Source organism: Thalassophryne amazonica, chromosome 22, assembly GCF_902500255.1.
Source record: "Thalassophryne amazonica chromosome 22, fThaAma1.1, whole genome shotgun sequence".
In the NCBI taxonomy this organism is placed as follows: domain Eukaryota; kingdom Metazoa; phylum Chordata; class Actinopteri; order Batrachoidiformes; family Batrachoididae; genus Thalassophryne; species Thalassophryne amazonica.
Genome location: NC_047124.1, coordinates 20,537,231 through 20,776,561, shown reverse-complemented (window position 1 = coordinate 20,776,561; position 239,331 = coordinate 20,537,231). Strand labels below are relative to the sequence as shown.

Sequence of the window (239,331 nt, the reverse complement as noted above, 5' to 3'; positions counted from 1 at the left end):
GGTGCACACAGGAAACAGACCAGATGTGACAGAAAGACAGAGAAAGACATCCATGCCCACCACACTCACAGTGACAGAGTGGAAAAGGGATGTGTAGCACAATTCCACATGCACTGGTGTGCAAACCAGAGGTGAGACAGACATGACACAAGGACTCACAGAAAGACATGAGTGATGAGGGAACAGGACATCAGATCAGAGACATAAGACATGGACAACTAAAAAAAAAACCCTAGCCACAGACCAAACTCCAACAACAACAACAACAAAAAAAGGAACAAAAAAATTTTTGGCCAATTTTCATGTCCGGGGCTTACGTCCGAAACGTCCAGAAAAACACGCAATTTTTGCCCAAATTCCCGTTTTCACTGGATTTTTTTCAGTCAAATCCGATATTGCTCATGCCCCTGGACCAAAGGAACACCATTCTGACAAAAAATGGAACAAAAACTTTTTGGCCAATTTTCATGTCTGGGGCTTATGTCCGAAACATCTAGACAAACACTCAGTTTTTTCCCAAATTCAAGTTATCACGGGATTTTTTTCAGTCAAATCCGACATTGCTCATGCCCCTGGACCAAAGGAACACCATTCTGACAAAAAAAGGAACAAAAAATTTTTTGGCCAATTTTCATGTCTGGGGCTTACGTCCGAAACGTTCAGAAAAACACGCATTCTAACAAAAAATATTATGATGTGGGAACAAAGAACTAATCAAAAATCAAACCTCAATATGCAGGGCAGCAAGGACACAAAAGGTACATTCCAAAAACAGTGTTTTATTAACAAAGCACTCCATCCAGAGGTGAGGAGGTCTGAACAAAAACAGTCAATATTCATTGAAGTGAAGGTTACCCCCAAAAAAAATACAAATAGCTCACCTATTTGTATTTTTTCAACAAAAATACAAACTCAACCCAGAAAGGGCGAGGGAAATCTGGGACGTGAAGTAGTGAGGAAAAACTCTTAAGACAACTTTTTTCAGACAAATCAGACATTGCTCATGCCCCTGGACCAATGAAACACCATTCTTACATCCGAAATGTTCAGAAAAACAAGGAATTTTTGCCAAACATCCCATTTTCACGGGATTTTTTTCAGTCACATCCGACATTACTCATGCCCTTGGACCAAACGAACACCATTCTGAGTAAACCAACACGTTAATGTGACATGTGTCGTCTGTTGGTGTTTACAGATAAATGTGCTTTTGTAAAATATTTGATTTTGGTTTTTTTTGTAAAAACAGGCATTTTCCAAAGAAAAAGCCAAGTTGTAATTAGATAACCGTCTGATATAACCGGTGTCAAAAATAAATAGAACACTGCCATGATCTACTGGTGCCAGACATTCAGTACTTAAGCTGTGTTTACACTGTGTGAGTTTTGCCCCTTTTTCAGCTGATTTTTCATTTGTGGAGAATTTTTTGGATCGCACTGAGTTTCAGGTCAATCGCGCGTCCTGCATCGTTCAGTATACATGGACTAACGAGCCACGTTTAACATCTCATGACCACCTCCTGATCGGCGATCGTATGGTCAGATGAAAATCAAACCTGTTTTATATTCTGGTCAGCCGTCGTGAGGGTATCCCACTGCTGAAGCGCTACAAGCATCCAACCTCTCGCACTGTGCATGTACAAACACCGCAGACCTGTCTTGTAATGTTTTTTTAAACTTTGATGTCTCCCATCGAGAGTTTTTGTAAAAAATAAGAAATGTAAATTAAATTTGAAAGAAAAAGCTTCTGTTTACATTTTGCTTCTGGAAACACAAGTCCGGCATGTGGTTTTTGAACGTATACTATGTGTGAGAACATAAATCATGCGCTCTGAACTTTTACACCGTGCGGTTCTGTCGTACAGTTTGAGTTGGAACCGAGTACAGTGATTAAAAACATCAGCCCAGCTTCAGTTTGAATACTGCCATGAACACTACTGGCCATTAGATGGCAGTCGAGACCGTGAAAACCTGCCAAAACAAAATACCAGATAATCCGTGTCTGCTACATTTAAGATGCGTGGAATTTAATAAACGCAAATGCAATAACGTCTATAAACCCAGAGAATATGTTCACAAGAGTTTTAGGCACTAGAGTTTAATGCTGTTGTCCGTGGAGCCTGATCGGAGTGTCTCAAATGCATTTCTCATGTCGTGAACGTACTGAGATTACCCTATCATACCCATAATGCACTGGGAACAGTATGTCCACACTACATTTGAACCATAAGTTAAAAATGTGTGCCTCTGGATGACTTGGGTGATATTGCCCGCGTATAAGTATGGGGTTAAAAGAAATAAGGGTTTTTTGTGTGACCAGTTCTCCTTTGCCTGCAGAGGATAGAGCGATTTCTTCTAGAAGCATCTCTCCTCTGTTTGCAGAGGATAGAACTACACATCTGCTACGAAACATTTAACAGGTAGGTGCTTACCTGATTTAAAATTTTATAAATGTTTGTAGCTGTTCAGCTTTGTTTACCACGTTATCAGTCTAAAAATTGTCGGACAAAAATTTATCGCAAGATAATTAGTCTGATAATTGGTTTTTAAAGTTATCTAAAAAGATAATCCTCTAATGAAAACATTATCTTCGATAATTATCGGTTATCGGATTATCGGAACTGTGCCCACCACCGAGTTGGACCAAGTCACAGTGACACACACAAGTATACAGAAGGGACTATATGTCAAAAACCTGCCCTGTAGTCTCAGTGATTACTGAGATACAGAACTGTGTTATCACAGAGAAAAGCAAACCTGTTGAAGATGGCCCGAATACTGTACCTGGATCTGGCTGAACTTTGGGCCGGATCAAATCACAGTGACACACAAAATTACACCTCCCTGACAAATTTAACAAAATCTGCTGTGGAGTTTCATTGATGACTGAGATACAGGTTTGAATGTCACCAAGAGAAAAGTGTCAATTTGCTGAAAATGGCCCAAATTCTTTTCCCCGATGTTTGAGTAGGACCAAGTCACACAGAGACACACAAAATTCCACATCAATGAGGGATGTAAGACCAAAATCTAGCTTCGGTAGTTACCGAGTTACAGATTTCATTGGGATCAGTGCTCAAAACAAGAACAAATTCTCCCTCCAAGTAATTTTAGCCAAAGTGGTTGCTGATGCCCGAGTTGTGGGTGAATTTGTTTATGGTCATTGACATGGTAAAGCTTCAGTTTCTGACATTTTTGTGTCATTAATTTGTAACCTCTTTTCCCATCAGAGCAGACTCATATACACCTCGACAAATTCCCAAGCCTCGGTATGCACAGTGCAGAGTACTTATTTTAAAAGGTTTATATAACTGATTAACAGAACCCATGCCTTTTGAAAACATGCATTCATTCTGACCCATGCTGGTGCAAATAACTTTTCAAATTTGCTTGCTTGGAAACAATGTGACCGTAAAAATGTATTGGGGTTTATTGTGGTGCTGAAATATGTCCTATACTTTGACATGAATTTATCATAAAACAGGTTTCTGGATATTACCCAAAATCCATGTCATACTAGATCATCAACTGCCAGAAAAGACTGTCTGATGACTTCTTTCGGGAACTGAATGATGCTTGCATTACGGGTGAAACTGGATCGTCGGCTTTCGCCGGGAATCGATACAATTTACTCAAACAGAGAGTCTAGGCCACAAGTTTAACACAGAGTTTAACTGTAGCAATGCCTGCAGGGTTTTAGGCATTATATGCTTCTCAAATGTAGTTGGTAAATTTATTGGACATTTGGCATTTTCTGTAGATGCTCTTCTTTCTCACTTAATCCAGTCTGAATCAGAGTTCCCTCTTCAAGTAAAGTCCAACACCCCTGTTTTTACATCTTTGTGGCTTTTCCTTACACATCTTTCTGTTATTTGTGTGGTTGTTTTTTTCTTTTTTGCTGTGAGACCTTGTTTCCAAAATTCTTACATCCTAATTGCTGACCATGATGACCTGCTGGTCATGAGCTTTGATCCTAATTAACAAGCTTTGAGCTTTATAATACATCTTTGATCCAGCCATTAAATGCTGATTGCTGAGCATTGACCTTCATCTTTGATACTCATAGCTGATCTTTGATTTTTGGACTTCACCATAAAGGTTCTGGGTTTTTTTGCTGTTTATGTGTAAACCCTGCTTTGATCCTGATCAGAATCAAAGCAATCAGGATCAATGGGTGCACTCTCCTTTGATCTTGATCACTGAACTCATCACCAATCCTGATTAGAGGATCACTTGATTCAGGTTAAAAGATCAAAGGCAGGATCAGGATTAAAGGAATCGTGATAAAGGGATGAATGCTAGCCTTTGATCCTGTGACCATACTAATCACCAACCCTTATTAAGGGATCAAGGAAATCAAGATCAAAGTCAAGATCCATCTCTTCATCCAGATATGCAAAAAATTTTAACAAACTGTTTGTAACCCAAGGTTTGCAACATCACCGGGACCCTGTTTGTAGGATCAAAGTAATCTGATTTACAGTTAGGATCAAAGACAAGTTAGAAGATGATCAGGATCAAAGATTACAGTAAGGATTGCAGGTCAGCATTCAGTATCAAAGAATTTTTGAGAAGAACCCCAAGGAAAAACCACAGCGCACCGACTTGCACCTTTTTGTGATTTGGCAGTTAGTGGAAACTACAGGTACTTAGAGCACAACTGAGGATCTACATATCGACACACCTACACACCCTTTCTGATGTGACGTGACATGCACACACACACAAAATTGGGATCTTCTTCCCGTCATACATGACAACTGGGTGAAATCAAACCTACAGCTACACCGAGTGTGAGACATTGTGCCGTGCTAGAAATGGAAACAAAAAGAGGTGTTGGAGATAAGACACGGGGAAACAAGACTAGTGAACGACAGATAGACATTTCTCTGAGCGGCTCCTGAGAAGGAGGTCAACATTAACCACCCAGTGTAATATCTGTGAGCGTCCACAGAGTGAATCCTCCAGCTAAAAATACCAGCGCTATGAGCAGAACTAATGAGCCGTGATTCTGTCGCTTGCTCTCATGAACGTTCTTGCTGAAATCAACCTTGTCCGATTTCGTTTACCAAGAGAAATGAATTGGGATGATTGTTTTTAAAGCGGGGTTGTCGGAGGGTTGCGACGAGTTAGGATTGGCGTTACAGGAGGATGAGGATGAGTCCTCGAAAGTGTATTAGTACAAATGTGTGTTGTATGGCTGGGGGGGCCTGGCTGCCTTTTTGTTTGTCTTTTGTCCTGTCTTTTGTTTTTCCTTCCAGGTGGCTTGCATTTGGGACTGAGTGGCTGTGTAGCTGAGTTTATCAGGACCTCACCCTGATCACCTGAGGCTGATCACCTGCGACTCATCAGGACTCACAGCTGTGGTGCATCTACATGGATTGGAACATGGTGGCATTTAAGACTGGAGTACACAGTGTGTATTTGCCAGAGACTCGACCTTGTGACCAGACGGGTGAGATCGTCGTCTCAAGAGCCATCTCATCATCAGTGGATGCAGAGAACGTCCAGGTTTGATGCATGGTCTGTGAAAGAGGAGAGGGTGAGGTCTCACGCTCGTCAGCACACTTCCTGAGGTACGTTAGATTTTGTGACTAACATTTATACAGTCAGTAAATGTGGTGTCCCTCACACCTTATGATATTGAGCTGTATGTTGGTCGTTTAAATCAGCTTCCACTGCAGTGGAGTTTTGTGAACAGGGTGTTCTATGCCTGCAGGGTGGGAAGCTGATTTGCAATTAAGCCAGGAAGTGTTTGCTGTTTGTACACCTTTGAGTGGTCTCTCTGTGTGTTGAGTGTGGACTCACATAATGATTTCTTCTTTCACAGACTCGGTTTGTCGCGGCCACCTGGGGGGTGTCGGCGGGGTCCTTGGGTCCGAACCGGTTCTGGCTCCGGACCGTTAGCGCTGCTGGGAGCGCACCGCAATCCACCATGCCAGACCGCGCACTTTTATATTTTTCACATCACTGTTATGTTTATTAAACTCTGTTATCCTTTGTACCGTGCTCTGCTTATTTTATACTGGGTCCTTCAAACGCTGGTCGGTTCTCCGGGCTGCGTCCGACACATAACAGTAGTCTCTGGCCAAACATCACGGACCCAGCGGTAGCAGAGACGGTAACGCGCCGGGAAGGCGGCAGCAGACGTTCAGAAGTTATCCGGATCAGTTGCACGTGCTCTCCGCCCGGATGGTGCGCGTTGGAGAACCCATTACTGAATACTGATTTGAGCGCTCGTGCAGCCGTGTTCCTGTGTTTGTGCCTTATCCGTGGGTCGTGGTGGAGTGTGACTGGCGACGGCTTCGCGTCGCACTTCGACCGGATAAGAGGTTTGAACGGGAGCTGCAGGAGTGGGTCTGTAATGGGTGAACGCGCACGGCGGAGCTCTGTGGCACGGGTCGCGGTGCTTCCTGTGTTACAGTCGTAGCCCTGTTTCCCCGGGTAATGATAGCTACTGCGTCTGTTGTGTCAGCTCCGGTGTTATTTAGTTGAATCACATTTTTGGTTGTGTGTTGCTCACAGCTGCTCACAGGAAAAGCAGCATGAATTATTTTCTGTCACCAAAGGGGGTTTTTCATTTTTAGCACTCTGGCTCCCTCTGTTGGTGACTGAGTCACATTACCGTCAAGCTCTTAAGTTGGAACAGGTGTGTTCCATTTGTTTGAGCTTGACGGTATAAATCACTTATTTGTTTTGTGTTAGTTCATTTTGTGTGGGTGTTTTTTGAGTTGGTTTTTGTGTGGGGTTTTTATTTGTACACTATTTAGTGTCTGGGGTCGTGACCCTGCAGTTCTGTCTGGAGCAGAAAAGGACCCAAACAACTGTATGTTAGTCTGTTAGTCTTTTTTTTATTATTTCTTTTAGTTTCACCTCCCCAGGGTTTGATGGGACGGTCCCCTGGGGGGGTGATGGGGTGGTAATTGGGTTGTTTTTTTCTTTTTTCTTTTTTTTTGTTTGTTTTTTGTTGTGCCCTCTCTTCTCCTCTGACTCCAGCCGTGTGAGCCGTAGGTTGTCGGCGTTGCTGGAGTGGTGCAGTTTGGTTATGCTGGGCGTTTCCCAGGTAACCTCTGCACCTGGGGGGGGGGGGTGTTTTTGTTTGTTGATTCCCTGTTCCACCTCCAGCTTCAGCGCGCCTTTGAGCCGTCTGCCATCGGCGTGGCTGAGGGTTGGGGCAGTGGGATATACCCGCAGCTGGTGGCTGGTTTAGAAGTCGGAGGAGTGGCGCCGTTTTGTGCCGTCTGCCATAACCGCTGTTCCACTCCTCCCGGTTGGCTTCTGGGGTATAGTCACGGTTGGTGACACTGGACGTGCTTCCAGTTTCCACTGCGCCAAGGGGGTGGGGTTGGGGTTGTTTTGTTTGTATGTTTTTTTTTCTCCTTTTGTTTTTCCCCCCAGTTTCCGCCCTCAGGGTTTGACTGTGGTGTCCTCTGCGGGGGAAAGGGCTGTGGGTCCATCTAGCCATAGACGGCCGGGGCTGGGTCCGTTGGTCATGAGGGGAGGCGTCTCCTGGGGTTGATGTAATGGTCCTCTGGGAGGCGCTGGGAGTCCCCGTGGGTGACATTGGATCCCAGAGGGACCTCGGCTGTGGTTATTACTCCTGGAGCTGGCGGGATGTCCTCTGGGGGGTGTTGGTCCCTACATGTCGTTAGGGGGGGAGGGGTGTTAGTGTTTTTATTTGCTAGCTTAAGTTTGGGTTGTTTTTCTTTTCTCCCCTTCCCGGGGTTTAATGGAACGGTCCTCTGGGGAGGGGGGGGGGGTGTTAGCATTTTTGTTTGTAAGCTTAAGTTTGGGTTGTGTTTTTCTTTTCTCCTCTTCCCGGGGTTTGATGGGATGGTACCCTGGGGAGGGGGGGTGTTTTGGTTGTTTGTGTTTGTTTTTTTTGTTTTATGACTAATCAGACTGTGAACATGGTTGGACAAAGGCTGACCGCACAGGTTTAAGAACTCCTGGCCACACCTGTGCTAACTGACTGACAGAAACAAAGGCAAAGATGCAGCCAGAGGAAAAGACATCAACCATTCTGTTGGAAGACGAAGGCGGATACGGTTTCCAGCCATGGTCCCTGGAGGGGGGTGTTTCTCCTGGGCCAGGTTTGTGTGGTCGCCGGGAGGCTTCCCGTGAGGGTGGGGTACTGTTGTATGGCTGGGGGGGCCTGGCTGCCTTTTTATTTGTCTTTTGGGACATTTGGGACTGAGTGGCTGTGTAGCTGAGTTTATCAGGACCTCACCCTGATCACCTGAGGCTGATCACCTGCGGCTCATCAGGACTCACAGCTGTGGTGCATCTACATGGATTGGAACATGGTGGTATTTAAGACTGGAGTACACAGTGTGTATTTGCCAGAGACTCGACCTTGTGACCAGACGGGTGAGATCGTCGTCTCAAGAGCCATCTCATCATCAGTGGATGCAGAGAACATCCAGGTTTGATGCATGGTCTGTGAAAGAGGAGGGGGTGAGGTCTCACGCTCGTCAGCACACTTCCTGAGGTACGTTAGATTTTGTAACTAACATTTATACAGTCAGTAAATGTGGTGTCCCTCACACCTTATTATATTGAGCTGTATGTTGGTCGTTTAAATCAGCTTCCACTGCAGTGGAGTTTTGTGAACAGGGTGTTCTATGCCTGCAGGGTGGGAAGCTGATTTGCAATTAAGCCAGGAAGTGTTTGCTGTTTGTACACCTTTGAGTGGTCTCTCTGTGTGTTGAGTGTGGACTCCCATAATGATTTCTTCTTTCACAGACTCGGTTTGTCACGGCCACCTGGGGGGTGTCGGCAGGGTCCTTGGGTCCGAACCGGTTCTGGCTCCGGTCCGTTAGCGCTGCTGGGAGCGCACCGCAATCCACCATGCCAGACCACGCACTTTTATATTTTTCACATCACTGTTATGTTTATTAAACTCTGTTATCCTTTGTACCGTGCTCTGCTTATTTTATACTGGGTCCTTCAAACGCTGGTCGGTTCTCCGGGCTGCGTCCGACACATAACAATGTGTCAGGGATGCAGAGCGGTAGTAAAAAATAAAAAAAAAAACTGAGTGAGGCGATAGTTGCTGCCAACAGTTTTTGGGTCAATTGTTTATTCAGTGCTCTACTGTAGACCTCTTCAAATAAGTGCAGGTCAGTACATGGTAATTGTGTGCTTGTGGCTGATTGTCAGGCAGTAGACACAGCACTCCTGTTCATACACTGGCTACTGCAGCTTCATAAATACAGGTATTTATCACTGTAGATATTTATAACCGTAGCTCAGATTACTTTGATTCTATAAACAGGGTCCCGGTGGCGTTGCAAACCTCGGGTCACAAAAAATTTGTTACATTCTTTGCACATCTGGATAAAGGGGTGATCCTGTAATCAGGGCTGGTGATTAGTTAAGCGCACAGGATCAAAGGTTAGCATTCATCAATTGATCATGATTCCTTTAATCCTGATTCTGCCTTGGATCTTTGAACCTGATTCAAATGATCCTGTAATCAAGTTTGGTGATGAGTTCAGTGATCAGGATCAAAGGTCAGTGTGCACCCTTTGATCTTGATTGATTTGATTCAGTGATCAGGATCAAACCAAGGTTTACACAGACAGCAACAAAAATAGAACCTTTATGGTGAAGTTCAAAAATCAAAGATAAGCTATGAGTATCAAAGTTCAAGACCAAATGGCTGGATCAAAGATGCATTATAAAGATCAAAGCTTGTTAATCAGGATCAATGCTTGTGATCAGCAGGTCATTGTGGTCAGCAATCAGTGTGTAAGAATTTTGGAAACAAGGTCTCACAGCAAAAAAAACGGTAGTAAGAATGTCAGGTTAGGTTTAGGAATACGTCCTGTTACTGCACATTCTTGCAGCCACCACCCTACGGAGTCTCCCCAGATTATGACTGGGTAACCTCACAGGCAGAACAGTCCATACCTATTCTTGGGGGGAGGGGTCACCTTGGTGTCAACCATTAGTTGGGGTCCTCAACACTGGAACACCTGCAGCCTGTGTCATGCTTAGTCAATGCTGCCACATGATTGAAGTGCTACAGTTGATGCTTCATCAGTGTGCAGGTATTCCCCCTCATATGGGTCCCCATAAGCAATTGTTCATTTGACATATTTGACATCTGAGTGCCAAGTACCTCCACTTGTCAATTTACGTCACGGGTTAGTGTTCAGGTTAAAACCTTAGAGTAAAACGAGAAGTCAATCAATCAATCAACTTTTTTTTTATATAGCGCCAAATCACAACAAACAGTTGCCCCAAGGCGCTTTATATTGTAAGGCAAGGCCATACAATAATTATGAAAAACCCCAACGGTCAAAACCACTCCCTGTGAGCAAGCACTTGGCTACAGTGGGAAGGAAAAACTCCCTTTTAACAGGAAGAAACCTCCAGCAGAACCAGGCTCAGGGAGGGGCAGTCTTCTGCTGAGACTGGTTGGGGCTGAGGGAGAGAACCAGGAAAAAGACATGCTGTGGAGGGGGGCAGAGATCGATCACTAATGATTAAATGCAGAGTGATGCATACAGAGCAAAAAGAGAAAGAAACAGTGCATCATGGGAACCCCCCCCACAGTCTACGTCTAAAGCAGCATAACCAAGGGATGGTCCAGGGTCACCTGATCCAGCCCTAACTATAAGCCTTAGCGAAAAGGAAAGTTTTAAGCCTAATCTTAAAAGTAGAGAGGGTATCTGTCTCCCTGATCTGAATTGGGAGCTGGTTCTACAGGAGAGGAGCCTGAAAGCTGAAGGCTCTGCCTCCCATTCTACTCTTACAAACCCTAGGAACTACAAGTAAGCCTGCAGTCTGAGAGCGAAGCGCTCTAATGGGGTAATATGGTACTACGAGGTCCCTAAGATAAGATGGGACCTGATTATTCAAAACCTTATAAGTAAGAAGAAGAATTTTAAATTCTATTCTAGAATTAACAGGAAGCCAATGAAGAGAGGCCAACACGGGTGAGATATGCTCTCTCCTGCTAGTCCCCGTCAGTACTCTAGCTGCAGCATTTTGAATTAACTGAAGGCTTTTTAGGGAACTTTTAGGACAACCTGATAATAATGAATTACAATAGTCCAGCCCAGAGGAAATAAATGCATGAATTAGTTTTTCAGCATCACTCTGAGACAAGACCTTTCTGATTTTAGAGATATTGCGTAAATGCAAAAAGGCAGTCCTACATATTTGTTTAATATGCGCTTTGAATGACATATCCTGATCAAAAATGACTCCAAGATTTCTCACAGTATTACTAGAGGTCAGGGAAATGCCATCCAGAGTAAAGATCTGGTTAGACACCATGCTTCTAAGATTTGTGGGGCCAAGTACAATAACTTCAGTTTTATCTGAGTTTAAAAGCAGGAAATTAGAGGTCATCCATGTCTTTATGTCTGTAAGACAATCCTGCAGTTTAGCTAATTGGTGTGTGTCCTCTGGCTTCATGGATAGATAAAGCTGGGTATCATCTGCGTAACAATGAAAATTTAAGCAATACCGTCTAATAATACTGCCTAAGGGAAGCATGTATAAAGTGAATAAAATTGGTCCTAGCACAGAACCTTGTGGAACTCCATAATCAACTTTAGTCTGTGAAGAAGATTCCCCATTTACATGAACAAACTGTAATCTATTAGACAAATACGATTCAAACCACCACAGCGCAGTGCCTCTAATACCTATGACATGCTCTAATCTCTGTAATAAAATTTTATGGTCAACAGTATCAAAAGCAGCACTGAGGTCCAACAGAACAAGCACAGAGATAAGTCCACTGTCCGAAGCCATAAGAAGATCATTTGTAACCTTCACTAATGCTGTTTCTGTACTATGATGAATTCTAAAACCTGACTGAAACTCTTCAAATAGACCATTCCTCTGCAGGTGATCAGTTAGCTGTTTTACAACTACCCTCTCAAGAATCTTTGAGAGAAAAGGAAGGTTGGAGATTGGCCTATAATTAGCTAAGATAGCTGGGTCAAGTGATGGCTTTTTAAGTAATGGTTTAATTACTGCCACCTTAAAAGCCTGTGGTACATAGCCAACTAACAAAGATAGATTGATCATATTTAAGACTGAAGCATTAAATAATGGTAGGACTTCCTTGAGCAGCCTGGCAGGAATGGGGTCTAATAAACATGTTGATGGTTTGGATGAAGTAACTAATGAAAATAACTCAGACAGAACAATCGGAGAGAAAGAGTCTAACCAAATACCGGCATCACTGAAAGCAGCCAAAGATAACGATACATCTTTGGGATGGTTATGAGTAATTTTTTCTCTAATAGTCAAAATTTTGTTAGCAAAGAAAGTCATGAAGTCATTACTAGTTAAAGTTAATGGAATACTCAGCTCAATAGAGCTCTGACTCTTTGTCAGCCTGGCTACAGTGCTGAAAAGAAACCTGGGGTTGTTCTTATTTTCTTCAATTAGTGATGAGTAGAAAGATGTCCTAGCTTTACGGAGGGCTTTTTTATAGAGCAACAAACTCTTTTTCCAGGCTAAGTGAAGATCTTCTAAATTAGTGAGACGCCATTTCCTCTCCAACTTACGGGTTATCTGCTTTAAGCTACGAGTTTGTGAGTTATACCACGGAGTCAGACACTTCTGATTTAAAGCTCTCTTTTTCAGAGGAGCTACAGCATCCAAAGTTGTCTTCAATGAGAATGTAAAACTACTGACGAGATACTCTAACTCCCTTACAGAGTTTAGGTAGCTACTCTGCTCTGTGTTGGTATATGGCATTAGAGAACATAAAGAAGGAATCATATCCTTAAACCTAGTTACAGCGCTTTCTGAAAGACTTCTAGTGTAATGAAACTTATTCCCCACTGCAGGGTAGTCCATCAGGGTAAATGTAAATGTTATTAAAAAATGATCAGACAGAAGGGAGTTTTCAGGGAATACTGTTAAGTCTTCTATTTCCATACCATAAGTCAGAACAAGATCTAAGATATGATTAAAGTGGTGGGTGGACTCATTTACTTTTTGAGCAAAGCCAATAGAGTCTAATAATAGATTAAATGCAGTGTTGAGGCTGTCATTCTCAGCATCTGTGTGGATGTTAAAATCGCCCACTATAATTATCTTATCTGAGCTAAGCACTAAGTCAGACAAAAGGTCTGAAAATTCACAGAGAAACTCACAGTAACGACCAGGTGGACGATAGATAATAACAAATAAAACTGGTTTTTGGGACTTCCAATTTGGATGGACAAGACTAAGAGACAAGCTTTCAAATGAATTAAAGCTCTGTCTGGGTTTTTGATTAATTAATAAGCTGGAATGGAAGATTGCTGCTAATCCTCCACCCCGGCCCGTGCTACGAGCATTCTGACAGTTAGTGTGACTCGGGGGTGTTGACTCATTTAAACTAACATATTCATCCTGCTGTAACCAGGTTTCTGTTAGGCAGAATAAATCAATACGTTGATCAATTATTATATCATTTACCAACAGGGACTTAGAAGAGAGAGACCTAATGTTTAATAGACCACATTTAACTGTTTTAGTCTGTGGTGCAGTTGAAGGTGCTATATTATTTTTTCTTTTTGAATTTTTATGCTTAAATAGATTTTTGCTGGTTATTGGTGGTCTGGGAGCAGGCACCGTCTCTACGGGGATGGGGTAATGAGGGGATGGCAGGGGGAAAGAAGCTGCAGAGAGGTGTATAAGACCACAGCTCTGCCTCCTGGTCCCAACGCTGGACAGTCACAGTTTGGAGGATCCAAGAAAATTGGCCAGATTTCTAGAAATGAGAGCTGCTCCATCCAAAGTGGGATGGATGCCGTCTCTCCTAACAAGACCAGGTTTTCCCCAGAAGCTTTGCCAATTATCTATGAAGCCCACCTCATTTTTTGGACACCATTCAGACAGCCAGCAATTCAAGGAGAACATGCAGCTAAACATGTCACTCCCGGTCCGATTGGGGAGGTGCCCAGAGAAAACAACAGAGTTCGACATTGTTTTTGCAAAGTTACACACCGATTTAATGTTAATTTTAGTGACCTCCGATTGGCATAACCGAGTGTCATTACTGCCGACGTGAATTACAATCTTGCCAAATTTACGCTTAGCCTTAGCCAGCAATTTCAAATTTCCTTCAATGTCGCCTGCTCTGGCCCCCGGAAGACAATTGACAATGGTTGCTGGTGTCGCTAACTTCACATTTCTCAAAACAGAGTCGCCAATAACCAGAGTTTGATCTTCGGCGAGTGTATCGTCGAGTGGGGAAAAACGGTTAGAGATGTGAACGGGTTGACGGTGTACACGGGGCTTCTGTTTAGGGCTACGCTTCCTCCTCACAGTCACCCAGTCAGCCTGCTTTCCCGACTGCCCGGGATCTGCCAGGGGGGAACTAACGGCGGCTAAGCTACCTTGGTCCGCACCGACTACAGGGGCCTGGCTAGCTGTAGAATTTTCCACGGTGCGGAGCCGAGTCTCCAATTCGCCCAGCCTGGCCTCCAAAGCTACGAATAAGCTGCACTTATTACAAGTACCGTTACTGATAAAGGAGGCCGAGGAATAACTAAACGGCAGAAGTGCTAGGAATCTGAATACTTGGACCTTTGTACTGTAGCCAATAGTCCAGCAAATTCATGAGTCTGCAAGACCTTTCCAGACTCTTCTTGAGCTCATAGTCTGGTTGCCCTGATTCGGTCAGGTCTAGAAGAATGTGCTAGTGTCTCCACCCTGTAGAGTTGGAAACTGCCCAGAAAGACCAGCAGTTTCTTCCTGTCTTCTGAAAGTACACACCTGCTGCATCCTCCTGGTGTGATTCAGTTACTGTGGTCTCCAGCATTGTAGCACATATACGAAGGATTATGCATAGCATACCTAGTCGCATGGGCATAAGGTCATAATTAAAACAAGTAGTACACCTACTAGACCCCTGAAAACAGGCATGTCACAAGCACCTAGGATGACAAAACCATCCCAGGGTCACTTAGGGGTTGATGAAAGATTACACAGGGGTCAAAATTTAAAAAATGATCCAGTGATCGAGAAGCACACCACATTATTTGTCGGATTCAAATGTGTCTGTGGAGCTCATTTTACGACTTCTATTGGCTACAAGCTGGATGTTAGTTATTCAACTATGAGCTACCATTCACATGATGTGTTCCTAACATAGAGCCTGCTCCTGTGTGTATGCACATCCTCTTGTATTGCGTTAAGTAACCCTGCCTGGGTGATAATAAGGAGCGAACCACTTTGAATGCCGTTATCCACAACGTGTTGCCATCATAGCATTTTGAGCAGTACTGAAACACTAAATTCAGTTTTGAAGCAATTGATTCATTTTGTGGTTCAAGCATTTTGTAAACAGTTATTTCTTAAAGCATTTGTTTCATTCAGCATTTTAAAAATCCTCTGTCAGAAATTTTGGGAGGAGCACCTGGTAACGGCCAGTTTATGGTGAAATGATGTTCTTTCCACTTCCACATTATGGTCCCAACAGTGCTCAATGGAACATTCAGAAGTTTAGATGCCATCAGTATGTTTTGCAACAATAAGGTTTCACAGATCTTGACTTTTACCCATTAAGAGATGTTTCTTGTGGGACACCTTTGTAATGACACACTTTTTTCATAGGCCATCAGTCGGGACTGAACTAGGTAATATTAATTTGCACTGACAAGGGGCAGGACTGCTTTCTAATTACTGACAGCTTTCAGCTGGTGTCTTTGCTTTCCATGCCTTTTTGCGCCTCCCTTTCTTCAGGTGTTCAATACTTTATTTTCTGTGCCATTTTACATTATTACACATCACTTAAATGGCCAAGTGGTTAAAGTCACTTGGTTTCAGTGCAGAAGGTTCCGGGTTCAAATCCCACCCCTGCCACATTTCTCCATGTAATGTGGAGTTGCGTCAGGAAGGGCATCTGGCGTAAAACCTGTGCCAATTCAACATGCAGATCCACCTCGGATTTGTTGTGGCGACCCCGAGTGCAAACAAGGGAGCAGCCAAAGGGCCACAGTAAATCCAAGGTGGATCTGCATGTTGAATCGGCACAGGATTTACGCCGGATGCCCTTCCTGACGCAACTTCACATTACATGGAGAAATGTGGCCTGTTCCAACCAGGACTGAGTACGGCAGTAGACATAAATGGAAAGAAGAGCTGGCTGCCCTTGCGTATGCTGCATCGGTACAGAAACTACCGCTGGTGCTGACAAAGGAGGAAGAGAGAGCCATTGTCGAAAAGGCCACCAGTCCTTGTTGATAGTTGGAGACAAACAAATTTCTGACCCCTTGAAGGCAACTGACAGATGGTTAGACGAAGTCCAGGGTCTGAAACTGTGGCCACCTTGCATGTTAGCCGATATTGCAGAATATTTGTTAAGCAGGGATGAGAGATCGTTACTCCACCGGCTTCGTAATGACTACAAGGAAGGTGGGTCTCACATATAACCTCTTTGGTGTCACGTTTGTTTTGAAAATGTCAGGGTTAAACCTGGTAAAAGAGACAACTCAAATTGTTGCAGAGAATGACCACGCAGGAAACAGTGAATTTCGTTCCTGATCAGGAAAGAGAGCCGGCAGGCATGACCATCTTCCCTGCTCGCCAGTCAGCTCTGAAGGGCCTGCCCACTCACCTCCTGAATTTATTGGAGCAAAGTTGCATATCGACATAGCAAGGTTGCATACCAACATATTACAGAGGACAACATACAAAACATAGCGGAGTCTCCTCCTCTATTCTCACATTGATTTGAATTGTTATCAGAAATGAAACATAACAGCGCCAACCTTGGGCTAGTGCACAGGCTCCCTGGTTCCCTGCCCAAGGTCGTTCTGTTAACTAAAATGTACATCTGTGCTTAGAAAAAACAAGGCTTATGCTCTAACGTTCTTCATGTCAACAAAAGGTCATTTTGGTGTGTGAGCAGTTCAGTGATTAACTTGGAAAGTAATATTAAGTAAAGTTTGATATATAAACTCACGCATGCGCACGAAGGTTCAAGCTTGGCTGACACAATCACACGTGATTCAAATCCATATGGTTTTTGAAAAAAATAATAAGGTCGGATACTTTTCTAATAGACCTCGTATATGCTCCCTTCCACAGCATGTCTTTTTCCTGGTTCTCTCCCTCAGCCCCAACCAGTCCCAGCAGAAGACTGCCCCTCCCTGAGCCTGGTTCTGCTGGAGGTTTCTTCCTGTTAAAAGGGAGTTTTTCCTTCCCACTGTCGCCAAGTGCTTGCTCATAGGGGGTCGTTTTGACGATTGGGGTTTTTCTGTAATTATTGTTTGGCTTTTGCCTTACAATATAAAGTGCCTTGGGGCAACTGTTGTTGTGATTTGGCGCTATATAAATAAAATTGATTTGATTTGATTTGATTTAAAAGTTATTGGAGGACAATTCATCGGAAGATAATTAGTCCGATAATGGTTTTTAAAGTTATCTAAAAAGATAATCCGATAACGAAAACATTCTGTTTCGGATTGTCGGAAGTGTGCCCACCACACACACACACACACACACACACACACACACACACACACACACACACACACACACACACACACACACATATATATATATATATATAAGACGGGATCAAAGACATTAATAATTGATAAGTATCTTTAGAATTCTTTAACATTCCCCCCTGTTTGTCAATGTTAATGTCTGCATTCTTATCATCACAAAGCCACCACCTCCATACCTGGATTTTCAGTGGCTCGGTCATCTTTGTAGAAACATCAAAATCTTACACTCAGAGGAAGCAATATTCTTAACCATCATTTTACCCCATCTGAATGGGGCATGACTCAGAGTCAAACTGCAATAAAGCTATGTAATCACGATCATAGCTGGTATGATGAGCATGATAAGCATGATCATAGTGGTGATGATCCACCACTGGGGTGGAAATCATCTCTTGAACCAATGATTGTATGAGAGGAACTATACAGCAAATTATAACACTCAGCAAGGCCAGCAGGACAATAATTGGGGCAAGCAATTTTAACAGAATGTGATACCATGATCCAGAAAAGAGCCATGAGGTCCAGCTGTTATGTATAACAAAATCCCTACTCACAGTGTTCTTTAACATTGTTAAATTCTGGATAGCCAAACCTATTGATTCCCCATCATCATCGCTGTTAGGGATGAATGTACAACAACTTTCTCCCACCGTGGCACACACACCACCCGAGGCCGCAGGTAATTGATCCAAAACCATTCGATCTTGTATTTCCATGATCCTCAGAGCTGACAACTCCACCCTTATGCCTCCAAGAGCCTCAACAGTGGAGTTCACAAAGTAGCTGAATCAGTAATTTAAAGTCTCCATGTGCAGCATCACCTTGCCCACACCCACCCAGGGGAAGAGTGACAACAGGACTTTCTGGTCTGTGGACCACAGGTTCGCGTCCAGAGGCACATCTGTTCCCCATATGGGGTCATGGGGAGCCAAGTCACGCTTAAAGCGATGACTGGTAGAGAGGTGAGCGGCTACGAAGTAGGAGTGCTGAACCGTGGTTATTGGAGCACATCTGCCTGTCCATCCTGCTGGGAGGGCTATGAAGGCGTTGTGGCCACACAGCCAATACATGCTCACCCGAGCATAAGTTCCCATCGAGTCCTGTGCTTGGAAGCAATCTATACATTTACCCCCATAGGGAGCTTGGGTATGATTAAAGCTTCCATCTGACAGGTGAGTGCACGGCCCCAAAATTACCTCCCACAACGGCTCAGCTATCTTTCCCAAATTGGTAATTGGACCAGAAAACAAAGGCTGGTTATTTGCATAATAGGTGAGTCGAGTTCCGGGATCAAGAAAAAGATTAGTGTGCACAGGCATATCAAGTGACCCTTCTGCAGGCAAGACATTTTTAAATGATATGTTTTTTTTGGTGTCTTTGTGGTTATATAAGAGCCTGATGTCGGTGAACTAATTGATTAAGTACCATGGGCTTGCTTACTGATGCTACCACTTGTGGAAACAAAAGGCAATAATCGTCATTATTATCAGCAGAGTGCGCTCTTTGCACCCTGCTTTAGCAGCAAACCTTTTCATAGCTAAAACAGTCTTTGAGCTCTCTCTCTCTCTCTCTCTCTCTCTCTCTCTCTCTCTCTCTCTCTCTCTCTCTCTATCTCTCTGAGATATCTTCTTTCTTTGGTGACAGTTCAGAATTTCAGTTTGACAGTTTTGGGCTTAGGGACTGAAGGTGACAGTTCAGAGTCTCAGTCCAGCAATTCAGGGTTTTGGGGAGGGAATCAGGAACTCTTTTTATATTGTTTCCCTTCAGATGTAATGCATAAATCTGTACTATCATCAGTATGTGTAAGGCCTGCTGCAATTGGAAATAAAATAATGTGTCATGTGCTCTGTCCTGTGTCCTGTTCTTGACGTTTCTTTAAACGCAGTTACACAGGACTAGAACAGGACTTCCTCGTCTCTTGTTCTCAAAGACTCAGATAAAGACAGGATCAAAGACATTAATAATTGATAAGTATCTTTAGAATTCTTTAACACAGACATACAATGATATGTGCATGCATGCAGTTTGTTTATAAAACATGTCAATATTACACTCTCTAATAATAAAAATCAGTCTGAGGCCATGCATCCTTAAAAACAAATTTGTTTCCTGTCAGGTGCTGGTCATAAGGTCCACAGTCAAAAGGTCCACAGCCAAAAGGTCCACAAACCAAAACGTGCACAGTTTATTGGTAATAGAATAGAATAATTTATTACCTTTTCACATAAGGCACGTAGAAATTATAGAATTTTGAGAAAATAGTGACCTGTGGAAATACATGAAATAAAACAGCCAACCATTATTTTCAGTAAAAATTCCTTTATTTGTGCTTTCATGCATCACAGAACAGCAATATATACACACCTATCATACAGAACTCAACAATTTTATTAAGTTAATGTCTCAATTACGATTTACTGTAGTGTTCAGAATAACAGTAGTGCTATGTGACTAAAAACATTAATCCAGGTTTTGAGTATATTTCTTATTGTTACATGGGAAACAAGGTACCAGTAGATTTAGTAGATTTTCACAAATCCAACAAGACCTAGCATTCATGATATGCACACTCTTAAGGCTATGAAATTGGGCTATTAGTAAAAAAAGTAGAAAAGGGGGTGTTCACAATAATAGTAGCATCTGCTGTTGACGCTGCAAACTCAAAACTATTATGTTCAAACTGCTTTTTTAGCAATCCTGTGAATCACTAAACTAGTATTTAGTTGTATAACTACAGTTTTTAATGATTTCTTCACATCTGCGAGGCATTAATTTTGTTGGTTTGGAACCAAGATTTTGCTCATTTACTAGTGTGCTTGGGGTCATTGTCTTGTTGAAACACCCATTTCAAGGGCATGTCCTCTTCAGCATAAGGCAACATGACCTCTTCAAGTATTTTGACATATCCAAACTGATCCATGATACCTGGTATGTGATATATAGGCCCAACACCATAGTAGGAGAAACATGCCCATATCATGATGCTTGCACCACCATGCTTCACTGTCTTCACTGTGAACTGTGGCTTGAATTCAGAGTTTGGGGGTCGTCTCACAAACTGTCTGCGGCCCTTGGACCCAAAAAGAACAATTTTACTCTCATAAGTCCACAAAATATTCCTCCATTTCTCTTTAGGCCAATTGATGTGTTCTTTGGCAAATTGTAACCTCTTCTGTACATGTCTTTTATTTAACAGAGGGACTTTGCAGGGGATTCTTGCAAATAAATTAGCTTCACACAGGCGTCTTCTAACTGTCACAGCACTTACAGGTAACTCCAGACTGTCTTTGATCATCCTGGAGCTGATCAATGGGTGAGCCTTTGCCATTCTGGTTATTCTTCTATCCATTTTGATAGTTGTTTTCCATTTTCTTCCACGCGTCTCTGGTTTTTTTGTCCATTTTAAAGCATTGGCGATCATTGTAGATGAACAGCCTACAATTTTTTGCACCTGTGTATAAATTTTCCCCTCTCCAATCAACTTTTTAATCAAACTACGCTGTTCATCTGATCAATGTCTTGAACGTCCCATTTTCCTCAGGCTTTCAAAGAGAAAAGCATGTTCAACAGGTGCTGGCTTCATCCTTAAATAGGGGACACCTGATTCACACCCATTTGTTCCACAAAACTGACGATCTCACTGACTGAATGCCACACTACTATTATTGTGAACACCCCCTTTTCTACTTTTTTTTTACTAATAGCCCAATTTCATAGCCTTAAGAGTGTGCATATCATGAATGCTTTGTCTTGTTGGATTTGTGAGAATCTACTGAATCTACTGGTACCTTGTTTCCCATGTAACAATAAGAAATATACTCAAAACCTGGATTCATCTGTTTAGGCACATAGCACTACTATTATTCTGAACACTACTGTATCTGACAAGATAACATGTTTGCAGTAATAATACAGCGTATGATAATAGAGCAGACATGTGTTCATGTAATTTTAACACATCTCATGTGGATGTTTTGGCTTAAATCTGTGGATGTTTTGGTGTATTTTTGGACGTTTTTGCTGTGGTTGTTCTGGCTGTGGACTTTTTGGCTTGTGGGCGTTATGACTAGAAAGCTTCCTGTCCAGTGGATAATAAAGGTAAATCTAAGTAGTGAGAGATCGAGGAAATTATTTTTTACTGAAATCTTGGCTTTTTAATGTGAAAACAAAAGAAAATTTAAACTAAGCGTTGAAATAAATTTTCAAAACACAGTCCTTTATGTGTCAATGGGGAGGTGGACAAGAAACAAAATCTTTTTAATTGTGGCCTGACTATGAGCCTTTTTTAGTAGAACCACCCACATACAGTTGGGAAAATAAGTATTTGATCCCCTGTCAGTTTTGCAGGTTTTCCCACCTACAAAGAATGGAGAGGTCTGTAATTTTTATCCTAAGTACACTTCAACTGTGAGAGACAGAATCTAAAAAAAAAAAAAATCCAGAAAATCACATTGTATGATTTTTAAATAATTAATTTGCATTTTATTGCATGAAATAAGTATTTGACCCCCTAGAAAAACAGAGCTTAACAATTGGTACAGAAAATTTGTCTGCCATTACAGAGGTCAGACGTTTCCTGTAGCTCTTGACCAAGTTTTTACACACTGCAGCAGGGATTTTGGTCCACTCCTCCATACAGATCTTCTCCAAATCTTTCAGGTTTGGAGTTTCAGCTCCCTCCAAAGATTTTCTATTGAGTTCAGGTCTGGAGACTGGCCAGGCCACTCCAGGACCTTGAAATGCTTCTTACGGAGGCCCTCCTTAGTTTCCCCGGCTGTGTGTTTGGGGTCAATGTCGTGCTGTCATAACAGCTGTTGTCTTCTACCAAGCTGCTCGCCTGTTGTCCTGTAGTCCATCTCAGCCTTGTGCACGTCTACAGTTTTGTCCCTGGTGTCCTTAGACAGCTCTTTGGTCTTGGCTATGGTGGACAGGTTGGAGTGTGATTGAGTGTGTGAACAGGTGTCTTTTATACAGGTAACAAGTTCAAACAGGTGCAATTAATACAAGTAAAGAGTGCAGAATAAGAGGGCTTCTTAAAGAAAAATTAACTGGTCTGTGTGAGCCAGAATTCTTGCTGGTTGGTAGGTGATCAAATACTTATTTCATGCAATAAAGTGCAAATTAATTATTTCAAAATCATACAATGTGATTTTCTGGATTTTTTTTTTTTTTTTTTTTTTTTTTTTTAAGATCCTGTCTCACAGTTGAAGTGTACCTACGATAAAAATTGCAGACCTCTCCATTCTTTGTAGGTGGGAAAACCTGCAAAACCGACAGGGGATCAAATACTTATTTTCCCCCACTGTAGATTTGACATCTAAATTAAGTTTATCTTTGTTTTTTCTTTAGGGAAGGCATTCAGTTATTTCGCGTCACAAGAGTCATGGATACAAGAAATGTTCTACCGAGATGCTGATCCAGACCTTTGTGTGCTGAAGGCAACATGCACACCTTCACAAAACATCAGAGCAGTGCCACACAAGTTATGGGTGCGTTTCGAGAAGAAGACTGGGGCAATTTGCAGCGCATATTGTTCATGTTTTGATGGGTAAGTAAATTGTTCAACTTTTTATTATTAACCTGTAAAAATGTAATAGAACAAAAACGTGACCAGGTACTGACCAAAGGTAATGTTGTCATTTTCTGTGCAGTACACAAATTTCCCTTTTGTGTTCAGTTCACATATTAAAGCTAATCCAAACTCTAAAAAAATCATATTTAATCTGATCAAATAAAATATTTTCATTATTTTTAAAGAAACTTGTGATTTTTTCCCAACTTTCAACTGTGAGGGGTTCTAAGGACTGTGAGAGCCTAGATCTGGATGAGCCAACAGCAGTTTTATACCCTGTATGTACTTTGGCCACTGCATTTCAATATGCACTAACCCTAACCCTAACCCTAACCCTAAACCCTAACTGACATACACACCAGAAACTGATGTCAATGTTGCACACACTGTTGAGGCTGAATCAGAACATCCTTTGCCACTCAACCTCCCAGAGCTTGCCAAACAATACAACTCAACCTCTGAAATGTTTCAGCAGCTGCCAGTGTACTCATTGCAAGAGGTAAATGCGCTCCAAGAGGCAACACGAGACCAGAGTACCTCAGAATTGTGGTTTCAACACAGACAGGGGAGAGTCACTGCATCTAATGCACAGTGTCTTGACCAGACACAGGTGCCTCAATGCACTGGTTTCTGAATCTCTGGTGGACACCATTTTAAGGAAAAAACCAACTGAACCCAAACATCATGTAGCTCAAATATGGTTGGGAAAATGAACCTGCAGCTGTGGACCGCTACATAGCTTCCCAGAAACAGTTTCACCAAAACATGAAAGTCGAAAAATGTGGAATTTTCTTATTGCCAGATGCATGTTTCATTGCAGATTCACTGGATAGACTAGTGTCATGTGACTGCTGTGGATTGGGCATTTTGGAGTTGAAGTGTCATGTGACTGCTGTGAATTGGGCATTTTGGAGTTGAAGTGTCCGCAACAGGGGTGGCCAAGTTTGGTCCTCGAGAGCCACCTTCCTGACACTCTTAGTTGTCTCCCTGCTCCAACACACCTGAATCCAATGAAAGACTCGTTAGCAGACTTTTAACGAGCCTTTCACTGGATTCAGGTGTGTTGGAGCAGGGAGACAACTAAGAGTGTCAGGAAGGTGGCTCTTGAGGACCAAACTTGGCCACCGCTGGTCCACACAAACAAGCTGGCAAGACTGTCTCGGAAATGGAGTTAGACTACTTTAAGGATGGTAAACCGAAACCAAACCACAAGTACAAGGATAGGCTGAAAAGTTCTAAGGCTCACTATAATGCAGTTAATGCATTACTCCTTCATGGGGAGACTTAGAACTTTTCAGGCTACACTCGTACTTCACTCAAGTGCAAGTACAAATGGGAGTGACCAAGAGGTTTTGGTGTGATTTTGTGATTTATCTTGAAACGGACATTCATATTGAAAGGATTCTGTTCAAGGAGGTCTGGCATGAAGCCTTTCAGGCGTCAGAGTTCTACTTCAGACATGTTGTGGCTCCAGCTCTTGTTACAAAAACATGAGAATGTGTTCTTTAGAGGGTTTTTTTTTTTTTAAATGGGTTTTAAATAGCTCCAGTTGTTCAGGTCAGTTGAACATTATATTGAACACATCACAAGTTTGCAGCCCAGTGTGATGCCGTACTTTAGAGTCTGTGTTTCTCAAACTGTCACATCCGTCATATTTTTGCTTAGACTTAATTGTCAACATTTTAACATTAGCAGCTAGTTGATCAATTTCAAGTTGTTTCTTATCACATGCTTGACATGCATTGTGTGTGGCAGGCTCAACCCCATGTTTAGGCTCAGGCACTGGTTCACACTTGGGCATGCACTTAAAATCATGCTTGGACCTAGACGCAGGTTTATTCTCTTGCTGCATGTAGTTGTGATCCATGAGAAACAAGTTCTCTGGCTCTTGCTGGATTTCCTGGAGTGCCGATTCTGGGAAAGAAAAGTTAGATCGGAAAAAAAAATTAATAATGAACATATGATTGACAGAAATGTTAACAACTTTAACATATAGTTGTCCCCCCAGAGAAAAATAAGATACGGTCAATTAACCATACCTTGATGAGTAACAACATATAATTGTACCCAAGAGACAAAAAAGTTAGTCAATTCACCATAAATTTGTGGTGAAAACATTAATACATTCGTAGTGAAATCACAATTAAGATAGACATAAATCGTTCCCCAGAGACAAAACGTTATCAAGTAACTATTACTTGTTGCTGAAAAACAGTTTCACGTATCCACCGATGATAAAATTATATGGCTAATAGTTATAATGCAGATGTTATCAGCCAAAAAAAATTCTGTTACAGGTCTAACTGAAACTGTCCACCAGTCGCTCTTCCCCCATGTCCCCTTCCCCATGTCCAACCCTTCCCTCATGTCCCTGTCCACCAATCCCCTGTGGCCCCGTCCTCCTGTCTGCCTTTCCCAGTGTCCCCATCCCCCGTGTCCCTGTCCACCCTTTCACCCATCCTCCCCCCTCCCCCGTCTGCCTTTCCCCCGTCTCCCCTTCCCCATCAGCCCTTCCCCGTCCCCACGTCTCCCCTCCCCCCGTCTCTCCATCTAAAACTCCCCCCCCTTCCGCCAGTTTGCCGGTCCACCTATCCCCCTTACCCCGTCTCCCCTTCAGAAAAACAAAAAATTTGGACCTCTGGCACCTTATTTACCCTGAATGTTGGGATTTTTTCCCCCAAAAAGAAAGGTCATGGACAAATCTGATGATAAACCTGACCCCAGGACTAAAAAAATAAATAATGATGATAATCAGAAATAAAAAAATAAATAAAAATGGCCATTTTATGACACCCATAGAATTTCAAAACTTTATCATAGAGATATCTGACCTAAAATGAAGCAAGCGTGAAATGTAAGATCAGTCACATTGAAGAAGTCGCATTCAAGTCACATTTAAGTTGATTATACAAGGAAATACATTTGTCATTTGGAAACATCTAATAGCAATAAAAAGCCTCTTCGGCTGCTCCCTTGTTTTGCACTCAGTGTTGCCACAGCAAATTCAAGGAGGATCTGCATGTTGAATTGGCACAAGTTTTATGCCGGATGCCCTTCCTGACGCAACTCCACATTACATGGAGAAATGTGGCAGTAGTGGGATTCGAACCTGGAACCTTCCACACTGAAAGGTTCCCAGAACATCAGTATCAAGAAAACATATTTTGTCAATTATTCCAAACAGGATGTCCTATTTTTAGCTGTACAAGTGCTCTTTTCTTGGCAACTGAATCACATTAAGTTTACTTATGTTAATGCAAGACATCAGATGTGATCAAGATTCCACGTTTTTCAGTTGATATGCAATTGTTTGATGGTCCCTAAATCAGTGATCGCTTCTGTACGCAATTGTTGGTGTTTTCCGTGCATCTCCAGATCGTTTTTCCCTGTGCACTTCAAAACAAAAGCAAAACTATCTAATGTAAGAGCTGTGAAACCTAAGTTTACTTCTTTCATGTTAAATACGGGGTGTTTGGGTTTACCCTCACCGAATGTCTGAATATCGAACATCAAACTAACCTAACCTTGTTTTGTGAAAGTGTCTTAAACGTGGGACCCTAATGTCTTTGTAGCCGGTGGATCTTCGTGTAAAGCAATTAAAATTCAACATTTTAAATTCCATCATACATGGTAACACCCCACATTATCTTTCTTCCTCTTTGAGTGCAAACAATTCTTGCTATAATAATCGTTCTGGTCCCCTGTCCCTTTCTATTCCCCCGGTAAAGTCCTTTGGCCACTCTTCTTTTAAATACACCGGTATCATAGCCTGGAATGACTTACCTAGTCATATCCAGTCAACTGAGTCCAAGTGTGCTTTTAAAAAAGGGGTGAAATGCTTTTTATATGATGCTTTATCAACAGTCACATAACCTTTTTATTCTATTTTAGTGTATTTATTGTTGTGTGGGCCGCCAGAAGAGGAGGTACTGCTGGCCCACCACCAGAGGGCGCCCTGCCTGAAGTGCGGGCTTCAGGCACGAGAGGGCGCTGCCGCCACGGACACAGCCGGGAGTGACAGCTGTCACTCATTATTTCCTGACAGCTGTCACTCATTCTTCATCATCTCACTCCATAAAACCCAGACGTCATCTCCACCTCATCGCCGAGATATCGTACTTCTATGGAGGTAACTTTCTCTGCCAGCATTAAGTAATTCCAAGAGCTATTGTGTTGCAGCTGTCAACCAGAGGACCGGCGTGGGTCGCGACTGTTTCGTCCTACGCCCCGTCAGATAAGTGGTTAAACAGACGCTGCACGAGTGTGTGTTAGAGGTGGAGGTGGAATTCCCACCGTTGTTGTTACGGGGTGTACACACACCCACACTTGACTGTCTTTGCTCTTCACCAGCAGTACCAGATCCGACAGTCGGGGACGGTGATCACCTGGAAATTCGGGACTTGGCGGCTCCAGTATTCACCAGGTTCGGTGGCGGCGGAAATCGTGTGGTTCCGGCTCTTCTCAGGACAGACGTCTTCTATCCTCGAGCCTGCCCACACGTCACCTTTGTGGATTGACTGTTATCAAATTCTGAGATTGTCTGTATATTCGTTGTGCACCTTCACAACATTAAATTGTTACTTTTTTGGCTCATCTATTGACCGTTCATTTGCGCCCCCTGTTGTGGGTCCGTGTCACTACACTTTCACAACATTTATCTTCATTTTATTGTCTTACAATTCTTCTTCGTTTTAACACTTAATAATATTGCTACTTTTTTATTTAGGTATCCAGTATTGTTAATTAGTATTACTTATTTTATCAATATTTTTAGTATCATTGTTATTTAACGTAAATATTGGTATTATTGTTACCTTATAGTCAAGGTTGGGTAGGATTACTTTGAAAGAATACATGTGGATTACATGTATGTATGTACATACATTTGGATTACTTGTAATCTGATTACTTTTGGATTACATTTCAAAGTAATCCTACCCAACCTTGCTTATGGTATACACTACAGTGTGTACTTCATCTTATATAATTTGTCTCAATAACTGACTGGCTAGGCGGTACGGTGGCTTAGTGGTTAGCACTGTTGCCTCACAGCGAGAAGGTCGTGGGTTCAATTCCTGTGGCCTTTCTGTGTGGAGTTTGCATGTTCTCCCCGTGTTTGCGTGGGTTTCCTCCGGGTGCTCCGGTTTCCTCCCACATCCAAAGACATGCGGGTTAGGTGGATTGGAATCTTTAAAATTGTCCATAGGTGTGTGTGTGGGTGCGTCTGTGTTTGTTTGTCTATTTGTGGCCCTGCGACAGACTGGCGTCCTGTCCTGGGTGTACCCCGCCTCACGCTCTATGACTGCTGGGATAGGCTCCAGCCCCCCGCGACCCTTAATTGGACTAAGCGGTAGGAGATGAATGAATGAACTGACTGGTTACCGCTTTTGTTGTGTTGTTTTGTTGTATTGTTTAACATTTGCCGTACCACAATGGACACAAGCGGTTATCGCTTTCTTGTGCTAGCCGTGTATTTTAATGGGCAAATACGTATGTATTTTGCATTATATAACAGCTGAGTGGATCCTTGTCATTTGATTGGTGCTTTCTATGTCACATGACATGGATTAATTTATCCCATTTGTGTTGCATTGCATTTAGAGTGTGGCTTGGTTCACTGGACTACACGTCACAGTGGAACACCAAAATGTAAGTCCCTTTTCTGTTGTTTAGAAATGAATAAAATTTTAGCCGTAATATAAAACAAATAATGAATGTTTCCCTTGCTTTTCTCCCTGTATGTGGCACCCCTTGGGCGTATACTGCGGAGTTTTGGGATTGCCTTTCATTGTTATGCTGATGATACTCAGTTGTACATGCCGATAACTGCGGGAAATCTCACTCCCATAAAATCCCTGGAGGACTGTCTTCTATCAGTGAGAAGTTGGATGTCTAGTAACTTCCTACTTTTAAACGTTGATAAGACTGAAATGATGGTTCTTGGTCCAGCGAGACATTGGCATCAATTTGACCAGCTGGCGTTCAGCCTGGGTTCCTGTGTCATACATCATACGGACAAAATGAGGAACCTTGGGGTAATTTTTGATCCCATGTTGTCTTTTGACCTCCACATCAGGGATGTAGGACTGCTTTTTCCATCTAAGAAATATAGCGATAATCTGCCCCATCCTGTCCATGGCTGATGCTGAGACCCTGATTCATGCTTTTGTTTCTTCTAGACTAGATTATTGTAATGTTCTATTTTCAGGGTTACCATAGTGAAGCATTAGGTTGACTATGGTAACCCATTTTGGCACACCCATTTTGGCATCTTTGCACTGGCTCCCTGTCTCTGTGAGAGCAGATTTTAAGGTTTTGTTATTGACTTATAAGGTTGTTCATGGACTGGCGTCATCTTATCTGGCTGATCTGGTGGAACTCTACGTACCGGCCTGGGCTTTGCGGTCGCAGGATGTGGGACTTCTCTGTGCTCCCAGGGTGAAGAAGAAGTCAGCAGGTCAAAGAGCCTTTTCGTATCGTGCACCCACCCTGTGGAACAGTCTTCCTGCGACTGTGAGGCAGTCTGAGTCTGTGGACATTTTTAAGTCAAGACTCAAAACCTATTTTTATTCTCTTTCTTATGGATCGTTTTTATTTTTAATTGTTTTATTCTTTTACTTTTGTTTTTATTTATGTATTTGAATTTTTTATTTATTTTTAATTATTTATTCAATTTTATGTTGACTTGTTTTATGTAAGGCGCCTTGAGACAGCTTTTGCGCATTATAAGCTAATTAAATTAATTTACATTCTTTCACCTCATGAAATATTCGTACCATTGAACTCATAAACATTCATTATTTGTATACGAAATACATTCAAATTCAAATTCTAGGAAACAGCGCCACTGAATGGACTGGAGGCTAAGTGATTGAAAAATAGAGCACAGACAGAAAAAAATTGGAGTTCCCCTTTAATGATGGATAGAAACATATTTACTGATTTCGAAATATTCGTGTATCCATCTATAGCTTGTCTAAAGAAAACGGACTGATGATTTAGTTTGTTCATTTATTTATGGCTTAGGAGCAACTGTGCACTTAAATGGCTGTAATTACTAAATGGTTCATGTGATATTTGTTTAAAACCCTTGAACTATCGCTGAAAGTCTACATTACGTGAGAGCGAAAAAGTATGAAAGGCATAAGGAAAGGAGAGTGAGGAAGATGACATCACATCTCTCTCTCTCTCTCTCTCGCTTTCTGTCTGTATTTTTGCTCCATTTCTCTTGGAGGAGGCGCACGGTGTTTGCCTATCGTCTGTCTTCTCCCGTGTCTCATAAAAAAGGAGTTTGGACGGCAGAAAAGAGGAAAAGAACGGAAATGACCAACAATTTTGGAAACATGGCGTCGGTCGATTTCGACCCGCTGGACGCGTCGATTCCTGCCACCAAAGTTGAAATCACAGTGTCGTGCAGGTAGGAAAAACAAATCTCTTCTTTTATTTTCTTAGCTCACAGCTCCGAGAACAACTCCAATCAAGTTTTTTTCCATCAGTTTGCAGTGTGTTTAATGAGTACAGAACGCAGGAAAACGTCAGAAATACTGCGCTGTTTATATCGCGTGACACATTTTATAATTCTCCGGTGTTCAAAGAAGTTTTATAATAATTATAATTTTTTGGGCGAATTACAAGTAAACACGCAGTAAAGTAAGTCCCACTCAAATTTAATGTTGTATGGGAATATGGAGTGTGTGAATCCTATTATTCCTAATAATACACTTTGGGAATGCCATTAATGTAGGGGAGACCGGGAATGGTTGTCACATGGGAAGTACTGTTAGTACTGATGAAATGAATATGTTAATTTTGTGAGCTGCTGTTTATAGGCGATTTGCATATATGGGGATATTAGGGGACAAGCGGTTTGTGCGCTTGTTTTTGGAGCAGAAGCTTCCAAGTTCAAGACCACTCCCACTTATTCTCCAGGTAATGTGGAGTTGCATCAGTAAAGGGATGCGGAGCAAAACTTATGTCAAATCATATTAGATCTGCTGTGGTGACCCCAAGTGAGGGGGATAAAAGGGAAAAGCCAAAGGGACTCCCTTTTCCCTATGTTCCAAACTGTGCAAATTGGAAATGTGCTGAAAGGAAATGCGTAAAAAAAAAAAGAAAAAAAAAAAAGCACAAATATTGCAAAAAAGTTTTTACACTCACATGAGGTTGTTTTTCAGGCGATTTAAAAAGCTTTGTTTTGAAAATTAAGAATGGAAAAACTATTTCCACTATTACAGGTCACATCATGTACAGAGAGCATCAACGACTTTCTAAAATACACATTGCAATAAGTGTGGACAGATGGAGATGTTGTTAAACAATATAAAATGACAGTACTGCAATATTGGATTAAAAAAACAGCAGCGAAATGATAATATTTAGTGAAACTTACTGTTCCGTCACCATTTCCTTTGTATTTATAATACTATCACTGTCTAGGTTCTAGGAATTAATACCACCAAACAAAGAAAGACACTTGGATGCATGTGAAAATGTCAGAGTCTATTTAAACATGGATTTTCCAGGGTGATCCAACCCGTGTGTTTTTTTTTTTTTGTTTTGTTTTTTGAGGACAGAATTACAAGATATTTGATGGGTTGCCATCTAAAATCTTTCTGCAAAAATTACATCAGGCCACTTTTAAAGGTGTACTGCCTTTAGATTTTCTACAAAATTGGCAAAATTTACTTGATGCTAGCATCTAGCTCTTATCGAGTGCTTTTTTTTCTGTGGGATATTTAAAACAGCTAATTTTCTTCTCTGTAAAGTATTTTTTTGAGGGGATTCCATGCCAGACAAGGAATGCGCATACTTATGTAAATACAAACCCTCTGCTGACTTACATATAAATTTAAAAAAGCGTAATCGCACTTCATTCACTTATGTTTTAATATGTTTCACCACCAGATGGAGCAAATCAACTGGACACATTTGTTCTGAATTATTTGGTGATTTATTGAATCCCAATTTCACACAGATTCTGATGTCTTCCTTTGGATAGAGACTCTGGAACAGCGTTCAAAACGGGGTTTAAAACATTCCAGAGGGCGTTTTGAGTTTGCCATCACTAATTTGCAGTATCGACAAAGGCTTCTGGCTACACACACACATTTTCTTACTTTTTTCAGCATCTGCGAGCCATCCATCCATATATACGAGGTCTATTAGAAAAGTATCCGACCTTATTATTTTTTCAAAAACCATATGGATTTGAATCACGTGTGATTACATCAGACATGCTTGAACCCTCGTGGGCATGCGAGAGTTTTTTCACGCCTGTCGGTTACGTCATTCGCCTGTGGGCAGTCTTTGAGTGAGGAGTCGTCCACCCGCTCGTCGATTTTTTTCATTGTTTAGGAATGGCTCAGAGACTGTTGCTTTGTTTGATAAAATTTTTTTCAAAACTGTAAGGCACAACTGAGTGGACACCATTCAATAAATTCAGCTGGTTTTCGGTAAAAATTTTAACGGCTGATGAGAGATTTTGGTCTGGTAGTGTCGCTTTAAGGACGGTCCACGGCGCCTGACGGCGATCTGCGCTTCGAGGCGGCAGCGTTTCGCCGTTTCAAGTTGAAAACTTCCACATTTCAGGCTCTGTTGACGCAGTAAGTCGTCAGAGAACAGAGAACTTTCAGAAGAAGTCGGCATGAGGAGTTTATTCGGACATTCCATTGTTAACGGTCATTTTGTAAGGATATGATTCCTTCTTTATGTTCTCTAATGCCATATAACAACACAGTGCAGAATAGCTACCTAAACTCTGTAAGGGAGATAGAGTATCTCGTCAATAGTTTTACATCCTCATTGAAGACAGCTTTGGATGCTGTAGCTCCTCTGAAAAAGAGAGCTTTAAATCAGAAGTGTCTGACTCCATGGTATAACTCTCAAACTCGTAGCTTAAAGCAGATAACCCGTAAGTTGGAGAGGAAATGGCGTCTCACTAATTTAGAAGATCTTCACTTAGCCTGGAAAAAGAGTCTGTTGCTCTATAAAAAAGCCCTCCGTAAAGCTAGGACATCTTTCTACTCATCACTAATTGAAGAAAATAAGAACAACCCCAGGTTTCTTTTCAGCACTGTAGCCAGGCTGACAAAGAGTCAGAGCTCTATTGAGCTGAGTATTCCATTAACTTTAACTAGTAATGAGTTCATGACTTTCTTTGCTAACAAAATTTTAACTATTAGAGAAAAAATTACTCATAACCATCCCAAAGACGTATCGTTATCTTTGGCTGCTTTCAGTGATGCCGGTATTTGGTTAGACTCTTTCTCTCCGATTGTTCTGTCTGAGTTATTTTCATTAGTTACTTCATCCAAACCATCAACATGTTTATTAGACCCCATTCCTACCAGGCTGCTCAAGGAAGCCCTACCATTATTTAATGCTTCGATCTTAAATATGATCAATCTATCTTTGTTAGTTGGCTATGTACCACAGGCTTTTAAGGTGGCAGTAATTAAACCATTACTTAAAAAGCCATCACTTGACCCAGCTATCTTAGCTAATTATAGGCCAATCTCCAACCTTCCTTTTCTCTCAAAAATTCTTGAAAGGGTAGTTGTAAAACAGCTAACTGATCATCTGCAGAGGAATGGTCTATTTGAAGAGTTTCAGTCAGGTTTTAGAATTCATCATAGTACAGAAACAGCATTAGTGAAGGTTACAAATGATCTTCTTATGGCCTCGGACAGTGGACTCATCTCTGTGCTTGTTCTGTTAGACCTCAGTGCTGCTTTTGATACTGTTGACCATAAAATTTTATTACAGAGATTAGAGCATGCCATAGGTATTAAAGGCACTGCGCTGCGGTGGTTTGAATCATATTTGTCTAATAGATTACAATTTGTTCATGTAAATGGGGAATCTTCTTCACAGACTAAAGTTAATTATGGAGTTCCACAAGGTTCTGTGCTAGGACCAATTTTATTCACTTTATATATGCTTCCCTTAGGCAGTATTATTAGACGGTATTGCTTAAATTTTCATTGTTACGCAGATGATACCCAGCTTTATCTATCCATGAAGCCAGACGACACACACCAATTAGCTAAACTGCAGGATTGTCTTACAGACATAAAGACATGGATGACCTCTAATTTCCTGCTTTTAAACTCAGATAAAACTGAAGTTATTGTACTTGGCCCCACAAATCTTAGAAACATGGTGTCTAACCAGATCCTTACTCTGGATGGCATTACCCTGACCTCTAGTAATACTGTGAGAAATCTTGGAGTCATTTTTGATCAGGATATGTCATTCAAAGCGCATATTAAACAAATATGTAGGACTGCTTTTTTGCATTTACGCAATATCTCTAAAATCAGAAAGGTCTTGTCTCAGAGTGATGCTGAAAAACTAATTCATGCATTTATTTCCTCTAGGCTGGACTATTGTAATTCATTATTATCAGGTTGTCCTAAAAGTTCCCTAAAAAGCCTTCAGTTAATTCAAAATGCTGCAGCTAGAGTGCTGACGGGGACTAGAAGGAGAGAGCATATCTCACCCATATTGGCCTCTCTTCATTGGCTTCCTGTTAATTCTAGAATAGAATTTAAAATTCTTCTTCTTACTTATAAGGTTTTGAATAATCAGGTCCCATCTTATCTTAGGGACCTCGTAGTACCATATCACCCCAATAGAGCGCTTCGCTCTCAGACTGCAGGCTTACTTGTAGTTCCTAGGGTTTGTAAGAGTAGAATGGGAGGCAGAGCCTTCAGCTTTCAGGCTCCTCTCCTGTGGAACCAGCTCCCAATTCAGATCAGGGAGACAGACACCCTCTCTACTTTTAAGATTAGGCTTAAAACTTTCCTTTTTGCTAAAGCTTATAGTTAGGGCTGGATCAGGTGACCCTGAACCATCCCTTAGTTATGCTGCTATAGACGTAGACTGCTGGGGGGTTCCCATGATGCACTGTTTCTTTCTCTTTTTGCTCTGTATGCACCACTCTGCATTTAATCATTAGTGATCGATCTCTGCTCCCCTCCACAGCATGTCTTTTTCCTGGTTCTCTCCCTCAGCCCCAACCAGTCCCGGCAGAGGACTGCCCCTCCCTGGGCCTGGTTCTGCTGGAGGTTTCTTCCTGTTAAAAGGGAGTTTTTCCTTCCCACTGTAGCCAAGTGCTTGCTCACAGGGGGTCGTTTTGACCGTTGGGGTTTTACATCATTATTGTATGGCCTTGCCTTGCAATATAAAGCGCCTTGGGGCAACTGTTTGTTGTGATTTGGCGCTATATAAAAAAAAATTGATTGATTGATTGATTGATTTTGTAATGAAAGAACGTGCGGGCAGAGTCGCATGTCGGGCTGGACCCGACCGCGGGGGGTCGCGGCAGGAAAAACACCTCCGTTGGAAATCTTAACGGGCAAGTTGGAACATGCCCAAGCTGTTAAACAATTTCTCAGTTACTCACTTGTTGAAAGCCATTAAAAGCCGCCTGAATTCTACAAATGGTTTTCAACACGGAGGTGTTTTTCCTGTCGCGGCGCACACAGATTTGCCGAGTCGTCACGGAAACGACTCAGCGAATTTGCGCGTACGTCTTTCATTAAAAAAATGTCCTTAAACAGTGGAATGTCCGCATAAATTCCTCATGCCGGCCTCTTCTGAATCTTCTCTGTTCTCTCACGATGTCCTGGGTGAATTAAGCCTTAAATTAGGATGCTTTTCAGCTCGAAACAGGCCAACGACAGCGCCTGGAAGCGCTGCAGGACGTCCCGCTCTGTGGGAAGTCCTTACACCGACAGAAACACCCCATAATCTCTCATCAGCCGTTAAACTTTTCACAGAAAACCAGCTTAATTTCTCGAATAGTGTCCACTCGGATATTCCTCACAGGTCCAGAAAAAATTTTGATAAAGCAACGCGCGCCGTCTCGAGCAGCGTGTGAAACAAAGGAATTCAGCCGAGAGGGCGGGACCACATCTCACTCAAGGCCTGCCCACAGGGAAATGACGTCACCGACACGCGTGAAAAAACTCACGCATGCGCACGAGGGTTCAAGCATGATTGGTGTAATTGCATGTCATTCAAATCCATATAGTTAAAAAAAATAATAAAAGGGTCGGTTTATTATCTAAGAGACCTCGTATATGTATATATTAGGGCTGGGCAACGTTAATGCGCTAACGTTGCGTTAATTATTGAGGTCATTATCGCCGACAATTTTGTTCCTCCCCTTAACGCTGCGTTTTTTTTTGGGGCCTTTTATAACTGTTGCTCGTTGCCTTTTATTTTGAAAGCGTCAGTCGGGGGCGAGCTTATGCTGCTGCTTCCTGCTGATAGCTGAGTTCACACAGAAAATGACACGAGGATCGAGAAAAGTACAGGCTATGCAATGCACAACAAAACAAAATGCAGAAAGACGCTGAACATTTGAATGGACATTTTCGGTACAAAGTTCTACAGGATCAGGCCCGGATCTTTTACACATCGTTCGTCATCAGTAAAAAAAAAAAAATCTTGAATAATCTCGAATAGCCGAACGTGTCCCTGTGGTGAACACAGCTTTTCGGTGGTTTTCATGTCAACCTATGGTCCGTAAATGATACGGATTTTTCCGAGTTTCAGAGTCATACGGACGTACAAATAAAGTCGGATATTCAGGGTTTGGTCTGTAATAAACTATTTCTGCAGCGCGGCTCCACTTTGAAACCATGAACCATTGAAGCATTGCTTCGATCCAGTAGCTCGTTGGTTCTTTGATTCACTGCTCTTCAGAAACGGCAAGCCGCTTCTTAACCCCTCGCAAAGCCATTAAAATATCGTCAGTCACTTTTGTGTGGATTAAAGTCACTAACTGGGACTCTTGTCTTGTTGCTGTCAAGAAACGAGAATCGTCCTCCGTTCCGTTCACACAGCTCGAAACGCTGCGCGGCTGAGACAGAGTCCGGTCGGAATTAGTAACTTCAAAATGAATCGCCGCTTTAAATAAAATGACACCTCTTTCCAAGTGTAATACAGACAAGAAACTACAATCGACTAAAACGTTTTTTTTTCCCTCCCAAAATGAAATGTGCTGCGCTTTACAAATTACATCCTGAAGTGAAGCACAGCAGCTCTAAGCTCAGCTCAGATATATGGAAACACATTCATGCCAATGTCTGAAAGGAAATGCTTTTGACAAAAACTACAGATTTTGTTTATTCCTATTTATGTCCAGAGATCAAGGATTCACTATGTAGAGTTCATTATGTACAAAGTTTAAGGATCCAGTTACTAAATTCATATTTATTTACTTTAAGACGCAATAAAATGTTCAATTTCAATTCAGTTTAATCTGCTTATAAAGTGCCAAATCACAACACTGCATGTACCCTGTAGTAGTTTTGCTTTCACTTATACTACAGGAAATGTTAGTTTATCTGACGGAAACTGGTTCAGTGACATTGTGAAGGCTTTTAAAGAGTGAACAGAAAACACTTGACTTACGGTTAAAGCAAATTACTACATAGCACATTGCATAGTTGCTTTCACACATAATAATTAGCTTGTTTGGTCCAGATCAGGGACCAAAATGTTGAACTTTTTATAGTTAGCACGGTGACACAGTCCCTTTCTCTGTGGATTATCTTGCCATGCATACTTGGGTTACATCCCACCATCAAAACATACACATTGGGTAAAACTGTTCCTTCAACTGTCATTGACCAAGACCTTGTTTGTAGATGTCTAGATTTATCCCCAGTTGCCAGACTGTGGCTGCTCATTGGTTGTAGTGCATGGGTTGTATCTAGCTATAGCTAAGATGAATTAAATGCAATGGACTAATTTCATTGTATGTAATGTAAAATGACAATTCTAGCATATACTTTTGTGTTATAGTTAAGTTTGCTTACAGTCAGAAAAGTACCCCAGTATGCAGGCAGCCAAACATGGGATTTAGTGAGAACCTGAGGTGATTTATTATAAAGTGTATCCAACATGACCAAATCCATACAGTGTGAAAAATGAGGTTACGTAACAAAGTCCAAAAACACAGAGTAATATGGAGTAAACAACAAAAGGCAAGAAAAAACTGGAAATACTGAATAATGGCATATACTCACAGATCGCGCCAAATCTTTTATTCCTTCTGCTTTCAAACTGCTGAACGCAGACAGCAATCATTTTAAATGACATTTCTTTCATCATCAACAATCATGTTACGATTGTTGTTATTATTGTCTAATTATTTTTTAATTACTCATGAGCTTACTGAACTTTGTTTGTTGTTTTAATCTGGAGTGCTGTTTCTGACACACGCTGTGTGTGGTTGTGTGACTGTGCTGGTGAACTGCAGATGAATTACCCTTTTAGGGATCTATAAAGGGTTTGGGTTTGGATATGTTTGTGAATGAAGTTTCAAGATTGTTTTCCTGTTTTTATTCCTGTTTTGTCCTGTTCTGCTGTATATTTCATCCTGTATTTACCCATGTAGTCAACAGCTTGTTTTTCTTTAGTTGTTATCTTAAATTGTTAGCTGACACTAACGTGGAGCTGGGCGCCAGTAGGTGGGGCACACTCTGTTTGTATGTGTACATCAGTGCGTATATTGCATTTTTTTGTTGCTGTGATAGAAGTCCAGTGTTTAACTCTATTTTACAGAGACAAGAGACAATTGGCTACTGTACCACCAACTAGGTGGCACCAGAATATATGAGAAGTCGATTTTATCGAAATACGCTCAACAAAAATATAAAAGCAACACTTTTGGTTTTGCTCCCATTTTGTATGAGATGAACTCAAAGATCTAAAACTTTTTCCACATACACAATATCACCATTTCCCTCAAATATTGTTCACAAACCAGTCTAAATCTGTGATAGTGAGCACTTCTCCTTTGCTGAGATAATCCATCCCACCTCACAGGTGTGCCATATCAAGATGCTGATTAGACACCATGATTAGTGCACAGGTGTGCCTTAGACTGCCCACAATAAAAGGCCACTCTGAAAGGTGCAGTTTTGTTTTATTGGGGGGGATACCAGTCAGTATCTGGTGTGACCACCATTTGCCTCATGCAGTGCAACACATCTCCTTCGCATAGAGTTGATCAGGTTGTCAATTGTGGCCTGTGGAATGTTGGTCCACTCCTCTTCAATGGCTGTGCGAAGTTGCTAGATATTGGCAGGAACTGGTACATGCTGTTGTATACGCCGGTCCAGAGCATCCCAAACATGCTCAATGGGTGACATGTCCGGTGAGTATGCCGGCCATGCAAGAACTGGGACATTTTCAGCTTCCAAGAATTGTGTACAGATCCTTGCAACATGGGGCCGTGCATTATCCTGCTGCAACATGAGGTGATGTTCTTGGATGTATGGCACAACAATGGGCCTCAGGATGTCGTCACGGTATCTCTGTGCATTCAAAATGCCATCAATAAAATGCACCTGTGTTCTTCATCCATAACAGACACCTGCCCATACCAATAACCCCACCGCCACCATGGGCCACTCGATCCACAACAGTGACATCAGAAAACCGCTCACCCACACGACGCCACACACGCTGTCTGCCATCTGCCCTGAACAGTGTGAACCGGGATTCATCCGTGAAGAGAACACCTCTCCAACGTGCCAAACGCCAGCGAATGTGAGCATTTGCCCACTCAAGTCGGTTACGACGACGAACTGGAGTCAGGTCGAGACCCCGATGAGGATGACGAGCATGCAGATGTGCTTCCCTGAGACGGTTTCTGACAGTTTGTGCAGAAATTCTTTGGTTATGCAAACCGATTGTTTCAGCAGCTGTCCGAGTGGCTGGTCTCAGACGATCTTGGAGGTGAACATCCTGGATGTGGAGGTCCTGGGCTGGTGTGGTTACACATGGTCTGCGGTTGTGAGGCTGGTTGGATGTACTGCCAAATTCTCTGAAACGCCTTTGGAGACAGCTTATGGTAGAGAAATGAACATTCAATACACGAGCAACAGCTCTGGTTGACATTCCTGCTGTCAGCATGCCAATTGCACGCTCCCTCAAATCTTGCAACATCTGTGGCATTGTGCTGTGTGATAAAACTGCACCTTTCAGAGTGGCCTTTTATTGTGGGCAGTCTAAGGCACACCTGTGCACTAATCATGGTGTCTAATCAGCATCTTGATATGGCACACCTGTGAGGTGGGATGGATTATCTCAGCAAAGGAGAAGTGCTCACTATCACAGATTTAGACTGGTTTGTGAACAATATTTGAGGGAAATGGTGATATTGTGTATGTGGAAAAAGTTTTAGATCTTTGAGTTCATCTCATACAAAATGGGAGCAAAACCAAAAGTGTTGCGTTTATATTTTTGTTGAGTGTACATAGCAATGCAACACATCGACTGCCAATCTAAGTAAAGGCAACGTGACGTACTTTGGTTGTTTGTTGGTTAGATTTGTATGTTTTTTTTTTAAATAAAGTTCATGTTTCAACTTTCAAATGGATTTCTTAGTTATGAGGGTTTGATAAAATGTTACGAATCATTACCATTTTTAATGTATATATCAGCAGATACAACAGTATCGTAAATTTTTTACTCTTTAATATCGGTATCGTATCGGCTCCCCAAAAATCTGCATCGGTCGGACTCTAGTTTGGACATGCATGCTGTCGGTATAATGGGATAAGATGGGGGAAGACCAGAGGTCTGAGATGGTGTGCAGTGGATTTTCCTCCTTGTACACCAGTGGGAGGTCAGAAAGACTTAGACTCACTCGACCCTTACAGGCAGAACGAAATGCAGTTTCTCCAGGTCTTGGTGTAGTTAACTGTGACAATTTGTTTTTTAACCAAACCTATTGTATAAACTTTTGCAATGTACAATATGTGCACCCCTGTGAAATGCAAAGGATGTGGCTTATTTCTACAAGACTGATGATTCCGGTGCAGCCTACTGTGTGTGTGCGTGTGTGTGTGCGCGTGCGCTTCCCACAGCAACCACATGTTTTGAGAAGGCTCGTGTGAGGGAATGCAATTGGAAGTGTCATCTCAACAAAATCTCATAGGTTGTCATCTGTGGCTGCAGAGAAAAACAGAGCGAATACTGTTTTCTTATAAACTGATTTCAGTGTTCCATCGAGTAAAGCTGCCTTGTCATTGTAAAAAGAAACTTGTTTTAGTCCAGGGTAATAAAATATGCGCTTGAATCAGCTTATGTTGTCCTTATATACTCACCGGCCACTTTTAGGTACAAGGATTTTTTTATCTTTTAAATATTTGGCCAACGGATATAAAGTCCCGCCATAAGGGGTGCACTACTTATTTTTGCCTGAATTTTCCGTGGTTGGCTAACCAACATATTTCCGGCTCTGGCTCCTTTGTAAACTCGTGGTGTATTCAGGAGGGAAAAAAAATGAAATATGTTTAAATAAGACTGGATAACCAGTGGTAAGTAAATAGTAATAAACACCCTGAAACACAACCGCAGCCATCACTGTCGTTTTTTTTTTTAATGGCCTTTTTATCAACAAATGAACTTTAAATCCTGATTGTTCTTAAGGCGATAGATTGTAAAGATAATTTTAGGGTGGTGAATCCGCTTAGCTTTCCTTCGCCTGCATCCATCCTGTCTTGTCAGACAATTTCCTTGCAGTCTCCTTAGTAACACAGACATCATGTCATCTTCCAGCAGAATATGTGAACGTATGACGGAGTAGGCTAATGCGTCAGTCACCAGGCTTCTGAGCCTCGGGGGGAATATGTGTCCACCTTCAACCTGAGGAAGAGCTCTGGAATACCACAGTGACAGCCACGTGTTTGCACTTTTATGCTTGTGCAAACCTAGAATATCTTTGTGACTGGAAGGAATTTGAAAAAATAATCACCATGGTTACTACTTATAAAAAAGGTCTTCTTGGAGTGTGTAGGGGGTGTTGCTGTGGGAAAAAATAATTCCCTGAAGAGAAAATGGCTCAAGAACAAACTGATTAAAGGCGCCGATATATTGATTGCAGTGTGGTTGCAGTGATCGTCGTCGTCAATATTGCCGATTTATCCTACTTGTATCTGAACTCATTGTGGAATCTTTTTAAAATGGAAATCTTTAATTTGCCAGAGTGGTGCACATCTTATGGGAACAAGTGAAAATAATGTGCGCACGGGTGAATTAGTTTAGCTTTCAAGTATTGCCAGATTGTCAGAATTTGAAGGATATTATCACCTCTCTTTCTGAGGCAGGCAATTTTCCTCCAACTGAAGTGATCGTCTCTTGTTATTTTTAATTTTGCATTCATATTTAGTTCGCATCTTTTGGCGAAAAACAGTAAACAGAGTGCAATCATATATTCTCGCTCCAACAAACATCGACGGGCATCCTGAGCCTGCATCTCCAGCTAATTCAAATAATGCTCTGATGCTACAGAGACTTAAGAGCTTGGCTCATACTCAGCCCTGATTGACAGGAGAGACCACGAGATCAATAACCCTCGACTTCTGCCCACTGTGTTGCACAAAAGTATGTACTGCCTGTGACTGAATAGACACAAGTTGGGGCGTCAGCCATTCATTGCATCTGCACAAACCCACACAGAGTAATAATTTACTGCCGGATGTACTTTAACTTTGCCACCTACATGTTGTAGCCTGGGGACTCGGAGGCGAATGGCCTCAGGCCAGAATATTCCATTATGAGCATTGATCACACTTGGGCACCACTTATGCACAAATACACACACAAACCGGGATCTCTTTTGCTTCAATTTGATGATACCTCACCACATCCACCACACTATGGAACCACCTTGTGTGCTGGAGGGAGCTACCCTGGCAGACAACCAGTCCATCTCTGCCACTCTGAAGTAACCATTCATGTTACGTAGCCAGTTGAAACGTGGGCATCTCCTTGGACTTATGCAACCGCTGAGGCACAGAAGATCATTTGTTTGGGCGCGTACCAGGCAGTTTCGGAAACAACGCTGGCAGCTGCTCAGTGATGGAAATGTGACTAGACTGACAGTTGGTGGATAAAGTAGGAGTAGAGCTTATCCACTGAATGCAAACAGACAAAAAAGGGCATTGAAAAAGTAACATTTTCTTCTAACGATATTGCCACAAAAAATAGAATCATGATCCCCCCCACTCACCATGTTGATTGATTTCAATATTTATCACAATATACAAATTCATAATGCAGAAAGTTTGAAAGTTATAATGACATTATAATGACTGCAGCTTGAAGAAACCAGACTGCTTATTAGTTGAACTTTAGAATGGTTCGAGTGAAAGTCCTGCTGACAGCTGGGAAAGACCGCAACCCGATGTCCTTTTGGGGGCAAGGAAGACCAACTGGCCAATTTTGAGCTTGGGCATTGTCTAGGGGTGGTATCTCTCTTGCTTAATTAGGTTTGTTTTTGACAATGTAAAGGTGGAGTGATTGAACCCTTGTGATACATCAGGGCCCCCAACGGTGGTGCAGGGTTGCTGGGATGGTTGTTAATTCCCTTGGGGAAAAAAAAGTCCTTGTGGAAACAATAAATAAAATACAGACTGTGTTGAAATACTTCATATTGCTGTAGAGCAACGGCGTTGACATTTTGACATGTGCTTTCACACGCAGGTATTGAATTTTATTGCAGTTATATAAACATTTTTATTCACTACCTTGCTAGAAAAATGTGACTGTTAGCTGATGATTTTCCATACATTGTTCGCCTCCACAGTCATTGCCATGCTGAGTCATCTCAAACAACTGTTTATGTATTTATTTATGAACACAATGTTAGAGTGTTTGTCCCAAGTTTCCCAGGAGGAGCTCTCACTTCGAGTGTTGTTCCACTAAGTAGGCGGCGGGATAATGTTGACTTCTGCTCAGCATAAAATCCAAAATGATTGCCTTTGACAAGAGTAGAACTGCAGCTGAATCGTAAAGTCAAGACTTGGCAGAAGCAACACTGTTAAAGGCCCCTTCACACATAACACAAAGAAAAGGCAAATGAAGCAGAAACCGTAAGAAAATTTGTGAACAAAACAAGAAATGGGGAACTGTGAAACATTCCACCTGCTGTCAGGAGAGATGCATGGTCGGACAGGTGTACACGATACCGTGGCGAGGGTTTTGTGCGCGTGCACCAACACAGTGCGAGCACCTGGAACGTGTTGCACCACATCGCGCCGCTGTTGTGGGGTAAAAATAAAAACCACACACCATACAAAAACACAGCAATTTCTAATATTTAATCGCCTCATCAAGCGGACAATACAGGTATGATCCTTCTGTTCCTCTGTATATGACCCATGATCATAGATGTCATGAAATGACATGAATTAAGCAGTGCCATCTTATCATGTCCACATCTGCTGGCCCCGCGTGCGCATATCCAGCCAGCCCCGCCTGTCCAGCAAGCAGTGCACCGAAGGGCAGACATCGCGTCATGTGGACCATAGCTCATGTGGGTGACGTGACATTCAGATCACCAGCTGAGTGTACATGTGATCAGATGGTCCTTTTCTTCTGGCACAGCCTGCCGATGTGTGTGCTGTAGGGCCGCTCCAGCCCGTTGCAAAGGCAACATCCTCAACACCACATATCCATTTTGGGTTAGGAATAACAACCACTAAATCCCTCAGACCCTTCAGTTGTCACTCTTTTGTGTGGATTGTTCAGATTTGAGTGATGTTGGTTGGTTGTAAAAATTACTGGTTGTAGAGATATCATAGAAAGTGTTATTTTTGGGGGGAGGGGGTGGCAGAGTGGATGGTGATGTCATTTCATCAGGTCTTTTTGACTTTATCATAATGTCACTCAGCATTTTCTCTCTATCCCGATTGGTTGCGGAAATATCCTAAAAAAAAAGTGTTTTACTGACTGTATTCTTAACACGTTTGATCTACCTGCTCCAAGAGTTAATTATCTGGAGACACTAGTCCAGTGAATATTCCTGTCGGGTTTTGTGAAAATCTCACCCATTTCTATGACTGATTACAATACACTGCCCTGCCTTACGCCTGTCTTTCCGCCTGTCTCTTCTTCACTTTTCTGGCACACTCTTTATTAGGGCTGCAGCTATAGAATAACTTCGAAATTGAGTAATCGGATAAAAAGTAATTTTGCGTTTTTAAACAACAATAGCCCAGGGCTCTCCCTAAGCAGTGGCACAATGTTGCTGCGCCATCACATAGATTGTCAAATTTAGTGTATCCCTTTGTTTTTCTGTTTTTGTGGGTAATTATTTATTTTTTCATGTCTTTACAAGTTTTGGATCTGACATATATACTACAGCATTAAACTGAGTTTTGAGGCACAGAATTTGCCTCGAACATTTTTTGTAATCGAGTTATTCGAGTTACTCGACTAATTGTTTCAACCCCACTCTTTATTGTTATTTTGTATAGTTCACCTTTAAACTTATCTAACGTCACCATTTCTATTGCTTGCATGCACACCACTCCCTTGCCTGCTCTCTCACTCAGACACATGATGAACACAGTCTTCCCCCTATTGACTTTCTATTGACTTTCATTCCCCCTCTCTCCAGTGCATATCACCCTCAACCTGCTCCCTAGTGTAACTACAGATAAAATCAGCATTCTTGGGGTGCTTTCACATTTACCTGCAGTTGTTTGTTTGGTCTGGAACAGTGACCAAATGTTACATAAATGCATTTTCATCATGGTTCACTCTGCTTTCACCCAGCAATATTTCTAAGCCAATCCAACCCAGTAAACAAAAGTCGTGTTTAAGATTTTATTTTTAATGTGATCTGGTATTTGTTGTTATATGTGTGTGTGTGTGTGTGTGTGTGTGTGTGTGTGTGTATATATATATATATATATATATATATATATATATATATATATATATATATATATATATATATATATATACTTTTAATGGTGAAAGGGGTGGGTGTTTATAAGTTTTTGCTTCTGCCTACACTCTTTCAGCCTCACAGAACTGTGAAATTGTTTGAGTTTTTTGTTTTGCCAAATTTTTCTGTTAAGTATCTGTGTGCCAAATAAACCCATTAATTAATTAATGAATTAATTAATTCATATGTTGTGATACAGGTAATAGACTGAATCAATAACTTTATAAAAGCAGTTTACCACCATGGTGTTACTTGTGTTTATTGCTTATACAGGTAAAAAATATTGACTGTATAGAACAGTTTTGTGCCACTGTTGCAAATATAATTCAAGGTAGTAAAATTACAGACAGGGACCCAAAAGGCAAAGCGCTCATCATGTCTTAATTAACGAACTGGGTTTACAGCAGCACGAGGCAGTCCACGGCTCTGATTTGTTGCCTTGATGCTTTTATCTGCCTCCTCACAGTAATTACCTTGTTTAATTTTTCAGCTTTTGTAGTCGACAGGTTTGCTCTTGTCTTCCAAAATAAAACCACCAACAGTGGCTTTAGAAAGGGCGATTGAACCATTTTGACTTTAAAAGACACCATCTGCCTTTGGCTGCAGTTTTGCAGCTGGCGTTCATTCCTGTCTGTCATTCTGTCCCAGCCAGACAACAATATTATTTCTCCATTTTTAAAATATTTTCCTAATGACATACTGCGATTTGCACAGCTGTTTAGAGGATTGGTTATGAGACTGGGTAAGATGATGGTTATTCACCACACTCTATGATTAATACCTCACAGCAGTCTGAATTGTGATGCTCACACGTTGCAAAGACCCTCAAGTTCACATTTTTCCTGCAGTTTTTCTGCAGTTTTTTCCCCACAAGGCCTGCTGTTTCTGACTTAATGAATAACATACCTCCAACATGGAATGCAGCCTTAAATTTACTCTGTTGCACCTCAGATAAGCCCTGTCAAATATTAGCATGTGTAACAAAACCGTCTCGGTTGATCTCAGTAAAGGCTGGTTTCTGCACTATAAAAAGAGTGCAGATTTGAGAAACGAGGTCATATTTGTCAAGGCCCAAAGGCCTGGGACATGCAACTGATGTGATTCTAATGGATTCACTCACAAAATGTGTCATTGTATCAGCTTCAAACCACAAGTAGGTTTCTAGCTTCAGGATTATGCAAAAATGTGAATTATATTGTGCACTGCTGATGCATTGGAGACTCATAGCATAGATCCATGCATATTTTAAATGTGATGGAAAAGGTTTACATTGCATATTTCTGCTTCGTGCACATTGTGTCTTTGTCTGAACTGTACAGTTTTATGTATCCCACGACTGGCCTTTGTCTAATTCTGTCTTATGTTAAATGGGTGCTTCTGGCAGCCCGGCTGACAGTATGTGTTGGCAGGACTTAAAACAAGAGAAGACTGTCATCGAGAACAAATATTGGCACAAGCGCAAGCTCATTCCTTCTGTCTTTCCTCCTCTTTTTTTTTTTTAATTGCGCTCATTAAGCAAAAATACTGTTGTTTTCCATTAGCTTTCCAAAAAAAAAAAAAAAATACACTACATCACCCCCACTAGTCACCACACAAGTGCAGAGCAATATGTTAAATTGGCTTTATATTAACACACGAAGCCAGATATATAAAAGATGCTTTGTACAAAAACAATAATGCTTTTACACAGACACTTAGATTTAGAAAGCAAAAACTTGTTTTGAGAGTGTGAACATTTCATATATACATCAGATGAAAAACCTAAAGTGGAATTGCGAGAGACCAAATGTAAACTGGAGCACTGTTACAATTAGTCTATAAGCCGATTTTGTTATGTATTATTTGTTTACAGTTAGCTCTTCTAATTATGCCATTAAAATAAAATAAAAAAGCTTTATTTGGACTTTATGTGTCGGCAGATGGGATGCTTCCACTTGAAAACATACTAGGTTGTTAGCAATATAGTAGATGGCAAGAAATTATCCTGCTACAGCCAAGATGAAGATTAAAAAGTTGGTTGGTGAAAATGGGACTTGATTGAGATGAAATCTGTTCAATAGTGTACAGTGTAAAAGAACTAGGCAGGGGTCTCAATGCAGAGAACAATCAGTGATGGGTCGAACAGGTTTTGTTGTTCAAAAATAATAATAATTGCCATATTTTATGGAGTATAACTCACATCTGCAATAAATTGTAGATGTTGTAGTGTATTTTTTTATTATTGCAATTTATTTTGTTATTGGAGTTTATTTTGTTTTGTTCAGTGCTCAAAAGAAGTAGTGAATCGCTTCCTCCAGGACAGCTTGAGCGATCCAATGAGGGAACAAGACCTGGACACCAACAAGGCACTCATCAACCCTGCCCTTCCAACAATAGACTTCAACTTGAAGGAGCCAAGCCTGAAGGAGGTTGAGGAGGTCATCAAGGCTGCCCGATCAGCATCTGTTCCAGGCCCCAGTGGTGTACCCTATCTTGTATATAAGCGATGCCCAGAGCTTCTCCGGCACCTATGGAAGATCTTGAAGGTGATTTGGTGAAGAGGGAAAGTGGTCGACCAGTGGAGGTGCGCTGAGGGAGTTTGGATTCCGAAAGAGGAAAACTCGAGGCACATCGACCAGTTCCGGATAATCTCTTTGAGTGTAGAAGGGAAGGTGTTTTTCAGCCTCGTCTCTCGGAGACTGACAGAGTTCCTCCTCAGGAATGGCTACATTGACCCCTCAGTCCAGAAGGGTGGGATCCCAGGAGGCCCAGGTTGTTTGGAGCACACAGGGGTAGTCACATCTCATTAGAGAGGCCCATGAGAACAGAGGCGACCTTACAGGGTTGTGGTTAGACCTGGCTAATGCCTATGGGTCTATACCACACAAGTTGGTTGAGCTGGCGCTACACCGTCATCATGTCCCCAGTAAGATCAAGGACCTGATCCTGGATTACTATAATAATTTTCAGGCTAAGGGTCACTTCAGGGTCAGAAACATCAGATAGGCATCGTCTTGGAAAAGGGATTATAACAGGCTGTACCATGTCTGTCATCCTTTTTGCCCTTGCCATGAATATGGTAGTGAAGTCTGCGGGAGTGGAATGCAGAGGACCCCTGACCAAGTCGGGAGTACGGCAGCCCCCGATAAGAGCCTATATAGATGACCTGACTATCACTACAACATCGGTTCCAGGATGTAGATGGATCCTTCGAGGACTCGAGAGACTCATCAGCTGGGCAAGGATGAGTTTCAAGCCCTCTAAGTCAAGGTCCATGGTGTTGAAGAAGGGTAAGGTGATTAACAAATTCCAGTTTGCCATCTCAGGAATTGTCATTCCATCCATCACTGAACAGCCAGTCAAGAGTTTGGAGAAGCTTTTTGACTCGACCCTGAAAGACACCGCGGCCATCCAGAAGTCCACCCAAGATCTTGGTATTTGGCTCAGTAAGGTTGACAGGTCTGGCCTGCCTGGTAGATTTAAAGCCTGGATCTATCAGCACTCCATTCTGCCTCGGGTTCTGTGGCCTCTGCTGATCTATGCCGTCCCAATTACAACAGTTGAGTCCCTCGAAAGGAAGATCAGTGGCTTTCTTCGGAAGTGGCTGGGCCTACCACGCAGTCTCACCAGCGATGCACTGTATGGGATGAGCAGCACCCTGCAGCTACCGTTCAGTGGTCTTACTGAAGAGTTTAAGGTGGCACGCACACGAGAAGTGCTACAGTATAGGGACTCCAGGGATGAAAAGGTGTCATCAGCAGGCATTGAGGTGAGAACAGGAAGGAAATGGAAAGCAGAGATGGCAGTGGAGATGGCGGAGTCACGCCTGAGACAGAAGGCCCTGGTGGGCACCCTGGTAACTGGCCGAGCAGGATTGGGCTTTTTCCCAAAAGCCCAGGTCAGCAAGGCCAAGGGTAAGGAGAAACACCAGCTGCTCCTGCAGGAGGTCCGTGCAGGGGTGGAGGAGGAACGGGTGAGCAGGGCAGTAGTACTCTGGCAGCAAGGAGCATGGACGAAGTGGGAGAGTACACTGCAACGCAGGATCACCTGGGCAAACATCATGCAGGCAGACTTCTTCCGCGTCCGATTCCTGGTGCAAGCAGTCTACGATGCCCTGCCAAGCCCAGTGAACCTTTATGCCTGGGGGAAGAACGAAACACCTTCCTGCCCACTCTGCACTGGAAAAGGCTCATTAGCGCATATTCTCAGCAGCTGCCCCAAAGTCCTGGCGGATGGTCGTTACCAGTGGTGCCATGACCTGGTGCTCAAATCAATTGCTGAGAGCCTAGCCTCAGCTATTAACACTTGTGGGCAGCACCACTGTAAGAGGAAGGAAGTCACCTTCATCAGAGCAGGAGAAAAAACCCAGGCACAGGCAAAAACAACAGGCCTCCTCCACACAGCTTCTAACTGGCAGCTACAAGCTGATCTTGGAAAGCAGCTGAAATTCCCACAGCACATTGCCATAACATCACTACGACCAGACTTGATCATCAACTCCGAAGCTTCAAAACATCTTATCATGCTGGAACTCACAGTGCCTTGGGAGGACTGCATAGAGGAAGCAAACGAAAGGAAATGGGCCAGGTATCACAAGCTGGTGGAGAAGTGCAGGAACTAAGGCTGGAGGACCTACTATGAACCCGTAGAAGTTGGCTGTAGAGGGTTTGCAGGATGCTCGCTCTGCAAAGTTTTTAGTCGGCTGGGCATCACAGGAGCGGCCAAGAAGAAGGCCATTCGTGCCACGAGCGAGGCTGCAGAGAAAGCCACCAGGTGGCTATGGTTGAAGAGGGCTGATCCGTGGGTTGTTGCTGGGACACTAGCTAGGGCCTGATCAACCCTGGCTGGGTCGCCTGGGCGAGGGTGTCTGATGTTGTGAGACCCAAAACACTCGATGACCCCAGGATACATCACTGATGAAGTGCCCCAGTGCATCCAGGAGATGTTTCTTGCTCAGTGTTTAGTGCCTGGATTCCTGTGAAAGTTCTGTATAAATACTCAAAATACACTCAACAAAAATATAAACGCAACACTTTTGGTTTTGCTCCCATTTTGTATGAGATGAACTCAAAGATCTAAAACTTTTTCCACATACACAATATCACCATTTCCCTCAAATATTGTTCACAAACCAGTCTAAATCTGTGATAGTGAGCACTTTTATTTTATTGTGGACAGTCTAAGGCACACCTGTGCACTAATCATGGTGTCTAATCAGCATCTTGGTATGGCACACCTGTGAGGTGGGATGGATTATCTCAGCAAAGAAGTGCTCACTATCACAGATTTAGACTGGTTTGTGAACAATATTTGAGGGAAATGGTGATACTGCGTATGTGGAAAAAGTTTTAGATCTTTGAGTTCATCTCATACAAAATGGGAGCAAAACCAAAAGTGTTGCGTTTATATTTTTGTTGAGTGTATAATTACTGTTATTTAATAACAAACCTGTGAATTTTTGGTGTATAAGTCGCAGAACCTGCCAAACTAGTAAAAAGAAAAAAAAAATTAAAATATATTCACTTATACTCCAGAAAATATGCTACAGCTCACAGCAGCAATGTGGCAGGCAGAAGGACTGGTCAAAACACAGGCTTAGGTCAGGCACATGGTAATCAGTCCAAAACAGCTTTGGTATATTTGAGGGGGGAAGCAGAAGAGTAATGCAAAAAACCAGGCAGCACTCAATAACCAGAGTTCTCAATGGCAGCACTCTTTCAAGGGGTTAGGCAGCAGAATTATCCAAAACACAAAAATCAGAGATTCTCATACCGCATAATGCCGGACAGGAAATCAGACTGGCAGTAAAAGCCTGTAACATAGAGTCAAAATACTAACCACAGCAAAAACAGCAGTTGAGAAACAGGAGTCCAGCACAGTCACAAGGGTCAGTAATAGGGATGTGAGTCGTACAACAACTCACAATTCAATTCGATTTCGATTCTTGGGGTGACGATTCGATTCATAATCGATTTTCGATTCAAGAGCTTTGAGAAATAGTTATATTACTTAAAAAATGTTTATTTTTAAGAAAATGCAGTTTTACAATGTTAATCAAGTGATTCTAGATGTAAATTTACTTATCTGCTTTGCTCATTCAGAGTTGGCTGGCAGTTTAGCAAAGCGCTGGTCAGTAGTCGGCAGATACCGCTGCTCCCCTCTTTTAGCTCCGGGTAATGGCGTAGCATGTGGACTTGTGGATTTGAAGTGTTTCCAAAATACTTGACTTTCATTTTGCAGATTTTGCACAGTGCATAAGTCATGTCAAGCTCCTTCTTATGCAGTAAATGATAAAATCCAAAATGTGCCCAAACATTTGCCTTCAGCAAAGGCTGAATTAGCTCTTCGTCCGCCATGCTAAGCTACAACTCACGAATGTGTGTGTGCATGCCGGACCCTCCCCTCGCGGGGACGCTGTAGTATGGAAGCCGTTGCCTGACAAACAGTACACGCAGCAAGTAAGCAAGAAAATGTTTAAAAAATGCTTTTTAAAAATCCATTCTTGGACATTTTGGATTGATTCAGAATTGTAATAAATAAGAATCGCGATTCAGATGTGAATCGATTTTTTTCCGGCACCCCTATTCAGTAATGTGGAATAAAAAAGAAACAAAAACACAGGAACTTGGAATGCTAGAAAGCAGGGCAGAATCTAATATAATCTGGCAAATTGGTGAAATTCTAATGATGGCTGTTATGAATGATGCAGATCGATTAAACCAAGAAGTGTGGGGACACTAAATGTGTCGGTCAAACAGCCTTGAAGTCAAACTAACTCAGGAGAAACATTATAATAAGTGAGTGAACAACAAATGTCCCAAAATGACATGAAGGGAAAACAACCAGAAATAACACAACTCAACAACAGCAGCAGTTACACAACAGTGTTAATCAGTCGTTGAAGCATCATTTTTTTATTCTTTGTCTTTAGTTTATTCCTTGTAACTTCCCATTCTTGTAAAACAACCACATTTTAGTTAGAAAGTCGACACAAACATTAGTTTGTTACTGCTTTTGGCAGAACGGCACCACCGGCTGAGATCATACAACTCATGACCATGTATCTATTTTCAGGTAGTTTCCTCCCACGCCATGTATGGGAAGTGATTGCGCTGACCTTTTTCATCCCACCGAGCTCGCATAATGGTTTAACACCGACAACCATCATTTTGAAGCACAGACAGGGTTGCCCGCTGTGCGGCGGTTCGATACCAGCCAAAATCACAAAGGGGATGTGCAAGTGTGCTGGATGACATGATGGTTGATACATTTTTCTGGCTGTTTACATGTGTTTCTTAACAGCGGGGGGTGCAAATGATTTTGGATGAGAACACAGCAGTGCTGGCAATCAGCAAGACAAAGCTATATTGAAGAAACTCTTCTCGGAACTGCCATGAATTGATGCCATTGTCTTTTTTTTGTCTTTTTTGTCTCTGTTTTCTTGAGTGAGAGTGATTGCAGTGTGTGTTTGAACCTTTCACAATGTGATAAATGTACATGTATGGAAGTTAAATGTGTGGATACTATAGGTGGCTGTGGAGTTTTGTAATCAGGCTTGGGTTTTATGTCTCGGAAGGCTGAAGGGGAGTTGTTGTCGACTGTTTTCTTGCTGTTATTCATAGGCGACAGGTGGCTTTCTACATATGGGTCCAGATGGTGTGGGCACATTGTCACTATATATACGTATGTGTTTAATTACATTGTGCATCTCTAAGAGCGCACATATGGACACAGAGCCTCTGTTTCGTACAGTCAGTTTTATAGCTGACGTGAAAAGAATTTCCAAATAAAGATCTCAAAGAAGAGCAGAACAAGTCGTTAAAGATCAAGGGGTCAGTACATATATGCATGTGTGCACATAAATACACACACGGATTGTGTACTGCTCAGCTGTACAAGAAAAAAAACTAAGATGTTAATGTGATTATTTTTAAAGGTTTTTTTGTGTAGCTAATGATTATTTTCATATTCACTTAATCTGTCGATTCGTGTCTTGATTACTCAATTTAAAAAATTTACAAATATGGTAAAAAAACAATATGTCAATCTGTGTTTCCCAAAGCCCAGGATGATATCCTCACACATCTTTGTTTTGTCCATAATCCAAAGATATTTTAATATCTTTGGGACATCTGATAATTATGAGAGAGGAGGAAAGAAACCATAAACTTTATTCACATTTTAGAAGATGGAAAAAAAAATGGCCTATTGTTTATTTTTCTCAAAAAAGGTCTCAAAACAATGAATCAATTATGCTAAACGCACTGCATTTATAAAGCACTTTTCCATCTGAACCAGAAGCTTAAAGGGCTTTACATTGATGCCTCACATTCACCAATTTTCACACCAATGTCAAGGTGCTGCTACTCAAGGGACTCAGCTGCACACTGGGAGCAAATGGGGAATAAGGACCTTGACAGAGGAGCCTTAGTGATTTTTTATTATTATTATTACTATTATTATTATTCTGTCTGTCTGGGGTTTGAACCAAGGATCCTCTGGTTTCAAGCCTAACACTTAACCACTAGACTATCATGATTTCTGAAAATATGTGATGATTAATTTAGTAGCCTATTAATTGTTGCTCAATTCTTCCAGCTGTAGTAGCTGATTGGTAACGTAGGGATTTGAAAAGCCCGTTGATATTGAGGGGTCAATTACAATAATCAATTCTCAATCAACAATGTTTCCAGTTATCTGGCGGGGTCAGTACCCATGGTTGACCCATGGTCAAATTTGTAGGCATCTCAGATAAACTTGTGAAGCCAGTTCAAGTTTGGGGAAAATTTGCCAAATTTTGTTTGTGTTATTGAGAATGTGTGACGGTGCACGGAGGGAGTGCATCTTCATCCTTATGGCTTTCAGACCAATTTATGCTACTTCATTTATTTTCCTGAAAATGAAGCCACAATTGACTGTTGCTTCCTGGTAGCTCTTGCCACTGTCTGTCCACATTGTTATTGAAGATGCCATTTCTTCTAAAGATTGCTTGATGTTGATAAAGGAATCTTTTGTGATGATGTTCATTCAGGTCCTATAGTAGAGAAGCTTGAATCTTCAACTGGACTGGGTTGCTTGACGCGAGGACGTTTCGCTTCAAATCGCAGAAGCTTCCTCAGCTAAAATTCTTGCTCTGGTGGTCTGACTTCTGTCTTGACTCTTGTAGAGAAGAATAATCAAGAAGTCACAAAAGCTGGAGTTTTAAATCTAACCAGACCCCTCCTACCGAGAGGCAGACTGCTATAGGCTAGTGACTAAACAATAACTCTAATTAGCACCTATTGTGCTCTAGTTAGCACCCTACTAATGACAGGGCAGCTGTCTCTCCTAATGATGCGACGGACCCTCTCCTGATGGCTCCCTTGACGACTCTGCAGATGACGTGAATGACTCATTGCCATGAACAAAAGACTGAAACTGCTTTGACCTGAGTACCCCATTGTAAACAGGGGATAAAGCATGTCTCAGACCCCCTTCCCGGTTAAGGGTGGGTTTCAACTGTTTTACAAAGAATGCTTTCTTGACCCCTCTCTCAAACCATTTCTTCTCTCTGGCTAAGATTTTAACTTCCTTGTCCTCAAACGTGTGGTTAGTGTCTTTAAGGTGGAGATGAACTGCAGACTGAGGTCCACTGGCGCCCTCTCTGCGGTGCTGGTATAGCCTTTTGTGTAAAGGTTGCTTAGTCTCACCTATGTAGTGTTCGTTACAGTTTTCCTGACATCTGATAGAATACACTACATTGCTCTGTTTGTAACTAGGGATCCTGTCCTTAGGGTGAACTAATTTCACCCTAAGGACCCTAAAAACCAATCAGGTCCAATTGCGCATATATTTGACTCAAGTTCATCAAAAAAAAAAAAGCCTGTTAAAAAAACAAAAACAAAGCAAAACCAGCATCTTTATTTATAAATTGGTATCCAGTATAATATTCAATTAGGCGTGCTGTCCTAAACCACTCATCATCCGCTGTTGGAGCTCATAGCTGCTGTCAAACCACCGTCCATGAAGCTTCTTTGTCAGGTTTGTAAGTGGAGAACAGTTCATGGGAGTCGGCTCAGGAGAACATGGTGGGTGAGGCAGCAGTTCACTCACATACCTGTCCATCTGCCATGCCAGTTTTCCCGCTCGAGCCTTATCTACTGTGTTGGTGGAGGAGGATGCCACAACTCATTTTTGTTGCCGTGTTTCTTTTTGACAGAGCGAGGCAGAGGCTGAGAAAGGTCGGCATTCATTAAGTACAGCGAGGTTGACATATGTCCCGATGGTCGTGGTGGACATTGCAACTGCTGTGTTTTTGATCGAAGGCGTCCCTTTTCCAGTTGATGAACTTGTTAAAGAACGAGAGGTCAGTTGTCACCATGAGGTTCATTTTGTCTGCAAAGATTCTTGGGATCCAACTCGGAAAATCAGTTAAACAACTGTAATATTTCAGGAGGTGTTTGGCTCATATCTCGTCATATTTGCATGCGTAGAAACCTGGTTAGACGCACATTATTTCACAAGTAAAGACGCACACGGGTGCTGTTATTCCTGCTTCGTCAGGTAGAAGCTGATGACATTTTCAGCACTCGTGCAGAAACCCACATTAAAATACCATTTAGCACATTGACATTTTATTTTCACATTGCAAAGGGTCAACTAGCTTTTAGAAAAAAAAAACCTGATTGCTGTAGGTGTTTTGTTTTCATTTTTGGGTGCAGAAAATTTACCACGTCTGATGAGGAATTTTCCCCTAGGATTCACAAGAGGAAGACATCATGCCGCTCACACGCTGGGCTGTCAAACTGTCTCATAGTGTGACACAGATTTAAGCAATTTTGATGAGTTAGATTACTTGATATACCGTAGCAGTTGCAGCCAGAGAGATGGATAGATGGATGGAGGGAGAGAGAGTTAAGGTGGCCTAATGAAGTCATCTGGATCCTGGTCACATAGGAGAAAAACAGATGGAATTCCTTTCAGGGACTGCCTCCCTCTGTTCTGTAGAACCCCCTGCTCTTGGCCTGCACATCTCAGAGTCTTGGAGAGTCTCTGACAAACGTAGACATTTAAGTCATTTTGATCAAGCATACAAAGCTTAGAACGTTTTACTTTGACCTTCTCCTCCTCCTGCTCTTCTCTCTTCCCTCAGGCTTACTCGTCTTATCTCTTATAAGTCCACCTCTTTCCCTCTTCTTGCCTACAGTGGCACCTGGAAAGTATTCGCAGTGCTTCACTTTTTCCACATTTTGTTATGTTGCAGCCTTATTCCAAAATGGAATAAATTAATTTTTTTCCCTTAAAATTCTACTCAAAACACCCCATAATGACAACATGAAAAAAGTTTTTATTTTTATTTTTGCAAATTGATTCAAAATAAAAAACTTCTTGTGGGGACACACCACAAGCAGTGTGGCTTCCTGCAAACATCCACTTCTCCATTCTTGTCCATCTCTTTTCTGTTGTCCATTGCACATTTATTTGACCATCTTGCTTATTTTTGGAATTTAAGTCCATATGTTAAGTAACAGCAAATGTGTGCTGTGCTCATGTGCTACTGAATTCCTATCCATAGTTAAACCTGCCCTCAAGTAACTGTTATTTATCTAGTCATCTGTCTAGTTGTTGATGGCGGTGTTTGGGCTGTCCTCGTTTTGTATAGGATCCAAACAGATCCAGTTTAAAAAAAAAAAACAGATTCCCAGATTTGTTCTTTTGCGTGACTTTTTTGGCCATTGATTGTCCAAAACATCGCCATGGGTCAGGGAAAATGATGTAGACATAAATTTCACCCAAGGGAAATACTGGAGCGCATACTTCTTGTACTAGTACAGTTAATCACGCAGTAAGTTGTATTATCTCAGATATTTGTAAGAAAATGCTCTGAATGGGCAAATGCGGTGGAGTCCACAGCTCGTGGTCACTGCTAGTGGCTTGCGGGTGGCTGTCTGGACCAGCTGGCACACTGGATGTTGAATGCATCCAGTGGATGATGAATGCATAAAAAATGCATACAATGCATAAAAGAATGCATCCATAAAATCGCTCCATAAAGCTGTTTTGCACTACTCAGGCCTATTCCTCCAACACTGTAAATGCAGAGCAGCTATTTATTTGGTAGTTTTACCTCTACCATCTGTGCTTCAAAATGTTGCCAATATTGTCTTCTGTTTTCTTTGTTATTGTCTGGTTCCAGATTGGAGCGGAGAGGTGAGGAGGCTCAAAGAAATGTTCATTTTAAAAAATACAAAGAGACAGATGCAACTATTTGTAATGAAAGTTTAAAAAACATCAGTTTGAAAATCAGCACATGAATAATGGAACACATTTGTGCATTAAAAAAAACCTCAAATCAATAGAATTTAAAAATAATAATTTATTGCACAGTGGCATTTATATTATTTTGTACGTGTGCATAGATTTGAAGCTCATTCCCACTGCAAAAAATTGGGTCTAAGTGCTTGATTTAACATCATGTCTGACTGCTCCACAGAGTTCTCTTTGGAAACTCTCATTTGCAATCCATCACTGCACATGTCTGGAAAGTTCATGCAGATACGGCGCTGCAGGCACAGTACAGTTGTGCACATCTGTCACAGAATGCTGCTATGTTGCCAGTGTCAACATCTGTTCTGCATGGCTTGTAAAATGTGTAGGATTCTTCTTTGTCACTTTTGCAAAGTATGCAGCATTTTTGCACCGCTCGGCGTTCAATGCAGATTCGGCTTTTGGTATTTGGATTCGCAGGTGTCTGCTAGCAACACTCTTCACGCGCTGGGTGATGTAATGAGTAGTGAGTGCAAACGGTGGGCTGCAGTGGATGAGATTGTGCACACATTAGATCAGTGATATGTGAGGAATTATATTTGACAGATGCCAGTGATGTGAAAATCATAATACTGACGTGGAAAGTAATTATTTATATCAGATCCCAATAAAAAGCACAGAATTAGGCATCTGTCAAGATGCAGCTGGACAAAGAACATTGGGGCCCTATCTTGACGGGTCAAGGAAATGAATCTGCATGCAAAGTGCGTTATCAGTTATGGGGTAAGCTGTCATCTGCTACAGCTCCCTGAGTACAGTGTTCCTGCAACACCTCTTCCTCCTCCATTTCCATCCATCCGATCTCCTTTATATCCCATCCCGCTGTTCTTGGATGCTCCCGTTGGTCAGCTCCATCTTGGACCCCCTCGCCTGTGAACTTGCTTTCTGCAGAGGAAAAAATCCAGCATAAAAATCAGAGTTATTAACATTTTCTATAGTTCCATTAGTAGTTAGTGTGGATGGGTGGTACACTGGTGTCATGGTTACCACTCGTGTCATACATAGTGTGCCACAACATGATTTACCCACTACCAGTGAGAAACCCCACCAGGCCAGTAATCATTGTTAATGACACCAAAGAAAACTAATACCTGTGAAATAACATCAAATATCTATCAGTTTGGGAATCAAGCATCTCAGTGCAGTTGCAGCTCAGATCAGCACCGCAATGCTGAGGCTCGTCATGATCAAAGCTCTGGTTTTTTTTTTTTCCCCTTTCATTTCCTCATTCATTTCTTACAGCTATAACTGGTTATAAAGTATTTTTCACATGTAACTGTCACTGTCATGGAGATGTTGTTAAACTGGGATTTTTGCACTGCAGGCTAGTTTAAGTGTTAAGGAGTGTGAAGAAACAGCCATGGATTTGTTAAATGCAAATCTGTAATTTGAAAATAAAAATAATCCAGGTTAAATTCTTGATCAAATAAGGATAATAATTAATGGGGTCATATGGTGCAAAATCAGTTATACTGTGATATAATACTGTCACCGCACAAGAAGTGAAAAATATTGTGATAATAATATTAGGGATGCACCGCTCCACATCTTTTCACTTCCGTTTTGATCCCAATGCCTGAATTTGGATATCTGCCGATACTGATACTATTCCGATACCAGAGCTCTGTGCTTTAATATTATCATTGTTGATTTTATATGAGGATACTTTTTATCCCCAGTTATGCAACTTCATGATGAAGTGGTATAGAGGAGGATTTTCTTAAAAAGAACACCTGAAAGTTCAGCTACAATTTGCCAGAAGGTACATCTAAGATGCAGGTCTAAATTTGATGTTTTAGTAAAATAATTAAGTACTTTTATTTATTGTTGGCAGAAGTTTCATCTCTTCAACACTAGATGTTATACCCACCCGAGTACAGATTTTAAAGACTGAGTGCATTTCCAGAATGCCACAACCAACAATAAATAAATAAATAAATAAAAAGTTCACTGTATTGTAGGTTGCGACGGAGCTGCCGCCTCTCGGTACAGTGGCTTTGCAAACATTGCATGTTGCTCTCTTGCTTTGCGGTATTTCAGCGGACATATCAGCGACAGTACTCCTTAATGCTCCTCCTCCTAGCTGGCTGCAAACTGTGGATACAGCATGTCTCATAACTCTGCATCTCACTGAGCCACACCTCCATTCAGAACACCACCCCCCCCACCCCCCACACACAGATAGCTCCGCTGTTGGAAAAATGCCACAGGTGCTATGGGAAATTTCCAATCTGTGAATTACTTTTGAATCGGAACGCGATACAGATATTGGATCGGATCGGCCTCATCCCTAATTAGTATGAGGTCATACCCGTACACTTATGAGTGCTGGGTGTGGAAATGGCAACTGCATTGATTGGAAGCTCGTTGGACTCTGCTTTGCACTGCTTTTACAACAGGTGACAGATAGCACCTTTGGTTGTTGCTGCCTTGGGGACGAGGCAATAGCTACAACTCCTGCTACTCCTGCAGAAAATACAAACGGATCATTAAGGTCCTTGAATAATATTTGAAGTGTTTGACTTGATAACATCCATTAAACTCATTAAACAGTATTTTTGATATTAACTTTTAACAACAGTTTTGTGATTTAAAAGGCATTTTAGTGCTGTTCTTCCCACTATCAACATCCCAGTAGCATTTATTTAGCTTTCAACTCTGTGTTTTGCTGATTTGTGTCTTGAGAGACTCACTCTGCTGCTTTTAGTGTTTCTGTATATTCTAAGTAATAAATCATAGTTCATTAGAGATTACCAAATTATGGGCTGTTTCTCACAAATCTACAGTCTTAAGAGACATTTTCTTAGACTAGTGCCTAATTGGTTCAACATGCCAGACGACCTGTAATTAGGAAAAGGAAACAACAAAATCATCATTAGATACTGCAAGAAACTGTAGTTCAAAATACACAAGGCCACTACACGCAATAACAATACTTGTGTGGCTCTGCGTCTCTGTATGAGTGTCTATCATAGTGGCTTTCTGTGTGCGTAAGCTTCAATGCACTCGATGGGGAAAAATACAGAGCCACACACATATGGTCCTTTATAGTATAGATACTTGTAATGAAATGTACACGGAAGAGCCATTTGTGCATGCTAATGTTAGCCATTAGCAGCACCCTATGTTCCTAGTCCTAGTATTAAGGAGAGCATGTTGACGTTGTGTTTACATTTATGGTAGCCTGTATGTTGCACTAAAGTAGGTTAACTAATGTTACAAAAGTGTGCCAATTAATTAAACCTATTTAATTATGATGAATTACCATTATTTGTTCACTTTTCAGTTCAATTATAGACTACAGTACAGTTAAAGGTGATTAACGGTGTATATCAACAGAATCATAGGTTTTATTTTTGTAAATTGAACAATACTGGATCTGGTTTGTTAGCTATTTAAAAATATTGCATTTATTTGTGAACTTTAAAATCAGTTTGGGGTTGTAATAGATACCATCAAATAACATAAAGAGGCTAGGACCAGTGGACCCTCACAGTGTCATGCTAGCAAATTCTACAGCATGATGTCATTTTCAACACACTTCAACATGAATTACTGCTTTAAGATGCTCACTTTGACCACATCATCGGCCACAGCCTAAAAATAAACTTAACACTTAGAAATAAATAATGATGACACTTTTTATTCTTCTTTCTCTCTATAGGCAGATCACAAACCAGCTTTACAGATGCAACCCATCACCTGCTGTATTGCAGTGTGTGGAATCATGGCATTAAATATTCTAAGTCAATACAACACAGAACATGAAACAATAAAATGATTAGAATGTACAATAAGTGTAAGCAGTTTGATAGTTTTATCAGAATTATACACCGCTTTTAAAAGACTGAACAAGAGCACTCTGTGCATGCTGTAGTTTTTAGCCTAAAATTGGTGAGTTGATGGCGCTAATTGCAATTGTGAGCTCACATTTTATTTTATTTTTATTTATATGAAAAAAAAACTTTCCACCCTGGGCAATGATGGGTACCTTAGCTAGTGTTAATAGAAGAAGAAGAAGAAGAGTTTCTTATTTAACGTGGGTAACCAACGAAAGTCTACGACTTGTTTCCAGAAGGGGCCACAACACGTGTGTCCCCCCCCAGCACTGATGTTAAGAGTGCCAGTCGGGAGCATGGTTGCAATCGGGAAGCGAACCCAAGTCGCTGGCATCCCAGTCCAACGTGCAAGCTGTTACGCCACCACCTCCCTAATACAGCAAATAATAGGCATTTCTGAAATGCTTCTACAGTGCTTGGAGAACAGACAGAGGACTTGAAGGACGTTTTTCTGGGGAAAGATCGATATTCTGTTTGGCTTCTTGCCTCCACACATTCCTAAGTAGACTCACTGGTCGGTATGGATAGATGGGTGAGGGGATCAAACGATGGTTAACTGCAAGTAGTGGAGGGACAGCCTTTGAGAAACAGAGAATCATGGTGGTTCTATGCACCTCCATGGGTGCAAAATGAGTACCAAAAAGAATTAAAACAACCTGGAGCACAACAAAGCATCGTAACAATTCCCTAAAGGATGTGAGCTGGATAAACCTCGTGGATATAAATCAGGGTGGAATCATCGTGCAGCAGGTGGGAAAATACGTGTAATAAGCTGCACATATCAGTATTTCTAAAAGTATATCAGATAATATCCACACTCCAAAATATGGTATTTGAAGGTGCCAAGTACAGTATAGTGCATTATTTTACACCATATATGTGCCTGGATTTGGTTTGTCAGTTACAGGCTGTTGAATATTATAAGCTCCGTGACTGAGCTGCGTTCCTATCGGGAAGATTTTTTCCTGTTTTGCGTGTTTGCAGTCACACATGGACTGTAATTTCACATTAGTCACCACAGCAAAAATAGTCTTTGTTTTTTCTCACCGTCTTATCGCCAGCACTGCCAAACTCTGTGTGTGTGTGTGTGTGTGTGTGTGTGTGTGTGTGTGTGTGTGTGTGTGTGTGTGTGTGTGTGTGTGTGTGTGTGTGTGTGTGTGTGTGTGTGTGTGTGTGTGTGTGTGTGTGTGTGTGTGTGTGTGTGTGTGTGTTTATTCAGTTGGATAATTAGGTCTTCAGTAGCATTAATAAATCCTGTGTGTTTGTGTGTGCATCTTATCATTTTGATGGCTGTAGTCAGATTACTCAAACCAAACTGTTATCCAGGTTGCTCCGCGTGGTTTCTCATGTGCCCTCACGTACTGTATGTGTGCAGCCGTATCTAGTTCAGTGAGGCTGTGTGTTCTCTGCAATGCCTATTCAGGTCACGGTCAAAATAAAAGAGCAAGAAAGAGAGAGAGAGAGAGAGATGGACAAATAACAGAAGTGCAGAGAGGAACCGTATGCATAAAACCTGTTGTAGATTTATAACTGTGCATACATATTCATAAAATTATGCACATGCATGGTCCTCTTTTATGTCTCAATTATTGTGAAATTGCATGCACTTGCACACGCCAGATTTCCACTCGTGTCCATCATTTGGCTGTAGCCACTCCCTCAACGAATCATTTACACCCCAAGTTAAGTTATTTTATTACAAATAGAAAAAATAAATAACATTTAAAAACTCAAGAAGTATAATTTTGTTGAATGGGAAATTGAGACAAACATCAGAGGGGTTCAAAAAAGGAAAATTGCCTCAGTTGGTGATCCCATTTTTGAAATTGTGAACAGCAGAAACAATAAATGGAAGAAAGTAACAGTGGAAATTAACTCAAACTACAAAACACAAAACATATCCGTTTGTAGTAATGGGATTCGGAAACCGGTTCCAGTTGAGAACCGGCTTGAAAGTTTTCATTCCATTGGAATTGTATGCCTCAGATGATATCAAGTCTTCTTATCAATGCCAGTTCCACATTTCAAAAAGTTGCGCAATTTAACATCAAATACTGCATCTAGCAACAAGAATTACGGCTGTGTTGACGTAGCAAACCTGTGTTGGACTACATGTTTCCACACAGAAAATTGACCAGGAATCAATAAGGGAGTCCATAAAGAATTGCATAGACAAAAGTCATCCATGATGGCATCAGTATTGATAACAACTGCATACAGAAAACATGGGTCCTCCAGGAACACCACAGCAGCCATCCATACATCTGTTTATAGCATCCACAGTTAGCGACACACAGCATGGACCTTAATGGCCATCTAACCTAGGCTTTGGAAATGAAAGGAACTAATAAACAAACTCATTTTGAGCTACTTTTAACTTAACCACACATTAAGACCGTAAGAGAGAGAATGAAGAAGTGTCTGCTTCATTCACATTCATGCAAAGTCCTTTCAGCAGGGGTGTGTGGATGCGTGACAGTGTTATTTACATTTTTCATGAATAATGACTCTCAATTAGCATTATATTGCTTTGCAACTTTCCAGTAGTCTTAAAGCTAATATTGGTTTTGTTATTGAACTGATAATGGAGGCGGCGCCCAGCCTGAATCACCTGTCAGTGTAGTACTGAGGAAATACGAGGAACTCTGCTGTAACGAAAATATCTAAACAGCTTTAAAAAAAAATAATAATAATAAAATAAACATTATTCTGGTTTTGGAACAGCTTTATCCAGGTTCTGGCTTATGTTGAGATGCTGTGGGAAGAGATTAAAAAGATACATGCATCAGTGAAACCCTAACCATGAATTACACCAGCAGTAGCTTGTAATTATTATGATGAACTTAATGATGATTCCATGAGGCCACTTCAGCTAAAGAAGCTCTGACTTAAGCCATTACCCGTCAAACTCTGCTGATCTTTTAGGCCCCACCTGTTCCACGCTGGTGCCTTAGACTTCTTTTTTTTTTTTTTTCCCCTTCAGCCCTATCAGTGGTGAAGCCTGGAATCCAAATAGACTCTTTAATGAGAGACACACACACACAAACTGTGAAAACCTGTTTGATTAATTAGCTGTCTCAGTGTGCAACTTGTTCACTCACCAGCTCTTGTTCTTTTCTCTGTATTTCTTATTTTGTTTTGGGTTTTTTTTGCTGTGTCTTTTTCTTTTCTTTTACTGTTTGATAATGTAATACTGCCAAGGGGTGGAAAGGGTCACAAAACTCACGGTTTGCTTCAGATAACAGGTTTTTGTCACGTAACTAGTCATTTTTCAGATCAGGAAAAAAGGGAGACAAGTTTAACTTTGCTTTTCATTTCTTAAAGAGCAATGAAACTTAACACAACTCATCTGATTGCCCCATGCAGCTCCAGCGGCGAGTTGTTTTTTTTTGAGAAAGGCACACCGCTCGGCAAAAATCGGGAAAAGTCCATTGAGTGTGCACCAGGCTGTCTCGAGCTGACTGTTTCTGCAACCGCTTTTATTTGACAGCAACTTTGCATCAAGATTTACATAATTTTGATTTTAAAACAAGTCACTGTGACAATAAATCTGTAGTATTTAAACCTTGCAATTAATCCAGGATTCGTGTGCCGAACCATCACAGATCAACTATGGTTCTGATTTTGTTTGTTCTTCTGTCTTTTTTAAATTTCATTTCCTCCATTTATGCTGGTGCTTCATTTTTCTGTTCCCTCTTACCTCCCGTCTTATCTGCTCTGCCTCCTCCAGTGAGCTAAAAACCCAATTTATTTTTGTAGCGTAGAAGCTGATCGGTGAAGATCCCTTGGGGGGTGGAGGGAGTGCACACGATTGTGCCATCAAGGTAAAAAACAGAATGTGAGGGACACCCAATAAAACAAGCAAAATACAAAACAAAACAAAAAACAAATCCCCCTCCATTCTTAAATTTAGGTAGAAGAACAACCTTCATCAGATCAAGCGTGGAAAATTTGGCGGAAGGTAACGGGGGCAACGGAGACGATTACGAGGGAAATGATGATTGATGAGTTAAAAGCACACAGTACGGAGTAAGCAGTGGGTTAGGAGGCGGAGGGATGATTGGAGGAGAAAAACGATCTAGGAAAGAGGTGGAAAGGTGAGCGTTGCAAAACCAGAGCAGGGGTTGTGCCATGTTCTGTGACAGACTGGCGTCCTGTCCAGGGTGTACCCCGCCTCACACCCTATGACTGCTGGGATGTACCCCCTCCCACCCGTGACCCTTTAATAGGAGTAAGTGGCTGAAAATGAGTGAGTGAGTGAGGGGGTTGAGTCATGTGGGAAAACAAACTTGCACAGCAGTACCTGTCTGTCAAGTCAATCAAGTGGCTGCATTTGGCCTGCCACTGGTTGCCATGGCAACCATTCCCATGCTGCTGTTATTTTGTGTTTGTCGTTGTTGAGGAGAAAGGTGTGTCTCCTGCACGGTGGTAGCAGTGACTCGAACGTTGCTCTCCCCCCCCCAACCCCACAATGAGACAGAATACAACACCCTCAGTGTTTCTCCATCTGCCCGTAGAACACATATTTGATCAATAATTAATATTTTTGTTGACACACGGTGAGTGGTGTGTGCGTGTCTGTGTGTGTTTTCTGCTTAGCTGGTGTCAAAATGTGCATGTACTTGCTGTGATTGGCAGCTGTCAGCCGTGATGTGCAAGATGCACGGCTGGTGTGAGATGGGGAGTAGTACAGTTGGTTTCAGCCAGGTGAAACGTGGATGTCCTGTTGGCCTTCTCCAGCCACTGACATCTTCAACACTAAGGCCCCTGTGTGCTGTAGCATGTCAGAGAGAATGTGGTGGAGAAACGCACCACATGTCCAAAATATCGTAGTTAACCTTTCTTCACAATACAAGTGATGCACCGAAGTAACGGCTTGTTTGACACAAAAGCTTGTCAGTGGTACCCAAGCGTGACCTAGTACCATAGACTTCCAGTCATCAGGATAGCATCCAAGTCACACAATGAGATTGGAAGCACCATGACACTGAAGACTTGGACCTTTGTCCTAGTGTTGAGGTATTGGCTTCGCCAAACACCTCTTTCCAGTGACCTCATGACTCCCTATGGCATCATGAAGGAATAAAAACACACTTGTTCATGAAATATCTTAGTCAGTAATTGTCCAATTACTTTTGTTCCCTTAGAAAAATGGGGATCACATAGAAAAAATGCTAAAATTCCTCCACCATTAACTCAATTTGGACATAATCGCACTCAAATTAAATCGGACAGTCAATGCGAGGAACACAAATTTATTATTTTCTTTCAACTGTGCTAGAACAGGGGTTTTCAAAGTGTGGGAGAGTAAGCCCCCATCACACAACAAATGAATAGCTGCTTCCCCACCGACACACATACACACAATTTCAATATCTTTGTGTGTTTCTTTTAATTCTTTTACGCATCTTAAACACATTTTTAAAGTATTTGTGTGTTTTTAAGGAACTGTCTATGCATTTACACATTTTACAGTCTTTGTAAACATTTTAAACGTTTTTAAAGAACTTTTTATTCTTTCACACATTTTACATCCTTTTCAAACATTTTAAACATGTTTTTAAAGAACTTTCTATACTTTCACACATTTTACATCCTTTAAAAACATGTTTAAAATGTTTGAAAAGAACTTTCTATACTTTCACACATTTTACATCCTTTTCAAACATTTTAAACGTTTTTAAAGAACTTTCTATTCTTTCACACATTTTACATCCTTTTCAAACATTTTAAACATGTTTTTAAAGAACTTTCTATACTTTCACACATTTTACATCCTTTTCAAACATTTTAAACATGTTTTTAAAGAACTTTCTATTTTTATCTTTTGTCATTTTAAACATTGTTTTTTTTTAACATTAAAACATCTCTGTGTGTTTTTAAACGTCTTTGGCACAACTAACACATTTTAACATAGATAATAACGGATGAGTATTGATAAGATTTTATCGATATCGATGCCATTATTTATTCCACTTATTGATCCGATTCCTTATTGATTCCCTTATCAATACCTCCTGTGAATTTTCTGTGTACTAAAAGTAGGCTTTACAGGTTTTCTATGTCAGTAACATTTTTTTGAGTGTTAAAGTAAATAAATCTGAAATTGCTCACTGGATCCTTGATCTCTGGACATAAATAAAAATAAACAAAATCTGTAGTTTTTCTCAAAAGCATTTCTTTCCAGACATTAATGGCATGAATGTCACTCCGTACTTCTGAGCTGAGCTCAGCCGACTACGCTGCATGTCAGCGTCAATGTAATTCATAAAGAACGCAGAACGTGTCATTTTGGGAGGAAAAAATGTTTTAGCCTGTTGTCTGTGTTACAATATTTGGAAAGAGGTGTCATTTGATTTAAACAGGGATTCGCTTTGAAGTTATTAATTCCGATCGGACTCTGTTTCGGCAGAGAGCGGCGCAGTGTTTGGAGCTGTGCAAATGGAATGGAGGACGGTTCTCATTTCTTACCTGCGACAAGACAAGAGTCCCAGTTAGTGACTTTAATCTGCACAAAAGTGACTTACGATTGACATTTTTAAATGGCTTTGAGAGGGGTTAAGAAGCGGACTTGTCGCTTCTGAAAAGCATCGAAGCAATGAACCAATGAAGCAGTGGATCAGAGCAGTGCTTTGTTGTTTCAGCCGTTACAGAAGCGGTTGATTAGAGACCCACTGCAAGGTCTGCAATCAACGTAGAAAAATGATTATTTTCCAGATAAAACACCATCAAAAACAACGGCTGAATCGCTCTGAAAGACCGATAAGGGAATCATTAAGCAAAAAGGCTGTTGATGTCGGTGGATCGAATCATTTCTTAATGATTCTCGAAAAGAACCAGTTCATGATACCCAACCCTTGCACCCCCCTGAAGAACTCTGGTGCCCCCCAAGGGGGACGCGCCTCACAGTTTGAAAACCACTGAGCTTGAAGGCTAAAAATAAGCATTTGGAAAATCTTTGTTTTCATTTTTGAGCATCACTATTTTGAGGTTACATTCTTTCTTTTTATGTATTTGATTATGTCCACTTTTTAGCGTAGTACATTTTATTGTCTGCAGACCTGGTGTGTGTCTCGGATGACAGCTTTTAGCTTTCTGCTGCTTACCCCTGGAAGAAAGGAGGAAAAGAGCAGCAAAAAATGAGAGAGAGAGAGACGTGACTCATTCACATTATCTTCTGAAGTGGAAATCCTGAAACTTGACTGACTCTCGCTTACACACACACACACACACACACACACACACACACACACACACACACACACACACATTCAGGGGGAGCCCAGAAGCTGATTTGGAGTTCCACCATGCGTGATGTGCTTTGAGCAGCAGCCAGTGATGGACTTTGCAGTCTCAGATTTTTGCTCCGAGGCACAAAGCGTATTTTAACGTCTGTCCTTAACTGTACTCTGGGAATTTTCTCCCAGCCATTGCCATATGGTGGCATATTTGTGAAGGGCTTTTTACCTTTTTGAGCTTTGTGAATCATCTTTGGAGGCCTGGCTTATGGTTCCTTAGGGAGATTCAGATGAAGAGTATCACCTGTATGATCTGACATGCAGGAGCCTCAGTGTTGGAGGAAGGTCCAAGGGGAGGCCCACATTTCAATTGGTTGCAAAAGATGATTACTTTCAAGAGGTGAAGATGGCCCTGTCGTCTCTATGTGTGGTTGCCATCCAGAACCCAAAGCGGTTGCATGATGTGGTGGATACGGCACCAGCGCATGGTCCCAGATTTGACCTCACCCGCTTGAGTATGATTATATTTTTCACCTCATACACATATTATCCACTGTCATTGGTGTCATCTGGATGGCATTCCCATTAGGATTCACCCAACAGGATTTGATTGTGTACAGTGGGAAAACTAGAGGGAGGTGATGGTCTAGTGGTTAAAGCGTTGAGACCAGGGTCCTTGGGCAAGGTCCTTAATCCCCTAGTTGCTCCCGGTGTGTAGTGAGCGCCTTGTATGGCAGCACCCTGACATCGGGGTGAATGTGAATCATTATTGTAAAGCACTTTGAGCATCTGATGCAGGTGGAAAAGTGCTATATAAAGACATTTAAAACTGTTGATTTTTCTGATAATTCTATTCCAGTATGAATTGGAACAGTTTTATCCATGCCTAAATCTGTCAGTACATTATATACCCTGTCCCATGTAGGTAGTAAATAGATGGCTAAACATCGTCCATCTGCTCCGGGTTGTTAATGCAGTAACTCTAGTATAATAAACATGACCATCCTGTGCATCTCCAAATTGAAAGGGCATATAATGAGGACAGACTGATTAAAATCTGGTGAACCTTGATGCACCACATAATTGTTTTTGCTTATGTACTTTCCCAGAGATTTGATGATGGAAGTTAGCAGGTGTGATGTGATCGTCAGTGGTTCCTTAGCTCAAATAACACTGTCATACCTCCACGCCACCTGACGGAAAGGATTTTGTATAAATGTGACTGAAGCAGACACTTCTTCCTTTTCTCTCTCTCTCTCTCTCTCTCTCTCTCAACAACACTTTCTTTTTTTCCCCCCCCCCCAAAAAAAAAAAAAACATCCATGGTCCTTAGCTTGTGGCCACAGTGCCTCACTGAACAATAGTTACTATCTCATACAGCTATAATAATATTAATAACAAGGATTAAATCAGAGTAAGTATTAAAGTATTCCTTCATAAAAGGGACATTTGGTAACTGTGTTAGCGAGTTGCTGCATTTTTGACACTGAGGTACCTGACAGGTTGGACTGACAGCAAGATGGAATGCCAGTGCTTTTCCTTTAGTGACAGCTTGAGACTGAGACGGGGTTAAAGTGCCAGCATGATGTTGATAAATTAAGAATTTGACACAAGAGAAGAAGAGGTACAGATACGACAGAACGGGAGCCCCCAAAATCCCCCAGCTACAGGTCGAGAGGCTGATACAAACAGGTTCACAGCTCCTCCTGTCAGTGATGGTTTCAGTCTGTTTGTCAGGCGTATCAAAACTCTCAACACTGCCTGTGGCTGAAAGGTTAAGGCCCTGGTGCCCACCATTCTAAAAGACAGCAACTGGATAGATAAATGAATGAGTGAGTCCATCCTGTCCAGTTTAACACGCTAACTCGAAAACAAATGCGATAGTCTTATAACTCGCATGTAATAAGACAACCACAACTTGATTTTGCTCAGGCAAAGACTTGAGGTGCAACAGATCACAAAACTCATGGTTTAGATCAGATCACCTTTTTGTCACAGATTGGATCACTTTTTATAGGGATCAGCATGTCCATCTGTCTTCGCTTGTATAGCATGATATCTCAAGAACAACTTGACCAATTTCACTCATATTTAGCGTAAGGGGATCGCCGACACTTTGTATTACTGATTTGAAGGGATATGATGAGTTTGTTTGGATTAGCAAAATAAAGAGGAGACAAATAACTGCTTTGCGAGTGTAGTGCAGCAGCTAAGAGAATATTTAGAGCAAAATCATGCAAATGGTGATACAAGCACCAAAATTGGCACAAATACTCCTTAGATATTACTCTTTTGAACAAACCAAATGACCACTTGAATTTTCAATAGGCGGCCAGGTAGGGGTCAATTGAAGAATTACACAGGGGTCAAAATTATAAATGCTCAAATCATTTTGAAAACTATACCACATTATTTGTCTGATCATAAATATTCCAGAAAGGTATAGTTTGGACTATCTATGACTGAATGTTCTGGAGTTATGGGGTAAAAACAGCAAAAATGGTGACAAAGGTCACTTTCAGTTTGTACAAGGGTCAAAAGTTTAAGTTGCTCCAATTTTGGTAAAACATCATGCAAATTATTAGTTGAGTTAACAGGGTTTTAAAAAGGAATAGTTTGGACCATGTATCATGCTTAGTTATCATGTTACGGGGTAACATATGTCACATGTCATAGAATCCAATGGACGTTGACCTTGTTTGACCTTTACTTGGGAGACCAAACATTCAACACAATCAAAACTATTCCATTTATTAATCCTATTAGCTCAACCAATAATTTGCATCACTTGTTACCAAAATTGAAGGAACTTTAACTTTTGACCCCTGTACAAACTGAAACCGACCTTTGTCACCATTTTTGCTGTTTTTACCCCATAACTCCTGATCATTCAGTCATAGATAGTCCAAACTATACTTTTTTGGAATCTTTATGATCAGACAAATAATGTGGTGTAGCTTTCAAAATGATTTGAGCATTTTTAATTTTGACCCCCGTGTAATTCTTCAATTGACCCCTACCTGGCCGCTTATTGAAAATTCAAGTGGCCAGTCGGTTTGTTCAAAAGAGTAATATCTAAAGAGTATTTGTACCAACTTTAGTGCTTGTATCACCATTTGCACGATTGTTTCAGTTATCTGCTGCACTAGTGGAACACCACTCGGGCAAAGTCGTCTGTATTTTTTTTTTTTTTTTTGTCTGCTCACATGAATTTTTCACGTTTTTAAATAAGTACCACCAGACCTAGGCTTTGGAATTGAGCAAAACTGGCAAATAAGCTGATTTCAAACTATGTGTAACTTCAACCACACCTGCTCCTAATTACCATGATGCATATGATGATGATATTTCCCAGCGATAGCCACAGCCATGTCCAGCAGGTGGCAGAGACGTATGCTAGATATTTATCAAACAAAGCAAACTTACTAGTTAATCAAATTTAAATCAGTTTATCCACATTGTATGACTTTCTAATTTATTAAATATTAATAATAGCTATGCTTTGAGTTATTGTTGTTGTGTGGGCCGCTGAAGAGGAGGTACTGCTGGCCCACTACCACCAGAGGGCGCCCTGCTTGGAGTGCGGGCTCCAAGCACGAGAGGGCGCCAGACCCAGAGGAAGTGACAGCTGTCACTCATTACTCCAGCTGTCACTCATCTACACCACCATATAAGTCGGACTGCAACTCCACCTCCCCGCCGAGAAATCGACTACCAGTACTAAGGTAATTTCTCTGCTGAATTTAAACTGTGACTTACGTCTGATCTGTTTGCAGCCGTTGTCCTGTGGTGCCCTTTCAACTGGGTTGGCGGTCAGTGAGAGAAGCGACGTCTTCGCCTCTCACTCCATCCAGATAAGTGGTTACAGGAGCTGCTAGTGTGTTCCTAGGTTGGAGGTGGAGGTGCTTCCTCCCAACTGTGTTTGGACTGTTAATTACTGAGTGTGCGGACTCACACTCACACATCATCTTTCTGTTTTCTGCCAGCAGTACCAGGGTCGACAGCCGAAGACAGAGGCCACCTGGGGACTCGGGACTTGGCGGCTCCGGTGTTCTTCAGGCCGTTGGTGGTGGAGGCCGTGTGGGACGCGGCTTCTCTCTCATCGGGCGTCTTCTATCTTTGAGCCTGCCCACACGTCACCTGGTGTTTATTGACTGTGAAAATTAAGACACGTTTCGTTGTGTAATATCACAACATTAAATTGTTACCTTTTGGCTTACTCATTGTCCGTTCATTTGCGCCCCCTGTTGTGGGTCCGTGTTACGACACCTTCCCAACAGGATTTCTCGGCCAATCGTCATGGACTCCGAGGGGCGTCAACTCCAGCTTGAACGGCCAATGGAAGAGCCAGGAGCGCAGGCGTCAGCGGGAGGCGGGTTGAGTGAGCTGCAGCAGATCTTAACCGCCTTCAAGGCCCGGTTAGAATTAGTGACCGAGCAGAGTGTCCTCCTTAATCGGAGGGTGGAGGCTCTCACCGCCAGGGTGGAAGCGCGCGATCAGGGCGCCGCTGCAGCCACTCCTCTGGCTGGTCCTGGGCCCGTATCAGACGTTCCACTGGTCGTTCAACGAACCCCCCCACCGTCCCCTGAAGCATACATAAGCCCTCCGGAACCGTACGGGGGCTGTGTCGAGACGTGCGCGGACTTCCTCATGCAGTGTTCGCTCGTCTTTTCACAGCGCCCCGTCATGTATGCATCAGACGCTAGCCGGGTGGCTTATGTTATTAATTTGCTTCGAGGACAGGCACGCGCATGGGCTACGGCGCTTTGGGAGCAGAATTCACGGCTCCTAACGTCTTATACTGGGTTCATACGGGAATTCAAACAAGTGTTTGATCACCCCAACAGAGGCGAGACCGCTTCGAACGTGCTGCTGTCGATGAGACAGGGGCGCCGTAGCGCAGCCGAGTATGCAGTCGACTTCCGCATCGCGGCAGCGAGGTCCGGCTGGAATAACGTTGCGCTCCGCGCCGCCTTTGTAAATGGACTGTCCCCGGTCCTTAAGGAGCACCTACTGGCCAAGGATGAACCGCGGGAATTCGACGGGCTGATCGATTTGGTTATACGTTTAGACAACCGTTTGAATGAGCATCGTCGGGAGCAGGCCGGGGGGCGTGACCGGGCACGAGCCGTCCCTCCCCCTTCCGGTTCCGACAAGGTGACGTCGTCCCCACGCTTCACTGCCAGAGAGCTCCGTGTGGCTACGGCTCCCCCTGCTGAGGAGGCTAGGGACACGAGCAGGGCCAAATTAAGATCAAAAATCAGACAAAGGAGGCTGGCCCGCGGGGAGTGTTTTGTCTGCGGCTCTTGCGAGCACATGCAGAAGGACTGCCCTAAAACGGTCAATCTACAACGCCCGTCCTTAGAAACTGGGCTAAGGGTGGGTCATAACACGCACGTGGGAAAACCCCGCAAATCAGCACGAATCCCAGTAACAATCCTTTGTGGGGATTTAACCCTTCATGCCCCAGCACTGATAGACACAGGGTCTGAAGGGAATCTGCTGGACAGCAGATGGGTAAAGGAAGTAGGGCTCCCTCTGGTGGCTCTGCCGGCACCATTGCAGGTGCGAGCACTAGATGGCACCCTGCTTCCATTAATCACACATCAGACACAACCAGTGACTTTGGTTGTGTCTGGGAATCACAGGGAGGAGATAGTGTTCCATGTAACACCTTCTACCTCCCGAGTGATTTTGGGCTTTCCATGGATGGTGAAGCACAATCCCCGGATTGATTGGCCGTCTGGGGTTGTGACGCAGTGGAGCGAAACCTGCCACCGGGAGTGCTTAGGATCCTCGGTTCCTCCCGGCACCACGGCTAATGAGGAGGTCAAAGTTCCCCCCAATCTATCGGCGGTGCCAAGGGAGTACCACGATCTTGCTGACGTTTTCAGCAAAGATCTGGCACTCACTCTTCCCCCGCACCGACCGTATGATTGTGCCATCGATTTGGTCCCGGGCGCTGAGTACCCGTCCAGTAGGTTGTACAATCTCTCACGTCCGGAACGCGAATCAATGGAGACCTACATCCGGGACTCCTTAGCTGCCGGGCTGATCCGGAACTCCACCTCCCCGATGGGTGCTGGTTTCTTTTTTGTGGGCAAGAAAGACGGCGGACTCCGTCCATGCATTGATTACAGAGGGCTGAACGAGATCACGGTTCGCAACCGATACCCGTTACCTCTGTTGGATTCAGTGTTCACGCCCCTGCATGGAGCCCGAATTTTCACAAAATTGGATCTTAGAAACGCGTACCACCTGGTTCGGGTCCGGAAGGGAGACGAATGGAAGACGGCATTCAACACCCCGTTAGGTCATTTTGAGTACCTGGTCATGCCGTTCGGCCTCACTAACGCCCCCGCGACGTTCCAAGCTTTGGTAAATGACGTCTTGCGGGACTTCCTGCATCGGTTCGTCTTCGTATATCTGGACGATATACTCATCTTTTCCCCGGACCCTGAGACCCATGTCCAGCATGTACGTCAGGTCCTACTGCGGTTGTTGGAGAACCGGCTGTTTGTGAAGGGCGAGAAGTGCGAGTTCCACCGCACTTCTTTGTCCTTCCTGGGGTTCATCATCTCCTCCAACTCCGTCGCCCCTGATCCGGCTAAGGTTGCGGCGGTGAGAGATTGGCCCCAACCGATAAGCCGCAGGAAACTACAGCAGTTCCTAGGTTTTGCAAATTTCTACAGGAGGTTTATTAAAGGTTACAGTCAGGTAGTTAGCCCCCTGACTGCCCTGACCTCCACCAAGGTCCCCTTCGCCTGGTCGGATCGGTGCGAAGCCGCGTTCCAGGAGTTGAAACGTCGGTTCTCGACTGCACCAGTTCTGGTGCAGCCTGATCCTGATCGCCAGTACATAGTAGAAGTGGACGCCTCTGACTCGGGGATAGGAGCCGTGCTGTCCCAGAGCGTGGAGGCTGATAAAGTCCTCCATCCTTGTGCCTTTTATTCCCGCAGGTTGACCCCAGCTGAACGGAACTATGACGTCGGCAATCGGGAACTTCTTGCGGTGAAGGAGGCTCTTGAAGAGTGGAGACACCTGCTGGAGGGGGCATCGTTGCCCTTCACGGTTTTCACGGACCATCGGAACCTGGAGTACATCCGGACCGCCAAGCGGCTGAACCCCAGGCAAGCCCGCTGGTCTCTGTTCTTCGGGCGCTTTGACTTCCAAATCACGTATCGCCCCGGGACCAAGAACCAAAAACCAGATGCATTGTCCCGGGTGCACGAAGAAGAAGCCAAAGCGGGGCTGTCGAACCCCACCGAGACCATCATCCCCGAGTCCACTGTCGTGGCCACCCTCACCTGGGACGTGGAGAAGACCGTCCGGGAGGCCCTGACAAGGAGCCCGGACCCGGGAACTGGCCCCAAGAACAGACTGTACGTCCCACCAGAGGCAAGAGCTGCCGTATTGGACTTCTGTCACGGGTCCAAGCTCTCCTGTCATCCCGGGGTCCCCTGGTCTCACATCGGCCTGGACTTCATCACGGGCCTCCCGCCGTCCCAGGGCAACACCGTTATTCTCACGATAGTGGACCGGTTCTCCAAGGCGGCCCACTTCGTGGCCCTCCCGAAGCTCCCGACAGCCCAGGAGACGGCAGACCTCCTGGTCCACCACGTCATGCGGCTGCATGGGATACCATCGGACATCGTATCAGATCGTGGTCCCCAGTTCTCTTCGCAGGTGTGGAAGAGTTTCTGTAAGGAGCTGGGGGCCACCGTGAGTCTCTCGTCCGGGTACCACCCCCAGACCAACGGCCAGGCAGAGCGGGCTAACCAGGAGTTGGAGCAGGCCCTTCGCTGCGTCACCTCCGCGCACCCGGCGGCCTGGAGTCACCATCTGGCCTGGATCGAGTATGCCCATAACAGCCAAGTCTCGTCTGCTACCGGCCTCTCCCCTTTTGAGGCATGTTTGGGGTTCCAGCCCCCATTGTTCCCGCTGGTGGAGGGAGAGGTCGGTGTGCCCTCGGTCCAGGCCCACCTCAGGAGGTGCCGCCGGGTGTGGCGGACCGCCCGCTCTGCCCTGTTAAAGGCCCGGACGAGGGCCAAGACCCATGCGGACCGCCGACGTTCCCCGGCCCCCACGTACCAGCCCGGGCAGGAGGTGTGGCTGTCGACAAAGGACATCCCCCTCTGTGTGGACTCACCCAAATTAAAGGACAGGTACATCGGACCATTCCCCATCCTCAAGATCATCAACCCGGCCGCAGTGAAGCGCCGACTCCCGGCTTCACTGCGGATCCACCCTGTCTTCCACGTGTCCCGTATTAAGCCACACCACTCCTCGCCCCTCTGTGCACCTGGACCTCCGCCGCCTCCTGCCCGGCTCATCGACGGGGAGCCTGCTTGGACGGTCCGCAGGCTCCTGGACGTCCGTCGTAAGGGCCGGGGGTTCCAATATCTGGTGGACTGGGAGGGGTATGGACCTGAAGAACGCTCCTGGGTGAAGAGGAGCTTCATCCTGGACCCGGCCCTCCTGGCCGATTTCTACAGACGACACCCGGACAAGCCTGGTCGGGCGCCAGGAGGCGCCCGTTGAGGGGGGGGTCCTGTTGTGTGGGCCGCTGAAGAGGAGGTACTGCTGGCCCACTACCACCAGAGGGCGCCCTGCTTGGAGTGCGGGCTCCAAGCACGAGAGGGCGCCAGACCCAGAGGAAGTGACAGTTGTCACTCATTACTCCAGCTGTCACTCATCTACACCACCATATAAGTCGGACTGCAACTCCACCTCCCCGCCGAGAAATCGACTACCAGTACTAAGGTAATTTCTCTGCTGAATTTAAACTGTGACTTACGTCTGATCTGTTTGCAGCCGTTGTCCTGTGGTGCCCTTTCAACTGGGTTGGCGGTCAGTGAGAGAAGCGACGTCTTCGCCTCTCACTCCATCCAGATAAGTGGTTACAGGAGCTGCTAGTGTGTTCCTAGGTTGGAGGTGGAGGTGCTTCCTCCCAACTGTGTTTGGACTGTTAATTACTGAGTGTGCGGACTCACACTCACACATCATCTTTCTGTTTTCTGCCAGCAGTACCAGGGTCGACAGCCGAAGACAGAGGCCACCTGGGGACTCGGGACTTGGCGGCTCCGGTGTTCTTCAGGCCGTTGGTGGTGGAGGCCGTGTGGGACGCGGCTTCTCTCTCGTCGGGCGTCTTCTATCTTCGAGCCTGCCCACACGTCACCTGGTGTTTATTGACTGTGAAAATTAAGACACGTTTCGTTGTGTAATATCACAACATTAAATTGTTACCTTTTGGCTTACTCATTGTCCGTTCATTTGCGCCCCCTGTTGTGGGTCCGTGTTACGACACCTTCCCAACAATTGTGTTAACAAAGTGGGGGGACGAATTCAGTGACTCACAGTGTTTTTATAGGGTGCATGCCTAGGCTTTTCCAAAGTCAAGCAAAGTGTGGTTTTTGGCTGAAAGCATTGATTCTCATATCTCAGTGTTAACATCATGCATGAAATGAGGATGCATAAAAATTGGAAGAGTTTAAATATAAATCGAAACCACTCTGTGGTTCGTTATGTAACTCAAAAATAGGGTGGTTGGTTCCTTAGCTGTTAGGTAAGCACTTAAAAAAAAAAAAAAACTTGTAGGAGAACTCAGAAAATGTTTGCACTCGTACTTGTTTGCTGTTTTATTTGAGAACTTACAAATCCTTTTTAGTGTTCAGCACTGTATATTTCTGAGTTTGAAGAATGCTCTCTGCCGTGTGCACATGCTGCTGATTTTATGAGAACAATTAAAAAATGTAAAATCCAATCACTGGTGCAATGACAGTCCTGATGCAGACTTATAGAGTAGCTCACTGCGTCATTTCATTCCAGACCAGATAAAACATGTTGTGGACTTGCAATATTCTACTTGTTTGTGCAGCTTTTACCTGATGGAGGGTGGTTTTAATTTCACTTCTGCAATTTTAACAGCTCTCAACATGGTTTTCATTTAAAAAAAAAACAGTAATAAATGAATATTGTTTCCTGCATAATTTCAATGATGGTACACTTAAATTATGAGCAGCATTCGTGCACAGCCTTCCATATTCTGGCTCAGTGTTTTTGATAGATTTTTATTTTTGGTCTCTTTACACCTTTTCAATACTGGAACACTGTAAACAGAGCGTGACTAATATTTGGGCATGTGGCACACAGAGAGCATAAACAGTCCTTAGTGTTAAAATGCACATAAACACACTCGCTCCATCTAGATGATGAATGTTTTTGGTCGCACCCGGAACGCTGTGGTTTTAACTCCCACTTTTCATGTTTGTCTTTCTACAGAAACTTGCTGGACAGAGATACCTTCTCCAAATCTGACCCAAGTAAGTTAAACTCTCTCTTTGTGTGTTACCTCCAATACCTCAAGTGTATGTTTCCTTTTGACTGCTAAGGAACCTTCCAGTTTTCCATCCACAGACCTGCTGTATACCAAGTTAAGAAAATGTAGACATGTTGTAGTTATTCTGTATTAAATCACCCAGTTTGACTAAAACTTTCAAGGTCACCTTCTCAGACTCACTTGGAAAAACAAACTGCACGCCTGATCACATATGTGATTGAACTGTGATCTCACTTATTGACTGGCCACATTATATAGTATATATATCAAGTGTCCAGATCTGATCTCTGTGTCTGTGTGGCAGTTCTCATTTTCTGTCTTTTCTAAATCAGTGGTTATAGTAATGCCAGAGTACCTGCAGGACATGTGAGCAGAGCATGGATCAGAATATTTGAAACAAGCTCATGCACCACACACTGAAGCATGGCTGACACAGAATACATGTGTGTGTACTATTAAGCCTGAAACACAGTGTAAGCTTTGAGTTGGATACACGCGACACTTTTAACAACTAACGTCACTGCTCATTTTTTTTCCATATTATTTGTCTTTGATAATGATTTACTCCACACTGTCCACCTTCGGTGACCTTTTTTGGATTTGCTTTTCAGTGGAGAGAAGTCCACCTTCACTCAGTAAAAGTCCTACCGCATAATTGTTCCATCCACCCGCTAAACCAGCTGATTCTAATTGGATCAGCTAGTCAAGCAGTTAGATGAGCTTATCACTGAAATCTGTAGGACTTTTACTCAGTGAAGCAGTGGTTTTCCATCTCTGTTGATTCTACAGATTATATGGGGCTTTTGTGTGTGCGTGTGAGCACGAGTCCCCCCTCCACTGGCTCATTTAGCTGAATAACATGTCCCTGTAAGCACACCCCATGTCAAACATTTTATCTTTTTTATTCGGAGACAGCAGTGTGCCATTTTATTGGAGCAGGGGAAAAAAATTTATCATAGGAGGGAGTGATAAATGTGAATAAATGGCAAATGGACTGCATTTATATACCGCTTTTCCATCTGCATCAGACGCTCAAAGCGCTTTACAATTATGCCTCACATTCACCCCGATATCAGGGTGCTGCCATACAAGGCACTCATTACACTCCGGGAGCAATATTATTGCCCAAGGCCAAGGCCCTTAGTGATTTTCCAGTCACGCAGGGATTTGAACCCATGATCTTCTGGACTCAAGCCCAACACCTTAACCATTAGACCATCACCTCCCTCTGATAATGGGTGGAGTGGTCTGCAGTGACTGTGAGCGAGGGGGGTGGGCATCAAAAGTAGTTTGAATCACATTTCAAATCAAACACAAATGAGGGTTGAAACGGAACTGGGAAAAAGTACCTAATTTCATACGACTTTTGACCGTTCAAACTTGCAACATGAAATCTGATTCTAATCAGATATGCACATAAATTGGACTTTTACTGTCAAAGCTCTGCATACCATATCAAAGGAGCTAGAAATGAAAGACTTATTGAGGAAAATGCATAAAATTAGTTTAAGATTTCAAGGGCTGTTGTTTCAAAACAACGGATTATATGCCTTGAATTTTTACTTTTTTTTTTTTTTTTTAGGTGTATCTGAGAGGGTGGCCTGGGGCCCTCTGTGTGTTTATCTTGTCATGTCATAAATAGCACGATTATAAAGAAATAAACATTCTTATTTGAATTTAAAAATGAGGCTTGTTATTTTTAACAAGTATGTCACTTACTAGTATTAAAAAAGTCATTAAAATCTTAAAAGCAAAAAAAAAAAAGCAAAAAATCACCTTACTTGTCGACCAAGATATTGTTGCTATTCAACCCAGAGAGATTTTTGATAAGTGTTAAGAGATTTTGCTTGTCTATTAATGCACAAATATGCACTGATGGCACCCTTTATCTGTTAAGAAAATCAAAAGCTTGTGTACTTTTTTATTTGTTTATTTTTTGAGAATAGTCCCATTTGGGGAAATTGCGTAATAGTCTGAAATGATGTGTTCAGCGTGAAGAGGAGATTTATTTCCATTTGGGCTTCCCAAATAAAATGATCATTTGATGTTGCTTTGTTGTTTTTGGGTCGTCCTTTTCATGGATGGAGATTTGGGGGATTTTTTTGTTAATTTATCCTACAACAAAACACCTTCATAGCATTCCTAAAATGAGTATCCCCTGGCTACAAACTAAAAAGACTTGGTTCGTGATGGCTGTCGGTTTTATTAACCAGTTTTGAGACACAATATAAATAGATAAACAGGGGAACATTTCCCAGTGATGCAATGGAGGGAAAAGACATTTTACATCCGTCATTACAACGGCTCCAACTATAACACACACAGCTAAGAGCTTTGGAAGTTGCACGTAATTGTATCTGGCATTAATGGTTTGTTAATCTGTTCTCCGCAGTTTGTGTTCTCTACACTCAAGGCATTGGCAACAAGGAATGGAGAGAGGTAAGAACTAAAGATAACACCCTTATTCCACAGGACGGTGTTCTATTATGATCGCCCATGCTCCAAATAAAGTGCAAAACCGGGTTGAAACGGCTTATTCCAGCTTGCCTCCTAACACGCTGGCTTTTAAAATGCGGACCTGCAACCTGCCCGAAAACAAAAGTGAGTTGCTGCGCAACAAACGCTTCTTCTGCTTCAAATTTTTGGAGCACAATCGATGTAGAAGTTTTTTGTTGATTAATTTCCCAGAATTTGGATTGGAAACATTATTGTGTACCAATGTTACTTTCTCAATTTTGCGTTGTGTTCTAAATTTATGTTGAGTTCGCCTTTATGTTCATGATTTATTCTATATATTTATATGTCAACATAATGTATGTTCTTTGCAATATCATTATTTATTTTTTAGTTTTTTTTACAGGACTGTTAGGGATGGTTAGGTTATTAGGGATTAGGTTTTTTTTCCTTATCCCTGATCTGATCAACGTGCTTGAATTGCTAATTGTAATCCTTTCTCTTTAAGTATTTTAGTGTTTGTTTTTCTGGATGAGTAACAACTTATTTAACAAAACACTCAAACATTCATTTTTTTATATGGCCATCAGGTATTGCGAAGATTTTGCGTGAGGCATGTAGAGATTAATCAATACGAATCGGTACCTAGATACAAACGTGCGAGATGCGAGTGTATCGATTCATTCATTGTGCATCGATTGAATTGACGGGTGAAATCGTGATGCATCGCTCGCTACGTGCTTTCATTGTTTCCGTGAAGGCTCTCAGTTGTCCAGGTGGTTTCCATAGTAGAGAAGCTTGACTCTTCGACTGGACTGGGTTGACTCCTGTCCTGACTCTTGTAGAGAAGAACTAAGAGTCAAGACAGAAGTCAGATTACCAGAGCAAGAAATTTAGCTGAGGAAGCTTCTGCGATTAGAAACGAAATGTCCTCGTGTCAAGCAACCCAGTCCAGTTGAAGATTCAAGCTTCTCTACTACGTGCTTGCATCCATTTTTTGTTTTTTTTTTCTGAGGCACATTGAATGCACCATCCCTGCTTCGCGTTTTGTTTTGAACATGAAAGCCGGAGAGCACATTTCTACCACAACAAAATGGAAAGTGGTTGGAGAGTTTTGATGCACCTAAAACATTTAAATTAGGCGTTTGGAGATACTTTGGGTGTTTTGAAAAGATGGGAAACTTCACAAGACACAAGTTGTTTGTAAAAAATGCCGTGCCGCTAAACCTCCAGCAAAACTCGGGTGAGAAAAGTATCTCAAATTACTTTTGCCTAGGCAGTACTCTGTCAATGAGTGACTCACTTTAAGTCACTCATTGAGAGTGATGTTGTCTTACTGTTTACTATTTAAGTTCTTACAGTGGGATGAAGCAGGTTCCACATATGAGGGAACTGATTCCTGTTCCGTAATGTTGAATCTGGTCAATTTGCTGCTTATAATCAGTGATGCCGGTAACGCGTTACTTAACGCGTTACTCTAATCTGACCACTTTTTTTTAGTAACGAGTAATCTAACGCGTTAATCTTTCCAAAACAGTAATCAGATTAAAGTTACTTCTCCATGTCACTGTGCGTTACTATTATTTTGCATTGTGGGTTGATAGCAGCATTAAACTTGGTCTGTGGGCAGGAGGTTGGGGTTCGACTGAACTGCCCACTTTCAGCGAGCTGTGAGCTTTTCATCCACGGTTTTTTGCAGCTGCTCGACTCGTCCTCACATCTTAAAGCACGGTGATCAGCACACTTGCACTGAGCAGGTGAGACATTTTTATACTTTTTTCCCTCCTTTATTTAGAATTCTGGGCTGCTCCGTATCGTCTCGTTAAAAACAGCTGATCCTCCGCGACGCGTCAACAACTAACACTATTTTCCACTCAAATGCACCTAAACTCTCTTTCTGAGGACCACATGATGTGAAAACGCAATAAAACTTTCTTACCTGTAAATCTGGTCCTGTTTTCTGCATAAATAAATGTTATCCATTCTTTGTGCTCAAACGCCAAAGCAGGGGCGAATCCAGATGGAATGGGGCGTGGGGCAGGGATGTGCCCCCCCACAACACCCCTAGATTAAAGGTCCAGTTTTGAAGCCGTTTTTTACTACAACTACTAATATTGCTTAAAATAATAATAATTTCGACAAGTAAAATGTTTAGAGAGAATTTAAATGTTAGAAAAATGTTAGAATAGTTACATTTATAAAAAATGTAGGTTTGAAATTGCAAGTTTTACTGTTACAGTGCTGTCAACAGTTAAATATGAGGTCAAGAAAGAGGTCTTTATTTTACTTTTTATAAAACAAGTATTTATTTTCATTGAAGTCAAGAAAGGGTGACTATAAAGTGAGTTTTGGCAAAACAGGTATCATTGTCATGTTGACGTGGGTTGTTGTCGGCAGCTGGGGAAAGTAACTAAAAAAGTAACTAGTAATCTAACTTAGTTACTTTTACAATTGAGTAATCAGTAAAGTAACTAAGTTACTTTTTCAAGGAGTAATCAGTAATTGGATTACTTTTTCAAAGTAACTGTGGCAACACTGCTTATAATACCATAGTACCATAATGAATTGCAGCTTCCAATTTTCTATTTAGATTTTTGGTATAATTTCTTTGCATCATGTTGAATTGCATCATATCGCACCAAATCGCATCGTATCACATTGTGAGGAATTGAATCGGCATCAAATACATATCAAATCGAATCGGGAACGGGGTGACTCGAATCACATCGTATCGTCAGGATCGTCATGTATCACTACCTATATGTATCGTATCGCTGGTAGTGTATCAAGTTGCGTATTGAATCGTTGTCAGTGATAAGATTCACATGCCTACTTTGCGTCTGTCCGTCCCTCTGTCTGTGCTCAGCATAACTCCATTTCTGTTGCTGCCAGCGTCTTCAAATTCACAGGGAGCATTCTTGGGACACAGACCTTGGACAAGTTCAAAGATGGCTAACATTGGCCTATTTTAAGGGGTCAAAAGGTCATATTCTGTTTCCTATTTTATGCTGATACGCCAAGGGTATTTTAGCATTGCATTATATTTTTTACTTTATAGCCGCGACTATGGAATTTGTGTCATGACACAACAACGAAATAAGCAGATTATGACAGCTCGACTGTCCAATGCAAAAACAACAAAAAAAAAGGTCGGATGCATAAAGCTGAAAACAGTCCTTCAAAAAATACCTGTAAACCATTTTCTAATATGTAATCTGAATGATATTGTTCTGTTTTATTCATAAATCTCTACTAGTGATAAGCAGCTGCACTTTCGACAGACTCGCACATGCATTCATGTACTATGAATGTACTGCATTCGCTGGGGTTTCACAGTCATAAATATTCATGAATGCAAATGAGCGGGAAAATCTCGCATCTCCAGTCACTGTCAGTTTATTCAGAGGTGTGAGTAGCCCGTCGTCAGCATGCATTATTAATAGGCCTGGTTAAATACCACATGGTGACCCTCCTCACCCCCATTGAGTTGATACTTCAGCTGCTCAGCATTCATCACTGTGAAGCTGCAAAAAGTCTTGGAATCGCATCCTCTTCCCTGATGTGTCTTCTGGGGAAAAAAATTAGCCCGTGATTAATGTTTTTAAAAGAAACCATCTGCTAGATCAAAGTTGTCAGGTTTGATGAGTCCACTTGCATACCTTTTCATCCATTCATGTAGATTTGAGACATCAATCTGACTTTATGGTGCACCATGTATTAAAGAGCAATAAACTGAATACAAGACATGATTTTTGCCTTGAAACTCCTCCGGCGGTTTTCTTATTGGTGTTTTTTCATCTCCCTCTTTCTTTTCTCTTAATTTCTTCACACAGTTTGGAAGGACGGAGGTGATCGACAACACACTAAACCCAGACTTTGTGCGGAAATTTATTTTGGACTACTTCTTTGAAGAGAGACAGAACCTCCGGTTTGACTTGTAAGTAAACTCCAGTCTGTGGGCCTGCCTGTCACTCTGACACTAATTGCTCTGCCAACAAATATGGTAGCCTGTAATCTTTATGACAGTGCCAGAAACATCTCATTTTCCCCTAAATCCTTCATTTTTGACAAATAATTTCGTGCTTAGTATCTTAAATTGATGATAAAAATTGTTTCTTTTTTTTTGCACTGACTAGAAGTGTTTTTTAAAGCTTGTGGTCTATGATTTAAGTCAAAAATTGGATTTTTGCCTTCATCACTGTTATTTTAATTCTTAGTATTCAAATAAAAGATTCACAATCTTACACTGCCAATATGATCAAAATTTACCTTGTCTGGAAACGGTTTAGAATTTTGACCCACCTGGGTTTAAATACAGCAATGAGGCATGACATAACATTGAATATCACCAAAATAAATACAGTAAAATGATCTGTAATCTTTTAGATTATACCACAGACATTAAGATATTTTCTAATAACTACATTTCACCATTTAGACAAGTTAGTCACTTTTCTGAAAAATTCACAAGGGATTACACCTTTAATATCTTCTTGCTCGCACCATTAAAGTCAGACATGTAACACCAAAATAAACAGCTGTTAAAATCCTTCAGAATTTGATTGCTTTGCAATGACAACTGCTGGTTTTGTAATAGCTTTCTGTCCTTTACTGTTGTACATTTTAACACTGCTCAGTAATGATAGCTGATTTACAGAAGGGATTCCCATTCTTCTTTAATTGACTGAATTTCCATAACTTTAGAGTGGATCAGGAAATTGCATAATTTAATACTACTTGATTGCCATTCATTCACACCACACGAATAATTATATTGCTTTGAAAAGCAATTACAGGAATAATTTGTTGTCAAGCAGAACTGAAAGTAGTCATAAAAGAGAGAATCGTAATACAATACAGAAAATAACCACAATCTTGCATTTTCATCAGATGTGTAAATTCAGTATTTGAACATTAGTTTGAAGATTTAAGAGATTTTTTTTCCTTTAAAGTCAATATAGCCTTTTCTTTTAGTCAGATATGTAGCTTTAGTTTTTGTCATATTATACTGCATTATCTTGCAACATTATTTAAAGGGGAAACATTATGCAAAATAATTTTTTTGTCTTAATTTACCTTTTTCAGTAAAATATGGTTGTGGTTAAAAATCCTCAATGTCCTGCACTTTTGTTTGTGTGCATGGAGAAACTACACTACTATAAGCACATTTTACACCTGAAACAACTCAGTTAGACTCCCGTGACTTATGTAGCAGAGGTTCATATTTGAACTCCAGGTTGCTCAGTTTGACATGCCCACAAAGTCTGTGAGAGAAATGGATTCAAGAGCTAATACACTGGTCCTGCCCTGTGCCCAAATGCCTATTTTGGAGAGTGGGCATGGCCAGCAGCAGTGCATTTCCAATTAAAGCATTTCTTTGAGACCAAAAAATGGTTCTTTGTAAAGGCTCCAACCTTCAATATCTGTTTTTAAAGCCACGTTGGGTAGGATTTAGGGGTGTTTATTAGCAGAAATGGAATATAGCATTCATAATCATCAGTTTATTAGTGTAATAGTGTAATTACCTTCAGCAGTGTGTTAGTACGCTTTCATAAACAACCTCAGAAGGGATCCCCTTATGTAGGTCACCATGTTGCTGGAAGACTCAGGGGGAAAAGGCATCAGTGGTTTCTCCTCCCCTATGTATGAAAATGTAAAGGGGAAGCAAAATCATGACCAGTGGTGGCAATTGCAATTAATTAATGCAGTTAGCATCCTCACCACTAGATGACACTAAATCCTACACACAGTAGCTTTATCATGTTTGGCGACTGATAATTGCTGAAAGGTGCCAATGGTTTCTTTACTTAATTCTTATCAGTTTTCTACTTATACTCTAATTTGAATATTTTTTAAGAATTAGTGCTATATTTTGTTGACATCTTTATTGACCTTTACGGACTATTTCATGCTGTCACTCCTGGGATGATACATTTCTCATCTGCTTCAGAAAGACATACGGGCATACATATCGTGAAAGCAAGCACTCTGGCCGTGAATTTTACGCCTTTGTATCAGTCAAGGTTCATGGTGTGTTTTATATCCATTCTGTACCAGTCTGCTATATTAATGAGTCCCAATTTGTGATATGTCATGATGCCATCTGGAAGACACAGTTGATCTTCATTAAAATCTAAATTTATTGAGTCATAACATGCCTGTTAGGGGATTCTCTTTCTCACTTTGCTCTCCAATTGCATTCCTTATTGAATTAGGAGTGGATTTAAATGGCTTTATTTTATTAGCAGGAGACTAATTATGTTCTAATCTACGAATAAGGAAGTCACACTGACAGTCCAACTGGGATCTCAACTTTATCTGTGAAAACACGTTGGTGTGTGTGTTTGTCAGGATGGATACAGGAGTGTGTTTTGTAAGCTTGTCACCAGAATTAGTAAAACATAAATAAATAAATTTCTTAAAATTTGGTATAGGAGTGAGGGGAGTTGAAGCTTTTAAAGCCTATGATGCATTTCTGTGTCATTTGATTGCATCTTAAAGGAAGTTTGAATGAGACAAATATGACTGTAATTGTTTTAGTTGGGCTAATTCATTCATTTATTAATACTGATATATTACAGGGATGTCTTTGTTAGTTGAGCAAATAATATCAATTTTACAGCAAAATTGTGCAAATGCTGGTATAAGCATCAAATCTGGCATGTTGATTCCCAAGATGGTACTGAACAAATCTGGTCAATTGGCCAGATGGTGGTCATTTGCCAAGATGACCTCCAAAATGACCTACTGAAAAATTACTTTTTGCATTGCAGTGCTCCTATCATGATGGATCTGTCTTACAGCATTAGTGAAAGCCAAGATGGCAGTAGCCACCAAATTAACCATAAAATATTTTTCCCCCTCATAAAAATGCCATTACTTATTTTTGATTTGTGTAATCTTTATATCAAATTGTTGAAATTGAAAAACCAGTCTGCATTGTGACATTTTTTATATTGCAGTTTAATGCCAAAATAATTCAATAAAATAAAATTTGCTACTTAATTTTGATTGAGCAGTGTGAGTGTGTTGATGCATGTTGACCTCCAAACCGTGAATCTGCTGCAAGTTGTGAATTATCCGCAAACCGTTACTGAAAATTTATGAAAACTGCGAATGTCCGCAAACCGTTAAGAATTTTTCTACAAACTGTGAATAAAATATCCTACAAAACGTGAACGCAGGTCTCGCAAAATCTAAGTCCCAAAACATGAATATCATTCAGTTACAAACCCTATCTCCACAAAAATATTTTATTTTTTGGGGGGTGGCGGGGTTGTTACTACACCCAGTGAGGTGGGCCCTGGGGAGGCGAGCCCTGATCAGACTCACACTTTTTGTGTCAAGCGCCTGGCCCTGCTGGGCGTGACCCGCTCTGTGGACAGTGGCAGGTGGAGAGTTTGACTGGGGCCGTACACCTGTCAAACAGTAACGCGCGAGTCGAGGGGTGGCGCGAAGCCCCGTGATGCAATGAATGTGAGAGGCGTGCGGTCATAATCCCACAGATGGTAGCTTCGCCCCATTGGCTCCTCAGCCAAGCACATACGGTACACCAAATCGTGTTACGTTTTGCGAGATGTGCGTTCACGTTTCGGAAGATATTTTTTCAGTATTCACGTTTTACAATTCATGGTTTGCGGAAAATTCACAATTTGCAGCTGATTCACGTTTAGGGGTTAATATGCAGATCGTAACTTTGACGTAGTGTTTTTCCTTCCAACGTTGCAAAGGTTGTGGTGGAACCTCTGCAAAAAATTACCACGGGCTTTTCGCGCCATCTCTTACATGCACACAGTCATCCTGTCTTCATCGTGCAGCATTTGTTTTTGCCAATTAGACGTTGCTGAGTGGAGGATTCCTTCAGTACTGCAAAGTTAAATACAGCGAGTCTCTGGTGAGACTGTTCGTAACAAGCTGCTTTGCCCCATTACGGATTCACCCTGTTAGTAACACTTGTTGTGTTCCCAGCTGAGCTCCTGTCACCATCTATAGATTTTTGCAGCGCTGACTGTCTCTTTCTCTCTTCCTCTCTTTTTTTCTACAGGTATGACGTTGACTCCAAGAGCACCAACCTGTCAAAACATGTGAGCGCCAAAACTTGATTAAATTACGAGCACGTTTACATATCCATCCACACAGCACTCTTGTTGACATTTATTTCTGTTGCGTCACATTTTCCTCTATTTTCTTGTATGTACGTGTGCGAGAATCAGCGGGTGAGCATGATTGCCATCTCTGTCATTATCTCCCATTAGTCTCATTTGAGGAACATAACAGTAATCTGGTCATTACAATAACTGTGTGCACCATGTACTGTAATAGCATTTTCCCTCAACGGCCTGCAGTTCATTGAGCTTATCAAATAAACACTGGTTTCCTCTGTCCACCTTTCCACGGATCGCTGTGATTATCTGAGTAGTAATTAGCAACAACAACCGGATAAACTTGATCTGCACAGGCAAAGAATAATAGCTGTGTCCTAACTACTGTAGTTCAAATGAGCAGAAAGGCTTCGTGCACCACAAAGGGTTTCCATGGTAATGGACATTTGGCTTTGTAGCTTGTTGTTGTTAAACTTCAGCGGTGTGAATATGGACACGACCTCTCATATATGTGTTTGTAAGGGACATGTGTCAAGTAGTTGACCAGTTTCAAGTAAACTGGTTTAGGATTCAGATTTTGCACAAATTCCTGTGTTCATACATCATCATTTGATTTGCTAAAAGTCAACTCTGGAAACGTGGCCCAAATTGTAAGTGGTTAGTGTGGAGACGGGAGCGCACTTCCATGCAGTGCCTGAAAATGATCACTTTTATAGTTCGTTTTATTAGATTAGATTGGATAGAACTTTGTTGATCCCTTGGGAAGACTCCTTCAGGGAAACTGAGGTTCCAGCAGCATTGTATAGCAGCACACAGGGTAAGAAGCACACAGAGTATCAAAAGTGGGGGAAAAAAGTTTAAAAATTAATTTAAACAGTTTACAAATATGAATACAAATACACCATATAAATACCAGACATACCGATCAAAACTGGTTTACTGGCTACTGCTGTTCCTCTCCTTCCCGTCCTCTGTCTTCCTGTTACTCCTCCTGCCCCCAAGTGAGGTGTTGTACAGTCTGATGGCTTGAAGGACAAAGGAGTTTTTCAGTCTGTTTGTCCTGCACTTGGGAAGGAGCAGTTTGTGGCTGTAGAGGCTCCTCTGTGAATATTGAGCCACGCAGCATGTTTTTTTTTTTTTTTTTGGTACGAGAGGAGATAGTCAACAGTCGTGGGAGAATAGTGGCTCTGAGAGGCTCTTAGAGGCAGAATGTTTGGCTAACGAGGCTCATCTCTGAGCGTGGTGCTAATTTCAAGAAGTTCAAAATTTAGCAACAACAGCGTGGGTCAGTTTGTGTACAAGTTATTATGAGGACAAACAAGGATTTTAGAGGTGTGTGTGGTGAGGACGAGGCTGCTAAAAGCCCATCATCCGAGCACCAGGCAGCTATGAGGACTGGAGAGGCTATTTTTGAGACGCTCAGCCCTCTTGCACACAGTTCCACCTGCTTTGTGTGCCAGACGCTGTTTATAAAATAATTATTTTGTAGCGGATTAATCATTTTTTGTCAGAGCTTGGATGTTGAAAACGCCTAGAATCACTTCTGGAATCACAGAGAACCATTTCATCTGGCCCCTTTTGGTCCCTCTCTCTCCTGCTCCATGAAGTGGAGAATGTATTTTGGAACAGCTTAAAAGGTAACTATTTTTTATTGTAATAGCTTGGTAAAACAGTTGCATGTTCATTTCTTCTTTATAAGCTGCTGTAAAAGTATGTTTATGATAGATTTAATATCTTGTTAATGGATCAGATGAGGCATGCTCTGTGCACACTGATGCAAGGACTTGCGCTCAAGAAGAGCATTTATGCAAAACGCCAGGTCGCAAAAGAGTGATTTTGCAATCAATAACGGATGAACACAAAGTTAAAAGTTGGATCATGGTGTCAAATGTGTGTTTAAAGCCACAGAAGAAATAAAGCCAGCGAGACGGAGCGCAGAGGCGACTGTCCAGGAATGCAGAACGCTTGAGCGCAAAACAGCAATTTTGCAGACATTAACGGACGAACACAAAGTTAAAAGTTGGATCACGGTGTGAAAATGCCACGGAAGAAATAAAGCCAGCGAGAGGAAGTGCTGAGGCGACTGTCTAGGAACCCATGGTTCGGATCTAGCTGGTCTGGTGCGTTTAATGACTCTGGAACACAGGTGAGCAGCAGCCTGGTGCACGGTGCACACCCTCCAGACTGTACTGGAGAATCTATTTTTGGACTGCTTTTAAAATATATGCCAACATCTTGAATGGATACTGTGAATTGAAAACCCACACTTTAAAGGGACCAAGTGTGGGAGGGCTGGACCAAACCCATACCTAAACGTGCACCAACGTTGCATTGCATGGCACTACATGAATCATATGTGGCTTGTCATGGATCATATGCGGCGATACGAGCCATTCGAGGCTGGACGGGACTCAAATGACAGATCAGTCGTGCCTCATTAGGGGCTGATACCTGGCACATGTGAGGTACAGAGAGGCACATAGAGGCTTCTTCATAGCAGATACGTAATAGATTAAAATGTGGCTCATTCTTCAAGTAATCGCTGACACACCCACGTGTGGCTCATTATTCATGGCTTATTATTTGGTGGGGCCGAGGCTTTACTTGGCGTCAATGTGCACAATGTCTAATGACAGATTATAAATAGGAAAGGAAACCCTACATTGTCTCTGAGTTTTTCACAATGAAATTCCTGCATCACTAGTTGGCATGCTAACAGCTCCATAAGATGTCTTGTAAATCACTTCAGAGATATCATCTGCATACAAAATTTTTACATTTAGATGCGTTTATGTCGCTAACATTTACAAAATATGTGAGAAAAATGTCAGCAATATTAGATTTATTTCGAAATCCAGCTGTTTCGATGCGTACTCCTCCATCTTGGATTGTTTTGTTTTGAGTGAGCAACCAGCTGATGTCCTTCTGCCTTTTCATTCTGATTGTCACACCACTCAACATTCACATAAAATAGACTTCTTATCTATTTTGGCTCCGCCTAGTTGGAGGCAGTGTCTGGTCACGGCAAAAGGCCCGCTCTGATTGAACATGAATGACGACTTGTCACTTTGCCTCTGTTGCTTGTAGCTAATTTGACTGTAGGGTTACACCAGCACACCCATGTGCGGATAGGTGAGTGCAAGTCAAGTGGACAATTCCAACTGTGCTTGCGTTGCACCCTGCACTCCTGTGTGATTAAGTGGAATTAAGCGGGTCTTTATTACGCGCTTTATTACTTTGTGTCCTTAGTATTCATTTTTAGTTGTAGTTCTACATGCTTTCTGTAAACATTGTTTATCATTTCGTGGCTGTTGCTAGGAATCCAGAGATTAAATTATGAAGCACATGACCTAGCGCCCATGCATTTTATTTAAAGTAACAAATGCTTCATAAGCCCACACATATTAATATTAGGTGTTTTAGTAAACTGACTCAGGAATCTGTAATCATTCTTTGCTTTCCTCTTTCCACTTCATGCAGTTTGACAAAGCTTGACGTGCACTCCAGCTTTAGCTTCTTGGTCTTTTTGAGTGTTCATCACGTTCGGCGAGACTGGATCACAACCATTGTGTTAATTCATCTGTTGTTGAAGTCTGTTGGAATAGATACGTTCATGTGCCCTGTGGAGGTGGGTAAGGTTAGACCTTATTCTTGTGAGGCACCTTGGGGCGACTTATGTTGTGATTTTGTACTGTATAAATAAATTGAAGTGATACCCTGCTGCTCATCACTTTCTTTTCCATTCCCCTACTCCGGCTGACGTCCATGCATTCCTTTCTCAAAATCAATAAACTCATATAAGGGGAGAGAGACAAAGCGCAGGTCTCGGGGAGCGTTGAGGTTGAAGAGCCCAACCATTACAGGGTGTTTCCGCTAAGAGATGTAGCTTATAGGCACACCTCAGAACCCAGTAAGCACAAGTGTGAAATATGGACGGAAAGGTGGAGATGAGTAGGTGATGGAGAGAATAAACAAGATATAGCCTTCACTAATCTTATTTCATCACTTCTTGCTGCTTGCTTTTCAAGTCAGAAATCATTAATGTCCTCAGTGACCTGACAGTTGTTGTTGTTCTTCTTCTTAATTTTGGTTGGAGAAACAACAGGTTTAGATATGTCTACACTACAAGCACGTGATTGTTTAATTTCAATCCCATTGTGGTGGTATGAAGAGCCAAAATTATAAATTGTCCAAATACTTATGGACCCAACTTTGTGTTTTCCTCTTGCCAATTCCACACATGCATGCATTGTGTTCACCTCTGTATTTATCCCTTGAATAGTAATGCACCAGACTCCAGTGCATCTCCATCATCTAGCTGGTTTGCAGTGATATATCCCACCAATGAATAGCAATGTGTTTCTGGAGATGCATCAAATAGATTTGCTTTCATTGTGTTAGGTATTTCGCACCCACTGCCAAGATACAGACCTTGGACTCTAACTGATAAAGTAAAATGATGACTGTGTGTCTTTGGTGCTGGGTCTCTCTGAAGAATCATTTGCTACCACTGGAATTAAATGAGTGGTTACTGTGGGATGCCCAAATAAATGGTATTTGGTCAAAGTGGCACCAAGTACCACCTGGATTTCACAGGTGGATTGTTTCTGCTTTGTAAGTACAGTACATTTCATGTAAATCTAGATGGATAATTTGACTGAATTTCAACTCCATTGTGGTGGTGTATAGTGATAAAATTACAAAAATTGTCACTGTCTCAGTACTCAACAAAAATATAAACGCAACACTTTTGGTTTTGCTCCCATTTTGTATGAGATGAACTCAAAGATCTAAAACTTTTTCCACATACACAATATCACCATTTCTCTCAAATATTGTTCACAAACCAGTCTAAATCTGTGATAGTGAGCACTTCTCCTTTGCTGAGATAATCCATCCCACCTCACAGGTGTGCCATACCAAGATGCTGATTAGACACCATGATTAGTGCACAGGTGTGCCTTAGATTGCCCACAATAAAAGGCCACTCAAAAAAGGTGCAGTTTTGTTTTATTGGGGGGGGATACCAGTCAGTATCTGGTGTGACCACCATTTGCCTCATGCAGTGCAACACATCTCCTTCGCATCATCCGTGTAGAGAACACCTCTCCAACATGCCAAACGCCAGCGAATGTGAGCATTTGCCCACTCAAGTCGGTTACGACGACGAACTGGAGTCAGGTCGAGACCCCGATGAGGACGACGAGCATGCAGATGAGCTTACCTGAGACGGTTTCTGACAGTTTGTGCAGAAATTCTTTGGTTATGCAAACCGATTGTTTCAGCAGCTGTCCGAGTGGCTGGTCTCAGATGATCTTGGAGGTGAACATGCTGGATGTGGAGGTCCTGGGCTGGTGTGGTTACACGTGGTCTGCGGTTGTGAGGCTGGTTGGATGTACTGCCAAATTCTCTGAAACGCCTTTGGAGACGGCTTATGGTAGAGAAATGAACATTCAATACACAAGCAACAGCTCTGGTTGACATTCCTGCTGTCAGCATGCCAATTGCATGCTCCCTCAAATCTTGCGACATCTGTGGCATTGTGCTGTGTGATAAAACTGCACCTTTCAGAGTGGCCTTTTATTGTGGGCAGTCTAAGGCACACCTGTGCACTAATCATGGTGTTTAATCAGCATCTTGGTATGGCATACCTGTGAGGTGGGATGGATTATCTCAGCAAAGGAGAAGTGCTCACTATCACAGATTTAGACTGGTTTGTGAACAATATTTGAGAGAAATGGTGATATTGTGTATGTGGAAAAAGTTTTAGATCTTTGAGTATATATATATATATATATATATATATATACTCAACAAAAATATAAACGCAACACTTTTGGTTTTGCGTAGTGTATATACAATGTTAAATATGGACTCTAGAAAAGGTATTTGTTGCTGAAGTGACATTTTGATAGTCAAAATAACAAAACAATTTCTAAATTGCCCAATTTGTGTTTCCTCAGTTTCTTTGTCATTGTGTCTCTACAGTGGAAAAGACCAAAACACAATGAATATACATGATTCCAGACAACTGATGCAATTAAAACTGGATTATCGCCAGTGTACTGTTTATACAGAGTAGACTCATTTGTAACTCTCACCACCATGTTGTATTATTGTATTACAAAGTTTGAATGAGATTCCACCGAGTCGTTGCAGACTCCATTTGAAAACAGAAAACTATCAAAATAATTTTTCACAGCAGTTATGAAGAAACAAACCATCATTTAATGTAAAAACATTTATTTCTCTATTCGATGCTTGCAGCCTGGTTATTGACAAGGTGTCCTGTAGTAAAATTTGTATAAATTTGATAAGTATAAATTGACAGAACCACAAGTTTTTTTTCATGATTTTTTTTTTTTTTCTTTTTTACATCACGATATAGGGATGGAAATCAGCTGTTTTGGACTTTGGTTCAGCTACGAGGGTACTTCAAAAAGTAGAGTCTGGCTGTTTTACAGTTTTAAGATTAACTTTATTATTGTAAAATATAGTAAATTAAGTTACTGTAAATATAACCAGCATACGTCAGGCTGCCTTCACTCAGATTGGCAGTTGCTGTGTCACATCACTCAGCATTTTGGCCCCGCCTAGCTGGCAGCATAGTGAAGATTTGTCTCTTGTCCCTGTAAAATGTCTAGTCTGTTTGAAAATGACTAGTAACGGGTCCCTTTGCCCCTGTTTCTTGTAGCTAATGTGACAAAGGGGTGATGGAGGTCCCAGCTATGCTTGACAGTATTGTAAACAATGCCTTTGGGGCACCCTCTGGTGGACACTACATAATGACACCATTTCCAACAGCAAACATGGTTTTCTGCATTGTTTATTTAGTAAAGTAAAAGTTTTCACATCGGCAGAAACAATTCCGACTGTGATTATGTTGATGAAAGGCTCATATCGGCCGATGGTGTCGGAAATTTGATATATCAGTCAGGCTTCATCAAAAAGTTCTTGGCCTCACCTAGAAAAAGTCACAGGAGAAAGAATGTTCTTGTATGATTTGTCAACATAGTGCCTGTTAACGTCAATGCACTTGGTCCACTGATGTTCCACCTTTGTTATCCCTTTGTGGAAGAAGGTCACATCTTGAGCCTTCGCATTCTCCTTTTGTTTCCTGCTGGGGGCGAGGACATTATGAAGTACCCTTGTACTGTGGTCCTTCTAATTTCTTATAATGCTAGACTCTACTACTTTGAATTGGAAACTTTTTTTAAGAACAGTACTTAGTGGCGTTACACCCACACAGTTATACATTTTTCAGATTAACTCTTGTGTTTTTTTTTTTTAAATACTTATTAGTTATTCTGAGCCCCTTTTATCATAGCTCTTTTGCTGGCAACATCCACAGTTGCTAGGATATTTGTGACTGAAAAACTACCACATCATGGAGAGAGTAAAAGTCATAAAATCATATTAAAATGTTTTCAGAAGTACTGGCCACTAGTTTGGACAAAACTAATGTATAACTTGCATATCATAGTAAGGATCCTATGGCTTTATGAGAGATAGAGGGAGGGAGAGGGTAGTATGATAGATATGAAGCTGGGTAAATGGCCATAGATTGAGACAGAAAAACAGATGGCGCAGCTAATCAATGGAGCAAACAGAATTCATTACTTGATTGCTGCTTGAAGCCATTAAACAGTATAATAGAGACATTGGCCAATAATGGCTCTGTCTGTAGTCTGCCCCCTGGTAGAAAAGGGATGTTGATGCCATCCTTCACTAATAGGGTTCCCAGAATAGAATTTGAAAGGGTTTGAAAAGCTCTTCAAAACCCAATTTTTGACAAATTAACAAACACTACTACTATTCATATTTTAAATGACAATTTTATCTTCCTATCACATATTACTTCTGCCACGCTTCGCCACCCATTGCACCCTGTGTCCACTTCACCACTCTACCACATTTTCCATTGCTTTGAACAGCTGACCCAAAGTATATAACTCGCCTACCTTTACCACCTCTACTCTTTGTAAGCTCAATATTCCACCATGCTCCCTCTTATTCACACATATGTATGCAATCTGACTTTCATTCCCATTCTCTCCAGAGTGTATCCCTACCTCTTTAAAACACAGAATAAAAAATGTAAGTCCCATATAGGCCTGTTGATGTGTCTGCTTATCTCCGGATTCCATAGAATGAAGTGGGTGAGCGTCTACAACTCTACCTGTATGGGGCATAAGTCCAATGCAGGTTATTTCTTCAGCCACAGCTGGTACCCATTTAGACAATACTATGGTAATGGAATTACATTGACAGCAAAAAAATTTGGCCATATGTTTGTTTACTATAAAACGTTTGCTTTGATTGTAATTCCCTTACAGCAGAATTACCCATTTATAGTTAGGTGGACTGGGACAGTGCAAGAAAATTAGCATTAAAACACTTTTTAATGGAGATCATAGGGACTAATCGTTGCTTGTTGCTGTGCAACGTGCCACATTCACCTAGACACATATTTTGCAATAAACTGTTTTTTTTTGTGTGTGTAGTTTTTTGCTTTTTTCCCGCTTTGATCGGCCTTCTGTCATTATCAAGTGTAAAATTTCATTATATAGTCTGAAACGATAATTTAATTTGGCAGGAAAGTGGCAAAGGAGCAGAAGGTGCAGATGTGAGTGTTTGTAAGAAATTACAGGATCAATTTGTACTTGCTGATATTATCTGCCACTGAAAACCGAGGTGTTTAAGGAGTTGTCTTGTTCTGTTATATAGTAATTAGCTTTCCTTATGACTGAGTAGTTTATTTTATCAGGTTTGTTTTTTGATTGCATTTTTCTCTTATTGCTCTGTTTTTCACTGCAGGATTTTCTGGGTCAGGCCTACTGTACTCTCGGAGAGGTGGTTGGATCTTTGGGCAGTCGCATGGAGAAACCTCTGGGGTGAGTAAACATACTCATAGCTGGAGGTACAATGATATTACTGTAATTGTCTGACAGATGGAGATTGATGGTCACTGCGGATAAAATAAAATAACCATCAAAACCTGCAGGGATGTTTTTCTTATAGAGCACAAGGCCAAGGCTTTTCCTGGGAAGTTGCCCTATTTAGATTCTACACATGCATGTTTTTCAGTTTACCCCAAGGATTGTTGACTGGAAGGACAAGGAACTTTGTCTCTGTCATTCTATTATGATTTATGCCATCTCTGGGAAAATTGGCACAGACGATGCTTGTACAATATCAAAACAGGTTTTATTACACACACTGGTCCACATGAACCATGGGAACAGCAATTCAGGTGGTTGAAAGATATGAGAGGATGTCCTTTGTTATAGTGTGCATCACCACAGATGGAAGGAAATACGATGACGTGTGAAATTTACGTGGCATCAGTTTGAAGTTGCTAGTTGCATACTGGTTAGTTGTTAGGTTATAAATTTACAGGACCCTAGCTTGGCAAAATGGATTTGAGGTATATTCAGCTCCACTTTCCTATTTATACAGAATGGAGCGGAAGTGTAGCTACTGGATATTGGTTCAGTCCCAAAATTGGACCACCACCTGTAATCAGTTCCATACATTATGTTATTGTGATGTTTAAATAATGCGCCACATGAAATTTCACCTGCTTGAATTGAACGATAGTGCCAATGCCCAAAATAAGTAAAAGTGTCAGCAGCCTTGGGTGGCACGGTGGCTTAGTGGTTAGCACTGTTGGCTCACAGCAAGAAGATCGAAGGTTCGCTTCCCACCTGGTCTTTTCTGTGTGGAGTTTGCATGTTCCCTCTGTGTCCGAGTGGGTTCCCTTCGGGTGCTCCTGCTTCCATCCACTTCCAAGGACATGCAGGTTAAATGAACTGAAAACTTCAAAATCACCCGTAGGTGTGTTACTGAGTTTGTCTGTCTGTATGTGGCCCTGTGATAGACTGGCGTCCTGTCCAGTGTGTACCCTGCCTCTTACCCTATGACTACTAGAATAGGCTCCAGCCCTCCCGTGACCCTTGATTGGAGTAAGTAGGTATAGAAAATGAATGAATATAAGTGGCCTTGTATGAAATTGAGAACGTTGGGGTCTAAAATCATCATTGACATGGGAGAGCATGACAATTGTTTCAGCATTTACACTCTCAGTCAGTGCAGCAGTGTCTTGGAATAGTGGCTTGGAATGGTATTAGTACTCAAGTCCTCAGTGATGAAGAATAATTTGTAATTCGGAAGATCATTGGAGGAGGGTTCAGCCTCAGTGGCATCTTTTTTTTAAAGGCTTCAAGTCATTCTAGGCTACGTTCTGTTATTTGTAGTTGGAGAATACTTCAAGCTTGGTTTGTGACGGTTGTCTATAATTGGTCATTACGACTAGCCGTATACATAATCAGAAATAAACCTGAAACTGTTTTGTGATGACACACATTCTCATTTTTCTTGTGTGCTAAAAGCTCATACATTTGTCTCTATTATTGTTTGGAATAAAGGCCGGTATACGTCTGACTAAACTGCTCTTCAGATAAGGTGAACCAAGGACTCAACTCTTAGTCTCAGTGGATGCAAGTAAATGCCCTGAACTGTATGAGAAAGTGTTTTTATATTTGCTGTCAAGAATTGTACCTGCTACCATGTGATTGGAGTGACTCAAGCATAGAATCCTCCTTTTTCCCCCCTTGTTGTTTCCGAGGAAACCAAACTGAGGACCTGTGTACACACACAACATAGTACTCAGCTTGAATTACAGTAACACGAATGCGTTGAAGGGTGCACCTACAGGACAAACAATGAACCACAAAACGACAGTGTTGTAATGAAAACTGTATAGAATAGTTTGAGTATTTCACAATTGGCCATGCATGCATATAGGATTTGGGTTTGTTGTGCAATCCAAATGTCATTAATTTGATCCCCAACTCCTCTCAGAACCTTTGACCGATTTCCACCAATCTTGGTTTGGTGATGAAAGTCAACCCTTAAAGGGTTAGTTGTAGGAAAGGTGACGGTCATTGAGGTGGAATGTTAATTTTTTATAAGGACAGTTTCTGAATTGCCTAAAAATCTGTCATTGGGGCCAAGGTCCTATCTATCTCTGTTTTTTGTTGTACTCCTGTCTGATCCTTTATCTGGTTTCTACCAATCTGGATTTAGGTTGACACTGGAATTTGCCAACCAAATTTGGACTAAACATAGCACAATCAATCATTTGGGTCAAGATCATTGTGTCAGTGGTCAGATGCCCACCAGGCAATTAATTGTGTTGTCTACCAGGATCCAGTTTTCCTCTTCATAGAACTTGCCTTAAAAATTAGTCAGTAAAGAAAATGAATGGTTATATTTAACACTGAAGAAGTAACCACCCCATGGGTTACCACTTTAAAATTGAAATTTTAGGTTCTGTAAAGAGATGAATTTACCTTGACCTTGAGATTAATTTGAATAATATAATAATGCCAATTTATAGTAATTAGTAATGACCATTTCATGCACATGTGCACTTGAGTTTAGCGTCTGTGTCCAAACATTTCACTGGTAAAGTACTGTAATGTATGTTTTATATTGTAGTACTTTTATTTCAGCATTATTCTGCTGATGGGGACTGGTTTCCTTTCGTAAGTCTGAGTTCAGATCGCAGATGTACTTGAATTGCTGTGTCGTCAATTGAAAAGGCCAATCACAACCAGGCCCAAATTTGAATATGCTAGAAAGGAGGTGGGCGGGGCTTGAGAGATGGTTAATTCATGTTCCTTCAATGAAGGAACAGGAGCAGATGTTCATTCAGGCTGATTTTGGCAATTTGATGAATACTTTGTAGATATTTATTTTTATTTGCCTTTAAACTGCAGCCTGATAAATTGGGGCGTGTCTTCACAACTCTCAAATCGCAGATTTATCTCTCTTGTGACTGAAGCCCACTTGCCGTACTGTATTTTCAGTCATGTCTTTTCAATTCGGTTCGCTTGTTCATTGGAAACCATGGTGAGCCTTGTGATCTGGAAGAGGATTGGGGGTTCTGCCAAGTACTGTCAAAAACTTGGCAACCTGGGTGTGGGTATTTGCATTTTGTGTCTTTTTCCACTCTGTGTGTACCACAGTTTTTCGTCACTGTTTTCCATTTTCACTGTAATCACCGTGGTGCTTGTAGCTGCACGTTTCCCCCTTGGACACAGCAAGCGAGACGACACCTGTTCGTGCACATGTATGTATGTATGTGTGCAAAATTGTGCTCCGCCTCTGCCAGTAGTCCGGGGTGTACCTCGCTTCTCACTTGATATTATTTTGTATTTTTTGAGTTTTAAAATTAAATGTATGCAGTGTAATTAGTACTAGCTGTTATTTGTTAATCCATCCAATTAACTCAAATTAAGGGTCACAGGGAAAGGTGGTGGTGGGGGGGGGGTTGGAGCCTATCCCAGCAGTCATATGGTGTGAGGCAGGGTACACCCTGGGCAGGTCGCAAGTCTGTTGCAGGGACACAAATAAAAAAACAAACACATTTACACCCACAATTTAAAGTTTCAGGTTTACCTAACTTGCATGACTGTGGATGTGGGAGGAAGTTGAAGCACCCAGAGGGATCCCACATGGTACAGAATAAGCAAACTCCACACAGCAAGATCACAGGTGGGAATCGATCCCATGACCTTCCTGCTGTGAGGCAACAGTGCTAACCGCTAAGCCAGCAACTTTCTACTTTGGGAGAAATGCTTGTATTACGAAAACCTTCAAACCTTCACTCTGATATCTACCCATCTGTGTTGACTTCAATGGTTGAGTTTTGCCCCTTACTTCAGAGCAGAACAACAAGACTAAGTACTTCATCTTCTGATGGAACAACAACAAACTCTGTTTCTGCAGAGTGTCATGCATTCACATTTAGAGGCCACCTCACAATAAGCTGCAGAACATCTCAGCGCTCAGATGAGGTTACATTCCAAAGGACCCAACAGAATGACGTTCATCTTCAAAAGGCAGTGATGCAGTCCTGCTGTCAATGTACTGGACAATACTTGCTTTGAAATTTTGCCCTTGAAATTCGTGAACACCTGTAGTCATATGGGATTTGACTGCTCTCAACAACAGCCTGACACCACGTACTTCCAAAATAACTCCACGGTGCATTGTTATAGGCCCTCTACAAGTCCATTGCACAAGCTGAGCAACATCTAGTGCCACCTCATGGTTCCTTGCAAGGGTGTAGAGGTGGTCCATTGTTGCATTTCACTTGCAAAATTGCCATTCAATAGGTGGGGGCGACCGAGGTAGGAAATCTGTGAATGGGAATGTGCCGGACACATGCATCCCTTATAGACCTTGTCGTAAAAGTTAAAGTGATTGAGTCTGTGCAGAAGTAGGAACACAGTCAGTATTTATTAAAAGGAAAGAGACTGCCCCTTTTTGGAAGGGGTGTGTGTGTGTGTGTGTGTGTGTGTGTGTGTGTGTGTGTGTGTGTGTGAGTGAGTGAGTGAGTGACAGGAAGCTTCTAGCCACATGGAGTAGACTAATGGACTAATACAGTATCCTGCATTGTGAGCACCATTGAGTAGGATTGTGTTTACAAGTTTATTACCTGGATTTTTGGGTTTGTATGATGGCCCTATCCAATAGCTCAATCCAAGACATCTAGTCTGGGATTGATCATTTACTTTCAAGCAAAAGGAAGTTGGGAAGCGTCCACAAGCACAGACAAATAATTGTAGTGTGTTTAACATTGAACGCCCAACTGTACTCTATAACATGTAGATTAAAACCCTTTAAATTACATGATTTTTACCACAGTTATGTAAGTAAAGTTTATAATATATTTTAATCTCATAATTAATTGCACAAGGAGTTGCTGGGTTAAATCTAACAAATGTTACACAAAACATTGAGACAGTGGATGTTAAATGTAGTAAATCACTTGGTTTTGAATGTTTATGACTGTATGGGGAAAAAGTAGCAGCTTATAGTCCGGAAATTTCGGAGCGTGTGTGTGAAAAGCCCACATTGAGAGGTTGACATCACGCTGCTGTAAAGGGGTATCGGGTCACGTAGTATCGGAGATGTTTTATGATTACAAGTACGAGTAAATGAATGCGGGATCAGGTCGATATCCGATACTGGTATCGGGATCGGTGCATTCCTACCTCAAACCGTTTGCATTAAATTTGCATTTTATTGCTGATAATGTTTTCATTTAAAATATTGAGTTGGTAATGTGTATACACATTGTTTCCGCCTTTAGGCGCTCATTCTGTCATTTTGGAGCTTCCTTTTAATGTTCATCACTCTATGTTTTCTTTCTAGTCAGCAATGGAACAGTGAGTGGTGGCACGAAATGCAAATGGTGGTTAAAAGTTGTGAATACAAGTCTGATTGTAGACAGTTGCATTGAGAGGACAATGGAGTCATCATGACATGGGTTTGGTGCCAGTTTTGCTTTTGTGAAAAAGAATGACGATGCCACATCACGGCCAGGACTGGATTCTCTTAGTGTACGATATGCTGGACTCTAAATGATAATTGTTGTTTGATTCAGGTCTTCTTCTCTCATTTGGTTATATAATGTCAATGACATACTGTGTGTGTGTGTGTGTGTGTGTGTGTGTGTGTGTGTGTGTGTGTGTGTGTGTGTGTGTGTGTGTGTGTGTGTGTGTGTGTGTGTGTGTGTGTGTGTGTGTGTGTGTGTGTGTGTGTGCATGAGTCCCCCCCACCCCATGTTGTGCATGTGTTTCTTGCACTGCAGCTCAGAAATGTCCCAGACTTAATTACTTGTCTATCGCCAGACGCTGATTGCAAATCCTGGCATCCTGATTAGCGGATTCACAGTGTTTCCTCTGTCACATGTGCAGGAAAAGAGCCTGAGATATTCCTGAAGTACTTTTTTTTTTTTTTTTTTTTTGAGGATTTATTTCATTCATTTAAAAGACAAAAGAGAAAAGCAAAAGCAAAATTAACAAAACATTACAAACCATTGAATGAAAAGGAGCAGTTTGGAAGAACAAGTCTTATACAAGTATATTCAATCAATCAATCAATCAATTTTTTTTATATAGCGCCAAATCACAACAAACAGTTGCCCCAAGGCGCTTTATATTGTAAGGCAAGGCCATACAATAATTATGTAAAACCCCAACGGTCAAAACGACCCCCTGTGAGCAAGCACTTGGCTACAGTGGGAAGGAAAAACTCCCTTTTAACAGGAAGAAACCTCCAGCAGAACCAGGCTCAGGGAGGGGCAGTCTTCTGCTGGGACTGGTTGGGGCTGAGGGAGAGAACCAGGAAAAAGACATGCTGTGGAGGGGAGCAGAGATCGATCACTAATGATTAAATGCAGAGTGGTGCATACAGAGCAAAAAGAGAAAGAAACAGTGCATCATGGGAACCCACCAGCAGTCTACGTCTATAGCAGCATAACTAAGGGATGGTTCAGGGTCACCTGATCCAGCCCTAACTATAAGCTTTAGCAAAAAGGAAAGTTTTAAGCCTAATCTTAAAAGTAGAGAGGGTGTCTGTCTCCCTGATCTGAATTGGGAGCTGGTTCCACAGGAGAGGAGCCTGAAAGCTGAAGGCTCTGCCTCCCATTCTACTCTTACAAACCCTAGGAACTACAAGTAAGCCTGCAGTCTGAGAGCGAAGCGCTCTATTGGGGTGATATGGTACTACGAGGTCCCTAAGATAAGATGGGACCTGATTATTCAAAACCTTATAAGTAAGAAGAAGAATTTTAAATTCTATTCTAGAATTAACAGGAAGCCAATGAAGAGAGGCCAATATGGGTGAGATATGCTCTCTCCTTCTAGTCCCCGTCAGTACTCTAGCTGCAGCATTTTGAATTAACTGAAGGCTTTTTAGGGAACTTTTAGGACAACCTGATAATAATGAATTACAATAGTCCAGCCTAGAGGAAATAAATGCATGAATTAGTTTTTCAGCATCACTCTGAGACAAGACCTTTCTAATTTTAGAGATATTGCGTAAATGCAAAAAAGCAGTCCTACATATTTGTTTAATATGCGCTTTGAATGACATATCCTGATCAAAAATGACTCCAAGATTTCTCACAGTATTACTAGAGGTCAGGGTAATGCCATCCAGAGTAAGGATCTGGTTAGACACCATGTTTCTAAGATTTGTGGGGCCAAGTACAATAACTTCAGTTTTATCTGAGTTTAAAAGCAGGAAATTAGAGGTCATCCATGTCTTTATGTCTGTAAGACAATCCTGCAGTTTAGCTAATTGGTGTGTGTCCTCTGGCTTCATGGATAGATAAAGCTGGGTATCATCTGCGTAACAATGAAAATTTAAGCAATACCGTCTAATAATACTGCCTAAGGGAAGCATATATAAAGTGAATAAAATTGGTCCTAGCACAGAACCTTGTGGAACTCCATAATTAACTTTAGTCTGTGAAGAAGATTCCCCATTTACATGAACAAATTGTAATCTATTAGACAAATATGATTCAAACCACCGCAGCGCAGTGCCTTTAATACCTATGGCATGCTCTAATCTCTGTAATAAAATTTTATGGTCAACAGTATCAAAAGCAGCACTGAGGTCTAACAGAACAAGCACAGAGATGAGTCCACTGTCCGAGGCCATAAGAAGATCATTTGTAACCTTCACTAATGCTGTTTCTGTACTATGATGAATTCTAAAACCTGACTGAAACTCTTCAAATAGACCATTCCTCTGCAGATGATCAGTTAGCTGTTTTACAACTACCCTTTCAAGAATTTTTGAGAGAAAAGGAAGGTTGGAGATTGGCCTATAATTAGCTAAGATAGCTGGGTCAAGTGATGGCTTTTTAAGTAATGGTTTAATTACTGCCACCTTAAAAGCCTGTGGTACATAGCCAACTAACAAAGATAGATTGATCATATTTAAGATCGAAGCATTAAATAATGGTAGGGCTTCCTTGAGCAGCCTGGTAGGAATGGGGTCTAATAAACATGTTGATGGTTTGGATGAAGGAACTAATGAAAATAACTCAGACAGAACAATCGGAGAGAAAGAGTCTAACCAAATACCGGCATCACTGAAAGCAGCCAAAGATAACGATACGTCTTTGGGATGGTTATGAGTAATTTTTTCTCTAATAGTTAAAATTTTGTTAGCAAAGAAAGTCATGAAGTCATTACTAGTTAAAGTTAATGGAATACTCAGCTCAATAGAGCTCTGACTCTTTGTCAGCCTGGCTACAGTGCTGAAAAGAAACCTGGGGTTGTTCTTATTTTCTTCAATTAGTGATGAGTAGAAAGATGTCCTAGCTTTACGGAGGGCTTTTTTATAGAGCAACAGACTCTTTTTCCAGGCTAAGTGAAGATCTTCTAAATTAGTGAGACGCCATTTCCTCTCCAACTTACGGGTTATCTGCTTTAAGCTACGAGTTTGTGAGTTATACTACGGAGTCAGACACTTCTGATTTAAAGCTCTCTTTTTTAGAGGAGCTACAGCATCCAAAGTTGTCTTCAATGAGGATGTAAAACTATTGACGAGATACAGAGTTTAGGTAGCTACTCTGCACTGTGTTGTTATATGGCATTAGAGAACATAAAGAAGGAATCATATCCTTAAACCTAGTTACAGCGCTTTCTGAAAGACTTCTAGTGTAATTAAACTTATTCCCTACTGCTGGGTAGTCCATCAGAGTAAATGTAAATGTTATTAAGAAATGATCAGACAGAAGGGAGTTTTCAGGGAATACTGTTAAGTCTTCTATTTCCATACCATAAGTCAGAACAAGATCTAAGATATGATTAAAGTGGTGGGTGGACTCATTTACTTTTTGAGCAAAGCCAATAGAGTCTAATAATAGATTAAATGCAGTGTTGAGGCTGTCATTCTCAGCATCTGTGTGGATGTTAAAATCGCCCACTATAATTATCTTATCTGAGCTAAGCACTAAGTCAGACAAAAGGTCTGAAAATTCACAGAGAAACTCACAGTAACGACCAGGTGGACGATAGATAATAACAAATAAAACTGGTTTTTGGGACTTCCAATTTGGATGGACAAGACTAAGAGACAAGCTTTCAAATGAATTAAAGCTCTGTCTGGGTTTTTGATTAATTAATAAGCTGGAATGGAAGATTGCTGCTAATCCTCCGCCCCGGCCCGTGCTACGAGCATTCTGACAGTTAGTGTGACTCGGGGGTGTTGACTCATTTAAACTAACAAATTCATCCTGCTGTAACCAGGTTTCTGTTAGGCAGAATAAATCAATATGTTGATCAATTATTATATCATTTACCAACAGGGACTTAGAAGAGAGAGACCTAATGTTTAATAGACCACATTTAACTGTTTTAGTCTGTGGTGCAGTTGAAGGTGCTATATTATTTTTTCTTTTTGAATTTTTATGCTTAAATAGATTTTTGCTGGTTATTGGTAGTCTGGGAGCAGGCACCGTCTCTACGGGGATGGGGTAATGAGGGGATGGCAGGGGGAGAGAAGCTGCAGCGAGGTGTGTAAGACTACAACTCTGCTTCCTGGTCCCAACCCTGGATAGTCATGGTTTGGAGGATTTAAGAAAATTGGCCAGATTTCTAGAAATGAGAGCTGCTCCATCCAAAGTGGGATGGATGCCGTCTCTCCTAACAAGACCAGGTTTTCCCCAGAAGCTTTGCCAATTATCTATGAAGCCCACCTCATTTTTTGGACACCACTCAGACAGCCAGCAATTCAAGGAGAACATGCGGCTAAACATGTCACTCCCGGTCCGATTGGGGAGGGGCCCAGAGAAAAGTACAGAGTCCGACATTGTTTTTGCAAAGTTACACACCGATTTAATGTTAATTTTAGTGACCTCCGATTGGCGTAACCGGGTGTCATTACTGCCGACGTGAATTACAATCTTACCAAATTTACGCTTAGCCTTAGCCAGCAGTTTCAAATTTCCTTCAATGTCGCCTGCTCTGGCCCCCGGAAGACAATTGACTATGGTTGCTGGTGTCGCTAACTTCACATTTCTCAAAACAGAGTCGCCAATAACCAGAGTTTGTTCCTCGACGGGTGTGTCGTCGAGTGGGGAAAAACGGTTAGAGATGTGAACGGGTTGGCGGTGTACACGGGGCTTCTGTTTAGGGCTACGCTTCCTCCTCACAGTCACCCAGTCAGCCTGCTTTCCCGGCTGCTCGGGATCTGCCAGGGGGGAACTAACGGCGGCTAAGCTACCTTGGTCCGCACCAACTACAGGGGCCTGGCTAACTGTAGAATTTTCCACGGTGCGGAGCCGAGTCTCCAATTCGCCCAGCCTGGCCTCCAAAGCTACGAATAAGCTACACTTATTACAAGTACCGTTACTGCTAAAGGAGGCCGAGGAATAACTAAACATTTCACACCCAGAGCAGAAAAGTGCGGGAGAGACAGGAGAAGCCGCCATGCTAAATCGGCTAAGAGCTAGTAGCTACGCTAAGCTAGCGGATTCCTAAAAACACGCAAAGTGAATAATGTGTAAATAATTTAGAGGTGATTCAGCAGAAGGAGTGCTTTAGTTAAGGCACGTAAAGATTACACTGGGAAACAAATCGTAATCTAGATAACTAGATCAATCTAACTGCGCAGATTAAACAGCTAACAGATACAGAAAAACACCGCTGTGCTCCGGAACAGGAAGTGATACAATACCGCAGTGAGAGCCAACCACCAGTAGAGGCAAGCAAGAGCAAGGGAGTGAATGAGTGAATATTCTGCCCCTTTTTTACAATACAATCTTGCAAAGCATCATCAATCGACATCATTGCATTTCTATGACTTTGTCACATGCCACCGACTTCTTTCCTAATTTTAACCATTATTTAAAAGACTACATCCCTAATAGATTACATTTTAAACTTCAAACATTCTAAACATTATTAACAGATTACATTTTTGGCTTTGTCACAGCCAACTGACTTATTTCATAGTTTCATACTTACGAAATACATCAAGTTTAATACGTTTTTTAAATAATTTAAGCGACCTTGATTCTTTGATTTCTTTGTTGAGGTTGTTCCATAATTTTACACCATTCACTGCAATACTCCGTTCCTTTATCTTGGTTCTGAATCTTGGATTTTTAGACTTCTATGCCCTTCAAATTATAACTACTTACTCTTTTTTCAAACATATTTGGAATGTTTATTGGTAAGGTATTGTTATTCACTTGGTACATTATTTATAGTAATTTCAAATCAACTAAATCATGAAATTTAAGTACCCTATACTTAATAAACAATGGATTAGATGGATCTCTAAATCGACTGTTGCCAATCACTTTTAAAGCTCTTTGCTGCAAAATAAGTAAAGGTTGTGTATAAGTTGTACATGTTGATCCCCAGATTTCTACACAATAAGTTAAATATGGAACAATCAATGAATTGTACAATGTTAATAATCCATAACTATTTAATGAATATTTAACTTTATGCAAAACAGCAATGGCTTTTGCTATCTTTTCTTTTATGTAATTTATGTGTGACTTCCATGTAAAATCTTCATCAGTCATAACTCCTAAAAATTTCGTTTCTTTTACCCTTTGAATTTCCATTCCATCTATTTTTAATGACACATCATTTTTTTTTACTCTGTCATTAAACAATATGAAATTTGTTTTATTAAGATTAAGTGACAATCTGTTTATATCAAACTTCACTTTTTCCAACTCTGTATTTATCACTTGTGCTACTTCCTGTATATCTGATCCAGAGTAAAATAATGTTGTGTCGTCAGCAAATAAAATGCTACCAAGTACATTAGATATATTCACAAAATCATTGATATACAAAATAAACAGTTTGGGTCCAAGTACCGACCCTTGTGGTACTCCACACATAATATTACACAATTCTGATTTAGTATTATTTATCTGAACAAACTGTTTTCTATTTTCTAAGTAGCTTTTTACCCACTGATGTGCAGTCCCTCTTATTCCATATTGTTGTAACTTGTGAAGCAATCTTGAATGATTGATAACATCAAAAGCTTTTTTCAAGTCAGTAAAAACACTTACCATATAATCCTTATTATCTATTGCTATTGATATTTTCTCTGTTAATTCCATAATTACCATAGCTGTCGAATGTTTTGTTCTGAATCCATACTGAGCATTATTTAAAATATGATGTTTCTCAATTAATTTATCCAACCTTGTCACAAAAACCTTTTCCATAATTTTAGAAAACTGTGGAAGCAATGACACTGCCCTGATGCCATCGTGATATATTTGTAGATTTTCCTGATAGTATCATAAAACGTTTTTGTGATGGTGTCACGAAACCCTACGGTTGCATTAGCTACAAATGACAGTGACACTTGATGGGTGTTCCCAGGGTGTTCACAATACATTGTAAGATGTATTGTAAATCACTTCAGAGGTGTTGTCGGGTTACAAAAACAGCATTTTTAATTTTAGAAGTGTTTTATTTCTTGATAACTTTGACAAAACATTTAAGAAACTTCTTGAATTTATGGAGAAATACACCTGTTTTCAGAGCAGCTCTTTGAAAAGTTTGCCCATTCACTCTGACTGGAATCGCCATGTTGTTCAGTATTTGCATAAAATAGACTTCAGGTCTATTTTGGCCCCGCCTAGCTGGTAACAGAGTGACTGTTGTCTCTTTCCGCTGCAAAACGCCCACTCTGATTGCAAATGAATGGCAAGTCATCGCTTTGCCTCTGTTGTTTGCTGATGCTTGTAGCTAATGTGACCATAGCTTTAGGGTTAAAATTAGTCAGCGATGGGTGACTGCGTCACTAAAATCTACTACATGTGGTGATGGTATCATGAAAACAACAACAAAAAAAGTGTGACTAGGTTGGTCTGTGTCCTGTGACAAAACACTTAATCTGCTTTGTCTCAGTCCACTCGGGTGTAAATGGGTACCAGGGGATTTAACCTGCACTGGACTGGCGTCCCATCCAGAGAGAGTTGATCCTCATCCACATTACGCTACGGAATCCAGGGATTAGCACCAGCACCGGGCCTCAGCGCCTGTATTGGGATTAACAGTAATCGTTATCTTTATAATTATGTCAGTCTGTCCAATTAATTTTGGCCTCTGAAAAAGGAGGAACTATATAAAATTTTAGTTCTTTAATAGCTGGTGTGATATTTTTGTGAAACCCTTTGAACAAAGGTAAACGTCTACACTACAGCCGCATCCCAATCGCATCAGTTCAGCTCCACTGTGGCGGAGTACAGAAACAAGATTATCCAAATATTTCTGCACCCAAGTGTAGTGTGTCATATATTTAATTGTATAAATTATATCTCACAACAACAAGCGAAAGCCGTGTTTATTTGGTCATGAATTTTTATTTCCACGGAGGTTATTTCTTAGAGCTGTTGCCTCTTCTATTTTTGTGGGTGTATGAATGCATATGTAAAGCAAACTGTGAAATGCATTAGTCACCAACCGTCTCTGAAATCCTGTTGGTTGTCACCCACGTGTCATTTTAAGGCAGATCTCTCAGTCAGACTAATGATTGCATCGCCAAGAAAAACAGAAGAAAGAGCATTTGAGGAAATAACGAGCAGTGGAATCCCATTCAATATCCCACCATGGGCGCCCCGGTATGGCAGCATTGTCATAGCAACAAGCACTCTTTGTGCACACCTGGCGTGTGTATGTACGCTTGTAGCCATTTCTTTTTGTGTTGCTGCCAGATGATTAAATTTTTAATTGAGAGGGTGAAAAGCAAAGGAGTGTTTTTAAAAAAATTTATTGTACTCGCACAGAAAGCTTTATTTGCTTTTCTTCTCAAATTGCAGCATCAAGGGTTGCAACCCAAGTGGAAAATAGTGTGGAATTCTCTGATATACTTCACAGGATGATACGGTGCTGTCCACTTTGTCTTAGATAACTTAGGGTGGTCAGTCATAGAGGAAATTTGTCACAATTTTTAACAAGTTTTACCCAATACCTATTTTATATCTGTTTGCATACATTTGTAACTGATTACTGCCGAATACACCCAAGTATGTACTGTTCCAATTTCACAATTGTTATTAAATGCTACTTTTGCATTTTCCCCCGCACTTTTTCAAAAACTTAAAACGCTACTTTTGCATTTTCCCCCGCGCTTTTTCAAAAACTTAAAATGCCTGTTAAAATCTAAAAACTGTCTTCTGTTGAAGAACACGATATGCTTTTTGTGGGTACCCAATTGTCCACTTTCACCTACTTTTATACAAAATTACCACAAATCTGCACCACCCTTACCAAAAAATAGTACTGATAAGTACACTCAACAAAAATATAAACGCAACACTTTTGGTTTTGCTCCCATTTTGTATGAGATGAACTCAAAGATCTAAAACTTTTTCCACATACACAATATCACCATTTCCCTCAAATATTGTTCACAAACCAGTCTAAATCTGTGATAGTGAGCACTTCTCCTTTGCTGAGATAATCCATCCCACCTCACAGGTGTGCCATATCAAGATGCTGATTAGACACCATGATTAGTGCACAGGTGTGCCTTAGACTGCCCACAATAAAAGGCCACTCTGAAAGGTGCAGTTTTATCACACAGCACAATGTCACAGATGTCGCAAGATTTGAGGGAGCGTGCAGTTGGCATGCTGACAGCAGGAATGTCAACCAGAGCTGTTGCTCGTGTATTGAATGTTCATTTCTCTACCATAAGCCGTCTACAAAGGCGTTTCAGAGAATTTGGCAGTACATCCAACCAGCCTCACAACCGCAGACCACGTGTAACCACACCAGCCCAGGACCTCCACATCCAGCATGTTCACCTCCAAGATCGTCTGAGACCAGCCACTCGGACAGCTGCTGAAACAATCGGTTTGCATAACCAAAGAATTTCTGCACAAACTGTCAGAAACCGTCTCAGGGAAGCTCATCTGCATGCTCGTCGTCCTCATCGGGGTCTCGACCTGACTCCAGTTCGTCGTCGTAACCGACTTGAGTGGACAAATGCTCACATTCGCTGGCGTTTGACACGTTGGAGAGGTGTTCTCTTCACGGATGAATCCCGGTTCACGCTGTCCTGGGCAGATGGCAGACAGCGTGTGTGGCGTCGTGTGGGTGAGCGGTGGGGTTATGGTATGGGCAGGCATCTGTTATGGATGAAGAACACAGGTGCATTTTATTGATGGCATTTTGAATGCACAGAGATACCGTGACGAGATCCTGAGGCCCATTGTTGTGCCATACGTCCAAGAACATCACCTCATGTTGCAGCAGGATAATGCACGGCCCCATGTTTCAAGAATCTGTACCCAATTCTTGGAAGCTGAAAATGTCCCAGTTCTTGCATGGCCGGCATACTCACCGGACATGTCACCCATTGAGCATGTTTGGGATGCTCTGGACCGGCGTATACGACAGCGTGTACCAGTTCCTGCCAATATCCAGCAACCTCGCACAGCCATTGAAGAGTGGACCAACCTTCCACAGGCCACAATTGACAACCTGATCAACTCTATGTGAAGGAGATGTGTTGCACTGCATGAGGCAAATGTTGGTCACACCAGATACTGACTGGTATCCCCCCCCAATAAAACAAAACTGCACCTTTCAGAGTGGCCTTTTATTGTGGGCAGTCTAAGGCACACCTGTGCACTAATCATGGTGTCTAATCAGCATCTTGATATGGCACACCTGTGAGGTGGGATGGATTATCTCAGCAAAGGAGAAGTGCTCACTATCACAGATTTAGACTGGTTAGTGAACAATATTTGAGGGAAATGGTGATATTGTGTATGTGGAAAAAGTTTTAGATCTTTGAGTTCATCTCATACAAAATGGGAGCAAAACCAAAAGTGTTGCGTTTATATTTTTGTTGAGTGTATATAAAAAGTAAACTGGAAGTATAATTGAAACATACTTGCATGTAATACTTTTTGGTGAGGGCAGTTAAATCCCATTATTCATGTTTTTTCATCACAATTTATACCATGCTACTTTTACCAACAATTCCACACAATTTTAGACCTGTACATTTATCTGATGTTTTGTTTGCACTGAAACGTAATCAGTGTGGTGTCAAAAATCGGCAATGAGAGACAGACCTTCCTCTAAGTTGCAGATCTTGTCAACAGACTGTAATTGGTTGAGATTTGAGGCTCCTGTGGATGATGAAAATGCTGCTATATCAGTTCAAGACAACTTTGTATTGCCTCTGAATGCTAGTTTTTAAAGAAAAAAAATGTGGAAAAACATGATTAAATGACAATGTCAGTGACATGCAAGTGCAGAAACAAAACCTCTATAGGTGTGATCAAGTGTCAAACGCAACCTGAAAGATGTTTTTTGACTGTTTTGAAATCGGTGAGACCAGAACAGCATCTGATGTCTAATTGTTGATGGGGGCAGCATCAGTGGAGCAGTTTACAGGACGAAGTGTGTCTTTTTACAAGATAGTGATTTGACCGAGTGCATGTGTGTAGGAATTAGGCTGTTCTCCTGATTAACAAATAGTATCTATGAGCCGTGTTGTAAACGATATTTGTAGAAATATCTCTCTGGAAATGGGAACACCAGAATTGCGATTTGTCTTTATTGAAACAGGACATGACAATCAGGAGAGTATTACACCCCGTCTGATAGTTAAAGTTCTAACTTGGGTTTGGTCTAACTCAGTGGTTTTCAAACTGTGAGGCATGCTCCCCTCGGGGGGCGCCAAAGTTCTGCAGGGGGAGGCGCAAAAAAATAACTGTAAACACTGTTAACCAACAAAAGAAGAAGGGGGGCAAAAAGAGAAAAGGAAAACATTGTTAGCTAACATGCCAGGAGCAAAATGGACAAATTTTTAGGGTGTAAATCTACCAGTGAGAAGACAGAATTTGGAACAACCAAAAAAAGAAGAAATTAGAGGACGATCTTCGTTTGCTCCTCTCCGAAGTGCATCCCCGCATCAGCCGCCTGTGCGCGTCAAAGACCCAGACTCATTGCTCGCACTAAACAAGAGGTGAGACGAGATGAGACTAAATATGTCTAAAAGTTTAATATTATTTATGTTAAAATGTGTTAGTTTAGCCAAAGATGTTTCAAAATGCGCAGAAATGTTTAAATATAAAAAAAAACAATGTTTAAAATATGACAAAAGGTAAAAATAGAATAGAAAGTTTTTAAAAACTATGTTTAAAATGTTTACAAAGGCTGTAAAAGGTGTAAATGCGTAGACAGTTCATTGAAAACACAAATAATTTAAAATGTGTAAAAGAATAAAAATAAACACACGAAGATGTTGAAATTGTGTGTATGTATGTCGGGGGGGCAGCTATTCATTTGTTCTCTGAGGGGGACTGTTGGAGTTATTCTGTAGATACACTGTTTTATTTTATCATGCATGTTTTGTGTTCCCTGCTCTGGTAGAATGTAGTTCTCTCTGCTCTGATAAAGTGTATTGTACTGATGTGATGGGTGAAGGTTACTTAAGATATGTGACATGACGTGTTTCTGCAATAGAGAATTGAATGTTCCTACCACAGTGTGATTGTGATACATCAGTCCTTTTGTCAGAAGAAGTGTGATTAATCGTTAGATGTCTTAAACACATCTTAACCGAGCCCAAGATTAAAAAAGGTTCTGAACATCCTGAATGTATTATGCAATCAGCAGTTCTGCGGCAACAGCTCACGCGCTATCACTCTTCCCCTCAGGAGCTGTACCGCCCATGTATGTAGGGAAGTCCTAAATAAAAAGAGCGGGAGCGCAGGCTAGACTTTAGTGTAGCTTTGGTGTACAGCCTGACTGCACTCCTCGCGAGCTTAAATTGAATTCTATTTCTCAATTGTTTTATTGCCTGGTTGTCTCTTCCTCAAAGCAAAGGTATTCTAAACCCGACAGGGACTCACTCTGCCACACTTTGAAACCCCCTTTATAGTTAAACATATTTAGGGCTTCATGAAAAACACATGGAAAGTCTCACAAATTTGTGTTTTTTGCATGTAGGAACTGTCCTGCTATAATTACAGTTTAGCTCAGAAACAACTGTTTTACTTGTCACAAAAGTCATGCTTTGGACTTTGCTTGTTCTTTGACTTTTGCTTTTCCATGGGATATTTGTGATGACACATTTTAGCATGTTTTTAAAACACATGACCTATGCTCAAAAGCTGCAAAATATGAGCCCATAGATTAATGTTCAAATGCACTAATGTATGCATAACTTAGCCCATATGTAAACTGTGATAATATGAATTTAACTGGGTCTAATAGTCCGGTCTGAATGGTGCCAATACAGGTTGGTTCAGCTCTGTGGTGCTTACGTACACGAGGGCTGTAAATCGATGACCAACAAACATCCTCTCATTTGCACGTATACCTGACACACCGTCACTGTGCACTCACTTTTAACATTCATGTTATCGCTGACATGAAGGCCAAAAACACACATATCCTTGCAAGGTCAAGTCTGATTGTTCTCCAGAATCCCTCCAAATAATTCATGCTCATAAGCCTTGGCTTTGAGTGGCTCCTAGATTTTCTGATGCTGGAGTCTGTGTGGAAAATATCAGTGAAAAGGATCCCTTACACTTCAAAGGAATCTCAGATCAAATAGGTTTTTTCATGGCTCCTGTAATGTTTTCTACTTCTGTTTTCCTGTTCTTTAAGTAGAACTCCCAAACAGAACATTCACTTTAGTATTACTTTCTACTTGTAAACCTCTCAGCCATCATAGTCTAAATTTCACAAGGCTTGTCATGTTAAATGTTTGATCCTAGTTTCAGCAGAAAAAGCACAAACAAATAAGTTGCCATACTCGTCAGTGGCTATCCACAGGTGCTAAAAACTAGTCTGTCTTGTATTAACGTTGCTTTCTGTTGCCTTTAGTAGATCTGTGTATTGACGGGTTCTCCAGTTTGACAAGTCACTAAGATGCACCGTGTAATATCATTGACATAACACTACTCCCACATTGTAGTTTTTAATAGTTTTTTATTTTTAATTATGTAACACCTTGTCCTTGTCATTTGATTGGTGGTTTGTATGTCATGTGATATGGCTCAAAGCAAATCAAATCAAATCAATTTTATTTATATAGCGCCAAATCACAACAAACAATTGCCCCAAGGCGCTTTATATTGTAAGGCAAAGCCATACAATAATTACGGAAAAACCCCAGCGGTCAAAACGACCCCCTGTGAGCAAGCACTTGGTGACAGTGGGAAGGAAAAACTCCCTTTTAACAGGAAGAAACCTCCAGCAGAACCAGGCTCAGGGAGGGGCAGTCTTCTGCTGGGACTGGTTGGGGTTGAGGGAGAGAACCAGGAAAAAGACATGCTGTGGAGGGGAGCAGAGATCAATCACTAATGATTAAATGCAGAGTGGTGCATACAGAGCAAAAAGAGAAAGAAACACTCAGTGCATCATGGGAAACCCCCCAGCAGTCTAAGTCTATAGCAGCATAACTAAGGGATGGTTCAGGGTCACCTGATCCAGCCCTAACTATAAGCTTTAGCAAAAAGGAAAGTTTTAAGCCTAATCTTAAAAGTAGAGAGGGTGTCTGTCTCCCTGATCTGAATTGGGAGCTGGTTCCACAGGAGAGGAGCCTGAAAGCTGAAGGCTCTGCCTCCCATTCTACTCTTACAAACCCTAGGAACTACAAGTAAGCCTGCAGTCTGAGAGCGAAGCGCTCTATTGGGGTGATATGGTACTATGAGGTCCTAAGGTAAGATGGGACCTGATTATTCAAAACCTTATAAGTAAGAAGAAGAATTTTAAATTCTATTCTAAAATTAACAGGAAGCCAATGAAGAGAAGCCAATATGGGTGAAATATGCTACTCTACTCTACTCTAGTAGAGTAGAGTAGAGTACTCTAGCTGCAGCATTTTGAATTAACTGAAGGCTTTTCAGGGAACTTTTAGGACAACCTGACAATAATGAATTACAATAGTCCAGCCTAGAGGAAATAAATGCATGAATTAGTTTTTCAGCATCACTCTGAGACAAGACCTTTCTAATTTTAGAGATATTGCACAAATGCAAAGAAGCAGTCCTACATATTTGTTTAATATGCGCATTGAATGACATATCCTGATCAAAAATGACTCCAAGATTTCTCACAGTATTACTAGAGGTCAGGGTAATGCCATCCAGAGTAAGGTGTTATGTGTCGGACGCAGCTCGGAGAACCGACCAGCGTTTGAAGGACCCAGTATGAAATAAGCAGAGCACGGTACAAAGGCTAACTGAATTTAATACATAACAGTGAAAATGTGATAACAAAAAGGTGCGGCCTGGCGTGGTGCGCTCCCAGCAGCGCTAACGGTCCGGAGCCAGAAGCTGTTTCGGACCCAAGGACCCCGCCGACACCCCCCAGGTGGCCGCAACAACCGAGTCTGTGAAAGAAGGAACCATTATGTGAGTCCACACTCTACACACAGAACACTTAAAGGTGTACAAACAGCAAACACTTCCTGGCTTGATTACTGATCAGCTTCCCAACCTGCAGGCATGGAACATCCCGTTCACAAAACTCCACCGCAGTGGAAGCTGATACATGACTAACATACAGCTCAATACAATAAGGTGTGAGGGACACCACATTTACTGACTGTATAACTGTTAGTCACAAAATCCAACGTACCTCAGGAAGTGTGCTGACGAGCGTGAGACCTCACCCCCTCCTCTTTCACAGACCGTGCATCAAACCTGGACATTCTCAGCGTCCGCTGCTGATGAGATGGCTCCCAAGACGACGATCTCACCCGTCTGGTCACAAGGTCGAGTCTCTGGCAAATACACACTGTGCACTCCAGTCTTAAATGCCAACATGCTCCAATCCATCCAGATGCACCTCAGCTGTGAGTCCTGACGAGTCGCAGGTGATCAGGGTGAGGTCCTGACAGCCTCAGCAACACAGCCACTCAGTCCCAAATGCACGCCACCTGGGAGGAAAACAAACAGACAAACAAACCGGCAGCCAGGCCCCCCCCAGCCATATAACATAAGGATCTGGTTAGACACCATGTTTCTAAGATTTGTGGGGCCAAGTACAATAACTTCAGTTTTATCTGAGTTTAAAAGCAGGAAATTAGAGGTCATCCATGTCTTTATGTCTGTAAGACAATCCTGCAGTTTAGCTAATTGGTGTGTGTCCTCTGGCTTCATGGATAGATAAAGCTGGGTATCATCTGCGTAACAATGAAAATTTAAGCAATGCTGTCTAATAATACTGCCTAAGGGAAACATGTATAAAGTGAATAAAATTGGTCCTAGCACAGAACCTTGTGGAACTCCATAATTAACCTTAGTCTGTGAAGAAGATTCCCCATTTACATGAACAAATTGTAATCTATTAGATAAATATGATTCAAACCACTGCAGCGCAGTGCCTTTAATACCTAAGGCATGCTCTAATCTCTGTAATAAAATTTTATGGTCAACAGTATCAAAAGCAGCACTGAGGTCTAACAGAACAAGCACAGAGATGAGTCCACTGTCTATTAATGGTATCAGGATTTATTTTGAACTGATTGTTTTTCCAAGTTGACTAAGAACAGTTTTGGGTTGGATTGATTGCGATTTAAAGTTCATGCTGGACTGTTTGGAACCTCGACCTCAAAGGACCAGCGACACATACTAAATTGTAAGTCCCTTTTATCTTGTTTATAAATTAATAAAATTTCAAATGACAAGGATCTATTTTAGGTGTTATATAAAACAAATAATGAATGTTTTGTTCTTTTGTACAATGGAAAGAATATTTATTTCAGTGAAAGATGAAATATTCCATCTTTCACTTCATGAAATATTCTTACCATTGGCACTCATAAACATTAATTATTTGTATACTATCCCACATCCATGTTCAATGCATTATAAACAATGCAATGGGACTGAAAGCTACAAATTGTGAATACTGTTTTGTACTTGGATCATAATGATATTGTGTGGTTCATCTTTTTGTCATAGTATGTTGGTGCCTTGAAATCACCTCTGTGTGATATTTATGTTGTAGTGAGGTTTGTAATTTCATGATCATCCATTACATTCACCCATCTGGTTGACCAATTAACTTGTAGATGTTAATTATTCAAGGACGCTGCTACCCAGTTGTTTCACACATTATTTCCCACTGTGCAGGAAGAGATCATTACAAAGAATTAATCAGCCCTCCCACCACTTCAACACAAATGTGAACTTTACCTGCATTTACCGCAAAATATTTGGCTGAACCCGGTGCTTCTGTATCGATAATCAGTTATAGTCAGTTATAATTATACAATTTAAATAAAGTAATCACAGACAAAAACAACATAATCAAGCATGTGTACAGGAACAATTTAGACTTTTACCAATTAAGCAGCATAATTGTAAAAACTAACTATAATAATTTAGCATTGTCAATAATGTCTTGTTTGAATTACCATGTTTAATTTTTGGTGCTAACCTAGTAAGTCCCTTCGGCTGCTCCCTTGTTTGCACTCGGGGTCGCCACAGCTAACCTACCAGGCGAAAACCTGAAGTCATGCCAATGCTGTCTTGGAAATTCTTTTTTTGTTGCCAATTTGGAAGGACAAGAAGAACAGAAACATGGATAATCAATAGGGATGGGAATTGATGAGATTTTATCTACAGTATATATTTCTATGCCATTATCGTTTCTGATTATTGGATCAATTTTCTGTGTGGAAAAATGTAGCTGTGCACAGGTTTTCAGCATCAGTATGACTTGTTCCTTGTTCAGATGGTGATCTAAAAAAACTCTTTCTGACAGTGATATCACATATTTTCAATAGCACGAAAAAAAGAAAAATCACAAATTTTGCCTCACTTTCTCTGTCTTTATGGCTATTTCTTGAGTTCTGTTTTGTCTGGACGGAAGGACCAGAAGAAATAGATGAAATATCGCCACTCTCCTTGAGGTGCTAGTTTTGATTTTCTTCTTACCGCTTTTCTTGAAGGTAAGGAAGGCATCAGTTTCCAGGATCTATTTCCTTTTGATAAGGCTGCCATTTCAAAAGCAATTCTCCCCCAGTTCCCTTTGTCAGCGTAAAAGGAGACTTCAATTACATTCACGCAGAGGTCCTCGACCCCAATTCTGGGCTGTCTCTAAATGACTAGCTGAGTTGATTTCTGCCGGGTGGGTCTCTCAGAGCAGAGCTCATCAGACAGCACAGCTCTTTGTCAGAATGTAAGACCTCTTAGATGTTAAATCGCATCATTTTGCTTTTTTCCTACGCAATGATGGTATTATTTTATTTTGATCAGAGTCTTGTAATGTCTGCAGGGCCAATACGATCACCGTATTGTTTGATAAACACATGGAGGCATTACATTTTAATAAATCTTTGCTAAAAGTGTTAAAAAGGTGTAAGCTGAATAACCTTTAAGAATAATCATTTGATTTTGATTAATATTTAACTTTGAATTTTATGGTTTATAAATAAATAGATGACCAAAAGAAACGCACAAACATTAGTGATTATTGCCAAAGGTTCTGAAACCAAATGTTAGTGAAGGGTGCCAATAATACATGTGTCTGGAGTACTTTTTTGCGTTTTTATTTCAACTATGTAATCATTTGTTGTTGTTGTTGTTGTTTAATTAATTTTGGCATATTTTAAAATATTGTGATTTTACACAGTAGCAGGGGTGGTGGCCAAGTGGTTAATGCGCTTGGTTTCAGTTCAGAAGGTTCCTGGTTCAAATCTCAACCCCGCCACATTTCTCCATGTAATGTGGAGTTGCGTCAGGAAGGGCATCCAGCGTAAAACTTGTGCCAAATCAACATGTAGATCCACCTTGGATCTGCTGTGGCGACCCCGAGTGCAAACAAGGGAGCAGCCGAAGGGACTTACTTTTGTGATTTTACACAGTGCATTATCCTATAGGGTTACAGCTAGTGTTGGACGATTCCTTGACCAATGGCAGGCCAACATCATGATGTTAGGTGACCAACATGTCTGTCACACACATTAATTCCATTTTTCATTCTGTAACATTAATAAATTTTTATTTGTTGGTGGTGAAGATCAAATGGAGCACAGAGGAATATGTACTTTAAAGAATATCAGCCAGAGAGTGCACAAATGAAGGATGGCAGTCAGAGATACGCCATGTCCAGACTGAAACAAAGTGGGCAGATGAGCACACTCCAACAGTGTATCCTGATGCACGGCAGTGCAACCCGGTGGCCATGATGGCACGGAAGTTGACTTCCAATTTTCATTCTGTGCACAGACATGAAATGATTCAGTGATATCAAGAAGAGTTCCGCTGCCTGAAGATGCAGATTTTTATCATCCGTCACAGTGTTTTGCTGCAAACATTGTGGCTTAGTGTTTACGTAGACATCACCAAACTCAACATAGGATGCAGAGCAGGGTTCAGAAAATGTGCAGCAATTGTTTTTAATTGATAAATGTATTTGAATCTCATATTTTGACCAAATTATAGAAATACTGCAAAATGGCAAATAATTATAAAGGATGTTGATTAGTAAAGATTAATACTCCTCCATTTGAGTAAAAGGAACATTTCCTAGTATTAAATAGTATGTGTGTTTGTGTGTCTGTGTAATGGAGGAACTGTTGTTACAGACTGGTATTTATTCAGTGTGCTTACGCATACATATAAATACACATAATTTTATTACTACAGCTACATCGGTCTAGTTACATTATGAATAACACCCACAGTGCTAAGGTCTTTTTAGATGCCAGTTTTTCACTGTTTCATACCATGAATGAAAGGTCCACTCTTACAGACACACACGCAAGTACTGCACCCAAGCCACACACTACGACCTCAGTTCCAGCAGTATTTTTATTTATTTATTTATTTGGTCATCAAAGTTTTTAAGGAACTTTGATGAAATAAAATGTTCCCGAATGAGAACATAGTGCACTCACAGTCCAACACTTCTTCTTTATAAAACTCCTTCATGTGCGTTCCCATTTTAGGGCGGGTGTGCAGTGTATTCAGAAAGCTTCCAGGGTTCCAAAGATCACACTGGCTTCCTTACTTCTTGGATGGAAAAAGTTTAGATTGCTTTTTTGCTTTTATTTGAATCATCAATGTAAAGACAAAATGAGAAATGCACCAAATTGCCCCATCTATAGGGCATACAGGGTCACTGGATGGTTTGGATGGCATGAAAATGATGTGAATGACAGTGCTCTCCATCCACCATCATTAGAGAGCAAATGAAGACATATCATTTGGAAGAATGGTGTTCCATCACTGAAGTAGAATTCTAGAGACTTGTAGCATCTATGCCAAGATACGCTGCAGATTTTCTGGTGGCATCCCAACGATCTTACCCTCTTGATTTATCATTTAAATCAAATTATTTATATGACGCATTTAAAACAATCAAGGCCAAAAGCAAAAAAAATGGACCAAACACCTGGTTTTTAAATTTGTATTGTATGGAAAAACATTTCCAGGCGGTAAAGATTTTACCAGCAGAGGCAGGGCAATAGAAAAGGTACGGTCTCCGTTGGTTTCCAGACACGTGCTTGGACTAGCAAGAAGAGACAGCTATGATGACCTAAGCGCCGTACGAGCAAGACAGGGGCATCAGAGATTTTGAATGTATTGGGGGCAGTCCTGTGTAAGACCTTGAACCAAGAGCAGTACATCCAGGATATCGCCACCAGCAATTGGCCTAGATGTGGTGTACGTGAGTCCATGATTACGTCACAAAAACATTAAATTGGCCTCAAAGCTGTCCAAAGACAACAAAAAAAAAACACAGTGCTTTCAGAATATTCATTGACCCTCTGATGCCTTTCATTAGAGCTGTTTTGTTCTTTTGTTGAAGCAGCAGATGAGGTTTGGCAATGTCTTTGAAATAGTTCACATGTTTTACAGGACTATATACACTCTGTTTTTAATCATCAGCAGTTAAGAAAAATGTGGTTGTCTTTTTTGCAGTGGTGAGTGTATCTAACCTCAAAGTTAGCTTTGATAACTGCCACTCCATTAAGTGAAAAGTTAACTGTAATAACACTAAACCAATAACCTGCGAAAAAATTTAGCCGAAGCTACCAATAATCGATATCTTTTATTATATAAATTGTGCTTTGCCTTGGATTTACTTTTTGGCTCTGAAATCCAGAAAAACAGACTTAGAGCTGAAAATATAGTATGTTGTAGCTCAAACATGGATATTCCCGAGACATTTTAGCTCGCCAAGATCAGAAGATGATCAGGAGTTACATCTTACAAACTTTGCAGAGTGGCGATACGCCCAACCGTTGGTTCAGTAAAGTAAATAGGCGAGCATATATGCCCAACCACAACCAACCAATGAGTTCACTTCCACTTTCAACGTGGGGATACTTTGTCAAACTAACACCATCGTACAGGTAACAAGCAGCATTTTGTTCATAAAAACTGTTTCGTCGTCGTTAACAGGTGTCCATTCAAAATGCTTATGAAGTTTGTCTGCTTTCATCCATTGCGGTGTTTTTTTCACAGTAATTAAAGACGCCGCTGTTAAATGTGTCAAACATATGCCACTTTTCACCGCAATAGAGCCTTAAAAAATTGGTGTAAAAAAACATAGTTTAGATGCACAAAACGTGCCAAATACACTATTACGGTTGGGCAAATAAGGTAAGACATTATATTTATCTGCCCAGCGGTTGGGCGAATAGCCTTTGCCTAAACTTTATTCCAAAAGATGCTAGCTGTCTTAAAGTTAGTGAACATAAATTGAGACTGAGCTAATTGTCTGCTAATGGTAAATGGACTGAATTTACATAGCGCTTTTCCATCTGCAGCAGACTCTCAAAGCGCTTTACTATATGGATGGATGATAGCTTTATTATCATTGTCATTACAACAATGAAATTGTCACACTCACATTCCACAGACAAACAGCAATTAATCCACAATTATTACTTGTTTACCGTAGTAATGGCACACATCAGAATTAAGACAACACATATACATTTGACATTGTTTATGTGCACTAAACTTGAAACAGTCCGTTTTCCAAATTGAGGCGATGTGAGTGTGTGTGGTAGCCGCTGCAACTGGAGTCGCGCTGCCTGCCAGCTTGGGAAGAATGAGGGCCTGCTGCGGGGGGGGGCAGGAAGGGAGGTAAAGGGAAAAGCTGGAGCATGCTTCAGTTCATGTGTAAGTCAGTTTATTGTCTTTGTGGGTTGAGATAAGAATGGAGCCGAATAGTCTCACCAAGGCCTGAATAAATTCCTTTGGAGGTAAACAGTGGGCAATTTGTCCTTGAGGCTAGATAAGCCTGGAGTGTTGTAGCTGAGCAGTGGAAAACACTTTTTAACAGTTCCACTTGAACAACCAAAGCCCAATTATGAATTAAGAATATTCCCAATTATGAATTAAGAATCTTCACCGGCCTCCGAAACCTTCAGCTTCAACTGCAAGGCACGCATCAGCTCCAAGGTGTCATCCAATTTGCATCTGAGTTCAACAGTCAATGCAGTCTGAGAATGCACTGCCTTGCCAACCTTGTTAATCATGACAGACAAGCGAGGGCCCGTGGTTCTTGATGCCGCCGTCTTGCCAATTTTCCGGTAGATCAGGGCAGCACATAAGCCAAAAAGTACCAGCCCTGCTGCCATGAGACCAAAAATGAATAAATTCTTGATGTCCTCAACGGAGAAAGGCGCCAAGCATACAACACGCCAAGACCCCCTTTCTTGTTCGAAATCTTGCTTTTGTCTGTCTTCAACACACTGTACCACTTCTATTATGAAATATCAATCAACAAACAATGCAAACACAACAGAAAACATCACAGTTTACACACTGACACATTTGACTGTGGCTCATTATGCTCCCGGATGAACTTTCTAGGAGGCCTCGTACCACCACCCTGCTGCTAGAACATCGATAACCTTCTTGCAGCTTTGTCCGAGGTGTGTCTGAAACTTGTTCTGTTGTTCGCCGACATGCTTGACCTTTCTGTGTTGTTGATGTTCCTGAATGTTCTCTGAATGGCGTGAGCAAAGCAGATGTAACCGTCGCGGTTTTGATGTGAACGCCACCTCTTAACCTTTTGCCGTTGTGCCTCGTGTCATCCATAGAGGCATCCTGGGAAAGAAATGTGGCACCATCATTGTGAAAGCTGAGGAGCTCAGCAACTGCAGGGTGAGTATTTGACGAGGGCGGAGGACGAGTATCTGCGTGTTTGTGCGTTTTCTGATCTGTCGCCGTCTATTAGGAGTCGGTGATGATGCAGTTCTGTGGGAATAAGCTGGACAAAAAGGATTTCTTCGGCAAGTCAGACCCCTTCCTGGTCTTCTACAGGAGCAACGAGGATGGCACGTGAGTTACCTTTTCCATTTGTCTTTCATCTTTGGTTAATTCATCCTTCTGTCCAAGTGAAATTGGCTTCATTGATTTGCCTCAGATCAAATACCCCGCTGTCTGTGTAACCTCACGGATACACAAGCGTGTGCACGTGTGAGCGTCTGTGAAGTTAGGTGATAGTGAAGTTCAACACGGTGGCATGATGACATAGATGTGCAAGTGTGTTTTCTGTCCAGCGCTGTGCGACAACTTAGATAAGACCTTGTGCTTTGAGGACGGAAGACACCAAGTCCACCTGGTTACCAAGGGAGCAAGTGCAGAGTGTGCATGAGAGTGTGCAAAGGACATTTACTCTGGAAAAAGTCATCAAATGAGAAGGATGCGCCTCTTTTTTATGTCGTGTAATTTTTTTTTTTTTTTTTTTTTTTTGGTCTTTACAGTCTCTTTCCAGATCAGGATTTATCAAATGCGACATCCAGACTTTTCTCTCTTTGCCCATTTTTACTTCACTGCCCTTACACCTGCTCCCACTCTCTTTCTTTGTTCTTCTTTTTCCTCCCACTCTGCCTCTTCTTATCTGACTGTCTGCAGGTTTACCATCTGCCATAAGACAGAAGTGGTGAAGTACACGTTGAACCCAGTTTGGGAGGCTTTCAAAATACCTGTTCGGGCTCTCTGCAACGGTGATTATGACAGGTCTGTTCCCCCACTCCACCCAGTGCCTGATAATGAAAATAAAGGATTGGATTTGACCTGTTTATATCAGGATTTCCAAGCACTGCACAAAAACCTCTATTAATAAAAGAATAAATACCAATAATGAAAGTACACAACAACAACGCACAAAAATCCCAAAAATAAAGATCTGAAAATACAGGTGAAAAAAGGTGCGACTTTTACCCTGGAAAATACGATGCTAATTCATTTTGCGGAGATTCCACGGCAAATATCGTGAGTTTCAAGACATGACATGAAGGTTGGATATGGCCGTGTGCATGCACTGGGATGTAAGCTCATGCTGTATTTGATGTAATGGGATGTCTGCTTTAGTCTTGGGCTTTGAAAAATGGAAGGACTGTATAAAAACGGTTGTAACTTCTTCGTGGTTTATGTGATATTTTTGTTAACCCGCTTGATCATGTCCACTGTGGAAGCAGTTTTCAAAGGCAGAATTACAAAAACTCTGTCACTGTTCAAATTCTTTAGAATCTGACTGCAGTAATATATTAAAAGGGACATTTCTTTCATGCAACACAATTGTCAAAGGTGAGTAGAGCTTGCAGCGGATTGATTGCGAAGAATATTTTAATATGAATAATGCTGTTAAAAAAGAATTTGTCCTTTAAAATTCTTAATATTACCCACTTGAATGAACCAGGAGAGTTGCTTTCACTATTAGTCACTGAGCAGATGTCTGAGCAGATGATGATTGTGTTCAAGGTTGTTGATATTTATGGGGAGTGTTCCAGTAGAGTCAAGTAGACTCTTCAGGCCTATTAACACACAAATTGTTGTTCATTAGAACTCATTAAAAACGATTTTCCTCTTGGATTATAATGAGACCAACAGGTTGTAATTTAGTAATCACGTCTTTACTGAAGAGTGCAGTAGCACAAAAGCAGCGGGCTGACTTTGAAAAATGCTTCTAAAGCCACCTTGACACTTGCACAAATTTTGGATCTGCACTGCCGCGCAATTTTTCGTGCCAGTGCGTAAACACCTTGTAACAACTGTTGTAAACTGTGCGAGGCCCTGTGCGTTTTGACACGCAGTGTTTGTGAACAGGTTGCACAATGTTCACGACTAGTTCACGCAAGTGGCAAATTTTGAACATTTCAAAATTTTCTTTGCGAACTGACACGCAGCCTCGCATACTTTAGTTTACGGTGAGTTGCGGGGATCTAATTCGTGCAAGTGTCAAGGTGGCTTATGGCCCGGTCACATGGCATACGACGATTCCTGAACAAAGGGAAAAAGAAAAAAGGCACAAATCATCAAGAAAAGGTTGACAAATGAGCTTTATCACCGAATAGCCTGCAAATCAAGAGCGCAAAGGAACAAAAAAGGTAGCTAACGTTTATCTCCACGCTTTAAACGAAACGCGCCTGGAGCCACTGCTGGAGCAGTGTGTGTCTGTGTCCTGCTTTGTGTTCCAGGAATCGGTGCAGGGATGGCACTCATAGCACCTGAGTCTTGGAGAAACTGCAAACAGAAGCGCGCGATCCAACCCACTGTGGAGATGTGTGAGCACGTCGGTGGATCCACCTGCTCTGGATCCTCCTCCAGAACAAAAGAGGGGTCATCTCCTTATCAGAATCCTCAGTATCTGGTTCAGACTGACAACACGCTGCGCGCTCCGTCTTGCTCCAATTCAGAAAAAAAACTCTGGTTTGCTGTGGTGGCTGCTATTTCACTGTATTATGTTACTAAGCCATATATATTGATTTAAACAGAAAACTGTCAAAAGGGGGAATAAATATAAATGTAGAGATTATTGAATATATCAGAGCAGTAAATTGATCAGTCCATGTGAACACCGCGCATTGACTCATGTGGGGTTATTTCAACCAGCTGCCACTGATCCACAACGTGAATTCGGCTTCCAGAACAGCTGTTATATAATCATCTGAATCATCTACCTGTTCCCACATGTAGAGAAAGGCTGGATTGTCATTCCTACACTCATATTGTTATATGTAATAAAAAATAATAAGCACACGCAGGAGGCAATGGCTGCTGCTGACACTGCGTTCAAGTACCGTCGGAAATTACATGACTTTTTTTGTTGTTTCAAATTCAGCAGTTGCTTGTAGCGGGAGTGTGGTTTTCATTTTATTTTTGGTAAAATAATTTGTTGTAAGATTAATTCTGGCCTATATAAGGTGCCTGAGCCCAGTGAAGCTGACCCCCCCCCCCCCCCCCCCCCCCACCCAGATAAAAATAATCCAAGCAAACAGGCTGAGTTTGCCCTGTAGTTTCCGATGGTACATGAACGCAGCGGCAGCAGGAGTGCTCACAGACCGGCTTCTGTACTGTGTGAAAACATTTAGCTGGCTGAACAAAGTCATACTAAGTGCTAACGTTACAAAAACTAAGCAAATGATAAAAAAAAACACAAGAACGACAGCAAAATGAAATACAGACGAATTGAGGTTTTCAGCGGCATTCGTTCAAATTTTTTGACAGTTTAAAAATCCTGGCGAAGCGCCAGCTGCAGGAACGAAGCTGCTTGAAGGTTAAACGATGCCAACGAAAGTCCAGATTTCTTGTTTCATTTGGGCTTCGTTGCCCTTCATTAAGTGCTGTGTGACCGGGCCTTTAACTTGGTCAAAAGCCAGAAAATGTGCATGGCGGGCCCCCTTGTGGAAGCTGCTATGTTGTAGCAGCGTATTGATACAATCGCCCAAAATAGATGGTGAAATATTTTGCTTATTGCAAGAGAACGCACCATTGCCAAAGAAGTGAAAACATGAAAGACAACACAATCGTGCCCGGTGATGGAAAAAATACGATTTGCAACCTCAACATTAGAGGACAGTAAATCATACACACTGTAGCTTTAATGTTCAACTCAGTCATCCAGTAGTATTTTCCTTTCATGATAATCTGACAGATACTGCATTTATTTTAGTTCCACACTGACAAAAAGCATCTCCTGCTCACACTTACTGCACATGCGGATCACTCCTTTGGTTCCTGGGTATTAATCCACATCACGATTATTCATCACTTTTATGAGTCATTAGGATGTAAAAAAGAAATGGTGTATGAAATGACGATGAGATGAATTTATTTTGAAAAAAGCTGCCAGCGAGTGACACGTATTTAACTGGGGGGGAATATTCTATTTTTTTCCTCTTTCTCTCTCTTCATTAAGAAGCTTTTAAATGGGAGGGGGAGGCAGACGGGGAGTTGCCTCTCTAAATGATATAGAAGCAATAATGGCACTCATTAGGAACACGCTACATATTACTTTATGATTCACGCCTGAGCGAGTGGCAGACTTTGACACCACGCTAATGTAAAGAGGAACATTTTCTCTGTTTTTTGTCTTTTCTGCAGCGCAATGAAAGAAATAGTATAAAAGATGATTATGCAAACAGAAATAATGGTTTGTATAGTTCCAGCTGTGCAGCTTGTGTACAAATTAAGCAATTATATGTTGCCTGTTCTTTAGCAGGTTTATTTTCCAGCAGGTGCAGGAGCTCAGGTTAATGTGGCATTAACTTTATGACAAATAAATAAATAAATAAATAAAAACTCTACTGCACTATATTAAAAAAAATCCATTTGGGCCTTCCGATATGAATTAAACAGAAAATATTTGAATATTATATGAAATTGCCTCAGTGTCCTTTTTTCAAATTGCATGTCTGAGTGAGTAAACAAATAGGTGCAAGTGCATATTTCATGCAAACAATGCATCCTCAGGTACTGCTGCAGCAATATAGTGACAAATACAGTACTGTGCAAAAACGTTTGAAGCATCCCAGAGTTACAATAAAAGTAGCATTTGATGCCAAAAGTGAATATGTGAGCTATATTTTTTATTCCATAATATTAATAATAATAATAATGATTTATTTGTACGTGTACTGGCCAGTATAATATCACACAAACACAGTTGCAAATGTTCATACAATTAAAATTATTGTAAAAGACAATTACTCATATTTAAGTCACCTTATCCTTAAAATAGTTTTGAAGTCCTGTGACTTAAAATCACGTAGAATCAAGTAGAACCTAATTTTCCTAATTTGATTATTATGAAAGGTGTAATTCATCACACATTTAGATTAGATTAGATAGAATTTTATTGATCTCTTGGGAAGACTCCCTCAGGGAAATTGAGATTTTAGCAGCATTGCATAGCAGCACACAGGGTAAGAAGCACACAGGGTATCAAAAGTGAAAGTAAAAAAGAAAAACAGTTTGCAAATATAAATATATATACCAGTCATACTAATCAATACAATTTAATTTATTTATGAATATTTATCAGGTTTTTCAGCATTTTTAATGCTTTGATGATGCATTAAATGTGCCTAAAACATTTGCACAGTACTGTTATGTCCTGACTTCATAACAGTAATACACAATGTTGTGTTTTACCACTTTGACATGAATTGTTAAAAAAATGTAAAAAAAAAATGTTAGTTTGCATCACTGAAATACACACACTGTGAGGCAGACAGCTTCACATTCAGCGATATTAGTGCTGGATGTTTCTAGAGCAAGTTAGTGCTCTTTGTTTTAGTGTGGAAGGTTCCCGGTTCAAACCCCACCCCTTCCACATTTCTCCATGTAATGTGGAGTTGCGTCAGGAATGGCATGTGACATAAAATGTGCCAAATTAGCATGCAGATCCACCTTGGATCTGCTGTGGCGACCACAAGTGAGAGTGAGGGGCTTATCAGTGCTGTGCATTTTTAAAATGATGTAACGGGAGCTAATAATACTTTCGGAAACGATCAAGAAAAAAGCAATCTTCATTTTGCATCACAGTGTTTGTGCTTATAAAGTTATGTGCACGTCTCCATTTCATCATCCTGTAGGAACTTTACTTTCTGCTCTCACAAAGTTCTGCAAAGAGAAAACTGTTAATCAGCTCATGGAGGGTGAAAGTTGTTAAATTTGCTTCCTGTCAGCTGTGAGTCTCGCTGTTTCGTTTGCTCCCTCCTGTCTGCACTTGTGGCCTCCCCCTCCTTCTCGTTGTGTGTCGTTCCAGCGGTCTTTGTGTGTAGAGTGGCCGTGCTGCCTATTTAGACTTTGTGTGTTTGTTTGTTTTGCTTGTCCTTGTAAGCAGTAATGGGATGCAGAAATTGATGCATTTGGAGATGAGGCAGCTGAAGAGTGACAGGCAGAAATATGAGCTGCAGAACAGATCTGTCTCTCATAACTTCTTCATGACAACAGTAGAAAAAACAAAAATCATTACCTCTTTTTGCATCATGCAGTATATGTAGCGTGCATATGTTAGTGTAGTCTTTAGTAAATTGGAGGGTAATGTTTGTTGGGTAGCACAGATTATCGGATTGATAACAAAACAAAAGTCACATCATCTGTGTATTTCTCAGTTTGCTCATTATTCAGGAAATGAACATATATATGTTGTTTTTTTTTTTTTATTTCATCTTGTGCCTCTCCCAACAGAGCAATTAAGGTGGACGTGTACGACTGGGACCGAGATGGCGGGTAATTCTTATCTTTTTAGTTTTCCTCTTCAAATGATTGTTGTAATTTGTCAAGTAACTGTGATCGTAAAGAGTCCACATTGTGTTAATTAGCAACGTTACACTCTGCAACTGAATGTATGAAGTATGTTGTTGAATGAGGTAATAATCTCATCTTTCAAGGTATCTTTCAGAAAGCACTGTAACTAGGTTTAAGGATATGATTCCTTCTTTATGTTCTCTAATGCCATATACCAACACAGTGCAGAATAGCTACCTAAACTCTGTGAGTGAGATAGAGTATCTCGTCAGTAGTTTTACATCCTCATTGAAGACAACTTTGGATGCTGTAGCTCCTCTGAAAAAGAGAGCCTTAAATCAGAAGTGCCTGACTCCATGGTATAACTCACAAACTCGCAGCTTAAAGCAGATAACCCGTAAGTTGGAGAGGAAATGGCGTCTCACTAATTTAGAAGATCTTCACTTAGCCTGGAAAAAGAGTCTGTTGCTCTATAAAAAAGCCCTCCGTAAAGCTAGGACATCTTACTACTCATCACTAATTGAAGAAAATAAGAACAACCCCAGGTTTCTTTTCAGCACTGTAGCCAGGCTGACAAAGAGTCAGAGCTCTATTGAGCCGAGTATTCCTTTAACTTTAACTAGTAATGACTTCATGACTTTCTTTGCTAATAAAATTCTAACTATTAGAGAAAAAATTACTCATAACCATCCCAAAGACGTATCATTATCTTTGGCTGCTTTCAGTGATGCCGGTATTTGGTTAGAATCTTTCTCTCCGATTGTTCTGTCTGAGTTATTTTCATTAGTTACTTCCTCCAAACCATCAACATGTCTATTAGACCCCCATTCCTACCAGGCTGCTCAAGGAAGCCCTACCATTAATTAATGCTTCGATCTTAAATATGATCAATCTATCTTTATTAGTTGGCTATGTACCACAGGCTTTTAAGGTGGCAGTAATTAAACCATTACTTAAAAAGCCATCACTTGACCCAGCTATCTTAGCTAATTATAGGCCAATCTCCAACCTTCCTTTTCTCTCAAAAATTCTTGAAAGGGTAGTTGTAAAACAGCTAACTGATCATCTGCAGAGGAATGGTCTATTTGAAGAGTTTCAGTCAGGTTTTAGAATCCATCATAGTACAGAAACAGCATTAGTGAAGGTTACAAATGATCTTCTTATGGCCTCAGACAGTGGACTCTGTGCTTGTTCTGTTAGACCTCAGTGCTGCTTTTGATACTGTTGACCATAAAATTTTATTTCAGAGATTAGAGCATGCCATAGGTATTAAAGGCACTGCGCTGCAGTGGTTTGAATCATATTTATCTAATAGATTACAATTTGTTCATGTAAATGGGGAATCTTCTTCACAGACTAAGGTTAATTATGGAGTTCCACAAGGTTCTGTGCTAGGACCAATTTTATTCACTTTATACATGTTTCCCTTAGGCAGTATTATTAGACAGCATTGCTTAAATTTTCATTGTTACGCAGATGATACCCAGCTTTATCTATCCATGAAGCCAGAGGACACACACCAATTAGCTAAACTGCAGGATTGTCTTACAGACATAAAGACATGGATGACCTCTAATTTCCTGCTTTTAAACTCAGATAAAACTGAAGTTATTGTACTTGGCCCCACAAATCTTAGAAACATGGTGTCTAACCAGATCCTTACTCTGGATGGCATTACCCTGACCTCTAGTAATACTGTGAGAAATCTTGGAGTCATTTTTGATCAGGATATGTCATTCAATGCGCATATTAAACAAATATGTAGGACTGCTTTTTTGCATTTGCGCAATATCTCTAAAATTAGAAAGGTCTTGTCTCAGAGTGATGCTGAAAAACTAATTCATGCATTTATTTCCTCTAGGCTGGACTATTGTAATTCATTATTATCAGGTTGTCCTAAAAGTTCCCTGAAAAGCCTTCAGTTAATTCAAAATGCTGCAGCTAGAGTACTGACAGGGACTAGAAGGAGAGAGCATATCTCACCCATATTGGCCTCTCTTCATTTGCTTCCTGTTAATTCTAGAATCAAATTTAAAATTCTTCTTCTTACTTATAAGGTTTTGAATAATCAGCCTGCTCTCAGACTGCAGGCTTACTTGTAGTTCCTAGGATTTGTAAGAGTAGAATGGGAGGCAGAGCCTTCAGCTTTCAGGCTCCTCTCCTCTGGAACCAGCTCCCAATTCAGATCAGGGAGACAGACACCCTCTCTACTTTTAAGATTAGGCTTAAAACTTTCCTTTTTGCTAAAGCTTATAGTTAGGGCTGGATCAGGTGACCCTGAACCATCCCTTAGTTATGCTGCTATAGACTTAGACTGCTGGGGGGTTCCCATGATGCACTGAGTGTTTCTTTCTCTTTTTGCTCTGTATGCACCACTCTGCATTTAATCATTAGTGATTGATCTCTGCTCTCTTCCACTGCATGTCTTTTTCCTGGTTCTCTCCCTCAGCCCCAACCAGTCCCAGCAGAAGACTGCCCCTCCCTGAGCCTGGTTCTGCTGGAGGTTTCTTCCTGTTAAAAGGGAGTTTTTCCCTTCCCACTGTTGCCAAGTGCTTGCTCACAGGGGGTCATTTTGACCGTTCAGGTTTTTCCGTAGTTATTGTATGGCCTTGCCTTACAATATAAAGTGCCTTGGGGCAGCTGTTTGTTGTGATTTGGCGCTATATAAATAAAGTTGATTTGATTTGATTTGATTTAATAAGATCTTGACATTGAATCACAGAAATACAAACTGAGGCAATAACATAGATGACTATAACTGCAACCAGCAATGGCTGAGCTGGGAAGCGCCCCCTAGAGGTTAAATGACATTCTTTGGTTTTGGATCCAACAAAGCATCACTGAGATATGTCCTCACTTCCCAATCAAATTCAATTGCAGCAAAATTCTAATAGCTATATGGGTTTAAGTGTGATTTTTGGTCTGAAAGTCAACCGGGCCAATTTGTGGTCTTTTTCCATAACATCCAATATGGTGTAAAATCTGTTGTGTTGGAAAGGGACATGATGGAATGCATTGTTGAGCTCAACTGGATGCAAAGAATCAGATTTTTGGAAATCAGACATATGGTCATATCAAAATTTTCATGAGTGAACACCTTCAAACTTGATCCATTGGTGGCGCTAGAGTGCTGGAGATGCAGACTTGAAGCTTGAGGAATGGAATGACAGGACTGTCCCCAGTAACTGCACTGACTTTCACAGCTTTTTAGCTTCTTTTTAATAGAGTTAATGTGGTGAAATGAAATATGACAAACGGAGCGCAATTCTGTATCCACCATCCTTCGTCTGTCAGCCGGCAAAGGATAATAAAGAGATCGGGGCAGGATTGGCCTTAAAAATACTGCCATGTGAAAGCAAACTAAATCAAGGGAAATGTGCAATGCTGCAATCATTTACTACAAGCAAACAATTTGTAACTGTCCTTGGTAATCCGTTAGCAATGGCTAATGATGCATGGTAGGTTTTTCTCGTCTTGATTGCATCATCATGAACATTACAGATCCAGAATTTGGTGACTACAGAGTCTGCAAAAGATCTCTGTATTTGGCTTGATTACTTTTACAATTAATAGACATGGGCTTCCTGGATATAAGGGAGAATTTGATCTGATCTGCATACAACTAATATTATTGTAAGGATTTAGTAGTTAAGGGAGGTGGCGGCGTAATGGTTTGACCGTTGGACTGTGATGCTGACGATCACAGCCAAGCTCCCAACTGGCACTTCGAACAAGTTTGCTAGTGAATTGGAGAGATATGCATGTGTTTTGGGCCCTTCTGGAAATAAGCTTAGTGCTTTCCTTGGCTGGCCACGTTAAATAAGAACCTCTTCTTGAGTAGATGAGGTACAAAACATTGATTCAACATTGACATGATTGTAGCCAAATGTAGAAAGCTGATCAGTTTAAGAAAATGTCTTATTGAATTGGCTTATAACCACTAACCTCAATGACCTATTGCATTGAGGTTTGGGGAAACACATACAAAACGAATACAAAACAAATATTTTTACTCCAAAAGAAAGCCATAAGAATTATTAGTAACAAACCCTACAGTGAACCAACAAATCCATTAGTTGTCTCTTTACACATTTTAAAATTGTGGAACTTGGTTGATTACACCACAATTCAAATCATGTATAAAGTTAAAAACAAACTTTTTCCTCAGCATGTCCAGGATCTATTTAAAACGAGGGACTCCAGTTACAATTTGAGAGGAACGTTAGTATTTGAGAAGTAAAGATTTGAACTACTGTAAAAAATCATTGCATTTCTGTTAAAGATGTTAACATTTGGAATAATTGTCCTGATAACATCAAATTATCTGGTACCTTAGTCGGCTTTAAAAGGCTCTATAAGAACAATATAATTACTTATTATCTGATGAACTGGGTTTATTGATTTTGTTATTTGTTTTGGAGGATTGTGGACATTGTTTGGCTGGTTGTGTTTGAATTTTTTTTTATTATTATTGATTAATTTATACTGTTTGTGCTTGCTGTTTGCTGTTGTAAGTGGTGTGCGTGTGTGTGTGCGTGTATACATTTTACTTTTGTGGTAAAAGTGGTGGGCGTTTATAAGCTTTTGCTTCTACCCACACCCTTTTGGTCGCACAGGTTCACTGTTAAAATGATATATATATATATATATATATATATATATATATATAAACATTTTTTTTTTTTTTTTTTTTGTTATTGATGAGTCTATGTACTGAATAAATTCATTCGTTCATTCTAATGTTTGTGTAGGAACAGCAACCAACAAGCAGGTCTACCCAAAGTTGGTATTAGTAGCACAGAGGTAGTTGGTATTTTAGTAGAAAGTGACCACTTTGTTGCAAAGCATTTGAGTTTTAAGTAGCTCTGCACACAAAGTCATCAATAAAAGCCAACTTTACCTACAGATTTTCATACCTTGCATTCATCTTTTGACACCATCTGAACAGTTTTATTATTTCCTGGAGATACATCTCTCCAGTCAGCCTTAGCCTTAACCAGATTTTTTTGTTTGTTTTGGTATACGGATATGTATCTTTGTAAAATATCAATTATGATGTGTTTTCAAAACACAGACCAATTTTAATCATTTCCTTTTGTCATTTTTCTGTCTTTTCACAGACATGACTTCATTGGGGAGTTCAGCACCACCTACAGAGAACTAGCCAGAGGACGGAACCAGTTTAATGTCTATGAGGTGCGTTTGAGTGTATGTGTGTTTGCTACACTCATATCCAATCACCTTCTAATGGGTTGATTAATCCATTAAAAAAACATTCCACAAACCTAGATTTTTGGACTGCTTGTTGTATTGTCTTGATTTTTAGAGCAAATTATTACCAAAATGCAATAAGACATTTTCCTTCTGCAGTGCAGCAGCATGGAACCTGCATTTAGTCGAATACATCACCATTATAGAACTTCCCATAGAGAAAAAGCAAAACTCCATCTCTGGTGGCCAGAATGCATAAAACCTTAGTTACAGTTGTAACACTTTCATTTTTCCATCCACACTGTTTCTCTTGTTGATGCGCGCACACACACACTCACGAACACACGATAATGACAGTTATGATAGATGGCTTATCTTCTCTCAGTAAAAGTCAACTTTTTTTTGTTTAACAAAATGCCACACAGAGAGGATAACTCTCAGGGGGACGGTCAGTTTAAACAGCTGCGGCTTGCTTAATAGCTCCCAGATGTGCACAACGGCACACATACATCACAAGGCGTGTGCACACACAAAATATTTAATGGATTTCTGGCTCATTTCTGAGATGGAGGCTGAATGCATCTCCCAAGGTCATCTGTCTTCTTGTGCACGTGCGTGTGTTTGAGTTCAGTTGTGTTACGACCGCATTTTCATCATTGCACTTTAATTTGTGCATCCTTGTACGTCCCCATTACACTGTGAACTGAGGACAAATACATAAATCCAGACTGGTGCCTTTTGTTTCCCTGCACTTCTCTCTTTTCTTCTAACCTTGCCGGACTTTAATTAGAGTAACAAACTGATTTTTAAACCCATGTGCACTGTTTGGAATTCAACATTACTTAGAAATATGGCCCCGGTTGCTTTCTATATCACAGGAGAATTCTGATGCCTTAATGAGCTCCTAGGCCACAGGAACAAAATGATCTCAACTAACTAATAAAAAGTTGTTTCAAAATTGTAAAGTAAAACTAGTTTGATTGCACAGAAACCTTTCTTAAGGGAGTTCTGCCATTGCCAATTTTTAAAACACAATTTTCAAAGATTTCAGCAGATAAATAAATAATAATAATAATAAATTGGAGACTGAATTCTAGTGTAATCTGTGCTAAAATTAGCATTGTGGAACATTGTGAGGACTCTGTAAACATGCTTAAAAATTTTGTGATGTCACGATTAATCCAAAAAAAAGTGAATAATCAGATTTAATTGGTTCAGATTGGGGGTAATCTTATGTAATAGTAGATCCAAGTAGACAGTCTGGTACAATATATAGCAACCAAGACCTACTGTTGTCTGAGCAGAAGCCTCTTTCATGAAACTCATGAAAAGCATGTCGTGCTCTACAGCAGAAGACAGTTTTGAGATTTCAACAGTGGAAGTTCAGTATTTTGGAAAATGCAGCATTTTGCACACGCGAAAAAACAATCGTATTATGGGTATCATACATAATTGGGTGGGCTCAGCAATAATCAGTTACAAGCCAAAACCTGTAATGAGAGACCACCCTAATTCAATGAATTTGTGACTTCCTCACAATCATACTAGAGACCCTTTTTGTTTTAAGCTACTCCTCTGTGTTACTGTACTGTATGAATGAATATGTATGTGGCATCCACTACTGTAGTAAATGTCATTATTGTATTTATTTGAATTACATTTTCAGGTGATAAATCCAAAGAAGAAAGTAAAGAAGAAAAACTATGTCAATTCCGGAACGGTAAGGAAATATTCATTGGATCGGCTGCCAGCAGTATAAACTGTACACATGCATGTAGTTTGTGAAGTCTAGTGAAATGCAATAATGTACTGCACAAATTCAAGATTAGTACTTTGTTTATGGTGCTTCATATAGATTATTTTTCTAATTAGCAATGGTTGGCACAGCTAACCTAACGTTAGCGTCAATATCCACCAAGTTAACTGTGATAATGCTAAACTGAAAAACTTCAGAAACATTTAGCTGAAGCTACTGCTCACCGTTGTTATATGCATTCGATTTTGGCATACTATAATTTCCGGAGTATGTTGCACTGGAGTATAAGTCGCACCTATCAAAAAATGCCTCTGGAAGTGACTAAACCATTTATTATTCTAGCTTATTTTGTTTAGTGCTTTGTTTCCTGGGAAAGTCATATATATATATATATATATATATATATATATATTATTAATAAAAAAAAAGAGATTTTTCGGTATATAATTCACACCGGAATACAAATCACACGACCTCCAAAACTAGTAAAGTAACGCAACTTATACTGTGGGAAATACAGTAGTTTTTTTGTTGTTGTTGTTGTTCTAAAACTCTGAAAAACAGACCTAAAGAGCTAAAATTTTAATAAACTATAGTGTAAATGTCGATTTTCTTTAAAACGTTTAGCATGCTAATTAACTGAACCAGCAGTAGTTTTTCTTCAACATACAGCTTGTTCATGGAACACAAAGTGCTAAACAAATTAAAAAATGTTAAGAAATAAAAACATTAAAAACTATTTATATAATATAATTATTGCCTTTACTCTGCATAAGCCTCGTACTCCTTAACTCCTTGAGTTGATGCTTGTTGCCTTTGCGCCATGTGTTAATTTTGCTGATTGGATTAGCATGTAAGTTCCAGTGGGATCAAATGTGTGATTTAAAGGCTTCCAAACTTTTTTTACACTTAAAACCTACTCAAAAAAAAAGGAAAAAAGAGAAAAATGTAGCTGACTTAAACTTAACAAAACTGTTCCCACCGCTGTTAATTAGCGATGCCTTGGTTGTTCTGAAGAACCGCTTATCTGACTGAATATTGGATTTATGGATAGGAAGAAGTGAAATGATGTTGATTAGGATCAGTCATACATCAAGGTCAAGGTCCGATTTCCGTCCCCATGCCAATGTATAGGACAGAATTTAATTTTATTGCAGCGAGTCATGATGTTTATCAACGATGACATCAGTGTTGTCAGTAACACAAAGCTTTTTGTGCTCGCGTCACTTACAGGTCACGCTTCTGTCGTTCCTGGTGGACACTGAAGTCACCTTCCTGGACTACATCAAAGGAGGGTAGGTCGATGACGGTGTGGACATTTAAGGTGTAGATGAGAGTCATAGTTCTTAAATGAGAAGTGACACACTGAGTGCGCCCTGCCTCCGTAATAAACCCACTGTGGCTTTCTGCCTCCACTATACCAAAGATAACAATCTCTCAGTGTGAATGAATTAAATGAAATTGTGCCTGTGTGAGAAAGACAGAGAGAGAAAGCGAGAGAGAGATACTGCCTGGTGGCACAGAAGACCCAGGCTGTAAGATATGTGCATGTCCTTGTGTGTGCAATCTAGCAGTGTGTGTTGTGTGCACATGAATGTATACTCTGTACACCACCACATTGGAGATAAAAAAAGAAACAGTCAAGATGTTCTCGTTGTGTAGACTTTCATCTTTAAAGCTACAGTGTGCAGAATTTAGTGGCATCTAGTGGTGGGCTCATAGATTGTATTATACAGTTGCCAATCATGAGTTTGTTTCCTTTCACATTTTCACTTCTTTGGCTTCTCTTGTGATAAGCAACTTATATGATCCTACGTTTCAGAAAAATTTGGCATCTTATGGGACACGTTCCTTCCCGTTTAATCCCGAATAGCAAATCAGGGCCAGTTTTGAAGCATCACAGTAACTTCTTGATCCATTTTTGTCAACTTTGGACAAACTCGGTAGTTACGGCCGTCATTGCCACCAGATTTGAAATCGGGATCCACCTTTTGAACTGTTCAAAAATTTCATCCTGATTCTGAAAGTCGTTAATACTACGTGGTAACTTTGGGGTATTCGTTGTCTTAACAACTTCAGTCTTGTTTAAGTTTTTTTAAATGGGGCATTCGTAGTGACTTTGGCTTGAAACATGTTTGATTGCGCTCCATCGGGGTAAAAATTTGAAACCGAAGCAGCGTTTGCTGCAGTTTTCAATCATGTCTGGCCCAGGGCGCAGCTCCTTTCTTTTGTTTTTGGATGGGTTGCCAGGTCTGCACTTTATAAGCCAGCCTGTTGGAGGTGATCCAGATTAAGACGTTTCATCCCATTTTTGCACTTCATTGGATCGTGGGCGATCGTAGTAGAACGGCGCTCTGTGGAATAGCTCCATTAGGCAGTGTATAGGGGAGGAGAGATCACATCTAGGCTTGAGTCTCCCATGTGCCTTCTGGCAAACTGTCGCTGAAAAATACTTCCCTGTGCCACCAGCGTGAAACTGTATAACTGGCAAAAGCTGAATGATGCAAGTTTCTCCAATCACAGCCACAGAAGCATACTCGGGAGCTGTCATTGGGGTGTTGGTGGCTTCCCTCACGAGACTCCTTGCGTGGTCACTTAGATTTGGAATAGTGGCTGTAATTCTTAAGTGGTGAATGTGATATTTTTGTTAACCCCCTTGAATTAAAGGTAAACGTCTGCACTGCTGGTACATCATTGTTAATTTCTACACCAGTGTGTTGGTGTGTAGAGGCGAAATTCCAAATAGTGTGTAACTGCCCAGCTACTTATGGACCGGACTGTACATCACTCAGGAGAGTCGATCATGTGAAACCGGGTATGATGTGGATGTTCGCTCACACACTCCACCTTAACCTGAAAAATTCACCCAATATTCCATGTACGGTGTAGTTGGGAATATAAGTTATTATAGCACAGTCATCGGTTCTGGTTCACGAGAAATATGTGTGTAGAAAATCAAAGAAAACTGGTTTTCATCACCTTCATGAAAACCTGGCAACTGTGAGAAAACAGTTTGTGTTCTTGCTTACAGCTGGTTGTTGGGATTTTTTTTTTTTTTATGGTGTCTTTTGTGCATTTTGTGAGGATTTTAGAGTAAAATGCCAAAAATCAATGAGGGGATGATTCAGAGAGCCAATTTTAGTCTGAGCAAGTCTGCATTAAACTTTAAAGGTTTGATTAGTTGCAAGGTGGTAGTGCAGAATCGCTGCAGGTAAAGTGGTTTCAATTTGCACATTTAAGGAATGCCTTTGACCTTTTTTTTTAATCCCTCATTGATCTGTGGTTTCAGTGTTTGAGACAATACGTAATCTGTAGTGAAATGTATGATTTCATCACTGACAAGTAAAAAAATCATCATTGCTGTGACTTGAAGCCTCGGTTTGATTCTTTAGATTATCTCCCCATGCTTTGAAATGCATGAATATTCTCTTCATTTAGCTTCAAATTCTTGCCAGTTGGTCTTTCAGAAGCTTTTACAGGAAATTCAATGAATTCCTGAAATCTTCTATGCTGTTTAAAAAAAAAAGGCCTTCAGGCTGGTGTACGTAAACTTCTCACCCATTGAAAATTTGACATAGTGAATATAACATGAAATCTATCTTGTAGCTATTCATTTTAAGTAACTATATGATAGTAGAGTACATAGTTGGACTCACCGAGCACACGTGCTGTTAGCCTATGTGTATGTAAATTTATGCCTGCAGCTATATAATGTTGTAGAGTGAAATGAAACTATTTTCACAATGCATTTCCTATTCATTTCCATGCACATGGGCTACATGTTTTTTGTTTTTTTGCATTAATTGTTCAGAAATACAGTATAGGGTTACGACGAGAATAACAGTAATAAGTAAAAGACAAATTTACGTGTTTTTTTTTTTTTTTTCAGGATGGAAAATTCGCCATCTTGTTTTTGGTAATGACGAATATATGGAATCGTACAAATTTTTTGTGCATTACCTACCATATTTTCCAGAGTACAAGTCACACCGGAGCAAAGTCGCATTGGTCCAAAAATGCCTCTTTAAGAGGAAAAAGAAGTATATAAGCAGCACCGGAGTATAAGTTGCATTTATCATTTCATGCAAGAAGAAGCAAAATGAATTAAATCACTGTATTATTTATTTAAAAGGCACACGTTGTAAAGGAGCAGAGTTAACAAGCTAATTAATGTACTATAAGGGCTCAAAATGTGAGCACACAGTTTTTTTCAGCCACTGAACAGATCATATGCAGTGTTGCCACAGTTACTTTGAAAAAGTAATCTAATTACTGATTACTGATTACTCCTTGAAAAAGTAACTTAGTTACTTTACTGATTACTCAATTGGAAAAGTAAGTTAGATTACTACCGTATTTTCCGGACTATAAGTCGCACTTTTTTACATGTTTTGGCCGGGGGTGCGACCTATACTCCGGTGCGACTTATAAATGAAAAATATACCGGTAGGATCTCAATTAATTTACTGTAACAAAACAATTTTACGTGACAGAGTCGATCTATGTTTTAAAATGGCCACCGGAAAAGGAAATGCAATGCATCATGGGCACTGTAGTATGACGGCCATCCTATAGTTCACGCTGGTCGCGATAACCAATCAGAGAACAGAACTTTGGATGCGTGTTCCTCACCTCACCCACAGCGTGTGAAGCTGACGAACACGGTGCTTGCTGTTATTCCGGCTTGGCGAACAGAACAGCTTCAACCCTTGGATATCAATGTGAGCAGAGTGTTTAAGTTGACGCTGAGAGCTGCGTGGGAGCATTGGGTGAGCGACGGCGGAGGATTAGCGTGTGCACTTGGAAGGAGCTGGCGTCGATGATTGTGAAAAGCGTTTGAAGCAGACGAACATGGTGTTTATTCCGGGACGGCTAACAAGACAGCTTCAACCCTTGGATATCAGTGTGAGCAGAGTTGACGCTGAGAGCTGCATGGGAGCGCTGAGCGACGGCGGAGGATTAGCGTCTCCACTTGGAAGGAGCTGGATCGACAGCGCTGGGTGGTCATGAGCTGCGCAGGTAGGCGCTGCATGGTTCGGCTCGCAATGTGGTCCGCAAAATACAAACATATCTGTAGGTAAAATGCAGCTCACGAGAGGGCACTCGAGGCTTGTGTGACTGTTCCTGCGACTTCTGACTACCATAGAAAAATAAAAATTTTAACGTTACTGATAACATAACAAGACAACGGAGAAGGCCCGAAAAAATGCCACCAAAAAGAAAATCATACTCTGCAGATTACAAGTTGCGACTGGTGAAATATGCATCCGAAAACGGTAGCCGTCACAATATTATCATCTGAACTTTTCATGTTAACATACCTGTATGTCCATGGGACTTATAGTCCAGTGGACCTTATTTATGGTTTATTTTTCTTTATAATGGATAAAGTGGCTGGTGCGACTTATACTCCGGTGCGACTTATTTATGGTTTGTTTTTCTTTATAATGGATAAAGTGGCTGGTGCGACTTATACTCCGGTGCGACTTATAGTCCGGAAAATACGGTAGTTACTTTTTTAGTTACTTTCCCCAGCTGCCGACAACAACCCACCTCAACATGACAATGATACCTGTTTTGCCAAAACTCACTTTATAGTCATCCTTTCTTGACTTCAATGAAAATAAATACTTGTTTTATAAAAAGTAAAATAAAGACTTCTTTCTTGACCTCATATTTAACTGTTGACAGCACTGTAACAGTAAAATTTGCCATTTCTAACCTACATTGTTTATAAATGTAACTATTAAATTCATTCTAACATTTAAATTCTCTCTAAACATTTTACTTGTCGAAATTATTATTATTTTAAGTAGTATTAGTAGTTGTAGTAAAAAAAAGGCTTCAAAACTGGACCTTTAATCTAGGGGTGTTGTGGGGGGGGCACATCCCTGCCCTACGCCCTCATTCCATCTGGATTCGCCCCTGCTTTGGCGTTCAAGCACAAAGAATGGATAACATTTATTTATGCAGAAAACATGACCAGATTTACAGGTAAGAAAGCTTTCACGTCATGTGGTCCTCAGAAAGTGAGTTTAGGTGCATTTGAGTGGAAAATAATGTTAGTTGTTGACGCGTCGCTTAGGATCAGCTGTTTTTAGCAGCAGATACGGAGCGGTTCGGAGAAAAAAAGCATAAAAATGTCTTTGTAAAACTCAGTGCAGGTGTGCTGTTGTCACCACGCTTTAAGAGGTGAGGACGAGTCGACCTGCTACAAAAAACCGCGGATGAGAAGCTCACAGCTCGCTTAAAGTGGGCAGTTCAGTCGAAGCCCAACCCCCTGCCCACAGACCAAGTTTAATGCTGCTATCAACCCACAATGTAAAAATAATAGTAACGCACAGTGACTTGGAGAAGTAACTTTAATCTGATTACTGATTTGGAAAGATTAACGCGTTAGATTACTCGTTACTAAAAAAAAAGTGGTCAGATTAGTGTAACGCGTTACCGGCATCACTGATCATATGTGAGGTGAACGTACAACATAATTTAAACTACTTTTTTAGTACATTTATAAAATGAACTCACCATTAATTTTCTTCAGTTGAAAGAGCTGTCCTTGTACTTCTAAATAATGTTTCTCCCAAACAGAGGAAAAAAAGTCCATCTTTATTCAGAAGTGTGGCATTCCAGTAAAAAACGTGTTACAGTATTCCTTCAGAACAAATCATCTTTCTTTCTTTCTTTGTTTCGTGATCTTATTCTGGTGGTTGTGAGGTCCCCTTCTGGAAGCAAAGCATCTTGGGACAGATTTATGCGACACCATAACTTTGGGTGTGAAGGGGGGCTAATAAGCCCGCGTTTTTTTGGACATTTCCTGCGTCCTCATTTAACTATGGATTATTAAATGGACTTTTTGGGCACAGCACTGACCTCTTCCAGTTCAAACTTACAATAAGTTCAGTTTTTAAATCAGCTCACAGTATCATTTATCTGTTGCTGTGGAAATGAACGTTGTTTCATTTCCGCCGTAACAATGCGCACAGCAGCAGATGTTCGTGTCTGTTTTTACGATGCAGTTCTTTGTGTCATTAGACACTCTTTTCTGTTTGATAAAGACAGTTATTCATATTTATTTGCTAGAAGTGAGCATGACCGCTAATTGTATTTTAACTGGAGTATTTTAACATGAAGAAAAGCTCCAAATAGTGACGCCATGACGATCGCTCTTTTAAAGCACGCTTTAAGTATGACCCGATTCGCTTTTAAACGCATGCTGAAAATAATCAAGCCCTGTTAAGAAGTTTAATGATGTGATTCCCATTTCAAGTGTAAAGAAAATTTGTGTTTCTTTTTTCTGTATATAAGTCGCAGGAGCTCTCAAGCTAGTTTAAAAAAAATGCGACTTATGCGCTGGAGAATACGGTACTTTTCATAGGTTTTACCACAGTTGTGTCATAAGTATCTTGCACAAAATGCCCAGTGCTCACTGTTTAACACCAAAAACGGTCCAAGCTGTAGATGTTCTAATTGCGTAACTGGCAGATTGTGAGTTGGCGCGCAAATGTACAAACACACTTTGGCACTTGCTCACTTCCCTGAAATCCCTCATGCGTTGTAGTCTAGTTGGACCCACTGTGCAGGTATTTTGTCAGTTCATGTTCATCCAGCTGCCCTCCACACTGATTGACAGCTCTTTTGCAGTTCCAACCCAATCAGTTAATTGTTAATTTGGACCTAATTAGGAACGCGATCCGCTGGCAGCATTAGCATAAATGCCTGATTTTAAGAGGGCTTCATCTCAACCCAGAACATCGCTGCTCACTCTCTTTTTCTTTTTTAATTCCTTCTTATCATGCATGAGTACCACCCATGGCTTTCAACAAAGACGCCTTTATGCCTGTGCACAAGAATTAAAAAAGAAGCCTTTGTTGGCGATATCTTTCAGCTTGAGTCACCGGTTTCTAAGCGCTCCTGTCAATCACAGTGACAGATATTGTTTTGGTTCGAGAAACGAAGCACTTTGGAGCTCGTCTTGTGGTAAAAATCACCCTGGGAGGTGCTCATTAGTTAGAAGAGCACACCGAGGATCATGACAAAGATTGATGTCAAATTTCTTTCATGAATCGCAGACTTTTTGGGTTCGGCCTAACAAAGGAGCAAGTTTAGAAGTTTAGGTAAATCTGGCTTAATGCAGGTATGTGAGTTTTATATCTCCCCTCTTGTGGACCAGTAGGCACTGGCCAACCAACATCTGTTTGCATATCGCCAGGAGTCACATTGCACAACTCCTGATGCTGTTTTTAGGCCACTCTGTGCATTCGTGCATGCACGGCTTCTCCTCTCAAAGAGGAAAAGCAACATTAAACAATGATAGTTGTTCCCCCATTACATTGCAATCTTTTCACTTTAACTCTGCCTTTATTTTGCAAAAAGAGAAAAAAAAAATTGCTAATACTTTCCTGAACTTGGCAAAAGGAGGATTAAAGCTTGTTAAAAATTAAAAAAAAGAAAAAGCTGGTAAATGCGTAAAGGTTCCCATGCGTAAATTAGAGCTGTAGAATTTTTGTTGTACCTGCAGGACCATAAAAGATAAAGTTGAGTGTTTAAGGCAGGCCTCTGTGGTGACGACCCCCTGCCTGTGGAAATTCTTTATCTTTCCTGCCAGAACATTTGGTTGCCGTTCATGTTTCAACCTGTTCTGCAGGGCTACAATAATCTTGCACCCGGTGTGTTCATTACCCGTGAACAGGCGATCTCGTATACCTGCAGCAGAAACGGAAGTGTGATGTCATCTGGATTTGCACTTTCTGCCAGTGGCCTTTTCGGCGTGCAGTCAGAACGTGATATTCAAGCACTCAGAGAGACGGAAAGATGCAAGATTAAAACCTTGCATTTTCATTTCCTGTCCAGGGTGTACCCCGCCTCACGCCGTAATGACTGCTGGGATAGGCTCCAGCCCCTCCGTGACCCCTACTTGGAGTAAGCAGTTGAAGATGAGTGAGTCAGGTGTTTACAAAAATCAAATGAACAATCAATGTGTAACAGTAATTAAAAAGAAATGTGAAACATAAACGTTGATGCACCTATTGTTTGGCAAAATGGAAAATGTACAGGAGGCGAAAATTGAGTTTGAGGGCCTTATAACACAATGCACAAAAATAGCACCCAGCGCTAGTTTCCAACAAACGCAGCTGTATTTTCAACCAGCAGGCAGTTTGTTTGAATTACAACTGGCCTTATTGTGTAACCGCAGGTGTGCTTGTCTTAAAAGGACATGTGGTCAGGCCCAGTGCTAATGCATTGATATCTCGAGGCAGCAGGAAGCGGTGGTGCTATGGACCACAAAAATCCTGGTCTGGCATTGAGCGTAGCATAATTGGGATGTTTACACAATTCACTTTTAAGTTGCGGCTTACAAATGCGGATTCACAATGAACATACAGTGTATTCTACTTGTACAGGTGACAAAAGTGATTTAATTTAAAATAATTATATTTTCCTGAATATAACTCACACTAAGTCATAAGTCGCACATGTTAAAAAAGGCCTCTTTAAGGGGGAAAAACCCATTTCTAACTTGCACCAGAATATATGTTTTTGTATTATCAGCTCATTAATTTGGGATTTTTGTGCATTGTTGTTGTGTACTTCTTATTATTGGCATTTATTCTTTTATTATTCAAGTTTATTTTGTTTAGAGTCTTTCATGCCTGTGAAAGTCCTATACAAATAGTTACTATAATTATTATTATGAGTAATAAATGCGTTTTCTATATACAAGTCACACCTGAGTATAAATTGCAGGTCCTCCAAAACTAGTTAAAAAAAACTCTGGAAAATACTGTAAATGAAATAAAAGTAAACACTTGGAAAAATATAAAAGTACACCTTTCTGCTTTGTTGCTTCACTTCAGGTGGCTTTGGCGGCTGCTCTCTGCAACGCATTGAGCATAGATCCATAAACTCACCAGGAACAATGAAAAATGTGTATGAAGGAAAATAATTTGTCTGACATCTCCAAGTGGAAATAATTGGAGTTTTGTTGGTTATTTTTTGTATTTGATAACGGATATTTCATCACACAAGACTTGCTAACGTTGATTATAATGTTGACAGATTTGCACTTCTGCAATTTTAGGAACATGCAACAAAACAAACAAACAAAGAAACAAACTTAAAGGCTTCTTCATTGGGATCTTTATTAAGATTTCTTCCAGAATTCCACTATACGTGTATTGCACTTTTCTGTTGCAAACAGCGCCCTCCCTCTCTGCTGCTTAATGACATGTTTGTATGTTTGTCCCAAATGGCCGGCAACTGGCTCATTACTGTCACAGCTAATGACCAAGAGGAACTCTGTTTGCTCCCTCAGACATTGATTAGCAAAACCTGATTGTCTGCAGCCCCTTTCTGGTTGTTTTCTATTGGAAAGGGAGGAGAAAAACATGGATGTGTGGGAGGTGGTTGAAGGTGGTTGGTAGTAGTGGTGGTGGTGGGGGGGGGGGGGGGGGTTGAAGAGTCAAGAGTCTTGTTAATTAATGAATCACCTCTCGTCTTTGTGTCTTCCAAGGACCCAGATTAACTTCACCGTGGCCATTGATTTCACAGCTTCCAATGGTGAGCATCCTTTTCGAAATTGCAAATACACTCTGTGTGCACACATGCTCAAGGAGGCACATTAACACACAAGCAGTGCTTATTGTGTAAATGCAGAAGAAGACTAAAGTAATTAATATTGGCCTCCTTACATCAAATCTATGACGTGGTCTGATTTCCATCACTAAGGATTCGAGCTAAGACTGATTCTGGACAGACATAATAGGACAACTGATAACAACAGAGGCAATCGTTTGTACTTGATCTTCTTTAGTGCCCACTGACACACCAGTCCAAGAGTGATGTGTCATCTGCTTCTGTAACAGCAGCATGAATTATTTGATGTATCATATTAATATCACTTTACGGTAATTTCAGGCCTACAGTGACAGAGCGTCAAACATGAAGCACATTTTTTGTTTAATTAATAGTCACTGGTGTTAAAACGAAACAACAAATCATTTTAATTTATTCAGTGTTATCACTGGCTCGTGCAATAAATTTAATCAGTCTCATTTTGAAATTTAAATGCTCTATGAGTGTTGATTTTGACCTATAAAGCACAACGAAAGCCACATAAAGCCTGTGACAGTCAAGCTCCATGCAGCTTCAGTCACACCTGCACCTAATTTTCATCATCCATGTAATAAGAGTATTCCGTGCAACAAGCCCAGACATGTCCAGTAGGTGGAAGTGTTCAGTAGGTGCCAGACAGGTCGACGGGGCATTACACAAACAAAACAGACTTGCTTTTTGGATTGATTTGTTGGCTCAAAGTTAACAGTCTAATCCTTTTATCCTCTTGATATCTCCTTTTATTTGGAAAATTCCAAGATAATAGCATTTATTGTTTAAGTTATCCTGTTAACTCACTGCACATTACCAGGTACTTGCATAGGCTCATCCAAAGGTTAGGAATCAGCCAGTTAGCCAAGACACATATTGTGTCGTATTGTTTCTAATTATTATTATTATTATTGTTGTTAAAAAGGTTAGGCCTCTTTGTTTAAACCAGTGTGTTTAAACTTTAGGTCTTGATTGTTAAAAATCAGCAGTGGTGTAATTTGTAGAGTGGTTTGTCCATTAACCAAAGGGTTATATTTACTCTTGTCAGGCTTGAATGATGTTGCAACGTTTTTCCTCCGGCTGTTCAGATGTTAAATGTACAGGAAACCGAAGCTTTGTCTGCGGCGTGTCTATGTTTAAACAGGTAACCCGGCACAGCCCACTTCGCTGCACTACATGAGCCCCTACCAGCTGAACGCCTACGCCATCGCCCTGAAGGCTGTTGGGGAGATCATCCAGGACTACGACAGCGACAAGATGTTCCCTGCCCTGGGTTTCGGGGCCAAGCTGCCTCCTGACTGGCGGGTCTCCCACGAGTTTGCCTTGGTGAGGGTGGGACAAGGAAGGAAGGAAGAGTTGAAGGGAGTGACGTGGGGGATGTTTAGGCACTTGAATTCATCTATGATGGGCAGCACGTTAATTAATGTCGAAGATGATGATGAACGTGGTGGACAAAGCTTCCAAGCATCTTAATTTCTTCGTGAAATTTCACAATAATGTCGATTTGTCCTCTTGCGTATATGCTCTTTGGTCAACTCTGATGTAATTTTATGTCCCTTTCCACATTAAAACAGTGTAGGATTCGAAACTTTGGGGCTACATGGATGCTGTCTGTGGCTCAGTATGTCTTCTGCCTGCTGAGGCACATTCTTCTAAACTTGACAGCTCGGTCTCACTACACGGTAGAAATTTGGAAGCCCTCGTGATGGAGAGCTACTGGCCATATTTTGGTGGGAGTTCTGTCCATAAATTTACTCTTCTAATCCAATGACATTTTTCTCGCGAATCTGATTGGTTAATCGTGAGATTTCCCACCATAAAATGTCACGTGGACGGTGGCAAAATATTAAAACTGTTTCACATTTGATGTGTTACTCCGCCCCTTGACCACGTTGCTGCGCAGGTGTCACTAATGGCGCTGTCAGCTGAAAGCAACAGAAACGAATGCAGGGACGAGGATGCCAAAATGCGTGGATTTTATGGATTTAACTGGATTGATTGATTGAATTTAACGTGGATTTAACTCGATGCAGCTGACAAGATGGAGAAATCTGTGAGTCTGCTCACAGAATTTCCAGTTTGGCATGAACACGCTGTTACGGTAAGCTTTGACGAGCTGACCACACCTTTTCACAATGGTTCACCGACCAAATTACTTACAGAAAAATAAACTGTGCAAACGATGGAATTGGATTAGAATGGGAATGTCGCTGTTGTGTCTGATGATTTGCGGACATTCATGCTGGATTACGGTCACAAATAGCTATTTACCAGGTCCGCTAATGCGTTGCCGGTGTCACAGACCGAACAGTCCGCCCCTAAATATCAGTCCGCCTTTTGCGTCTGTGCATCTATCATTTTGGATGACAGCAGCACGTCTCTTCATCCAAAGCAATCAGATGGATTAATGGGATTATTAACCATCAGACAATAAAGATATGTGTCGCTGAGATAGATGACTGGAGTGCAGTTTGAAGCAGAAACGAGGTGTTAATCTGTGAACCGCGTCATCGGGGGAGATAGATTTTTAGGGGGACCGTTCGGTCTGCAACACTGGTAAAACTCAATTTGCGACCGTAAAATGTAGCTTGGATGTCTGCAAATCATCAAACAAAACAGGCTTATTCCCTAATTTATGTTTTGAGAGCCAGTATAACTCAGTAGGCCTGAATGGTGGGGAGTTTATATTTAAGGTTGCCTAATGTGGAGTTAGTATTGCAACACCTAACGGCTCAGATGTGCCTGTAATTATCTTGCTACAGTTCCAGCTTTGAAAACTGTAAAGCTAACATTGGGTTAAGCAACCATAATTGCCTCCATTGATAAGACAGGCTGTATTTGGACCACCAGGCTGTCTCAGTATCTTGATGGGACATTTTGCACCATATTTCCTCTTGTTCATATTCCCATAGATAATAACAAGCGCAATGATGGTGTGAAAAGCACAAGAGTAGGCTTCCAGCTTATTGTTTTCACCAGAATCAAACACCAAAGCCCTTTGTGGAGACCCAACAATTTTCACCAAGAGCTTGTCAGTAATACAAGAGAACTCTAGACCAATTTTTCTACCATCAGTATAATTAAACTCAGAGCTGAATAAACAAGTTGACACTCATCCTGGAAGATATTTGGAAGGGATACATTTTGGGATCAGTCTTATCTTAAAAGATCACTATGTCACAGTTAATTACAGATAATCAGGGATTACAAAAACTGTGTTTGAAGTTTAATCAAGTTGATGATGCCCGACTTTGATTTTTAAACTTGGGGAACGAAAGAAAACTGACGTACTTCACCCCAGAAAGAATGACAAACATGTAAACGACAAAAATTGTGTCTTATCCTGCAGAACGGAAACCCGCAGAACCCGTACTGTGCAGGCATTGACGGCGTGATGGAAGCATACTATCAGAGTCTGAAGTCAGTTCGACTCTATGGACCCACCAACTTCTCTCCTGTTATCAACCACGTAGCTAGGTAACAAACACAAATTAAACCTTCAACAACCAGAAAATGGCTTGCTTACTTAAGAAAAAAAAAAACATATTCAATGAATTTCTTTCTCAACTTGTTGGATCACTGACTTTACACGATGGAGAGGGAAACTGGCTATAGAGACCAAAACTGTTGTACCAGGCTGTAAACATGTTTATTTCTGGTCTAAAATTAGACATTTTAACATGAGCTTCTATGGGAATCTGCTCACTTTTGAAGCCAGCCTCAATTGGCCATTTCGAGGAACTGCAACTTGCTCTCTCCTCTGTGTGTTTTCTTTTGCGATGTCCAGAGTTTGGGGCTTAGTTTTACTGCAGTTGTTCTATCACAGTCTTGTCATTATTATTGCCATTCTGAGATTTTTGTGCTTTTTTAACATTCCACCTTTGCCATCACTGCTTATGTAATGAAGCTCAGGTGATCCTGGCGCACATGTGAAAGAACACAATACCTTTTGCACTTTGACTGACGCTTGACTTGTGTTCTCAGGCTTTTCCGTATTGTGATGATTGCAGCAAGTCCTGCCAGGTCACCTGACGGGCTGATTGTGTGTTTGTTTGTGTCTGTGGTACGTTTCGAAAAGCACATCTCCAGAATGGATTCCCTGCTGGCTGCCACTGGCTGCAAACTGTGGAAGGGACCTCTCGAACGGAGGTGTGCCCCAATGAGACGGGGACTGATGAGACACATATCCTCATATAAAATCAACAATAACGATTCTAATAATACGAGGTCTGTTAGAAAAATATCGGACCTTTTTATTTTTTGCAAAAACTATATGGATTTGAATCATGTGCGCTTGCATCAGCCAAGCTTGAACCTTTGTGCGCATGCGTGAGTTTTTTCACGCCTGTCGGTTGCATCATTTGCCTGTGGGCAGGCTTTGAGTGAGCACTGGTCCACCCCTGTCGTCGGATTTTCATTGTCAGGAAAATGTCTGAACGGCTGGAGCAGCAATGCATCAAATTTTTCAAGAAACTGTGAGACAGCCAGGTGGAAACCATTCGGAAAATTCAGATGGCTTTCGGTGAAAATCCTATGGGCATCACACAGATTAAGGAGCATTACAACCGGATTAAAGACAGCCCACAGCGGCTGAGGGCACGCCGCGCTTCGAGCAGCCATCGACAGGCTGAAATGACCAGATCATTTCCAAAGTGAAGGCTGTGTTGATCCGGGACGTCATGTGACTACCAGAGAAATGGCAGAAAAGGTGGACATCAGCCATTTTTTTTTCAGATTCCACTGTTACAGGAGATTTTGTAATGAAAGACGTGTGGAGGCATTCGCGCATCGGGACGATGAATTAAAAGGTCCGATACTTTTCTAACAGACCTCGTATTAAAGCAAACAGAGCTCTGGCAGCAAAGAATAGTATCAGTATGAGCAGATATCCAATTTCAGGGATCGGATTGGAAGTGAAAAAGGGATCGCGCATCCCTATGTCCGACTGTCCTGGTCAAATAAAATGAACACGCATCGCGATCTGGCAATGTTGTGTGTACTTCATACAGCATGTCTTTGTTTTGATACCAGCGAGCATGCATGTTAATGCCACAAAAAATGTGAGCTGGACCACAGTAAAAGGTAAAAAATGCAGCTTTGCGTTAAAATAGAACTAGACAATAAGTTGAAGTGCAATAGCCAGGATATGTCATTCTTGATGGCTGCAAAAGGGAATCTGACCAAAGAGAAAACTGAGCACATTGAAGTATTGTATAGTATTGAATTTGAAACCTCAACTGCCAACTAGTTGCTTCACCAAAAGCTTCTTAAATTGAAGCATCATTAATAGCCCATTAGAGACTACTGACTTTAGTAAGTTATATACAAGCCCTGAGGCTCATCGGGCCGGCGCTTATCCATGAATACCACAGCGTGAAATGGATGAGAGTCTATGACTCTCCCTGAATGGTACGCCAGTCCAGCGCAGGTTACTTCTCCAGCCAAGGCTGGTGGACTGAGAGAATGCAGATAAAGTATCTTGTCCAAGGACACAGAGGGGTAGCATGAAGCATCTGTGAACCTCCACTTATGTTGTTCCTGATCTTTTTCTTTTTTTTTTAGTTGCCTATAAACAGAGCCAAATGTAAGCCAGAAAAATGAGAAAATATTATTCAGTATTATTCGTAACTGCAGCTGTGATGCTCATGAGTTCAATTGTGATAAAATCACACATCATTAGGAATGTTTTTTTTTCTAGTACGTTTTCAGTTACATACACAAACTAAAGATAAGAATAAGTTTGTTCTGAAGTAACTTTGAGTGTCAGGATGTCACTGTGGAAAGAGTTCCCTTCTGAAGGAGATAAAGGAACATCTGTGAATAGCGATAATTGTCCCCAGCCACCTATAATGTGCGATAATGAACTCTTTGTAATCCCGACTCATATCCAAGTGCATCATGTGCCTTGAGCCATAAAAGTAAAGGTGCCAGTACACCTTGAGCACACCGGTCACAGCGCACGTGATTTATACCATCCTGCATTTGGCTTAAGAAAAAAAAATAGTCCTTAACGCTAGAAATACTTCTACAGCGACCCTGGAGGGCCAATTGGCAAATTCTTAATTTTCAGCTTTATTCTTTGAGCGTTTTCATTATCTGCTTGAACCTGTGGTCACATTAGTGAATGCATGTGTCAGTTGAAGTGGGAGATGCTGGAAATTTGTGCCAGCTCTCGTATCATTGTGGAACTAATCACACAGAAATGTATATAGCCACAAGGTTGTTGTTGTCCATTCGGCTGCTTCCGTTCGGAGTCACCACAGCGGATACAGCCAGATCCACATTGGTATTTGGCACAAGTTTTACGCTGGATGCCCTTCCTGATGCAACTGCAGTGCAACCTGGAGAAACACACACAGCCGTCTCCCATCTAAGTACTAACCAGGCACCACACTACTTAGCTTCTGAGATCTGATGGGATCAGGCTTACACAGAGCAGATCGGCTGCATATATAACCACAAGGTAAAGCTATTTATTGTAAAAGGAGCAGCCCAGCATTACTCACTGGAACATATCTTTCCACATTATGTACTCACGAATGAACCTAATGGCTTAATTTCTGAGCCAGCTACATACATATGTCTAACTAAACTAGCATGGCGAGACCACAGTATACAGATAATCAATGTTTACGAGTGCAATGTTCCATCTTTCACCGCATGAAATATTCTTACCATTGCATGAATGAAAAAACATTCATTATTTGTTTTATATGACACCTGAAATAGGTCCTTGTCATTTGATATTTTTTCATTTATAAACAGAATAGGGACTTACATTTTGCTGTGCATCACTGGTTTTTTGACTTCAAGAGGTTCCAAACAGTCCAACACAAACTTTAAATAGCAGTCCAATCCAATCCAAAATTGTTCTCAGTCAACTTGCAAAGTCGGATAGTTCAAAACAACCCTGACGATGTAGTCCGTACCTGATGCTATGCAAAAAAAAAAAAAACCCTGCCATGCTTGCTTTTAAGCTAAGCACCGTCGCCGCTAGTTTGCGTACGCTATGGTCGCGGCGTGCAATATCACAAAATGCATAGAACCAAAATTGCACGTTAAATAGAACCAATATTGCACGGTAAATGGAATGCAATGGCAAATAGTACGAATAATCCATATCACGTGATATACAAACCACCAATCAAATGACAAGGATCTATTTAGGCGTTATATAAAGATGAATAAAGTTATTTACTGCCAATATCAAGTAGCTCCGCCTCCATCTTGGTTAAGCATTGTAATTCCCTTAAGTTGAAGTGAAGCTGAATGCGATCGGTCGGTAACTAAAGAGTCTTTGTATGTTTTTGTGCACAGGTACGCAGCCTCGGTGAAGGATGGTTCGCAGTATTTTGTGCTCCTCATCATTACAGATGGTGTCATCTCTGACATGGCCCAGACCAAGGAGTCTATTGTCAATGTGAGAGTGCCCCCTAACAGCTGAATTCACACTCTCACACACACCTCCCCTCCCATCGCCAAAGAAACCCACATAATTCATGAAAACCACAAAAGTAGATTTAAGAAATTGTTACAGGTTGCATCAATCTAGTCTGAACATCAAAAGCTGAACTGAATTTTCCATTTCTGGCCCAGAGTTCCATCCTGATTTGAACACTGATGTAATTGGGCTCATTTATTTATTTATTTTTTAAGTTTTATTTTTTTATCATAGCCAAAATTTACACGTAATTTCAATTAATACGATTCCAATTATACAGTTCCCACCACGATTCCCCCTCTTATTGTGTTTTCCCCACAATGGTCCAAAAAGCCAAACTTTCCTTTGGTGGGATTAGCTCTGATGTGGAGGAACTAATGGAAGAGGGAGACCCACCACCTCTTTTACAGCTCCCCCTCCTTTTATTCCTGATTACATTTGATTGGTTGCTGTTTCCTGATTGTGGCAAATCGAGGGTCATACTGAATAATTGTGCATCAAGTTGTGTACAATCGCAGGTCATTGGGATGACTGCCAATTGTGCATTTAGCAGTTACCCCTGATTAATGTTGTCCAGCATCATTCGGTAGCAGGTGGGTCTAATTGTGGATGTCCTGATTTAGTACAATTTCTAATCTGATTGCCTATTTTTTTCACAACGATTCAGAAATCGGGAATGTCTAGATTAATGCATATTGTACCTGATTTGCCAGTTTAACCTATTTTTGCATAAGATTACCCCCAAGCTTGACCAATTACATCCAGTATTCACTTTTGGGGGGGGGGGGGGAATCATGATTTATTCTGTCATCATAAATTTTTTAAACTTGTTTAAAACTTTCACTATTGCTCACAAGGTCTAACACTGCTGTTCTTACCATGAGTTGCACACGATTTAAGGCCTAAATTATTAGGGGTTTTGGTGGGGGGGGGGGGGTTGCCGTAATCATAGACAATCTGGTATCAAAAATCGGTCGTGGGATACAGTCTTTACTGATCTGTGTCTGTTTTAGCAGTGTGAAACAGAGTTTAATATGTCTGGGAGGCTTTTATCCCTGTTGTTTATTTGTTGTCTATTAGACCCCATTCCTACCAGGCTGCTCAAGGAAGCCCTACCATTATTTAATGCTTCGATCTTAAATATGATCAATCTATCTTTATTAGTTGGCTATGTACCACAGGCTTTTAAGGTGGCAGTAATTAAACCATTACTTAAAAAGCCATCACTTGACCCAGCTATCTTAGCTAATTATAGGCCAATCTCCAACCTTCCTTTTCTCTCAAAAATTCTTGAAAGGGTAGTTGTAAAACAGCTAACTGATCATCTGCAGAGGAATGGTCTATTTGAAGAGTTTCAGTCAGGTTTTAGAATTCATCATAGTACAGAAACAGCATTAGTGAAGGTTACAAATGATCTTCTTATGGCCTCAGACAGTGGACTCATCTCTGTGCTTGTTCTGTTAGACCTCAGTGCTGCTTTTGATACTGTTGACCATAAAATTTTATTGCAGAGATTAGAGCATGCCATAGGTATTAAAGGCACTGCGCTGCGGTGGTTTGAATCATATTTATCTAATAGATTACAATTTGTTCATGTAAATGGGGAATCTTCTTCACAGACTAAGGTTAATTATGGAGTTCCACAAGGTTCTGTGCTAGGACCAATTTTATTCACTTTATACATGCTTCCCTTAGGCAGTATTATTAGACGGCATTGCTTAAATTTTCATTGAAAAGACATGGATGACCTCTAATTTCCTGCTTTTAAACTCAGATAAAACTGAAGTTATTGTACTTGGCCCCACAAATCTTAGAAACATGGTGTCTAACCAGATCCTTACTCTGGATGGCATTACCCTGACCTCTAGTAATACTGTGAGAAATCTTGGAGTCATTTTTGATCAGGATATGTCATTCAAAGCGCATATTAAACAAATATATAGTACTGCTTTTTTGCATTTACGCAATATCTCTAAAATTAAAAAGGTCTTGTCTCAGAGTGATGCTGAAAAACTAATTCATGCATTTATTTCCTCTAGGCTGGACTATTGTAATTCATTATTATCAGGTTGTCCTAAAAGTTCCCTGAAAAGCCTTCAGTTAATTCAAAATGCTGCAGCTAGAGTACTAACGGGGACTAGAAGGAGAGAGCATATCTCACCCATATTGGCCTCTCTTCATCGGCTTCCTGTTAATTCTAGAATAGAATTTAAAATTCTTCTTCTTACTTATAAGGTTTTGAATAATCAGGTCCCATCTTATCTTAGGGAGCTCATAGTACCATATCACCCCAATAGAGCGCTTCGCTCTCAGACTGCAGGCTTACTTGTAGTTCCTAGGGTTTGTAAGAGTAGAATGGGAGGCAGAGCCTTCAGCTTTCAGGCTCCTCTCCTGTGGAACCAGCTCCCAATTCAGATCAGGGAGACAGACACCCTCTCTACTTTTGAGATTAGGCTTAAAACGTTCCTTTTTGCTAAAGCTTATAGTTAGGGCTGGATCAGGTGACCCTGAACCATCCCTTAGTTATGCTGCTATAGACTTAGACTGCTGGGGCGTTCCCATGATGCACTGAGTGTTTCTTTCTCTTTTTGCTCTGTATTCACCACTCTGCATTTAATCATTAGTGATTGATCTCTGCTCCCCTCCACAGCATGTCTTTTTCCTGGTTCTCTCCCTCAGCCCCAACCAGTCCCAGCAGAAGACTGCCCCTCCCTGCGCCTGGTTCTGCTGGAGGTTTCTTCCTGTTAAAAGGGAGTTTTTCCTTCCCACTGTCGCCAAGTGCTTGCTCACAGGGGGTCGTTTTGACCGTTGGGGTTTTTCTGTAATTATTGTATGGCCTTGCCTTACAATATAAAGCGCCTTGGGGCAACTGTTTGTTGTGATTTGGCGATATATAAATAAAATTGATTGATTGATTGGTTGTTTTAGCGCTTTCTGTGCCACACTCACTTCTGACAGCATGTTATTTGCCTTCGAGTACTCCACCACTGTCATGCTCCAACGTGCCATGCAAAAGAAATAAAAATAGTGTATAATGCACATTTCTGTGGAGACAGTGATCCATCAGCTTTGGTAGTAAAGAAGACAAGAACAGAAAATTGACAGAGGTGCATGAGACAAAGGAGAAGGGCATGCTGGGAGAGGGAACAGTGTCTGCAGAGATGATGAAACTGGAAAAAATGGGAACAGGGGGCAGTGTGGAGCAAAAATGTTCTGCCTGGGGTCAACACATTACTCAAACATACACACATTTGTCATTTGGAAGCTGCTGGTGAGTTCAGGTCATGTTGTTGATTCTTTCATTTCTGATATTATTTACCGTGACGCATCAACCCACTCAGCACCACAGGAGAAGCTGCGGACAACACACATCAAAGGTCCACACATGCACACACACATATTGACATTCATATGTACGATTCAGGCTCATCATAGAGTCACATTTCATCTATTTCCTGTTTTACTGCTCTTTAATAATGTAAGATAAAAATTCTTTCATACAAAAACGTGTTTCTTTTCATCACTGTCCTTTCCTCCAGGCCGCCTGTCTGCCAATGTCAATCATCATTGTTGGAGTAGGGCCTGCTGAATTTGATGGTAAGGCAGCAAGAACATGAGCAACTACAGCTCTTGGTGAAATTCTGTTGGGCCTGCATTAATGGTAAATGTCCACCAGGTGGAGATATTGCTCCATTTCAAAAACCTCGAGAACAGGTTGCTGTGGGACACGACGACAAACCTGTTGCTTATAGTCGTAGATATGGAGGATTCTGCAAAACTTTAGGAGCCACAGAAAATTTATCACAAATGTAGTTTTTTTTTCCTGTGGTTGAAAGATTGAATGATTTTTATTTTTATTATTTAAAAAGCTAATCATGAAGCTACTAAGAAAACTTTAAAAAATACATTTTCTTTGTATTTGCACCTAACATCACAAAAACAGCTGCTGTTAAACACTCAGTAGTAGCATGACCATATGGTGCATCCAGAAAGTATTCACAACCTTTCAATATTTCCACATTGTTTTATGTTACAGCCTTATTCCAAAGAAATACATTTAACCATCAAAATTATACTCACAACACCCCATAATGACAACATGAAAAAAGTTTTGTTTTTTTTGCAAATTTGTTAAAAATAATAATAATAATAAAAACTAAGAAATCACATGTACATAAATATTCACACCCTTTGCTCAATACTTTGTTAATGCACCTTTGGTAGCAATTACAGCCTCAAGTCTTCTTGAATATGATGCCACAAGCTTGGGGCATTGTGTGTAGAATTTTGAGGGAAAAAAATTTATTTCCTCCATTTTGGAATAACAAAATGTAGAAAAAGTGAAGCACTGTGAATACTTCTGGAAAGTATTCACAGTGCTTCACTCGTCATGGTGGTATACAAAATTGTGATTATCCAAATTAAATTCAGGGTTTAATTGATTTTTGCAAATCAGGACATTTTGATTTCATTTTACATTTTCCTTTTTTTTTGGCGCACTGAAACATGAAATTTTTAGTGCCTTTTCATTTTCTTTAAACATTTCATGCACATTTAATATGCCTAAGATTTCTGCACACTTGTGCATGTTAGTGAAAAGTGTTTCTGCTGTCGTAGAAATGCAGAGGAGAATAAATGGGTGCATGCAATTAATTATTTCATTTTTGTGTTGATTCTCTTCAGCCATGATTGAGCTGGATGGTGATGAAGTCAGAGTGTCATCCAAAGGAAGAGCTGCAGAGAGGGACATCGTCCAGGTACACGTGTCCCCTCTCATCCACTCATTCCCACATCAGTTTGCCTGCTCTCTTAAAATGAGTTGTTTCATTAATGCCCTTTTTTCGGCGAACTTTCTGAACAGCCATTAAATTTTGGTCCGTGGAATAACAAGACGCAGGATTATTAATGTGATGCTTTACAAATAGTACGATGTGCTCCCTGAACAGATTATAATGAAGATGGATTGTCGCTTTTACTGCTTTACACACGTACATACGCCATGAAATCAAAAAAAGCAAAGATCCAGGAGGAGTTGTTTGGTCGTGACGGGATGAAGTCATGTTTTTATCCTGCCTGACCTTCACACCGTTGCTGTCAGCCTGTGTCTGACTCTCTCACACCCTCCCGTAGCCTATGTGGGTGACGGAGTCAAACTCATTAGTTGTATTTTTGTTTTTTCAAACAAGCGAAGCTGCATGTGGGGGAAAAGCAACGTATGCAGAAAAGAACCACGTTCTAAAACAGTTTCAGCACTCGAACGTTACACCACTTGCATCTGCAGGCTGTCATTACCAACGAGCTGATAACCTCTCGCGACACTGAGGTTTTTACTTCACAGAGATGCTCCGCCACAAATGGACGATCGTGCGATCCTGCCGTCGTAAATGAAACGGAGACGATCGATCGTGCTTTTGTTGGTTTTTTTTTTCCGTTAGTGCTTCACCATCAAGCATGTAAGAGTTTGTGATTTAAATTTTTGTGGCTTGTGACCATCACTGAAATATAGGATCTGGTCCCAGTAGGTGGATTTGGATTGAGATAAAAGTCTCTCTCTTTTAACAATCCAAAATAATGAGTTTGGCCTTATTTCTTAAAAGAAACAAACACTTGTCCAAGAATGTGCGTCTCCTCTGCAGTTACAAGGCAGTATGCTTGTTTTGGCACTCTTCAGTTTGTCTGCCTGTGGGCACAATAATTGGAAAGAAATGTTTTTTTAAGTGTTATTTGTACAGTTTTTGCACTGAAAGGAGAGATTAGATTGTCGGTTCACATCAGAAAATAGGCTCTTCTTTTTTTTAAGTTATTTGTTGAGATATGACTATTTTGACCCTAACCATACTTTACGTTTTTGAAATGTCTTTGGTTAGCTTGTTGGATCCAGCTGATTGTTTTGGCATCCAGATAAAGACCAGAATCAAGAATTTTTGATGCTACATACAGTTGCATCTTAGTGCAGCTGGGCCATAGGGTGCACCTGACTATTGTGCCGCGTAAACAGCAGGAAAACACTGCTCGACTTTTGACCAGGTTTTTGTTTGTCTATGGTGCATTCACTCTCTGCTTCCTTATTAGTCCATGAGCCAAGCAGGTTTTTGTTATGAAACAACACTCCAGCCTCAGTATACTGGGGCCTGCACAAAAACCTATAGTGGCCACCCCTGGGTGGTCATTGTATCCAGGTAGGGCTCAATGAAGAATTACACAGGTGTCAAAATTGAAAAATGCTCCAATCGTCCAATCATATTGAAAAGTCTGATGTTAAAGATCCCAAGAAGGTATAGTTTGGACTATCTATGACTGAATGCCATGAAGTTATGGGCTAAAAACAGCAAAAAAATGGTGACAAACATCAATTGGTTGAGTTAATATGGTGTTTAAAAGGAATAGTTTGCACTATTTGCCATGCTTAGTTATCACATTACAGGGTAACATACGTCGTACGTCATAGAATCCAACGGTCTCAAGCTTTCTAGACCAAGCATTCAACACAGTCAAAATTATTCCATTTATTAATTGTAAGTGTTGTTTAGTCCCCTTAACTTTTACTGATTAGGTCAAATTGACTACTGGCTCATGGGCTACATGATATCAATCCATCAGCAGTGCACGTGACCACACCTCGTTTTAGACTAATAGGCCAACTGGACACGCAGATGAGTGCAAGGGGACTTAAACAACGCAGATGCTCTGCATGGAAACTGGAATTACATCATCAGAAATGACCAAGTCAGGCCCAAAATCTGCATTGTCTCAGTTCCTCCAGCTGCATTCGGGTACTGGCTTTAACTGTAGATGAAATCGGAAGCTTCAAAAAGGATCTATTGTACGTTTACTAGATCTACTGATGCATTTATTGCTGAGATAAGAAGAGAGAAGCTCCATTTATGAAAGTTGGCCAGATTGCATGAAATGGTAAATGGACTGCATTTATATAGGGCTTTTCCATCTGCATCAGACACTCGAAGAGCTTTACAGTAATGCCTCACATTCACCCTGATGTGAGGGTGCTGCCATACAAGGCACTTAAAACACGCCAGGAGCAGTAGGGGATTAAAGACCTTGCCCAAGGGGCCTTAGTGATTTGTAGTCAGGCTGGGATTTGAACTGAGGATCTTCTGGTCTCAAGCCCAACGCCGTAACCACTAGACCATCACCTCCCCTCTAATGATCCAGATCTAATGATCCAGTTGGCCCCGGTGGGTTTTCTGTGTGCTTTGGTGAAACAGCGCCCTCCCCAGGTGCACTTCAGGATGCTTATAGACAGAATGCAGAGGACTGTGTGGGCTCGGCAGAATTGTACGCGCTCGGAGCGCACTCTAGTAAACCAGGCATAATCTCCAGGAGGTTATAGTCGGTGCAACGGAACGACACGTTGACGCTGTTGAAGTCGCAGACCGTCTGTCTGGCTCCGTCTCCTCTTCATCTCTGAGACTTAAAATTTGAAGCTGCAAAGTGCCTCCCCCCTGCCCAAAAAGGAAAAATTTATTTCCTTCAAATTTTGAGTAAGAACATGATGTGAATAATTTGCTGCATCTGTGCTCGTTTTGGTGACCTTGGAGGGCGAATTTTCTCCAGAGTTCCATTCCAGCAAATCGGGAGAATCTGTGGCGTTAATTAGAGGACAGACTGTTCTCTGCAGCAGGTCCAATTTGTAAATTAGTTTAGGTAAGGCTCCTGTTTTTTTTTTGTTTTTTTTGCTGCTTATACGAGATGACTCCTGACATTTAAGAGAATTAAAAAGCAACTAAACTTCTAAACTGAATTCCACCGTCACTGCTCCTCGTCTTTTAATTTTCCTTCTTTTTCTTCCCGATATCCTGCATCCTTCCTCCTTCTCACCCTTTTCTTCATTTTCTCTCTTTCTCCTTTCTTTTTTCTTTTCCCAAATGTTCCATTTGGCTCACGTTGGTTTCCTGCCCCCCCTCCCTCTTTATCAGTTTGTGCCGTTCAGGGACTTCATCGACCGGTCGGGGAGCCACATCCTGAGCATGGCCCGGCTCGCGAAAGACGTCTTGGCTGAAATCCCAGACCAGTTCCTTTCCTACATGAAGACCCGTGGGATCAAGCCCTTACCAACACCGCCACCCTACACGCCTCCACTGCAACCCGTCCAAACACAGATATGAGGAGCAAGAAGGTGGAGGGTTAGCAGAACCAAACCCAGTGCCCTAAAATACTTCCGTTTCCTTAAAGCCACTACTCGATGCCTTGTCGTGGCGGACGCGGGTGGTCTTGAAGAAACTCTCACTGCCATGAGGTAGCAGCTGTAAGTGGGGACCAGGAGAGCGGCGCACATGTTTACTTCCACTGTCACGCATTCCTCTTACAGACTGGAATTCTTGTCTGGGAATACTGGAGAGACTGGAATCAGCGTCGGAATGTGAATTCTGAAGGAAGGGGGGAAAAAAGGGTGGAAAGGGGTTTTTTGTGGGAGGGGAAAAATTGTAAAGAGAATGTCTTCTGTAAATAACTGGATGAATTAACTTATTTCTCGTTTCTTTCTCCAGCTCACTCATTGTTTACAGTAAATGGTAACAGGTTTTTACTGTTGATACTTTTCTATACACACAGTTTGAGTGTGAAGCTCGTAACTCTCTTTCCTGGTACGTGTGTCAGGTAGCAGCAGGTCCTGGTAGCACTTCTGTACCGTGCTGTACCGTACCGTACTGTATTCTGGTGTTTGTATGACTTTTGCATGAGTATAGCCTCGGTCACGTGCATGCGTATAGCGGCCCTGCACTACCTCTTCTGCCATCTGTCTGTCTGTAAATGTCTCACTTCACACCGTCTGCGTGGAAGCCCAAACCCCCGTCTGTCTCCTGCTGAAGCTTTTCTTCTCTCTGTCTCTCTCTCTCGTTTTCATTTTCTTTTTCTGAGTCTCTCGCTTTGACCAGCTGTGTTCCCATTCAACTCACAGTTTGGCTGAATAGGAAATCATCTCTTTTTAGGCCTCGCTAAATTCAGAATGCTTGTTTTATGTAATAACGAGCAAAGAGATTCTCTTGGTATTTTCTTTGCGCGGTTGCCGAGGTTCATTTTTGTATTCCTTTGACCTGTAGATTTTGTATTTACACACAGTAGATCGTGCTTCCACCAACTTGTAATGCCGACATCATGATCTCAAAAGAGGTTGCCCTCAGGTTAGGTTTGGAAACGTGCACTGGTGCTGCACCCACAACCAAATGCAGAGCAGGTAGCACAATGGGGTAGGAGTTGGGTTACCAATATAGTGTTTCCCCCTATAGTGGTACAGGCCTGGCAGCCCACCAGGTCAGAAACATGTTTTAATAACACCAACAAATACAGTGAAAAACACAACCTGATCACACGGCAAAAACGTGATGATGTCACGCAAAGTGATTTAATATAGTAGTTCACGATACTGTCATGAAAATGCAACACATTTTGTGACAAAAATATATCATGATGTTATCACAAAATGTGGCGTGACATGTTGTGGGTTTATAGGTTAGAAAGTAGTGACCAAGAGTTGTGCGCGTTATGAAAATGTAACGCATTTCATGATGGTATGAGACTGGGCTGGAAAAACAACACCAAATATCCATTGGAAATCAAGAAACATTTCGGTGCAGCCTTCATGCTGACGCTGTTCAAGTGACACAAAGCTCTGCCCCCCACCCCACCCCCATTGTTGTCCTAAGCTTCATACGTGAGTCAAAATAGATATAACTCACTATGCATTCATTTTCACATTAAATCATAACTTAACAGTCACAGAATCGTGATCTTAAATTTGATTCTGTTGCTTGAACCAGTCTGGTTTTGCGCTGGACGCTGTGCTGACCATTAATTAAACACATCCACAGATTTGTTAAACATTTTAGACTGTGTAAAAATATTTGATTTGCAAAGATTTTCGCCCAGGATTTAACTTTTAATGGAGCGGATTTTAAAATTAAAACGGTCTTCATCAATTAAGATATTTATTAAAGAGGCCATTCAGTGCAAAACTAGTTTTTATCTACTTTTTCATATATTTAAGGATTGTGCTCTGGAATAGGTGCCAATGGGGTATCGCAATGTATGCAGAAAGGCGTTTTGTTTTGGGTTTTTTTGGGGTTGGGGGGGTTCTATACGACTCTTCAAGATGAAATTGTGCAAATTATTTTTTGCCAGAAAAGCTTTGAAGTAGGGTTGTTGTTTTTTTTTTCTGTAGAATTTCGGATTTTTATACATATAGTTTCTGACTGTTGAATGAAAACACACCTCTCTCTCTCTCTGTCTCTCTCTCTCTCTCGCCCCCCCCCCCCCTCCCGCCCTGCCCCACCCCTGGCGATGGCGTGCCCTCATAACCAGAGGTTTTGTCTTATGTCGTTAACACCACATCAGTGACCGTGTTTAAAACTACAGCAGCTGCTCTCAAACTGAAACCGGTTTGAGCTTAAAGAGCCCAGTGGTCAAAAATGCAGAAAAAAAATCACCCACTTTCCCTTTGTCGTGGTTGTTGTTCTCATGTTTTTGTGTTTTTTTTTTGTTTGTTTGTTTTTGTTTTTTTTATTATTGTGTCTGGCTTTACTAGAACTTTTATACATTAAATTTTGATGTGTGCGTGCAAATTAACATCCATCCTTTTGAAATTGTCGTACTGCCAAAATAGTGAGAGAACTTTTTCTGTTTTGGTCATGGATGTTGAAGGATTTTTATTGATTTTTGATTTACATTTTTATGAAGATACAATTGTGTGATCACTGAGTAAAATGCCAAAATAAGAGTGAAGGACACAAGTGCAAAGAAAATAGTGGTTTGGTTTAAAATGTACTTCCTGATAATCGCACAGTGTGCTAATTTAATCCAATGTTGTAGAAAATTGTATTTTATAAGATACAGTGACAAAGAAAAGAAGAAAAACACCTTACGAAGAACTACAACCCAATTTGCCACATGGTGTGACCAAACTAAAGCCTTGCTTCCTGGTAATGTTCAAGTTTTAAATGAGTATTTCTACTTTACTTTTTCAAAGTGGCATTTTTGACATTTTTATCACATGCTCAGACTTTAAGATGAGCTGTCCATGGTGCTGAATGTATGTAACATATTATACATACAGTAAATACAGGCCGTTTTAGTAGATTTTTAATGATAAATAGAAATTACAAAGAACACTTGGCCGAGGATAGGGAAGTGTGGGATGAGCCGCTTGTTTACTGCCACTGTGACCCGGACCAGGATAAATGGTAGTAAATGAATGAATGGCTAAGTGTTGCATACAACATTATAGAATAGAATAGTTTTATATTTGTCCTTTGACTCAAAACAGTCAGCATTTCTGTTTTAGAATGACCTGCCATGGCTTATCTGCAGTTTCTTCACAGTCCACCAGGAGTCCATGCCCTACACTTTGTGAATCGCTAATATAAACAATATTTTATTGATAGAACAAATATTGGACATGATCTGTTAGTATTATGATAAATCTATCATTACTATCATGAAGTTTTCTAATTAGTCTGCTAATCGGTTACATTAACTAAATGATTAATACCAAAACTTGTTTCTATTACACTAACAAATGTATAACTACTGTTAAATGTTTCTCGATCCAGTCACTTACTCTGTTTTATCCTGTGTGATCATGATTAAGATGTAATTTGAGTTGGTGAAAGGCATAAGTGTCATTATTAACACAAAATTCATCTTAAAATGCAGTTCGGTTTAAAATCGTGAACTTTGATCAACTATTAATCTTCTCAAAGCACAACTGAAACCTCTAAACGAGCCACAATTAACATGACGAGGACCAGATGAACTACTGTATGTCGAATAAAAATTTCTTGTTCTTTAGCTCCTTAAAATGCTCTTAAATGGAGGCACTTATTTTACTGAGAATCGTAAGTTATGATTTGAAGAGTCAAGTTGTTCAGCTTTGTTGGAGTCCAAATACAAATGTAGCGTGATGGCGTAGTTGGACTTCGTTTCGGTTACAGGTTAAAAAAAAAAAAAGCAGCAAAACAACATTGTAGCTTCATTTGACACAAAGTCAGAAGTAATAATGCAGAATAGGTATATCCTCTTGGAGTTGTAGGATTTGTTTTTGTGGGTGGGGGTTCCACATGTTTGTAAGTAGAAGCTACTAGAATGCATGAGTGATACGTACGTGTCTGTTTCCGGATTTTATTTTATTTATTTTTTTTTTTTGTCAGAAGGAAGAGTATGATCTTGAGCTTTTTGACAGCACGGTATTGTGAAAAACCTGTTTGAAAAATGTAGGATTTTTTTAAGGCAGTTGTACTTCTATACACCTGTACAATTTAACCTGGGGAAAAACTTTGTCAAAAAGGTTGTCCAAGCATGACCTTGAGCTTCATACAAGCAAGCAGTCTAACTTTGTCATTTAACTTATTTCATCAATGAAGTAATCTGCCAGCAATTAAACCAAAAAATACAACAAAACCCGGCATGCAGTAAAATGTAATGTTTTTAGAGTTACTGTATGTTCAGTTTTTAAATTACACATTTTTATTATTTTTTTTTTATGTAAATCAGGTTTATCCACACCCTTAACTGAAATGATACATAAAAATGTATATACACCCACACACGCACTATCCCTGAAGGTCATATGCACTCATACTTGATAAGCACAAGTGGATTTTTCAAAAGATAGAGCAGTAACTTTGTTTATACATTAGAAGTGAATGGAACTGACTGACATGCTTTGTTAAAATATTACAATGTGGGATTTTTTAAAACATTTTGACTAAATCTAAGTGCGTGCTCTCTTTTTCACTTTTCCTCCCATCTCCCTTCAGGCTCCTTTCACCAAATTTAATTTGAAAACTAGCCAACTACGCCAGAACCAACATGAGTGGTTAGTTGGTGGTTTTGTAGTTTTTAAGACTGGCGTCCTGTCCTGGGTGTACCCCGCCTCGCGCCCTATGACTGCTGGGATAGGCTCCAGCCCCACGCGACCCTTAATTGGACTAAGCGGTAGAAGATGAATGAATGAAAGAATTTGGTATTTTTACTTTCTTGTCATCGTAGCAGAATTTCAGCAACTTCGCACATTTCCATCGAACTGTGTGTGTGTGTGCACGCGCACGTGTTCAGAGTGTTTTATTCACCCACGTGAGGTGTTCACATATTTGTTTAATAAAGCTATCCAAAAAATAATTATATCCTGCTCGTTCATATCTGCTTATTAACAACGTGCACTATGTTTGCATGTGCAGTTTTACGAAGGACACGTCAATTCCTTTTGTGAAAAACAAGTGTCTTGGAACATAAATCTATATGGAAAAACAACTGTACAAAAAGCCTTAAATCTTTCACAGATTTTTTTTTTTCTTGGAATTGTGTGATGCCTTCTTGAGATAAAAATGATTTGTTTTATGGATTTAATAATCTATTTTGTGTCAGTGTTTTTATTAGTTTCTGGTGTGTTTTCTTTGCATTTACTTGGAAGAAAAAATCTTGTACTTTTTTTGAAATGTGTAATCAGACAACGCATGGCTGCAGTACTGATTGTCTGATAATATAATTAATATAGATGACTATTTCTGTATCAAACTGGATTTTTAAATAAATATTCATATTAAATGCAAATTATTTGGAAAAGTGTGCATTTTTTTTCTGTATGTCTTTTTCGTTTCTGTGATTAGAGAAGCTATGCAAAAAATAAAAATTAAACACTGCCTTTTACTTAAGTGGCCACAGCTTGAACTAACACAGAAAACTATTATTAAAAGAAAACTCAGATTTTCTTGTGTTCCATCCAACAAATTCCAGCCTAGATTTTGCAGTCTCTCCAGTCACAGCCAGTGAAGCTTGTGGCTTCCCTCACTAGTCTCCTTCAAGCACAGTCAGCATTGAGTAATGTTGAGTCAGTCAAATGGTCTTGTTTTTTTTTTGTTGTTGTTTTTTTACTGTGATTGATACCGAACCTCTAACTATGGAAGTGCATTGCATTCACCAGATTTAAAAATAATAGACACCTTATCTCGTAATTACGAGAAAAGATCTTATAATTATGAGGTAATTTTCTTGTAATTACGAGATCTTTTCTCATAATTATCTCATAATTATGAGAAAAGATCCCATAAATACAAGAAAATTATCTCAACTACGAGATCTTTTCACATTTTCAGTTAAATTTCAATTTATTTTCATTTATATAGCGTCAAATCACATCAAAGGTGCTTCACACAAGTAAGCTCTAACCTTACCAACCCCCAGAGAAAGCACACAGGCGACAGTTGTAAGGAAAAACTCCCTCTGAGGAAGAAACCTCAAGCAGACCAGACTCAAAGGGGTGACCCTCTGCTTGAGTCATGCTACCGACAGAAATTACAAAACAATTTACAAAATGAATATACAGGAAATGTTGCCGGTGCACAGGACAGGAGGATTTCAGGAGCAGATCCTCATCATTAAGAAACATCAGAATTTCCCAGTGTCTCAAAGTGAGAAGGTAGTAATAGCAGATTAACTGCGATAGCGCCATCATTGCACACTGATTAGTGAGGATTTACATACGACAAGAACTTCTTCCTCATCTCATAATTACAAGATACTGATTTTGTAATTACAAGATAAGGTGTGTTTTTTAATCCAGTGAATGCAATGTGCTTCTGTATTAAACAGTGTTACTGAGTTCATTATTAAGTTTCTTGTTGAAATTGTTGGCATCAGTCTCGAGGCAAAGTTGAGCTAAAGAATTATTTGATAGGGATGTGCATTTCTGATATGTCCAGCAGGTGGCAGCACAGCCTTCCTTTTCATGCAGACTCGAACAATGTTCGATACAGCTGTTTCATACATTTAGAAATGTTTTGAATTTTCCGTAATTGACAATATTGATGAATGTTTTTGTCATCATTCCCATTAACGTGTTCTACCTATTGTTTATTCCAATTTTACTTTCCAGTTCTGTCGTGTATTTTGTCTCATATTTGGTGACGTAGTGGCATCACATTTTTCCCTGCAGATGCTAGCTTGAGTTGTTAGTTTACCTGAAGGTGGCAGACATATGTGTTGTTACTTCACCAAAATTATGTTGCTTTATTAACAGATCTGGTGCATCAGACTCCTCATCTCCCCTTTTATGTTTAAGACACACAATGAAAATCTGATCTTATTGTCTTTTATTTGCGTATGTGGAAAGTGCACATTCCCAAAAGTATACAGCTGAGAAATGGCCATTAGGAAGGTGTTTTTTAAATATCAATCAATCAATTTTTTTTATATAGCGCCAAATCACAACAAACAGTTGCCCCAAGGCGCTTTATATTGTAAGGCAAGGCCATACAATAATTATGTAAAACCCCAACAGTCAAAACGACCCCCTGTGAGCAAGCACTTGGCTACAGTGGGAAGGAAAAACTCCCTTTTAACAGGAAGAAACCTCCAGCAGAACCAGGCTCAGGGAGGGGCAGTCTTCTGCTGGGACTGGTTGGGGCTGAGGGAGAGAACCAGGAAAAAGACATGCTGTGGAGGGGAGCAGAGATCGATCACTAATGATTAAATGCAGAGTGGTGCATACAGAGCAAAAAGAGAAAGAAACAGTGCATCATGGGAACCCCCCAGCAGTCTAAGTCTATAGCAGCATAACTAAGGGATGGTTCAGGGTCACCTGATCCAGCCCTAACTATAAGCTTTAGCAAAAAGGAAAGTTTTAAGCCTAATCTTAAAAGTAGAGAGGGTGTCTGTCTCCCTGATCTGAATTGGGAGCTGGTTTCACAGGAGAGGAGCCTGAAAGCTGAAGGCTCTGCCTCCCATTCTACTCTTACAAACCCTAGGAACTACAAGTAAGCCTGCAGTCTGAGAGCGAAGCGCTCTATTGGGGTGATATGGTACTACGAGGTCCCTAAGATAAGATGGGACCTGATTATTCAAAATCTTATAAGTAAGAAGAAGAATTTAAAATTCTATTCTAGAATTAACAGGAAGCCAATGAAGAAAGGCCAATATGGGTGAGATATGCTCTCCCCTTCTAGTCCCCGTTAGTACTCTAGCTGCAGCATTTTGAATTACTGAAGGCTTTTCAGGGAACTTTTAGGACAACCTGATAATAATGAATTACAATAGTCCAGCCTAGAGGAAATAAATGCATGAATTAGTTTTTCAGCATCACTCTGAGACAAGACCTTTCTAATTTTAGAGATATTGCGTAAATGCAAAAAAGCAGTCCTACATATTTGTTTAATATGCGCTTTGAATGACATATCCTGATCAAAAATGACTCCAAGATTTCTCACAGTATTACTAGAGGTCAGGGTAATGCCATCCAGAGTAAGGATCTGGTTAGACACCATGTTTCTAAGATTTGTGGGGCCAAGTACAATAACTTCAGTTTTATCTGAGTTTAAAAGCAGGAAATTAGAGGTCATCCATGTCTTTATGTCTGTAAGACAATCCTGCAGTTTAGCTAATTGGTGTGTGTCCTCTGGCTTCATGGATAGATAAAGCTGGGTATCATCTGCGTAACAATGAAAATTTAAGCAATACTGTCTAATAATACTGCCTAAGGGAAGCATGTATAAAGTGAATAAAATTGGTCCTAGCACAGAACCTTGTGGAACTCCATAATTAACCTTAGTCTGTGAAGAAGATTCCCCATTTACATGAACAAATTGTAATCTATTAGACAAATATGATTCAAACCACCGCAGCGCAGTGCCTTTAATACCTATGGCATGCTCTAATTTCTGTAATAAAATTTTATGGTCAACAGTATCAAAAGCAGCACTGAGGTCTAACAGAACAAGCACAGAGATGAGTCCACTGTCTGAGGCCATAAGAAGATCATTTGTAACCTTCACTAATGCTGTTTCTGTACTATGATGAATTCTAAAACCTGACTGAAACTCTTCAAATAGACCATTCCTCTGCAGATGATCAGTTAGCTGTTTTACAACTACCCTTTCAAGAATTTTTGAGAGAAAAGGAAGGTTGGAGATTGGCCTATAATTAGCTAAGATAGCTGGGTCAAGTGATGGCTTTTTAAGTAATGGTTTAATTACTGCCACCTTAAAAGCCTGTGGTACATAGCCAACTAACAAAGATAGATTGATCATATTTAAGATCAAAGCATTAAATAATGGTAGGGCTTCCTTGAGCAGCCTGGTAGGAATGGGGTCTAATAGACATGTTGATGGTTTGGATGAAGTAACTAATGAAAATAACTCAGACAGAACAATCTGAGAGAAAGAGTCTAACCAAATACCGGCATCACTGAAAGCAGCCAAAGATAACGATACGTCTTTGGGATGGTTAAGAGTAATTTTTTCTCTAATAGTTAAAATTTTGTTAGCAAAGAAAGTCATGAAGTCATTACTAGTTAAAGTTAAAGGAATACTCAGCTCAATAGAGCTCTGACTCTTTGTCAGCCTGGCTACAGTGCTGAAAAGAAACCTGGGGTTGTTCTTATTTTCTTCAATTAGTGATGAGTAGAAAGATGTCCTAGCTTTACGGAGGGCTTTTTTATAGAGCAACAGACTCTTTTTCCAGGCTAAATGAAGATCTTCTAAATTAGTGAGACGCCATTTCCTCTCCAACTTACGGGTTATCTGCTTTAAGCTGCGAGTTTGTGAGTTATACCACGGAGTCAGCCACTTCTGATTTAAAGCTCTCTTTTTCAGAGGAGTTACAGCATCCAAAGTTGTCTTCAATGAGGATGTAAAACTATTGACGAGATACTCTATCTCACTTACAGAGTTTAGGTAGCTACTCTGCACTGTGTTGGTATATGGCATTAGAGAACATAAAGAAGGAATCATATCCTTAAACCTAGTTACAGCGCTTTCTGAAAGACTTCTAGTGTAATGAAACTTATTCCCCACTGCTGGGTAGTCCATCCTGTAAATGTAAATGTTATTAAGAAATGATCAGACAGAAGGGAGTTTTCAGGGAATACTGTTAAGTCTTCTATTTCCATACCATAAGTCAGAACAAGATCTAAGATATGATTAAAGAGGTGGGTGGACTCATTTACATTTTGAGCAAAGCCAATAGAGTCTAATAATAGATTAAATGCAGTGTTGAGGCTGTCATTCTCAGCATCTGTGTGGATGTTAAAATCGCCCACTATAATTATCTTATCTGAGCTAAGCACTAAGTCAGACAAAAGGTCTGAAAATTCACAGAGAAACTCACAGTAACGACCAGGTGGACGATAGATAATAACAAATAAAACTGGTTTTTGGGACTTCCAATTTGGATGGACAAGACTAAGAGTCAAGCTTTCAAATGAATTAAAGCTCTGTCTGGGTTTTTGATTAATTAATAAGCTGGAATGGAAGATTGCTGCTAATCCTCCGCCCCGGCCCGTGCTACGAGCATTCTGACAGTTAGTGTGACTCGGGGGTGTTGACTCATTTAAACTAACATATTCATCCTGCTGTAACCAGGTTTCTGTAAGGCAGAATAAATCAATATGTTGATCAATTATTATATAATTTACCAACAGGGACTTAGAAGAGAGAGACCTAATGTTGGTAGTCTGGGAGCAGGCACCGTCTCTACGGGGATGGGGTAATGAGGGGATGGCAGGGGGAGAGAAGCTGCAGAGAGGTGTGTAAGACTACAACTCTGCTTCCTGGTCCCAACCCTGGATAGTCACGGTTTGGAGGATTTAAGAAAATTGGCCAGATTTCTAGAAATGAGAGCTGCTCCATCCAAAGTGGGATGGATGCCGTCTCTCCTAACAAGACCAGGTTTTCCCCAGAAGCTTTGCCAATTATCTATGAAGCCCACCTCATTTTTTGGACACCACTCAGACAGCCAGCAATTCAAGGAGAACATGCGGCTAAACATGTCACTCCCGGTCACAATATGTGATGTGAGTTACCGTTGGTTGGACGTGGACACCTTCCTTGACCTGATTGATGGTTCTGCAGTTTGTCTGACAGGTGCTAAGATCGCTGTTTTTCTGATCAGATTTTCTGGATAGTCTTAGTCTTCCTCCTTCACGCTGTATAAAGTGGAAACGTAACGAACAAAGAAACATAAATGCCTATTTTGTTCATAGGAAATAAGCAAAAGACCTTTAACAACATGGCAAGGTATAAAACACAGATTAGTAAAACAAACAAAACAAAAAAAAAAAAAACAATTTGCAGGTAAATTGTAAAACCTACTGTAGACTTTAAAACATGCACCCGGGGTGTGTGTTGGGGTGGGGGGGTACCTTAGAATGAGGTCTAAATTGTAAATATATCAATCATAAGTTGATAGGTGACTGTGACATAGACGGAATCAATTACGCCGCCATGCACACAGATGACATGCATGGCCTCAATCGCTCAGCGTCGCAACTCTTGTATGTTGGATAGATGTCAGGTGTTGGCACATCAATTTTCCCTTCGTAAATGCACTCATAAATTTGGAGAGAGCGCGAAATTGGCTGATGTATTGGCCTTATTACAAGTCCGTGTTTACATACATTTGCAAAACAAATTAGCTAAGTGTGCTTGACATCTGGCCCGTGAAAATTCAAGCCTGAAATTGTAGTATAGCTGCCTGAAACGAGTCTGTGATTAAAGCTCAAATGAAGCATGAGTCCAGACTGAAAAAATTCTGCAACTATAAGCAGGCAACAAAGTTTGATCCTCACGTTTCACCATTTGGTTTCTTTTCTGTACTATTCGTCACCCCTTTAAAGCATCTTCCGTTGGCAACCAATAAATAAACTGATAAATAAAATAAAGTGAGACATCAGGAATGTTACAGAAAATGGTAACAAATTATATGTTGATTGATTTTTAGAGAAGTTACTTCATCAAGCTCATAGGGAATTTTATTTTGTGCTTTATGTTTATGTAAAACATCAAAAAAATCTTTTTAAGTTCACATAGCTTTACATTTAGTTTTAAATTAATTAAGATTTAGGTTCAGTGACATTAGATTGGATTATTTCGTTTTTGTAGCTCAATTACCTTTTCCCTTAGCTTCATATTCCGTTAGCATTAGGTTGAGTTTTATGGTCACTTAGCCTCATCTTACTATTAAATACAATTCATTTTTGTTTGTTAGCAATTGTAAGTTTTAGATTTAGTTACGTTTTCAGTTCACCTTTAATTTTGTCAGTTTTATGTTAAGTTTGTATTTAGTTTTTTTTTTTAAATACAGTTAGCTTTTCAGTCCCAGTCCACTGTTCGTCTGGACAGCGGAACGCGGTGATCAGATGATCCAGCCTCACGCACGGGCAGCACGGCGATCCGATGATCCAACTTCACACACTTCCTCTCTCCAGGATATTAGGTCCATGAGATGACCACACTGTGGTTCACGCATGTGTCCTAGCAATCAGTTAATGCTTCACATGAGGACTGTCTGGACCTTGCGATCGCGTGTTGCATGCCCTGGCGTGTAGTGGGGTGTCCCGCTGCCTGGCTGGATGGCACACGTTGCGTCGCTGGACAGCATGTCATGTGGGATATATATTCTGTGGTGGACGGGCATTTGCCGTTGGTACTTGTAGCCATCTCACGTTGCTACCAGGATGCCAGGGATGTCATCACGGGCTGCAGCTTGGTTGGTGTTCTCCCTGCACTGTGAGACGCATCTGGAGCCATCCCAAAGGTGAGTTTCTATTTTTATTTATGTTGTAATGGCTTGGTGGAACAGTTGCATCATCATCTCTACTACAGATGGTGTCAATGCCATAATATGTGTATTACAGCTGTGACTCCCTGGTCAGCTGCACTATGCCGCGCCGTGCCTCGGAAACACATAGACTCGCCATGGGGCAGCAGCGTGGCGCATCTGCCCGTGCTGTTACAGCTATGATGATCATAATATTTCACATATATTATGTAACCCATCGAAGGGAATGACAGTGTGTCTGTAATATAAGGTTTATTATGGATATAACACCCCATTCAGATGTGCGCACTCTTCTGTGGCTCTGTGACGCATTGCCTCACAGTGACACACTGCTTTCGCTCAATGTTCACGTCTAGTTCACAAGATGTATGCATGCTACAGACACTGCACATAGCATTATTTCCTTTGTGCCACCCATTTGATATTTTATCACGTAGACTGTTTAGACTGCTCTGAGATTGCTGTCTGACATTTTCAAATGCATTTCGACACGCCTGGAAAGTGGGTAGAAATTTCATTCAGAGTGGATTCTATGAAAGTTTTATAGCAAGTCATTCGCCAAACATAGTGCTCCACCAGCACAACGTCGCCCAGCGTCAGCCACCTCACGTTAAAGTGTGAAGAGGCCCTAAAGAATTCACTTTGACAGAAGTCAAGGTTTTAATTTCATCCCACTATGCACCAAATGCATTTTACACTAAGCCTGATTCCAAAATTGCACTGGCAACATCCGCCAGAGGTCAATCATTTGGGTGAAAGGTTAAGGTCACTGAAGTCGAATGTCAGTTTGCCATAGTCCTTACTGTCTTTGCCCCTACAGATACTGTGATCTAGTCATGAGAAAAACTTTCTATGTCAAGTATTGCCTATGTTGTTTTAAAAACATTGTGCACACCATCTAAATTCAGTTGCACTTTCCCTTTTACATAGTCATTATTGTGCACCAATGGTTCTGCACTTATTTTAAGAACACAGACCTTTCTGATGTTTAACAGCCATCCAGGTTTTTTTTCCGTCTTTTGGTCAGGGTTCAAACACGACCTCTCTTTTATTTTCTTTCCCTGAGCAGGGATGCGACTAAAGCGAATGCACACTGTGCTTTTTAACTCTGCTTTTTCCACATCTGATCACCACGTGGCGTGACAGCTTGATAAAACTTCCAGCCGCCTTGTCTGCAGCACAGCGCAGTGAAAGCAGCAGTGGGAGTCCTCGCCGCCCGCGCTGCATCTATTCAAACACGCACCTGTGCGCGGTGAAGCCTTTTAAAACTTGCAGCTGAAAATACAAAATCGTGTAGTTTATGCTTTCAGTCACAGTGACGCAAAGCAGCAGATCCGTGTGAGCCGCTGTGACCTGTTGACCTTTCTGTTCTTTCATCGAGTAAGTGGAAAAAGAAAAAGAAATGCTCACACTCGCTGAACGCGGAGGCTACTGTACGCTGTGATGTGCTCAAAGCCAACAGAGTTGACTTAATGGAGTCCTGCGCTTCAAGTGCATAAAAGAAAACACTTTACATTCAATTAAAGTGAATGTTTCACTTTAAAGGTTGCATCATTAACCGGTGCACTGATTCTAACCGTTCAGTTCAACTTCTATTCTGTGCACGAGGTTTCTGTGCACTGTCGATTCCACTCGAGTAATTTTAATTTTTCCAAAAAGCTCTCGAATTTGAAATTTGACCATTTTTACATTTCTGGTTGACGTGATGTTTTTTTTGCCTGGATGTCTCAGTCGTGTGAACGTGTCATATTGGGTATTTTGGGCCACTTTCATCGTTTTTTTGGTCTTGAGTTGTTCAATCTTTGGTGATGTTTTTTGCTGTTGGGACACTTTGATCAGACACAGGCCACATGTCCACACTCCCATCTAAAGTGACCTGAATGAGAGTATTATTATTATTATTATTATTATTGTGCAGTATAAAAATGCCACATCTGCTTTTTCTCCCTCTCAAACTTGCTTCCTGTACATATTAAGTCAGTTTTATTATTATTAATACACCAACATGAACGAGCAAAGCGCTTCACCATCTTACCATGCCATTTAGGTCCTTTGGACTTATTTTTCAGTAAATGTTCTGGGGAGCATTAGCATGGCTAAAACCCTTCAGCTTCTGGGTGGCTTTGCTCCCCAGACCCGCCAACTACACCCCTCTTAACTGCCCACTATTTTAAAGATTTTTCTTTATTTGCTGCTTACATGCCTGGAAAGTCCTCATTTCCTTCGGACGTTTTTCAGTAAATGGTTCTGGGGGGCATTAGCATGGCTAAAAACCTTAATGTAATTTACACATTAAATAGTCACTGACTGACCTCATGAGCTGTAAAGCTGCGCTCTGCCTCTCACTTTTGCGTTCCCGGTTTCAGTGTCAACTCAACATTTGGCATTTACGATTTCAGTATCGGCTTTTCACTGATTTCCTGCGAGATCTCCTCTGTTGTCAAACCAGGAAGTGTTCAACATTTGACATTTCCTGTTTCACTGTGGACTCAAAATTTGGCATTTCCTGTTTGGGCTTCTCTGTACCATAAACAAGTTTGCATATTATGGTGGTTATTATTATTATTTTCATTATTATTATTACTTGTTTTTTAATTAAACTTGTGGCATTTCCAAATTGGCATCTGAAGTGACCTGAATCAGTTTTCCCCCCGTTATGTATTACAGATTTGTGTGTGTGTGTGTGTGTGTGTGTGTGTGTGTGTGTGTGTGTGTGTGTGTGTGTGTGTGTGTGTGTGTGTGTGTGTGTGTGTGTGCTGTCTGAGCATGCCAATTCAATTTTTTGTCATTTTTATATAAATTTGTTTATTTATTTCTTTTTACCCCATCAAACTTGTATTGCCATCTGAAGGAACCTGGATCCGTTTTATCTATTTAGTTCATCGTCTGCATGCGACAAAGATCTGATTTATTTTTTAATGTCTGCGCAGCCTGATCCTGTCAGATCACAGAAGCTAAGCAGTGCAGCATCTGTTTAGTATTTGGATGGGAGACCTCTTTGGAACGAACACCAGCGGCTGTGTGTGTTTCTCCAGGTGGGGCTAGAGTTGTGTCAGGAAGGGGATGCGGTGTAAAACTTGTGCCAAATACCAATGCAGATCTGGCTGTGGCGACCCTGAGCAATAACGGGAGCAGCTGAACTGACAACAACATTTTTTAATGTCTGCATTTACATTATGTTGTAAAGTGGCCTGAATCAGGTTTTTTTTTTGGGGGGGGGGGGGGGGGGGGGGCTACATTTGACACACGTTTTTTGGGGGGGGCTTTGGCAGCGGGGGTGGGGGGTTGGATGGGGGGGTATAGTATGAGCCTTTCAAATCTTTTTAAATAACATTTCCATTTGAAATGTCCTGAAACAGATTTTTGCCTGAACGTATTGTTTATAATTTTTTTTATTTTTATGCAAACAGGGGAGACTGGTGCCTTCATCACAGGACTATAAATAGCTTTAATTTCCCAGATTCCCCCCAGGGAGTGAGGGAGGAGACACACGTGCTGATGGAGGGGAGTGACACAGTGAGGGAGGGGGTACTAATATTCCTGTCAATCAAATTCCAAAGCATCACAAAGAGAGACGAGGCGTATCAAAGCCTCTGTGACTAAAACTCAGGGTACACACACAAATACTGCACATGTGTAAACGTACACAGTAAGTATTTTTTTAATTAATGATGTAATTTTAACATGCAGAAACGGAGCCGATACTACATGAGAAACAAAATGAGCCTCGTCCGTTTTATTAATTAAAATCTTAATCCCTAAAGTATTTTGTGGCAGTTACCAGACACTAAAGATTGTGTGAGATTTTGTTCTAAAAAGAAGGAAAAAAGAAAAAAAGAGGTTTGACGTGTTAATGCTCGAGTAATCCTAATGAACACTGTGGTTGGTGTCTGTCAGCCGAGGCTGTAATTATGTTTTCCTGTCACTTCCTGTCACAGCCTGTAGCTTAGCAACCTGCTGCAGAGCCTGTGCTAAAAATGGACCTTATCTGAATATTCAACACAATTATATAAAGATATATAAAATCATAAAAGATGAGACAAACCTCGGGTGACTTTGGAAATCTGCCAAATTCCATCGACACCAAGAAAACAAAAAAATAGGTCAAACTGAAAAAACTTTCTATGACAAAATTATGGTTAGGCACAAGATGAAGAATCAAATAAAACATTTTCCTTTTCATATGTAATCTCTCCATCATCCATAATTCATCCATTTATAATCTACCCATCATCCAACCATCCATAATCTATAATTTATCTGTCCATCCATAATGAATCCATCCACCTACAAATGCACTTATCCCTCTTCCCATCAATCCATAATTTATATGTGTATATATAATTTATCCACTTGTCCATCCCTCATTCATAATCTCTTCATCCATCTATAATACACCCACTGTGCATAATATATCATCCATCCATAATTGATCCATCCAATAACCAGTGCCCTCATCCATTCACCCATCTATCATCCATAATTGAACCAATGACCAATCCCCTCATCCATCCATCCAATGACCAATCCCCTCATCCATCCATCCAATGACCAATGCCATCATCCATCCATCTGTCCATCCATCAAATAACCAGTGCCCTCATCCATCCTCCCATCTATCATCCATAATTGATCCAATGACCAATACCCTCATCTGTCCATCCATCCATCCATGCATCCATCCATCCATCCATCCATCCATCAAATAAACAGTACCCTCATCCATCCTCCCATCTATCATCTATAATTGAACCAATGACCAATACCCTCATCCATCCATCCATCCATCCATCCATCCATCCAATGACCAATACCCTCATCCATCCACCCATCCATGCATCCATTCATCTGTCTGTCCATCAAATAACCAATGCATCCATCCATCCATCCATCAATCTGCCTGTCCATCAAATAACCAATGCATCCATCCATCCATCCATCATCCATCTATCTGTCTGTCCATCAAATAACCAATGCATCCATCCATCATCCATCCATCCATCTATCTGTCTGTCCATCAAATAACTAATGCATCCATCCATCCATCTATCTCCCTGTCCATCAAATAACCAATGCATCCATCCATCCATCCATCCATCTATCTGCCTGACTATCAAATAACCAATGCATCCATCCATCCATCATCCATCCATCTATCTGCCTGTCCATCAAATAACCAATGCATCCATCCATCTATCTGTCTGTCCATCAAATAACCAATGCATCCATCCATCCATCCATCCATCCATCCAATAACCAATGCATCCATCCATCCATCCATCCATCCATCCATCCATCCATCCATCCATCATCCATCCAACTATCTGCCTGTCCATCAAATAACCAATGCGTCCATCCATCCATCTATCTCCCTGTCCATCAAATAACCAATGCATCCATCCATCCATCCGTCTGTCTGTCCATCAAATAACCAATGCATCCATCCATCCATCATCTATCCAACTATCTGCCTGTCCATCAAATAACCAATGCATCCATCCATCTATCTGTCTGTCTATCAAATAACCAATGCATCCATCCATCCATCTATCCATCCATCCATCCAATAACCAATGCATCCATCCATCCATCCATCCATCATCCATCCATCTGCCTGTCCATCAAATAACCAATGCATCCATCCATCCATCATCCATCCATCTATCTGCCTGTCCATCAAATAACCAATGCATCCATCCATCTATCTGTCTGTCCATCAAATAACCAATGCATCCATCCATCCATCCATCCAATAACCAATGCATCCATCCATCCATCCATCCATCCATCATCCATCCAACTATCTGCCTGTCCATCAAATAACCAATGCATCCATCCATCCATCCATCCATCCGTCTGTCTGTCCATCAAATAACCAATGCATCCATCCATCCATCATCTATCCAACTATCTGCCTGTCCATCAAATAACCAATGCATCCATCCATCTATCTGTCTGTCTATCAAATAACCAATGCATCCATCCATCCATCTATCCATCCATCCATCCAATAACCAATGCATCCATCCATCCATCATCCATCCAACTATCTGCCTGTCCATCAAATAACCAATGCATCCATCCATCCATCTATCTCCCTGTCCATCAAATAACCAATGCATCCATCCATCCATCCGTCTGTCTGTCCATCAAATAACCAATGCATCCATCCATCATCTATCCAACTATCTGCCTGTCCATCAAATAACCAATGCATCCATCCATCCATCCATCATCCACCCATCTATCTGCCTGTCCATCAAATAACCAATGCATCCATCCATCTATCTGTCTGTCCATCAAATAACCAATGCATGTATATATATAATTTATCCACTTGTCCATCCCTCATTCATAATCTCTTCATCCATCTATAATACACCCACTGTGCATAATATATCATCCATCCATAATTGATCCATCCAATAACCAGTGCCCTCATCCATCCACCCATCTATCATCCATAATTGATCCAGTGACCAATCCCCTCATCCATCCATCTGTCCTTCCATCAAATAACCAGTGCCCTCATCCATCCTCCCATCTATCATCCATAATTGAACCAATGACCAATCCCCTCATCCATCCATCCAATGACCAATGCCATCATCCATCCATCTGTCCATCCATCAAATAACCAGTGCCCTCATCCATCATCCCATCTATCATCCATAATTGATCCAATGACCAATACCCTCATCCGTCCATCCATCCATCCATCCATCCATCCATCCATCCATCCATCCATCCATCCATCCATCCATCCATCCATCCATCCATCAAATAAACAGTGCCCTCATCCATCCTCCCATCTATCATCCATAATTGAACCAATGACCAATACCCTCATCCATCCATCCATCCATCCAATGACCAATACCCTCATCCATCCACCCATCCATGCATCCATCAATCTGCCTGTCCATCAAATAACCAATGCATCCATCCATCCATCAATCTGCCTGTCCATCAAATAACCAATGCATCCATCCATCCATCAATCTGCCTGTCCATCAAATAACCAATGCATCCATCCATCCATCCATCATCCATCTATCTGTCTGTCCATCAAATAACCAATGCATCCATCCATCATCCATCCATCCATCTATCTGTCTGTCCATCAAATAACTAATGCATCCATCCATCCATCTATCTCCCTGTCCATCAAATAACCAATACATCCATCCATCCATCCATCTATCTGCCTGACTATCAAATAACCAATGCATCCATCCATCCATCCATCTGCCTGTCCATCAAATAACCAATGCATCCATCCATCCATCCATCATCCATCCATCTATCTGCCTGTCCATCAAATAACCAATGCATCCATCCATCTATCTGTCTGTCCATCAAATAACCAATGCATCCATCCATCCATCCATCCAATAACCAATGCATCCATCCATCCATCCAACTATCTGCCTGTCCATCAAATAACCAATGCATCCATCCATCAATCTGTCTGTCTATCAAATAACCAATGCATCCATCCATCCATCCATCCATCCAATAACCAATGCATCCATCCATCCATCCATCCATCCATCCAACTATCTGCCTGTCCATCAAATAACCAATGTATCCATCCATCCATCTATCTCCCTGTCCATCAAATAACCAATGCATCCATCCATCCATCTGTCTGTCTGTCCATCAAATAACCAATGCATCCATCCATCCATCCATCATCTATCCAACTATCTGCCTGTCCATCAAATAACCAATGCATCCATCCATCCATCCATCATCCACCCATCTATCTGCCTGTCCATCAAATAACCAATGCATCCATCCATCTATCTGTCTGTCCATCAAATAACCAATGCATCCATCCATCCATCCATCCAATAACCAATGCATCCATCCATCCATCCATCCATCCATCCATCATCCATCCAACTATCTGCCTGTCCATCAAATAACCAATGCATCCATCCATCCATCTATCTCCCTGTCCATCAAATAACCAATGCATCCATCCATCCATCATCTATCCAACTATCTGCCTGTCCATCAAATAACCAATGCATCCATCCATCCATCCATCATCCACCCATCTATCTGCTTGTCCATCAAATAACCAATGCATCCATCCATCAATCAATCAATCAATTCAATCAATCAATCAATTTTATTTATATAGCGCCAAATCACAACAAACAGTTGCCCCAAGGTGCTTTATATTGTAAGGCAAGGCCATACAATAATTACGTAAAAACCCCAACGGTCAAAACGACCCCCTGTGAGCAAGCACTTGGCTACAGTGGGAAGGAACAACTCCCTTTTAACAGGAAGAAACCTCCAGCAGAACCAGGCTCAGGGAGGGGCAGTCTTCTGCTGGGACTGGTTGGGGCTGAGGGAGAGAACCAGGAAAAAGACATGCTGTGGAGGGGAGCAGAGATCGATCAGTAATGATTAAATGCAGAGTGGTGCATACAGAGCAAAAAGAGAAAGAAACACTCAGTGCATCATGGGAACCCCCCAGCAGTCTAAGTCTATAGCAGCATAACTAAGGGATGGTTCAGGGTCACCTGATCCAGCCCTAACTATAAGCTTTAGCAAAAAGGAAAGTTTTAAGCCTAATCTTAAAAGTAGAGAGGGTGTCTGTCTCCCTGATCTGAATTGGGAGCTGGTTCCACAGGAGAGGAGCCTGAAAGCTGAAGGCTCTGCCTCCCATTCTAGTCTTACAAACCCTAGGAACTACAAGTAAGCCTGCAGTCTGAGAGCGAAGCGCTCTGTTGGGGTGATATGGTACTATGAGGTCCCTAAGATAAGATGGGACCTGATTATTCAAAACCTTATAAGTAAGAAGAAGAATTTTAAATTCTATTCTAGAATTAACAGGAAGCCAATGAAGAGAGGCCAATATGGGTGAGATATGCTCACCCATATCCATCCATCCATCCATCCATCCATCTGTCCATCCATCCATCCATCCATCCATCCATCTGTCCATCAAATACACAATGCATGCATGCATCCATCCATCCATCCATCCATCCGTCTGTCCATCAAATAACCAATGCATCCACCCCATTATCTATCTATCTATCTATCTATCTATCTATCTATCTATCTATCTATCTATCTATCTATCTATCTATCTATCTATCTATCTATCTATCTATCTATCTATCTATCTATCTATCTATCTATCTATCTATCTATCTATCTATCTATCTATCTATCTATCTATAATTGATCCATCCACTCATCAGTTAGTTCCCTTGTCTGTCTATCCATCCATCCACCCACCCATCTAGAAGGTTTCAGTTTACACGCTGCACAGCACTCTACAAGGCAAATATGCAAACATTATGAAAAACAAATAAAATGATGGCAAAAGCTCAAAATCAAAATTGTGACATCGTAAAGAATGATAATGGACGGAACCCACCTGACAATATCATAATCAGAAAAATCATGAATGTAGTGGATCCCACCTTATAGCATCACAGAGGTCTCAACACGACCCCACCTTTATGATGTCACAAAGCTGATAATACTAGCTGCTTTAAGGCCTGACAGAGATCTGTTAACTGTAGCCCTATAAAAAAAAGCTCTACATGAGACATGATGGAACCGACTTTATACCACATCGTGAATGCGATGAAATCCGCCTCATGATGGTAGAGGGTGGTACATGCTCTAATTTTAATGTGACAGCCTCCTAATGAAAAAGCCTCCAGTGGAGTCGAAGTAAAACTATTTTTGAGATCACCTCCGGGACCGCCTGCAAGTACACCTGAATCAAAGAAGAAAAAAAACAGCTCTGAAAACCAACATGGACTGTTCTCATTAGAGAAATTGTACGAAAAGAAAACCACAGACAAGACTTATTAAACGAGAGGATGGTTTGTAGGTTTGATCTTGGCGATGAAACCAAGGTGAAAAATGTAAAGGTCTCCAATAATTATGGGAAATGGTGCACACCTTTCCTTTCAAATAATGTCACTGACAGTTTGAGGCACTCAATTGCTTCTGCAGCCAGTAACTCTAACAGACTGAGAGAAATTGGGCACTTAAATAGTGCACATTTGTTCAATGAGATCTGATGCACTGAATTGAATCAAACGATCAGCATCCTGCACCAAAAACATCAAGTGTGCATTTCATGAATAATTTATAAAATATGTCTCACATCTCATCTAATTTATTCAGTAACATTAGTTTGGGCCCTATCTTGACGATCGATAGCACACAGACTAAAAAGCATAGAAAAATGTATCACATTTCGTCACTGTATTACGAAGTAATTTTGCGATACTGTCACAAAAATGTGATCCAATCCGTGATATATTATTTCATGTGGGGTGACACCCGGAAAGGGCGGGGGGGGGGGGGGGGTTATGGTTAGTGTTAAAAAATAGTGACTTGACTGTGTTATGAAAATGTGATGCATTTTGTAATGGTATCATGGAAAAAAGTGTGTACACTAATGTGTACACATGGGTACCAACCAGACCCCAGGGGTATATCTTTATATATATATATATATATATATATATATATATACACTATTTTCTGAATGATTTAACTTAGTCAGCTGAAATTTTATGTAATTGTCATCTATATAGTTGTCTGTAATGGTGGCCAAGTGGTTAATGCGCTTTTTTCCAGTTCAGAAGGTTCCGGGTTCAAATCCCACCCCTGCCACATTTCTCCATGTAATGTGGAGTTGCATCAGGAAGGGCATCCGGCGTAAAACTTGTGCCAATTCAACATGCAGATCCACCTTGGATTTGCTGTGGCGACCCCAAGTGCAAACAAGGGAGCAGCCGAAGGGACTTACTTATAGTTGTCTGTAATTTCACTTATTTTCATCATATTTGTTTAAATACCGTGGGCTCTGTAATAATTTTTGTTATGGGGTCCACTTGGGCTCCAGTTTGAAATAATGGCATCTGTCAAACTATACTGCAAAATGTACTATATATATATATATATATATATATATAAATGAATTTAGAACTTTTTGACATAAGGATGTGTAAGAAAAGCAATCATTTTATAAAATGTTTCAGAAAAATTTAGGTTTTACTTAAATCAACATATCTGATCATATCCCCAATTGTTTTTTCTGACCTTAACATATTTTCACAATGTGTGTATTGTCCATCAGCGTCTCTGTATTTACTGTTGTAATCCGCTACATTACTTCCAAGGACCCTTAATCCACATTGTAATGCCAAAATATCAGTATGGCTGCAGCTTGGTTCAATTTGACAGTTATTAGGAAACCAAATTAGCACCAGTAAATTATTGAAAATATACTTGAGTAACACTGTAGTATCACTGGCACTTTTAGTACCTAACGATCAGTGCCCATCTTTAATTACTGATTAAAAAATAAAAATAAATCCCTGAACTAAAATTAAAAGCTAACAACTAAGAATTTATTTTTTTGTTTTCATGTAGCAATATTCATAATAATTCATGGGGGTTTTTTAATTAACACAAGTGCCCCCCCCCCCCAAAAAAAAATAAATAATTGATACGCTCATGGAATCAGTCACTTTAGATTTCTTAGCTGAAAGATAACACTCAAAACCCTTGTGTGAGATAAATTTGTCCTGTATAAATATTTTGTCATTACATTGTGCTATTCTTTAATTCAGTGTTGCAAATGTGAATTTTTGAAGCCTAAAATTCTAAATCAGGAGCTCAAAAAAAAAAAAAAAAAGACAAGCAGCTGCGCCCTCTGGTGTCTTTGCTTGGAATTGCAGATTTACAGTAGCGTTCAGAATAATTGTAGTGCTATGTGACTAAAAAGATTAATCCAGGTTTTGAGTATATTTCTTATTGTTACATGGGAAACAAGGTTGCAGTAGATTCAGTAGATTCTCACAAATCCAACAAGACCAAGCATTCATGATATGCACACTCTTAAGGCTATGAAATTGGGCTATTAGTAAAAAAAAAAAAAAAGTAGAAAAGGGGGTGTTCACAATAATAGTAGTGTGGCATTCAGTCAGTGAGTTCATCAATTTTGTGGAACAAACAGGTGTGAATCCCTATGTAAGGATGAAGCCAGCACCTGTTGAACATGGTTTTCTCTTTGAAAGCCTGAGGAAAATGGGACGTTCGACATTGTTCAGAACAACAGCGTAGTTTGATTAAAAAGTTGATTGGAGAGGAAAAAACTTATACGCAGGTGCAAAAAATTATAGGCTGTTCATCTACAATGATCTCCAATGCTTTAAAATGGACAAAATCCAGAGATGCGTGGAAGAAAACGGAAAACAACCATCAAAATGGATAGAAGAATAACCAGAATGGCAAAGGCTCACCCATTGATCAGCTCCAGGATGATCAAAGACAGTCTGGAGTTACCTGTAAGTGCTGTGACAGTTAGAAGACGCCTGTGTGAAGCTAATTTATTTGCAAGAATCCCCTGCAAAGTCCCTCTGTTAAATAAAAGACATGTGCAGAAGAGGTTACAATTTGCCAAAGAACACATCAACTGGCCTAAAGAGAAATGGAGGAATATTTTGTGGACTGATGAGAGTAAAATTGTTCTTTTCGGGTCCAAGGGCCGCAGACAGTTTGTGAGACGACCTCCGAACTCTGAATTCAAGCCACAGTTCACAGTGAAGACAGTGAAGCATAGTGGTGCAAGCATCATATGGGCATGTTTCTCCTACTATGGTGTTGGGCCTATATATCACATACCAGGTATCATGGATCAGTTTGGATACATCAAAATACTTGAAGAGGTCATGTTGCCTTATGCTGAAGAGAAGATGCCCTTGAAATGGGTGTTTCAACAAGACAATGACCCCAAGCACACTAGTAAACGAGCAAAATCTTGGTTCCAAACAAAATTGATGCCTCGCAGATGTGAAGAAATCATGAAAAACTGTGGTTATACAACTAAATACTAGTTTAGTGATTCACAGGATTGCTAAAAAAGCAGTTTGAACATAACAGTTTTGAGTTTGTAGCGTCAACAGCAGATGCTACTATTATTGTGAACACCCCCTTTTCTACTTTTTTTTTTACTAATAGCCCAATTTCTTAGCCTTAAGAGTGTGCATATCATGAATGCTTGGTCTTGTTGGATTTGTGAGAATCTACTGGTACCTTGTTTCCCATGTAACAATAAGAAATATACTCAAAACCTGGATTAATCTTTTTAGTCACATAGCACTACTATTATTCTGAACACTACTGTATGATTCCCATCCAAAACAAAGAAAAAACAAGAAAAAATATATATTCCACATCTTTCTATGATATTTGGCAGTTATTGCGTAGGTACGATTCCTGTATTATAAATGTCACTGTCCAGACTTCAGCAATAATGTATTTTTTTTTCCTATCGAGTTTTCTTTCCTTGATCCATTTAGTCTGGAGGAAATCAGCTGATCCTTGCAGAGATCAACTTATGAGAAGTGTTAATTGTTTTCGAATTCTCTGACTGATACAGACTTAAGAAAAGTATCAAGGTGACCGACCATCAGGTGCTTCTAGATCTTTGACATACAGTGCATCCGGTAAGTATTCACACAGCGCTTCACTTTTTCCACATTTTGTGGCCTACCTGGATAATCATACAACCCCTGGCAAAAAATATGGAATCACCGGCCTCGGAGGATGTTCATTCAGTTGTTTAATTTTGTAGAAAAAAAGCAGATCACAGACATGACACAAAACTAAAGTCATTTCAAATGGCAACTTTCTGGCTTTAAGAAACACTATAAGAAATCAGGAAAAACAATTGTGGCAGTCAGTAACGGTTACTTTGTTAGACCAAGCAGAGGGAAAAAAATATGGAATCACTCAATTCTGAGGAAAAAATTATGGAATCACCCTGTAAATTTTCATCCCCAAAACTAACACATGCATCAAATCAGATCTGCTCGTTAGTCTGCATCTAAAAAGGAATGATCACACCTTGGAGAGCTGTTGCACCAAGTGGACTGACATGAATCATGGCTCCAACACGAGAGATGTCAATTGAAACAAAGGAGAGGATTATCAAACTCTTAAAAGAGGGTAAATCATCACGCAATGTTGCAAAAGATGTTGGTTGTTCACAGTCAGCTGTGTCTAAACTCTGGACCAAATACAAACAGCATGGGAAGGTTGTTAAAGGCAAACATACTGGTAGACCAATGAAGACATCAAAGCATCAAGACAGAAAACTTAAAGCAATATGTCTCAAAAATCGAAAATGCACAACAAAACAAATGAGGAACGAATGGGAGGAAACTGAAGTCAACGTCTGTGACCGAACTGTAAGAAACCTCCTAAAGGAAATGGGATTTACATACAGAAAAGCTAAACGAAAGCCATCATTAACACCTAAACAGAAAAAACAAGGTTACAATGGGCTAAGGAAAAGCAACCGTGGACTGTAGATGACTGGATGAAAGTCATATTCAGTGATGAATCTCGAATCTGCATTGGGCAAGGTGATGATGCTGGAACTTCTGTTTGGTGCCGTTCCAATGAGATTTTTAAAGATGACTGCCTGAAGAGAACATGTAAATTTCCACAGTCATTGATGATATGGGGCTGCATGTCAGGTAAAGGCACTGGGGAGATGGCTGTCATTACATCATCAATAAATGCACAAGTTTACGTTGATATTTTGGACACTTTCAATTGAAAGGATGTTTGGGGATGATGAAATCATTTTTCAAGATGATAATGCATCTTGCCATAGAGCAAAAACTGTGAAAACATTCTTTGCAAAAAGACACATAGGGTCAATGTGATGGCCTGCAAATAGTCCGAATCTTAATCCAATTGAAAATCTTTGGTGGAAGTTGAAGAAAATGGTCCATGACAAGGCTCCAACCTGCAAAGCTGATCTGGCAACAGCAATCAGAGAAAGTTGGAGCCAGATTGATGAAGAGTACTGTTTGTCACTCATTAAGTCCATGCCTCAGAGACTGCAAGCTGTTATAAAAGCCAGAGGTGGTGCAACAAAATACTAGTGATGTGTTGGAGCGTTTTGTTTTTCATGATTCCATAATTTTTTCCTCAGAATTGAGTGATTCCATATTTTTTTCCCTCTGCTTGGTCTGAAAAAATTACCGTTACTGACTGCCACAATTGTTTTTCCTGATTTATAGTTTTTCTTAAAGCCAGAAAGTTGCCATTTGAAATGACTTTAGTTTTGTGTCATGTTTGTGATCTTTTTTCTACAAAATTAAACAACTGAATGAACATCCTCCGAGGCTGGTGATTCCATAATTTTTGCCAGGGGTTGTAGTTCAACCAGCAGCTTTATTCCAAAATGGATGAAATTCTTTTTTTTTTTCTTCCTCCAGCGTTGCTCTAAGGACAGAGGAGAACCTTCCAGAAGACTAACCATCTCTGCAGCAATCCACCAATCAGGCCTGTATGGTAGAGTGGTCAAACAGAAGCGATTCCTTAGTAAAAGGCACATGGCAGCCCACCTGGAGTATACTAAAAAGGCACCTGAAGGACTTTCTTTTGCGTGAAGGTCGTATTGAAAGGTTCCGTGAATTAAACATGTATTACGAAACATTTAAAGAACATATTGTGTTAAGTGCATTATACTAAATTTTGACACTTTTTACTACAAGCAAATATCAGCCTCAAATATCCTATTGGCCTTTAAAAATAAGTATCGATCAACCCCTAATTTAAACTCCATCCACTCCTCCCCTTTTAACATACTGCCAACATTCAAATTCTGAATCTCACATCCACACTTCTAACTTTCCTCCTCTCTCGCCTCATTCTTTGCAACAGTAGCAGTTTCTGCTGGTGGCAGTTGTTATTGATGTGGTGTGGGAATTCAAATTTGTAGTCTCCATGTTTCCAGACTCATTTGTCCTTGGGACTGGTGCTTGGAATGTACCGGTCTGTGCACCCAGGCTGAGTCTGGTGCTTCTACAAGTATACATTCTAACAAACTTGATTTGCAATGATTTAAAAGTCAGCTTGAGACTTGTTGGTCATTTTATTTCAAGGTCTTTAGAAGATGGAAGCAGCATAGCACTGCGTGGACAACATAAAACCACAACAACAAAAAAAAAAACAAAACAAAATAAACACCAAGACAACTCAAAAGGAAAATATCAAACGATAAATTACAGTTTGGCTAACAAGTCAAAGAAGCCACTGAATTGGTTTTCTTGTCCTTGCATGAACCTGAATTCTTCAAACACAGAGTGAGAACTATGTCACAGAAAACACACATTCAATCCCAAATTTTGTGCTTCATTCTCCTTGTGTGCACAATGGAGCTTTGGTGATTGAGGTATTAAACCATAGTACAACTATGGTAACTATATTTCAGCCAGGATGGTTGTATTCAATTTGAAATCCAAAATAATTCTCCCACACCAGCTGTTCAAAATGCTTTCAGAATTTTTAGTGATGAAACAATTTTTTTTTTAATTAAACTGCCTTCAGATTAAGTTATTTTAAACTGCAGTATTTTCTCAAATCAATTTGCATCTCAGGCGACATCATGAGGGAAACACGAAGGATCTTTCTTACTGCGATATTATGCACACAATTTAAATGAACATAGATGACAACATGACACCAATGTATGACACAACATAAGTAGAACATTAAAACCGTGTCCATTAACAACTAATAATGACACGCCTGAATCAAAGTAGAAAAATGCTCGTCAAAAATTGTACAGCCTAAGTTTTATATTTGAATTTTTTTTTTTCCTTTTACATCAGCTTTCATTGTTCTTCACGGGCACAAAGCAAAAGAGAAACCTAACAATTTACAATATGACAGACATTTTTTTGGTCTCTATTTTATTTACAACTCACATCAATATTGTTTCCTAAAGCAAGGCTTTAAAGTACTGCATTTATTTATTTTTTACAGTGTTACAAAAGCCTGTTGTAGCAAAATGTTATTTTACACTCAACGTTTTCAACCCATAATACCCTGCAGAAAATGTTTCGATAATGAATATTTTTCCAGTCACTAGAAGGATCAAAACACCCAACATCTCTTTTTTAGATGGAACAATATTAGGAAAAAGCGAAGAAAAAAGGTTCAGAAGCCAATATTTTCCCACTGTGACTGTCCATTTCACAGAACCTTTAGCCCGAGCACTAACCATTCTTTAAATCAGGGGTAGAGGAAACAAACCTTACTTTACTTAATATAGCAGATATCGAATTTTGGCAAAAATACTCCTTATACATTACTCTTATGGAAATACCCAGAGGCTACTCAAAGATTCCCAATGGCAGCCATTTTGCCAAATGGGGGCCATGGTTGGTATGGAAATTCTTTTTCCATGATTAAATATGTACAGACCTGCTCAACACTGAAGACTACCACCAAACATCTTGCATCCTTGGACAAGACACTTAATCTGCACAATCTTAGTCCAATCAGCAGCAAATGGTACCAGCCTTGGCTGGAGAAGTGACCTGTGGTGGGCTGGCATCCCAGTCATGGGAAATTGTAGAGTCATGTGCTTGTACCATGATGTACGGTGATGGGTACCAGGCCGTTAGGTCTCTGGGGCTATATAGGACTTATTTCTCCGTGGTCAGAACACCAAAATCAGTCAAACTGGTCCTTGTGGGGGCAAGATTCTGTGCAATTCAGTATGTCAGAATGGTGGCCATTTCTTGTTGCTTTTCTAAATTTTAAAAATTCTTGTGGCCATCTATATTTTCATAAGCAATGTTTTAGGAGTATTGGATCAAATTTGGTGCTTGTGCCACCATTTGAAAGTTATTTTCTGCACACTCTTAAAAAATAAAATTACAATATTATCAGTTACAAATCAAATCTAGGTGCACACGCTGGTGCCAAGCTTCAACACATCCACAAGACCATGAAACCACCTTGGCTCCTAGAAGGCAACCACCCAGGCAGGCACTCTGTCATCCCCTTATTTCTAAAATCTCACACACACACACACACGCACACAAAAAACTAACAGTGACAAAAGACTGAACAATCAAGTTTTTCATAATATTGGAGAAAACAATCCATTCTTCTCCTGATGTCTGATCACTTTTGTTCACCACATGAACCTCTGTGTCGCTGTGCTGTTTGGCCAGTGGAAGGTCTTTGTCAGAAAGATGTAAAGTGTGACCACATTGACCGCTGTGTACAGGCCTAACTCCAGGAGAAGTCTGGGAAGAGAAGGGAGAGGCATGTGCAGGCGGTACATCAAGTAGGGAACAATGAAATACCTGAACTCCAGGAGCTTCTGGGGGACTGTGGCAGCCAGGAGGCACACCATGAACGCCAAAGTCCAGAATAGTGAGCGTGATTTGAGGGAGTCCAGGAAATTCCAGCCAGCAAACACGTATGCGGGGATGAGGAGAAAGCGTACAGAGTCGTGCCTCTGGAAAAGCCTTTTCCACACGTAGAAGGGAAAATGGCGGTTATCTGCCAGCAGGTACTTGTGGATGAAAGTGAACTTCCACACCAGGAGGATGCAGACTCCAGTGATTAAGAGAAAGAGCAAAGGGTGCTTTTTCATCGCTTGAAAGAAGCGAACGATGCGGTAATAACAAAGCGAAGTGGGGAGAGAAAAGGCTGCGGCAAATGCAAAAAAGTAGAAGAGCTGGGGGAAGTTGAGGCAGACCTCGTGGCTCATTCGGTCACCCACTACTATCCCATCGTTCAGCACCACAAATGCCACGAAGCTCGTGCCTACGATGGCGTAAGGCCACGCCACCTGCAACACCGCCTTTACATGAATGGGTGAGGTAAGGAACTCCAGTGTGAAGAGCATCACTTTCTTCACTCCGATGACTGACAGAGGAACCTGAGACAAGGGAGACTTTTCGTCCCTCTTTTTGCTGTGCGTCAACCTCCAGGTCTCGTCCATTTTGGCAGTGACCAGAGTTGCGGCACAGAATGCTACCCAGATGATGTTGGTCTGGCGGAAAAGGATGGCACAGACACCGAGGAACGCCGAGGCCTTGTGGCAGCCGTAAAGCATCATGAGGTAGGTAAACAAGATGAAGAACGTTGACCCAGCGTCTGTGTAGTAGAGGAAATTAAAGAAGAAGAGCACGGGGAACGTCGAGAGAGAGAGCGCCGACAGGACTCGGCGGGAGGTTGTCCGTGTCTGGAAAACAAACAATAATTCACTCTTTACCCCAATGTAAGAATTTTATGTTTTAGAGGAAAATTAGACTTCCACAACATGCATGATTTTCTTCATCATCTCTACCTTCTCCCTGATGTGCAGTTTGCAAATGAGGAGGTAGAGCAGGTAAAGGTTGCCACAGTTGAAGAGCAGGTTGATGAAGCGTAGCATGGGCGTGGAACACACCACTTCGCCCCTCAGGTCAGCCAGCCACACCACAGGCTTGATGACCCCCACAGAGACGAGGTAAAGGCCTGGGAGAGTCGTGATCATTGGGTCCCACTACACAAGAATTGGTAGCAATGTTATCAGCAGCACAATATTCATTACATTTTGATACAGATCTAGATTAAGTGGGGTATCCTGCCTTTGATCTTTCATTTTGGTTCAGGATCAAAGGACAGGCAGTAAAGATTAAAGATGAGGGTTAAAGGTGATTTCAAAATGATGCTACTGTTTTTGCTACTGTTACACATTGGTGAGTCCTTTTGCCGTAAAGGCAACATGGCAATTAAAATCAATAATCGTAGTAAAAAAACAATTAAGGACAAATACAGTCAAGCCCATAAGTACAGTATCTGCACAGGAGGGCTGCAACAAAGTATTGTTTTCATATTTGAAAATTTAATCAGTTATTTTCTCAATTAATCAAGTAGTTGTTTTGTCCATCAAAAGTCAGAAAAAGGTGAAAAATGTCTGTTTTCCCACACCCTAATGAAACCTTGTCTTGTTTTGTCCACAGTTCCAAGATATTCAGTTCACTGCCAGAGAGAAGTAAATAAAGTAATAAAATAAACCAGAAAATATTCACTTTTAGGAAGCGGAAGTCTGAGAATTTGGAAATCATAAAAAAAAACTAAAAAAAAATGATTAATAAATTATCAAAAAAAAGTTGATTAATTCAAATGTCAATAATTCTTTTAGGCTAAGGTCAACTTTATTTATCTCAAAGGAAATTTTTTGTCACAGTACAGAAAGAGAAAACAGTCAACATTTTTTTTAATTGTTAATTTTTGTTTTAACTGTTGCAGCTCTGTTGGACAGTGACTATATACACTCAACAAAAATATAAATGCAACACTTTTGGTTTTGCTCCCATTTTGTATGAGATGAACTCAAAGATCTAAAACTTTTTCCACATACACAATATCACCATTTCCCTCAAATATTGTTCACAAACCAGTCTAAATCTGTGATAGTGAGCACTTCTCCTTTGCTGAGATAATCCATCCCACCTCACAGGTGTGCCATATCAAGATGCTGATTAGACACCATGATTAGTGCACAGGTGTGCCTTAGACTGCCCACAATAAAAGGCCACTCTGAAAGGTGCAGTTTTGTTTTATGGGGGGGATACCAGTCAGTATCGGGTGTGACCACCATTTGCCTCATGCAGTGCAACACATCTCCTTCTCATAGAGTTGATCAGGTTGTCAATTGTGGCCTGTGGAATGTTGGTCCACTCCTCTTCAATGGCTGTGCGAAGTTGCTGTATATTGGCAGGAACTGGTACACGTTGTCGTATACGCCGGTCCAGAGCATCCCAAACATGCTCAATGGGTGACATGTCCGGTGAGTATGCCGGCCATGCAAGAACTGGGACATTTTCCGCTTCCAAGAATTGTGTACAGATCCTTGCAACATGGGGCCGTGCATTATCCTGCTGCAACATGAGGTGATGTTCTTGATGTATGGTACAACAATGGGCCTCAGGATCTCGTCACGGTATCTCTGTGCATTCAAAATGCCATCAATAAAATGCACCTGTGTTCTTCGTCCATAACAGACGCCTGCCCATACCATAACCCCACCGCCACCATGGGCCACTCGATCCACAACATTGACATTAGAAAACCGCTCACCCACACAACGTCACACACGCTGCCATCTGCCCTGGACAGTGTGAACCAGGATTCATCCGTGAAGAGAACACCTCTCCAATGTGCCAAACGCCAGCGAATATGAGCATTTGCCCACTCAAGTCGGTTACGACGACGAACTGGAGTCAGGTCGAGATCCCGATGAGGACGACGAGCATGCAGATGAGCTTCCCTGAGACGGTTTCTGACAGTTTGTGCAGAAATTCTTTGGTTATGCAAACCGATTGTTTCAGCAGCTGTCTGAGTGGCTGGTCTCAGACGATCTTGGAGGTGAACATGCTGGATGTGGAGGTCCTGGGCTGGTGTGGTTACACGTGGTCTGCGGTTGTGAGGCTGGTTGGATGTACTGCCAAATTCTCTGAAACGCCTTTGGAGACGGCTTACGGTAGAGAAATGAACATTCAATACACGAGCAACAGCTCTGGTTGACATTCCTGCTGTCAGCATGCCAATTGCACGCTCCCTCAAATCTTGCGACATCTGTGGCATTGTGCTGTGTGATAAAACTGCACCTTTCAGAGTGGCCTTTTATTGTGGGCAGTCTAAGGCACACCTGTGCACTAATCATGGTGTCTAATCAGCATCTTGATATGGCACACCTGTGAGGTGGGATGGATTATCTCAGCAAAGGAGAAGTGCTCACTATCACAGATTTAGACTGGTTTGTGAACAATATTTGAGGGAAATGGTGATATTGTGTATGTGGAAAAAGTTTTAGATCCTTGAGTTCATCTCATACAAAATGGGAGCAAAACCAAAAGTGTTGCGTTTATATTTTTGTCGAGTGTGTATATATATATATATATATATATATATATATATATATATATATTAGGGGTGGGCAAACATAAAAAATCTTACTCGCATTAACTCAATGACTTTCCGTGATTAATCATGATTAATCGTATGGTATATGTGAGACCCAAAAATGAATTCAAAAGCCGCTTAAAAGCAGTTTTATTTGAAAATGTAAATGAACATTGCATAAATTTGAAAATGTAAATTTCAAGTGAAACACACTAATGAAATCAAATATAAAACCACTGGCAGGTCATTTGTTATCCTGTTTCATATCAAAATAACAATATTCATGTCCATGACTAAATGTACTAAAACAAATACGTCACAGTTGTACACATACCACAATTTGATATGTGTACAACTGTGATGTATTTGTTTTAGTATATTTAGATTTTGTTGTGATTTGGCACTTTATAAGCCGATTAAATTGAATTGAAATTGAACATTTTATTGAGTCTTAAAGTAAATAAATATGAATTTGGTCACTGGATCCTTAAACTTTGTACATAATGAACTCTACATGGTGAATCCTTGATCTCTGGACATAAATAGGAATAAACAAAATCTGTAGTTTTTGTCAAAAGCATTTCCTTTCAGACATTGGCATGAATGTGTTTCCATATATCTGAGCTGAGCTTAGAGCTGCTGTGCTTCACTTCAGGATGTAATTTGTAAAGAAAATACAGATTTCATTTTGGGAGGAAAAAAAAAAACGTTTTAGTCGATTGTAGTTTCTTGTCTGCATTACATTTGGAAAGAGGTGTCATTTTATTTAAAGCGGCGATTCATTTTGAAGTTATTAATTCCGACCGGACTCTGTCTCAGCCGCGCAGCATTTCGAGCTGTGTGAACGGTACGGAAGATGATTCTCGTTTGACGGCAACAAGACAAGAGTCCCAGTTAGTGACTTGAATCCACACAAAAGTGACTGACGATATTTTAATGGCTTTGCGAGGGGTTAAGAAGCGGCTTGCCGTTTCTGAAGAGCAGTGAATCAAAGAACCAACGAGCTACTGGATCGAAGCAATGCTTCAATGGTTCATGGTTTCAAAGTGGAGCCGCACTGCAGAAATGGTTTATTACAGACCAAACCCTGAATATCCGACTTTATTTGTACGTCCATATGACTCTGAAACTCGGAAAAATCCGTATAATTTATGGACTATAGGTTGACATGAAAACCACCGAAAAGCTGTGTTCACCGCGGGGACACGTTCGGCTATTTGAGATTATTCAAGATTTTTTTGTACCAATGATGAACGATGCGTAAAAAAAAATTTGACCGATGCAGCTGCATCGGTCCAAACCGGTCGTGGTCTGAGTTTGCGCCGGTCTCATTTTACCACGCGCATGCGCAAATCGATTTTTTTTCGCGGCCAACTTCCAGGAGGTCTAGAATTACGATTTCTTGTGGCGATCTTCAACCGAGCAGAAGTATTTTGAAATAACTGCATTTTCCACACACTTTTGACTCAGAAAACTTGAAGTGGGACATAAATTCAGACTTGCAGGCTGGAAATTTCAGACTAGCTAGGTAACTAGTAACCAGAATTATAATGGTTAAATCAATAAGCATCAATAGAAAGTGACAGGATTTACTTGTGGTTCCAATTAAAAAAATTATTTAATATATTTGCTTGGCAAATTTGGACCAGGGTCAATAACACACAAGTCTCAATATACCAAGATGATAAAATCAGACTGGTGGTAATCTCAGACCGTGACACCGGGCCTGATCCTGTAGAACTTTGTACCGAAAATGTCCATTCAAAAGTTCGGTGGCTTTCTGCATTTTGTTTTGTTGTGCATTGCATAGCCTGTACTTTTCTCGATCCTCGTGTCGTTTTCTGTGTGAACTCAGCTATCAGCAGGAAGCAGCAGCATAAGCTCGCCCACGACTGACGCTTTCAAAATAAAAGGCAACGAGCAACAGTCATAAGGCAAAAAAAAAAACCTGCAGCGTTAAGGGGAGGAACAAAATTGTCGGCGATAATGACCTCAATAATTAACGCAACGTTAGCGCGTTAATGTTGCCCAGCCCTAATATATATACATAAATCTGTACTCAAACTGCAATGATTAAGCGATTACCAATCAACTCTCAAATAAATCAACTATTTTGATTATCAATTAATCCAGTTTGTTTATATATATATATATATATATATATATATAAAAATATCAAAATGCTCTTGGGCTGTGGACAAAACAGGACTTCTGAAGGCATCGTCTTAGGCTCTGGGTAATATTTATTTCAGCATTTTATCAACCGAAGAACAACTATTCGACTAGTCACAAAATAAAACAAATGATCGATGATCGATTACGAAAATAATCATTAGTTGCAACTGTATAATACTGTCGGGTCAGTCACAATCAAGGTGTCTTAAGGTGTGTCACCTTAAGACAAAAATCAAAGTAAGTATTTTTCTTTGAATTGAGACCCATTATGAAGACCAATGTCTAGTGCAATATAATCCAAAATTTTAAATCATGTATCTCTAGCCAATTTTTTTTGGTGACAATATTAAGACAAAGAGGCAAAGTCACATTTTGACCGTCAAGGACTCTACAACAGAAAGGATATCCTTAATACAAGAGTCATTTATTTTACTATTTACTTTAAAAAATGGTATATGTTTTGGTTATAAGGCTTAACAAACTGTATTCTTCAATATAGATAGAGCACTTCATCATGGATACTCATAGAATCATCCATGTACTATTTTAAAACTATATGTCACGGACTCTACACAAGTAGAGTCCGTGACACGGTGCTACCTATAGCCTTCATCATAACAGGTATAAGACCCAATTATTTATTCCATTCAACTTATATCCTCTAATTATCCTAACACAGGACAATAAAACTACCCAAGTTACATTCACCATACTATTATTTTTAAATATAGGTATGTCAAAGACTCTACAGGATTTTCTGAACATCTGAGACCATGCAGTGCGATCATCGCCAAAAACAAAATATTGCTCTGGCCGCATTAAATCTTTTTTTTTTTTTAGACACCCTTGAGACTTCAAATAACATTATTTAAAGACCAAAGGATGACTTTTTAATTGTTTTCATTCAGCATTTCCATTCAATATTGTCTTGAAAATGAAATTTTACAACGGTGCAACTCATTTCTGTAAAACTATGTAGCTGTCTCTCGGATCACCCGAAATTGATGAAATTTTCTGAAAATAGAAAACGGATATTTGTTTATATCATAGAAAAAAACATTTACATAAAAGACTACCATACCTTTATTGTTATACAATAAAACATGCTGCATCAATTTTAAAGTGACAAAGAATAACACCTAATTTCATTTAAAAATGCACCACGTTTCTGGTCATAACTTGTTAAACCATTTTTTCGGCAACATGAAGTTTTTTTTTCATATGCAGATGCTGAAAGCAAAAGTACATCTTCATGACATATGATTTAGTGTTTCTGATATGATAATATCTGTATTTTGTATCTATAGCCTTGATTGTGACCGACCCGTGTGCTACTGTAGGTGATAGAAACAATCAAAACGTGACTGTAGTCTAGTCTTCAACAATAAATCACAATCATTTAGGAATTTTACATAGTGCTTCTATTCCACCACATTTGCACACTTTTAAACCCCTCTTAAGAGTGTCCAAGAGGCAGATTAAAAACGGTAAATGTACAAATTAATCTGCGTCCTAATCTGAAAATGACAAAAGCTCCTCTGATGTTCGCTAATCGGGTAGAAAACAAACGGCAAACCCACAAACCCGTTTTGGAGCCACTTTACCTCGTGGAATTTTCCCTGACAGTACTTTTGAGCTTGTGGGACGTGAAAAACCTCGTCCATGTAGGGTTCCTTCTGGTCCCGAGTGACCGTGGAAAAGAGCAAACAGGAAATCAAAAAGTTCGTGCTGCACATAGCCGTAAAAATGTAGCCCTCAAACCTCTCCATAGCCCACCCGGAAAAACACAAAAACCCACTACCACCGTTAGGAAAAATCACAAACTAAGTGTTATACTTCTGTTTAAACCGCATAACTGCTCTTTGAGCGCATTAAATCTGCTGCGTTGCTCCAAAAAAAACAAATCGATCAAAAGTCGACCAACTCCACACGGAAGCGGTTCGCAAACGCAGTCGGCAGGAAGCACGTTTTACACACAAACGTTCCGGGGAAGGTGAAATAATATTTAGCCTTACGCTTTCTTTTCCCAAACAGACTTGATTGTATTTTACATTGTATAAATGTTGTTGATTTTTTTTTTTTACACGTTTTATACCTATGATTCGTGGATGTTTTAGGAACTTTGCTCTCCGGCGGTGTCGCTGTGTTATCGTTCCCCCTCTTCGTGTCGAAACCGCCATGCATCTAACGCAGGATTTAGAACTTTTCCCCGAACACAGCGTGACACAGATGCTTTTCAAAGAGGTTAAAAATACGACCGAACTGAGGAAAAGCGCCGTAGAAGGACAATTAAACGCTGCATTAATCAACCCAACAACGGTGAGATTTCCTTTTAAACTGTGTATTTTTATTAAAACTCTCAATTTATTAACGATATTCTACATATTTATAGAACTGAGTGGCCAAATGCTCGTAGGATGTAATTTAGTACCTAATAATGGCATTTCTGAGCACTTTCATAGTGCATTAAAGGGGTCATAATATGCCAATAAAAACAAATTAAAATACTGTTAAAATGTTGGTTATTTCATGTCAAACATATTCCACAGTTCTGTGTTTGCACCTGTAGAAACTCCCTTCCTATAAACAAAATAGGCACAAAGAGGCTCGTTTTACTTCTGTGACATATGTCAAGGTAATTTATACTGCCTTATAGCAGTTTGTGAATTGAGAAAATAACGGACTTGGACCCAGACCACATTTGGTGTTCTGCTTCTGCATAAGGCTTCCGGGAGTGCACAATTGCTTAAAATGTTTAAATTTTAGAAGTAGTTTTTTTGTATGTAGTTTAGGAATCTATGTATCAATAGCAAACACAAGTATGTAGCCTCATAATCATGTGAACTATGTTTACCAATGAGATAGACTCTACATATGAATAGAATTTTACTAAACAAAAATTAAATTTCCACACTTTTTATACTTTTCAGAGAACTTAATCCTGAACTTAAAAGCATTTAAAGAGAAGGTAATTTGCAAAGTTACTTGGCAGCTCAGAGATAATCTTAGAGCCTGTTTGGAAACCCAAAAGTGTGCTTAACCCTTCCAAAAAATGGTCAGTTTCTGGTCCAGTTTTTTTTTTTGTTTTTTCCACTTGCTGAGCCACTCTGCAGTTTTTAGGGTCACACTGTCACAAAATCTAATCCCTTTCTTTCTTTTTTAAAAACAGACTTGAGTGTCTGTGGAGTATTTTTGGCTCCAGCCCTTTAATATGCATTTTAAAGATGTGATGTGCCTTATTAACTTGCAGAAAGGGTGTGTAAGTTGTGGCAAGGATGCTGTAGAACATTTATCTTTGATAGATAGACATATATGGGTGATTCTTAGATTACGGGCACTTATGTCCTTTCATCATATTGTATGAAAAACAGAAAAAAGGGGACATTTCACACTTTTATAGTTATCTTTACAATGAAAGTGTGTTAAGAAATTTGTTCTAGTAGTCTATGATGACTTTTTCACCTTTTTTCAGCATCATTATATGCAAATATTGCCGTTTTATGCTTGTCCCACACACAGACTTTTGATCTTCAATGATAAAATTGAATGGTAAAAACAGTTTGTATGAAAGATTGTTTGGGTAGTTTCTATGGAGATAAACAGTGACATCAGAGCACATGTATATAGCGCCAAATCACAACAAACAGTTGCCCCAAGGCGCTTTATATTGTAAGGCAATGGTGTGGTGGAAATTACATTTACAAGGCCAATAGTGCCCATAGTTAAAGAATCACCCATATGGTACAAATCTTATACATAATTAAAAAACAAACAAAATTAACGTTAATGAAAGCATCTAAATATATGCTAGAATAGTTGGGTGTTATGGTAAATATCTTTTAAGTGCCTTCTGCAGACATGGGGTAAACACAATCTGTAGTCATACTTTATAGTCATCATTACATTTTTGACCAAAACAGATCGTTGTAACTTAATTGTAATCTTTGGAGAAAAAATTGTGAGAGTTATGTGAAGATTATTGTAAAATAAAATTGATTATCTTAAACAGTTCAACAAATTTGTTCAGATTTCCTTTCCATTAGTGCCAACAATATGCAAGGAATGTAAGGTATTTTTTGGGAAATACAAGAAGCTGATGTATTTGTCAATAAACATATTTAAAAAGAAATGTACTTTGTTTTGTTAGTAATCATAATTTAATTGTTGAAAGGTAATCATAATTTAATTGTAATCTAACTTTCCAACTGTAATTGTAGAATTGCAAAAAAAATTGTAATATTACAATTTTAATGTAACTGCCCCGTCTGGCATTCTGTTCCATAGTTTTACAAGAACATCACATTGATTATTATTCACTGATTATTATCCTGTGTTATTTTGAAATTATACATTTGGCTCTAAACCTGCAGATCATTTCTTTTATGCAAGATGAAAGCAGCTTTTCATTGGAAGGAAACACTTAATCTTTTTCTTTACTTATTTGCAGCTTGTAAATCCTTTCCAAGTCTTGGTAGCCACCAATAAAGCTGTTCACTTGCAGAAAATGGGAAAGATGAAAACAAGAAGTTTGTACTCTGAAATCATTTTCAACTTGTCACCAACTAATAATGTAAGTAGCGTTTGTTTTCAGTGCGCGTACAACATACAGGATCCCATTTTAAGTTCCTGCACACTTTGTCACTTCAAACAGATCTCTGAAGCCTTTAAGAGGTTTGGAATCTCAGATGGAGACAATGCTGTGCTGGTGGTGCTGGTCCACAACAAAGAAGAGTCCCAGCTTCTGTCAGACATCAGAGCCAAGGTGAACGGGCAGCAGGTTCCAGTCGAAGATGTTTCGTCATTGTCAGACCTGGCAAAGATCAAAAAGGTTCTCCACCTTTGCTTCTAGTTTTTCACACCGTGTAGCATAGAGAATATGTTCTTCACATGCAGCACATATGAACTGCTCCTGTTCTGCCTGTTATGTTGAAGGAAATTGCAGGTGTTTTAAGTTGTGAAAAATTGCTTTAAAGGGTCACATTGTGCATCATGTCAGCAAGCTTATGTAGGTCAGCATCTCCCTCAAAAAACAAAGATTGTCTGTAGCCAAAAATAAATCCTAGCTTATAAAACAATTATCTAAGAAGTTATTTGCCTGTCGCTTTAATTGGAAAGAAGCTGTTTGCCATGCCCCCTCTTCAAATGGCAGGGAGCAGGAATGACATCGTGGTAGGAAGAACAGTGTTTCCCACAGACTGGGTGTGTCAAATACAGTGTACAGAGGTCAGTGGGTGTCTCAGGGATCTGGCAGGAGTCCAGATATGGACGTGACATGACATGCATCAAAATTCTTCAATTGGCTGTTTCAATCTTAAACCTCCCTACAGCAGCAGTGGTTTTTATAGACTGGTTTAGAAGAATAGTCAGACTTTGCAGGTTCATATTTAAATATAAAAGAGAAATGAAAAACAAATGTACAGCACAACCCCTTCAATTTTTTTTCCTTTTTGATAAAGCTGACACCTAATGAACTACAGCACCGCACTCATAGAGCGCAAACCTCCGCCAATACTAGTTTCCAGTTCCACAAATTTTTACTTTGGGAAAAATTTTTGAGGTCAAAGTCATGTTAGAAGTGGCTTTTCATAAGCTAAAATAAAATACAAAATATAGATCAAAAGGGCTTGTCATTGTTAAAATCAAATATCCGCAATTGATAATATAGTATTTCAAACTGTCTCTCTCTCGCTCTTTCCCAGCTGTACAAAGTCACTCCCCAGGAGGAGAAATGTGGGACGCTACTGGATGGCATCATAACCAGAATGGCCATCAAAGACGTCATGTAGCTGTAAGAAGAAAAAATGGACACATTTCTCACAGACACTGTTTAATTTTTTTTATCATGACATGTAAAAATTAAAGAAAAGAAAAAATGTTAATTGATGACGTTCACTCAACTTGGATGTGAGCTGGAGAAGATCTGAAATGTGTTCAGTCTGTAAGTGATGAGCACATGAGGCTTTTCCAAAGTCTAGGAATAGTTATGATGCAGTAAAATCTAGGCATTGATAAAACAGATGCTAAACAATGCGCTGATCTGTTTGATATCGTAACACTTTTAACAACTTAATGGACATCAGTGAAAATATATCAAACTTCATGGAATAGTTAGATCAGTATTCTTAATGTCTGGAAGGAAAAAAAAAATCACTCTTTTTAATATTCACTGCTGTTTGTGCATTAGTCCGGAAAGTTGCATAGCTCATCTTTCCCGATATTCCCGCCGCTGAGGATGCACACAACGTTATTTCCCTCCAAATCGGGGACCTTGTGGTTAATGATGGCAGCAAAGGCCGCACAGCCCGAGGGCTCCACCACAAGCCCCGACCTGTAGAGGGTGGACACCGCCGACGTGATCTCCTCGTCACTCACCAGGATGATCTCCTCCACAAAACGCTGGCACAGCTCATAGGGCAGTTTGCCTGGAACCAATGAAGGATGGAGAAGCACCATCAACCATCAAGGAGGTTGGTGCTGATCTCTATTAACTACAATATGACTGCAGCAGGTCAGAACCAGTGTTAACCGGTTTACTTTAAACCGGTTAACACCTTGAGACAGAAATCAGTTCACCCTAAGGACAGGATCCCTAGTTACAAACAGAGCAATGTAGTGTATGCTATCAGATGTCAGGAAAACTGTAACGAACACTACATAGGTGAGACTAAGCAACCTTTACACAAAAGGCTATACCAGCACCGCAGAGAGGGCGCAAGTGGACCTCAGTCTGCAGTTCATCTCCACCTTACAGACACTAACCACATGTTTGAGGACAAGGAAGTTAAAATCTTAGCCAGAGAGAAGAAATGGTTTGAGAGAGGGGTCAAGGAGGCATTCTATGTGAAACAGTTGAAACCCAGCCTTAACCGGGGAGGGGGTCTGAGACACGCTTTGTCCCCTGTTTACAATGGGGTACTCAGGTCAAAGCAGTTTCAGTCTTTTGTTCATGGTAATAAGTCATTCACGTCATCAGGAGAGTCGTTAAGGAAGCCGGCAGGAGAGGCGTCCGTCCCATCATTAGGAGGGACAGCTGCCCTGTCATTAGGAGGGTGCTAACTAGAGCACAATAGGTGCTAATTAGAGCTACTGTTTAGTCACTAGCCCAGGGGTAGGCAACCTGTTCCAGAAAGAGCCATGAGGGTGCAGGTTTTCTTTGCAGCCACTGACTCCACCAGGTGATTTCACTGATTAACTGATTCCATCTGCTCAAAGTGATATTAATCAGTAAAATCACCTGGTGGAGTCAGTGGCTGCAAAGAAAACCTGCACCCTCATGGCTCTTTCTGGAACAGGTTGCCTACCCCTGCACTAGCCTATAGCAGTCTGCCTCTCGGTAGGAGGGGTCTGGTTAGGTTTAAAACTCCAGCTTTTGTGGCTTCTGTTTATTCTTCTCTACAAGAGTCAAGACAGAAGTCAGACCACCAGAGCAAGAATTTTAGCTGAGGAAGCTTCTGCGATTTGAAGCGAAACGTCCTTGCGTCAGGCAACGCAGTCCAGTCGAAGATTCAAGCTTCTCTACTATGGAAACCACCTGGACAACTGAGAGCCTACACAGAAACAGGTCAGAAGAACCTAAAGAGCATTATATGGACCTCCAGAGAAGGAAGAGAAGAAGAAGAAAAAAAAAAAAGGTAAACTTGGAACAAAATTTGCAGTACCAGCAAAAGGCGGTGCAAGTCCTGAGGCAACGCTCTTGGTGTCCATGCCCACTGGCTTCTCCTCAATGAAGCTTCTGTACATGGTGCATGCTGCATTTAAACACAACAAACCCGAAACACCTTAAACCTCTACGATACCTGGGGGTTCATCACTGTACTTGAATTTCAGGTCTGCAGCTGCCCCGATACAGCAGTTAAGTTTTACCTCCTTCTGGTTCCACACCGTAAACCCTGGTCTTATCACAACCAGACAGTTTGATAGCAGCAGCTACTCCGGCAAGGAGGCCCCCGCCACCACAACAAACCACCACCACATCAGGCTCGGGTATCAGCTCCAGTACCTCCAGACCTAGACTAGACGCAAATTAATAAGATAGACATCATACCTTCAGAGAGTAACAGTGTTATTCAATTGACATGGCAACTGACAATCAAGGGGACTGTGTGAGGCTGTCGTCAGCTTTGGTCAGGAGGGTCTGGCTGCTGACATGGAGCTGGGAAAACCTGACCTTCATTCCACCTAGAGACATGAGTGAGACTAGATGTTTTTTGGTCTCAGCAATTACTTATTTGGGGTCAGTCATGTCTTTCTGCTCAACAGTGGAGGTGGAGCTCCATTAAAAAAAAAAAAAAAAAAAGCTGCAGCCAGATACTGCTGTGGCTGATGCTAATGTTAGCATCAATAAGACCCATCAATAGTCAAACATGCCATGTTAACATAATAATGTCCAGACTATGGAAGAGATGATCAAAGTGATGTTACTGGTAGAGTTTATTTGACAACTGAATAAAACACAGACTCTACCTAGCATGTCCTGCTATCAGATCCAAGTCATCGTAGGAATGCAGGAAAGTCATGTTGTCCTCCTGAACGCAGCGGTTCACAACGTTCATCAGGCAGGAAGTCTGAACTCGCTCCACCTCCACTCCAAAACTCTGAGAATGACAGCTGATGTCAAGTTCAACTACACCGTAAGTATTTAGTCCTGTAAATGCCCGGAGGCTCACTGCGCATCCCTGGATTCTGTTGCATGGAGTGGATGGGGTCTACAATTTACTGGATGGGACACCACCTTGTCAAATGTTGCTTCCTCAGCCAAGGCAATTACACACCTAACTCACTGACTTATGAACTAAGATGCACACAAAATTTTTATGTCATTTGCAGGTGAACTCTGACCTGTATGAGGGTAGCTCTGGATGTTGGAGCGGTTTCCGGCATCACCACCTTGCCCTTTGAGCCATAATGTTTCAAGGCATATGCAAAACTCTTCCCATAGTTCCCTGCAGACATAGTGACAAAATGGCCTCCCTTCGGTCTCTTGGCGAATTGATTGGCCACTCCTCTTACTTTAAAAGAGCCTGTCAATGGAATCATATACAGGTCAATCAGAAGTGTAAGACGTGGCTACGTGACATCAAGTGTTTGTGCAGAATGAAGATGATGTCCACTAACCAGTCCTCTGCATGTTCTCCAGTTTAATGTAGATGTTGGACATGATGTTGAGAGGCAAAGTGGTCTGACACCAGGGGATCATGGGAGTGTTGATGACACCAAGGGGGCTGCTTTGTACCGTCTTCCTTGCTTCTATAAGCAGTTCCAGGGTCACAAGGTCTGCAGACACATAATCCATCTGTGCCAAAAGACCAAAGTTTACAATCTGGTAGACAAATAACATTCCACAAAATGTACTTGATTTAAGCCAAGTGCAAAGACACCCGTCCTGTTTGAAACTGTCCATCCGCACCTCTCGAAAGTAGCCATCTATCAGCCACAGCTAGGTGAAAGCTTTGTGTGAAGCATGGCCGTTCCCTTGGCTTTCTCTAGCGATTAGGTTCCTCAACATGGACACCGGCATGTTAGATTGCACCACATTGCCGAAATGTCATAGCTTCCCTCAAAGCGGAAGTGATACTCCCCCATCTGAATCTCACTAGCTAACCACCTGCTTAACATTCCAGTCATTCCAGTGGTGCCCAAAGACTCTCTGAAGAAACCTAATACCAAAGACATCTAGTTGCCACCTTGGGTCACAAGTTAGCTTCAAAGTGTCACTGTATGACAGTAAGACAGAATGCACCAGGACCCAAAAACGTTGGCTCTTCATTCTCCTGCAGCGGTATTGGTATCATTAAACACCACTCTCCAAGGATTTCATGAATCCACAAGGATTTCATGAATCCATAAGCTCTTCCAAGTGTTTCTCAAGGACTCAAAGCTGAGTGAATGTCTCTACAACTTTGACACGTTCACCACATAGAACCTCTTCTGATGGCTAAGTCCAGGAAGTCAATGAAACCGTGGAACTTCATGTTGATCCAGGAAAATCTTAAAACCAGACCCTCCGATTCTTCACCCAGTCGAGGTCAGTAAACCTTTCCATACCATTAAATGCAGATCAGCCACCCAAGTAGGGCAGTGGTTGTAGAAATTTATGACAGTGCTGGCAATGCAGAAATGTGTAACACAATCACTGATTTCATTAATGATGCTTTTGAAACACTCTTAACAGATCATCAATGAGTTACACACACGGTGGGTCCCGGCTTCTTATGCCAATACATGTAGGTGGTACAAGGATGTTTGCGGAGCACCTTCAGTGTTAAAGAAACTCAGTTGCAGTATACATTCATGGTACGTGTACTCAAGAGGACCATGTGTTTGGATGTTTGTACAAGGTTCTCCTCATTAATTAGACACATGCATACATGGTTCTTGGATGAAGGCCCTATTGTATCTGCCTCTACAGATCTGTCTTTTGTTTGGTGGTTGAATGGTTTTAGCATTTGGTTTACAGTCTACAGCAGCTTCAAAATTGTTTAGAGTCTTCAGGGTCCCATTATCCCCTGGGCACTAGGAGGGGTTACAGTCCACTGTGCCAGTTGTAAATAGCGGAAATGCCGTCACCGTGTCATCACGCACGAGGAAAAGAAACTCAAACCAGCATGAAATGTGGTTACACTGAAAGCATTCAAACGTAAGTTAATGTATACACATACGCCCGCATGTATACTGCAATACCAAATGCAAATTAAAGTACAGAGAGGTACATCATGACAGTAACTGATCTTTGCAAATCAAGTTGACTGACCAGTAAATTATTAAACAGCATAAAATTAATACTTTTTGACTAATTGGTGATTCATATCACTGCACCAGTCCCTGGTTGTTAGTTTTTAAGATTTTGGTGTGGAAAAACTGCAAACTGAAGAGGGGAAAAAAAGACTACAAGATTGTAGGAAGTAGAAACCTGCAGGAGGTATTTCATTCCCTATATTATATATCAATACCATTTTACAGCGGATGTATTATTCTGTGTATTACCTGCAGATTAACCTGGTCGTTTCTTGACTCTTGTGACCCCTTCTTTGTTTTGTACATGATGTTCTGGATGTCTTTACCTGTAGGATAAAATCTACGCAGTGTGTTTGGGGGAGGGGTTTGTCCACGGAACAGCTCATCCTGTACATAGGTTACGATGTGGTGCTTGATTTCACTCGGCTTCTTGGCACCAGCCAAGGTGAGGTTTACTATGTGCTGTTCTACATTGCGGTCCACACGCTCACGCAGTTCAGCTTCCTGTACAGCAATAAAAATCAATCAAGTTATGATACATATGCCTATATTGCAATTATGCGTAAAACATTTTTGAGCTTTTGTAGACTACTTATCTCGTGAAAACATCTTGAATGCAGAATAAAGGAAATGAATTTCTTCAAATGTCCACTTTATTTGTCCTTCATAGTTCTCCTCATAAGACAAAGGAATGTAGTCTTGGCATGGTTACCTGTCCAACAACAGGATGGTACCGATGTTCATTTATAGAAGGAAATTGTGTGTGGTATTCAACGATTCCTTTAGCTGCTGAAGAATCTGCTGCTACTGCTTTTTTCAGGTCTGCTGACGCCTTCTTCCTTTTACCCTGAGTGTTGTTCTCAACCTGGGATTAGAGGATTTACACAGCAAAGAATTGATGTTACACTTGACAAAGAAAATTATTTTTATCCTGCAACAACAAAGTCAGTAACTGCGATCCCAATAAGAAGTCAGTTATATAAAATTGAAAGTAATAGTAGGGCTGCTATACCTTGAAATCAGGGAATTTGATGATCTGTGATAGTCAGCTTGGCAGGGCAATTCATCTTCTTGGTAGGTTGTATTAGACAGTGTCTAGACTTGACAACGTGGTCTTCAAGCTAAGCGGTGGGGGGGACAGCATAGCACTGGAGTTCAAAGACCACATTACAGTATTTTGTTCTAAGTTTTGCATACATATGTAGTCTAATTTGTATTCAACATGCCCATTCATATTGAAGTTACATATGTCATGATTGTGATAGTCATTATTTAACAAAGGAATTATAGCCTTCCTTGACCAGTTATGCAAATTATGACCTGATTTGCATGATTTTTCTCACAATTTTGTACTTTGCCTTAGATACATATGTCTTGGATATGAAATTTTCATGACTGACTGTGTGCATTGGACATAAGGCCCCATTAAAAAACAAAACAGTTTATCATCCCGCCCGCATGCCAAAATTGGCTTGCATCAAATTTTTTTGGTGAATTTCATTGACGGCGGCACAGCTGGTGCAAGAACATGTATGTCTGCTAGATGGCGAGTACGCATCGGCCGAAGATAGCCAAAGTTTACCGAGCCGGAACTTGCCACTTATTGTCATTGACACACACACACACACACACACACACACACACACACACACACACACACACACACACACACACACACACACACACACGCTATTTATCGTGATACAGACTGTTGATAAGGCCAAGAAGCTCAAGCCATGGTACAGGGTGAGTGTTCCCCGCTGTGGTGACCATAAGTGATATTTTCAGCCAGCATGTATGTGGTATGCTGGAGAATGGATGTAGCTTGGACGCTAAGTGCAGCAGTTGCAAGGTGAGTTTTTCCTCGTCATCCTCTTCTTCTTCTCGGTAGTTCCGGTCACTTGGTCCGGCCTACCTCCTAGAGGAAGACGTAGATGACATCCCTATGTGGATTTTAATCAAATACTATTGCAGAGCTGGTTTTGTCATAGTTCTAAGTGAAGCTGTTCTATTGTTTTTGTATCTTATTAGGGGAAGTTTAATTTCCCAACTTCAAAATTTTACTGTATTGTTTGTTCTGTTTTTGAGAAGAAGAAAACAAATCCACCCTCCCTCATCACTTTTTTTCTGATGTCACGAATGATAAACTAGGTTTTTTTTTTTTTTATGGGGCTTAATGGCACATGATGACACACTGTTGGAGGAATGTGGTGCTAAGTCATGGCACTTATGTTTCCTCCAGGGAGCCAGTGCCCAAATTTTCTTTCAACATCGACTTCAACTAGATCGACTACTTATACCGCTTGTTTCTCTTTCAGCGTCTGGTACTTCTCCTTTTGTCTGAGGCTTTTGTCTCTTCCTTGGTGGCATCCATAGACTTTTGATCCCACAAGCTGAAATGGTACACCATCATAATGTACGCCTTTTAGCTCCCAGTGCGTGAGTTTCTCAGATGAAGGTTGCACATCTGTATTGAAAAATACACATTTTATTCATAAAAATGTACTGTTCATGATAAAGCAATCCAGGTATTGTTATGCATATGATTAATCGTGGTATCACTTCATGTCCAGGGCCAAGATAGTTTAAGAAGTGGAAACGCAGTGATAGATGTTGGTAAGTTTGTACATGCAAGAAATGGATAATGACAAAATTACATGTGCAGTAGTTTTCGGGTACAGCCTTCACTGATTTTGGTGACTTATCTTGAATTTTAATGAATTACGTATTTGAAAATATGATTGTGGAAACATATGTTGGAGACTGACTGCAGTTCTATTACCCAGTTATGAAGTACTCAGATATGCCTTCTTTTAGTATCCTCAACTTGTCTTGAACTTTATGTAGCCTTCATGAAGTCTTGCACTGCTGGAAACCCCACTGAATCTGAATTAGGCTACACATGAATGTGTCAGTCTTTTATAAAATGACACCAATTTACAGCTACTTGTAAGACTACAATGCTTTGGAGACCAGAAATTGAATAGGAGGGTGAAAAACTGAGTAGATGACAAGAAGTAAAAGTTGTTTTATTTATAATTGTACACAGCTACTAGTACCTTTTAGGCACTCTCCATGCCACGTTTAGCATTACATTATACAGTCACTGGCACCTTTAGTAGGTACACCTCTTCAATTGCTTAACACAAATAGCTATTCAGCCAATCACATGGTAGCAACTCAATGTATTTAGGCATCTAGACCTGCTGAAGTTCAACCCCAGCATCAGAACGGGGAAGAAAACGGATTTAAGGGTGATTCTTAGACTATGGGCACTTATTATGTCCTTTGATCATATTGTATGAAAAACAGAAAAAAAGGGGAAATTTCACACTTTTATAGTTATCTTTACAATGAAAGTGTGTTAAGAAATTTGTTCTAGTAGTCTATGATGACTTTTTCACCTTTTTTCTGCATCATTATATGCAAATATTGCCGTTTTGTGCTTGTCCCACACCCAGACTTTTGATCTTCAATGATAAAAATGAATGGTAAAGAAACATTTTTTCTAATGTTTTAAAATATCTCTGAATAAAATATCAGTAAAATAATCAAAACATAATTGGGGTATTCAATGTCATACAACTGTTGTGATTTTTTGTAAACAAAATGTAGTTGTCCCACACTATTGCCGTAATTTCCACCACAACACTGTAATGTCCCTAAACAGTTTGTATGAAAGACTGTTTGGGTAGTTTCTATGGAGATAAACAGTGACATCAGAGCACATGTATATAGCGCCAAATCACAACAAACAGTTGCCCCAAGGCGCTTTATATTGTAAGGCAATGGTGTGGTGGAAATTACATTTACAAGGCCAATAGTGCCCGTAGTTAAAGAATCACCCTTAAATGACTTTGAATGTGGCATGGTTGTTGGTGCCAGATTTGATGATCTACTGGGATTTTCACAGACAACCATCTCTAGGACTTACAGAGAATGGTCTGAAAAGAGAAGATATCCAGTAAGTGCCTAAAGAGTATACGTCTGTGAGTATTATTTACCTTTTCTATGTTAAACCGACCTGTTATGGTCTTCTGAAACAGTTGATAGATGTATTTTATAACTTAAAAACGGGAGCGAACCTAACGCGTTAGCATGTCTATGGCATTTTCAATGTTAAAAGTTAGCATTTAGCAATTGCAGCCGTCATCACGTTCGGGTGCATTTGTTTTCAAATTGTAATATTCCTTAAATTTATTTTTGCTTATATATTAATCTAATGATTATTATATACAATTTTAGGTAAAGAGACAAAAAGAACCTGAATAGAAACACAACAGAAAATATATAATAGCAACTAACATAAATAAATAAACACATACAGAAATAAGTGTTTCCTGTGAACACCTAGTGACTCTCACACCTACATTTCATCCCTGTCTTATTTAAGTTTAATGACAGTTTGTTTCGGTCAAACCATATTTTCAGTTTGTTAATTTCTTCAGTGATTTCCTCCAGAACTATCTGCCAAACTAGAAAACTGCTGCATCCTAGTAAGAGCAGACTACTACTGGAATGAATTTGAATAAGTTGTATTTTTTTTTCCCTCACCTAAATGGATTCAGCACTCACTCCAGTTTATTGTCTGGAATAGTCCCAGATTGCATTTCAGAGCTTCTAGAATTGAAACATTTTGGTGCAGGTGGTGTTGGGGGGTAATTTTGGGTTTCAGCTTTTTTTGTTTTTCACCACTTTCATCCCTGAATATGAGTTGTGATTCACTTTTGTGCGGATTAAAGTTACTAACTGGGACTCCTGTCTTGTTGCGAGAAAGAAACGAGAATCATCCTCCGTTCTGTTCACACAGCTCCAAACGTTGCGCGGCTCTCCGACAAGTCAAGATAGAACGATAGAATCCAGTCTGAATTAATAACTTCAAAGTGAAACACAGTTTTGTTTATTTTTATTTATGTCCAGAGATCAAGGATACAGTGACTAATTTCATATTTATTTACTTTAAGACTCAAGGAAATACATAGAAAACCTGTAAAGCCTACTTTTAGTACAAAATTCACGAGGTATCGATAAGGAATCGGATCGATAAGCAGAATCGATAATGGCATCAATATCGATAAAACCTTATCAATACCCATCCCTAGTTATGGGTGGGCAGTTCTTAGAGGTCTCCCTTTGCCATCTTCCCATCCGTTTCACATTAGTTTGTTAGCAACACTCTGCTATGGTACCACGTGGGTGCCCAAAAACAGAAAAACAACTATCTTATTTCACCATGAATTTGTAACTTGTTTCTAAGTTGCAGCCTCAATACACACATGAATCAACGACCATTCTGCACATTGACGAATGAAAAACTCACTGTCTTCCCCAAAAACGGGGTCCTTCCGGTACACGACATACTTGGTCATTGTCGCTTCTTCAACTTTTTCAAGCTTTTCTTCGAAATCTTTGAGGGAAAGAAAAATTTGAGGGGTTGCTGGCATCGCTGCCGCAGCGAAAGCTGCCAATTTAGCAGCCATGCTAATGTTTATCACGTCACGTGACCATCGTTCTGAAGGTTTACTGGGTGGTTCCCGCCGCCTCCGCCCTCGCAGAAAAGGAGGCAGGCAACCAACCCAACAGCGAGTTCCTCTATTTGATTGGCTGGAGAGCTCTGTTTGCACTGAACGCTTCTGATTGGCTCATACAGACGGGTTTCCACCTCCTCATTTGCTATTATGCTCATTTTTATGCATATTTATTTGTCGCCGCATAAAATTATTTTCATAAGTAATTTTCTAGCCCAAATTGTTAAGTGTTGGGTTTCATTTCACTGCAAAATTAAAGCAGAATAAATAAATAAATACATGTCGCAACTGCCTGCGTGTGTGTATTTTTAATAAATGTTATTAAACATAGGAATACAAGCACAGAAGGAGTAATGCAGAACGTGATACAAAAAAATGAATACAAAATAACTACACATACGTATACATATGACATTATTTTATAAATTTTACACGGCTTAATAGCTCTGGTTAATTTTTATTATGCGTTTTGAAGTTTGATGTTTGTGTTTAAGTATATGTCTCGAATCGATCTAACTTTTTTAAAGGAGAGGACGTCATTTTATGAACTTAAAATTTGGTTAAAATAAAGATCAAATTTATTATGTACCGTTCGTCACTGGAGAAATCTGTTTTTGTATAATATTAATAAGTTGTTGTTATGTTTTTGTTGTTGTTTGTTTGTTTGTTTTTTAGTGCAATGTTTTTGCCAAAATGGCCTTGGAGATCTAAAATAGACCAAAAGCAGTACACGTTGGAAAAAAGAGGCGCTCTAATGTTTCTGTCGAATTGTTTCAATATCAATGCATAATAAAAATTAACCATTAAGCGTTAATTAACTATTAAGGCATTAACTATTAAGTTAATGCTTGTGTCATTTTATGTTTTTGTATCAATTTCTGTATTACTCCTTGTGTATTATATTTGTTGCTACGTATTATCATAATAATAAATAATTTAATTACATAATAATAATAATAATAACTTTACTGTGTTGCAGCTAAATTAGTTCCCACCGCTCAGCTTCCGCCATATTTGATTCTTGTTTCTACTCGGAATTTGCTCGAAAGCGGACCGCAAACACGGAGAAGCTCGAGTGGCAACTTTTTCTCAGTTACGTTATTAATAAGTATTTATGTGTGTTCAAAGCACCGTAATTTGAGAACATGAGCTTTATTAAACACGTCGTGTGTGCGATGTCTGGCGGCATCGACAGCTCTGTGGCAGCCTTATTGCTGAAGAAAAGAGGTAAAAGGAATTACTTTATCTGGAACAGGACACACCACACTGGCTTTACTCGTCGAAAAAACCCGTTCATAGTGTAACGAAGGGAAATGATAATTGTGTAAGAAATGAACACACGCTTCATTTTTAGTCGTATGAATGGTACACCAGGTGCAGTATTGCACCGTGAAACTATTTATGAGTGTTGCCAGATTGGAAGAATTATTTCCAAATTGAAGGTGAAACTTCTTAGTAGATTAAAGTATGGGGCTGCTTTTGTCAAATTTCCTGCGCTGGTATAAGCTTTACAGCTGAGGCTCTCAAAGGCAAGGCAAGGATGGTATGGATGAATATTAATATTATTGAAGGTACATTGTGTAGGATTTCAGCATGTTTATTAGCAAAAATGGTCCATTACATATTTCAAAAAAATATCCAGTTTATGGTCTCAGATTTGCTTTATTTTTACATATTTTATAGATCATGGCCCCATATGAAAAAAATCCAAAATGTTAGGTTCATACCCCAAATAGTTTTCTTTTCAGAAGGGTGCAAAAAAAGGGGGAGGGGGTGTCACTTTTTGAGAACAGATGCCTATTTTCTTGCCATCTTTGAAGGGCCATATCTGTAAATGTATAACAGATCTTCTTCTTTGTCTTTCGGCTGTTCCCGTTAGGGGTCGCCACAGCAGATCAATCGTTTCCATCTCACCCTGTCCTCTGTTTCTTCCTCTGTCACACCAACCACCTGCATGTCCTCTCTCAGCACATCCATGAACCTCCTCTTTGGTCTCCCTCTTCTCTTCCTGCCTGGTGGCTCCATCCTCAGCATCCTTCTCCCTATATACCCTGGGTCCCTCCTCTGCACATGTCCAAACCATCTCAATCTCGCCTCTCTGACTTTGTCTCCAAACCGTCCCACCTGAGCTGTCCCTCTGATATGTTCATTCCTAATCTTGTCCATTCTTGTCACTCCCAAAGAGAATCTCAACATCTTCAGCTCTGCCACCTCCAGCTCTGCCTCCTGTCTTTTTGTTAGTGCCACTGTCTCTAAACCATACAACATAGCTGGTCTCACTACTGTTTTGTAAACTTTCCCCTTCACTCTTGCTGATATTCTTGTTGTGAAAGTGTAGGTACACGGACCCACAACAGGGGGCGCAATGAACGGACAATGGAGAAAGGTGAATAACAAGTTTTACTGTTGTGAATTAGCACAACTGATACAATAATTCACAATTTGGAGGTGTAAGCCGAAATCTGCTGGTGTCTTGTGGGCAGGCCCGAAGGTAGGAGACGTCCGTCCTAGTCGAACCGGAACCACCCAGATTTCCTCTGCCACCGAAACCCAGAAGTACTGGAACCGCCAAGTCCCGAATTCCCAGGTGGCCACTGCCTTCGCTCGTCGGATCCGGTACTGCTGGCGGGAAAGAACACAAACACACAGGTTGGGATGCGACCGCACCCAGTAGATGAGAGGGGCAAGCCGCCTCCACCTCTTGTCACAATAAGCAGGAAGGTGAGTACTTATCCTATCACTCGGCTTTCGGTAGTCAGCTGTCCTGAAAGGTTTAACAAGTATTATAGGATTATACTTAAATAAGCTGCAGAGAAGATTACCTTAGGCTCAAGGCGATATCTCGGCACTGAGGTGGAGACGCTGTCCTGCTGATATACCTCCGTCCTGAGTGCAGTCAGCTGTGTCCAGTAATGGGTGACAGCTGTCACCCTGACAGCCTTCGTCGGCGGCAGCGCCCTCTGGTGCCTGGAGCCCGCACTCCAGGCAGGGCGCCCTCTGGTGGTGGTGGGCCAGCAGTACCTCCTCTTCAGCGGCCCACACAACAGGACCCCCCCCTCAACGGGCGCCTCCTGGCGCACGACCGGGCTTGTCCGGATGGCGTCGGTAGAAGTCGGCCAGGAGGGCCGGGTCCAGGATGAAGCCCTTCTTCACCCAGGAGCGCTCCTCGGGGCCGTACCCCTCCCAGTCCACCAGGTACTGAAAACCCCGGCCCATTCGACGGACATCGAGGAGCCGGCGCACGGTCCAAGCCGGTTCCCCGTCGATGATCCGGGCAGGAGGTGGTGCCGGACCCGGGGTGCAGAGGGGTGAGGTGTGATGGGGTTTTATCCGGGAGACGTGAAACACTGGGTGAATCCGCAGTGAGGCCGGAAGCTGAAGCCTCACTGCGGCGGGATTGATGACTTTGACGACCTTGAAGGGACCGATGTATCGTTCTTGGAGCTTGGGGGAGTCCACTTGAAGGGGAATGTCCTTGGTGGACAACCACACTTCCTGCCCAGGACGGTACGTGGGGGCCGGGGCCCGCCGCCGGTCTGCATGTTTCTTCGCCCTCGTCCGGGCCTTCAACAAAGCAGAGCGGGCAGCACGCCACACCCGACGGCACTTCCGTAGGTGGGCCTGGACCGAGGGCACACCGACCTCTCCCTCGACCACCGGAAACAAGGGGGGCTGATACCCCAAGCACACCTCAAACGGGGAGAGGCCGGTGGCTGATGACACTTGGCTGTTGTGGGCGTACTCGATCCAGGCCAGGTGGGTACTCCAGGCCGTCGGGTGCGCGGCTGTCACACAGCGTAGTGTCTGCTCCAATTCTTGGTTGGCCCGCTCTGCTTGCCCGTTGGTCTGGGGGTGGTACCCGGACGAAAGGCTGACCGAGGCCCCCAGTTCCCGGCAGAAGCTCCTCCAGACATGTGAGGTGAACTGGGGACCGCGATCGGAGACGATGTCTGATGGTATGCCATGCAGACGGACGACGTGGTGGACCAGGAGGTCCGCTGTCTCCTGGGCCGTAGGGAGCTTCGGGAGGGCCACGAAGTGGGCCGCCTTGGAGAAACGGTCCACTATCGTGAAGACGACGGTGTTTCCCTGGGACGGCGGGAGACCCGTGACGAAGTCCAGGCCGATGTGGGACCAGGGGCGATGAGGCACGGGCAGTGGCTGTAGCTGCCCTGAGGTCTTCTGGTGATTGGCCTTGCCCCTGGCGCAGGTGGTACAAGCCTGGACGTAGTCCCGGACGTCGGTCTCCAGGGATGCCCACCAGAAGCGTTGCCGGACGACTGCCACGGTCCTTCGCACCCCTGGGTGACAGGAGAGCTTAGAACCGTGACAGAAGTCTAGGACTGCGGCCCTGGCCTCTGGTGGGACGTATAGTTTGTTCTTTGGTCCGTTTCCGGGGTCCGGGACACGGGTCAGGGCCTCCCGGACGGTCTTCTCCACGTCCCAGGTGAGGGCGGCCATGATAGCGGACTCCGGGATGATGGGATCCGGGGGATCCGACGGTTCCGTTCTGACCTCCTCTTCGTGCACCCGGGACAATGCATCCGATCGCTGGTTCTTGGTCCCGGGGCGGTAGGTAATCCGGAAGTCAAAACGGCCAAAGAACAATGACCAGCGGGCTTGCCTGGGGTTCAGACGCTTAGCGGTCCTGATGTACTCCAGGTTCCGATGGTCAGTGAAAACCGTGAATGGCACGGCTGTTCCCTCCAACAGATGTCTCCACTCTTCGAGGGCCTCTTTCACAGCAAGGAGTTCCCGATTGCCGACGTCATAATTCCGTTCAGCGGGGGTCAACCTGCGAGAAAAATAGGCACACGGGTGAAGGACCTTATCGGTCTTCCCGCTCTGGGAGAGCACCGCTCCTATCCCTGAGTCCGAGGCATCCACTTCAACCACTAACTGGCGGCTAGGATCGGGCTGCACCAGAACTGGTGCAGACGAGAAGCGCCGTTTCAACTCCTTGAACGCGGCCTCGCACCGGTCCGACCAGGTGAAGGGAACTTTTGGAGAGGTCAGGGCTGTCAGGGGGCTAACTACCTGACTGTAGCCCTTAATGAACCTCCTGTAGAAATTAGCGAAGCCGAGGAACTGTTGCAGCTTCCTACGGCTAGTGGGTTGGGGCCAATCTCTCACCGCCGCAACCTTGGCCGGATCCGGGGCGACGGAGTTAGAGGAGATGATAAACCCCAGGAAGGACAAAGAAGTGCGGTGGAACTCACACTTCTCGCCCTTCACAAACAGACGGTTCTCCAACAACCGCTGCAGGACCTGACGGACATGCCGGACATGAGTCTCAGGATCCGGGGAAAAGATGAGTATATCGTCTAGATATACGAAGACAAACCGGTGCAGGAAGTCCCGCAAGACATCGTTTACCAACGCTTGGAAGGTCGCGGGAGCATTAGTGAGACCGAACGGCATGACCAGGTACTCAAAATGACCTAAGGGGGTGTTGAATGCCGTCTTCCATTCGTCTCCCTTCCGAATCCGAACCAAATGATACGCATTCCTAAGATCCAGCTTGGTGAACATCTTGGCTCCATGCAGGGGGGTGAACACCGAATCTAACAAGGGCAACGGGTATCGATTGCGAACCGTGATCTCGTTCAACCCCCTGTAATCAATGCATGGACGAAGCCCGCCATCCTTTTTACCCACAAAAAAGAAACCTGCGCCCATCGGTGAGGTGGAATTCCGGATCAACCCGGCAGCTAATGAGTCCCGGATGTAGGTCTCCATGGATTCGCGTTCCGGCCGTGAGAGGTTGTACAGCCTACTGGACGGAAACTCACTGCCTGGAACCAAATCAATGGCACAATCATACGGGCGGTGGGGTGGTAGCGTGAGGGCCAGATCCTTGCTGAACACGTCAGCGAGGTCATGGTACTCCGCTGGCACCGCCTTCAGATTGGGCGGGACTCGGACCTCCTCCTTAGCTTGGGAGCCAGGAGGAACCGAGGAACCGAGACACTCCCGATGGCAGGTTTCGCTCCACTGTACCACTACCCCGGACGGCCAATCAATCCGGGGATTGTGCTTCAGCATCCATGGAAACCCTAAAACCACACGGGAGGTGGCCTGAGTCACGAAGAACTCGATCACCTCCCGGTGGTTACCTGACACCACCAGAGTTACTGGAGGTGTCTTATGTGTGATTGGTGGGAGTAGGGAGCCGTCTAGTGCCCGAACCTGCACAGGCGAGGTAAGAGCCACCAGAGGGAGCCCTATCTCCCTGGCCCATCTGCTGTCAAGCAGATTCCCCTCAGAGCCCGTGTCCACCAGTGCTGGGGCCTTCAGGGTTGAATCCTCATACAGGATCGTGACTGGGAGTCGTGTAGCAATGTGGGTGTGTCCCACGTGCATGTTTTGGCCCACCCCTGGCCCAGTCTCTAGGGGCGGGCGTTGGAGTTTAACCGCTCGGGGCAGTCGTTTGCCATATGCTCACTCGAGCCACAAACATAACAAGCTCCGTGGGCCCGCCTCCTTTGTGCTCCAGGTGCCCTAAATGTTGCCCTGCTCGTGTCCATAGCTTCGTCAGCAGGGGGAGCCGTAAGCGCACGGAGCGCCGGAACAGAGGAGCGTGGGGACGGCGGAACTCGACCGGACCCGGAAGGGAGAGGGACGACCCGTGCCTGGCCACGCCCTTCGCCTCGCTCCCGGCGACGTTCTTCTAACCGGTTGTCAAGCCGTATGACCAGATCAATGAGCCCATCTAAATCCCGCGGTTCGTCTTTAGCCACCAGGTGCTCTTTTAGGACCAGAGACAATCCATTTACAAAGGCAGCGCGGAGGGCAGTGCTATTCCAGCCGGATCTCGCTGCCGCGATGCGGAAGGCGACTGCATAGGCAGCTGCGCTCCGACGTCCCTGTCGTATGGACAGTAATGCGGTTGAAGCGGACTCTCCTCTGTTGGGATGATCGAACACCGTTCTGAGCTCCCGTACAAACCCGTCGTATGACTGAAGGAGCCGTGAGCTCTGTTCCCAGAGCGCTGTAGCCCAAGCGCGTGCCTCCCCGCGAAGCAGATTTATCACATAAGCTACCCTGCTAGCATCAGCTGCGTACATCACGGGACGCTGAGCGAAGACGAGCGAACATTGCATAAGGAAGTCCGCGCACGTCTCCACACAGCCGTCGTACGGTTCTGGAGGGCTTATGTATGCTTCAGGGGACGGAGGAAGGGACCGTTGAACGACCAGTGGAACGTCATTCTCACACGCAGGGTCCTCGGGAGGGAGAGCCGCAGCGGCGCCCGGAGGGCGCGCTTCCACTTGTGCGGCGAGAGCCTCCACCCTGCGGTTTAGGAGAACGTGCTGCTCGGTCATGAAATCGATCCGAGTGGTGAAAGCGGTGAGGATCCGCTGCAACTCACCGACTACCCCTCCCGAAGCCGCCGCTGCGCCCTGTTCTTCCATTGGCCGTTCAACAGCCGGTTGACGCCCCTCGGGATCCATGACGCTGGCCGAGATATCCTGTTGTGAAAGTGTAGGTACACGGACCCACAACAGGGGGCGCAATGAACGGACAATGGAGAAAGGTGAATAACAAGTTTTACTGTTGTGAAATTAGCACAACTGATACAATAATTCACAATTTGGAGGTGTAAGCCGAAATCTGCTGGTGTCTTGTGGGCAGGCCCGAAGGTAGGAGACGTCCGTCCTAGTCGAACCGGAACCACCCAGATTTCCTCTGCCACCGAAACCCAGAAGTACTGGAACCGCCAAGTCCCGAATTCCCAGGTGGCCACTGCCTTCGCTCGTCGGATCCGGTACTGCTGGCGGGAAAGAACACAAACACACAGGTTGGGATGCGACCGCACCCAGTAGATGAGAGGGGCAAGCCGCCTCCACCTCTTGTCACAATAAGCAGGAAGGTGAGTACTTATCCGATCACTCGGCTTTCGGTAGTCAGCTGTCCTGAAAGGTTTAACAAGTATTATAGGATTATACTTAAATAAGCTGCAGAGAAGATTACCTTAGGCTCAAGGCGATATCTCGGCACTGAGGTGGAGACGCTGTCCTGCTGATATACCTCCGTCCTGAGTGCAGTCAGCTGTGTCCAGTAATGGGTGACAGCTGTCACCCTGACAGCCTTCGTCGGCGGCAGCGCCCTCTGGTGCCTGGAGCCCGCACTCCAGGCAGGGCGCCCTCTGGTGGTGGTGGGCCAGCAGTACCTCCTCTTCAGCGGCCCACACAACAATTCTTCGGTCACAAATCACTCCTGCCACCTTTCTCCACCCACTCCACCCTGCCTGCACTCTCTTCTTCACCTCTCTACCAAACTCTCCATTACTTTGACCAGTTGACCCCAAATATTTAAACTCATCTACTTTCACCACTTCTACTGCTTGTAACTGCACTATTCCACTGGGCTCCCTCTCGTTCACACACATGTACTCAGTCTTGCTTCTACTGACTTTCATTCCCCTTCTCTCCAAAGCATATCTCCACTTCTCCAGACTAGACTCAACTTGTTCTCTACTCTCACTACAGATCACAATGTCATCTGCAAACATCATAGTCCATGGGGACTCCTGTCTGATCTCATCTGTCAACCTGTCCATCACCACTGCAAACAAGAAAAGACTCAGAGCTGATCCTTGGTGTAATCCCACCTCCACCTTGAATGAGTCTGTCATTCCGACTGCGCATCTCACCGCTGTCACACTATTCTTGTACATGTCCTGCACTACCCTAAGATACTTCGCTGCCACTCCAGACTTCCTCAAACAATGCCACAACTCTTCTCTTGGCACCCTATCATAAGCTTTTTCTAAGTCCACAAAACACACAATGTAACTCTTTCTGTCCTTCTCTGTACTTTTCCAACAGTATTCTCAGAGCAAACATTGCATCTGTAGTGCTCTTTCTCGGCATGAAACCATATTGCTGCTCACAGATCTTCACCTGTTTTCTAAGCCTAGCTTCTACTACTCTTTCCCATAACTTCATGCTGTGGCTGATCAGCTTTATGCCTCTGTAGTTACTGCAGCTCTGCACATCACCCTTGTTCTTGAAAATAGGAACCAGCACACTTCATCTCCACTCCTCAAGCATCCTCTCACTTTCCAAGATTTTATTAAACAATCTGGTTAGAAACTCTACTGCCATCTCTCCTAGACATTTCCATGCCTCCATTGGAATGTCATCTGGACCAACTGCCTTTCCACTCTTCATTCTCTTCATAGCAGCCCTCACTTCTTCCTTGCTAATCTCTTTTACTTCCTGATTTACTCTCGCCACATCATCCAGCCTTTTCTCTCGCTCATTTTCTTTATTCATCAACTCTTCAAAATATTCCCTCCACCTTCTCAGCACACACTCCTCACTTGTCAGCACATTACCATGTGCATCTTTTACCACCCTAACCTGCTGCACATCCTTTCCAGCTCTGTCCCTTTGTCTGGCCAATCGGTACAAGTCCTTTTCTCCTTCCTTACTATTCAACTTCTTGTACAGCTCGCAATATGCCTTTTCCTTTGCTTTTGCCACTTCTTGCCTTACGCCACATCTCCTTGTACTCCTGTCTACTTTCTTCATCTCTCCGACTATCCCAAAACTTTTTCGCCAACCTCTTTCTCCTTATGCTTTCCTGGACCTCTTCATTCCACCACCAAGTCTCCTTGTCTACCTTCCACTGTCCAGATGTCACACCCAGTACTGCCCTAGCTGTCTCCCTCATCACATCTGCAGTACTTTTCCAGTTGTCCAAAATTGCTTCCCCTCCAACTAGTGCTTCTCTCACCTGCTCGCTAAATTTCACACAACAGTCTTCCTCCTTCAGCTTCCACCATCTGATCCTTTGTTGAGCTCTCACTCTCTTCTTCTTCTTTACCTCTAAAGTCATCCTACAAACAACCATCCTATGCTGTCTAGTGACACTCTCTCCTGCTACCACCTTACAGTCTGTGATTTCTTTTAGCTTGCATCTCCTATAAAGAATGTAGTCCACCTGTGTGCACCTTCCTCCACTCTTATATGTTACCCTGTGCTCCTCCCTTTTCTTAAAGTAGGTATTCACCACAGCCATTTCCATCCTTTTTGCAAAATCAACTACCATCTGTCCTTCCCCATTCCTATCCTTGATACCATATCTACCCATTACTTCCTCATCACCTCTGTTCCCTTCACCAACATGCCCATTGAAGTCTGCTCCTATCACCACTCTTTCATGCTTGGGCACACTCTCCACCACCTCATCTAATACACTCCAGAAATCTTCTCTCTCCTTCATCTCACAACCTACCTGTGGGGCATATGCACTGATGATGTTCATCATCACCCCTTCAGTTTCCAACTTCACACTCATCACCCTGTCAGACACTCGCTTAACCTCCAACACACCTTTAACATACTCTTCCTTTAAAATGACCCCAACACCATTTCTCTTCCTGTCCTCACCATGGTACAACAACTTGTACCCACCGCCGATGCTCCTGCTCTTACTTCCCTTCCACTTGGTCTCTTGCACACACAATATGTCTACCTTTCTTCTCTCCATCATATCAGCCAGCTCTCTCCCTTTACCAGTCATACTACCAACATTCAAAGTCCCCACTCTCATTTCCACCCTTCTAGTTTTCTTCTTCTCCCACTGTTCGTGGCAACGTTTTCCTCCTCTTCTTCGTCGTCTTCGCCCAGCAGTAGCCCAATTTCCACCGGCACCCTGTTGGGCAATAGCACCGGTGGTGGACGTTGTTAACCCGGGCTGCGACAGGATCCGGTATGGGAATTCGATTCTGAGTCTGCATAGTTAGGTTGGCTTGTTTTACGCCGGATGCCCTTCCTGACGCAACCCTCCTCATTTATCCGGGCTTGGGACCGGCACTCAGAATGTACTGGCTGCACACCCCATGTGGCTGAGTTAAATGTATAACAGATAATGCCTGTAAATATTGTCCTTTTTAAACCTAATAAAAGTTTCCTTGGTTATATAGTTTTCAATTTATTATTAATGTTCAAAGAACTTTTTTAAACTAAAAATCAATTTTTCCGCTCCGTAAAATGTGTGGCCTCTGTTGAAATAAAATGCAGTATGGTTTTGAAAGTATACTGTGATTACATCATTCTAATGCTGAAATAAATGTCCTGAAAGATTTACAACATGGAGAAAATTTGGTTCAAAGTGTGTTATTAACTAGTTTTGTTGTACTCTTTGAACTGACAATAAAAGAGTTCTGATTCTTATTATTATTACATTGTGTTTTAAGGCCCGATTTGGTAGAAGATGATTCATATAATCTGGCAACATTTTCCACTATAAAAAAAAAAAAAAATCAACAGCACAACTGTGAAAACTTAGAAGCAAAGTTATATTTTTCAGTATGTAATGCATTGTGTTCTTGTCAAATATTAAATGATAGATCTTTTCTGTTCAGGTTATAAAGTTACTGGAGTTTTTATGAAGAATTGGGATTTAACAGACGAGAGGGGCATCTGCACTACAGACAAAGACTGCGAAGACGCCCAAAAGGTGTGCCAGATCCTCGACGTCCCCTTCCATCAAGTGTCCTACGTCAAAGAATATTGGCATGACGTTTTCAGGTCTGTGGCGCACAAAACATTTCTATAAAAAAAAAAAATCTCTGTTCCTTAAATGTCACATTTGTCTTTTCCTGTTTGCAGTAATCTTCTGAAGGAATATGAAAAGGGCAGAACGCCAAATCCAGACATAGTCTGTAACAAGCACATCAAATTTAACCTTTTTCTCAACTACGCCATGGACACGCTGGGTATGTCGTCTCATTGTGGACAAACAAGAATGTGATCTGCTTCTGAAATGCTTAGAAGTTGATTAACTCCTCACGTAAGGAGACTGTTGATCCTGAACGTGTCATGTTTGTGGACAGTCTGTCATCTGTCACAGCCTTGAATGTTTTATTTTTTAATATATGTTTTTACTTATTGAATTAAAAAAATGTAATATCTTCTGAAACGAAAGAAATGACCCGGCATTCCCTTATCATGCAGCAGGTGGCGGTGTGTAGCAGCTTGTAGACAGGTCTATGGTATGTTACATAAATAATACAAAGCTGCATTTTCAATTGATCTGGTGAATCAAAGTTGTCCAGATTTTGATCGGTTTGTCCTCATACTGGGCCATTTTAAGTTGAAGGTGTACAAGGTTTTTATAGTTTTTGAGTTATTATGTTAAAGTGGAGGGGATGAACTAATTAACTTATGTGTTGTACAGGGCATATTGCTGAGCTTCTCCAAAGCCCAAGAATTAAAATATGCAGTGGAATCAGACGACTTGTAATTTGTCAGTTTCTGTTCTTTTTCATTCCCTTTGGGTTTTTTTTTTTTTTTTTGCCTCTTGAGTCTAAAGTAATGTGCTGGTGTTGTTCATTTAGGTGCTGATGCCATGGCAACAGGCCACTATGCCAGAACGTCACAAGAAGACGAAGAGGTTTTCAAACAGAAACGCACGGCGGGGCCCCCGACGCTCTTCAGAGACCGCTTTGAGATCAGAAACCGTGAGTCTTTGTATGTCCTGTTCATTTCATATTACAAATCTTCCATTCCATCCACAGACTCGTTAACTTGTTTGTCTTTTTTGCAGCAGTGAAGTTGTTGAAAGCAGCAGATCACTTCAAGGACCAAACCTTCTTCCTATGTCAGATCTCCCAGGATGCCTTGCGGCACACTATTTTCCCACTTGCCGGGCTCACCAAAGACTTTGTCAGAAAAATTGCAAGTGAAGCAGGACTTCACCACGTGTTGAAAAAAAAAGAGGTAGGATCCCCCCCAAAATGCAGGAAAGCCAAGAACATGATTCTTAACCCTAAAAAATGACAATCCTCAACCAACAGCATGTAACTGTTGGGAAGGTGTCGTAGCACGGACCCACAACAGGGGGTGCAAATGAACGGACAATGAGTAAGCCAAAAGGTAACAATTTACTGTTGTGACAAAACACAACTAAATGTACAGAAATTGCAAAGTCAATGAACACCAGGTGACGTGTGGGCAGGCTCGAAGATAGAAGACCCCGACGAGAGAGAGACCGCGTCCCACACGGCCTCCACCACCAACGGTCTGAAGAACACCGGAGCCGCCAAGTCCCGAATCCCCAGGTGACCTCTGTCTTCGGCTGTCGACCCTGGTACTGCTGGCAGAAAGCAGAAAAAAGATGAATGAGTGTAACTCCTTACACTCAGTGGTCTACAGTTTGTGCACAGTAGGAGGAGAACCTCCACCTCCGAATCACACACTCGTGCAGCTCCTAGTGTGTCCACTTATCTGTAGCGCGGTTGTCGTCGTCACGCTCCACGCCACTTCCCAGATAAGGGTGAACACCACAGGATACCGGCTGCAACAGAAATTCAGAATCCTACACAACGTGTTAATCAGCAGCGAAGTGTACCTCACGGTAGTCGATTTCTCGGCGAGGAGGTGGAGTCCCGATCCGGCTTTTAAGATGGTGATGATGATGATGAACGAGTGACAGCTGGTGCAGGGGATGAATGACAGCTGTCACTTCCTCAGGGTCCGGCGCCCTCTCGTGCTTGGAGCCCGCACTCCAAGCAGGGCGCCCTCTGGTGGTAGTGGGCCAGCAGTACCTCCTCTTCAGCGGCCCACATAACAGTAACGCTGTTATTAGTACAAAAGTAAAAATTTTCCAGAGAATGAAGTTGCACCGGCGTATAAGTCGCATTTATCACTTCATGTAAGAAAAAACAAAATGGATTAAATCATTGTATTATTCATTTATAAGGCACGCCATCATATGGGAGGTGAAGGTACCACATAATTTAAATGTAATTTAAGCTCCTTTTAGTGCATTTATAAAATAAACTTGCTGTTAATTTTCTTCTTCTTGTTAAAAGAGCTGTGTTTGTACTTCCAAATAAGGTTTCTTCCAAATAGAGGGGGAAAAAAGTCCATCTTCATAAAAAATGTGGTCTTCCAGTAAAAAACATGTTGCAGTATTTTTTCAGAACAAAGAATGTTTTTTCTTTCTTTTGTGATTTTATTCTGGTGGTTCTGAGGTCCCCATCAAGAAGCAAAGCATCTTGGGGCAGATTTGTGCCATAACATAACCTTGGATGAGAAGTGGGGCTAATAAGCCCGCACTGTGGCGGGGGAGCGTTCACCCCATCACCTCCCCCTCTCCCACCACTCACGGATGGCTTCTCCCTTTGGATGGGCGCCTTTCATGGATCCTCTCAGCTATGGACTCAAGCTCAGAGGGGACCGGACTTTTGCTGTGGCAGCACCAAATCTTTGGAATGATCTGCCACTGCATATTTGGCAGGCTTCATCACTTGTGCATTTTAAATTACGTTTAAAAACTCATCTCTTTTCACTGGCTTTTAACACTAAGTGAAATGTTGTGAGCTGTGTGTATTTTAAATGATTTTGTATTTTAATGTATTTGAGTTATTTTTTATGTATTTTATTGTCTTATTGTACAGTGCTTTGGACCCCGTGGGTGATTTTAAAGCGCTTTATAAATAAAGCTGGATTGGATTGGATACGGACCCACCAGGACCACATTTTGGGATCAGATGCCAGACTGTTTTGTTTGAGTCCCTTTTCAGAGCTCAGTCAGCTCAGTTTCCTCTTCCTTGTTCAACTGTGGATTATCAAAGGGACATTTTGAGCACAACACTGACCTCTTGTGGATCACTTTATACACGGAATGTTTCCCAAAGTGACAGAGCGGTCCAACACAAATTTACAGTAATTTCGATTTTAAATCAGCTTACAGCAGCATTTATCTGTTTACTGTTCAAGTTGCTGTGGACATGAACGTCTTTGTTTGCACCGCAATAACACACACATGAACATCTGTTCCTGTGCATTTTTGCGGTGCAGTTCTTTGTGTCATTAGACACTCTTTTCTGTTTGATAAAGTAATTTATTCATATATATTTGCTTGAAGTAAGCATGACCGCCAGTTATATTTAACTGGACATGAGGAAAAGCTCAAAATGGTAACGCCATGACGGTCACTCCTTTAAATAACACTTTAAGTGTGACCCGACAGTTTTAAACACATGCTGAATGTAATCAAGCCCTGTTAGGATGATTCCATCTCTCTTTGTTTTTTTTCTTTTGTTTGTTTTTTTTAACAAAAAGTTTAATGGCATATTTCTTATTTCAAGTGTAAAGAAAATTTGTGGTCGTAAATCGTGTTTTTTTTTTTTTTTTTTTTTTCTTTCTGTATATAAGTCACACTGGACTATAAGTCGCAGCACCTGTCATACAAGTAAAAAAGCAGCAACTTATACTCTGGAAAATACAGTATTTAATTGTGTGTTTCTTTCCAGAGCATGGGAATCTGCTTCATTGGAGAGAGGAAGTTTGAAAGCTTTATTTTGGAGGTATGAGATGATTGTTACATGAAAAAATGTTCTCTTAGCTATTTAAAAACGGTTCTTAAAAAGGATAAATAAATTTAATTTGATCATTCAACACCTGTAGTGATGCTCATTAAGAATAGCTTACAGTTTGTGCTTCATTCATTTAAACATTTTCCTGCGTTACTCTATTTTTATTTCATTTTTTAAGTGTTCCTTCTGATTTTGAAGTGAGTTTACAGGCTGCTTTGTAGCGCAAGTCAGTTCTTGATCTCTAAAATATGGTCTGTATTTTAATACTTTATTTTTCTCCGCAGTATTTGGAACCTAAAGTAGGGAACTTTGTCTCGGTTGAAGATGGGACCATCCTGGGAAAACACAAAGGTGTGTTCACGAGTCAGTTTCTGGCGTTTGAGTTTCCTTTTTCGTGAAAAATGAAAAGCAATATGTGATTTTGATGTTAGTTTTAATGAGAACAAATTTGAAATAAAGAAGTACTTTGGTGCTGTTTGTGGAACTGTGTTGAACATAAGTTGAAAGTAAAATTTTTGTCTTTGTATCTTATTTTGGGTGCTGATAATTTATGTTTTATTTAGCGTGTTGTATGAAATCTGCTTAAAATAAGATACAGCTTCTTCCTGTTAATTTTTCAGTCTGTACTGTGTGAAAATAAATAATAAAAAAAAAAAAATCAGTACATTTACTTTTTGATACTCTATTACATTGAAATATATTGTGCATGATATCAAGTTATTTATTCATTTATGTGTATGTTGTTGATGTAACTTATGATAATGTGACTATGAATGATGTTTTATTTTTGGAGGGTCTTCTGTACAAATAATGAAACACTGTTGTTTGTCGTCCTTTTTAAAAACCTGTCCAGGCTGGTTCACGGTGACTCTGGGTCAGCGAGCGAGGATCGGAGGTCAGAGAGACGCCTTGTTTGTGGTGGACAAAGACACCACCACTGGAGATGTGTTTGTGGTGAGAAACTCTGAAGCGTCGCATGTGTTTTGCCTTCATTGGTCTGGATGGTGCTGCTACATCCTCCAATCTGTCGTTTGAAATGTCATTTTTTCGTATGTTTTTTTTTTTTTTTTGTAGAGTTTTAGCCATGCCAGATGCTTTAATGCACTTTAAAAAATAAAAGCTGTGGTGGCCATTAGTAGTTTCTTTCTTTTCCACAGTCTAGCTCTAAGATAATTTCGAGCAACAAGTAACTTCAACCACACCCGCTCCTAATTTTCATCATGCATTCAATGAAGATTCCCAACAACAGTTTGACACGTGTCCAGCAGGGGGTGGTGTTCAGTGGCTGTCAGGCCTATGCTGTGTTACATAAGCAAATCAAACTTGCTTTTTGAATTGATGTGGTGCATCAAAGTTAACCAGCATTCAGTCACTTGGTTCACGTTATATGTGCTTTAATTTGCAGAGTTACAAGATTATACCTTCTGTTGTTATTGTGTTAACAAGCTGAAAGGGGTAGACTCATTCACTGCGCTTTACAGGATACAGTGTATACCTAGGCCTTTCCAAAGCCTTGGTGGTGGTGGAGAGAAGTCAAGCACATAATTTTTCTTTGTTGGTTGGGAAAACTTTAACATTTTAATTTATTGAACTTTTTTTATTTGTTTATATAATGCTAAAAATTGCTGCTCTTTGCCGCCTCTCACTTCCTTCCACGTCTAAACTGCACAGGCTCCGACCACCAATCACCCGGCTCTTTTTCGTGACACTTTGTGGACGGCCCGCTTCCACTGGATAACACTGGACCCGCCTCCGGAGCTTGTCAGGACAAAAATGATGGACTGTCACTTCCGTTTCCTCCACCAGATGTCGCTCGGTGAGTGTCACATGAGCAATGCTGGTGTTGCGAGATAGGACACGTTTTGAATACTTGCAGTAGAGTCGGTCTGTGCTCAGCTGTCCCCTCAGACAGTGTTCTGTCCCTTCCAGTCCCCTGCACTGTGACACTGAACATGGACGGCTCAGTCTGGATCTCACTGTCCCAACCCACCAGAGCTCTGACACCTGGACAGGTAACTACTTAGAATTCGGATACAGCAGAGATGGACACTTTCCAGGAATTACTGGATTACCGTTGTTTAAACTCTATACTGTTACATTGGTGTGGAATGTTTAAACTGTGGACGGGATTATTGAAACGCTAAGACCCTGTCACCTAAAAATACATCCGTGCCCAGTCAAATTCCGGTACACTCCAAACCTGTTCATCTGGGCCCAGTTTAAGGCAGTCTAATCTTTTAATCTACTAAATTTACTAAGTCAACTAAGGTTAGCCGCCCAACATTATCAGTCTAATCGCCATTTCACATCAACGGCTAAATGCAACGATTTTCGCGGTCTCGTGTGTGCCGTTGCCAAGAAACAGCTTCAGTGCGTCACAATTTTGTTTACTTCTGGATTGGTCCATCTCCTACAAACATGACAGTCCGCCGCAGCAGAGGAGAAGCGCTCCCGTCCTTGGTGTCCATAAACATCTCCATTGGATTATTCCAGTCCCGGAACACCCGCTTCCACCGCGAGTCTTTCCTTCCTTCCCCCTCCATCAAGTGGTGGTACATGACAGCCACCTTTTTTGAGGTAAGACACTGAAGTTTTGTTGACTAAAATAAGATTAGCTTCCTCTGTACCAGGCTAAAAGCTTCAGTCGGCTAACACAAAACTTTTGATGACTAATTGTTTTGTGCAACGACTAACGTCAAAAAAAAAAGTCAACTAAGGGAATTTAGTTGACTAAACAAGATTAGACTGCTCTATGAAACGGGGTCTTGGTCACTTTTGAAAAACCTTCATGTTTTTCCTAGTCCTTCTCGTTCCTTCCCCAGTTTGCCGTCCTCTACAAAGGAGACGAGTGTCTAGGCAGTGGGAAGATCATCCGACTGGGACCCAGTGAACACATGCTGCAGCAGGGCTACGAATGGTTAACAGGCGAGCAGCAGAACCCTGAACCCGTCAGCTGATGTTACCTCACACAGAGGCCTAACTTTAAACTTTACACAAAATCAAACCGGTGGAGAACCTCTAAATCTTAGGTCTACTCAAGAACCCGAAAATGGCAGGACTGGAGTAGTGATCCATGACGGGATGACAAGAAGTGCGGTGTGACGAAACAACACTGTCCCAGCATGCAGCTGGTCGGGATCTCATGAGATGAAAAACAACCATTTAACAGAATTTTGGGACAACTTTGAAGACTCAGAGGAGGAATTTCGGCGTACAACAAATCCTTTGTCAAAGACTTGATGGTTTTATTAAAGACTGAACTGCACAGATCAGTTTTTGAGCTGTTTGATTGTTCTGTCAGTATTCAGATTTTTCCTCATGTGTTTCAGTGACTTCAGAGTGTCAGTGAGTTGGTATTTCAAATACAAATACTGCAGTTCTCTTGTGGGGTAAGAACCTTCGGCTGCTCCCTTGTTTTGCACTCGAGGTCGACAGCAAATCCGAAGTGGATCTGCATGTTGAATTGGCACAAGTTTTACGCCGGATGTAATGGAACAGAAATGGGATGTTTTCTAACCTCTTCAGTTCAGCTTTGAACAGTTTGTTGTTGCCAGTACACAATCGCTAAAACAAAATAAAGAATCTATATTAGGTTCATGTTCCTGGTGATTGTTTTCGGTGAGTTGTGATTAGGATAAGTTAAATCAGACCAAATAGGGAACTAGAATATGAAAATATAACGAAAGCTACTTAAAATCATGTTCATGTCAGTTAATAAAACTGTCACTTGCAGTGATACAAAAAAAACCTGCATGATGCTGTTATGTGTGTGTGTGTGGGGGTTTTAAACAAATTTCAAAATGGTTTCAACCAATTAGCTGTTCTAAATCAAACAAAGCAGCTTCATAATTATTGTAAAATATAATGAGATGCTATTAATTTTTGCTAAAGTCAGCCCCAACCAGTCCCAGCAGAAGACTGCCCCTCCCTGAGCCTGGTTCTGCTGGAGGTTTCTTCCTGTTAAAAGGGAGTTTTTCCTTCCCACTGTTGCCAAGTGCTTGCTCACAGGGGGTCGTTTTGACCGTTGGGGTTTTTCCGTAATTATTGTATGGCCTTGCCTTACAATATAAAGTGCCTTGGGGCAACTGTTTGTTGTGATTTGGCGCTATATAAATAAAATTGATTTGATTTAAAGTAATAAGAGCCATTATGTTTTGGTGGTTTTGTTTTTGGTTTTAGGGCGTACCCTGCAGCGCATTGGGTCATCACTGGATCAGACCCTGGGTACTCCTGTGTTGAAGTGTCTGAACTATGTGAACATCAGTGTGTCATTTTTTTTGTTGATATCAGACCACAAATTAATATTTACTTGATTTCAATAGGCCTGTAAGCCCTGTTACCAAATATTATGTTGTGCAATTGACACACAGGGGGCGCTCTTACACAAGATTTACAGCCTTCTCTACAAGATTAAACTAAAAAAAAAGTATTCAACAGTAAATAAATGTGTAAACAGGAGATGCAGGATTGAAATAATAGTAAAAGTTGTGCTTTCAGTGTAAAAATATGCTATCCTATAAAATGTGTTTTATTATACATAGATAAAGTGACATGAATCATCTATGTGCACAATTTTAAAAAAGCAAGATTTGTGTATTTATACATATGTGTGTACACTATAAAAAAAACCTTGTATTATGTCAACTGCTTCAACAAAACGTGGTTGAAATGGGAAAAGGAAATCGTAACATTGCTTCAATTAATTGCATATTATATTTTCCCATTTAAATTGCCATTATTTGTTGAACTGGTTTACTTGACTGGATAAATAAATACAACCTTTCTATTTTTCACCCTTTTGT

The 239,331-nt window shown here is 41.2% G+C and overlaps 5 protein-coding genes across 9 annotated transcripts; 3 read left to right on the top strand and 2 right to left on the bottom strand.

The window, feature by feature from the left end:
- The first annotated feature begins 30,226 nt into the window (after window positions 1-30,226).
- LOC117503858 (copine-8) lies at window positions 30,227-171,985 on the top strand. Of its 2 annotated transcripts, XR_004558686.1 has the most exons (21): window positions 30,227-30,468; window positions 79,457-79,497; window positions 81,907-81,953; window positions 85,802-85,905; window positions 90,013-90,052; window positions 98,888-98,964; window positions 126,971-127,034; window positions 127,108-127,211; window positions 127,788-127,892; window positions 133,350-133,391; window positions 138,530-138,605; window positions 140,287-140,340; window positions 141,610-141,671; window positions 150,890-150,936; window positions 152,126-152,307; window positions 154,331-154,458; window positions 158,299-158,401; window positions 161,962-162,019; window positions 163,106-163,179; window positions 166,360-166,802; window positions 166,857-171,985. XR_004558686.1 is itself a non-coding variant. In XM_034163134.1 (20 exons), exons 1-20 carry the CDS (start codon window positions 30,374-30,376, stop codon window positions 166,546-166,548), a joined length of 1,692 nt encoding a protein of 563 aa, XP_034019025.1. In that variant the 5' UTR covers window positions 30,227-30,373; the 3' UTR covers window positions 166,549-171,985. The 2 variants fall into 2 exon arrangements, 1 of the variants encoding a protein (XP_034019025.1); XM_034163134.1 differs by having other exon boundaries at window positions 166,360-171,985.
- Window positions 171,986-194,914: 22,929 nt separating this feature from the next.
- Window positions 194,915-204,867, bottom strand: alg10 (ALG10 alpha-1,2-mannosyltransferase). Its single transcript, XM_034163540.1, has 3 exons — window positions 204,535-204,867; window positions 198,153-198,350; window positions 194,915-198,047 (listed from the first exon to the last, which is right to left on the bottom strand). The coding sequence occupies exons 1-3, from the start codon at window positions 204,697-204,699 to the stop codon at window positions 196,986-196,988; spliced, it is 1,425 nt and encodes a 474-aa protein (XP_034019431.1). The 5' UTR covers window positions 204,700-204,867; the 3' UTR covers window positions 194,915-196,985.
- A 235-nt stretch (window positions 204,868-205,102) lies between these two features.
- Window positions 205,103-208,806, top strand: tprkb (Tp53rk binding protein). The gene is made up of 4 exons (XM_034163381.1): window positions 205,103-205,249; window positions 207,378-207,500; window positions 207,582-207,758; window positions 208,630-208,806. The coding sequence occupies exons 1-4, from the start codon at window positions 205,109-205,111 to the stop codon at window positions 208,714-208,716; spliced, it is 528 nt and encodes a 175-aa protein (XP_034019272.1). The 5' UTR covers window positions 205,103-205,108; the 3' UTR covers window positions 208,717-208,806.
- A 285-nt stretch (window positions 208,807-209,091) lies between these two features.
- srr (serine racemase) lies at window positions 209,092-219,182 on the bottom strand. Of its 2 annotated transcripts, XM_034163379.1 has the most exons (11): window positions 218,985-219,182; window positions 215,965-216,131; window positions 214,677-214,785; window positions 214,377-214,529; window positions 213,914-214,168; window positions 212,045-212,222; window positions 211,769-211,950; window positions 211,394-211,524; window positions 210,794-210,942; window positions 210,589-210,678; window positions 209,092-209,352 (listed from the first exon to the last, which is right to left on the bottom strand). In XM_034163379.1, the coding sequence occupies exons 5-11, from the start codon at window positions 213,968-213,970 to the stop codon at window positions 209,111-209,113; spliced, it is 1,029 nt and encodes a 342-aa protein (XP_034019270.1). In that variant the 5' UTR covers window positions 213,971-214,168; window positions 214,377-214,529; window positions 214,677-214,785; window positions 215,965-216,131; window positions 218,985-219,182; the 3' UTR covers window positions 209,092-209,110. The 2 variants fall into 2 exon arrangements, with proteins under 2 accessions (XP_034019270.1, XP_034019271.1); XM_034163380.1 differs by lacking the exon at window positions 213,914-214,168 and having other exon boundaries at window positions 218,985-219,180.
- Window positions 219,183-220,221: 1,039 nt separating this feature from the next.
- Window positions 220,222-238,195, top strand: trmu (tRNA 5-methylaminomethyl-2-thiouridylate methyltransferase). Of its 3 annotated transcripts, none has more exons than XM_034163377.1 (11): window positions 220,222-220,419; window positions 230,570-230,735; window positions 230,817-230,923; window positions 231,545-231,667; window positions 231,757-231,926; window positions 234,467-234,520; window positions 234,814-234,880; window positions 235,383-235,483; window positions 236,201-236,345; window positions 236,459-236,541; window positions 237,352-238,195. In XM_034163377.1, exons 1-11 carry the CDS (start codon window positions 220,338-220,340, stop codon window positions 237,484-237,486), a joined length of 1,233 nt encoding a protein of 410 aa, XP_034019268.1. In that variant the 5' UTR covers window positions 220,222-220,337; the 3' UTR covers window positions 237,487-238,195. The 3 variants fall into 3 exon arrangements, with proteins under 3 accessions (XP_034019268.1, XP_034019267.1, XP_034019269.1); XM_034163376.1 differs by having other exon boundaries at window positions 231,754-231,926; window positions 237,352-238,193; XM_034163378.1 differs by having other exon boundaries at window positions 220,401-220,516; window positions 231,754-231,926; window positions 237,352-238,194.
- Window positions 238,196-239,331: the final 1,136 nt, after the last annotated feature.

Coding starts and splice junctions, on each gene's coding strand:
- trmu (XM_034163376.1), top strand. CDS start 220,338: ATGAGCTTTATTAAACACGTCGTGTGTGCGATGTCTGGCGGCATCGAC. Junction 235,484..236,200: donor CCACTGGAGATGTGTTTGTG/GTGAGAAACTCT, acceptor TAAACTGCACAG/GCTCCGACCACCAATCACCC. Junction 236,346..236,458: donor CCTCCACCAGATGTCGCTCG/GTGAGTGTCACA, acceptor TGTCCCTTCCAG/TCCCCTGCACTGTGACACTG.
- alg10 (XM_034163540.1), bottom strand. CDS start 204,699: ATGGAGAGGTTTGAGGGCTACATTTTTACGGCTATGTGCAGCACGAAC. Junction 198,351..204,534: donor GTCAGGGAAAATTCCACGAG/GTAAAGTGGCTC, acceptor ATTCTTGTGTAG/TGGGACCCAATGATCACGAC. Junction 198,048..198,152: donor AACTGCACATCAGGGAGAAG/GTAGAGATGATG, acceptor TTTGTTTTCCAG/ACACGGACAACCTCCCGCCG.
- LOC117503858 (XM_034163134.1), top strand. CDS start 30,374: ATGACCAACAATTTTGGAAACATGGCGTCGGTCGATTTCGACCCGCTG. Junction 90,053..98,887: donor GCACCAACCTGTCAAAACAT/GTGAGCGCCAAA, acceptor TTTTCACTGCAG/GATTTTCTGGGTCAGGCCTA. Junction 141,672..150,889: donor CTGGACTACATCAAAGGAGG/GTAGGTCGATGA, acceptor GTGTCTTCCAAG/GACCCAGATTAACTTCACCG.
- srr (XM_034163379.1), bottom strand. CDS start 213,970: ATGTACAAAACAAAGAAGGGGTCACAAGAGTCAAGAAACGACCAGGTT. Junction 211,951..212,044: donor GGAGAACATGCAGAGGACTG/GTTAGTGGACAT, acceptor TTCCATTGACAG/GCTCTTTTAAAGTAAGAGGA. Junction 209,353..210,588: donor ACTTGCACCGCCTTTTGCTG/GTACTGCAAATT, acceptor CATTGGTTCCAG/GCAAACTGCCCTATGAGCTG.
- tprkb (XM_034163381.1), top strand. CDS start 205,109: ATGCATCTAACGCAGGATTTAGAACTTTTCCCCGAACACAGCGTGACA. Junction 205,250..207,377: donor CATTAATCAACCCAACAACG/GTGAGATTTCCT, acceptor ACTTATTTGCAG/CTTGTAAATCCTTTCCAAGT. Junction 207,759..208,629: donor ACCTGGCAAAGATCAAAAAG/GTTCTCCACCTT, acceptor GCTCTTTCCCAG/CTGTACAAAGTCACTCCCCA.